The 241,204-nt window shown below is 40.8% G+C and overlaps 4 protein-coding genes across 10 annotated transcripts; 1 reads left to right on the plus strand and 3 right to left on the minus strand.

The window, feature by feature from the left end:
• The first annotated feature begins 676 nt into the window (after positions 1 to 676).
• On the plus strand, positions 677 to 69,404 carry LOC118224279 (ecto-NOX disulfide-thiol exchanger 1-like). 3 transcript variants are annotated; one of them, XM_035411626.1, is made up of 15 exons: positions 677 to 1,188; positions 35,696 to 35,848; positions 37,914 to 38,048; positions 44,286 to 44,453; positions 46,109 to 46,315; positions 46,781 to 47,014; positions 52,218 to 52,430; positions 54,852 to 54,958; positions 57,368 to 57,485; positions 59,604 to 59,788; positions 60,651 to 60,758; positions 63,652 to 63,705; positions 65,401 to 65,503; positions 67,222 to 67,307; positions 68,637 to 69,404. In XM_035411626.1, exons 2-15 carry the CDS (start codon positions 35,839 to 35,841, stop codon positions 68,766 to 68,768), a joined length of 1,860 nt encoding a protein of 619 aa, XP_035267517.1. In that variant the 5' UTR covers positions 677 to 1,188; positions 35,696 to 35,838; the 3' UTR covers positions 68,769 to 69,404. The 3 variants fall into 3 exon arrangements, with proteins under 3 accessions (XP_035267517.1, XP_035267518.1, XP_035267519.1); XM_035411627.1 differs by lacking the exon at positions 35,696 to 35,848 and having other exon boundaries at positions 677 to 1,375; XM_035411628.1 differs by lacking the exon at positions 35,696 to 35,848.
• A 53,349-nt stretch (positions 69,405 to 122,753) lies between these two features.
• On the minus strand, positions 122,754 to 130,564 carry LOC118222559 (tumor necrosis factor ligand superfamily member 11-like). The gene is made up of 4 exons (XM_035408237.1): positions 130,324 to 130,564; positions 128,386 to 128,418; positions 125,808 to 125,937; positions 122,754 to 124,911 (listed from the first exon to the last, which is right to left on the minus strand). The coding sequence occupies exons 1-4, from the start codon at positions 130,516 to 130,518 to the stop codon at positions 124,475 to 124,477; spliced, it is 795 nt and encodes a 264-aa protein (XP_035264128.1). The 5' UTR covers positions 130,519 to 130,564; the 3' UTR covers positions 122,754 to 124,474.
• Positions 130,565 to 139,267: 8,703 nt separating this feature from the next.
• LOC118223120 (A-kinase anchor protein 11-like) lies at positions 139,268 to 163,909 on the minus strand. 2 transcript variants are annotated; one of them, XM_035409291.1, is made up of 12 exons: positions 163,783 to 163,909; positions 158,124 to 158,223; positions 156,615 to 156,725; positions 155,927 to 155,980; positions 155,554 to 155,685; positions 154,515 to 154,770; positions 149,666 to 154,133; positions 149,014 to 149,163; positions 147,669 to 147,752; positions 144,788 to 144,834; positions 144,107 to 144,288; positions 139,268 to 143,318 (listed from the first exon to the last, which is right to left on the minus strand). In XM_035409291.1, exons 2-12 carry the CDS (start codon positions 158,184 to 158,186, stop codon positions 143,163 to 143,165), a joined length of 5,703 nt encoding a protein of 1,900 aa, XP_035265182.1. In that variant the 5' UTR covers positions 158,187 to 158,223; positions 163,783 to 163,909; the 3' UTR covers positions 139,268 to 143,162. The 2 variants fall into 2 exon arrangements, with proteins under 2 accessions (XP_035265182.1, XP_035265183.1); XM_035409292.1 differs by lacking the exon at positions 147,669 to 147,752.
• Positions 163,910 to 164,489: 580 nt separating this feature from the next.
• LOC118223744 (diacylglycerol kinase eta-like) lies at positions 164,490 to 227,203 on the minus strand. 4 transcript variants are annotated; one of them, XM_035410678.1, is made up of 30 exons: positions 226,772 to 227,203; positions 209,318 to 209,428; positions 208,054 to 208,134; positions 198,654 to 198,758; positions 196,907 to 197,039; positions 191,379 to 191,485; positions 189,617 to 189,742; positions 189,195 to 189,297; positions 184,651 to 184,813; positions 184,170 to 184,278; positions 183,833 to 183,972; positions 182,950 to 183,031; positions 182,049 to 182,140; positions 181,674 to 181,773; positions 180,989 to 181,280; positions 180,293 to 180,430; positions 179,804 to 179,935; positions 179,552 to 179,669; positions 179,083 to 179,193; positions 178,783 to 178,879; positions 178,242 to 178,349; positions 176,959 to 177,072; positions 176,735 to 176,869; positions 175,976 to 176,136; positions 175,512 to 175,617; positions 174,814 to 174,906; positions 174,121 to 174,240; positions 173,502 to 173,607; positions 171,863 to 171,993; positions 164,490 to 168,804 (listed from the first exon to the last, which is right to left on the minus strand). In XM_035410678.1, exons 1-30 carry the CDS (start codon positions 227,063 to 227,065, stop codon positions 168,718 to 168,720), a joined length of 3,795 nt encoding a protein of 1,264 aa, XP_035266569.1. In that variant the 5' UTR covers positions 227,066 to 227,203; the 3' UTR covers positions 164,490 to 168,717. The 4 variants fall into 4 exon arrangements, with proteins under 4 accessions (XP_035266569.1, XP_035266570.1, XP_035266572.1 ...); XM_035410679.1 differs by lacking the exon at positions 171,863 to 171,993; XM_035410681.1 differs by lacking the exons at positions 208,054 to 208,134; positions 209,318 to 209,428; positions 226,772 to 227,203 and adding an exon at positions 204,796 to 205,067.
• Between the last annotated feature and the right edge of the window lie 14,001 nt (positions 227,204 to 241,204).

Genomic DNA, 241,204 nt, shown 5'->3' on the forward strand with positions numbered 1-241,204 from the left:
ATTTAAAATGAGTGCGGGATAATGTTTGTATTGATTTTTGAACACGAAAAGTGTCTAAATAAATCACCATAGGTATAAACATATCTTAAATATGACTCTTATGCTTCAAATACATTTGAAATCATAGTATTTTTTTCAGAGTGCAATCACCTTCAAATAATTCACTCATATTTTCCCACATTGGAGGTTTCTTTTAAAAAGGACATATGGGAACACATAATGCACAGAGTACAGGTCAATGCTTTTAGATTGTGAAATGTACGATAGTGCTGACATATTACATGTAAAATGTATGGTTGTACCCTATGACTGTACCAGATTCAGGCTGCATATTATACACGATAATTTATTTGATTCCACCACCGCGAGTGAAAATGTGCTTCTGGGGAGTTAGGATTTATCTAAAATGTGAAAGTTAGCAGCTAAGAGCTCCATCAGCCCTGATATCAGACAAACTGACTGAAAAAGCAATTCCATTTTGGACTGAAAAGAGGCAATATGTGCTGATGTAGGCTGAGGTACACCTTTCTGCAAACCATAATCGAGAGCCAATAGCTAAAAATTCTCCCAGATATCACACAAGCACACACACACATACTACAGAGAGAGAGAGAGAGAGAGAGAGAGAGAGAGAGAGAGAGAGAGAGAGAGAGAGAGAGAGAGAGAGAGAGAGAGATTGTATTATTGGCTGCACAGCATAATGCTCGTTTTCAGTTTGAAGATAAAACGGTTTGCAATAACAGAATACTAAGCCTCCAATTAGCATGAAGCATGCATAATAAACTATTTAAGGTGGAGAGAGTTGTTTCACACGTGGTGGAACACTTAACTGCGATTAAGTACATACAGAGGATTCCTTTCTCCTCTATTCTAGATATTTGGGCTTCAATGTACGGTGTCACATCGAAGAGAAGGATATGCAACCTGCACGACATAATTTGCACCTTGTGGGTGTAAGGAAGCAATCTGACGCCGAGTCGTGCACGGCGATCCGTGTAGCGCGCATCAGTTTGGTCAAAGGCGAACGAAACGAGCTCCTGAGCTGAAGCAAAGGGGGGTTAACAGCAGCGACAGCAGCTGTGCCGTCAAATCTTGGTTCACGTCAAAGAAATAGCGTATCGTCTGCGTCCTTCAAATGAATAAGCGTGATTCGTTGTGGGAATACTGAACATTTCTATTTTTTTTACGGTAAGAACCTGGTTTGTTCAATGTTTTTTTCCCCTCACCATTCCTCTCCTGTTCGGTGCGTGCTCCATGTATGTATGTCCGAATGCTTATTGCATCGGAGGTTCCGCCAGCGACACTGATTACAAACTGAAGCAAAGAGAAGACTCGGCGGGATAGGTTTATTCTGCTCCGACACACCACACAAGAGGTAATTCATATCAATTCCTAAACCAAGCTATATTAATACGTAATGTATTTGCATGTTACAGCGCAAACTGACAGAAAGTGACTGAAATATAGAAGTAAGGCAGAGTGAACACAGTAGGCTACACATATAGCCTAATGTAGTCGAACATGTTGAATGTAGAGTACGCGTCTTTATTCTTTTGTGGGCTGGTGTGTAAGTGCTTATTGTTTGCCGGAATACAATGTCAGACTAAGCGGCGCGTTTGAAAATTTTTTGATCTGAATCACCAACTGAGTAGCCTTGGTACTTGTGTCAAAAAATGAAAGTCTGAAGACTCTGTGATTATGAGAATGTTCGACTGGAGGTTGTCTTATTTATTGTGAATTATCAAGGACAAGGAAATAGATAAAGGGCAACATGCCTAAACTTAAATGCAAAGCGTCTAACGTATAGCATTATTGAATATCTGAATATCTGGGTAAATTGTACCTCTTTGCACGTGTGAAGCTTTACGGACACCCAAATATAATGCAAATATACCAAATATAGCTTGCAACATCACATATTGATAGGCTAACCCAAGATACGGAAGTAAACATCAAAAGCAAAAACAACCAAAAATATCAAGATCCATTATTTAACATTTAATATAGGCTCACGCACTGTTAACTAGATGCCTCCAGGTTACAAATTGGCTATGCATTAGCTATTAGTAACAATTAATATTTTCTGGACTGAAAATTATAATCAAGCGTTCATTGTATGGTGACAGAAAATAAAGAAAAAAGTATAGCTTTTTGAAAACAGACCCCAAAAACTAAACGACAATGAAGTGACACAAAGCGGACAACTGTAGCGATAAGGACCATTATTCAGATTTTTTAGGCTACTTAATGTAGCCTTTTTTTTAATTAATAGTATATTCGAACTTATAATATAGACATTTCATAATTGATTGATGCGACCTTTTAACCAAGCTGTCTTAGCTGCTTAGTGTCCTTGCTTAATGTCCTTGTGATGGGAAACGTTAAAAAGGCCACATCGAGATCTCCTGCAGTTAGACGAGTCAACCGAATAGCCTAACTCCATGGCGGGTGCCCCGATGAAACGTCACCTGGGCAACCGTTTCAGCACCATGGAGAGAGGAGTATTGCGGTCGAGTCTTGTAAACTTGGGGTCGGCCGATTTGCGTTCTCAGTGATCTCACGAACGACTGATTGATCAACTTGATCCCTCTGGATTCGCTTATTGAAATTGACCAGTGTATACCAAACTGTGAATATGAACACCTACGTTGATGCTAATAAGATTAAGAAGAAAATATGTACACAACAAAATGTTCAGTGTAAAATCAGAGTAATTTTCACTATAGCAGAGTACATGTGATCCCTATTGGACTCACATAAACTCTGTTACAGCTGATTTAATTCCGATAATTTTTCTGTGCATTTACTTAATATTTACAAAGATAGGAATATTGAAGATTTTCACTGTAAGGCTGAATTGAGACTAGGCCTGCTATTGAATAAGCAAATGTTGTTTTCCACTGCAATTAAAATAATTGTATGTGATCAACAGTTCAACATAGTGTAAGAAGAAAGAGGAATAAGAATAATATTTGCTAAGAGACTTAGCAATGGCATTTTGTTTTGGCCAAAAACATGGTAGTCCTACCAAGCTTTGCCTTCAACAGTGAAAAACCCTAATTTAATAGTAGAGAGTGAGCCTGATGTGAAACTATTGATCATTGCTTTGGGGACATAATTTGGTGAGTGATGGATGACGAAAGACCTTTGGTTATACCTGTAGTTAATGATAGCATGCATATTGTTATTAAATTAATATTAAAACAACAAGATTGTTACTATGCAAAATTGCAACCAAAATTCATTGGCCAATAGTGTTTGAAAAAATAAAAAGCTAAAAAAAAAAGTGTTTGTTTAAACTGTATTTTATCCTGTCTGTTTGTGATCAAATCAAACTGAAGCTGAAGAAGTATACATTTTAGATATTTAGGAACGTGTTCTGGTGTCCACCTTCACAGGAACTATGCAGCAATTGGCTTAAAATACAAAGACCAAACCCTAACTACAGAAGAATGTATAAACATCCAATGAATTAAATTAGAAGAACAGTATCACAAACTTTTGACTTTTGACAAAAGGTGCTCAGTATGATGCTGCATGGTTGCATTGCATGGTTCTCTTTGGTGTTAGCCAATAAAGCATGCATTCTGAGACTGGACCAGCAACTACAATATACAGAGTATCCTCTGAGCCGTGTGCTTGTTTTAAGAATACAACATTGTGTTGTAGAAATAAAAGAAACCTGGGGACAGTAGCCTTGATAATCCTTTCAGACACAGCAGTGAGCACTATGCTGAAGTAGATTTCAGTACTATTTTGAAGTAGTAACAATCCAGTGTTGTTCCTGCCAAGAACTTAAATTAAATGCCATATAATGTAAAAGGTAAGACTGAGCTTCAGCGTACGGGAGAGAGACCGATATAAGCACTACTAAAACTGTCGAAAACAGTTCAAAGATTGATGACTGTTCTTCTCAGAACAGCAAACCTATTTGCAGTATTAAAGGGGCAGTTCACCCAAAAACTAAATTGAGCTATGTTTCCTCTTACCTGCAGTGTTATCTATCCATCCAGATTATTTCTGTGGGATTTGACAAGTTTTTTAGATATCCACTGCAGCTCACCCTGGCACAACAAACCTCAATGGGACAAGTTTTTTGTGGCGTCAAAGTGTCAAAAATTACATTTGAAAATCATTACGTAATCATCGTTACTCATGGACATCCACGGAGCTTAAATAACAGCTTTCTACCGAAGTACACAAACTGTATATATCCACACATAGTCTCAATCAAAGCACATCTGCATCCTGGGGTGCAATGTCAACGCTGTTAAAACAGTGAGGAAACAATCATATTTAATCTGGGCGATGTATTTTGTCAATGACATCGCTCTTTGCCATGTGGAGGAGGCTGTGGACCCCCCACTCCCCTCAAATGAATCTCCCATCTATGACAAAGCAGCTAAAAAAAAAAAAAGCTGCAGAAAGCTGCATCACATGGGAACAGAGATATGTGGAAATTTGTACCTGTAGCAGTTTGAATTGGTAAAGTGTAGAAAATGTCTTTGCCTTATTTTTTAAACACCGGTAATAGTATACTGCTGTATTTTCAATGATTCATAGTTCTTCCTGTTGATGCAGAGGAGTCTTCCTATTCTGTTTGTTCCACACAAAAAAATATTCACAATGAGTGCTACATTTGCAACCTGGTAATACATTGTTGTAGATACCAGCTGGAGAAATGTGTTTTGGCTGTTTTACAGCAGTTCTGGTCTGCCTGGTGCCTGATAGGCTGTTTGGCAATCTATGCCAACAGCTATGCCACAGAAGGGCAGGGCTTGTTTTATTATGAATCCATTTGGTCAACTTAAGAGGTTCTGCTGTTCTTCAATGTGAACATTATTGCTGCTGCATAGACGGAGGGATGCTGCAATGCTATTGGCTGTACGAGGCTTTTCCTCTGCCAGATCGCCATGTCAACGGCCACTTGTCTTTAGGCGACTTGGCCATTTGTCATTAGTACTGCTTCCTCGGACGTAAGTACAAGAAAATCCCCGCCCCTACCCCCCCACCCCCAACCGCACAATCAAGATAATCTCAGATGAGCAGGCAGCAATCTATTGCGGAGACTTGTAGGCATTTTTCACTGTGATTTCAGCCTCTGGAAACGTCAAATATGTCTCCCTGAGTTGTGGAGTCACCAATGTGAAAAGCCCCTTTGATATGGGTCCACCTTTGTGATGGCCTGTGGTCCATTGTGCGCAAACAGCATCCTCTGCCTTTTGAACCCCGAGATAGAATCAGCCTGAGTGAGGAGTCAGACTCATTGAATTTGCAGTTTTCAATGCAATGCAATTTTCTGTCTTTTTGTCAGCAAGATAAAGCGCTGGTTCTCTGGATGGATTTAATAAACTGATTTCTGTATATACCGTGCGGCTGTATAGAAATAGAAAAGGAAAATTGCAACAATTTGTGTTGTATTTTTGGGGCCTGTGATCTGAGAGAGTTAGATTGTCAGGTCACATCTTGTATCCTTGCCTTCTGATTCTATTCTATTGCCATGCAACCCTTTACAGAATGATTTATTCAGTATTACAATGCTTTACATTTATATGACAATGGCAAACATATGTCACAGTATTCTAAAGGGGTATTGATAAAACCGTTTCCAGTGATTTGAAAGACGTGAATCTTTATACTGGTATAAATATAACTGCTCATTACCCATATAGCATATCCTTTTCCATCATAGTTGAATTCTGTTCACCCCAATTTGGGAGAGCTAAAGAAATAATATTCTAAATTCCACTACATTCCATATTGTCAAATGAAAAACAAGAGGAACTTTTGACTGGACTGGGACGACAGTAAAAGTCCTCTCGTGCTTTAAATCCCATTTAAATCCCATTGCTTTTTCCACTAATCAGTTACCAATCGTATCTTTCTTTGCGATCTTTTCCTTTAATGAATGGATCAGTGGGGAAAGGATACATGTTTGCTATCGGGGTGGGACCCGGGGTCTGGGCGCAGACGCCGAGTCATCGGCCCCACAGCTGCAGCTGCAGAACTGCCCCTCAGTAACTGCCTTATGACCTCAATTATCTTTCTCACTTTTCCTTGGGAGGAGCGCGGAAGGAGTCCTCCCGGGGGGGGGGGTTTAGGGTAAATAACGTCGTGACAGATAAGCGTAGCGGCTTTCGTTTTCCCATTAAGATGCGCTCGGCCATAGGGGCGTTTTTGGGTTTCTCTGCGTTCCCAGAGGCCGCTGAGATTTCCTTCCCTTTTGGACAATCGCCGATTGTGCAACTTGTACTCTTTTAACGCATCATTTGTGCCGTGTTTGGTTTTCCATTTCGTTGTCCTCCCCCCTCCTCCCCTCTCCCCCTTTTTGTTTCCTTCTCTGACTCTGTTACTTCAGTGCCATGGCACTGCAGGTTTGGAAAATATTATTTTTCCATCTGGCAGAGTTGAGACTAACATCATCTGTGGAGGGTTATTGCAGCTTTCTGTCTGTGTTAAATCCTAGAGTCATTTCTTTGGCACTGTCTTTTTTTTTCGGACTTCTGAAAATTGGAAAATTCTCCTGTAAGTATGCTAGGCTCGAGCTGCCGTTGCAACACCCTTCATGGGCCTATTTGCAGTGGAATCTGTAGCACACATTGATTTGGTATTGTATCAACACTTCCTGGCTGTGAAGGATGATGCCATGCATTGTATTATTTGCAGAAGAGTGGCATCAGTACTCTTTTTGAGTGTGGAGAATTACAAGCTGTTACCCTTGACACTTTTGCATTTGGGGTTTTCCGATAGACACAAAATATCAGAAAAGAGTACACAAAAGAATGTTCTTATTTTTGTGTGAGTGCGTGTACACTTGTGACTTTCGCTTTGCTTATGAGATGTCTACATGAATACCATTGTGTCTTGCGATCACAGTTTATGGTGTTGATCTGAATAGATGTTATATAAATGCCAGTGGGTGACAAAAAATGTATATTTAATAATCTGGGCCTCCTGTAAAATGTTTTAAAGGTGTACATTTTAGTATCAGTATCCCTGTAAACTGCACTGTATCCTGGCTCTGCATTCACAGTAAAATGTTCAGTGGAAAAAGATTTTATATGGGCTCAAGATGTATTGTCAGAGTTGATAAAATGTAGGGTACTTCATCAAAGCAAAATGTGCTCTGCTAGTGTTGATTTAACACTGAACACTTTATGGTGTAAACTGTAAAAACCCCTCTGATTAGCTTGTGGAGTGGCTTCTCTGTTAATCGGCTGCGCTTGTGTTGAGGTGAAGTGGCTGTGGGATTATTTTTCCCCCGTCCTGTGTGCAGCTGAGTTGGTGATGTGAGCTGAGGTGTCATGGCAACACGCTCAGCCGAGGCAGGGATCGGGGCCTGTAGTTCAGACCCTCTCCTCGCAGGGTCACAGCCTGGCGGGGTCCTAGGTGTCAGGTCACCGAACGGCACTGAAGGACAGGCTCGGACCCGGAACCAAAATGGCCGCTCTTTAGAGATTCACAACGGAAAAGACAAGGAATATCCAGACAGTTTAGACTTATAAAGGCACATTTTACAAGTGCAATGGAAATTATGAAGATTATTGTAGTGGAAATTATGATGATTATTGTAGTGGAAATTATGATGATTATTGGCATCTTATTCTAAAGTGTGATGTATTTGGTTGAGTTAAACAAAGGAGCACAGGTGGAAAATAGCTAAAGGTAAATTCCTCATGGATATCAAGAAGCTTTTTTTAAAGCAGAGAGTTGTTAATCCTTGGAACAGCTTGCCAGGCCATGGAGTAGATGGCAAGCAGACCCTTGGGGAATTGAGGCTTAATGCATTGCTGGATACTCTCTGCATTATACTCTCTTCTAAATGGGCTAAATAGCCGGTTCATGTCATTCTGTGTTCTTGCGTTGTTATGTTACTGTAGCATCAAGTGTACTGTATGTAGCGTGCAATGAAATTTTACACATTAATAGAACTTCAATTGGTTTGTTTATTAAACTTATTGCCACTTCCAGAGGATTCTGGGAAGTCGGTACTGGTAGGGGTTATTGCTTCCATTGCGTGGAAGTTACTGTTGAGCTCAAAGTGGTGGTGTAGCCTGCCACTGTCCACAGCCAGGAGCTGGGAGACAAAGGGTGTCTGGACAGCAGTTTATTGGAGGATGTATTAGCGAGGCGTAAGTGAAGAAGTGGGAAAGCGGGGGTGGTGGTGGTGGAGGGATTCCAGTCTTCTGTTGCAGCTGTTTTGTTTTTCTTTCGAAATCTCTCGGAAATTGTTCCTAACGCGTGTTTGTAAAAGACAGAGCTGGCGTTTTAAACTGCTGTGGGTCTGAATGCATTTTCATTAAATCAGTGATAGGGATCCTTCTGGACAGTAATGGTGAGCAAGCTGAGAGAAACTATAGCTCTCTCTCTCTCTCTCTCTCTCTCTCTCTCTCTGTCTCTCTCTCTCTCTCTCTCTCTCTCTGTCTCTCTCTCTCTCTCTCACTCTTTCTCTCTCTCTCTCTCTCTCTCAGTTGGCATGCTGATAGATGCAAACTGAGTTTTCTCAACCTTTCATGTCACAATCTCTGTCTTTTACCCTGATCCCTGCATAATTTGCTTTTAAAAAATGAACTGGGGAACAGGGGAAACAGGGGAAACACACAAACACACACGCACTCACATAAACACACACACACACACACACACACAAGTGCACACATGCACACACACACACACACACACACACGCACACACACACACACGCACGCACAAACACACACACACACACACACACACACACACACACAGGCTTGCAGTGCTGCAGTCCCTGTTAATATCTACAGCAGAGGCAGCAGTGAAAGCATTGTTGTGCGTCTCTGTTCAAGGTTAATAGCTCCATCTGAGTATGGTATTCTACCGATACCTCTTAACAGTGCTTTATCCATAATTATCCATAATGAACAATAAAAATGGGCACATCAATTTTATTTATTTATTTCATCATTGGAGGGGAAAAATAATGAATCCATTGTCCTGTATTCATTCCGTGTTATGCAAGCAAGGGCACTTGAAGGCACAGTTCTTTTGTACGTTTCTTTATTCTCCCTCTTTTCTGTTATGATGAGTGAAAAAAATGCTTGGAGAGACTTTTTTTCGGGCCTGTAGAGCTGAAGACTTGTGTATTCCCCTTGGGCTGTGCGTTAGGCCTAAATATACCTGCTGATCCCTGACTGTATGGACACCCAGAACTGGGGGTGCAAAGGCTGTGGATACACTGCACCATTCCCTAAGACTGAAGCGGATAGGAAAAATTTTATGCGTGTATTTATAACTCCCCGTGAAGATGCCAGCCTCATCTTCACTAACTACTAATTTAATCATTGAATTCAATGTAACAGTAGTGTCTTGTCTAAATGTATCAAAGGTACCCAACTGTCTTCCATTCCCAAACAATTTTGTATCTGCTACCATACGCAGATGTGTTCAATTTTCAAACCGTTTCTATTTCTGCTAGCGTGCGGCAATTTCCACTTCATTTTCTTTGTTTTTGATGCCATTGGTTGTTATATGTAGCAGGCTCCACTAATTGTAGCCGATCGCACATCTGATTGTATTTGAACTAACCAAGGGTTTAAAATCAGGTGTGTGGGGGAACAGGGGTACTCAGTTAAGGACGCAGGGCGGAAGCATGGTTTTGTGTTATGGTGTGTTGTGAAGTGGTTTGTGTTTTTTTTCCCCAAATAAATACCTTTAGCCATACTCCCTATTTAAGATTTTGAACCCAATTTGATGTGCATAGTAATGGCCAACTTTGTTCCAGTACCTTATTTTTAATTAGCACAAATGTACTTGTATCAAGGTGCCCATGTTCCTAAGTAATTGGTCCTTCAAAACATTACATTACATGCAGATGATCTTATCCAGAGCTGCTTACTGTACAATGTAGGAGAACTTAAATGCATTCAGCTGATTTGTCTGAGCAATAGTGCCAGTGCAATAGTGCCAGGCCTAGCTAACAGACCAGAGAGTATAGATCAGTGGTGTCAAAATCCAGTCCTGCAGGGCTGCAGTGTCTGCTGGTATTTGTGGTTTCTGTTAAATCAGCAGCCAAAAAAGGGTTAAGTTAATCATTTGTGTTGTAACCCACCAAAACGCTGGCACCTGATTGACCTGGAATAACCCACTGATATGTTCTGCCATTACATTCTTATGGATACAAATGTGTGAACATGATATATAATAGATGATCAGACATTATTAAAAATGATATTTATTATGAATACACAATCCAAATTTTATTATCAGTAGACTTATGGATAGGAAAGTTGTGATGTTAAACATTTTCATTTTTTGCCAGAAAATTATAAAATGAATTATTTTGTTCTCACTTCCAGCTTGTAGAGTAGAGCCAAGGGGTGATGTCATTTGGAAATGTGACAGAACCAAACCCATTAATTTCAACCCACTACACATTTTTGGCCAAGATCTGGATGTCCAAACCTCTGGTTCAAGTAGGCCCATGTAATGTAGTAATAGCATGCATATTTGCACCTTTATTTCATTCTCACAGTTATTTAAATCATGATTACTGTTCTAACATCCCAATTTTAAGCAGAAGCCATTAGAAAAAAAAGTGTATTATGATCTAGAAATTTCATTTCTGCATTGCAGTCAAACCTTTGGCTAAAATAAAAAGCTCTGCTGTACGCTACAGCGTGCTATAAAATGTCATAATCAATTCTTTCCCATTTTACTGAAAATAATGGATGCAGAATAGGGTAGGGATATCTGGCAAAAAAGGGAATATTTTACATTTTAATGACTTTCACAGGACACTTCATTGGCGACAGCTGTGGAAACAGTGAAAAATCTATAATCCTCTTTATTGGAGGAAATTGGGCTGTATTCCCTTGGGCTGGCTACTTTAGTCATGATCTTCTATATTTTTGTGCTGCGTCTGCTGTAATGGGCAGGGTGAAGTAACGCCGCGGAAGGATTTCAATGAATACATTTGCATAGAGTAGACCTTTGTATTAACTGATATGCTGCTGCGAGTTTGCATGTGCTTGGGCGTACGTGTGCGAACATAGTAGGCGTATAGAGGGAGAGAGCAGGAGAGTGATTGAGATGGAAGCTTTGCATTAAATAACATTTTATTCATGGCTATCAATCCATAAGACTTTGATTGGATGACACTTCAGGTGTAAAATTCTCCTGTAAGGATTCAAGTATCTGGCTGCCATGAGTACATTTTTTATCAAGCTTGATAGTGTTGTTAAGTTATAATCAGACATACTTGGAAAGCAGTTCATCCATTTGGATTTTGGTAAGCTTTGTGGAGTGGAGTGCAGAACGATAAAAAATAGATATAAAGAGGAGGGCTGAACAGAGGTCCCAGTGAGTGAGCATTTTCACACCAGGCTACATTTGTTTGAAAACTGAAAGTTTTCTAGCCATCTAAGGACATAGCCAGGCTATATCTGGGTAAAAACTGAGCTAAATAGGGGCTAACCTAAGCTAACCTAGTCTGTTTATGTCAAAACATCTCTCAACCTAGATTTCCACCTCGCTAAACATCTAGATTCGGGCTTTTGCTCACTTGGGTGGAATAAAACTGAGACAAATAGTGTGGAGCTCACGGTGTTTTAAATCTCGAGAAAAAAAAATAAAATTTTCTGCATATGGATTTTCTGCAGTTCAAAAACTGACCTCAAAGTATAAGATGATGTGAATGGAGTTAGTGAGAGCATCTTAAAAGCCGTTTTTGTGCTATAAAATGCAAATGCACTTCAAAGCTGTGGGTTCGTTTTCTGGTCGATTTATGCTTAGTTTGACTGAGGACACAAAGAGATCGGCAGCTCCACAGAAATGCAAAGAGCGAATGCATCAGACAAGGTAAATGGGTGTTGTTACGCGCATTCCATTAACTTTAATCGCATCAGTCATTTTTCTGCGACCCAGCCTGTCAGCCCAGTCATACCTCCACTTGGGGAATGTTTACCCCTCTAGTGTTTTTATGCCAGACATGTCAGCAGCTCTATTGTAAAAAGAACCAGGTTTTTTTGTTTGTTGTTGTTGTTGAAGAAGTAGTATTAATACACAGTGAAATTCTCAGTGTTAAACGGCCTATTACGGAGTAAATATGGGCCCTATTGAACTCATACGTACTATGTTAGTTGAGTTGAATTGGCACCGGCCATTTTACTGTGCATTGGATGGAGCAAGAAAGCGGATGTAAGGGTTTCTCAGAGCTTACGTTTTGATCTTAGTGGAAGCCTAGGAAACGGGGTTAATTCTTTTTGCCAGGTTCCCCGCTGTTTGAAGGAGAGCGTGCCGAAGCGGATGGGCCCCGCCGCCGGTGCTCCTTGGCTCTTCGGACCACATCATTAAGGAGTGATTTATTTGCCGGCCAGGTGAAGAATTGATCGTGCCAATAGTTGTGGCACGGCTACACAATGTTAACCGTGGCAGAGCAGGGAGGTGCACACCCCCCCCGTTCCCCACTGCCGTGATGGATCATAAACAAATGGCCCGCTGCTCGCTGCCAGAGACTAGCGCAATTAACAAGACCCAGAACAAAAGTCAGCGTAGAAACAGATACCGTTTCACCGGGGAGCCAGAGGAGACTTGAGAAGTCTATGCTGGCTGCTGCGTTGCAGTAGAGCAGTACAATTATTTGGCCCGAGTAACCACCTTGATTTTCACTTTAGATGTTACTCAAATTGCACCCTTATTAACTGTAGAAAATGTGCGATATATATGTCCATGTGTACATATGGTCCACATTGATGCTTTTGTACATGCCGATAAAAGCGGTAGTGCTGGCAAATCAGACATGTTTTAAATGTTTCCAGCACATCACAGTGCTTTCACTATGCGTTATGCAGTCCACATAGACATATTCTTCATGCTGGAAAGTGAACCTATCTTGCACACACATCTATGGGCATTCAAACCCAGGGACTTCTCCTGTGTGTGGGTAATCAGGCATGTTTTTAAATATGTTTCCAGCATCTCATAGTGTTGTCACTATGCACTATGTATGTGCATACACTATGAGTCTGCATGGATGTATTTTACATGCACATAAAGGCTTCATGCTGACTTATGCATTTATCGGGCTCGCAAGTGCATTTATCTGGCTCATGCGTCTACTGTATGTGCCATCAAATTCAGAGAGCTGTATCTGGGAAATCATAGTTTCTATAGGAACACTGTGCAGTATAAAATATACCAAAATACACACTGTAAGAAGATGAGCGAGAAGTGCACATTTGCTTTACGAGTGGCCAACTGAACAGTAGAAGATTAAACAAAGTTATTCAAGCCAGAACAAAACTACCCCAATGAGCATTAAAATGGCAGTACATTAAATGTACAACAGCAAAGAGCCACAAGCTCTGAAAAAAGCTACACCCAATCAGGTGTTAGGGCTATGCAAAAAGTGGAAGAGAGAGTCAGGGTGGAGGAGCTCTTCTGTAGTCTGAAGTGGTAGGTCCTTCTCTAACTCTCAATGTTAACATATATCATGATGCTTTCTATGTCCTCTACTCATTCATGCATGGTAAAGGTAGAGCTAGGTGTAGTATTGCATGGCCAAATAACATTTGAGCCTAATAATAAATCGAAAAAGAATTCCACCATATCTGGGTGGGATTGCCAGCAGTCCCAGTATTACTTTGAATGTCCAGAAACTATTTGCCTCGAATTCTCTTTGTCCAGTGTTTTGCACATAATATAATATAATATAATATAATATAATATAATATAATATAATATAATATAATATAATAATATAATATAATATAATATAATATAATATAATATAATATAATATAATATGTTTTAGTATATTGTAATTTTGTAAAGGTCTACACATCTTTGAACGTTCCATCAGGGTGACATCAATGCAGATTAAGGCCAAGACAGATGGTGTGGAAAGCACGACGTCTCATGAAATCTTTACATCTGTCTCATACATATGAATTCCCATGCTGCAGTACAGCAGTTGGACCTCAGAATGAAATAAGAGTTGGCGAGAGTGTTTCAAAGGCCATTTCCGTGCTGTAAAATGTAAATGAATTCTGCAGTTCTTTGCCAAAAGTGCGCATCCCTTACAGAACAAAGGAGTGCTCTGTGGTATTATTAGATCCTGCATGTGTGTGCACGCATGTGTTGTGCACATGTGTGCAGCCTATATGAAGCCTATATGCGTATATGTGTGTGTTTATATGTATATATGTGCTTTTGTGCATGTGTGCGCATGTATGTCTTTCCTGAACGTTTGGGGACATGCAGTATTTACTAGTTCTATAAATACTGCCTTTGTTTCACAACAAAAGACAAATGCTACTATTCAAGTAGGGGGAAAGGATTCACTGAGCTAACGGTTGTCTTTATTGGAAATTCTGGCCCTGAAAGGATTGCAGATAGTGAACAATTAGGGCTGGTTTCACTTTTACTCGCTTTCCTCCTAATGGAATCCTTTTAGCGTTATTCTGTCTTTCGTTCATTGAGTGAGGTCCATTTTGAAGAGGACTGTTGCCTAGGCATTTTTATTTGCTTGATATGATGTTAATACAGATATATAATATCATCAAGACAATTGTGTTCTGCACATATAATTTTAATTACAGCTCTACAGCTCTTAATGCAAAGCTTTGCACACTCATGCTCTCATTATGATGAACTAATACGTAATATGTAACAAAAAATACAAAAACCCTTTTCTGAGAAAAAATATAATCTAGTTATTTATTGATTTTGCCACCTTTACTTTTTTACATATTGGTCATCTTTTGTAGTTTCTCTTTTTATGATTAGTGTAACAAGTGCATTGATGCATTATTCTTTTCCACTGTCCTGTAGCTGTTCATTTCTCTCCGTAGTTACAGCACAGTTAGGCTGCACACGTTCAATGGTTCTGGCCTGTGAGGAGTACGTCTGTTGTCCTCCAGCAGTGTAAAGCAGCAGATGTTCAGGCTGCCCTGTTTCCCCACTGTGAAACAGCACCCCGAGCTGTGTGCCTCTTCCCCAACCCCCTCTCCCCATCCCCGCCGCCATTCGAGTGCTAGTCTACCCGAAGCTAGTCTATCCAAGTGCCCCTTCGTGACAACTGAGTCACCGTCCGTCGTTAGCTACAGAATGGAAACTCGCTGTTCAAACTGCATCATGGCGCAAAACCCTCACCTCTATTCCTGGCTGAATACCTCATACCTCTACTTATGCCACATTTAACGCTATACCCTCAAACCCATTAGCTACTTCCTTAAACACTACACCCTTAATTCTCTCTTATATCTGCTATGGTGCTTGGCGTCATGTTAGGTTAGCCATAATAGACTTATCCTACTATTAACTTAACACTTGGGGATTTGTCTCTGTCCTTTGCCTAAGCTTTTGTATGCAGTTTTATAAAACTTTATCAAAGTTTTATAAACTGCTCTGTAAAGCAACATCTGCTAAATGACTGAAACTGTAGAATGTACCTCTCTGTGGCTTCTCGGACTGTTCTTTGTTGCACCGCCCCACCCCATCCGACCATCTTATCCAGTGAGAGATCGCTGATGTCAGAGGGCTGTGCATATGGTTTACGATTCGAAACGCCTGAGCAGACTGGGAAAAGGGGGGCTGTTTATCAGCAGCTGGAAAGCTGTTTCCATATGTCCTTTTGATTGAATCAGCCCGGCCTGTTTGCCTTGGCCATCTGTGGGAACGCTTCCATTAAAGCGGTCGATAATGCTCTGAGTGGCAGAGGGCGCACCGATCAATATTGACAGGATTTGAGGAGATTTCTTCATTGCATTTCTTTTTTTGCATAGCCAAAGCTCACGCAACAGCCACCCCCATTCCCCCCTTTAATACATGTTCTGTTTGCAGGTCAATCATTTGTGCTAGGCAGAGCGACTCACAAAAGCAGAGCATATCAGTATCACCTAGAGGGTGCAGAAGGCTCATTTATAATGAATACCTGTAAAATTAATGAAACAACCAACAATAACTATTGTAAAAAAGAAGAAGAAAAAAAACCACTATACAGCTTGTGTATATCCATAGCATTACTATCCCCACATGGTATCCAATAAAAAAAAGATGGCGAAAGAGAATCAGAAAGGCCATGGTGCAGTCTGAAAAGGTGGTTCTCTTCTGCAGAACAGAAAGGAGAAGAGACTGGGAAGTGCAGACAGATGGGGGAGGGGCTGGTGCCCGGAGGTAGAGAAATCTGGCTGATGTGTAGGGTCTGATGATCTCTTGAAGATAACGGAACAGCCTCTTTAGCTGCCTGTTAGCCTAGCATCAAGGTTTCAAATTTGATTCAAGCTGATATAGACAGCCAGCGGATGGATTTAAGAAGGGGAGTGACACGACTGACCCAGTAGTGGTTGTAGACCATGTGAGCAGCGGGATTCTGGATGAGCTACAGAGGTCTGAAGGCTGAGGCAGGGAACCAGGAAGGAGTTTCAGTTATCCAAACATAAAATTACTAGCGTCTGACAGTTTGTTGTCCAGAGCTACTCTCAGATTCCTTGCAGATGAAGGGGGCAACACCGTGGTGTTGTCCAGGTTTACAGACAGGTCAAGCAGGGGGGGGACTTTGCTGGAAAGTACAACCAATTTGAGCTTTAGGCAGTGGTTTGCTATCTGGCTCGACATGTCTTGGAGGCAAGCAGAGATGTGTGCAGAAACCAGTGTTTCGGAGGGGGAAAGGAGAGAAACAGTTGTCTGTCATCACTAGACACGGTACATTGCACTCAGTTCATGATACAATATTCCTACAGTACAACATTTTAAGAAATTATGATGAAAGTAAGACAACGTAAGGAAAGAAAAAACTTTACAACATTTGACTCTGCTAGGGTTTTCTATTCATAAATATTAGAAATAAAATATTAATTCAAATCACCATCACATTTTTTGATACACTACTCAGTAGTTGTGGGCATAACGGTTCTTTTCAGGGACACAAATCATTTGACTCAGTACCCTGAAAGGATTTGTTCACAGATTTGTTCACTGATTCCTTCACTGCTCCTGTGAACAAGAACAAGAGTCATGCAGTGACTGGTTCCCACTTAAGACTCTGGTTCACTAACTCCAGTTCCTAGTGAACAAGAAAGAGAATGATGCAGTGACTGGTTCTGACTTCAGACTCTCCTTCTTCACGAACAAGAACAAGAGTCATGCAGTGACTGGTTCCCACTTCTGACTCTGGTTCACTGACTCCAGTTCCTAGTGAACAAGAAAGAGAATGATGCAGTGACTGGTTCTGACTTCAGACTCTCCTTTTTCACAAACAAGAACAAGAGTCATGCAGTGACTGAAAACTGTGGGTGGCTGAAGAGAGAACCCAACTCAGTTGTGCATGCTCATTCTCAAACTGGTCCTGTGAAAAACTGCTCAGAAATAAGTCACCTGCTGTCTTTTGTAAGTGAATTCCTACAGCACACCATTGTTATTCTCTTCTGATGTTTTTGCAACATTTAGCCTACATTTAAAAATAAATATATATCTGGGCATGTTTTCGTTCAATTTACTAATATAAGATTTACTAGGTGGAGCAAATAGGTGGAGCAAGTTATGAAATAGTTTGCAATCAACAAAGGGTTAATTATAACAATATAATCTATAGGCTATTTTTTTAAAAGTACAATATTTAACAGTGTCGGAAAATTTCTAATGAATGTGTAGCTTTATTGGTACAGAATCCATTGGGAAATGCAACACTTTCGTTTTATTTAGGCTACATTATATAATGCAATCAAAGAGCTGGGCTAAGCTGCAAGCCAACTGCTTTTAATTTTACTCAGGAAAGTGTTTGTCATTGCAATACGAAGAGATTATGGGGAGTGCTATAGCTGCAGGGACTGTAGAACTCATTGCAGACCAGACTTGATTGAGAGAGAAGAGGAGAAGAACAAGGCCTTGAAACCGAAACCCCTAGGCAACTATTACGGTGATACTATCAAGATAGGAAACAACAAAGTGGAAAGCTGTGCCACACATCCCCAAGGTTGCCTAGAAATACAGCGGGAGGCGGTGGTTCAAGTGCTGTTTCAAGGAAGGAATGAGTTGAGAGCAGTCAGAATCTGTAAGAGGAGAAAAGGCAGAGAGAGAGAGTGGGTTGGTGTAATGAGTGGGGAGGGGGAGGGGGCTGTTTGAGGCAAGGATTCACTGAGGTGATGTACGATTCCACCATCTTGAAGGAGCTGCAGATGTCAGCCACCTTCCAAAAAAAGTAATTAAGTCATCTGCAGTGAGGGTTGAAAGAGGAGGGGAAGGTTTAAAGAGCAATGATAAAGTTGTCTACAATTTTGTGGGTTAGAGTTCTCGGCACTAGCCTAGTGAAAGTTAGCTTTAATAGCAGCGAGAGAGGATGAAAATGCTGAGAGGAGAGCATGGCAGCTGGACTGGCCTGCAGGGTCTCTGGATTTGTGCCATTTTCTCTCTGTGGACCATAAAGTCCCGGTCACACAGAGTGTGTCACATAGCCAAGAGCTGGGGGAGCGTAGCCTTGTATGTGTGGTGACAGAGGGACAGTGAGAGCCTACTGGGGAAGAGAGAGAGGATATGAGTGGATGATGCAACAGTATCAATAGATTCAAGGCTGTGGAGTTTGCAGCATACAGTTACAATAGGAGAGAGGAAAGTGAAAGGGAAAAGGATAGAGGATGGTGATCGGAGTGCTGTAGGTGGGTGATTGTCAGGTTAGGGGAGGAGCTGTTTCACAGCATGATGAGGTCCAGCCAGTTTCCTGCTCTGTGGGTAGAGGGGGACTGCAGCAAGGTAAGGTTGAAGGAGTAGAGCGGGTAAGCTGTCTGACTGAGCTCTCCAGGTGGACGTTGAAGTTACCTGTCCTTTGGAAAAGAGCTGAGCAGGATGCAAGTTAGATGGTAGACAACTATGGACGGTATGGAGCTACAATAAACAGTTTGGTGTGGTTAGCAACAGTTGCAGCGTCTCATCCAAATGAAGTGAGGGGAGGGTAAGGCGAGAGAACTGAAAATGTCCAGGCGGAGTACACAAGCAGACAGCTTTCATCTCCCCCGCCAGACAGCCGGGGATTGTGGGAGAATGAGAAGGCTGAGGAGAGGGCCGCTGGGATCGCGGCGTTAGCGCTGACAAGGAGAATGAGCGAAGCTGCAGCACGCAGAGCTTTTGAGATTTCAGCACATTTAATGGACAGGGCGTTTTGACATCGACGATGCCTCCCTAGAAGGGAGGTTATTTATTGTGTTTCATGTTACATTTGCTTATAACACTTACAGATCTTTTTTTTTTTTTTTAAACAACCCATTTCAGCCTGCAGTAGAGTTTTATATCAAGACTCCCTTTTGAACAAGGGGGGAAAAATGGGCAGCGTGGAGCTGAGCGAACGTGCATTCGGGTGCCCTCTGCATTGCCTGTGAGATTTTCTCGCCGTTACCTCATTCAGAATTTTTTCCCCTCATGCTTCATTATACTCACAAGCTGTTTAAAAAAATAAAAAAATAAAAAAATAAAAAATCGGCAAGAACAAGAACAAGGTGAAGGAGTAATAGGTTGGGAATTTACATTTTGATAAATCAGGGTACCTCCCGTAAAGTGTGCGTGATGAAGAGGCCTCCCCCGACGCCGCGCCGAGCTAAACCCGCTTTGATTTACGGCCCCTATTAAAGGCAGAGATGGTCAGTCTCAGGCCGCTTAATCTTGTTGATCTATTGGAGAGGAGAGGAAAAAATGGACGAAAAAGGAGAAGAAAAAAAAAAATAATAATGCTGACTTCTCATAAAGCCGGCCCTGGAGGAAGCCTCGCTCGGGGCCTGTCGGAGGAGGAGGAGGAGGAGGACGCCGCTCCGGGCCGTAAGCGCTGATGACTTGTTTTACCGCGGTCCGCAGCGCGACGGTCCGCTCGCATTTGAGAGCGGCTCGGGAAGGCAGATCTTGTGTGACAGGGCGTGGGATGCGAAGGGAAACCGCAGTCGGGGGGGGGTCCGCGGGAGGACGGCGGCGGCGCGACGTTCGGCTGCTCCCCTAGGGCGCGAGTGTCATTTTTTGCCATTTGATTGGCTGGGACGTCCCGGGCGGCTAGGTGACACGTGGACTCCTGTCTTCCGGCAACTTCTGTGTCGGTTCCTTAAAGAGCTGTGACCAGAGCGGGAGAGGCTGTCTGTTTAAACATTCGGCACTGTGATTAATTGCATACATAAACAGACATGCATTTGCCAGTGCCAGCGTGTGTTTGATTATGTATGTGTGTGCACACATGCATGCCTAAGGAGTCTGATTAAGTAGCAGTACACACAAAGAGCTTTCCAGCACCAGCACTGTTGTAGATATATTTTGGATTCCATATTTAAAAATACAGCCGTATGTATGTAAATCATTAAATGTGAACAGTGCCATGCACCAATATCTCTGGCATCATTATCTGCAAGAAGTGCAGTATACTGTCAGATAGAGATAGCATCTCTATACCACTGAGTACATCTTACGCCCCCATAATACATAGCTTCAGTTTATTTTCTGTATGTGCCTACAGGCTTTTCTAATGAAATCACAAGTAGTTCTCAATTCGCGTCGAAGAGCAGTGATAAGTTAATTATCAATACAAACACATATTTTTTTTCCATGTCTGCATTTAATTTCTTCTGAAAATATGAACTTTTTCCTAACAAAGTCAAGAGGTTTTTTTTTTCTTGAGATTCTGGACAGATGGGGATGTGCTGATTAATTATACTACAAAGGTTGGCAAGGACATTCCATAGTTCTGAGGCCATGCTGTTCTGAGGTTAGTTATTTAGAAATTTTTGCTATTTAAGCTAAACCTTCATCTTAACAAGCTGGACACAAATCTTGAGCTGAATTATTTGTGAAGCCAAGTCAATTTTGTCTGAATACAACTATGAATCAAGAGGAATTCAATGCCTGAAAGAGGGTGTTTCTCTGTTAGGGTAAGTGTGCCTTTCAAGGCCACTTATGTATTTGGCTTTTAATTAAAGGCATACTATGCAGGATTTTTACCATGAAGATTTTGTCTAAAATAACAATTCTAAGGCATTATTAACGTATTGGCAATCTCTGTCCTTACATGCTTTCGCCAAATTTGAGAGAGAGAGAGAGAGAGAGAGAGTTATATAGTCTTAAGGTATCTGTTTTTTATTGCGGTGCGCAAGTATTTTGACAGTGATGCAATTTTTGTTGTTTTGGCTCTGCACTCCAGCACATTGCATTTGAAATGAAACACTGAATTTGAGCAAACGCAAATAAATAAGAGGTTTACACCCAGATACCCAGGTGCATGTAAATGCCTAAAACAGAGCAGACGCAATGCGTTTTGACCATGATAGGTCTTTCAGGAAAGCCCATCCTCTTCACTCAAAAAGCCTGCTGAAGAAAACCTGCAATAGATGAAATGCATTTGCTGTACTCTGTTTTCATGGCTTTATAAGGATCTGTATTATTTATTTATTTATTTATTATTGAGGGAAAGCTGCTAACGCAGTCTTCATTGTTTTGCAATTTTATAGAGTGAACATACCTTCTTCGTCCTTTGAATTTATTTGAGAGTATTGTGTATTTCAAAAATCCAACTGAAGTGGAGAATAGGTAGTGTCACATAGGTAGTCTGGTAAACTCAAAATGTAGTACACTATATAAACAAGTTTTCATACTAGAAATTATTGTTTAAAAAAATGATATAAATAATAGTATAGTATGCTTTTATTAAGCTAATATAAAAATGGATAAACTTAATGAATAATATGTTTTCTTCCCCTAGTGTTCCAGCTATCCTGGCAACATCATTTGCCTGAGGCTTATTTGAGTGGCATAAATGTGCATATGGATATTTCATATCCCACACAAGTATATCAGACATGATGAAACTACCAGCTCCCTATGGTGCTGATGCAATGGCATTATAGGAAAATAATGGGACCATTATGATTGACCATAAAGAAACTCAAACCTCTATCACAGATATTTCTTTCTGCTTAAATGCAAATGTGATTATTTATTTTTTAAATTATTTTTATTGTTTTACCTCTTGACTGAAGAAATATACCTGGTCATATACAGGAGTATCATTGGATATAGCAGTATATATCAAAATCAATAACAGGACAGGAACAGCATTGCCTTTTTATGAAAAGTGGAGATCGCAATGAAATGCAAATAGAGATGAAAAATGTGGAATAAACATTGCATTCGTCAAAGCTTTGCTTGTTTGTAGAGGCAGCACATTGCAAATATCCGATTGATCTTGCAATGGAACAGCATTGGATTCTGACACAATGAGAATAAGAGAGTAAGAAAAAAACTCAATGCATTCTTCAATAGTGAAATAAATAATAAAGCATCTTTATTACACTGAAATTGCTAAAGAACAGTTTTGGCAAGCCTTCAAGGCATCAGTTCTCTCAAATGCATCGGTTCTTTCAGGGAGTCAAACATTTTCTGGTGAAAGCTTTCCCCAAACACTTTATAATGGTTCAATAGAACCTTCCATACAATAATGCCATTTTTATTCTTTATTTTTCTATGGAAGAATGCCTTGGTTTTTTTCCCTCTTCTAGTTCATTAAGTTATCATGACTCCCTAAAGCAAAAAAGACCCCTTTTTTGAGTATTTTAGTACGTGTCCAGGTAGTGCTCCACTCCACAATTCTTTCAATCATAGCATATGCTTTGATGAATTTCAACATTAAATGTGTCTGCCTTTTTTACTGCCTTACAGTGAATTTTTTGTTTTCTTGTTCTTCTGCTTCCTGTTATTATTATTGTTATTACTGTATAGACTGCTGAGCAACATATACACTAAATACCACCACTTTCTGAATCTTTGTTGTATTTCATTATGAACTCAATTTTCTGACAGTTCAGAAACACCCTTTTACAGGCTGTTGTTTCCAATGGCCAATGAAAATCTCTCAGATAGCAGAACAGACACCCAGAGCAGTGTTAGTACTGTGTTCGTTAAAGGAAACACTACCCCTCCCCTCTTAAGGTTTGGCCGTTTTAATTGGTTGTGTATCATATTCAGTCTGACAGTTCACTCCTTAAATAAGCCACTTAACACAGGAGTGATTCTATTAAAAACCACTCAAGGATTCTTTCCCCAGTGAGAGGTTTGCGAATGGTCTGTTGCAGCATTATGAACGTACTTAATCCTGCCAGCTTTAGACTGCGTTTAGAGATAGACACTGTTTTTATCCAGTTTAACTATTCTTGTTGTCATGGATTGTATTACCGAAGGGTATAGCTGTCTGTGATCATATAGTACTATCATTCTGAGTTTATAGTTAGGGATTTTAGTCTATAAGAGAATAGAGAATATAACATGAAGATTTGGATTTCTGGAGGTTCAGAGCTGGCCCTATGGAAACCTAAAAGTCAATATGCTGGCTTAATAATGAAAAGAAACATTAAGTTGGTTCTTCAGTCTGGAGTTTTTAATACCTACAAAATAATTCCTATCTATGTCTATGTTCACAGAATTTGATTAATTTAGTTGCAGTGATGGACAATCGACAACTCTCTGGTCAGAGCTAAACATGTTTTCTACGGTTGTGCCAGGAATTATTGTGGAAGAAATGTGTGCAAACCTGGGTAAATGAGTGACAACATGTAAGCAGAGGCTGCCACAAAGGTGAGGTCAGTTAACATCCCAACATACATCACTTCATGTATAAAAAGTCTGGACTGGCCTTGTTGCCTTTGCAAGAACAGACCTGGTTGATGTTTATGAGCAGTGGTGTCTTATGTGAGACATTTTTATGGCATATTATGGAAAGATGCCTGCATACTGGTCACCTGTGCTGTACCATCAAATCAAGTGACTTTACATGTATCACTATATTTATTTTGTACACAACCTGTAATTGTATTTTCACGTAGGGGCTAGCAAGGCCAGCCATGCATGTGCTGCAAAACCTGCTGCTCTCCTTTGCCTGTAACAATCAATCAACAATCAAATAAGAAATCTTTGATTGCAATCTATTTTGAGATCTGTCTTAAGCCAACAATAGAACAGGGTTGCCCAGCCTGTTCTTAGATTTCAACGATAATTTGGCACACCTAATTCTATTAATTAGCTGCTCTACAAGATCTTTAGCTGTTGATTGAGGTGTGAAAACCTACAGGAAGGTAGATCTCTAGGAATGGGGTTGGGCAGCCCTGCAGAAGAAGTTTCTAGAATGAATTCACAAAGCAACACGGTTTGACAAGGTTACAGCAGCCTGCTTGCTTGAAATGGAGAGGCCAGCTCAGATGGAGGAAGGATCTCTGGGCATTCCTGCATTAGGGTGGTATTAAATGACTGGGGCGGCAGCTGGGTGAAAATCTGGGACTCATTTGGCCATATGCAATAAAGCCAGCATAAATGGGAGTTACTGCAACACGTCCCAGAATTCAAGACATAACCCCACGGTCCACCAACTTCGATTTAAACTTGAGACTAATTAGATAGGAAGGGAACATACGGAGCTGGTACAGCCCACTGAATCTGTCAATCAATCGTTTAGCAGTACGCTGAAGATCACAGCTCCCAGTTTCATGGCGAAATTAGACTTGAATGGAGACTGTGCCCTTACATGCAGCATACCATGTGCCCTTACATGCAGCATAACATGTACGCTTACTGAATCAGTTGTAGCCATTTAGCTGGAATTATGTGCGTGTTATTCATTTTGTACTGTCCAAAACTGATTAGCTGATTCTCTGTGAATACTCGCTATTTCTGACAAGTTGTTGTGGTTTTTATTCAGACTTGCTCAGCTTCTGTTTGTTCTTATCACATCAGATGAGGGCACCTTAAATTCAAACATATCAAAAAATAAAAATAACACACTCAGTATTAGAATATGTTTTTTTTTTTTTACTTTGAAAAATACAACAAAGTAAGCAAACCAGTCTTGCCATAAAAAATGATTTATTGTTGTGTGCTGTGTTATTTTTTAAAATGTATGTATTGTTTTTCTGGCACCATATTTTGGTGTGATTGTTTAAAAATCCATCAGTCATAATTGGAAACCTTGGAGAAAGGTTGTTGAGACATGTATGCAAGGATGTTGGGTGTGGGAAGGTAAATTCTACTTAATGTTAGTTTTAATGACACTCACATTTCTCTTAGTTAATACCCATCACCAAGATAACAGGACATAACAGTCATATGGAATGTACTAGCTCAAGAAATTAGGAGGGGTGTGTTTACTGTTGTGTTGGATGCCAGCTGTACCTCTGTTTTTACAGCAGGGTTGTTTCATTGTGGTCATCTGCTGGTTTTACAATCCAAGTCAAACGTTTGCAAAAGCTTACAACCACAATCATGGCTTTCACTCGTTTTGACCAATTTGTTTTATCTGATTCCCCCCTCCCTCCTCTGTTCCCCTACCGGAGCCTGCTACAGAAACTGCTGGTGGAAAACCTGAAGGGGTGGTGGGGGTGTCGGGGGGGGGGGGTGTGGGGAGGGATTACTGGTTCTGTGCTAGCCTCTGAGCAGGTAGCCACCTGCTGCGTTGAAAGCATAAGGCCAGCCGCGATCAAACTGGGCTCTGGAGCAATGCAGGGGTGAGTGCTGCCGTTTCAGAAGCACAGAAGTAGAGCTATGTAATAATAGAGAAGGGGATAGTGCTGCAGGTTCATCAGTTGAGTGGCCTACGGGTCAGTGCTGCAGGTTCAGCAGTAGAGTGGGCCAGGGGTCAGTGCTGCAGGTTTATCAGTAGAGCCGCCCAGGGGTCAGGCCTGCAGTTTTATCGGTAAAGTGGCTCATGGTCAGTGCTGCAGGTTTATCAGTAGAGCAGCCCAGGGGCCAGTGCTGCTAGTTCCTCAGTAGAGCGATCCAGCGTCAGTGCTTCAGGTTTTTTAGTAGAGCCACCCAGTGGTCAGTGCTGCAGGTTTAGTGGTATAGTGGCCCAGGGGCCACTGCTGCTAGTTCATCAGTAGTGTGGCACAGGAGTCAGTGCTGCAGGTTCAGTAGTAGAGTAGCACTCTGGAAAAATGATGGAGCTTCGACAGGAGAGTCAGCAGCCATTACAACTGGCAGGCGTTGTTGTTTCGGTTAATGGTTCAGCAGTGGTCAGACCCACACATAGGCCCGATTTTCTCCGGCTTCCTCTGTACATTACACCACGGTGGCCGACTGGGCTCCTGTGGGGCAGCTGCCGGGTAAGAAGAGAAAAGGGTCAGCTTGGGTGCGTGGGACCTTGGGCGAGGGAGGGCTTATTGGGCGGCACTGTCTCAGTCCGTCAGCGCCATCATCTCCTCCGTCCAGCCTACCCCCACCGAGCTCCCTCGGGGCGGGGGCGCTCTCAGACGCGGGGGAAGGGTGATCCGCGGCGGCTCCGTAAAACAGCACCGCCCGCCCCTGCGCTCTGGAAGCACTCCAGCGCTAAGCGCGGCTGGCTGGCACGGCGTTTAAGGGACGGCGTGCGATGAAGAGAGGGGCAGCGCCTTCATCGCTCCCGCCGGCGTGGAGTGTTGAGTCAGCGCGGCTGGGTTTAGCCGTTAACGCGCCTCTGGAGTGCTCAGCCTGAGCACGCCATCGCTCGGGGCCTTTCAGAATTCCGCGGATTGTATTACAGCGTTGTTACAATGCTTTTTTTTTTTTTTTTTTTATCCCGCTGATGGGAGCTTTATGACACTTGTGATGAAAAAGTGAAATTTGAATAAGGTATCGCTGCGGGTCACGCGCCGTTGTCGATGGTAACCGAGACCTGAGGTGACGGCAGATTCCATCGCTGTTGCCGCCTGTTAAACAGATGTACATTAAATCCCTTTGGAAACCTGCCTTTTGGAGCAATTATAAGATAAGAGCCTTGGGAAAGTTGTTATTTAGCACAGTAAGCAAAAAAAGACCTTTGATGCAGTTGCTGTTTGAGGCAATGATAGGAAAAGCAGTCTCAATTAAGTTGTTTTTGAGAATGATAGTGGGCCTTAGATGCTTACCGAAGGCAGGCATGTCTCTCTCACTTCGGAGGCCAGGTACTTAAGATGCAGATCAGAGAAAATCTCTAGAGGGGATCTCTGGCCATCTGGTCAGTTCCGCTGCGTTCCAGACACTTCCCCTCCAGCACTGTCTGGGTTCCGCTCCACAGCGTGACACTGTTCTCACTGGCGGAACAAGGAGGAAGACATCACCGCATCTAGCAACGTGAGAGTGAGGCTATTCAATGGACCAACAGCTACCGACCTGTCTGAATGAATCAAAAGGCTTGACTCTGCAGCAAAGCAAATTTATCGGTCCAAATCAGTGTGTCACTGATATCACACAGTAGCTCCACCTGTTTTGGCTATCATTAATTACAGAACGGGGATAGTTTAATTCTGTCCTGAGTTAGGGATTCAGTGTAATTAATTCTTTTTTTCTTACTATTATTGTCTAACTAAAAGTACCTTGCAGAATAGATTGTTATTTTGTTTCTTCAGGGTTTTTAACGTTAAGACTTGAGAGTAAATGAAATATGATATACAGTGAGCGTCTGAGACAATGAGTGTTGGTGCAGAAAAGAGGTTCCATATAGTATAATAAGAGACAGAGGAAGAAAGGAACAGAGGAAGGAAGGAAATAATATAGGAAGGAAGGAAAAAAGGTAGGATGGAATGAACGAAAGAAGTAAATTTCATGTAACTAAAAATAGTACATTTTTTAAATGAGGTAGGTTTCTGACAGATTTATTTATTTATTTATTTTTCTAAATTGAGCAAGCACCATGTCTTCTTTGCCCCAGGAGTTGTCTTTGGAATAGACTGATCTGAGGATACTTGTGAAACCCTGAGAGAATATAATCCCACTGGCTGTAAAAAAATACCTTTCCTCTTAAGGATTCCCGGTATTTCAGAAATGTGGGTCACGTATAGAAAGCTATGAATAATTTATAAACGTGTAATTCCTTTTTGAAATTAGGAAGGGTATTGTCACAATTTAGTGATGGATTCACGAAGTTTCTCTTCTCTGGAGAACGTAATTACAGGGGGAATTATGGGAAATGTGCTGTCACACATCACAATTTAGAATATACAGGTATCGTTTGAAATATTACCACTAATGTCTGCGATGATTCTTATTTTAGAGAGTGGTGCTCAAGCATTTACTGTGTCAGTATTTTAGAGTCTTTGTTACACAGGTGGCTACCTGCTCAGAGGCTAGCACAGAACCAGTAATCCCCCCCCCCCCCCACCACCCCTTCAGGTTTTCCACCAGCACTTTCTGTAGCAGGCTCCGGCAGGGGAACAGAGGAGGGAGGGGGGAATCAGATAACAAAGCCATGATTGTGGAACACTTTGTCAAGCCTGCTCCTGAATTGACAGAGGCAGTTGCCGTGATGTGCACAAACACACAAAAATTAGGCATTGAAAATTGGAGGAAATTAGGGTTTAATTAAAAGACGATTGTGTTTTGCTACATCAGCACCAAGATGTCTGGTTCACTGACATTTTTATTTTACAGAATCTGAGGCTTGGGTGCAGACTAATTAATATTAAATCCTATGCTGTCCTGCACTTGGATCATACTTGCAAAGACAAGTGTGCATGGCTTTTATCTGATCAGGAATATTGGTGCAATTTAATTTCTGAGGTCAGTGCAACTGACATCATTCTTTCTTGAACAGATAAGGGACAAATTGCACAGAGTGGACACACTGTGTGCCAGACACACATTCAAACACAGCACAAGGCCCCCCTGTTGCATGTTATCCCCAGTACTTGCACCGAGTTCCATTATTGCATCGTATCATTGCGTTGTTGCAGCTCACCCACCATGGTTGCATTTGTGGGGATTGCTTGAATGGGGTGATGGGCTGGCTGAGGAAAGGTTGCCTGGACACCCAGCTTTTGACTGGCGGAAGACTGAGAGAGTGAGGGCGGACAGAGCGATTAGCAGTGGAACCGAAAAGCATGAATCTATTTCAGTTGTGATAATCCCCACCCCCCTTCCACTGCACTCTGTGTTATTGGGAGTGGGTGTGGACATCTCCCTATGGGCTCCTCCCCCTCACTCTACATTTCCTGTAATGAACAGAACAAGTAAAAGGAGTGCTGTGTTGTTTGTAGCCTTCTGTAGCCTTCCTGATGCTCCAGAAAAGCGGAGCAGATAGGTAATGGATTGCTTTTGGCTTGGAAGAATTTACTGACCAAGCTCTGAACATCCATTGATTTGGCATCTGTGCTCCCAGCCCCCACCTGCACACATTGTAAATGATCCAATTGTTTATTTACATGCAATTAATTCCAGACCTAATGCACTATACATTTGTCTTCCTATCCATTGCCTTGCTGTCCCTCTCTCAATATCCCTTCACCATTAAATCTTTTCTGAGAGAGAATTACAGAAGGAGGGAGAGGGGGAGAGATAATTAGTTGATACACTTCTTCTATCAGTATGTCTCTGTTCAGTTGGTGCAAAAGAGAAGAGTAGGAGGAGAAAAGAGAGATAATATTATAATCATTAGTCACATAATATTAATACAGGAACACCATCGTCATTATTGGTCTGTATTTATATTAGGCTTCGGCAATATCTACAAATGTACAGTATGTCCTGCCAATAAAGCAGGTTAAATTAGAATTAGAGAGCGGGACAGAAAAAGAGATAATTATTTGATTAAACATGAACATGTGAGAAAGAGAAAGGGAGAGGGTGCTTAGAGAGAGCCACAGAGAGAAAGAGATTTCATAATGGACTCCTCCACGGATCGACCAGCATAAGTGATCCGCATCTGCTTTATCTCACTTTTCAGAATGAGTGTTTTGGGCAGTTACACAGGGGCCGCTGGCGAGACCGCGCTTTTCCTCCGGGCTGTGATGCAGTCTGTGGCGTCACTCATCGCAGTCATAAATCACAGACGTCCCCGAGTGCGCCTGGGGGAGCCTTCGCTTTTTTTTTTTTCCGTGTCTCTTAATCGGCACTGCGCATTCCTGCAAAGTCCTGCCGTTTCGTGTTCCGAACGCAAACTGTCCGGACCGGTTAACGGGCCTTTCCGCTCGACCGGGTCGGACAGAGTACGAGCACGCGGTACGAGTAGACGGGGTTACACCTCCGAAGAGATTCCTAGGTGGGCTGTCACCGCGCAGGATCCCGCACCGAGCAGCGCCGTCCCTCCGAATTGCAGAAAAAAACGACCGCGCGTTAGATTCGTCGGGCGCCGTTGCGAGATTTCTGACTTCTGAAGAAGGCCTTGGGCGGCCGCCGGCGGTTGCGTCGCCGGTGGGAAGTGCAGCTGTCGTTCCGGGCGGGTGCGATCCCAGTTGCTCGCCTGAGACGCCGCGCCAGATTTTCGTCGCGTCATTTCACAAAAATGCAGGAGGGCGGATATAAATTTCCCAGATTTTCTGCACTTTCGAATCTGCGCTGACATGCATGAACGTCCTCGGTGACCTTTTTCAAATTTCAATACTGGTATCTGAGTGCTACATTGAGTCACAAATTACAGTAGATTGTGATTTGACAACACAGCGTGATCTAAGGTCTCAATAACATATTTGTTGTGATAGTAGTTTAGTACACGTATTACACACACCCCTGATAAAGAAAACATGCTGTATGATGTTTTCAAGTACAGAGGTATATTTATGCTCAGAAAATTATATTCTTTAATAATAATGCATTGTCATGGACCACAATTAAATGGTTCACAAAATATAATTTTGCTTCCAGAAAAATCAAGAATCACAAATAGTCACACTCCATTATAAGTGAATGTAGTCGCCTGTCGTATGAGGTTATGGAACTTCTTGGGGAGGATCCGCAACCTTTCCTCCACCCAGAATTGTTTGAGTTCCTTCAGATTCATGGATCTGTAGACGTCTGGATAATTTCTTTAATTTAAACGATGCATGTTTGATCGGATTTAGGTCTGGAGACTAAAATGGCCACTTCAAAACATTGATCATATGCTTTATCATCTATTTTGTAGCTGCTTTGGATGAATATTCAAGATTGTTGTCTCGTTGGAAGGTCCACCTGAGGCCAAGGTGTAGCTTCTTGGTAGAGGGAACAGAGTTTTTGGACAGAATGTCTTGGGACATGCTGGAGTCCATGGTTCCATCCATTAAGGTCCCCAGGGCCTGTGGATGCAAAGCAATCACAAAGCATTAAACATCCCTCACCATGTCCCACTATAGGCATGAAGTGCATAGCGCTGATGTGCATGTCTGAAAAAACTACACTTTTCTTTCATCTGATCATAAGACACTGTTCCAATTGTAATTCACGAATAGTTTGACAAATTCAAGGTGCCTTATTCACTGCATTGTCTTCAAAAGAGGCAAAGTATTTCAAACATGCTCGCTCTCCTTTTTATATCCTTGGGAAACGGAAAACCTTTGTCAGCCACTGAATAGTTCGTTAACCTTCCAATAAACTTCAAATCAGTTGAAGATTTGTTTTTATTGGATTGAATTTTAAAGAATAGTTAGGGGTGTGAATAACTGTGATATGGGCATTTTCCAGAAGTAAAATAATATTAATGAAACAATTGTATTAGTATTGTAGATTTGGAATTTTTTGCATAAAATATAAATACCTCACTACTTATATTATTTGTTTTCTAGAGTTTTTCATTTATCTTTATCAGGGGTAAAAAACATAAAATAAAATAAAAACGATATCAAAATTGCTATATTATATATATATATTATAGGAATATATAATAGTGCTTTTTTATAATCTAACTCAAATGATAGAGCTGAAGTCTTATTAACCCTATATTAATGGTTGCACAGTGGAGCGTAGCAATATTTACGAAGAAAATACAAATCATAAGAATATTTCCTTGCATATCAAAATGAGCTTTTATTTCCTTCTTTTTAGAATTTGGCAAACGATGGACAATTCTGAATAAGAACACCATTCCAATGAATGGTGAGAAATCATTTTACATACATTATTCATCAAGCAAGACACAAGGACAACACGGCATGCCCAGGAGAGTGTATCGCACCGTAGGATTGTGCTTAGGTTCTACGGTGTATACAGTATGACAGAAACATCCATTTGAATATCCACGAGGAAAATCTTTTCCAACGGAGGAACAAGGAATCCATCTCTTCCCGTTCACGGTCGGTAGCTGAAAGCCTTTCGGCGATAGAGTCAGCCGAGTGGCTGCATCCGCCTGATGAGTTAATGCCGTTTTCAGCTTTGTGAAAGCAATCGCGGCCCCTGTGTTTCAGGGAGCTGACGAACGCAGAATCCTCCATTGTTTCCAGTCTAATGCCCCCGTGATGCCTCGTGAATACTGAGCACAGATCACAGCTCTGCCTCTTGCCGGCGCCCCTCGCTCATGCACCTTACCCCTCCTTCCCCGGATACACCGCGGGAGATGCCCCCCCCCCCCCCCCCCACCTTTTTGTTCTACGATCGCTCGGCGCTCGGAAAAGCGGTCGTTTTCAGTTTCGCGTTAAAGTTGGCGAAAAAAGGAAATGACTGTTTTCGGCAAAGATGCATTTGCTGTAAATGCACAGTGACGTTGTTGTTAATTACTGGTTATGGGTAAATATTGAGGCATAATATGAACCTCCTCTGCTCTGACAGACCTTGCCACAGTGGGAAGGAAAAATCTATAAGAACGAAAAAGAGCCCTGAAGAAAATGGTAGTGATGTCTCACAGAAACTCTAGATTTTCTTTATTGTAACTGTATTAAAAAAAATATTCATGTATATTTATGTATTTTTTATACTTTGACCAGTTGCTGTGGAGGCCTATTGGTGATTTTAAATGTCAAAGTTAAGTATCAAAAAAATCTGGCGTTGCTGAGTATGGTCTGGGTTTTCTTTTGTATTTCAACCACTTTGTGGACTTCTTCCACGACCGAATGTGTGTGTAATGGGCCTTTCCAAGCCCATTATTTTGAACAATTTGCTTTAAACAGTGACTGATAATGTGGTTGTGACCCCCTTTTTTCCCCAAATGTACTGGCTCCGTCAGTCGCTCAACCCTTCTGCCACCCCGCCCCCCCCGATACCACACCCGCCACAGCTGGGCGATAAAAGAGACAAATCGTCAAGTCCGGTGGAAATGACACATGCCGCAACTGGAAGTGACATCACGTTAACGTTATCTCTTTGCCCTAGACTCGGCCATAGAGACAGAAAACTAGCCTGCTTACCCGGCACGTATTATCCATGGCTGCCGCTTATTTACTGAAGACACCTTGCTCAAGGGCGCAATGACAATGACCCATCTGGGAGTCTGCTTTCTTGGACTCTACAGCACGCTGATGCCAAAATTACTTTGACAGCATTCTCCCTATGAAGTGAGCCGGTATCGAGGATGTGCGAGCAGTAATGGTATCCACTCAGACGTGACCTTATTTGACTATAATCATTCATTACTTTAATTTCCACCTGCCACTTTGAGACAGGGCAGTTCACTCAGGCTCAGTTACCCCCTGACACAATGGTCACGGATGGCCTATTTTGGGTGTTTGGGTACGCTGTTGTACTTAAAAATAAAAATAACTTCATTGCAAACATTGAAAACCTTAGCCACAGATGAGCTGTTCTAAAAAAAATTCTAATTCTAATAATTACATTTTTTGGAATAGAATTAATATGTAATGGTACGCAGTCACACTGCAGATTTACAGTGTTGCCATGGAGACATAATGAATGCACTTGTCTCTTGTTGGAGGTCGGGAAATAAGGCTGCAGAGGTCCCAAGTTTAGATAACACCAGGCACAAGTATCATCATTAGCATTTGGGAGCCATCCACCTGCATACTTTATTTGTGGCATGTTTCTGCAATGCAGGTACTCTACCTTCCATTTCTGGCTGTCAGGTTTTTCTCAAATTCTCATCTCCACACTAGCAGAATGCCATTTTAATGATTTAAGGATGTCAAGCACACTCATGAATAAATGACACCTACACGGATTACTGGGTGAATATTTCATGGGGTATGAAAGTGACTCTAAACATGCAGCAGGGACCGGAACTGGAGTACTGTCTTGAGTGGAAGGGAGGGGTGAGGGGAATACCCCCGGTCATGTCGTGCAGCTACGCTAAACTGAAGCGTAAACCTGCTGCGGCGGCAAAATGACGTGGATGGACCGAAGCGCCATTGTTCGCTATGCTTCATTAACCTCGATCCTCAGTGCTGGCGGGATGAACTGGGGATAGAATAAGGTGGTGGTGATGTCTTGATCTATGAGCCTGAATATACAGTATGTGTGTATATGTATGTTCTGAAAAGACACGTTCGTAGGCGTATTAGTGGGTGCCAATGTAGCACGGTAAGCTTCATTCCCAGGTGGTGCACTGCCTGAATTAATCTGAACTGATGAACTAAAAATATACATCTGTAGGCCTCTAAATGGATTTCCTGTAAAAATCTAAGATGTGGAATTGACTATGGAAAATAGGTTCTGCTGAAGGCCTAAATGTAAAATGGAGGAATTTGGAGGTTTCTTTTTCCTGCCAGGAAGGGCGCCACGAACGGCCTTTGCAAGCTGAGAAGTTCTGGCGGGCGTGGTGCTGTCGCTCCACTGTGGCCTCCCTGCCTGTCAGTCCCGCTTCCATTCCCATTCTTTCTTCTGCCAGGCAACCTTCCCTTTAGCAGGGTGGAGCCAAGCAGCTTTGCTGTGAGCTTAATCCTTGTCTGCAGCTCAGCACATGGTGGTTTTGCACCCAACCTGAAAAAGTGCCTCGGAATAGGAGTGCTGATTTCCGGTTTTTGCTCATAATATAAAAAGGTGAGATATGAATGACAGAACCCTGATCTGAGATCAGCATACTTTGAGATGGTTTGTGAACATGTGCCCGGAGCTACAGGTAGAAATTGGAAGAACGAGTGTGACTTAATAGAATGTTGGGGCAACACACCTGGCCAGTACAGTCTGTATACAGTGTGGCATAGTCTACCAGGATCTATAATTCTGCCAGAAGAATATTACATCCCTCTTCAATGAAAAAGTCAGTCAACTCACACTTAGGTAATGGAAGTGGAATGTTACATTTTGGGGGGTATTCCGGAGTATTCTATAAATACAAGCTTGGGTTTGGATCTGGTGACTGAGAAGAATAATGGAGTTTAATATGACAGCGTATCTTCAACTCATTATAGCACCAACTATAAGTATCAGATATTTGTTTCAGTCCGTTGAGGACAACAAATCAGGGATTTTGTCTTGAATCCCCGCTAATCAATTTTCTGCAACGCTCCAACTGAGACAAATCGATAATTTGTCTGGGGTACAATTATTGCCATGCTACCAGCCTGAATAGTCCAGAATGCAACAGTGTGGCTTGGTGAGGGAATGGTGGCGTGGCTATAATTTCCAACTTTGCTTTTAGCCTTTAGCCTAAGTGCTACAAGCTAGCTAATTCATGTCAATGTCAGTATGTCTGGTTGCGTACGCTACACCCCTTCTCACAAAGGGTGGAGGCGAAAGTAGTTCTGGGTAAATAACACAAATGACACACTGGAGCAGAACCATAGAAAGCCTGACAGGATAGTGAGTGAAAAATTGTGAATATCGATACATTAAAATATATTACACATATCACATAATAAACCCTGGAATGAATTGCACATTGCTGCTACATGTTTACTAATGATCTGTTCTAGCCTAGAGGTTTCCTTTAATATGGAGTGAAGACGACCACTCACTACCATTAAGCAAGGGCTGACATTGACTTTGTCTTCTAGTCATACGAACGCACTCAGACCTTACCAGGAATATATGGCCCGTAACATGAGGGAACCACCAGAGCCTTCCACAGTTTTAAAACTGTCCTGTTTCCATTGTTCACCAGCTGCATGTTTTCTTGTGTGATCCGCAGGGCTGGACGAGCAGTGATGGTATCCAGCCTCTAACAGGCAGTCTACCCTGCCCCCCACCCCCTCCTCCACCCTCGCCCCCCCCCCCTTGCCGACGGTCAGAGAGGGAGAGCAGGTGCTCTCATGAAAGCGGACAGGACCAGCCATGGCCAGCGGTAATGTACCCTTGCCATTCCATTACCGCCTCTCTTAATGAACCCCCCCTGACTGAAACATGTCGATTGTGGTGTGTCTGAATGTGTTGCCTTTTTTCTTGAGCAAAACACAAGACATGAGTTTTTTTTTACATTAATTGCCTGGGTATTTGCTCCAATTATTATTATTTTTTTTTTTTAATCCTTCTTGTTCCACGTTTCCTGTGGAATTGCCTGTTTTCTTGTCTTATTTTTTATATTTTCTATTGCTGCTTCTGAAGTCTGGGTTGCTTTTGAAGTAGAAGATCCAGACTTGCAGTTTCGGAAGGCCATTAGTTACCTTCAAATGTCTGGAACACTGAAGAAGCCAGAACAATTCTAAACACTAGACAGTGGCATTCAAGCAAAACTGATTTTTGTTTAATGTCTGGCTGTTACTTGTTTGATAGAACAAGTATGTTTTAACTTAGAATGCAGTTTTCCTTCTATAAAACTAAGCTATTTTTGATCCATAATTAAAAGGTCAGTATGGATACACCAGTGAACAGAAAAACTCTACAATGAAATCCACTAATAAAATTTGATTTTGAAGTAATTACAATTTATTTTCTAGAAATAGCTGACTGGTATAAATATTTGAATATAAAGATGATATATAGATATCAGTAAGCATATTTAGTAAATAGAATTCTTATTGGTTTATTAGTATCAAGTAGATCAGTAACACAGTGAGATTATGTGCTGTGGAAAGTAATCAGCCATCAACATTTTTAATGATAAAAATAAGGCTAAATTGCTAAATAACGCTATAAAAAAACAAAGAAATCAGCTGAAGTGATCATATACAAACAAATTCACCCTTGAAGAGTAGTTTTATTGTAATGAGTTATATGAGTGTATTGACCTCCTCTGTAGTCATCACTTGAAGACCTAAACAATTGCCAGAAGGGCCAGAGTCTATGCATACAGCAGAGAGTGAACAGAGACCTCATTCCATGCAAGTCAAAGTCTATACACAAGGCAGAGATTAAACACAGACATAATCCATTTTTTAAAACGAAAAATACCTGATACATTAAACTGAGAATATAAATTCTATAAATTAGCATTTTTATTAACTTGTAGATTTACTTCCATTTCACATTACTGGAGGTCATATATGCATAAAATACAGGAATAGGTATATGGACATGGAACTGTCATGGAATATTTAGCATATCATGCACTGTATACAGCATGGCCATCCTGTGCTGGTGGTGTCATGTGCACTGGTAAAATAGGGCATGGTGTTGAGGCACTTTTTCAGTGTGTGGATGGGCACCGTGATCTGGAATCAAATGACATATTCCACTGCACACCAGTGACTCCCTCTGGTCAATGAGATGCCCACAGTCTACCTGCTTAAGCTGCACAAGAAGTGTCCTCCTCTAGCTCAGTGTCTGTCTCAGATTAGCTGGTGGACTGCAGAGTGAAAAGAAGCCGTGGCTTGATGTTGCGTGTTTCAGGCGAGGTTGGGTGCTTCTCTGCACTCGCTCGAACTGATGGAGAATGAGTAATGAGAACAAACGCAAACACAATGGGGCATGGCAAATTTGAATCAAATTGCAGTATGAAAGCCAAAAGCAGTGCATGCTTATGAGAAACAGCAGACCCACCGGCTCAGAGACTGAGAGGAATTGGCCATATCACATGATGCAGAACTCTATTAGAGCGCACAGGAATGTTCCGTTCGCTAGTCTGTGCCATTTTCCATTATCATTTCAGTGCGCGTGGCAGGGGTCCACGGCTAAAAGGAGGGGTATGCTTTTAGGGTCTGTTTTTCTCAGCTTGCTGCGTGAAGGGTTTGATTACAAACATGACGGGAGTTGGGGCAGCAGGGGATTTGGGGGGGGTCGGGAGGGCAAGAGGGAGGCACCTGCTCAGAAAGTGAGCTCTTAGCTCTTACCTCCATCATGGCCTTGGACAGCTGTCAGAGAGAAATCTGAGCCATCCCTCCACAATCAGTCAGGATTCACTGAAAGCCTTCTGCTGACAGGTCCGAGTTCACACTGCCGGTCTCCTCTTCCCTCTCCTTCTTCCTCTGCAGCGGACAGTTTAGGGAGTTCAGGAACGGAGCAGACCAGCCTCAGCGTGCCCCTGGCGGACCCTGGAGCCTGGGCCACAGCGATGAATAACCTGGGCATCGTGCCTGTGGGAATGCCAGGGCAGCAGCTGGTTGCAGGTAGGCCTCTGCACCTGACCTGGGTCATATGCATCATTTGAAATAAAGAACTCTTTAAATATCAATGAAATCACTTCAGATGTATTCTATTCTTAAAATAAACATGGATTTTTACTAATATTCTGAACAGCATCTTTTTTTCATATGATCTCTTTGTAACATGCATATGTGGGTAGGGTACTCAAAATCTGTAGTCAAGTATAGGTATTACTACTTCAGTACTTCAGTACCACCGCTGTCTCTGTGTGTAGTTCCACTTTATTTAAAGTCAAAATTATATCACTTTTTATTTTTTTAATCAATAACAAAGCAAGTCCAAGGTATGAATCCAAGGTATGGTGAATGGCATGCCTTTCCATACCTAGGTCTGTGGCTATCGATAGCTTCACTATAAAATGGATGTTAGCTAAGTAGCTAGTTTGCCACCGATAAGCTTTCAGCACACCATTAAATGCAAGCTACTCATACAGAAACTAGTCATTGCCTCATAATATAGAAACTAGTTGGCTAGCCAGTGAACTAACAAAGGCTTTGGGGTTCTTTGAACTTATTCAACAAATATATGATGTGCTGCAGGCTATTAACATAATACTTAGTAGCTAGCTACCAACGACACAAACACTGTTTCACATCCACAGTTGTGCTGATTTTCTGTCCTTCAAAATGATCATACTCACCTGCTATCGCTAGTCCTTTAAGATTAATGTCGTCACCAACTGCGCCCCGCTGCCACTGACGCATGTTTCAACAATGGATTAATACCGCCACCTACTACACATCATCACTTGTGCACATTTAAACAGTGGGGAGTCATCTACTTAGTCAGCTAGTCGGCTAACCGCTCAGTAAGAAGCATTCACTCTTGGTATTGTACTTGTTTTTGCTCATTTTATTGATAGATTGCATTTTTATTTATTAATTTTTAAATATAAGCTCTTAATTAACATGTATTGGCCAATGTGAGTTTCTATGTTGCACTTGCAAAAAGTGGCGCCTCCAGAACAGGGCCACACCAATAAACTCAATGAAAATTCCTAAACTATGAACCAGATTTTTATGAAAAATCACACATTGTATGTTTTCTACTATTTAATGACAAACAGGGAAGGCCTCAGTGCACAGTCACTGTCAGGATGTCAGGACGGATTGTTCAGTTCTTGACCTTGACAATCCAAAGTGTTATGTAAATAGTGTGCAACTGTGTTGTACATTAGCAGTACAATTGTACAGATGTTATATTGTACAAATTCATATACGAAAAGCTATATACAATTACTTCATGCTGTTTTATATACAGTGGCTTTTATGGATGAATGGGGGTGGGTGTGGGGGAGGTGTTGCTGTATTGATATATGTGTCCTCAGTGCCCTGACTGTAGCTGTGGAGAATAGAGCAGGTTATTTTAGTTGCCCAGTGCACTGAGACGTGTCCATGTGATTTGAACTGCTGCTGGAGCCGCTAGCTCCTTGACGCATCACACGTGTGATGGATGGTCAACGCCGAGGCTCTACGCCCAATATGTTCCGCGCGCTGTCGTTGTAAAATACAGCCACAGAGTTCGGGAATCGAATGAGCCGACATTTCATGGTTTCACCTGCAGCCAGAACGAAGGCTCCTGCCAGCGCTCCTCTCCGCTCGGGCGCTAGGCTGACATAATCCCCTCCTGAGGCCGAGCCTGTGCGTCCAGGTGGACACGTCAGCCCCTTTTCGAGCCTCTGTAATTCTGCCTCCGCGTGATGGTGAATTTTCCTCCGAGTGGTGGTTTTTATGTGAGCCGAACGCGCAGCGGAAAAGCGGGGGTTGGGCTCGGTGTCAGAATAACGCACTCCGAAGGCAATCAGCGATGTTAATTATCGCCTCTCTCGCTTCAGCACCGCAGTCGTTACACTCTCCACACTCCTTCATGTCATGTTTGGCTAATTTTATGACCATAAGGAAGTACACATGTACGAGTATTGTGGAGGAAGTGGTTGGGGGAAGGGAGTGTTGGTGCTTTTGGTGTAAAGAAAAGGAAACAACAAATTGCCTGTGGCAGAGCTCTCCCTTGAATATTCTGATCGAATTTGACTCTTGACTCAGTGTTCATGCAAAATCAAGCTTAGGTGGAAAGGCAACTCATTATAATTATTATCATTGGAGGGCAAGGAACCCACAGTAGACTGAGGGAAATTAAAATGCGTGAAGAGATTTTGAGATTTGTGAAATTGTCACAGCCTTGCAAAGTTTGGAAGAATGGCATCATTTAAATTCCAGCCTTGAATTATTTTAGCCGTTCAAGGGTACATTTGAAATGATTATCCTTTAAGGCATTTAGAAAATAACTATTTTTCATAGATTTTTGCTCCTCATTCTTCATTTTACAGAGGCACTCAACTGAAATTAAATTATTTGAAGGCAGATAGAAAACACGGCATGCCATACTGTCATCGAGACAAAAAGATTCCCTTAGGCATTTCACACTATTATAGTTCTAAAGTCGACAAAACTGGCAAATGTATCAACATTCAAAACTGTGCTTCCATTGAATACGTAAGGGGATGAATGCCAATTACCAAGCCCTTGTCCTGACCTCCTCCCACTGTTCAGTTCAATTTATACTCCATTTGGATGGTTTTTGAAAGCATTGTCTTATAAACATTGATCATATTTTAGATCATGTATTACAGTTTATTACTCTCCTGGTTACTCCAGAATGACTGAATGTGCCATAGTTTACAACCAGACTGAAATGATTATCCTGGAATGTCCCATGCATTTAAGTTTTAAAGACAATGGCAAAGATTGCAGTTTGGTTTAACTGCATTTAATAAATGTAGTATAGTATGGTATGGTATTTTGGAAGACACATGCTTATATTTTCTTTCAGATTATACTTACAAAAGCCACTCAGTCTATTGGTTTTTATTTGGTTTTTCCAACCTTATTGCTTTTAGCCTAATTATATACTCATTTGATGTCTGTACCCCTTTGTTTTTATTAAACAAAAAAAATATATACTTTTTCAAACAACTGTCACTTAAGAATGACAGTTTCCTGGGCACTCTTCGTAAAGTTCTTTTGAATTTAGGCATTTGAAAATTGAATCTTGTGTTTTTAAGCCTGTTTTTACCCTCAGAGGTACGTAGAGCCCAAAGATGGTCTTATGTTGAACACAGTGGATTTTCTTGCCGTAGGAGTTGCTTTTGTCGAAGCTGAATTGTAATATTTAATAAGTGAACCGAGGAGGAGATTTAGAGTTAGAATTAGTATAAGCCTTGCATTGCTGCGTGCTAGCAATTGCTAGAAAATTCCAGAAAGCTGCGAGTTGAATATGACAGAAAATATTAATTGAATTATTCCTGAGGCAGTTAAACAATTTTCATGGTGCATTAAGGATATGGGATATTAAGCTAACATTATTATTTTGGAGTATGCATTTTCTCTCTGGGTTTAATTTATGAAACATGCAGAACTGACGGTGTACTGGCATAAATCCCGTAATACAAATATTAAGTCACGAAAAATCAATTCTCTTAAAATAAAAACCTTCTTTTTTCATTTTGTTCCTACTGTCAGTTTCATCTAGTATTTGTTGATGAATGTCATGGGGACAGAAACTGAAGCTTAAACAATAAAAGTAAATAAATAAATAAATATACATATTTAAGCCCTCAATCCTGCTAGAGAGATAGATACCAATGACTGCAGTGGAAAGACAATTAGGTTAGACAGTTTAAACTCCTACTGGCAGGAGTTTGGCCATTTGTATCCAGTAGGTAGACCCACACTTTGAATTTTTTTCTGGTCTGAAGTCAAAGGCATACGTTTCAGATCGTGAATACCTGCTGATCAGACAAGATGTGGAACACTTCTCGTGAAATAATTAAAGCTTGTTGTTTGAAGTGGGATGTAAACCTGTTTGGGTCTCTCGTGACCTGGGATGACCCATCTCCACAGCAGTTAAACACTCTAATAAAGACCAGAGCCCTGGTATAATTGCATGTGAATGATAACAAAGGCAATCAAAGACTCTGTATGTTAGCCTGGATCAGGGAGAGTTGAATTAGTCCCCACTTCTATCTCGGTCTCACATCAGGACTACTACTGTGGATAATTATACCACATGAATGTAATGCATGAAATGGAGGATATTTTTCCTCATGTCTACAGAGAAATGGAACGATTACCTTTCAGACTGCAAATTTAAGAGAATCCGAGAAGTGACGTTCCCTTTTTTTTTTTTCCTATTTTCTGGCCCATTTGAAATATAGTACCAAATGCACTGTATTCAGTGCTTTTTTTGTTAATTCTGGGGTTCCAAAAAAAAAAAAAGGGGTGGGGGGGCATTGGTGCATTTTTTATTCATATTCAGAAAAACTGATAACTGTGTGTTAAATGAAAAAATACAGGAGAAAAGTATGATGAACATATGATGAGTAGAATGATGACTACACTTAAAGTAAAGGTATTCTCAGCGCCCACTCAAAACATTTTGGCGGGTTGACACCCCTGTGGATGATGGTGGTGTTGGTGAGGTCTGGTGTTGACTGATTGCATCTCACCTCCATGGTAATTAGGTCCAGCTGTTTTCTGAACTTTTTCCGTTTCTCTTAGTCTACAGTTTTCATGGCAGTCAAACAGCTTTTTCGCTGGAAAAGGAGAAAAAAAAAATCCAGAATGAACAAAACTACTTCACATTTTGGCAGACATGGCTAAGCTTGGAGCCAGAGAAATTAAATAAAAAAGACCTTGAATAATTTTTCTGTTGAAAAAAAAGTCACTGAAAATGATGAATGTGGGGTGTCTGCGTAATTTACTTGATATTACCATTCCCTTCTTCTGAGTTCTGCAAGGTCTTGGAGCTCAGATTCCTGCTTATTTTGACAGCCAGGATTTAATAGTTATAATCTATAGTCTTTCACCCAGTTAAGAGGTGGATTTTGGATCTGTATTTTTATAAAATGTAAATGTTTTCATTAAACTTGATAACAGTACAGACACACACACACACACACACACGCACACACATATACAGTACAATAGCAGACCGTGGATCAGAGGCAGGGCCTTCAACAACGCACTAACCCCACACCACACACACACACACGACCAAGCTCAACCATTGATAGGATGTTAACTGCTTAATTGTATCATGCAGTATACCTGTATGGAAGCATCTGCATTTGATATGTTTCTCCACTCATTTACTCAGGTTTTTACTTTAATTTGTCACCCCTCTGAAATTCCCAATATTCAAGGTTAATATAGGCTACCACGTGTAGCCAACAGGGGGCACCCAAGTGTCTAGGGCCCCATGCAATAGCTTGGTTTGCATGATGGCAAAGTCCACCTCTGCTTGCACAGGCAGAAAATCATGAGCTAAATTTCTTTAAAAGGCCAACAATTCTTGTAAACAAACTTATTTTTTTCGGACATCTCAAGTGACAACCATTTACAAGCTGTTAATGAATAAAACAGCCCCTTTAGTGATCACATTGTAGTAACATAGCTTACCATTGATGTTATCACTGAGGTAACTTATCGCTAACTAATTCAGAATTGACTTCTTTATACATAGGACAACCTTACCACAGTACCACTGGGCTTATTTTTACCACGCACGGTGCGATTTTTGAGTTTTAGTTGGCAGCAATACAAAGATGGCATGCGCTGAAAACAAATCAAATGCATTATTTTAAAATATCTGTCGAGAGCAAGACATCTCATTTTCAACTTTTCATTCAAATTAAGAGCTTTCTCTTTGAATCTCGCAATGCTACCACAGCTGTGTAAATATTATGATCTATAAACAAAACTATAGAGATTTTTACATTTACCTCATCATCCACATTGAATTAATTGAACCCTGTCAATTATAATATTGCATGTTGCTTAATGCTACTGTTACACAGAATCAAAATTAACTGTATTGTGTATATATTATTTTTTGTGGTTCTTTGTGGATTTTGCTTTATGCCATTTCATTAACAAGCACTTATGTTTCTTGCTATTAATGTGATTCCAACTATTGGCTCCCACCAGGTAGTGCAGTGCTTTATATTGCACTATTGGAGCTAGAATGAGGGGTTTGGGTTATGGTTATTTTCTTGTTATGCCTTGTTGCATTTATGGGTACATCATATGATGAATTCCTATGGAACCCTGTGTGCTTATGGATTCAGATACATTTGATATCATATAACTATGTGGTGTCTGCGTGCTGTACTAAACCGTTTCCTGGATGCGTGTCTTTCCCAGATTCTGTCTGTATACCAGGATTTGACCCCGGCTTGGGCATCATCGCCCCAATCAACCCCATGATGGCAGGGATCCGGCTAGTGGCCCCTCCCCCCGTGCCAGTCGAGCTGCCCGTCATCAAGGAGATCATACACTGCAAGAGCTGCACTCTCTTCCCACAGAATCCCAGTGAGTACAGTCCAGCTGAGCGTTTCACCGACACTGTGGGTCTGCGGCGAGCCGTGCGGGAATTTAAAAGGTCCTTCTCGGGCGTGATGCACACTCCGATGAGTAAGGCTCCTGGAACTGCTTGAAAGCACCACGGAACTGCCAGCCCCGGTGGCAGTTGCCATGGATACACCTTTTGCTGTTGTTTGTACCGAATGGTGTGTATTTACTTTTCCCCCCAAATTGACTGTGGGTGATGCTTTTTTCTTCAAATGCTGGCAAGTGCACCAGCGAGGAGCAGTGTAATGTAAACACTTCCTTTTTTGAAAGCCCAGAAAGCTCTGGACAAGCATCTGCTACATGCATGCAAATATAAATGTAAATGCTGAAATCAGTTTCTGAGTTTAAATCTCTCTCCCCATATATATCACCTCCTTACTCCTTTCCCTTGGGAAATTGCAGTGTGCTTGCAGGGATGTATTCTAGCATTTTCTGGGAGTTTTATTATTAAATGAATAGTGTGACAGTGCAGAGCGAAAATATGTGTGATTATTTTGTTTTTTGCATGGTTGGAATGCATATAGTTTGTCAAAACTGGCTAGTTAGGCCAAGGAGCAGTGATCTGGCCATGGGAACATTACAGAGGGAGACACAGGATTTCAGAGCCTATAGTTTATGTTTCTAAACCATGATCCTGGGGACCCACTACAGATGTTAGTTTTTGTTCCAGCCATAATAGCAAGCTTGGAATTGTAATGAGCTGCTAGTTTTTCATATTTCAACACTTTTATCGTCTATTAAGGACAATTTACCCTTGTTATGCTAGAAATTGCCCATATCCCATATTCAGATCCCAGGAATTTCAATCCGCCAGACCAACTAATGTAATTTTCTGTGCTGTGTGTACTGTAGTTGAAAGAGGTCCCATTTTTAATTGATTCATTTTTCAGGTGAAATCAGTTGGGTCCTATTTGATGAGAGTGTGGAAGTATGAAATCTTCTGTGTAAAATGAATGGAGTTTACTGACAGCACATGCTAACATGCCAGACTTGAATTGTATTAAAATAAGCCAACGACTTGAATTGATCAAGAGATTGGCTTTGACAAAAACCAGCACACTCAGTGGGTCAGTGTCAGAGATAGAGAACCAGCAGTATTGCTGATTCACATTGACCTGTATTTATGCTGCAGTTGGTTATTATGGCAATACTGTGCACTGATAGCTATAGCTTTATGTTGGTTGTTTTCACAGCTGGTTGATTTAACCACTGACAATTTTTGTCCTTGGGTACCTTGAAAAGTGTATACATGTTTTATTATTGAAGAGATAAGATGAACATACATTTGGTATTGATAAGTACCAGTATTATATATTGGTATTTATTTATTTATTGAATTGTGTTCAAGTTTGTCGGTCTTTCCTTGGATGTGTCATCATAAACCTTTATTTATCAAGGAATTACATAGTGATTAACATTCTCCCCTGGCAGCAAGACAGGTAAAGCCCCTTAAGTCATTTACAGAAAGAAAGGACACTACAACAAATAGCAAATATCATACAAAAAGAAGAAAAAATGTTAATAAAAAATACAAAGAATGATATTAAATGGAGACCTGTTTATTTAAGCTGTCATGTGATATCCCGCCCCCCCCCACGAAACTATCTCACCCCCAGACCTGCCGCCTCCTTCCACCCGGGAGAGACCCCCAGGGTGCAAGACTGTGTTCGTGGGAGGTCTTCCCGAAAATGCCAGCGAGGAGATCATCCGGGAGGTGTTCGACCAATGTGGTGACATCATCGCCATCCGCAAGAGCAAGAAGAACTTCTGCCACATCCGCTTCACGGAGGAGTTCATGGTAGATAAGGCCCTCTACCTGTCAGGTGAGATTTCCTCACTCCGCCCTCCCACTTCCACACGGCTGAGATCAAAGTGGAGCGAGATTTCTTGGCAACTTAAGAACGTGGAAAGATGTGAGGAGAAATTTGAATCTGAGAACGTGCAAAAGGGAATTTGCATTCAATTATTTAAATCGGCCAGATGCAGCTTGTTTTTTTTTTGTAGTTTAGGATTGAAGTTAATATTGGGAAATGATTCATTGTCAAGTTGTTCTGTAGAAGAGATCTGAAACGCCAGCCTTGGAGGGCCAGAGATTTAAAATGCCAGTCCCGGGGGGGGGCCAAAGATAAGTTGTAAGTGAAACACACCAAAGGCCAGCAGTCACAGCAGCCCTCCGGGACTGTACCACTTCCCTGTTCCGCATGCCGTGCCTAATGACTTGCATCACCCGAGCAGGCTGTGTCACGCGCCGCGTCGACGGTGCAGCTGACCGCGCTGTATTCTCCCAGGCTACCGGATGCGCATCGGGTCGAGCACGGACAAAAAGGACTCGGGGCGCATCCACGTGGACTTCGCCCAGGCGCGGGACGACCTGTACGAGTGGGAGTGCAAGCAGAGGCTGCTGGCGCGCGAGGAACGCCACAGGCGGAAAGTCCAGGAGGACCGCCTGCGCCCCCCCTCGCCCCCGCTCATAATGCACTATTCCGAGCACGAGGCGGGCCAGCTGGCTGACCGGCTCAAAGGTAGACCTTGTTTCTCTTTCAAAAATAAGATCAATTGTAAAAAAAAAAAAATGCTCAAATCTACAGGGCAAGCTGGTACTTATTAATGCAAAAAAAGAAAAAAAATCCTGCAGGTCCCTGTGATTTTCCAGTGTTACAGCAGCTGAAAACATATCAACTTATCATGATTGAGTTTAAATTACTTTTAATTTAGTGAATCTATGCACAGACTTAGTAAAATTTGTGAGTGATTGGTGTAAATACTGAAAACGGATTGGTGTAAATACTGAGTGATTGGTGTAAATACTGAAATCTTATGGGTTATCTTGTTATATTTAAGAGAACTAGCAATGTCAACAGCTGGCTTGGACTGAACTTAGCATGAAACACATTCACTGAGATAAAAAAAAAAAGAAATATATTTTCCAGTAACTGCTCAAATGGTTCGCTCTGCAGTTACAGGCCAATAGAGTTAATTAATAGATGCCCTTTCAGACTTTTCAGTGCAGCCTCGGTAAAGATTCTTAGTTTAAATTATTTGTTTTTCCCATTTGAAGATGCCCTGAATTTGGATTGCTCTCAATGCTTTTTTATAGCTAATTAAACGGAAACTGTTATGTTATATTGTTTTTCAATGTTGGGAGACTTACCGTATACAATTTGAAAAAGAGCTTTGCGGAAATATGCAATGCTTATCTGGTATTTAATTTTTATTTGGAAGATGGTAAATTCCTTGCATGATTTCATTAAGAAAATTAAATTTAAAAAATTTAATGGGCAATGACCATAGCTAGCCTCATACAGAAAAAAAACAAAACATGGCTTTGTCAACATTCATTCAATTTTGTTCAACATTTCAAACCGACATTTTATGATTGCCATGCGATTTGTGAGAAACCCATTCTGAAGGTCATATCTCACATGACCTTATAAGCAAGTCTGAAAACTTGGAAATCGCATAATTTCTTCCTTCAGCTGGTGTATAGAGCATGGACAGGTGAAAGCAATTTAGTAGAAACCTTACCTAGCCAATCAGTAGCCACTTCAGATCAGTGGAATGATAAAGGAAGGGAGGAAGGGTGCTTTTATACAGCAATCAAACAGAGCCATACTGTTATTAAGTTTTGGTCTATAATGATTGCAAGTATACGCCATGGCTGAGAGGGAGGGGTTTTAGAATCAAGGTGAATTTTGCCATTTCCTGCCAGTTTGCATGATGGGAAATGTACTCTGCAGCCCCTGGCCTCGTTTGTATTATTTGACATCTATCTGATTTCCTGGCAAATCCAATATGAGCATGTAATGAGTGTGGACGGGACACAAGACATCGCATATGGATGAAATCTTTTTCATCCAATCAGAGCAAACACTGGAGGTAGACTGGGTTGGATTGCTCCAGTATTGCATTTGAATGTAAACCTTCCATCATGTGATTTTTCCAAGAGGCCTTTGTGCTCTTCAGTATTCAAGGCAGGCTTGTCAAATGATTCTGGTTGTCCCTGGTCATTGCTTCGTGGATGCTGCCTGCTCCTGCCATATAGTTAGTGGTGCGATAAAACAAAAGGTGCTAGGGAACCCCTGGCTAATAGAACTCATTCAGTCTGGAGAAATGGATTTCCTTCAAAAGGTCAGCCCCCATTCCTTCTCACAGTGTTCAAGCCCCAGGTCTTCATTATATCTGATGACCCCACGGAGGCAGAGATGGCTGGCTCCTGGTCAAGATGCCGTGTTCATAAAAATACTCAGGCGGACCCAAGAAAAAAAAAAAAGGCGCTGCTTCAAGAAGGACAATACGACTGTGCACTGCACCACTGTTTTGCGTATTTGAATGCAAGACATCAGTCCGAGCCAGGGACAGAAAGTTCAGCATTCATAAATTTGCATATTTCAGTTTGGTAAGAAAGGCATACCTTTCTGTGGAAGAGCTGGCATTGTCTATGTGATCAGAATTTCCTTCCCTTAATGCTCATTTCGCCTGCCTGATTTACTGCAGTGTTTGTAGTCCCTAAGCTTTTTTGAACTTCAGACAGACCGAAAGTTTTTGTTCTTTTGCAATATGGAAACGTTAAGGCATTAACCATTGTTATCACTGTATTGCAGCTTCTCTGAGAAGAACTATGCGTGCAGTTTAAAGCAAAGCAATCCCATTGTACTGAAGGAAATCTTATGGTTTTATGGTGGGTGAGAGGCAGAAGTGGAATGAGGAGAATTACTGGGAGATTCCATCTTTTGGCTGTGACCTTAAACTGAGTTCCTGACTTACTGTGTTCGTTTAAAGATCCAGCACAACGTTTCAAAACGGTAGGACCCGTTAACCCCAGTATCCTGGCCAAATTCCCAATGAACCTGACTCTGTGTATGTCTGGCTGCTTTACGTCTGAAAACCTCCCGTCTACATCTGACTGGCTACACCAGCCCTTGAATTCCCTGCCCACGCCAATAAGCCAGGGTCGTCGCTGCAAATGAGAAACGAGCTCTCGGTCGATTTACTCTGTTACAAAGTTAAAAATAAAATACAAAAAAATGGAGGTGGCAAGGCCATGCTCAGACTGAAAAGCCTCATTAACACTCTCACCCTTTTTTTTTTGGGGGGGGGGGGGTTGGGGAGGTTGGGGGGGTGTGGGATGTAGTCTCATTGTATTAATATTGAGGTCATTATTTTTAAACCTGCCAAAAAAAAAAAAAAACGACTCACTGGGTCATTCTCGCCGGGTCAGGAAAATGGATTTTGTTCCTAATCATTTGTAAATTGTAACCCCTAGCCAAACAAGAGAATTCTTTGTGCATATTTTAAAGAACCTTTCGGCACCCGACCACCCAACCCCCCCATGGTGTCCCCTCCATCATTTAGTACATGCATTCTAATGGCAAAATCAATACAGTTTCATTGTTTTCAGACATGTTCCTCCTGGTGAAACATGCTTTAAATGGGTTTCTTTCTCTTATTGCGGCCTTTTCATAAATCATCATGATATCTGCAGGCCTTTCCTGGGATTTTTCAATCTGAAATTTTACCTGTTTTCATGCAGTTTGAAATGGCCAGGGGTTGGGAATTGCGTGCGCTCCATTGGGAATGCCCAGTTTGTGTGTGCTCATGCTTTTTGCGTCAATCTCCTCTGTCTTCTCTATTTGGGAAAGCACGGGTGTGCCGACATACTCCTCCGAAACGAGGTGTTAAGTTGCTGCTTCTTCTCAGTATGCAGTCCACCAGTTAATGAGCTCAAGGAGGGTACTGCATGTGTCGCTTGTGCAGGAAAGTAAAAGAAAATGGAAATAATTCGAAGGCAAATTTCAACGCGCCTGACTATTCACATCAAGCGCGATGCGATTTTGCGAATAAATTATTTTTTTTTAAATCACGTCACTGAAAAAAATTGAATAAATGTCACTGCGTGAGGGTGACCGACCATTTTTTAAAAAAGCAAGCGAGAGCCAGGGAGATTAATTTGATTGAGTTATGGTTTCATGCAGTTTTCCTAAATAATGTAATGATTAAAAAACGGCCAAAAATTTGTGCTAATTATATGGTATAAAACGATTTATAAAACTATTTTTTCTTGATGGAATCGTTGTTTTCATAGAATTAACGACCAGAGGTTTTTGCTTAACAATGGTGCAAATAGAGCTAGGCTACCAACCAGAGTTTTTGTATAACAACGGTCCAAATAGAACTGCCAACCAGAGTTTTGCTTGACAACAGTAAAATAATATGCTCAAACGGCCGCGGAAAAATATTTCACTTTCAGCTGATTTAGTCAATAAAAATCAATAAATTTTAAAGTAACCATATATAGCCTAGTCATTGTTGGTAACCCGTTGTACAAGTGGAATAAACCCCTCCGGGCTGTCCTGTTATTGGAAAATAATGGCTGGTGGTTTAACGTTACATTAGCATAGTTAGAAGTTTAAACAAAGTAGTTTTACGTAGATTGTAAGCTTGATATACACACACCATCATCATACTGAAGCGCATTGAAATCATTGTCTTTGTAGTTATTTTCCCTTTTATCATACAAAACGGAGTTCTGTGAAACAAAGACAATCAAACGATCCGCCATGTTGGATGTTTTGAATGTGACGTTATCAACAACATGCCTTTTGATTGGTCAGATGTGTACATGTCGGAAGCGAAACCTCGGAAAAATCAACCTTGGTCCGAAAAAATAAAAGACGCAATATAGCTCAGCGAAATTCTGTCGCTGATGTGAAAGCTTGCATTGACTGGATACAGGTTTGAAAAATATTATTGACGTGCGAATTAATCGCACGAAAAAAACGTGTCTGGTGTGTAAAGACCTTTAGACTGGCAAAAGCAAGTTCCAAGTGACTTTATAATGCATGTATCATGTTACGAAACCACCTGGAACTTGTTTTTGGAAATGATATGTTTCTGTTGCTTTGGAACCGACAGACAATCCTTGTCTGGGGTATAGAAAACCATTGTGTCGGCCACAAACTATTGCCAGGCTTCACACAGCAACACTTTTTAATTACCATCGGATTTGCACATGGGTCCCCAAAGGCAGGATTATTAAAATCTCAGAACTGCTGCACGGAAGGACTCTTGCTTTTGTGCTCGAAAAATGATCACGTTTTTATGAGCTGTCGCTAAGAGACAGTGCACTATACCACTGTCCTTATTGCCCTAAAATCTATTTTAATTCATGTGTTCATGTTCCAAGGACATGGTTTGGACATAGCACATGGTTTGTTGCATACTATTTAAATAAGATTTAAAAAGAAAAAAAATGTAAAGTTTTGAGTCAAGCCAAAGAACTGATATTTCCTGGAAATAGCTGTTTATTGTGTTCCACACTTGTCAGTGTACAAACTGAGATTATGAGCCTACATCTACAAATTTCTGAATTTAAATAAACTACAGTACAATTTATAACTGCGTGATGCATATCCAGCAATTTTGTTGGATCACAATATTTCATGAATAGCAACCGTCATTTAATGTAGTGCAGTACAAATATCACTGTTTTCTTAATATGGCAATATGTTCTTAAGATCATATCCATAATTTATGGCTGCATGGCACAAATGAAAATGTTTTGTTGATAACAGCTCGGATACAGGCTGTGGGGGGATGCGTGCTGTTTCTGCCAGACAGCTGGTAGAGAAGGGCAGGTGCACACCTGGCTCCTCACCGCAGGTTGCGTCTCTCTCTCTCTCTCTCTCTCTCTCTCTCTGTCCCTCCCTCCCTCCCTCTCTCCTCCAGATGACGGCAAGTTCAGCGAGGCCACGGCGGTGCTGCTGACCTGGATCGACCGCGGCGAGGTCAACCGCCGCTCCGCCAACCACTTCTACTCCATGATCCAGTCGGCCAACAGCCACGTGCGGCGGCTGCTCAGCGAGAAGGCCCAGCACGAGGAGGAGATGGAGCTGGCCAGGGAGCACTTTAAGAACGCCATGCTGTCCATCCTCACGCAATGTAAGCTCCGCCCCGCCCCGCCCCGCCCACCCCGCCAGAACAGATTCCAATGAAAAATCTGAGATGCTTTGTCTGCAGGAAATACATGCTGACGTGACATTAACGCTGATGAACAATCGGTAAACACTATGATTGGCTAACTAGGATAGCAGTGATGAGAACAACAACAATAATAATAATAATACTAATTATTATTATTATTATTATTATTATTATTATTATTATTATTATAAACTGAATACATAAATTAACGATGACTGATAAAAGGGGGAAAAGGCATGGTCATCATTAATGGTTAGTCAGTGTCTCTCAGGTTGTGGTGGGCTGAAATGTTTTGTTCTACCATTGGAGCCGCTGGTCCTTCTACAGTAAGATGATTTTATTTTCCTTCAGTGCAGTCAATTATGTAATTTACAGTGGCCACAATGACATCCTCCTGGTTTCAGCATTACAGTTAATCCCTCTTACCTTCCTGGATGCTGATAATTCTCCATTCTTCATGCGGATTCTGAGTCACTTACTAAAGCAATATACGGTGCTGTAGACCGGGCTTGACACAGTGCTAGGAACACGACTGAATTGTCTTGCTCATTGCTCATTTTTATGTTCGTATGTCCTAAGTCCTTTTTATGCATTCAGTTTAAAACTCTTATAACTTTATATCCTTGAACACATTAGATCACATTAGTCTTAGTAAGAGACAAACTACCATTACTATTAGATTAATAATAATAATAATAATAATAATAATAATGTATTTATTTATTATGTTTTGTTGCTTAACATTGATTGTAATGTCTGGTTACCTACTGGAACAGGGCTCTGAACCTTAATGGGACTTTTCTGCAGTTAAATAAAAAAAAACCTTATTACATGTATCACATGAAAAATCTTGGAGGACATCAGTAAAGGTTATCCTGGGCATCACCCCATACTGAGCCAAAAAAAAAAAACCCCAATAAAATACACACACGCAAATACACGCACACACACACACACAATAAAATAGATAATGTGACCCAGTACAACAATCCAAAGGGAAGCTTGTCAGGGTAAGTACAGTAGCACAGTATAGGTGGAACAGACCCCAGTTCACTCCAGATCTCAAAGGTAGGCCAATATTTCATTCCCCTTCTAATTTCATTTCCTGTGCGTTTCTACAATGCAGCAGTATGTTGTAGACAGATAAATATTGGAGCCAATGGTATCCTCAGCTAAGAATTGTTTTCATGTCACAAATTTAATTACAGTGGAAGATGACATCTGCATCTTTCTAAAATGCAGCTACTAGTTTTCTCTGCACAGGCACTGCATTAGCGTATTGAGATGCGCTGTTTGTACTGAGCTGAATACAGAAAAGACACAGATCCGTTTTATGTGCATATTCTAATGCAGAAAAGGATAACAGAATGCAATGCAGTTGATATGTTTTTGATATGCTAATCACTAATGGCTCCAGGCACTTTCATGCTGTAAGATGCAAAATGGAATATCAGAAGGAGTGGGTTCGTTTTGGGAGTGTGTCAAAAGCCAATTTGCTCGAAGGAGTGTGAAGGTTTTGACTTAATTCCATGATACTGTCGACCAAATAAAATATGCAGAAATATGTCCAGAATAATCAGAGAGAAATTTGATCATTTGAAAGTCTAATTGATCACCCTGCTTTTAGAACAGTAATGTGATTTTTCTCAAAAACTACCAAGAATGACAAGAAAATGAGACCTATCGATATCATTAAGGCAACATTTTACTGCAGGTGGGAATATTGAAATTACAATATATCATTTGAAAATGCATAATTTGTATAATTAATTCCTGTAAAGAGAATTTTCCCCTTCCTGTGATTTTACTTTAATTATAATGGAATATTCTGGCACAGATATTTTTTATTTCTCTGAACCCGCCACTCACTGTAAAATGTTGCCATTCTCAGTCCAGAAGGGAGTGTATCTGCAGGGGATGAAACTGTAAGTACTGTACTGTGCATCGGAGACTCCCCAGGAAACAGAAACCAACCACCAACGCTTTTAGGCACAGATACTATAGACTGGCCAGATACTGAGCTCCAGCATTCTTTCACTTCTTAACTTCTTTTACCTCTTAGACTTTGTAAGTACAGGAGGTTCCAGTTGGTAACAGGATTTTCCACTTCTATATTGCAGTGCAGAACAGCCATCTCCACAATTTTGTACTTAGTCATACCCAGTTCATTAATATTAATAAGATGCGTCGAATTGGAATAGTTCTGCTCCAACGGCAGGGAGACAGAATTTGTGAAGATAAGAACACTGAGCTGAGCGTCTGGCGAGTCTAATGAATCTGCGGCTCGGGTTTCCTGGTTTCTCTGTTGCTGGGTTGCCGGTGGTACGGAGCTGCTGCATAAACGGCTTTGTCTTGTCTGACTTCCCTACCCACCCAAAGTCGAGCAGATTACGGCCGTGTTCTCCGCCGCCACCAGGCAAAAGGCATGGGACCATTTCTCAAAAGCGCAGCGCAGGAACATAGACATGTGGCGAAAGCAGTGCGAGGTTGGTACTCGTTCTCTCACTTCCTGTCATTCAGAATTCCTCAGTCCAGCCCGGACGCAGACGGGTGTTGATGTGAAGGTGTTTCATATCCCCCCCCCCACCCTAACCCCCCCCCCCCCCCACCCTCAGCTCCTGGTGCCTGTCATGTCCTCACCACAGCAGATGAGCGGTTAGCGGGTGCCCGTGCGCCACGTCTCACGCAAGCCTAAAACTCCGAAACGATACGTTTCGGTCGCCCGCCAAATTTAACAGCTGTTGATTCCTGGGGAATATATTAGGAGCTACCATGGCAACGTTTGCTTGCTTGCGGGGTATGGGATGATAGTTATCGATGATGAGCTAAAATTAATTATTCATCAAGGGGAAAAAATTGTCAGGGAGGTAACGATTGTCAGGGGGAAAGGAGCTCTGTTCTGTCTTAGCGTAATTATTAACCTTGCGGAATGAGAATGTCGTTTTCCGGATTGAATTAGGGCAGCTCAATACATCCCATTCTGAGTGACTGAACGCCAATAGTCCATGTCTAGTCATGCACCAGAAATATGAAATTCATGATCATGCATTACAGTAGGAGACCATTATTTACAAATGGGTTTTGACTAATAAACTAATTACATTTAAACTTGCTCTGTGATTTCCTTCTCTTGCATTTTAAGTCTCTATACCGGGACCCTGAAATTCTCAGAGTACCTCTGTACTTCTCCATTTTGAAGTGACTTACATGGATGTGAATCTAGGCTAAGGCTATGAAGAAAATGGACTGCAGGGCCCCAAAGTGAATTGGCCAATGGGGGGGGGGGGAGTGGGTGGGATTATTGATGAGGGCCAGATAATTATAACAATTATGTGATCATGAATGTGAAAGCCTTGTGTGTCCGCCTATCAGATTTGGGTCAAATAATAATTATAAATACTTTAAGCTTTTTTTCCACAAGAATAAAACACCCTGCAGATTGCTAACGGTTTTAAAAGAAACACTATTGTCATCCGTATTCAGAAGAAGTCTTTTATGTGACTTTTATGTGAAAATCTGATGGCTTACAGTTTTTCAAATGCATATTTGACCCAAGTCTGTTACCCCTGTCTCCAATGAATGCTTGCAATTGAAAGGATCCATTTACATTTTAGTCCTCAGTGCATCCAGAGGTAAGGTCTTACTGTTGCAAAGAAAGATGCTTTTGCATAGATATTGCTGTTTCATGTTGTGGTACTTCTGTTGTGAAAACTGCAAATTGAGTTTGAAAGCTTGACATTGTGATGTATAGACATGTAGAAAACAGATTGGTCAGTTCAGTTATAGAATGTAAGATATACCTGCTAACCTAAAGACCTGTTATTGCACTGAAGAATTGTACTAATTCATTTTGTGTTAGTAAATATCATTTCAATTAAATCTCTATTATATTATGTATTAAGGTCTTGTCACCTCCTTTATTATTTGATAAAAAGTATATTGCATTCAAATGGTTCCAGATTTATTACCTTCAAGCAAAGGTACAAGAAGGTCAGTTGTTCAAATGTGTTCAATGATTGTTCAATTCTTGAACTGTCCATCAACTCCTTGTTTGTTCAATTGAAAATTGTTCAATGATCATACTGTATTTATCTTATCATTGTAGTTATCAAAGAAGTTAGTGTTGGAAGTTAGTGTATGTGCTTTTTATTTATTTATTTTTAAGTTCAGTGTTTTTATGACAGATGTGGCTATAGGTCCTTAACTCTCGTTTGCAGTATTGAGAACACACAGGTTATACACACTCCTCTGCCCTGGGGGACCATGGTCCTGTGTGTGGTGATTAGACACATAGATGCAGACACTAGTGACAGTTGTTAGCTGGCAAGCTAGCTGTGATAGATGCCTCTGCCTGTGGTTCCTCCTCAGCTTTAGAACCCAAATTCAGCTTTCTGGTAAACCCGAAATTTACTAAAATGTTTTCTTTTTTACTCCTTTTATTTACTACTTTGCCTAAATGATAAAAATAAAAGGAAAAAAAATGAAGTATTAGCTTTTTCCTGATGATGACATGTTCCTTGACAGTCTTGACAGATGAACTGGAAAATGAATTTTTTATGTGAATATCATTTGAAATGGGGAACAAAATCTGGAAACTTGAATAGCCCTGCAATGTCTGAATGGTCATGCATGAAAGCATGCGCACTATTTATAGATGTTTTAGTGTAGTTATTATTGCCATTATAGCATTTTAAGTTTAAAGATTTTGAAAATAAAACTTGAATGCTCACTGTACAAATTGTCTATCTATTCAGAGGAGCTTATTGGCTTATGTATGAGCTCCCTCTGGCTCCATCTATGTTGCACCCTGCTTGTTTGCCATGTTCTTTCTTTGTTTACCTCATTGTTCATTTTAAGTAATGGCTCAATGGAAAAACACGGTTCTGCTTTTGCAGGAGCTTAGGAACGCGCACAGCGAGGAGATCATGGGAATACGAAGAGAGGAGGAGATGGACATGTCTGACAACGACGATGACGAAAATCCCTGCAAGAAAATGCGATTAAATGACTCAGGTAAGCACTGCAAAATAATCCAGTGGGACGGCTCGGGTCCGCTAAGGCTAACATGCTATAAACAGACTGGCGGTTGTTGATTTGAATAACACCTCCTGCTGCATTATAGCAGGTCACGCTGTACCATTTGCTGCCGATGAGTCAAGGAATGCAAATCTTTTGTCTGTCTGACTGCTCTCAATTTCTGTCTGACGTCTTCTTCTCTGAACAAGAGTTCACCTTAAAGACTGCTTGACGTGTGGGACACATTTATTTTTCCTTTTGCATTTGGTCTAGTGGAAATATTGTTGAGTGTCTGCTTGTATTGGACAATGTTTTTTTCTCAAATTCCCAAAATTATTGCTTCTACTTGTAAGTTGTGTGAACAGCCGCTGGACAAGCAATGAGAGCACAGTATTTAATTCCCATTGGCAGGGACCCTGGTCTTTAGCTCAGCTGGCTAATTGTATCTCTTGCTGTGTGGAGAGGCTGCCCTGGGCCGTGATTTGAAACAGCAGACCTACCCATTTCGCGTAATATTACTGCTAGGTTTCCACTTGCTTTCTACGTCTCCGGCTTCCAGAACTACATCCATCCATCCACCCATTCATTATCTATACCCGCTTATCCTGAGCAGGGCCGCAGGGGGTGCTATCCCAGCATGCATTGGGTGAGAGGCAGGAATACACCCTGGACAGGCCGCCAATCTATCGCAGGGCACACACACCATTCACTCACATACCTATGGGCAATTTAGGGTCTCCAGTCGGCCTACCTGCATGTCTTTGGTCTGTGGGAGGAAACCCATGCAGACAGAGGGAGAACATGCAAACTCCACACAGAAAGGCCCCAAGCCAAGATTTGAACGCACGACCTTCATGCTGTGAGGCGACAGCGCTATACCCCTGCACTACCGTGCTGCCCTCCACAACTCCACAATTAAATGTAATCGCAAATGATTTTCTAATATATTCCTCACTGAATAGTGTTGTCAAATAAACTTTGTGATTCCAAGTTTTGTCGCTGTTGTTTTTTATTTTTATTTTTATTTGACCACAGCACATAGGCTCAGAAAGCTTTGAGAAAGCATTTGTAATGGGAGCAAGAAATATCTATCAGCTGAGATGAAATGTCTCCTCAGAAGCTACAGCAACCAAAGCTATTCAGCAGGCCTGTGAATCAATTACGGCACCAATCCCCAACTGAAATTTATTTTCGTGCCTCTTAAAATGACAGCTGCGTTGCCTCATTTTGACAGTTGTGCCTAAAATATGATTCTGGATTTGAACATTCAGGGCAGGAGGGAAAATAACAGCCATCTCTTCTTCTAGTGAAATGGTAAACAAGACATTTTCACAGGCGTCCTTTTTTTTGATAGACTCCAAATCAGGCAGTTGAGTCCCATTCTGGTAACATGTTGCTAGTCGCTTTGCCCCAAAGCCGTAGCTGCTGGTGAGCGGCTTTTATGTACAGTACAGTGTCATTTCACCACAGCGTAGTGTCTGTACGGTGGATGTTCTCTGAGGGCGTATTCTTACGCGGGATGTATGTAGGTCTGTGCATGTACGTCTGCATGTTTATGCATTTGAGTGCCTATGTGTGTATGTGATTACATATTTACATCTACGAGTGTGTTTCCTCATTTGTGAGTGTGTGTACATGTATGTCACTATGTGTATAAATGGATAATATGTGAAATAATTGCATGACAGAAATGCTATGTTCATAAAATTTCCGTGCCAGAAATGCTGAAATGATGGCTTCTTGTGAACCCATTTAAATGTGTTTTTATTGTGGACTATGTAACTGCAGGCAACTGGCTGAATTGTGCCGTACCATTTTGCTCATTGTTTTAACACCCTCAGACACCTTCGGTGTGAAGAGCACCGTGTCTTCCTTATACTGGCATTCACTTTCGCCCCCTCCAGGGGACATGAGTCTCTGGTCTCAGCTTCAAGAAACATATACAGTACTATTCTGAAACATTCAGTAAAATTAAAATGAATATTTTTGAGAATATTTTCACAACGTGTTCTTGTCATCCAAAAAAAAAAAAGAGAGCGAGGTCTCGATAGGGACGATATCAAGAAGGAATTGATTGATTTTGTAATTTGTACCCATTCTCTGCTGATGGTCTAGGCCTGGAGGCGCAGACCTACGCTCTGAGAGAGGAGAACGACAGCCTGCGGTGGCAGCTGGACGCCTACAGGAACGAGGTGGAGCTGCTGAAGCAGGAGCAGGGCAAGGCCTACCGCGCCGAGGAGGACCACGCCCAGGAGCACCATCACCGCTTACTGCAGCAGACCCTGCACAGCATGCAGCAGGTACCGCGCCAAAGATCCTCTACGGAAACCAGATCGTCAACTCCTGCGTTACTTCGATTCTATGTACTTCCTTGCTCTGGGACAGGGATCTCAAATGAGACCTCAAGGGCTGCAGAATGTGCTGGTTGCATTATTGCTTAGCACTTCATTGATAAGATATAGCAGTTGATTACACAGTCTAAGCTGGTATCTGATTTTAAAGTGAAAACAAAAATGAGCAAGCTCTGTGGGTCTCCAGGACCACCGCTGAGAATGCAGAGCAGACCATATGGTTACTCTGCAGCATCTGGGACTGCACCAGCACTCACACTGTCATATCCTAGGGTATGCTAGGAAAACCTCCTTCTTGATGCTCTCTTTTCAACAGTGCTCTTCAATTCAATGATGCTGATGCTGCAATCCACATTAATTTTTCTCCTCTGGTTTGATGCTCTAGTTTAATGCTCTCTAACGTGCTTGCCCTGTTTCTTCTTAAGTTGTTTCTCCCTTTTTGTGGTATAGTAGAAAAAAGTTTCCCCCTTTCTAGTGTTACTGTGGGTTTGAAAATTCTAAAGCCTGATGGCTCAGAAAAGTATCTCTCAGATTAGTATCAATTAGTTATATTCATGCCTATGGACTGGTAAACAGTTTTTGATAGTAAAGACCTAGAAATTGATAATGCATAAGTCCACAGTAAAATGTGCCTTGTTCAATGAACTCTTGCAAATGTACATGTGGTCCCTATTGGACTCTTATAAAATTATACATTTTACTGTGTGTTTACTACTTCCTGTTTCATCTTTGCTTGGCCCGTGTATAATTTGATTCTTAGTTATTGTCTCCGTGTATATAACCCAACGCTCTGGCTCCTGCTCTCCTTCAGCAACTGCTAGGCCTCCAGGGGGAGTTGAAGAGAAAGGAGTTGGAGCTGGAGCAGGCCAGGGACCAGCAGAGGAGCCTGGAGGGGGAGCTAAGCGCCCTGAGGGAGACGGTGAGAGTCCCGTCTGGGAGGGTCCAGTGAGAAAGTCAAACACAACGGTTATGACCTGCCCCCACCGGGCTACTATCCAATCAAAAGCAATATGGGAGAGGTTGGCTCTCGCTCCTTCAACTCCTTGTATGTAAAAAGCCTGGAACAGTTAACCCCCATTGTCCCATTGTTTGTCCCAAGTGCCATGGAGGGCCGTGTGTATGCTGGTTTTTATTCCAGCCTCAGGTCTTGATTATATAATTAGTTCAATTATTTGCTGAATTAGGGATGCAGGTTTGCACATAATGGTGACCCGATGTCTATGGTGACCCGCATTGTCTAAATAAAAACTTGCTTATATTCTGTGCTTCAATGCAATTAAATGCATATGGCTGTATGAGTAATTGAACTCAATTAAGGCAGCATTTATTGGTTGGAATGAAAACATACACACGGCCCTCCATAGCAACGAGTTTGAGACCACTGGTTTAGGTCCTGAACAGGCTGTCTCTTTAAAATAAAAAAAAATAAAAAAACATTTGGCGCCCAATGTAGGGCTGAGTATATCCAATTCCCACCACAATTTGGAATGTCCAATCATCTGCAGCCACCGCTGCGGTTAACCCCAGTGGCAATTAGGGAGAATGTAGACATTCACGGTTCTCCTCCGAAAGATGAGGTGTCCCCAACTGCTTCGTTAGCCTAAGCTTTCCTAATGTGGAGTCAGAGGAAGACCTTTCGACCATCAGGGGTTGCTAGACAGCTGTGAAGGCAGAGCACTGTCCAGCTGAACCCTGCCATCCCTGGGCGACGGCATCGGCATTTGCACGACACCCTAAGGAGCGACCGGCATCGGTCGCCACTGGCACGGTCCAGATTCCATCTGAGGTGGCGTAACCAAATGAGCCATCCAGCAGCCCCATACAGCTTTTCTCTTACTTATTGGAAAATTGCATGTGAAAACATGAAGCAAACATATGGGCCATGCACAGATTGGGACTTGATCATCAGAAGCACGTGCCAAAATCATTACTAAGCGGTCCAGTTTTCTTGCATGTAGCGTTTCTCACAAACGTATAAAGTTATGTCAAAACTATTGCGTGTGAATATACAACCGCACCCATCCCTAGTTTATATCTGTAACACATCTGAAATCAGAAATGGTTTACGTTATTGTAATTGAATTAAGAGTGATGACATCATCTTGCGTGAATCAAAATCCCGTAGAGCACACTGTTTATACATCTCTCTCCATTTTTTAAATGAAATAATCTCATGCATTTAACTTTGAGGTTTTCTATCCAAAAAAAATACCTGCTCTGGTCCTTTTCCTTTGTTGGCGAAAGAGGGAGCGTGGAGACACATTGCACATTGCATCACGATACATCTAATTATTTAGAATTTGCTTGTATCCTGAGGGACTCTAAAAAATGTGCATACAAAAAGGTTTGGAGAGAATATCAAGCTATCAGAGCCAGAACTGATAGTAGGAGTCAATGCTAGGGTCACCATTTTTGTCAAAGCACATGACCCACAAGACTTAAAACTTAGCACATGTATTTACCCAGTAGGATTTTAAAAGGAGAGTGAAAAAGGTAAGGCAACTGCAGAGACAAAGCATGTCTGTGTCGAAGCAGGCAACCTACAATGACATAAATTTACGCTGCCATTAATATAATCCTTGTTCCTATGGGAACCTCAGAATAATCCTTGTGAGGTTCCCATAGACACTGGATTAGCATACTGACTTACCATACAATTAGTGGTTGATTGTGGCACTCCTAAATTTGCAGTTTGTTTGAGCACGCCAGTATTTATCTGCTGTGCCACACACAGATGGATTCAATATATTCTGTTCACCCATGCGTGCACAAAAAAAAAAAAAGAAAGCAAACAATAAATTGGCATTTACAATCAAAACAACAGCTATGGTCTTGTATGGAGGCCAACAACAAGGGAGAGTCAGCTGTCAGCAGGGCAAAGGAGCTCTTTGAGTGGCAGATAGGTGTCATCCGCCATTTGATTGATGCCTTTTTGAGTGCAAACATTCCACTACAAACGCTGGATAACCCCAAATTATGTGCATTTCTCAATAGGCTTGCAAACAATGCCGAGGCAGTCCTCCGGCTCAGGCAGTAGCGCGTGCGGCAGCTGCTGGCACACTCAGATGAAATATAAAGGAACTGTGGAAGTCAGTTGACAGCATGTGCGGGGTCACAGATGAGTCAACAGATGGCACTCGAAATTATGTTTTGCATGTTTTATTTGTTTTGTGTTTTATTTTTTCATTTACTGCACGAGTTACATGTTGATAGCAGAGCAATTTCCAGATCTACCAATTAAACTCCCACCTGAGCCGTGCAAAATTAGATACCATTGCTGTCTACCTCAATTTCTACGAGCCATTTCGTTATTATGAATGGCTTCCTTTTTAGCGTTTTTTTTGTGCAGATGATTTATCCATACTTTTCATGCGTGTAGGCTGCTTTGCAACGATTAAGAAGGAGTAATATGGTACAGCGCTGTAAACATATGCTGCTGCCATATGTCTGGAGTTCTAATGACCAAAGCGAATACAGCATGTGACCGTGTGGGAACGTTGCTGTCAGTCATCGTTACGCGGCGATTGACTTATCAATATAAACATGAATAACTGCGGAGGTGTAATGTGATAATTGTCTAACGTATGTGATCGAAGAAGGCTATAACGATATTTAATGTGGAGGGGCGACTGAAATGTACGTGAGAAAACTGCTTTGAAAATAATGGTGACCCTAGTCAACACGTAGTTCCATAAGGTTGAATTGAATTGCCGTGGTAATTTTGTGTTGTGTAGAACCAGTCTTTGATATGCGCATCAGAACCATATTGCGACAGCTCAGCAGGTGCCTGTTGTGCTTTTCTCTGTTGCCAGCTCCTGAATGGCCTGGAATGTTCGGAGATGAGCTCCACAGAGGGGTCTGAGAAGGTAGGGCAGTCCCTCTTACCAGGAAGGGGGAGGGGGGGACAATACTACAGATTCTTCAGGCCCACCAGATATTTAACTCCACAATAATCTAATTCGATGCTTCTGAAAATTCAGGCGCACAACCAAGGACAATACTGCAGCAAAGGACTTTCCATTTCGTCGAATAGCGGCGGAAATTCCTACGACTGGTCCAAGCCTCCTGACAAACAGATGGAATGCAGGAACTGAATGAGGCTGTGGAATCTGTGGAGATGCTCAAATGAGATGAGATCGAGATGCTCAACTCATTGGAAGCAGACATTTCATTTGTTAGCCGTTTTTATGCGGATGTCTTATTGGTAATATTCTAAGATACTTTAGTTGCCGGGCTTGTTCTCCTCTTCTGCCACGGTTTTCCTCTGATCTAACAGGAGCTCAAGCTCAAGGTCATCGGTCCTGTTTGTACTTGTCTGAGCAGCCCCCACCTCGGTGGAAGTAACCGGGAGAGAGAGAGCCACTTTACAGCCTTGACCTTGCCTTCCTTCTGAAAGGCATGGGTGTACTTCCCAGATCCTTTCTAGATTGATTGTGGTTCCCGGAGGAATGGCAAAAAGCACTTTGCTATTTCAGTGCAGCGCGTAGCTCCCATCTGGAGTTCTCCGCATGCGCAGGGTTTAAACTTTTGACCCTGGAGCCAGTCCGAGGTGTAGCTTTGCGCTAAACATGCTACAGGCCCGCATTAAAATTTATCACCTGGGACGGAGCTGGAAGCCGCCGCCCGATGGAAAGCTTCTCAGTGCGCTCTAATGCACGGCCAGTTCGGGCAACCTCTGGGGGCAACTGCAGGGGACGAACACAGAAAACAGCCCTGAGGCGCTGACACGCTCTTAGCCTCCCGGAGATGCCGGCTTCGCTGTGTGTTTGGCAGCTTAGCCTTGTAACTTTGATTAATTTTTTAGCATTGATTCACGAGGCAGGCAGTAATTAGAGCCCAGTGCAAAGCTCTTCTCTTTATGATGTATGAGAGTGTGTGCATGTGTGTGTGTGTGTGTGTTTGTGTGTTTGTGTGTGTGAGAGAGGAGAGAAAAGAGAGGAGAGAGTGAGAGATGTGTGTTTCATGTTTTACGTGCTTGTGCAAGTGTGCATGTCTGTGCATGTGCGGAAGTGTGTGCGTGTGTGTTTGTGTGTGCCCGTGCGTTTCTGCGTGCATGCACGTATGTGTGTGAGAAAGAGAGCGTGTGCGTGTCCGTGCATTTGTGCATGTGTGTGAGAGAGAGAGATCGCGAGTGTGTGTGTGTGTGTGTCATTTTGTCACTGCCACACACACACCTGCTGCCAGCGTACATAGTGTGTCCATTCTGTGTCTCAGCTGTGAGTGACTGGGTGTGTGCGTGTGTGTTTGTGTGTGTCCGTGCGTTTCTGCGTGCATGCACGTATGTGTGTGAGAAAGAGAGCGTGTGCGTGTCCGTGCATTTGTGCATGTGTGTGAGAGAGAGAGATCGCGAGTGTGTGTGTGTGTGTGTCATTTTGTCACTGCCACACACACACCTGCTGCCAGCGTACATAGTGTGTCCATTCTGTGTCTCAGCTGTGAGTGACTGGGTGTGTGTGTGTGTGTGTGTGTGTGCGTGCGCACGGGTGTGTGCATGTGCGTCTGTGTGTGTTGTTTTTCTCCCCTCCTACGGTGCAGTGAGCGCTGTCTCTGTGTGTCGGCAGGCTGTGAACGGGTGCGCGGTGGTGTCCTGTCACGCGCAGGAGCGGAGCGTGGAGGCCTTGGTCCCTGGCCCTCTCAGATCGGAGAAAGAGGCCCTGCTGCTTGGTAATCATGCATCATCGCCGCACTTGGCCTTTTGATCTCTTAATCTCCACAGCGTGCGCATTTGTAGGCGGTACGAAACAATTGATCCGCGGGGTTCCGTGAGTGCTGCTCCGGCAGAATTCGGGGAAGGAGAGCGAGGGCTTTTCAGCACTCTGGAGTGGGTAGCACTGAGAGGCTGTTGAAATAAGCCCCTTTCTTTCGCTGCTGTCCTGTGACCCCCTCTAGTCTGCACACGCACGCGCGCACACACACACGCACGTACATGCACAGATACCCTCACACACACATGCACACCCACACACACACACACACACACAGGAGGAGGGGCAGACTCAGAACCCCTCAGCCAGAACGAGAGAAAAGGAAAGACTCGTTCCCAGAGAGAAAGAGCAAAGGGATAGAAAAACAGAAATGACAAATTTTTCTAGTGCTTGCTCCCACTTCCAGAGCTTTTATTCTTTACATGGACGTGAATAACCTCTAGGATTTATTTATATTAGCTTTCCGGTGATACATACTGTGTATATAGATACAGTATACTGTACATATTTCCATCTATTCCCCCCATTTCTGTGGGGAAAAAAAAAAACATTCTACAGACTGAACAGTGTGATGAAAGATAAGACTGCATGAATGGCTTCTCAGTGGCGCGTGAAAATGCAGTCGCAAGTGCCAGTAATTACAAAAACAATCGATCGTGCACGAGCGGCGACGTTTTTTTAGCCCCGGAGTACTGGCTAGCAGCGTAGCGCCGTTAGCAGATTAGCAGCGGCAGAACACTGGCTGCAGACCCGAGCTGAACGCTTAGCGCCCGCGCCGTGGCCGCCGCTGCGTTTCTCATTTCGAAATTAGTCCTGGCACCTTAGCGTCACCTAATCACCTCCTCCCCGCCCCGTTCCCTCCTCGAGCCGGGGAAGTGGCGGTCCGTGAAAGTAGGTCTCGGGGAGGGAATTGAATTAGGTTCTCCTGTAATTGTCAGTGTTACGGCATATAAATCAAGGAAATAAATATTGGCTCCGCGCTCTCGGGAGATGGGGAACTGCGCTGCCTCCCCCGCGCCCCGCGATGTGGCGTTCCCCTTCTGGGACCTCTCCAGTGTAATCAGCTTAAGTGGCCCCTTTCTGCTCGGTCAGCGACGTCGTGACTGTATTATTTTGTGCCCGGTCAACGGGACGCGGCTCCTGCCACGTCACCCCGCGTTTCAGTCAAATACGTGACAGATCGGGACTCTGTGTTTCAGTCAGAGATGTTTAGCCAAATCCAAAATTTCAGTCGGATGTACAACAAATCAGTCGGGGATGTTTAGGCAAATCCAGCATTTCAGTTGGATACGCCAGTGATTGGACTCAGGCTCTGTGTTTCAGTCAGAGATGATTAGACAAATCCAAAAAATCCAGCTGTTTGCTTAACCTTATGTTTCAGTCACAGGCAAATTCAAACTCCATTATTTTATTCACAGGCACAGCCAAAGCAATTCTATGTTTCAGTCACAGACAGATTGACACTCTATATTTCAGTCTAAAACACTTTAAACCAACTCCATATTTCAGTCAGACTTATTCAGACAAAAACCTATATTTCAGTCCCAGATGTTTTCAATCAAACCCTGTTTTTTCCATCACAGTCTCATTCTATCAAACGTTATAATTCATTCACAGACACTTTGCATCAAACCTTGCATTTGAGTCACAGATATGCTCTTGCTTCTTCTTTCACAGGGATTATATCCACCTTCCTTCACGTCCACCCCTTTGGAGCTAACATAGAGTACCTGTGGTCATACATTCAAAGGCTGGACACAAAGGTAAACTCACATACTTTAACTTCAATGCCTGTCTTAATGCACTTACAAATACAGCAATTTACATACATCATTGTACTTTTGCTTTTGTTCTTATACTTGATGAGAATGTCTGATGAATGTACATTGCATTGCAATTGTAAAATATCCCCATAATTATTGTTTCAAAAGGTACATGCTAATATTAAGCAAGCCGTTATCTACAGATTATCAAAACCAGTGTTAATCAACGCTGTTCCTGGAGATATACCATCCTGAAGCATTTTCAGTTCAACCCTAATTTGGCACACCTGACTCTACTAATTAGAACCTAAACAAGATGTCTGTTGAAAGAGGTGTGCTTTGTTAGGGTTGGTGTGAAAACCTATAGAATGGTAGAGCTCCTGGAACAGGGTTGGTTACCACTGATCTACACATTATACTGTAAAAAGCTTAGTTGCTTTAGTTGAAGATAAACATTTTGAGATGTGTTCTTTTATCAAATGTATATATTTTACCTTGTTAATTTATCAGCCCTGTCACCCTCTGATATAAAATGTCTAACAGCATATGCAGGGGTCACATGGTTCTGTGACAGGCCAGAGGGACTTGATCTTTTACCTAAGATTGACAGACGGAGTGAAGTCATGCTTCATTTATTTTTAACATAAAAACTACCAGTAATTCTGAGGTACTTCCTGAAAGACTGTCATCACTCAATGTGTGGAATTCTCTTGAGGAGTGGTTTGCAGAAGACATCCCAGCAAGTTTCAATGCTGCAAAGGAAATTTGCTCATTATTTTACACATCATTGTCAGAGTTCTTTTCTATCTTTTCTGCATCTATTTTGTTTGATGTTGTGATGATTCCCATGTCTCATATCCATTCCCACGATGCTTTACCAGACATTTTATACTGCAATACTGGATTATATGGCATTATCCATTTGGATCATTTGGATTCAGACCTCATTCTATGGTCAACTGCAATGTGCCCGTGGAATAAAGTACAGAAATGTGGATCGATTGTACAAGTGTAGAGTACGTTTTTATGTGTGTTCCTGTTTGCGCACCAGATTTCCCTTTGGGACAATACTACATGTATCTTTTATAGTACAGCAATACATGTTTAGCAGTTGGCTCTGGAGTGTACTGGAAAAACTACAACATTTTGATTACAAGGCTAGATTCTCGGCCAATAAGCCGCACCCTCTCCCAAAGAGCAGGCTTCCCCCTGATAAGGTGGATTGATATCCAGAAACAGATACAAGCCTGAAATGCATGCGGTATCAGGTGTGAAGCACTGAGACGGTGCGTTTGTCCTCCTGAGCCTATCCCATGATGCTCTCCCCAGGTCTCCGCGGCGGAGCTGGAGCGGCTCATGGTCCGGCTGCCCCGCATGTTCAAGCAGGAGTTCAGCGGCGTGGGGGCCACTCTGGAGAAACGCTGGAAGTTCTGCGGCTTCGAGGGCATCCAGTCCGTGTGAGGGCCCTGGGAGGGCGACAGACTTGCTGGGATGGGGGTCCCTGAGGGGTGGATCCCCCCCCCCGTGCGGAAGTTTCTGTGTGATAACCGTGGAAACCTTCTGGGCAGAAGAAACCGTGAGGTGGTGAGGACAGAGATGGAAACCACAAAAGGATTTTACCATTCTCAGAATGGATTTCTTCATTCTGAAGGCAGATTGCATAGCATTACTGTCTTAAGATACGGTTCCGTCTTGATAGGGAAGAGACTGCAAAACTTCTGAAGCATGCAAATGCTCTGAGGCAAGTCTTCACAGATTTAAAAGGATATTTTTTTTGTGACCTTTACCGAAAACTAAAAACAGTCAGTGCATTTCAGAGGGATTTTTTCCCCTCGCTGATACATTCTTTCTCCTTGAGATCAGTGCTTCAGCGTTGCTGAAACACCCTGCCCAACTTGTGACGCGATCCAGTTTGGAATGTGCATATTTACACGGGACGTGCCATTTTTGCATATCATCTGGGATGCACACCATCTCTTTTCTTCCTTTTACTGTATGCTGAGTATGTACTATACATTCTGTTTGTGTTCAGTTTGTTGTTAAGTACAGTATCCTCTTGTGTAAATTATTTTTAACAAATAAAGGTTTTTATTCAAACTCATTGTTTTATTCCATGACTTCACTGGACGTGATCCCAGCACTGATTAATTTACTTGGTTCTTGTTTATTTCTGTGTCATTTTATGATTGGACAAGAGTTTTCCAGTGAACTATTACATTGTTGAAAGTCCATAGCTGTAGCCACACTCTTTAGTATATTTTCAGAAGATGCTTCAAATTTGAATGTTCAGGCCTCAATGGTAGAGACAGAACCTTGTAGAAAAAGAATTGCTGCTCAGTCAGATAAAGAGTTCTTGCTGCAGATGTGCTGACCCAAGTAATTGCATATTGAAAATAAAAATTCTGTCCAAACTCTGAATTTAAGACACTGGTTAGCAAATATAATTTGTTTTGAGCTTGGGCTCCTTGCCCAAGTAAAGAAAGTGAAAAACCATCCACCTAAGAAAATGACAGCATTTTATTATTTTTTGATTATTCACTTGAAGAATAAAAATAACAGATTCTTAACTAATGACAATCAACTCAGTTTCACACAATGGTATTTTTCTTTTCATTGTGAAAGCCAGAACTTGAAAATTAAGGATATGGAACTAAGTGTTTGGTGAGTCTAAAATTAAATCTGTGAACACTCAGTAGCTTCTCCCCTTCACACCTAGAATTCTCACCTAACTTTGAGGTTGCCCTGGATTGGACGTGTTTGTTCAGAGCTAACGCTGATTACTGCAGTTCGCCTGTGACTGCGCCAGATGCTTTGCTATTTCCCCACTGGCTTAGAAGCAAAGCACTCTGTCGATAATGGATGGAGGAGAGGCTGGAGAAAATCTCCCTATGGTTTTAACGGCCTGCTCCGCGTCCTTGTGTTCTGTGCAATGACAGCGTTACACCTCTGCTAACCAACCAGGACAGTGGATGAGAGGAAAATTGGAAGACATGTGGTGACCTCAGCTGTAGCTAACTGAAACGTAACCTGCCGGACACTGCTGTCTGGCACCGGTGCTGCGCGTTCCTGATTTCATAAGGAATTTCTCAGACCTTATACAGGAGAGCAGCTGTTGCTAATGGCGAGCTGCATTTGTTCTGACTGCACAGCGTGGCTTCAACAGAATTGCGTTTGGAGTGCACTGCTTCTATTGCCTCATATTAAGCTCCAGCCATCTTCTATGGTAATTGCTTTTTACCATCCAAGAAAGTTTTTTTTTTTCTTTCTTTTTTTGAAAGAGAAATTTTGAGGAGCTTTATTTAATGTGAGATAAGGCATTTTCCATTTCTCTGTGAATGAATACACTCTACTCACCATGCATTTGGCAATGATACAAGAAGTTGCAGTTCAAACACAGAGACAAACAAAAAGCAAATGAGTACTTAAGTACTACGTTAACTACATAAAGGCATTTAAGTAGTTAACACTGTCTATTTAAAATGATTTTTTTGAAATACCCATTCATTCTAGACTGTTATTCGCATCTGTAGTTGTTTTAATATTATCCCATATTTTCAGGGCACAAATGGAAAGAAACTGGAATCCCCACAGATGTATTGAGTTATGCAGAAGGGTGGATTCCTAGTGGAATCTGATACATTATTCTATTAGATCTCAATTCAAATCCTATTAAGTTCCTTTTAATTGGGCAATAAATAAGAGGTGTGCCAGTAGATCCAATCAAGTGCTGGGCAAGAGTTTGCCTTTAAGGTGCTTAGAGTGTTGGCTCCCCCCCCTTGTCTTTGTGTTTACTTTATGAACTATTTCTTATTACAGTTTTAAAGTGTGACAGGCAAAGCTGTTGCAGTTTTCCCCAGTGGAGCAGTCATTTGTCCTTGTGTCTTGACTGTAGGAGGCTGCAGACCAAAACCTTCTGCGCTCTAGCTCATTTAACTCTGATGGCTTTTTTTCTGTTTAAAGCTGTAAGCATGAGGAGTGAGTTATTTATCTTGTTTTGATCTCCGGTGCTCTAGGGGGCAGCAAAACTTTCTCCGAGTCTCTGAAGTCTTTGATTAAAAGCTAATGATTTCTTCTCTGTTTCTGTTGGGATTGTCGGTTCACTGAAAAGCATTTGTAGAGTGAAAACGATCCGGAGGCAAATGATAGGTTCTTTGCAACGAGGGAGTTTGAGCTTTTTGTGCCTACATTCTTTAATTTGTTTCTCTTGTTTTAATGAGGAGTCAGTCACAAGTTACCAGAAAAGTGGGAGAAGCTTGGTGTAGGAGAATGATCCCAGTCTCTGAACATAGAGTTTTAAGGACTGATTCTCCTGCTCGTTAATTCTATTTTGGTTGCTTTCATGAGGTGTCACCTTAAGTTCCCTGTAGACATAAAAAGGTAGCAGCGAATGCCTGGATAGAAGCTCATTAGAAACAATGTGAAAGTGCTCAGCTTTAAATAAAAAAAAAAAAACCCAGATATTCAGAACCAGTGCATCACCCCTTAGACCAATGGAGAAAAGGAAAACAGGAAATAATCAGACGTGCTTACAGCATTTCATATAGACTAAGCAATAAGTGTATTTATTTGCTTTTGTGCTGTATATCCAATTCTGTGCATTTACGTTGTTGGCCGCAGCATTTAGTCCAACCCGACAACCAGCTTTGCAACAGGTGTTTTGAGACTCCTATTATGGGATGTTTCAGTAGACATTTGGTGACAGGAGAGGTCACATGCTGCAATGTTTATGTTCAGATATGATACCAGCAGAGTCCAACTAAAACTACCTCCTAAGACTATGTGTGTGATTCAGATTTGGAAAAATCTATTCCATTTCCAATTTTAGTTGAACTAAAATCATTAGTAATTAGTGAGAACACAAGCCCAAGTGTCACTTTTCCCCTACAGATTCTTGCATATCAATAAGTGAGCGGCCACTAAAATAAATAATAATTTTTTTTAAAAGCATTCTGTAAGAATATAGAATCTGTATTTCATAGGATGTGATGGTGGTTGGATTGAATGTTCCCCGCAGCCCAATAAATGTAAAAAGCATTTTAATATATTCTTGTATTATATTTTTCAACGGTTGTTGAGGCATTTTATCTCTTGGCCTTTCCTATGCTGGAGAAAGAGAAAAAAATGTAATGCTGTTTCTCAGCATCTGGGATTAGATCTGAGTTATGAAAATGTTGTGAGTAAGACATTATTTTGGACCTCCAATTCAGTTCAATAGTTTCGGGGGCAACATAGCTCAGGAGGTAAGACCGATTGTCTGGCAGTCGGAGGGTTGCCGTTTCAAACCCCGTCCTGGGCGTGTCGAAGTGTCCTTGAGCAAGACACCTAACCCCTAATCCCTAACTGCTCTGGCGAATGAGAGGCATCAATTGTAAAGCGCTTTGGATAAAAGCGCTATATAAATGCAGTCCATTTACCATTTTACCAGAATTTAGCACCGCAGCTAATTTCTCTGTGAGCCAGGCCAACGCCTTTCTAATGAATTCAGTCTCCCTGAAAGAGCTTCACAAAAATATTGGTCACACTTCACATTAAGTGCACCTTCACATGGCCTTCATAAAATAAATATAACACCTGCATAAGCAAGACATTACTACCTAATAAAACATTCATGGAAATGTAGTGTGTTATGATTGTGACATAGCCCAACCTCTAAAAACAAAAAAAAAGTGCTTAGAACAAGACATAATATATGACCCTATCAGCTATAGTGCTGCAAACCATCTGAACATAAAATTAACGCAGTGTATTTAAAATGATCGCTTTCATATTCATGAAGGTACAGTATTGCAGGTTTTCTTATTCTTTTTGTGGTTTCCATCCAATCAGCAGTCAGTTTAACATTACATTACATTGCATTACATTTATTTGGCAGACGCTTTTATCCAATGCGACGTACAAAAAGTGCATTTCATGGTCATGGACAACTACAATACACAGGTTCAATAAGATACAATACTTATTTTGTACAGCTATTTCTAGCTTTAAGGTTTGGAAGCCTTGGAAGTTACCTGTATGTTTAGCCAAAAAATGACTTAAATTATGCACTTGTGTGCTGAAACACACCAAAAACCATCCGACCATGTGGACCTCCATACCTGTCTTATGAAGATGCACTTAAGGTAAAAACGTTGAAAATATGAAAAAAAGGAAATGCCAGATTAATGACATCATTTTCACTGTGTGGCAGTCAAATTAACCATTCACTACTTAGAATCTAATACACATTCCTCTTTACCTATCTGCCTTCTTAAGATATCAGTCAGGAGAAACTCACTACTGAGAAGCTTAGGGCATTATTGCATAATAATTAAATAAAAGGGAAAAATGACTACAGCCACTATGGCTGGCATACAGGTAATGGCAGGGCAAACATGGCATAAAGAATTAGTTCCTTTCAATTAAAAATTTTATCCTCGAATGAGCAATAAAAATGAGGTTTCCCATTTTTACACGAACAATGGACTTCACAGCACATTTCCTGTTGCATTGTTTCTCCCATTGTTCTTATAAACATTTGTGTGAATTATGGTATATGTAATGCTAATTATATTTCTACAACAATGGATTTTTAAAACTACACTGGAGTATCTAAAAGTGGAAATATTTTCTTTTCGCCCATATATTCTCAAGTAATATAATATTTATGTATTTTATTTTGATTAATTTCAAAACGTTCCATTTTTGCCAGGCCTTGTTACTCAAAATGGCCTCCACACTTCCTATTCCCCAATGCTCATAAAGCTGTAGGATACTTGTGGTTTGACTAAAGCTGTGCAATCTATGATTTCTCATTTCACTCTGGATGCAGTTTAAGTTGTGCACAAGCTCCCCAAAACATATTCAAAAATCTGTTTATTTTTTATTTTTAAGACACGGTTTTAAATAAGATATGACGTATTTTTTTCTTAGTCCTGCTTTTTTTCCACAACTTGTGCTAGTCAGTGAAATAATGGATGGATGTAGACATTGTTACAGACACAATGGGGTGTTTACACTGCCAGATTGAGAGTGTTGGCTTGTTCTGTGCATTATGGATCCCTCCCTGCTCTGCTTGCCAATTCTCATTTTATTGTTTTTTCTTGTCCCCGGTTTCATCACAAGGACAGAGAGAGATAGGCTTTTCGGGTGCCCTGAACGGGCCTATTGTCTTGCTACTGACAGCATCCAAATGAGAATGGGTGAATTTCTCAACGGGCTTGGAAGTGGTGCATGGAAGCGTCAAAGATAATTAGCCATACTCCACCCCAATATCATTTTGCGTGTTATTTTTTTTAACCAGTTGGATCAACTAATAATTCAACTCTCTTTTGCAGCAATGACCTGGGAAGCTAAGTGGGTAGGAAATGCAAGGGATTGTGAACACCAGGATTCACACTCCTACCCTTTTAAAATTGACTTTTAATGATGAGTGAGTCAAGCCCTTAATTTAATGTTTTATCCAAAAGACGGATAGAATTACTCATTCGAGGGCAAGTGACAGTTTTGTGAACGTACTATTACAATGAAAAAAGCAGCCACGTGTAGTATTCTCATTTCAGCATATACACAAGCGTGAGCAGGTGAAATGTGTGCTCTTTTATCTTGATGCATTTTTCGATCCCGCTATTACAAAGGCACGACTGACCTGTGGATGCCAGTCTGAAGCGGCTAAATGAGGGGCACTGAACCCACCGCTGTTAATAGAACAAGAGTGGGAATAACAAGGTATTCGCTACATAGACTCCCGTTAATGAAGCAACTTGAGAGCAGATACATAGGTGTAGCCTTCGTGCATCTCTTACCGGGGTGAAGAAACAGTTTCGTAGCATTTCAAATGTCAAGCATGTTTAACATGAAACTATAATATACTGTAAGTGTATGGTCATAGAAACTCTCCCACGTCACCCAACACAATGATGTGACTCCTTTTACAAATTCCACTCGGTCTGAATGGAAAAGTTGTCCAATAGGTCATTTTGTAATCGTTTTGGGAACTTCTACGAAATCATGTGCATCCTCTGTTTTTGAAAGCTACGTACATGAATAGGCTAAGGTGATATTCGAAAGTGACCTAGCATGCATACTCCATGAAAGAAGATAACTTTGGAAGACATCCAACAGAATTCAAAAATACATGGCTGGTTTCTTTCTTTCATTGGGAGTGCATCTGAGTGTATTACTTACGAGCCAGCTATTCACCAAGATGTAAATCTTAACATCACATTTTTAAAAAACCCTAAAAAAAGAAGAAATGTATGTAACAGTTGCTTAGCAACAAGTCTCTGGTCTTCTCAGATCTGAAAAAAGCCCTGGTCTTTCTTCTATCGTTACCATATTAAAGACTGTCTGGCAAGTCTTCACACAAGGAAACGGAATGCTAATGTGTTCCGTTTTGTTTAGAACCTTAAGAAAAAAATCCTCAATTTATGTTGAAACAGATTTGAAGTTGTGTTCTGATAGGTTACATAGTTGTAATTGCTTTCAGGTCCTGGATGCCCACAAATAATGGAATCAATGAAAGAACTGATTATAAAATGAAAATAATTCCATTAAAATAAGTCGACCAACTGGTTGCTCAATTCATATTTATAATGAAACAAATACAAACAAATATAGTTCCTGTTGCTGAGAGAGGAATTATGAAACAGAGACAAAGTCAGTCACCAATTAAGTGGAGTTGGCCAATGACATAGCAAGATCAACTATGACTAAGACTATGACTATACTCCATGCGCTAATAGTGAACACATCTATTAAACACTCATCTCTACAGGAAATAAATGCAAGGGAGATGTGGGGAGAAGACGATTGCACAGTACAATTAGGCAAGGGCTGACAATGACAAGGGTCTGTGTGAACTTTCAACATGGTAGGAAAATACACTCCATCAGAACCCTCGATGCACCCTACAGAACCACCGGTACCCTTCACTGTTGGAACTCATGAAGTTGTAAAATGTCCACTGTGTCAGCTCTGAGTCAGTACTGTTAACTCTCACAGAGTGCATATTGCCCCTATTGGACTACTGTTTTGGTATGTTACCTGCACATCCTGAAGAGCAAGGACCTAGAGTAATTATAATTCCAACTGTTCTCAGCAAGAATTTCCTCCATTAGACTGTACTGACCCGTGCTAGCCTCATTGTAATTATCAGTCATTATATAAGGAGTGTTGATATTATTATGGGAATTGCAAATATGTGACCTCACCAAATTTCCATCTTGGGTTAAAAGTCTGTTTCATGAGGTGTGAGTACGAATTAATTCTCAGAAGAATTTACATGGCCTCCCCTCACACCCCGCCGCCCCCACCCCCCCTCCAAGCGGCTTTTGTGCGAGCCTAACAAAACAAATTCTTCCCAGAGGCACCGCACAGTAGCACCACCACATTTCATTTTTATTCCCTTAAATCTGGTTTCTCTCGCGCCGCCTTTTTTTAATGGAAATGCACTCGCCGGAAAAAAGCGTCGGCCTTTTCCCGAAACCCACCTGCCGCTCACAGCCAGGGGACATGCTGGAAATAGCCGCGGCCACAGCGGGCGGGGAAAAGGTAGCCAGCCGCGAGGGCCCGGGTCGCAACGCGGCTTCAGCGGTACACAAGCTCCGGAACCTTCTAGGACCCTAAAAATAACATCCGTAATACAGGGCAGCGCGCCGCTGAAATAAGAAGCAGTCTGTGCTGCAGAAGATACGGCTTATAGGCTTACAGAATAGGGTTCACACCGAGTTTACACTTTACCCACGCTGCAATTCATACAGGAGCCTACATAATAAGAGTCGGTTTGATTTTATTTCTGCGCCTAAAATGCGTGCGTTTTGCTCGCACAGTGGCACAGTGAACCTTTATGTTGAACACTTAGTCCTTATGTGGAACTCTGTTGGAACAAGGGACCGCCTACGGGTCTTTCATCAACAGAAGTAAAAAATATGACAGCGTGAAAAAAACTGGTTGTCTTGCATCGAAGGGGGTCATTTCTGCGCATTGCATCATCAGGCAGATGGAGGATCACAAGCCAGACAGGGAGATACAAATAAATAAAAGAACCAGAAACACACAAAGGCACACAGATGAGGAGGGTCACATAAACATACACATAAATCTTATTTCCAAGAGCAAGGCATTTCCCTGTTTAATACTCAAGCAAATCAAACCCGAGTCTGTATTGTACACTTGATTTATCTACATTATTTTAAGATGTGCTGATTTTCTAAAAAGTCTGAACATTATGACTGAAAAAATGATAAAAAATATATTTTTCTTTTGCTTGTTACTCGTAGTATAATGGAAATGCAGAAGACATTCCTGGTCTATGTAGGTGTACTTCTTTATTCCATATATTACAGTTATAAAATTATTTATAGACAGTTGTAACAGTTGTATATTCTTGTTACACACAGACTCTCTCTCTCTCTCTCTCTCTCACACACACACACACACACACACACACATTTATACTGTTATTAATTTAGCTTGGCATCGTCTCACCCTGTGACAAATTTACCTACCTCGACTTGCACGGCAATTAAATTCTGGAATCCACACATTTATTGCTGGACATGTTTCAGATTTAAAAAATGAATTGCCTGATTTAGATAGCCCGGTACTGCACTTTAACTGCATCCTTATTTTTCACGTTTAGAGCAGCATCTCCCTTCCATCTCCTTGAGCCTGTTTTTTTTATTCAGCCAGAATCACAGGCCAGTTGCTCTGTGACTGGTACACTCCAAATGGCAGTTTAGTATGTGCTTCACGATTGGTCCTTTCTGGCGGACTCACAGTATGTGGTGCCACCTGATTGGTCAGCAAGGGGAGCGGTTTGTGTGGAGACCGTGCCAGTATGGCGATTGTAGACCTGGCCTTCTGACCTGCCATCACAGCCATGAATAAATAAAATGAATGTCCTTTTATCCACGAGGCCATCTATCAGTCGTTCAGGGCGCACACACACACACACACACACACACACCCTGCAACTCTGCCCTGCCAACAGAGGAGTGAGGGTGATCAAGAACAGGAGCAAACAATGACAGCACTGTTCCTGCATCAGTAAAAACACACTGAACAGAATAATTAGTCACCGAGTCAAATATGAAAATAGGGTTTTTTCAGCAGACTTTATAAATAACTATAACAGATTTTCTGTTCTCTCAGTCACTCACTCACCCACTAACAACTACCTACCCCTCTAGCTTAATTTTTCACTGCAGTTTTCACACTCCAGAGTATACATATATAATCTAACAGAAATAAAACGCTTCTCAGTTTCAGTAATCTTCTGCATGTACTACCACAGACTACCATCTTGACATGCTCGTAATAGTCTCCGAGAACGCACCAACAGTGCAGACATGCAATACGGACCATTTGCATAAAAATTTTCCAGCTGGCTATGAGCAAGCTTCCTTGAAAAGGAGAAGTCACCCCCTAGTGGCTGAACTGTAAAATACTTGGGTTGGAGAGCCCAAATGCTGTGTGCATGATTCACACTCCAATCTGGTTTATATTGGGACCCTGATTCATTAAAGACATTTTAAGGGAAAGTATTTTGATTTTCAAACCTCAAGGCTATAAGGCTATTCTTGAGAAGTGGAACTTTCAAAATATTTTGTGTTAACAAAGGCACTCTCCACTGTCCACTGTTGACTTTTAGCAATCTAATTAGTGTACAAATTGGGGATCTGTACAATTTGTTGGCACCATCAGCAAAGTGATATTGTGAAACATTTTAGCAAGTGACAACAAGCTTGTGAATGGGTAAGAATGGAGGATTCATTGCCCATGGAAAAGATTTTTATTATTATTATTTGGCCGATTTTCCATGATTTTTCAAGACCAGTGGGCAAATTTTTCCAATGAGTTTGAAGGATAGTGGAAGGGGCAAGACTTGGCCTGATGAAGCCAAAGCCAGTCAAGCGACAATCGTGACACACAATCCAACAAGGTCTTTTGTCTTGTTGATCTTAGCCGCCAAATAAGGAGAGCAGCCTGTGGGAACCAGCAAAGGCTTTTCAATGACATGTCCGCAGTCCGTCTTCTCTCTTCCCTACCCAACGTCTCTTCTATTTCAAGAGGGGGATTGGACTAGCAGCCAACCTTCAAGAGGACTGGACAAACTGTAGCACTAGCAGGCTAATGGATATTTAATGGTCATTTCCGCATTATCTATATGTCCACTGGTAATGTAATGGTATGCTCCTTCCAGAGAGACACTGTCTGACAGTACATAATGCTAACATTGTTACTGTACATGAAAAATTACTTTAAACTCACAGCAGCCATTCTAAACATCATGGCTCTGTAATCCTACAGGTAGGGTCCTTTCCAGGCTGGTTAAATTCTGCCAGGTTATGTTACTGCCATACATCTGTATACTGACATGAATGCTTCTTTTTGAGGAAAGACAAGGCCACAAAAGCTCTGTCAATCCTCAAGCAGCGCCAGTGGTTGGTGTTGGAAGCTGGGGCTTTTCCCAAGAGAACCAGATGTGTTCAGGGAGCCTCTGGGAATTCTGACAGGCTGAGGACCATGAGAAACAGCATCAGCATCTGCCGGGTGGCTCAGTCCGTTAAGGCCCTGCTCAACCGCTTGCCGGCAGTAGAATTCTGACTATGCCAATGCCAGCCACGGCCATCAGCGCCATGTGGTGGTGTCTTAGAGTCGACGAGGGGGAGGGATTTCAGTCTTTGGGACGATTCTGTTTCGCTGCACGATAGTGACCCCCGCTGGTCATTCTGATACCAACGGCCTGCCTGCACAAGCTGCACATAAACTGTCCTATAACTTGTTGTCCGTGTGAGCTTAACTGGTGAACCTCACACGAGATAGCAGTGATGAGCATGGACACGTTAAATTGGGCACTCCAAAATGGAGGAAATAGGGTCACAATTTTTTTTGTAAAGTAAAAATCCATTAAAAACATTGTAAATTATCAGTACGTTCCCATCCAAATCTGGCCTAAACACAGGTTAAGTTGGAGGGAGAGAGAAACTGAGGGAAGAAGTGAAGGATGGAGGGAGGAATGGAGGGAGTGAGGGAGGGAAGGATGGAGAGAGGAGACGGCAGAGGATGTCTCCAGCCTCTGCACACTTCTCCTTCGCTCTCTCCCTCTCTCCCCGCTCCCTGGCTTGCTGATCCTACAGTCTCAGGAATTACCCTCGCTGTAATCCGCCTCCATCCTGTCCACAGGGAACGCCTGGAGAAAAAGAGATTTTAGTCGGCAATTCCACCGTTTTGGCAGCGTTAGCCATGGCAGATAGCATTCGCCATCACTTCTATTTTCGACGGTACACGATTGCTTTAGCGATCATGGAACTGCGCATGACACATCTACAAATTAATCAACCACTAGTCTAAGCAGTCACCTGTAAATTCAAGACCCTTTGGGCCAGACAGACCGGCCCGCTCCGCTCCAGCTCTGCTCCGGCCCGAGTCCACGGCCGCCTGAGCGCGGGGGGACAGCTTGTCGCGCGTTGATGCCTATTCCCCGCGGCGCTCCCTCTGCCCTGCTCGAGCAGGCCTCCCTCCAGATGGCGGGGTTTGTATATATCACGGACGGCGGGTGGAGGCGGGGCCGGGCGGTGGGTGGAGGGCGGGGGGCCTGGGGAGGGCGCTAATCCATCAGGCTGCCACCGGAGGGAGCCGGGGCAACTGTTGGAGTGACCGCCTTCAGTGGGCGGGGCCCGGTACGTGCCGTGCCGTGCGGCGACATAACAGCGATTTGCGAAGGCAGCGTGGATGGGATTATTCCCTCTGCTGGATGACCTGAGGCTTTATGTTTCGGACAGCATTCTACCTGTCGAGGGAACACAGATTTAGAGATCCCAGATTTTCTGAGCTCACTACTTACTGTCTTTTTACATGAAGTTCTTTTAAAATTAACTGAACTCAGTTCTTTTAATGTGAATCGAAAAGTGAACCGGCTACAAATGAACCCTTGATGTCTTTTCTGTGTTCACACTGTAAGTGACTGATCCACTTACGCATTGATGAGATCTCAAACCACCTTTAGGACTCAGACCCCCCTGCTATAACATTGAATTACGGGCAGGAGCTGATATAATTACCTTTTTTTAGGTGATATACTAGTACCCATTAATGGCAAAAATATTTAAAAGCATGGCAATTTTGTGTCCTAACGGAATGCGCCCCTAAAAATAGGTAGGTATTTGCACCATTATGTCATAAAATTGCCTTTTAAACTTTATGCCGTTAATGCATACCTGCGTTGTGTGCCACTTATCTCAACCCCTTATTATGGGTAATTTTATTCTCATCTGTAGATGTGTTTACCATTTGTTTGTGCTACATTTTGAGGAAGCTGATGCAAATAGAGCACAGGTTTCTTCTGCCCACACAATCCCCCGAACACCACCAGCAGCCATTACGCTCAGAAGTCATTGCAGCTGCATGGGATCGATGTATGGCAAGTCTCAAGGTATGAAAGTGTACAGCAACACGCAAAGTGCTATGTGCTCACAGTGCTCAAATTAAGGGGGCCTCAGAAAGAACCACAAACAAACTGTGCTGAGACCATCGCCTGAGGTGGTCTGAGTTTCGTTTAACGCATTCACATATGCACATACAATGCTGAGTCACCGGTCTTGAATCAATTTGAGAGGGTGAAAACACCCTTAGTGAGCACTTTCTGTTACTCACCCCCTATCATCTTAAGCATCAAAATGGAGTACTTTAGCCTTTTCTGAATATATACTGGTTATGGAGTTCCTTCGCTGAAAGCACCTATACTTTCAACCAAAACTGATAAAATAAGACCCACCCCGTATTACCATGTATCATGACATATCTCCAGTTAGGGAATAAAAAATATCCAGTGTAACTGGTGCAATGCATGTAACAGATTCATAGTTTAATTTGGCTGGTGCGAATGTCAATGGAACATTTACTACAGAGTATGTATGTGTGTGTGTGTGTGTGTTATAGGCAATACGCCATTCCTTCTCTGTGGAAGGTTCACAATCCAATCATATTAGTACTACAATAAACATTTAGACCCCAATTTTCAGTCAAGAGGACCATTTTAAAGTTGTCTTCAGGAAAGTGTATCATGTCTGTATCTTAAACTGTAGAGGGCACAATTAGACAACAATGGCTGATAAACAGCAAATCTCTTCTCACGCTCATTAAATGTTCAATACTGCAGTCAAAATATTGATTCAAAATAAGACGGACACGCTACAGACAGCCTTTACTGATATCCAGCAGAACCTGGTTCTATGGAAAAGTGAGCTGCTGACCTTTATCTGGGTGATTTAAGAGCATGCTATGGGCGTCTTGCACCTTGGTCTTCCTGATGGTCGGACTGCAAAGGGAGAGGACAGATTCAGAAAAGGCGCTTAGCTTCACCTAGTGGTGATGTAGAGTAAATACAGCAAACTAGACACTAGTCAAACAGAGGCAACTTTCAAGGTTTTTCTCAATATGAAATAAAACCTGTTCCATTTAACTTTTAATGAATAATAATACTTGTTTTCTATTAATTTAAAGGCCGGTTTATTTATTTTTTACAGCTTTAGCAGAGACCATGAACAATTAATTACCTTTCCATTACAACAGGTAGCATCTTTTAAATAAGCTTGCACAAAAAAGCTGGCACAACTAAACTCCTGATGCAGGAAATTAATTCTGAAATGGGCCATTTCACTGGGCTGCCAAGTCTGTCCCCCAACTACTGTTTCAGTAATAAATAATAAGAACAGATGATTTTTTTGAAGACTGCATCACGCAGGCGATATTCACTTTTCTTTTCTGAGTGCAGCTCTCACCCAGCCAAGGTTACAGTTTCAGTCACAGATCAATAAAACCAAGGGGAAACAAGATGAGGGCTGTCTGTCCCTAGAGTGCACGCACGCACGCACCGGCTCAAACTGAACACGTCTGAGCTGACCTTCAGTGAGGAGCGAGCGGCTAACAAACATGACCTGGCACAGCGAGTGAGTGGGCGGGAGAGCAAGCGGGCGGATAGGCAAACAAGCGGGTGGGCGAGCGAGTGGACAGGTGAGTAAGCGGGTGGGTGAGTGGGTGGGCGGGTGAGTAAGCGGGTGGGTGAGTGGGTGGGCGGGTGAGTAAGCGGGTGGGTGAGTGGGTGGGCGGGTGAGTAAGCGGGTGGGTGGGTGAGTGGGTGGGCGGGTGAGTAAGCAGGCGGATAAGCGGGTGAGTGGGCAAGCAGGTGAGTGGGCGAGTGGACGAGCGAGTGGGCAGGCGAGCAGGGGAGCGGGTGGGCGAGCGAACAGTCTGGCGAGCGAGTGGGCAGGCGGGCGGGCGAGCGGGTGGACAAGCAGCTGTAGGGCTTAGGGAATCCGGCTGGTAACTCGGACGTTTCAGGATCAGTTCCCCGGCGGGGCAATGCTGATTTCCCTTGAGTACGCCAGGCCTACTTAACCCATATTGCTTAGGCAAACATCCAGTTGTATAAATCAACTGCATCCAAAAAAAAAAAAAAAGTTAAATATGCAGTTGGCTTAGATAAAAGCATCTGCTAAATCCCTAAATGTAAATGTGAATGTGCGAGTGCCAGAAAGCGGGACGCCGGGGCTGGGGGTGCCAGATGTGCCAGAATGTTCCAGATGGAGGTGATGAGCCCGGGTGGCTCAAGCAGCCAGTGACTTACAGTAATGAGCTGCTGGCTCGCTCATTTCTTCCTTTTTCAAGGCTAGGAGCACAGTGTCAAACGGGGAGAGTCTCAAATGGGAAGGATGTGCAGCAGGGGGGAAAGGGAAAGAAAGAAAAAAAAACCTTGAAAAATGAGACTGATGGCAGGAACGAGGCGCTCGTAAAAAGCCGGTTTCAAAGAGCGCCGCAGATAAAAGGACCATCAAACGCTCCGGACTGCAAACATCCCAGCATCTGGAGGGAGGAAGAATATCGGGATTTCAGCACAAATATTGCATGTACAAATATTATAGCTCGGGGAAAGGAATATCCATATCGCCGGTGCCTGAGCAGTTGTGCTGCGGTGTGTCGGTTTAACTCAAGTTTAGGTGACAACGAGAAAGAAAAGAAGGAGTCTGTGCGATAGGATCTGGCTGCCGCCATGATTGCTGTATATTTAGACTTCTCTATGTCACCATGCACAATACCTCTTTCTAGGTAGTGTAATGTATGCCTGGATATCTCTTTTCCTTAACAATGAGATGGAGGAAAAGAAATTCTGGCTTTTTTTCAGAAATCGTGGAATGCATTTGCTTGCGAGTGTACGAGGGCGGGGAGGGGGGGGGGGGGGGGGGGGTGTACTGTACAGCGAGACTACCGGCCAATGGGAACACACAGGACGCGAGAACGGTTCACACAGAGCTGTTCCAGAACGTTCCGTGTGGGGCTGGAGGATGGCCCGATCTCCGCTCCAATTAGAGGCTTCAGAGAGATGCTTGAGGTTTACCCCCTTGCAGGTCACAGGGAGATCAAAGGCGAAATGCACACCAGGTAACGCGCGCTGGAGAAAGCCCCCCCCCCCCCCCCTTCCCCTCTGTGAAACCACAACCTTCTGGGAAGAGGATTGTGGGTGGTACGACGCGGCTGTTGTGTAAGAAAACCTCTCGCTCGGTCACGGAGGTAAGACGTGTTTTTCTCTCTGTCTCTCCCTCTCTCTCCCCCAGAACACACACTGGAAGGTAATAACCGTGGAGCAATCTCACCTGATCCCCAGGATGAGACCGGCTTCCTGCTTACTCATCTTCTGCCCAAACCCTCGTTTGTAATGTTCTGAGGAGGCCTTGCGCAGGAAACAGACGTTTTCAGCGCCTCCAGACTCCTAACCCTGGAGTTCCATAATGAAAGACCTGAACGCAGCGTAATCCGGGGCCCTGGAACAGCCTGGCTATCAAACTTATGTGCACGTCAACCAGCCGAGCAAAGGGAAACAAGCAAGCAGGAGCGTTTACAATGAACAGCACTGAAACAAAATGGCGTTCATCTACTTTTCTGATGTCATGGTTTACGGTTGAATTTTTACTGTTTTATTATGGCCTGCAGCAGGGGTATCAAACTCCGGTCCTGGAGGGCCGCAGTGTCTGCTGGTTTTAGCTGTGCTTCAGAACAAGTGACGGATTTCATTTGATCGGGCTTAAGAGTCCACACACCTTGTTCTCGAGGCTTTAATCGATTGCCGATTGAAAAGAAACCACAAATACCTGTAGACACTCTGCCTGAATGCCCTTCAGGACTGGAGTATTATAAGGGACAGATGAAGACTCAGCCCATTTTCAAATGGTGACAATGTGTTTCCATGTTTGTACTGCAAGCATGTCCAATGTTCACAATAGTGAAATTATTTTTGTGCGGTGCAACTTTAGACCAACTGAATTTCCGTGACGGGGATAATGAAGAGGTACTACTGAATATCGCACACAATAATAAAAAAAAGCGCCCCAAGCTGACTGGCGTTCCTGATTTCTGAGAAGCAAGAAGTTTATGTCCTCTTCTCAGAAACAGAGGCTCTAGTTAGGGTGTTCTGTTCCAGTACTGGATTTATGATCAGAGCCCAGTTTCAAAGACAGCCAAGCTGGGAAGCTGAACTACAGAGAAAGCCCAAATTGATCCTTAGAGAAGTTTAGCATTTCAATTTAAAAAAAAAAATCAAATCCAAAACTGTCACAAGAATATGAAGTTTTCTCGCATACTTCTCTGATGAGAATCAAAACTGACAAAATCTATTTAAAAGTTAGTATTGCACTCCTACAATCTTTCCTTCAGAGCACTGTTCACTGCTGTAACCAGAATTGAAATGCTGTATATAAACCAACTTAGTCAATCAATTTAAAATTCTAAAGGTTCTGTGTGTGTGTATGTGTGTGTGTGTGTGCATGCGTTTAAGTGTGTATGTGTGCACGCGGGTGTGCATGTGCTTGTGTGTGTGTGTGTGTGTGTGTGTGTGTGTATGTGCAGAACTATAATGGAAGCCAACAGAGGTCATAATGTTCAGCAGTGTCTCTCCTTCCATTTCCCTGCTGCCTGTAAGGCCTGGGCTGGTAAGAAGTGGAGCACAGATGAAGACAGAGCTTTACTAGAGAATTAAAGAATGAAAAAAGACACTGCAGTACGATGTCAAATCACGTCTACGCAGTCATGCATTACTCTAGGGAGAATCCAAATCCAAAGCAACACTAAAGGAAAACAGCAACAAACATAAATAATTTAAAAAATGCAAACAAGCAGACTCAGAAATAATACCGCCCTTACCGAGGTAGCCATTTTCTTTGCTGTCTCTGTGATGACTTGCCCCCATGGCTTCCAAAGCTGGAATTCATAACAAGAAAAGAGAATCACCTTTGGTATTTGCTCTCCCTCCCTTTTGTTTATATGCTATTTATTCAAAGATGTTTTTTATTCATTGTCATATTAATTTAATTAATATTAGTTTTGTAACATTTTATTCAGGGTTCAATGGGTTCATCACCTAGAGGAGTGGTTCATGAACAGTTGGTCAGGAGATGGTTTGTGTTAGGAGATGTGATTACTAATGAAAAAGTTACTTGCTGTACATAATATGTTCCACTGATGTTCACACAGGGTAAATTTAGGACTGCACTAGATCTTAAAGCACTAGATACAGTGCAAATGCAGTTGTTCAAATACATATTACTTTTGAAATTCACATTTAAATACAAGTCTGACTACATTTTAATAAGGGGGTAGGCCAATTAAAAAGCATTCATTGTAGTGTGTTTCCGGCAGATGGTTTGAGAACCAATGGTCCACGGTATCTGTGTTGATTTAAAAAGAAAAACAGACCAGAGGATAACATATACCAAAACAAAATTTATATTCACAGGCTCTACAATGACAGGTACTACAATGGCAGCCACAATGCTGTTTACATACAAACTACGAGAATGACTTGAAATGACAGGTACTAACAGTTTACGAAGTAGTGTACCTGGTACTACCTTGCAGCTATATGCAAATCTGTATGTCAAATGTTTGTGAATTTGTTATCTTTGTATGTTGTGACATGAAGCACACCGAATTCACCCATGAGGGTTAACAAAGGGTTACAAACCACTTTAAGCATTTAAACATTATGTCTTTCCTTCAGATTGATGCAGACTGTAGCCAAAGCCCACAGCAGCTCAAGGTCTTCTCACTACTGACAAAAGGATCAAGCCTTTTCTTCTCTCCCGCTGAATGTTATGTTTGATCTTAAAACAAAATAGGAAAACTTGTGGGGGTGGAGGGGATCACTCAGGGAAATATTATTATACAACCACATCTGTACTGGCAGACAAGATGTGGCACTCAATTAATACCCTTAATATCCTTTTCTGAACACAAGTACTACAATCAGGGGATAGGCCACCCCCAAGCTATGTACAGTAGGCCAGGGGCTTTATACAGCCCACCTTTTCACACTGAAAGAGCTGGATCTAGGCCAAGTTGACTGGCTCAGTACAGAATGAGTCAATACTTCAGCGTAACACACAATTAAACCTGTATGCAATGCTTGAATTTAGCTTCTGGATGAAAATTTCTTCTGACTAACATTTAGCATTAAGTCATGCCATATGCTAGTGTCTGAAATAAGATGGTTGCCTAGACGTCATCCATGGTGTTAGTTTGCTGTTTTCCTGAATAAAAAAAAAAAACTTCATAACAATTCTGTGTACATATGGCTAAGAGCTGTGACCAGTGACAGCAGATCAAGGATTTTCTTCATATGTCCTGCTATGTTCACGGAGCTGAAATGACAAACTCCAGTACTGTGATTTTACAGGGAAGTACTACATTTGTTTTCTCTTACAACAGTGGTCTCAAACTTGTTGCCATGGAGGGCCGTGTGTATGCAGGTTTTCATTCCAAACAATTAATGCTACCTTAATTGAGTCCAATTACTCATTCAGCCATATGCATTTAACTGCATTGAAGCACAGAATATAAGCAAGTTTTTATTTAGACAATGCGGGTCACCATAGACGTCGGGTCACCATTATGTGCTAACCTGCATCCTTAATTCATCAAATAATTAATTATATAATAATATAAACTAATTATATAATCAAGATCTGAGGCTGGAATAAAAAAACAGCATACACACAGCCCTCCATGGCACTGAGTTTGAGACCACTGTCTTACAATATATAAGTGTCCAAAGCAAATTCCATTTAGCCATTAACGGACACTCTAACCACAGCTTAACTTTTCAGCTTTCCTTTTCTTTTCTTTTTCTTCCTATAACACAGTCAAACAATATGGTTTGAATATGCCAAAAGATTTGGCAGTTAAGGCACCATAAAGGATGAATGGCCATATATATGCAGTCCTTTAGTCTATTGGCATCAAACTTGCTTACAATGAGGCATGGAGGGCACACCGCATGTTTAGTGAAAATTGGCCACTTGGAGGCACTATACCAAAAAACAAGTTTAAACGGCAATTTATCTGAAACAAAAACAGATATGTCAACCAAATTTTAGGGGGAACATTACAGTAACAGGTCCAATGCAGTAACAGGGCAATCAACAGCATTGGTTGCATGGATGAAATGGAGCACTGAGCCCCTCCATTGCTGCTTGCTGTGATTTTTTAATTATATCAATCATAAATAATTATAATTAATATAAATTATAGTATATATAATTGATATTATTTTACATGCATCTAAACCCACTGTCCTCGTCTGATAATCTTTCATGTGAACATAAATGCATTATCCTCATACAAGGACATATTTTTTTTCAAAAACTATAATATGCAATATGGTTTATAGGGGGCACTTTTTGCAAAGTTCTCATTTGCATTGGCTCCATAAGCCGAAAATGTATGAAATTTGAGAGGAACCCTCAGATAGCTTACTTGGAACAGCCCTGGGAAGCACGTCCCCCTCAGTCCAAGATTCTTAAAAAAATACATATGAATATGCATAAATTGTAGAAAAGATATTTGACCACACCTCTTATAAATCCAGCCTCTATTCAAATGTTTTAACAACTGTACAAATTGAACAAATTTCCAATAATTGTAACAGATGTACCTTTCCATTCAATACATACCAAAGTTGGTAAAGATGTCATTTGGATTAGGTTTGCAGTCCCTGACAAAGTACCTCCCAATGCACTATGGCTCACCCTTGGTACTTGGCCCCTGACATCACTGCTTGCAGATATATTCATTTTTATCATTTTTACCAGCCAAACTCGCAAGTAAAACTATATAGAGACCAGTAGTTCTCTAGATTCATGGTCTCTGCTTAATAATAAAGAAAGAAAGTTGAAATATTATGAATATTTGAATATACAAATCAGTTGTTAGTTGTTATACTGTTATTCATAAGTTGACATTTGTGTTGGCATCAACCAGTCAAATGTTGGGCATTGATATCAGCCGCAGTGTCCCACCTTGAAACAGAACCTGTGGCCTCTGAGGTACAAGTGCAATCCCATAACCACAAAACGACTACACAGTCACTTATTACCGCTTACAAAAGCTTATAGCTTCAATGTTCCAGTCTATTGAAATATACAAAGATGGAACGAAAATACACAAAGATGTGACATTGAGCTTGAGTGAGATAGTCACTTTATGTGTCAACAGCATCCGTGAGAAGGGCTTCAGGAGGAAAAGCAAAGGTCCTCTTTAACAATGCGCTACTTATACTACGTTGTGGAAACACTTTCATTACAGCTTCCTTTAGTATCACCATTTAATAAATAGATACTTCAAGCTAGAAGGGGTGAGAGTACTTTCACTTTTGGTCCCCTAATATTAGGGGATTATGTATAAATGGGGCTGTAATTCCTACAAGGAATTCATATATGGATCACTGGATATGAATGTAAATCCCCTTAAATTAAAGCTGACAGTCTGCACTTCAACCTCATATTCCATGTTTCATTTCAAATACAATTTGCTGTAGTACAGAGCCAAATGGCAAAAAACGTGTCACTGTCCAAATACTGAATTATATGATACTGCATATGTGTGTTCCCACCTGAATTTAAGGTCCACCACTATTTGTAATATTACAAATTTACAGCCTTTCTGATTAAAATAATTTCTGTGGTTCTCATTAGGGGCTATGATGGGCATATGGGACTTGTCATCTGCTTCCACACACTGAGGGAACTGCCACTTTGTTTTCAAGCCATTGATGACTTCCAAGAGTCAATCACCTTGGGGCCAATGTATGCATTCTCTAAAAAGTTCATGGCCTGAAAAACTACAAAAACTATCAAACACACTGCTTATGCCATAAAGGTGTTCAATTATGCAATATCCTGCACCAGTAGTGAGCCACCATAGACCTACTCCTACACGCTTCCTGACTAGGATTGGCTGGTGAAAAGGAGTGCCTTGTTGGGAAAGGCAACGGGAAAGACGATGGCACAGATGTTCAACGGTTTCCCTTCCTATTCTAAAAACTGGGAGACATTGAAGGAGTGCTCAATATGGTCCCACCATTCCTAACTCCTGCTCTGCATCCAAAGCTTTTTCTTAATGAGGGTAACAGAGATAACTGCAGCAGTATTAAGACACTGTACATGAGAGCCCTTCTCTGCCATTTTACCTGCCTTTGAAGCGCAAGACATTGAAAAAAGCAACATCACTGTAATTTCACTGGACTCCAAGTTGGTATCTGTCTGTTGCCTTACTTGTAAATGTAACTAAAGTACAGGTAGGCAACTTAGATAAGCAGTTATGGAAACAAATGTTGCACTGACGGGAAGACAACTGGAACAGTATCCAAATGGGATTCCTGTGCATAGCGACTAAACCAGCATGAACCAGCAAGCTGACTAGTACATAAAAATATGATTTCCTAATAACTATTTTAATATTTTGGCACCCAACACAGGGCTGTGTATGTCCAATTCCCACACTAATTTGACATGTCCAATTATCCCCCAATCACGTCTGTGGAGCAACCCCACCACTCAGGAAACATGGGTATCAGACTTCAGTACAGACCCACAGCTTTCCTTCAAAACACATGACTCATCCACCTGTCTCCCTGTGCACCCTCGCCAAACTCGGACAGAGCGGAATCGAAGGAAGACCGCTCAAATGCAGCTGCATGCACACCATGGGTTTGCCTGTCCTAGTGGGGTTTCCAGATGAACGCAGGCTGAACTCATCCATATCCTGGGTGACGCATTCGCCAATTGCTGATTCTAACCCCAGACTGTGGGCCTTATCCATGCTCCACAGCATGGTTCCCCAACCAAATGAGCAGCCCCCGTGTGAATATCAAACGGGGACTTAAAGTACAGAACATCATTTGGGGTGAAAATGATGTAATGAAATATATGCTGGATGTTCGTCACGGTGTAACTGACTTCTGAAGGAAAACCACGCAATACTTGGCAGGCTTGCCAGCTCGGTTACATTCATTTTCTCAGGGTCTGAAGGCGCAAGTTAATACGTGAGAGATGGAAACCTCAAATTGCATAATAAGGCTAGCTTTTGTTATTTGGATCAATATGGAGATGGATTGGGACAGGCCCAAGAAGACCTGGAAGAGAACAAGCCAGTGCATTCCTGTGGTTTGGACCCCCATGGAAGAAACAAGATAATGTGAAAACTAATACACCTATGTTGTCTGTGCATTCTTACTGCAGGCGCCAGCCCAGGATCAACCAAAATCAGCATGGGGGAGCGTAGAGCGAACTAGAGGTAATACAGTAGGAAAAATGTTGAACAACATGAGAAAATTTAAAACAGAATAATAATCCATCACCATGATGTGCTAATTTACTTGTGGGAATATTCGAAAGTAACGGGGTGAAAAGTCCCTAATCCTCGAAACAAAATTAATTTCATCACCTTAATGTTGGTCTTTTCTGAGGGAGAACTCAACAGCTTCTTCAAATCCTCAGAAAGTCTAACTGAGCCCTAGTGGTGACAGGGGGCTGCCCGCCAACATCACAGCGGCTAAGGCTATGGTGGAAGAATGTGCTTTTTCCCCTGCAGGCCCCGGGTTCAAGCCTGCGCTGCATAACTGCGGCACTGAGGTTAAAGCCCGAGGCACTGGGGTAATTCACACCAATTGGTCCATCTTTCATACGTGTTTTCAGTGTAAACATCCCCTGCTTCTGAGCTTTCATCGGCTCAGAATGTTCAAATTGGCGCTGGGATGCCTGCGTGACGTGGGCGTCGATCCCACCCCAATCATCTCCTCGTTAATGGGAGGGACGGAGGAGGTTATTTGGTCCATGATTCAATTTTAGGATGTATAAACACAGAGAGACTTCCCCTTCATTGGTTGCCAGCGGCAAGGCGCTGGCACCGCGTCCATCTGAAATGGAGAGACAGGAGAAGTTCAAGGGACTTCCCAGAGTTCATGGAAAGCGGAGGAAGGAGGGCTTCCGAGGGGCTGTGAGAGAGATGAGTGTGTGGCGGAGAAAAAACAGAGCAGTACACAGCTTTGCATTGTTCTATAGTGAGAGTCCTTGGAGAGATGTCTGCAATAAAGCCAAGCATGAATGAAGGCCTCTGAATATATCATTCACACAGTCATTCGTATCTCAATTCCAGAGCATCATATTCCTTGCATCTTGGAAAGGTGACATTTCAGACTTTTTTTACATACAGTATTAGCTATAATAATCGTATAATAATAAGCATACCATAACTCTAATAATAACCTAATAATTATATTCGAAGATAAGGTATATCACATTATACAGTAGTCCATTCATGATATCATTGTAGTAAGTGTGTAACATGCTGTAATGTGTTATTCTGAGCAGTCTCCTCTGAGATCCCAAATCAGACCAGTACAATTAACAAATCGTTATTTCGGTTGCTTCAGTTTTCTTCCATAAACACTTTCCTCCTTGGCAGGTTGTGAGCTTGAAGACAGAAGGCCGGAGAGACCACTAAACAACTGTGGGCAGGCCTCTAATTTGCAAAAAATATATTATTATAAGTGCATGCATGGTTTTTGCAATGGAGAGAGAAAAGTTTACTTGTGTGCCTTTGACATTATTTGTCATGTGACAATGTATGTTTTTCTGCCAGTCAGAACTAGAAAACAGAGAGCTTCTTGTAACTAAAGTCACCTCTCTCATGCCCTTTGGGCAGAATATTGTGGGAATAGAACTGGCAGTCCCTCTCTACAATTACAATATAGAGAGCATTAGTAATTTCAATGTTTTTTTTGTTTTTTGTTTTTTTTAATTATGTAAAAATAGACTCATTTTAAAAATCATTTGAATCCTGAATAGAACAATGGCCTCAGGAAACTGGTATCCAGATACCTGCAGGATATTTCTGGAAAGAACAAAGAAACACTGTAAGGTGGGTTTAAAATATATTTTTTTTTAAATCACAAAAAGTTATATGGAATGAATTCTGTATAATTAGAAAATGTCACTATATTTTGAAAACAAATAACAAAAATAGCTCTCCTACATTATAGACATGTTAACAGTGAGAGTACTGGAGTTTTATTAATGTTATCACCAGTGGTTATGGTATGGGAATTATTGTTGAAACACAAAAGTAACAATCAGAAACTACAAGCATAGTTAAGTTGTGAAAAGTCTCTAAATGCTTAAGTTCTTTTCTCAGTTTCGTCAATTATCCCAGATGGCATTTTTGTCCATGAAAGCTACCTCCCGCTGTTGGAGTTTGAGTGCTCTTTCATCTGTAGTTATTTTAACTGCAAGTCACTGGGGGTTCTGGTGTTATTTAAAAGGCACCCTTTCATTGTTAATGTATTGGGACAGGTGGTAGCCATCTTGCTTGAGGATAATAATAAAAAATATTTAAAAGGTGGCCCAAATGAGAAGTTTCATTTTGGCTTCTGCAAGGCCCACATAACTGCAACAGCTTTTTCTATGATTATAAATGTTACTTAGTTTAATGCATGGTGGAAATACATTGTTTTCTGGATTTCCACTTTGAACAAACTTTAATATCCTGCTAAATTTATACATATGCATTATTTTGCTTGTCACTATTTTGTTGTGATTCAGAACATGTTTTTTTACAGGCACAGATTTTGTCAAATAGCACCCCTCACCTAGTATAGTAATTACTGGTGTCCACAAGATTCAGGGCATGGTGCATTATTATTTCACACTTACCTGCTTTCCCCAGGTAATTCCAAGATTTTTTAAAATATTGATCACACACAACTGTATTTTTTGTCAATGGTCTCTCAAGGAATAGCTTTACTGCTGAACTTCGCAGATGGCATCGTGTCCTGTTTTTGCTCCACATTGCTTTATATCGAGATACAGATCACATCATTTAAAATGTTAAATAATTGTGGATGGTGACCTTAAAATATCTCAATTTTCACCTCACATGTATTGTTATAATTTCTTTGTTTCATAATATATAAGGCTGTCTGGAACCATGTTACATCCTACCTGTTTGACCACATAACTGTGGATGACACAAATCAACTACACTAAGAATCGTAATCTCCATTTCTGGAGGGCCAAGGTGTCTGTCCTTTGGTCGATTGTTTGCATATTGCTAAATGTTAGTAATTGATTTGTTAGGGATTCCATACAATTTGCTTCCAATGCCTAAATCTGAATTGGCTGCTAACTGAAAAGAAACCACAAAAACCTGTAGACACTGCAATCCTCCAAGATGGGAATTTAATCGATGAGCTCCTTGGAGAATAGTCACTTGTGATCCATTTCTGTAATATGGGCCATGCAAAGGCAGTTGGGTAATTGATTCTGTTTGTTACCAGTATGCACTGAAACTCAGGAAAGGTCAATCAAAGACTTGGACACTAGGCATCTTTTGAATACCAATCCATCTGTTTAGGCAGCCATTTGACTGCTGAAGAGACTTGAGGCTAAACATGTGGTAACGGAATATGTAAAAAGATTGATTACCTGTTGCATTGCATTGTGTTCCATTACAATCAGAAATGAACTACAATTTCTCACAGCTCTTGGAATGGGTGAACACATCTTTTTATATATAATCACACCATTACCATGGAGATGCTTCTGTGTTTTTTTTTTTTTTTTTTAAATCTCTCAGGACTTTGACTTCTAGGATCTGGAAGAACTCCAGGCAAAGTAATACAGTGCTCCAACCTAAATGTCGCAGGCCTACTGATCAAAGTGAGTGTAAAGAAGGCTTGGTCTTCATGTGGTTTTGCGAACACTCAGAGTTGTTATCCTTTGGAACATTGGTCCATGAGACTGATTCATCCACTCTGTGTCCTGTGTTTATGTGTGGGTTCCTTTGTGTTTTCTTCCCAGAGTTTACAGCCCTGGGTCTACCCATTTATTCCGGTCCATTCTAAACAGAAAGCCCTCTTCCTCTCCAGTGTCTTCATCCTCGGTCAGTCTCGATGTGAATACAATGGGCCATTTCAGTTCACAGCTGATCTTGTCTCCATTGTCAACTCCAAATAGACGTGCTGTAGGTGTGTCCGATATGAAATGTGTAATAGAGTCAAAAATCATAAAATGACATGCTCCTCCTCTAAAACGAGAGTAAGGAACCAGGTAGAGCTAGAAAGTTATCTAGCTTTTCATTCTACCTTTGGTGGCAGGGGTGGGCTGGGGGTAGGTCATACAACTGTCATTTGAGGCCTCACATACACACACAGAGCCATCATCATCATACTCATGATGATGATGATGATGGCTCTGTGTGTCATCATCATCATACTCATTTCATTTATTTTGCTGTTTTCTTGCAGGTGTATAAAGCACCTCACTGAGACAATATAATTATAAAAAGTATGTATGCATAGTAAAAAGGCAAGAGGAAAAGCAGCAACAAAATTAAGTAACAATCGTGAGCAGTGAATATTGACTGAATTATAGAGAGCAATCCCAAATGGGTGAAGAACAATCAGGGGCAAAAGGATAAACACGGTTAATGTTGATCAAAATATATTTCATATTGAAAAAAGGGTTTTAAAAGAAAACATTGACTTTTCTGCTCTGCTTTTCTTGTTAGGCTCCTTAACTGAAAAAGCCCGTTCCCCTTTGGATCAGAGGGCCATAACGACAGGTTTATGTCCTTCATTGGGTTTGGTTGTAGCTGCCGCCCTGATCACTGCCATTGACTCAAATAACCGCGGAGTAAATTCTGGGTTTTCTGTCGTGACCATTTAATTTTACTTACTCTCCAGGACAAATTGCACACTGATACCCCTGTCAGCCTGAAACAAATGGCCTGGTACCTCACCTTGACCACAAAACAGGAACACAGAGGGACATACTTTAGAGAGAACAAGTACAAGGGGAAAGGAAACAGCAGGAAGGATATGGATGTTATTCTACATCTCACTTTCATATGTCGGTTGAGCTTCAATGAATCCCCTGTGCAAAAATCTGGTTTGAATGAGAAAACAGATATATGCTTAAGCTCTGGGTTTTAGAGAAGCCACAACATATCAGTCGTTTGCGTAGGAAATAAATGAAAGTAAAACCATTGTAGCACAGATAAAAGATTTTCAATTTTGATTTTAAAAGCATCCACTGATCTTTCATGTGATTGAAATAGGCCAAATAAAGATTCATCAGGTGAATTACGTGCTGTCACTAGGCATAATAACTTCAATCAAAGTGATTCTTTCAGAAGACTTCCTTTTCTATGCAAGATGTTTACTTAAAGCGATGGTAACTCAAAATAGAGAATTTTTGAGAAGTCAAATTTCCGTGGCTATGATTAAATTACGTAGTCATTCCACACATTATTCAGAATGAATACAAGAATTATAAAAAAAATAACAAAATATTACTCAGTACAGGGCATGTCTTTGCACAGTATCTAATGCTCATCCATGTCACATCTATATGTATCTACAGGAAATGTGAAGCTTCAACAATCTCCCATACAGCCATGTTGGGGCTCATAGGATATTTATTTAAACTGGGAGCAACAGCAGCAGCAGACATTAAACCTACATATACCTGGTCTGAGCAGGTGCTATGATGACTATTTTTGTCTAATTTTCCTTTCATCTGGTCCATCATTAAAATACCCGAATTGTCAAACGAGCAAAGGCATTATTCTGTCCAAAAAGTTCTAATAGTTCCATGAAACCATCACTCTTTTCATCAGTGTGAAATTTTACAGATCTTTTCATCTTTATATTGCCAAGAGCTGAATAAAATAGTTCCACATTTCCCATGCTGTTGAGTGGAGCATATCACATGACTATGTGGATCGATCCTATTCTGAAATTTTCAGCAGCTCATAACCCTTTCATTCTCAACCCTAAGTATAAAAAATCAGAGGGAAAAGACAGCTATGCTTCACTGAGGTTTTGAGTCAGCAGGTACTCCCTTGTGTCAGGTTCCAGCTTTTCTTTTAATTGCCACAGACATTGTGCACATGCCTCGTTAGAAGCTCAGACTCATTTGGGAAGACTGTTGTTGAGGTTGTTCAAAACATAATTGCGGTCTCAGGGTGACCTCATTTTGAAGGCTCTTGGAAAACCCGGGGCTCCATACACACAATATCGGCCTGAAATCAGTTTTCTGCTAGCATTCCATCTTTTCCTCTGAAAAGAGTTGGTATGGCATTGTGCTGTTCAGTTACATGGATTCCATTCATTCTATGCATTGTGTGAGACTGGTCCTTTTGTTCCCTTGCATCTCTGTGGCTCCTCGGTGCTTTGTGTACCAGCTCTGCCCAGCCCTCTTGCTCCTGGCTTCTGTGCTCTCTTGGAGACCTCCCTGCCCACATAGGGCAGTGTGTCCAGTGGCATGCAGTGACATCATATGTACGCTCTCCCCTGAAGTGGGCACACAATGGGCTCATTCCAGTGGCTTATTTTATCTGTCCACGAGTGCGTCCCATTACTTTTCATTCCTCACCTCCTTTCCTCCACTCCCCCAGTACCACTTGACTCCTACCTGGAAGTACTACAATATGTGGCAGAAAGGAGGTCAGTAGACAAGTGGAGGAAAGAACAGAACGAGGAGGCCACAAGACAATTGGGACAGCTTGTCTGCTTCTCTGTCCTCAAAGTCGATATTGAAATAGCCCTATCATAAGTGTTATTTTTTGCTGAGTCTGAAAATAGTCTCATTGCCAATCACAAATCTTATACATGGTCAGCCCATTTAAAGCTGCAAAATAGCTTGTACTGTACGTTTAAAGAACAGGTAGTTGCCTGTACAGTAGCCTGTACAAACATGAACCTGACATTGCTGTTCGCGTTGAGACACTAATTCATATGTAATCAGCAACATTAGATCAAAGTGTCTCATAAATCAAACATAACAATTTCCTGTAATTCATACAGTGCAACATTAAATTAGTGCAACATACAGTGCACTAATTTAACTCATGTACTATACTGTGACAGCCTATTGCCTTCTATTGCCAGTTTGCATCTCACATAGGCTAATTCAGAAACATTACCTTAGATTAGTGAAACAAACTTGTTATTGTATCCCACTGTTCACTGTTCACATTGGAAAAACAACTATATTTCCCACTGTAACATCTGAAATCAAATTTGTAGGCAATCAATACGCTCATTGGAAATGGCTTAATAAATACATTCATGAATACTATTCTCACACAGTAATAATGGTAGTTGCCAAGCTTATTTATGTTTAGAGTCATGTTCATTTAAGTGTAAGCAACAAGTATAAGACGTGAGGGAGAGATGCAAGGAGTGAACCCAAAGTCAACCGCTGCATCCTTTCTCTCCACTGTCCACTAGTTTAGCCCACACAGACATTAGGTTGGGGGAGGACACTTCATGTGCAACTTGTTCAGGGTGGCTGCGGGTTCCCGACTGACCAGACGGGGTCACCAGTGCGCTGACTGAGATCGCTGCTTCCTCGGGCAATGCTAAAAGCTGTCAATAGCACAATCTGGATTTAATACTAGATCGTGGGGCCCATCCACACACTACAGCAGTGCCCTAACAAGACGAGCCACCCCACAACTGCACAAGTGTATTTGTGTTCTTTCAATTATCCGATCTGCTTTGAAGCCTCTTAATAAACAGTGTCAGATTAAAGCACTTTCCCAGTTGGCTTATTTTTGTGTGGACTGGAAGAAAAACATTGTGTCACAGATGTTCAGGATTACATTTTATGAGGCAACGTCTCTCTTATTGGGGATATTATGACTCAGTGTAACAGGAACATTCTGTGAGCATATTGTCTTACTCTGCTGATAATGCTCCACTTTTTCAAAAGCTAAATATGGATGGGCGAGCCTTAGATACTGTGTATGGTCTTAGCCTCTATCGAGCATATATTTTGAGATTAGGTTTCTATTAACTATAAGTGACATATTAATTTGTAATAATGTGTGGATATGTAAATAAGTATGTAGTGTCACTGGGAAGCAAGCAGTCTTAAAATGATATGGTGTTTGTTTGGCTGTTTGTTTATAGACACTTTGAATATAAAAAATACAATAGTTTTTTTTTTCTAAAATACAATATGTGTATTTCCATATATACTTTATCTTCATATTTTTCTGTGAATCATTTTAATAAAATTTCTGAAATTAAAGATTGTTTATTATGCATTGTTAAATGTATGAAAAGTTCAAATTTAACATCTTTTTTGTAAAACATCTGGCATCAGTCCTCTTTTCAGATGTTCGTGGGAATTAAAGGGGATTCCTCAAGAATCCCCTTTAATTAATTAAAGTGGCTCTGTTAATATAAGTGGTTTGGATTGATTCATCTTCTGTGGGTCATTTACAGGAACAACCATTGTGAGAACCACCGACAAGCTCATTAAATATTAGCCACAAAGGAACCTGTTGTATGTAACCACTGAATCATGCCATAAGCTAAAGGATACTTTGTTACCTAAACAATTCAGCTTTTCTTTCTGGAACAATTACACACAAGTTAGCAGGCATTAGTCCGTTTGAATAATTGGACTTGATCAGAAGAAGAGTTATTAGGGCATCAGTTAGAATATGCTATGCTTATGATATGCTTCCTATGATTTTCCACAACAATGACACTTTACCTCTACTGACCTCTCACTCAGGAACATCAAGCAGTTTTCCCAGCCATGTTTTCATTGACTCGAACAGTCATACACAATCGAAATCATACAATACCATAAATGCTTACGGTTGCTTTGATTGGATTGCAAGCACACTCGCCGTCTCACTCTGGCGTCTAAGGATGTTTTTGCTCCCAATTACAGATGAAGCGTTCATCTTAACAGTTTTAGTACTGGTCCATGAAATCCTATCAAATGGCCCATGAATTTAATCATATAGAGCCGCCTTGCAAAATTGAACTGAATTGTAAATTGAGCAACATAATTACATTTCCATGGCTGTTATTTGCCTGGGATTGGAAAACATGAATTGGCCTTGCCGGTTTCGCTGAACTCACAAAAGGAAAACCCAGAACAAACTACGGCAGATTAGCCTGTGGGGAAGGGCAATGCAGCAACCCAGTCATTGAACTGTGGGTCTGTCCACCTTCTGTCCTGTCATACTATTTAATAGGTATATCCTTTCTTTTACCTAATTTGTGAAACTGTTCATGACATATGCTATAAATGGGAAGGGACGTCATTTCTTCTGTGGGGTGTGTACACTTGGCAAACATTTTCAGACATCTTCACTTCATTCAGCTGCATCACAGCGAGGAATTGCAGTTATTTAAATAATAACAATAATGAAATTTCACGTCAGCCCCTGCTTAACAATTAAACTAATTTCCTCTTGATTCATGAGCAATCAGGAGGATATTAAACAGGAAAAGGAAGGTTTCTCCAGTGGTAGGAGAATAAACAAAGTCTTACAGACTCTATTATCCCAAATTTAATCGCAGTGATCTCAAATGTTGCATGTGACCAATTCAATTCATGGTAGGGTTCAATTCACAGTGCTTCTTACAGAGACACAAAGAGACTTTACAGGAAAACAGGAAATAGGAAAATTGGGAAAACTCCCCAGTGGGTAGAAAAAACACTCAAGCAGTGGTGGGAAAAAAATTCTTGGGTAGGAAGAATTCTTGAGAGGAACCTGGCTGCAATGGGGGAGCACATTCTCAGCTGGCCAGACTCATTTTGGTGATCAGACATGATAAAATATTTTTGAGGTTAAATTTGGGGCAGCAAATCATTCACCCACACCTAAGTCTGAACCAAACTCAACATTATTGCATTTAAATGTAATTTCATTAAACTGCGATCTGCATTATTGTATATAATGCATTTTATATTGTACATTATGAAAACAGGGGATATATGAGGGCAACTGAAGATCCTCAGGTGAACTGGGAAAGTGTACCTGTCACAGACCTCTGAGAGCAGTAATCCCAAAACTGAACCAGCATCACTGACTCACTCCACTTTGGAGGGTCATGCCAGTTCTTCAATTGAAGGTGATGGGAGACAGCACAGCACCAGGGATGGCTCTCTCAGTGCATAACCTCTGCATATCAACCAGACCAGGGATCAAGTAATTATCTAAAATGCTTTAATCCTTTAGACACCAGGAAAATCCCTCCAGATTATTGGTACTTTTTAAAGAAACAATTTTCATCAATGCTGAAAACAAAATGCTTACTTGAGAACGTCATTCACCATGTAGAAAGGTGCAGATTAATTTCTGGTTTAGAGTGTTTAGTGATTCAGTTAATGTCTTCATATTGCACCTGAATAAAATTTCTGATGATAATTCACCTTTAACAGGCATCAAATTCATTCTAACAGTGTTTTATATGAGTCCAATAGAGACCGTATCCACTCTATTAGACTTTAAATCACTCAATCAGATCTGACTTGTATATAAACGTAATTTCGTATGCACTTTAGAAGTGTAATTTATAAATGAATCTTTGTAAAAGGGCATGTTCTATTTCTCATTCTTCTCTTAGGGTCCAAATCACAGCAGAACAGGCCACAAACTTAAGCTAGTACCACATATATAGTCAGCTGCTCTGTGTCTCAGAGGAAGCTCCTTTAGCTGCAACGCTGAGCGCTCACTCTCCTCAATGGAGATTGGGAGAGGTGTAGAACATGAGGTCTCATGTATTCTATGTTTATCTTTCATTTTGCACCGACGCTGTTGTTTTACCTTCCCTGTTTCCCCTACTGAAGCCTGCTCTCCTTCAAGCCTGTGTTCTCTGTGTCGACCCGGCAGAGCTGTAAGACTACAATAATATTTGGTTTCTCTGGTCTGGCAGGAGGACAAACCCAAAGGCTGGAGTAAGAAGTATGGCGCTGCACAGTGAGGGGTTGTCTGTTAATCTTCGATGAACGGCGTTCCCACATCTCTGCCTGTCGGCGGGTTTCCTTCAGTCGTCTCCCGGGTGACGCACACTCGTGTGACGCAGGACATCGGTGAACTTTTCCAGCTCTGCAATCACATGACCTCATTCTGATGTTCTGTGGAAATTGCTGGTTTGAGACTGTTCTCCACTCCAGACCTGGGGCAAAATAACCAAAATGTAAAGACCTATAAAATAATAATTTTGCTCAGAGTATCATCTTTATTTGTTTAATGGTCAGTAATCTTAGGGAATTATACTGGTGTCTGAATTACTGAAATATTTCCAACAAATATTTAACCACGGACTGCTCCGCACCCTGCCCATATACTGTGGCTAAGGGGAGAAGCAGGTGCTAAAGGATTTTCTTAAACACAACTGTGGCAATGCATTGTGGAACTGAAGCACTGAAGCTTGCCGGGTATTGAGAGGGAAGTGCTTCTTGAGGCATTGGTTTACAGTAATGTGTATTTACTGTCATGGCCAATGTACAGTATGCATGACATTGTGATTACCCAGGTTAATTAATGTTTAGTTTTCCGGGTCATTTTTTTTTAGCAATGTTGAAGAAGCAGAGCTAAAATAAGTTTTTCTGGGGGGGGGGCTAAAATGCTCAAATTAGCATCTGTCATTAGCTACATGTCATTATGTATGGGTTGTCCGGAGCAGTGGTAATAATGTACTCCAAGCTCAAACCCAAACTGTCACAATAGTTCTACATGGATGAATAGATGATCAGTAACATGAGAGTCAGCACAGCAAAAAGCAGCTACAGTTAGAATAAGGGTCAGCTCATTTTCCAGCAACAGGCCACAAAGCAAAAAAAAAAAAAAAACATCTGACCTACTGTGGTCAACTGTAATATCCTCAATGTGGCTGAGGCCTAGCAGGTTTTTTTTTTTTTTACAGATTGTGATTTATTCATGAGCCTTCAGAATTCTGAAAAAATATTAAGACTATCAGAATTATGAGTACTATGTCGAAGGGATTATAGGATTGAAGGTAAAATCAGGTATGTATCATACAGTAATTGTTGTAAGGACAGTTTGTGCTAACTATCACAAACAAGAAGTAACATGAAAACTGTGCTGGTGCTTCACTGAGCCTTGTGGTTTGCAATAGCACAGCCACACCTTTGGAGGGGGGGGGGGGGGGGGGGGGGGGGGACAGGGGATTATTAATAACACTGTGCCTGGAAAATGCTACAATGTCTGACTAAGCCTTCAGCCCAGACCGCAATTATCTTAACCAGGCGATTCTTTTCTAATGATCGTCTCAAGTTGTAAGTTGTATGCTTTGTCCTGATGTGTCCTGATAATGTATGCCCAGATATGAACCTTTCCAGTGTGTGCGGTGAAGGGGTCGGCAAGTTCCATGGTAATCCCCAGGATCCTATTCCCATCACCTGACACCCACGTCCTCTGTATCACAAGCTGCACTACCATTAGCTGACGGTGGAAGAGTCTACTGCAGGCATACTTAGAACATCGATCGGCTCACTGACAAAAGTTTCACCGTCCATTTTCCAAGGAGTGCTGTCCATTGGCTTTCAGATGGTTACTGTTTCTTTTCTGATGATGCCAACACATCTATTTCACTTTGCAGTGAAAAAAAAAAACTTACTTCAGTCCCACTATTGTGCACTTTTCACGTCATAGCCAATGAGATATATTCCCTCTTTCTGACAGAATCTATAGTCAATGGATTGGATACATCCCCTTCTGACATTTCAACTGGATGTCCATTTGAATACACTGTCAGCTTTTAGAACTGAGAATCAGCAAACTATTCTGAAAACTCATTAATAATGTTTTTTTAATGTATTAAACATGATAATATAATAACAAATGTTAGAGAAATCACAAGAACTACATACCTTCACATTTCAATGTGTCAGGGATTCCGAGATGTTTGCAAATTAGGCTTGTACCTACTGGCAATGGTGGTCATCACAGTGCTCAAGAAATGTTCAAACAAAAAACATCTCATTGTTTATCAGCTTAAATATATTCAGACAAATAGAGAATAAGTAGTCATTTTAAGAATAGACTCCTCAAAGTAAATGCTGGTAACCAATGGGAGATTACCAGAAAATATAAATTATAAAATAAATAAATAAATAAATCCACATGAAGGCTCCAGATATTTGTGGGCTTAATGAAACCATGATCTTTGATCTTCGCAAAGTTCCTCTGCGGCTGGTGCGCAAGATTAGTCTGACACAGATTGTTACAACACCTGATATGCTCTGATAAGCTTTGCTTCTCTCCCCCAGCTTTCTCATACTTTCCATCTGGCGCCTCACAAAGGAGACCTGGTATCAGTGGAAAGCCCCTGGTTCTACCTCCGCATGTTTTTCATTTCACAACCTTTCACACAACGGATGAGCACAGGGGACTGACGGAAACGGCTAAAGGAACGTCGTGGGATGACTCTGCTCCATTGTGATTATCGTACAGTACATCTCTGGTGGAGACCGCATTATGACACCGTGCCACAGTTGTTTGGGTTCAGTGTTCTCATGGCAATTAAGTTACATATGCACTCGATCTAATGTGGCGGACATTTTAAAGCTGTGATAAATGAAACATGGCCATGTGTTCACAAGATCTTACGGGGATACAGATGTTAATTTTTTTGTGGAATGGGCCATGAATGAATAAATGAATAAATACTGTAGATGTGGACAGACACAATGACTGTGGTTAAACTGTGCTGTGAACATAAGAACTTAGTCACGTATCGTATGCAAACAGACATGTCACCTGGAGGAAAGGCTTTCCTTCCAAATCTTATTAGAAGCTTAGGAGACATGCATTATCTAATAATTGAAGAATGAGACTTCACAAACATTAAAAATGTGTGAAATTGCTGAGTATTAGCTATTATGTATTTGGTGGAATAAACTGCAATGGAGTTTCCTATGGAGTGAAGGTTATTTTGAATGTCTTAGTCAGTCACTATGGAGATTAGGTTATTTTAAATGTCATACTTGGTCAGTGACAGCTTATGATGGCACTGCTAACTATGGTTTAAATAAGGCTCCTGTCGCTCCTGTGGGGTGCTTTCAATAGCTCATGTACATTATATTTTTCTATCCAAATTCATGTTTACATGAGGGCTGTGCGGAGACCTTTTGAGGGGCAGGTGCTCAAAAAAGAGCACACCAACCTAGAAAAACTGTTTTACCACACCCAGTTATAGTGAATATATTTTAATATATTTAGTAATAATATAAATGTTTTTTTTAAATCAATTCAGAAGGGCACTTGGGGCAATAGGAGCAGGTGCTTGGTCACCCAATGTCCCCCACCCCACCCGTCAATTATGACTGCTTCCAGTCACTGCTTGCTTTCACTCCACTGCTCACTGCCTGGTCTATGCAATCATTGTGCTGGGGGAGAATACATGTACGGTTGGCACAGATAGACTGCAGGTACCCAATCATCCAGAAGGGGTCACTGGTACAGGATGAGACACAACCCACTGACTGAAACCAACCCTCCCTGGGTAGCTCGACCGACAATCATGTGCTGCCCTGCACAGTTTTACAGCCACATTTGGCAGTTTCACGGACTGAATTTAGTGCCAAACCATGGGGCATAGACACGTACCAGACATTATGTTAGCTTGTTTTCCTTTTGGGCGCAACTCAGCCTTTTTGATCAATGCTCCAACTTTCTGGATACATCGCCACAGGAGTACTGTCAGGGAGTCTGGGCCCCATGAACACACCTCATGTTGGGCCCCACCACCCCATCCCAGCACAATTACAGTACAATTGTTTGAGGGCCCCAGTCAGTCAGGTCCCATAGAATTTTCACCCCCCCCCCCCCCCACCCCTTACAGTATCCTGCATCCCCAGTTCCCTAACCACTCTACACTGTAAGTATCAAAATAAAATGCTTTTTTTTTTCAAAAGTACAAAAATAAATTTCTTGGAAAAGCATTCGGTTTAGTTGCAAAGGACATAAAGACGTATGACCACGCAATTTGTTCATTTAACTTTTATACAGGATAGCTTCTAGTTCATTCTCTGCATAAATATTTGTTCATCCTGGTCAAATGGGAGAGGCTTTGTTAAATAACAAAGTCTTGCAGTACATCACAGACTCCCCTTATGTCATGCCAAGTGTAGTAAAACTTGACATACAGTGAGCTACAAGCACAAATCTCCCAGCTGTAATGAAACAAGGCTCTATATTTTGGAAGTGAAATAATATTGATCAGGGCCTAGTTTCCCATAACCATTGTCGCACTAGATATTTTTGGATCTTTCTGCAAGATAGCGATCCCAAACATACCACAAAATCAACCAAGAAATTATCTAAATGTTTTGCAATGACCAGCTCAGTTTCAAAATTTGCACTTATCGAAAATGAGTGGATTAAATTTAAGAGTGCAGATGAAATGTTCTGAAAAATCATGAGAGATGAAAGATCTCCCAATATGTTCAGAAATCTCATATGATTCTTGACACATCTAGTGATGCACTTGAACACTTTGTCAGTGATGTTCTCTGGGGTCATCGGGTGTTTCGGATCGCCTAGACGACCCAGCCAGGATTGATCAGGCCCGGCTTGTGTCCACGGATCCTCAACCATGTAGAGGCAAGTTTGGCAGCCTCTTCAGTGGTTTTGTGGCCTTTCTCTTCAGTGCTCCAGTGATGCCCAGCTATGTATAGACTCTGCAGAGTGACTTGCAGACAAAGTCCCTGCATCCAACTTCCACTGGCTTACACCTTACTTTCCAGCCCCACCTGCGGCAGTGGTGCACCAGGTCCTGATACTTAGCCCTCTTCCTTTCATTGGCCTCCTCCATCTTGTCTTCCCAGAACACAGTCAGTTCCAGCATGACCACCTGCTTTGAGGTTTCTGGGAGCTGGACCACATCCGGCCTGAGTGAGGTCATTGCTATGGTGTCCGGGAACTTCAGCTGTTTCCCCAGGTCAACCTTTAGCTGCCAATCCCATGATGTTGTGAGAAGGCACGCCTGTGTTTTTTTGCTTTTGCTGCGGCTGTTCCCCAGCTCTGCAATGCTTTGTCTTGCTGATCAGAGCTGTTTTGCTGTTGCTGTTGTTCCTAGCCACAGTCTTCAGGACCAGGTTGTGGCGCCACCAGTAATGGCCATCTCTGAGGGCAGTCAGACAGGAGCTTAGGATGTGCTCCAGGGTCCCTCTTCCTTCAAGGGACATGTTGGTGTGTCACTCTTGCCCCAAGAGAAGCGGTTAGCCAGGGTTGCCAGGATGTCGTAGACTACCAGGATCATGAACTTTATCCTGTGGGGCTCTGCATGCCAAAGTTCATTCCAGAAGGTTTTCCAGTCTAGTGCCTGTTCCTACCTCACGCTCTCTGTTGCCGCATCCCCACCATTTTGTTTGTTTGCACCTCCTCCACTCCTGCCTGCACCTCTTGCTGGATGAGTAGTGTTTTTCCTTTCCTTGGGCCTTGTCATAGCCAGTTATTGTGAAACTACCAAGGCCCACTTGTTCAGAAGCCACCATCCATATGAGCGCTCCGTGTTGCAGCCGAGACTCTGCCTCCTCCACTGCTTCCTGAGCCCGCCACTTCCTGCCAGTTCTGACCTCAATGCCAGCTTGAGAGCCTTTTGGGTCGCTCAACTTCCTGAACTGCAGCACCCCTCTAGCATGGGAGACCATTAACTCCTCTTTCAGGCTGTTGAAGGTGAGTTGCAGCTTGTTTTTCCTTCCATAGAGAGTGATGCTAGACAGGCTGCATGGTAGACCCAGTCATCTATGCAGGTAGCCACTGATTTCCCTTTCAAATGTCTCAACTGTTGTCATAAAACACTCCAGAAGATAATTCAGTAGTTTTTCTCTTGTGAAGGGAAGGTATACAGGTTCTGAAAACAGGGGCTGCAAAGAATTTGAGTACTACCTGAGAAATTGCATTAGTATGAAATATAATTTTACTGTTTTTTGAGAATAAAATATGTGCTATTTAAATTTTTTCTATCAAGGTTGCCAATAATTTTGGATGGCAGTGGTAGTAGACACAGCAGAAGCACATATACATAAATACATTGCACATGATTTTTACATGGGCTAACTGTACTTGAAACTGTACCTATTACACAACTATAAAAAAAAAATGTGACGTAATTTGCCAGTAGTTTCCCACAGTTTATTTAGGAAACTACACATAAATGTATCAAGGCACCCAGCTTTGCTGGCAGGTAGTCGGTTCCAATTTGCAAAGAAGTGAAAGCACACACATTTAAATCCACACACATTCTTGTTCATTTCACTGGAACAAAAATAAAAAAAATAGAAAATACAAATCATTCATTTATAATAAAACTGTATTTGTTTTCATGTCTGATTATCTTACAAAGCCAACATGAAGTCAATTAGGAGGTGATATGAGAGGTCCTGGCAGCTAATTGAAGAGACAAATTTAATTAGTTAACAATTGCCTTGAATGTTCCCTTTTACATATATAGCCAGTGGGAATGTGCAGACTCATACACTCCCAGTTATGGTAGACTAAAAATTTTGTCATTAATGACATCATCCAGGTGTTGCTGAAGGGGTCAGGAGCCGTGCAGTGGTTTTGTATGTGCCTAAATACATTTGGACCTTTTTAAAAGAAAACTCTCCAGCAGCTAGAGCTAATTCATTCTCTTTTGTCAGTGTTCTTTTTTTCACCAGGTGTCAAAAATATGTGTAATCTGCATTATAATATGACTTCTGGGTGAGTTACCGTAACTGACTTGTTTCATTCCTGGTCAATATGTGTGCAACACAAGCATTGTATACAGAAAGGAGAGGATTCACATTCTTGAAACCTCACAAGGAAATGAAATTTGAAACGATGCTATTGTAATATTTGTTTAAATACAGGTCATGTTACCCATCATTATTCCAGGAACTATACAAGGTTAGCACTGCAAAACAGGGGCAACAACCTTTAGTCCTGCATGGAGGTCTGCAGTGTCTGCAAGTTCTTGGTGCGTTCAAGCACAAGGGATTAATAACGCCACCTAATTGGATAAGATTGGATAAAATTGCCCCACCCCTTGATTCCAATAGCTGTTCTCCCAGCTGACCAAATATAAATCGCAAAGAAACCTGCATGCAGTACATGGCTTCTTTCCAGGACTTGACTTTGACACCCCTGCTATAAAATAATCGACACCATCTGGAGTAGGGATCAATGGCATGCTCTGGATTTGTTCAATTCTTAAAATATTAGGTGCAGTAACCCACTATTTTCTGATTCTGTTCTGCATCACAAGTATTTCGTTTCCCAAGACACCCTCCTCAACAATTATGCCATTACTCATAATGGCCACTCATATCTGGCCTATTTCCCCGTTTGGATTCCCGTCAAGAAGGTTGTGTGTAACCAAGATTCTGTATTTCTTCACTGAAAACCGTAAATAAAGTCATGCCTTTGGCCCTCCAGTGCATTATTACATATAAATTTACTGTACTGGTGACTGATCTGCATCCCAAGTAATGCCTGCAGTGAAATATGAATACACAGCATTCGGCCAATCAGTCAATCAACTGAATTCTATTTGCTGCGTAAACCAAGGGTGCAGTTATAGAACATACTGACGTTTTAAACTGAACACTATTATGGGGTTTTATTGTGGCAATTAAAAACTGGGAAAACTACCAATACTGATGCTAAAAATATACACAATTCTTATTGTGCTAAAAGGCCCATCAAACCCTTACCCTTGCTAAAATTGCAAATCAGTTTTTGCTGCGATTTGTATTTTAAATCTCCTTTTAGAAAATAATAATGATAGGCAAGGAAATACATACTGTCAATGGCACCAATACATGTTATAGTTTCTGTAGTGATGAAAATGTTTGATGGTATTTAATGCTACACCTCATTCTATCCTAAATTCGAAAGCTCAAAAAAAAAAGAATTATATAGTTAAGCATGACAGGGGAACAAAATTTGGACATAACAAGATCTTAAATGGCAAAGTAAAACGGCACAATTGTGTTTCTTAACTCAAAGCAGAAATAAATTCCATTGTTTTGCTCAGGGATTTCAAAAGCGACACCAACAAATCTGCAGTGCCCACTGAAAAAAGTTATCAAACATATAGTTTGATAGTATGATTCAGCAGATTGAACACAGCTAGGCTTGATTGCAGTCAACCCAGTTGTAGTTAAATCTCACTCATACTGAACCTTATGATCAGAGTGAAGTAGTCACCACAAGGTTGCTACAAGCAGATTATGCCATGACCAAAGGAAATTCCAGAAGAGATGAGAAAAAAACAAGTTAAAATATATCAGTCTGGAAATGACTACAAAGTCATTTATATGGTGCTGGGGAATCCACAGTGAGAGCAATTATCTCCAAATGGAGAACACTTGTAACAGTGGTGAATCTTCCCAGGAATGGCTGGTCGCCAACAAATCATCCAGGAAGTCACAAACTATCTGAAAAGATCATTCATGCAGGCCTCCATAGCCTCAGTTGAGGTCAGTGTTCATGATTCCACAATAAGAAAGAGACTTGGCAAAAATGGGATTCATGGGAGAGTAGCAAGGCAGAAACCACTGCTCCCCAAGAGCAGCATCAATACTCGTCTCACATTTGAAAAAAAAAAAAAATACAAAAGCAAATACAGCATTTCACAGTAAGAACATCATACCAGCCGTCAAATATGGTGGAGATAGTATGATGGTGGGGGGATGCTTTGCTGCCTCAGGACCTGAATGAATTGCCATTATTGAATAAACTATGAATTCTGCTCTGTACCAAAAAATTCTTATGGAGAATGTTTCAGTCATCTGTCCATGAGCTGAAGCTGAAGTATAATTGGGTTATGCAGCAAGACAATGATTTAAAACACAAAAGCAAGTCCATAAAAGAAAAGAAAATAATTGTAAGATATGGAGTGACCTAGTGAAAGTCCTGAATTCAACCCAATAGAGAGGTTGTAGCAGGACCTTAAACAAGCAGTTCACGCTTGATAACTTACCAGTTTGTCTTAAATAAGGCAATTCTGGAAGGAAGGAAGAATGGTCTAAAATTCCTCCACTGCAATGTGAAAGACTGATATCAAATTATAGGAAGCATTTGGTTGCAGTTATTGCTGCTAACCGGTGGTGAAAGCAGATATTAATTTAGGGGGCAGTTACTTTTGGCTGATATCAAAATTGTACACCTTTTTTGATTAAATAATAAAATTACAATTTAAAAAAATGTATTTTGTGTTTATTCAGGTTCCCTTTGTCTAATGTAACATTCCGTCTATATATCTGAAACTATTCAGTGTGACAAATATGTAATAATAGAGGATATCAGGAAGTGGGCTAATACTTTTTCATGGCACCGTAGATTTTACCACAGTGAAATATTTTATGTTGGGACAGGAGAGCTAAAACTAAAATGATGTCAGAGGACTGTGCTATAGAAATACATTTTGCATGAAATGCAGAAACAGACACAGCCCTCCGCAATCGGGATTCCCCACCCCTAATTTCTCCCACTGAAGGATTTAGAATAGTGTGTGGGAGTCACAGACACACCGAGTCATCTGAAGAGGATTTTAAGGGATTTCTCTCCCACTGATGTTTTTTTTTTTTTTTTTTAATAACGGAAAATTGTATTCAGCATTCTGAGTGTATAGTAATTCTCCTCAGTGCCGGTCCATTCTTCCTATTTTCTGTCCCAAGCACTCTTATTATATGTACCAATAAGTATTTGGACAGTCCGTAAGTATTTGGACAGTGACACAATGTTTTTGTTCTTTTGGCTCTAGCACATTAGATTTAAAATGAAACAAAGAATATGAGATTAAAAAGCAGACCGTCTGTAACTGTAGCTGTAATTTCAGGATATTTACATCCTTATTGGGTCATCCATGTAGGAATTGCAGCCCTTTTCATACATAGTCCCAACATTTTAGGAATCATGTCACTTGTCAAATACGAACTGCACTGTATATTGCAATGTGATGGAGCACTTCTTCTATAGTTGCTGGATGCAGAATTTAATTATTATTAATCAAATGAAATTAATTAAAAAGCTCTATGTCATAACAGAAAATATTATGCAGGAGATAGACAGGTCATTAATTTATGTTATCTTTTAGAATACATTCATATCCGGAGTGACAAATCAACTAAGCAAGATCATTTTAACAAGCATTCTGTGTGGAGGGTGAACTGAAATTGAAACAGAACACAGAACTACTAGTAACACAGTACCTGAGCATCCAGCCAGAAATAATGATAAAATATGATAGCTGAATGAGCATATGCATATCACTACATTTAATTTAGGTTTCTTGCGACATCAGTTCATTCCAATAATTGTCAATAAAACAAAACAAAAACAAAACAAAACAAAAAAACAAACAAAACACTGGCTTTCACGTGAGTGCATCAGAGTGTACATGCTTCAGCTGTATTGCTCTAGCATGGGGGAACAGCACACCAACACCATGTACTCATGTATGCACATGATATCACAATGATCATAATTAGGATGATTAATTTTGCACACACTGACATGTCATTGTACATATGTTGCTATATAGGAGAGATCCTGAGTTACATATGCTATTTGGTTTGATGTATTCCAGGTATTTAGTCATAAAGCATGCGGTAAATACCCAGGAAATCATATTTAAACCCAAATACCTCTCTAAGACTGAAAAATAATCCGTAAATGTTCTGTTTCAGTGATGTTCATGATCTTAAACCTTTTGTTCTTTAGTTAATTGTAATGCCACCCACTTTGATTCTGAATTCTTACACTTGGGGTGATTTTGTTTTTGCATACAAAATGCCAAAATGCATCCAACATGCTGAAAATTACAATGGGCTTATATATTAAACATATTATTGTATTTAAACTAGATTTGGTTTCTCTTTGCCACTAATAACTTAATAGACGTGGGAAACTGAAGAATATGTACCCCAAAGCCATGACTAACAAACTGATACAAAGAAACTATTCGGAAAAAAAATAAATATAAATCTGGCTACATTGAATATGAAATTATGCATAACTTCCCAGTTGTAAACTGGTTAGAACTTTCACAACTACAGGTTAAATTAACTATGCCCACATGAAACTAATTTAGGTCTTTTTTTTTACATCATTGTGACATGATGGCTTTGTATTACATTCTAATTGTATCACTATTCCATTGTGACATATAATGGCTTTGTATTACATTCTAATTATATCACAGTTCCATTGTGACATATAATGGGCAGTAAGCAGTACAGTAATCATAGCTTTGGTATCAAAGCAAAGATAGTCATCAATCAATGGATAAAAGCGCTATATAAATGCAGTCCATTTACCATTTACCATATCAAAGCCTGCATACACAGGCATCCCCAGGACCGAATTTGAGAATCAAGTGTGCCAATAGTGTTTCTGAACAATTGAGTAACAGAATGAATGGGAGGGGGTTTCACAAACCAGGATTGTTGAGTTAGCTGGGTACCTGCACTGAGTAATACCCAGAACATTCCCTTTTAGTTCTTTCCATGTTCCAGATTTGGGAGGGTTCCGGGTTTTACTCAGTGTGGTTATCCCGATAACTCAGTAGTCCTGCTTCGTGAAACGGGCCCCAGATACACAGCTCTGAGCTGATTTCTCTTTGTGATAGTTTAGTTTACAGGCATTTAGCATGCTGTTATCCAGAGTGACTTACATTGTATCCAATTATACAGCTGGATATATACTGGAGCATTGCAGGTTAAGTACCTTGCTCAAGGGTACAAGGGAACCTGCGACCCTTAGGTTACAAGACCAACTCCTTAGCCATTATACTACACTGCCGCCACGATGATGACCACGGGGAGGGGGAATCAGGACCACATGGCCTTGACATCACACAGCTTCTGTCTGGGTGTGTTTGCCGTTATTCCTGGCGGTTTCAGTATGTCAGAGTGTATAAATGTGACATGTCCTGACACACCTCTTTGGGGCTTTTAGCACATTCCCAGGGGGTTAAACACACAAAAAAAGAGACTGGAACTGTCATGAAAGCATCAGTCAGACAGATGATGGAATACAATTATGCAGAACATGTACATACTGTAAGTGTGAAAAATAGTAACAGCAGGCAATTACACTGTCAAATCGTCTGACTTTTCAAAATTAATCACACACACACACACACACACACTCACATGTGCCTAAGTAAAACATTGCATGTAGTTTCATGCCTTCTGAGTGAAGCATTGAAGCATATATCTTTGTCTATTTTATGTCAGAATAATTGTCTCCTATTGCTACAGTGTTCCAGACACATAAAACAAAGTATGTACTGTACTTAAATGCACCTTATTAAAAGATATGTTGTTCAGAAGTTTCTCGTCTTGATTGCACAGCGTGGTGAAAAAACAAAGTAATTATCTAATCACTGTCCTGAATTCAACTTTAAATGTTCTACATTGAAACAGTAGAAAGGAAATATAATACTGTATTTGCACAAAACATCTTTGCAACATATGTACTGTGAAAATGAAAACTGTGTAGTAAAATGAAAACAAAGCAGCTAATTAAAAGTATTAGTTTCATTCAAATACACTTCTGGAGTACTCCAAAATATCTTATGTTGCATTATTATAATGTAATTGAGACCTTTTAACAGGTTACTGTATAAAAAAAAAACATTGTGGTGCAAATGTTTACCTGAATACCAATGGGATGTGCCTTTGTATAAAACCTTGGAATTGAAGTCCAAAATTCCAGAAGATCAGCCAGTGTGAAGGACCACTGATCACCTCAATTCACTTCGTTTCACTTCTTCACTGATTGCCTCTTGACAAGGAGTCTCTCCAGTTCAGTTTGTCTGACATGACGTAGGACCAGAATATTTTATTGCTGTGTGTTATTTGCACCCAAGAATGTGCAATGAGTTCATTTATGTCAGTGTCATGTAATATTACTTCTGGCATCTACAGTTTATGAGCTGGCAGTCAAACCCTGATGCTCTCAAGTGTTATTAAATATTGCATATTAAATTATTATTAATTTATTTTTTAGTTCGTGATGATGTATAGTAAGCACACAGGACCGTAATGCAATCATATGGACTACTGTGAGCCATATTATTCAGGAATGTATTTTGGAAATTCGCACAGACTTGTCACAACTGTTGTATGGATCTGTAAGTGACTCACACGTACAAACCACTGTCATTGATTCAAACTTGCAAAATCTAGGCCTGCAATTAAAAGTACTGAGATATCAAAGATATTCAAAGATATCAAAATTAGACCAAGTTACAACAAACAATATTGCATAGTTTAGCTGACACAAATTAAACAAGCTGTATTCCAAAGCAGTGCAACCCAATGTTCCCTAAATTATTTCAAGTAACTTGACCTGGTATTTTTTTATCTTACCATTTGAAAGACAATGCGATCATTCAAACTTTATGCGTCTCATCCAAGTGTCAAATGACAATTATTTTCAGTGGAAATAATCAACAATTCAGCTGTTTTGCAGCTAAAAATGTTTTTAAATATGTTTGAACAATTGTCTGCATACAGTGTTTTGGGTGTACGAGATGCACATCAAGAATAAAATGCATTATTATTATCATTATTATTTTGAAAATTGTGTTCACAAATACATTTTTGAAATTATTTTACACTGTCAAAGAAATTAAACAATTTAATTATTTGTTTAAACTTTATTTGACCCACAATCACACTGTGCATTAGTGGGGAAAACATGTCTGGTTAGGTTTGTAAGATTCATTTTCATGAAAAAACATCTTCAATAAACAAAAATGCCAATTCTGCCCTGTCTATAAGGCATTAAATCAAATCTAGGCCTGCCATTAAAAGCATGCATTGATTTGGAGTCTCACAGAGCCTGTGGAGCTCTTTAAGGTCCTTTCTCTTACCTTCTTGACAGGTACTTGACATGTCAGCAGCCGGCCATCACGTTCAGGCTTCATTTATTTTTGCCTTGTCAGGCGGTCTTCATCTATCCCCATGTGTATCTTGCATTTAAGGCAGCATCAATCAATCACAGAGAAACACATTTTAAAGGAAAAAATATGATGCATATGGTGTCACTTGTGTTTATTGTAGCAGCACTACATATCAAATGTAGCTTGATTTGTTTTTGTAAGCTATGAATGTAATGTTTTTACAATTTTGTCAGGTTTGGCAAAACCAGTCTTCTGATTTGGCACCGAATTGCAATTCTCATCAAGCGTTTCATAAACATCTCACAAACCTCATAGACAAACAGCCTGCTATGAATACTGTGAAACTGAGTCTAGAGAATATGGAATTGTGCTGAATTCATCATTTCAAGATGTATTTGATTGACAGAGAACAAGTACACACAAACATGTACATGATTGATTTTGAAATTGCAAAGACATGGATGTCTTTCTACATAACTTCTTCCAAACTGCAGCAGGCATAAATAGTTTAACAGTTAAGTGAGGTACTTCATGAAGATTAGAGTATTACATGTACTGTATCATGCTCTGGATGTTTTCACCATCATATGCAAACAGTAGTAGACTAGCAGTCTTTGGCTAATTATAGCTTTTACACTACTGTGTGTATCAGGATAGTTCTTAAAAAGAGGCCGAATGGCTGTGTTGCTATTGTCTGAGCGCTAGTTGATCCCATATGAATGCAACTGAGCCTCTCCTTATTCACATTCCTCACTGTCTGCACAGATTATTCCTGAGTGTCAGTCTAAGGTGTGTGTGTGTGGCTGTGGGTGGTTGTGTATGTGTGTGTGTGTGTGTGTGTGCGTGCATGCGTGCTTGTGTGTATGTGTATGTGCATGTGTGTGTATGTGTGAGTGTGTCTGTGTGTGTGTGCCATGTCTGTATTGTGTCTGCACCTCTCCTGTTTGAAGAACCGCATGTTCCAAATTAAGCTGTGCATGTCTGTTCCCCAGAGTGAGCATGGAGACCACAAAAGCCCCATGATGCACTGCTGTAGGCGCCACTTCAGCGGGCAATGCTTAAATAGTCTAAATATTTTCAGGTGAAGATACTGTTTAAAAAAAATGCATTATCCGTAAAGTAATCTGAAGCAATCTTTGGTGGGCCATTAGCTCATTAAGTGCAGGAGTAATTATGTCTGAATCATCGGTCCCGTTTGCCTTCTGAATCCACCTCTCCTGGTGAAAAAAAAAATGAATTAAATTGATGCCACTTTCAGAGACACAAGGATCCCAGAGGGACAAGCACACTATCAGAATTAGTCACCCTTACTGACACTATTAAATTTCCTAATTTTCCCCCTTCTTTTTCCTCTCTGCACATCACAGTGTGTGGGTCAGCCATGATACAGTATAACCCCAATTAAAGTTAGGTGTTGGTGCTTTATAAGTAGTAATTGAAATAATGATATTAAAATTATATTTTTATCCATAAATATATGATAGTTAACATTCACAGAGTTACTTGGAAATACCCAGGACAGGCACCATACCTAAATAAAGTGATTAAACATTATTCAGTAAACCAGTAATAGCTTCCAGATTAATGTCGTCCATTATGCAATTTCAGTATCGTCAAGTGTGATACAAAGACAGTTACTAAAAAGACATAAGATTATGGCTGATGATGAAATACATGTAAAACACACTGTAATGTGACATTTTACATTTTCTATACAATGAACAGTAAAGTTTTGTGGTCTGAATTGCTCAAAACCAATGGAGGAAAGCCTACAGTACAGTGATTTTACCGACAGGCAAAAATATTAGTCAGAGAACCGATCAATTCAAGAGAAGGCAGTACTTGACCAAAATGGACAGCCCCATTTGGATGTGTGCTGTCCATGGTGCTGAAACAATCCCAATCTAGGCGTGCAAAAACTGCAAAGAAAATAATAATTTCAGGTGTCCTAAATTTAAGGCTTACCTTATGGCTATTTTCATGTCAAGAGCTCTTACAAATTCTAATCTTCAGTGCCTGGCAGTGAATTTTACTAGAACAAAGTATTGCCTTGCACTCTTCAAATAATAATGCCTCAGTGATGGGTTTGATAATTTAGGCAGAATACTCATGAGAACCAAACCTGGATTTACCTGATTGAGATCTCCCCTAAGCCAAAATTTGGTCTGTTACCTAGGACACACCAGGATACTGCTTTTTAGTTAAACTGACAGTCAAAATAGGCTAATTTAGCTACACTTAGCATAATAATTATGAGAAATTTGATTAAATTAATTTAAATTTGATGGCTCTGTGATACCTTTGAATCTTTGAATAAGCTACACACTTAAGCTTATGGCTGTAAGCTATCAGATCTCTGTCAGGGCCAGGATTTTGCGGGGGGGGGGATCAAGATGACAGCTTCTTGTCAACTCTCCATTAGTTGACCACTATGGTGCCAAGTTGCAAACTGTTGACTGGCTGACAGATAGCAGGCAGGCACTGGAGTCTGTATGTTTGCTGGCTGAGCCATTTCTTATTTGTATTCTGAATTATTGTTCTGGCAGCAGTTCCCGATAAGACCACCTGGCATATAAATAGTATGAAAAACTGCCACATCCTAGTTCAAGAGAAAATGTTGAATTTACTTTTATTATAAATTTATTGAATTTAGTATATAAATAAATATTTACCTGCTTGGTCTTAATTTTAATTAATTCATCTAAAACATTGGAAGTGATTAAAAACAGGATGTTATTTAAAAGGAACCAGAAAATAGCACTTCAGTAACAGTCTCAAAGAAAACACATTTTGACAAACACAATGAGCTATACACTCACCGGCCACTTCATTAGGTACTAGCCAGTACCGGATGTGGTCTTCTGCTGCTGTAACCCATCTGCTTCAAGGTTTGACGTGTTGTGTGTTTACAGTTGCCCTTCTGCATACCTCGGTTGTAACGAGTGGTTATTTGAGTTACTGTTGCCTTTCTATCAGCTCAAACCAGTCTGGCCATTCTCCTCTGACCTCTGCCATCAACAAGGCATTTTTGCCCAGAGAACTGCCGCTCACTGGACATTTTCTCTTTTTCTGACCATTCTCTGTAAACCCTAGAGATGGTTGTGCGTGAAAATCCCAGTAGATCAACAGTTTCTGAAATACTCAAACCAGCCCGTCTGGCACCAACAACCATGCCACGTTCACAGTCACTTAAATCACCTTTCTACCTCATTCTGATGCTTGGTTTGAACTTCAGCAGATCGTCTTGACCATGTCTACATGCCTAAATGCATTGAGTTGCTGCCACATGATTGGCTGATTAGATATTTGTGTAAACGAGCAGTTAAACAGGTGTACCTAATAAAGTGGCCAGTGAGTGTACATTTCTGGCAGTGCGGATGACTAATATTTCACATAAATTCCATTTGACATGCTCTTTATTACTGTTTCCTTGTCAAGGTGCTATTTGTATGGGCAGATCTTGAAAAAAATCCTTTTCCACTAAGTGAATATCAGAATGTTCCAGAGCAGCTCTTTGGCATAGGTTTGAAGATGATTTTAGTGACCTCAAAGCATAGTATTCTTTGGAATGATATTTCTCATCCTATGTGCTGTCCATCTCAGATACAAAAAACAAATACCACATCTCTATCACAGGGAGGATACCCATACAACAGTACACATAATATAAACATTTACTAATATGTGTGGTGTATGCTTCATGAAGTATGCAATGAACAGGTTTAGGTCATCTTTGATTAAAAGTAACAAACTCTCTGGAAAACTTGGGGAAGTGCATGGATCTATATTTGGGACCTTTTAACTAAGTTGCTTATTTATTTATTATCAGAATCTTTTTACAAAATTTTAACAGTGATAAGTAACAAATCAAATGTAGATGGAACATTAAACACAAGTGTTGAATACAGAACAACTCTGGTCTGTTGCATGGAAATGGGATTTCTTCACCCTGCATACTCGCTCCTGAGTTATGTGAGAGAAAGATAAGGAAAGCCATTTTTTATCAGAGTGCAATTAATGCTTATACTGTACCTAAAAATGAATAGAACATTGTTCACTAAAAAAAATGGTGCCATGAATCAGAAAATGAATAAGGAATGAATAATATATTTCATGGGATCTTAAAACATGCACATTTGGAATCATCGTTGCATTGAAACTGATATGCACATTCAGTTTGATGAACCTTCATAGTAGATTGGTGGAGGGAGAGTTAACAGCAAAGGACAGTTGCACTCCCAGTGTGGATAACAAAACTCCCATAAATATAACTTTGCAATTTCCTCTTCACCTCAGAATCAAAGGACCCCAGTGTTAAAAGTAATGATATTTCCTGTTAGCTAAATTTTGAAGTCCTTATGTCCACGTAAGTATTGTGACCACTTCAAATAATTGTTACAACAGCATGGGATATAGGATGTATTATTATACTGTAAACTATTTATTTATTTATTTTTATTCCAGTGAGGATTCCAGTGAAGGTTTTGGAAGTGTATCATGGGATATTATCCCACAGATGAGGGGTTTCAATTGCCTTTTCCGCTGTGTTATTCTGTTGAATTGTGGGGAGCAGTTTCCAGTATATGCTACATTCATTTATTTATTATTATATGCTCCTGTTCAAACTGTTGTCTCTTGAAATGAGCTCAGTTGTAAATTTGCAGACACCCTGCAAAATGTCAGTGTAAAATCAACTCTGACAGAGTACCTTTAACTCACAGAAAGCTCTTGTACATATTTCCTAGCGGACACTTGGACACCATTACAGTTGATGTAACACTGTTAGCGTTGATTTAACCTGAGTAGTTTTGCTGTGCACTGTTTATACAGGGTTGGCGGCAATGTGTACGCTATAACCAAGTTTTGATTTATAAAGAAAATGAACAGTGGACATCGCAAACAAGAGCAATATCATTTTTCTGTTTGAGGAGCTGTGGTGTGGGAACACCGATTGTTTTGAGCGACCACATAACTACTCTTATTAGGACTGCAGAAATGCAGCCCAGCAACATTTAGGGAGTAAGGTGCCTGTTTTGATCAAGCTCCAGCGTATTATGTGGTTCTGCACTGGAGTATCGAAGACCCACAATTGGCACAGAGCAGTGGCCCCATCGTGACCGCACTATAAACCATTGAACCAATTCCAAAATGAGCAAAATCCCTCTTCTTCTAGCTGTCAGAAGCAGCAGAATACAGTTATCGTCTGTATCCCAGAAAGCCACTCGCTCATGCTGTATAATATACTTGTTTCTTGTAGTTGCATATGGATTGCTGAAGCACTTTATACTGGATTATAACACATGTGAACCATTACATGATTCATTGAAACCTTCGGCTCTGCCAAAAGAGAAATTTGTAAAAAAAAAAGTGTAAGCATCCAGCATACTTGCAGTCACTATAGAAATTGGATTTTTTCATATTTGCATATTATGTAATGCTATTTGTGTCATTAAATCATTGATACGAAATAGATTGTGTATTACTGACTGTGCTGGAATGCATGCTTGTCAGTCTGGTCTTTCATTTAATTAAATTCTTTCATCTACTGAAAGTTCAAAAGCAATGACTCATACATAATGTACTGATTGTACTGAAAGACTCAATTGCAAATAATTGGCATTCAAGAAGACCAGCTGACTAACTCCTTATGCGCTGAAGCAGTTCCTCCTGTCTTAAACAGTTTGTCCTGCTTTTGAGAAAACACGCTTTGATGGCACCATTGCACAGATGTTGTAACTATGCACAACCTGTACCTCACCACCAATAGCCTTTCAGGTTTCATACTGCACTGCCCACCGCTGTTCTAGAGTAAGTGCTGCCCACTTCCCAGACGGTGCTGCAAGATGAAGACAGATATTTCAGAATAAATGTTGTTGCTGTTGCTAAAAATGTTGAAGTGTTACAGTAGTAAAGTGTGCTAAGCAGTAGCTTCTACTGTATGTAGATAGTAATTGAACTAAGGGTGAATTAACACCATGTGAGAGTTTGCAGTGTGTGGGAAAGACCCTCTTGCATCGTGCTGAATAGCACGATGCAAGGGGGTCTTTCCCCACACACAGCAAAGACAAGGGGTCTTTGCTGTGTGTTCTGGGGTTCCAGAAGAGCCAGTGTGGGTGCACACATCTGATTCTACTAATCAATCACTAGAGTCATTGCTAAGCACCTTGATTAGTAGAATCAGGATCAGGTGTGTGCAGCCACACTGGCCCTTTCTGGAGAAGACTGGGGACCCCAGCTCTAAAACATGAAAAGCACCTAATTAAGAAAAAATGAACAGCTTGTTAAAATTCTGGGATTGCTGTTGAGGTTGGAATGAAAACCAGCATACACAGGGGTACCCCAGGACCGAGTTTGAGAACCACTGAGCTAAACGTTATAAAAGAAAAAAAAAAAACAATAAATGTATTCAGAAAGTTGTTTTATTATTTTAAGTGCTATAAATAACATACAAAAAAACATATACAAATGTATAACTTAAAACCTTTCCCAATGCCCGCAGTTCTTATCTGAAAATATGATAATTGAGAAGTTCTATTTTTTTTTTTGAGAGACAACTCAAAGTTTTATTTGTAAGACAAAACCAAGTATATTTACTAATTGCGTATTTACAACCTCAGGCAAAAGTGCAACCTATCATAATGTGCACAGTAGAACCAAAGTATCACAAACCTTAGAGTTATGGACAGACAAGTCAAATTAACATGGAACCACGCCATTGGCATATCCAATTGTGCTTCATCAGGCCTATTTATCATATCCATAGGATTATAGCTCAACAATCAGAGTAGCCAATTTAAACATAAGGCTATCATAATGTAAGCCATGAGTCTAATCCATAAAGGATTAAAATTCATAAAAAAATATTTTGACATAACTTTCAAAGTTTCATGAATGACTGATAGAGATTCATATCTTGAAGATTCTACTTTATAACAGAATGCACACACTGTTGTTGCAGGTCTCAACAAGTAAATCATTAGTTGTCAGTGAAGTATGACTTAATATCAAATAAATAAATACATTGAATGCATTGTCTCCTGTCATGTTTAGAAGGAAAACAAGAAATGAAATTCTTTTATTAAATCGGTGGATCACCAAACTCAATTTGGCTGAAAAGCAATCTTAAGTTAAGACTGTGACCGTGTCTGAAACAGCCTACGGTGTCCTCAAAATATGTATTGTCTACTAAACATACAGCCCACTGTTTAGTGCATATTTTTAGTAAACAATGGACAGTATGTGAAAAATATCATCCATACTAGTTTCCAGCATACTGCAGAAGTGTCATAAGACGAACCGTCCTGCCTCATCCTCTCTGATTTATGAGACCTCAACACTCCCACACAATTCTGTGGGACCTCCTAAAAGTATGGTTCACTTCCTGAAAAGTGTGCTTCTGAATACATTCATCGAAACCCTGGGAAATAAGTATCATCTGGGAATGTGAACCACACTACTGTACATTTATTTAAAATTTTCCTTACTTGACAACTTTCTCATTCGGTGTTGTCAACTTATATACACAACAGTAGGTAAGTAAGCTGTTTCGGACACGGCCTGCCATTTCTCACTCAGGCAGAGCAGACAGTCCAGCTATCTTTGGTTTTGTTTTCCCACTTTTTGGTGCATTGTTTACTTTGCTTCATAATCAAATCCTTTTGAAAAAAACACAAAAAAAAAAATTTATGCAGGAGCATAAAGGGGGACGAAAGGGGGATGGTGGCCTCAGGGAGCTGTACCGCCATAAACCGTCTTCCTGCCCCTTGTTCTGAGAAAGCCACCCTCATGGAATGAGACACACCGGTTTTCAGTGCTTGGTAGTTCTTGGACCATTTTCAAAATGTAAGACAGGATCATAAGCAGAGAGTTCAGCGCAGGATAGACATGTTTATTTATCTTTTTTGGCCCCTATTATCTCTGAAGTAAGAATGCCCAACTTGTGTGTGCAACCTCCTTTGTCAGTTTGTGCAGGCAGACCTTGGGAGCCTGATATACCAGGAAGGGGGTCACGCTCAGGTACACAATATCCCGCCTGACCCGAAATTCCTCTCAAGCAGCTTGAGGCTATGGCCAGTTCTCCTAACCCTAAAGGTACTGCAGTCAATCATGCGAAACCAAGCAATCATTTGCTTATCTTGAAGGCACCAAAGTAACTCCCTTCTGCGTCGGGGTCCAGCATCCAGGGATTGGACACCTTGACCAAGAGCCCATCCCCTTCCTTCAGGGCAAAGATCCCGCCCTGCTGTTCGCAGTACATGTTATAGTCAGTTGTCCCCCATTGCTGGGTGCTTCCGCTCTTCATGAGGACCGTGGGCGTGATGGTGTTCTGGGTGTGCTTCTCATGATAGATGTACTGGATCAACTGTGTATTGTCCTCCAGCTGGTGGCTGGGTCTGGCGCCTGGCTCATATGCGTTGGCGTAGTATCGGAAGCAGGTCTTGGCGTAAATGTAATACAAACCCCCTACCTGGACCAGAATGCGACCGTTGTGGTACCGGAATCGTTCCAGGTTACCCTGGGCGTCATTCCAATGAATCATCTTCACCTGAATCTCACCTTCTGCAAAAGGAAATGAAAGACAAATAGCGAGAGAGAGAGAGAGAGAGAGAGGTGGTCAAAGGGAGAAGAGAAGAGAGAGACAGAGAAAGAGAGGGAGAGAGAGCACATTTTAACTTTGCACAACATACTTTTTCCATTAATTGCACACTTGCTGCTTCGGTCCAGCAACTGCCAAACTTGCAGTGTCATGTGAGTAACAGTAAAGTAACACTTCATTAATCTGAATCTGAGGATAAACCTCAAAGCATGCGAAAAGCAAAAGGGGGCTTGGGGTATGGTGGGGGATGCTCCAGCTGCCATTTCAGTCGGCGTGGGATGGAGGACATGAGGAGTCAGTTATGACAATGAAGAGCTGCAGAGCTTTTAAACGTCGCCTAGATGCAGTGGTTCGTTAAGCGTGAAAGGTGACGTGTCATATCCTGAGCAGTGACTGAGTCATGCTGTCGATAAATCAAACTGGAGTGAAACAAGAGAAAGGCAGGGACAGAAATGCACTACACTCCGGGTGGATTAGCAATGCGCCACTCGAGATTTGAGAGACATTTACAACAGACTGTAAACCACTGACCGCCATTTGGCCTAGCTGACCTCTGCCCCTTTACTTTGCAGTGCACTTAATTCATTTCACGTTCACATTCGACCATCTGACAGATGCTTATTCAGACTGACGTACCCGGTTTTCCTTTTTAGATAGAATCCATTTCTACAGCAGGACATTCACTTGATCAGTTCACCTCTGTCCACCGATACAAAGGTGGTGCTTTGCCTGGTAATCAAGCCTATTACATCTTGACTTAAATCAAAACCCAGTTACCTAGCCATTATACTTCACTGACACCGCTATCTTCTCTATTATTATTAGCCACGTGTGGCTTCAGTGCATCAGATGGACTTACTTTGGGCATAGTCGATGGGTGTCCTGATGGGCAGATGAGCCATTGGGGTGGGGCTTTTTATGTACTTTATTCTTTGTTTTTTTCTGGGTTCTCTAAGCGCTCTTGCAAGGATGGGACCCGTCTGCACCGCCTGCAAAAACAGAAGGAACATGGGTAACAATCTGGGACCTTATTCACATGGGATGCATCGGAATCAGGAAGCAAGAGCAAAGTTTACTTTGATCTTGCAGGATTCAATATCCAGATGTAAAAAAAATATATATATTTCAAGCCTTTGGAGTAAGAAGGCTGCACAGACTTTAAATAAATATAACCCCAAAATGGGAAGTTCACAAGGGCTGTGGAACATATCATGACTCAAAGGTACTTAACTCTGATCTGAACAATCCATTACTGTAGAGATGATAAATAGCCACAGTACATTCAATACAGTGTATAGCTGAGTACAGGAAACCCTAATATTTAACTTAATTAAATCCTTGTTTTATTCCGCAAAACTGTCATTCCCACGCATTTCAGGAATGACTGAAATTCATTTTGCTATTTTATTTTTATTTAACCTTTATTTTAATTTTTTTAAAGTTTATTGCAAGCAAGATCTGGTAGCAGAATTAAATGCATGCACATTACAAAGGAAAACGCAAATAAAAAGCATCAAGCATGGGAATCGCACACATGCACGCATGCACGCACAAACACACACACACACACACACACACACACACACACACACACGTTCACAGGTAACAACCAAAGTATTTAATCTACCTATAAACTCTATAAAATCTACATATCAGCAAAATGTGGCATGAGTTGATATGTTTAAAAATATGTTGCAAAGCCACAAGTGAGATTTTAATCTTACCAGAAATTACATATATATATATAAGAGGGTCGCCCTTGTCTGCTGAATTTCAGTGTGTCAGTACTTCAGTGCATAATTTAAGAACACTGATTGGCTAAAGGGTCCATACACCTTGTTCCCATGGCCAAAATTGGCAGCTGATTAAAAAAAAAAAAAACTACAGACACTGACCCCTCATGACTGAAGTGTTGAGATCCTTGCATTACGTTATCATAATTGCAGCTGTGAAACTTATGCTAAACAAGGCCTCTGAGTATCACTTTCATTCCAACAATACTTTCTTCATAAATAGGGAGCATAGGAAAACATGCCAAATCCTAACATGGGTCATTTTATTACCGACAGAACGTAGAATATAATGTACATCAGCCAAGATGATTCATTAAGATACACAATCTCAAATCCATGTTATTTATTTATTTATTTATTTTTTTACAACAAATTAATTAAACCTTCCAAGACATCTTCAATGTGTCCCATGGTAAAAACGTTACACAATGCAGGAACAGCAGAGTGGATGGCAGCTTAATAAACCCGTCAAACACAGACAATGCAAAAGCACAGTACGTGGCTTGAATTTATTATGGCCAATATTAGAGACCTCATCAAACAATGATATCTTCTTCCAAAGTAGCCTGGGGTGGTTTAGGCAAGTATCCCTTTGCAGTAAAAACAGCTAAAATGAGTCATTTTAGGTCAAGCTAAGCCATTAAATACAATGCTTTGCCAAATCCAATGTACGGTACGTGATCTAGCAAGGATGATGCAGTTTGAGTATTAAATATCTTTATATATTTTCAAGCGTTCATATTTCCACCCATTTACATACAGCAAGAGCAAAGATTCACATGACATATTTCACACGCACACACAGACACACACACAGTGCACCTGCCCCCCCCCGCCCCCCCAAGATGACACAGATACTGTAATGACTCCAACATGCAGTGAAGTTAAACAACACAAAGATCTTCTTGAAAAGATATGACTCACAAAGAAACAAGCATAGATTCCAGCAAAAGCCACATTACAAAGCCACTGATGCTGATGTAGCAGAACTCACTGTGAACAGGAATCCAGTAAAGATGATGACTTTACTCTGGCGTCCAGACAAGAGTGCAATTAGTCCCCTGTTGTGTGTGTGTGTGTGTGTCTGTGTGTTTGTGTGTGTGTGTGTGGTTGGGGGGTTTCTTTTTCACAGTGGTTTAATCCTGCCTCATGTCATGGATAGTCCCATGGTGTTAAAAGGACCACACCTGTTGCCATGACAATGAGTGAGCCTTGGGTTTATGTGGTTGATGCTTGATACGTATTTCGTCTGACCACATTGGTTACAGAAATGTTTTGAGGAAGCTGTTGTGTGCAAAGACAGAAAAAAAATAGAAAGCGATAGACTATTCCCATGGTTGGGACAGAATTAGACTTTGACCTTCACAAGTCAGAAACTTATATTACTGTTTATATTCCCAATCAGTAAAAGAGGACACCCAATTTAAAATCATAATAGCGGCTAACAAATAAGCTATTGTTATTTAGTGGATTTATGAGGACTTCACTGATCAATCGTGTGTAACTGTATGAGCAAAAAATGTAAGGGTATGAAACAGCATTGCATATAGAAAGTGCAGTGTTAGAATTCATGAGCTAACACACATTGCAAATGCACAGTGTGCCAACTGTGCAGTCTGATAAGTCATCAAAAGAGAAACTCACCTCTAGAGATTTCCGCTGAACTGTAAAGTCTACCTAGAAAAACAACACAAGGAACAACTGAATTAACTGAAGCGTGTCTCAAATTAACTAAGTATGTGTCAGAAACAATGCAGTAAAATTCATCACTAGGAAGACATCTGTGGTGAGTCAGATCTGCATCTGTCAAAATACAGCTTTCCACTTTGTTCCGCAGTAAAAGACGTCTAAGTGGCACGCTGCGTCTACTCTAACCTCAAGCCTCCTGTTGGTACTTTGTGAGTGCACCTGCTGTTTTACTGATTGTTGGTTTCCGGAATGATGACAGAAAATGCTGAGTGTCGCCCTTCACGTATGCTACAGGTGCTACTGGGAGCGCTTGATGTGGTGCACAGTATCAGCGCCTAAACTTCCGTTTCCCAGCAGCATCGTGACTAACGAAAACAGTAACAGATGCAGCAAAATAACAACCGAAAAACAAGGATCGAACATTTTAACATTTGCTGTTATTTCTGTTTGCTATTATTCCGGTTTGATGGCAATCCGAATGGCTGATTTGATTGGCTACTTCGTACAGCCACTGATCATGAACATGCCGACAGTGCGATCTCTGTGGTGTTACTGTACTATTCTATTCCAGATGGTAACAGATGTTCCCCACTTCGCGAGTGACCCAGGATAACAGTATCTGCCAAATTCCAATTATATAACGGAATGCACCGTACCGAAAAGGGATATCTCAAAGTGATTCCTCAATTTTTTCATTTAACCCTTTGTAACTGCAAGACACCATCCCTCTAAATCTCTTTTTTTAATGAATGCAACAAATTAATTTTCGTACCACAATTAGGCCTACTACTACCAGTTTTCAAAGTAGCCTATCCCATACAGCAGCCAACATATTTCCCAATGTTTCTTCGCCAAAATAAATAAATAAATACATAAATGTGCTCGTTAACATCACCAAAGCTGAAAAAAATCAGACGTGAGCCAAATTAAACACAAATAAATAAGCAAATTCCACAAAGCACAAATGGTTTAAATCTCACGATGCAAACATTTAGATGAGAAGAGCAAAACCCACAATAGGGGCCACCTGAAGGTCTTGGAAGAAATGCTGCATGGACGAAGACGATCATTTCAGTTTCAAGGTAAAAGTTAGATTAAGACCGAGTTCCCCTTCTCCAAGCGCAATTTTATGCAACCTGACACCATTATTTTGCAGAAAAGTAGACCAACACTGTCCAGGCAAAACATGGTATTGAAATAATATTATGGTATTCTTAAACTGAGATAGGATAGGCTACGGGCTACGGGTACGCCTGATATGCATATAATGTGTTTCACATCGCATACTAAATCTACTGGAACACGGTAACAGTTTCAGAGCCTATACTTTGCGGTTCCTGTGCTATTGTATTTACTTTTTTAATCGCTTAGGAACGCCTCAGTACAGATGTTAATTACAATGAAATAGAAGAAAACTCACACCGGGAAATGTGTCGAGCTCACCGAATCCTTATTAGCTATTAGTTTTCCAAAGCATGTCACGCGCTGCCTTTCAGCAATAGCAACTCCCTCAAAGGTGTAGGAAATAAACTAGGGTAGCAAATCCAAGTCTGCCGCAAATTGAAACTTACTGTTGCAGTTCTTGGAAAGTGCAGAGCGCTGACTTTACTGACCGTACACATTTGGGAAATTTAAAAAACCATTCTAACATTAAGCTATGCATCCTGATAACACCTATGGCTTGCACGAACAGTGCAATGAGTAAACAACTATTCGCAATTTCATCATTCTTAATACTACATTATTAGTGTTTAACAAAGTGAAAGTAACAGAATTTTGAGTTTGAAATTCAAGTTGAAAACACAAAATGCTGACCGAAAACCATTCTGTCAAATGTGTAGCAAGAATTGACAGTCTTCGACCAAATGAATAGTGGTTAAACACATAGCCTACCTCGTGAATATAACCAGTTAAATGTAGCAGGATTGCTACACTCGATGCGACCTGAAGCAATCCCATGACAATGAGCGTTCCAAAAATAAATGACCTGCAACTCGGCTCAGAACTCTTGGCGGAATGTAGTCGCGGTTGACCATTCTCCATTTCACTAGGATCCCGCAGGTAACCGTAATTATCATTCGCTGCCATGGGCTCTTGCGTTTAATATTAATCTAAGTGGAAGGAAGCAAAATGATGGTAATGGATAGATATACACAGTGGGTGGGTAGTATGGTTAGCTTCCTTTACAGAGAAGAGCCAATCAGATTAAAGTAATCGCAATAATTAAGTAGTGTGGTTAGAGTACGGCGGTACAGGTTAAACTAGACGGTTCACATCACGCATGAAAATCACCTCTCAGAAAAGGGTAGGATAAATGGATTTTTTCTAGTTATAAGGAAATAGCCGCCGCGCGTAATCCGAGTGCTTGAAACTTCTAAGACACAGACATTGCATAATTTACCTGCAGCAAAGGCAACCAATGACATGACTTACTTTCTTGTCCGTTTGCTCTGCATTCTATCTAGAAATATTGTTTTGTTAATTCAGGTCTCCAACTTTAAAAAAGCCAGTGCACGTTTGGTGATCACTCGGGCAAAGTCTCCTATAACGACTTAAATGGCGGAGCCTAATGTCTTAGTTAACATAATGGCCAACAACTACTCTAAAATAATCGATTGCGTACACTAGCCTACTATCACTGCGAAATATTCAGAAAAGGCGCGTTCAGGATGTTCATTAAATAATACTAGCCAATATTGTCATTGATAAGTAGGGGAGAGTCGCCATAAATGTAAATTTTTGGATTTTGCTAATTTACTTAGAAAATAATCTAGCACTATGAAATTTCACTTCAGGCAACTTCTACATGTCAGTAGTCAGTAGCCTTAATTCGTTACTTTACATTAATCAAGTCGGATACCACTAAAACGCTCGCTGTCCGATGTTACATATACCACCTAGATGGAATGATTCTTTTTGAGGTGTGGAATAATTCTAATAGTAAATTGAAACGTTCCGTAATGTGCGTCCGGAAGCAGGTTTTTTCAACACATTCTAATGTCAATCAAGGAAACACATGTGCAATGGTAACGAGAGATCAGCCACATCCTCATTGTGAAGAATGTGCCTATATTCATGAAAAAGCTATGCACACATTGATGAACAAGCGCCTTCGTAACTACCGTAAAGTCCGTTTTGGCAACGTACAAATCGATTTGTTTGTCATCACCCAGGTAAGCTTTTACGGACCACTCTGGTCTGTGCTTGCTGTAAATGTCTGTGACCAGGTAGCTGTTTCTTTCCAATTAATTACTTGGAGCATCCTGAAGATGATGCTGTGTCAACGCAACAAGCACATTAGCGGGACACATTTTACAAAACACTGAACTAACTTAAACGATCAAACACGTTGATGAGTGCAATGAATCTATTTCACAAATATGAAACACCATTTAAAATGCCTAAGGTCTCCCCTAAAGGGAACGACATGTAGAAGGTTTTTAAACACTATCGAGTGTACCTAATCTCCAGATCTGAAGCACTCTCCATGACCTCTCTATCTACCAACTCTCTCGTTTTTTCTTTAACGGCGTTCTGTAAAATAACAGCAAAAAGCACGTTGTTTGTTATAGCAATTCAGAGGCGGTGACTGCTTAAAATGATCTTTTTTTTTAATGTGGTAAAATTACTCCCAGAACATATTTTTACGTACCTCGATCAAAATAGATTTTTAGGAAAATTTCCCACGAAGGTTGTCGAATTTCTCCGTTCTTTTGGCAATTGGTAGAGGACTGAATTGCGCTTGTACAAACCTTAAATGGCTAACAGCACTATAGCAGCGCAGTGTACAAAAAGTTAGTAGCCGTGTTGCATTTATAGCGACTCTCCCCTGCGCTTTGGATAAACATTGGTTTATGTTTCCTTTCTCAGTGCGTATTAGTGATACGATATCTACACATTCAGAATTTGTAGTTTAGTTATTATTAGCACTGCCGCTACTGCTAATATTAATCAGATGCACTTGCGTTTCTCCTACATTGATTCGGCCTGGGCAAGAGGTAAGAGCATCTGCAGAATGGATGTAATGTATTAGGAGGTCGTTAATCAACTGTCTATGGCAGCAAATGGGTCGTGCAGTAATAAAGTCAGGAATTAAGTTTTTTTGTAATTCATTTTTTACTACACTTTTTAATAACGTTTACTTTTACAGTCCATTGTATGTATTTTCTAAATTTTGCATTGCCATTGTATTACAGACTGAACGTGTCATGGACATCTCTCTCTCTCTCTCTCTCTCTCTCTCTCTCTCTCTCTCTGCAGGGAAGTATAATAGTTTAGTGCACTACTAAAACAACATGTATTTCACAATAATTGTGCAGGGCTGAAGAACAGGACAGAATGTTGAAAAAATTATTTGACAGAAAGTGCCTGGAAGACAATTGCTATGACAAATTAAGAGACAAGGGAAGGTAAGAATGCTTGGAATTTTGGACGTGAAACAAAGATTTATGATTGTAGCAGACTTGATACAACTTGATCCAGGAGACTGCAAAAGACATTAAGGCTGTTCATAAAGATCCCTGGTAGTGCTGGGGTCATGATGGAACCAGAGTAAACTGGTGTTTGCTTTTCAGAATCACAGTAGGGCAGACCATACCCTTCATCCCAGTGTGAGGGAGACAGAAACCACTTCTACAACTAGGCAGCCTGGGGGACAAATGTTACCTGCCATGAACATACTCTTGACCCTTTGGTCATGGAGAAAAAAAAAGAAAGAAAGAAAAAAAATGTATATATATATATATATTCATATGCCTCAAAAATGTGACTAAGTCAAGACTGCATATCAATAGTGTCCACATACCCAGAATGATAAGGAGTATTTATGCATATTTAAATAAGGTATCTGACTTGAATGCACACTATAAAAGCAATAAATAAGTATTCAAGGAATCTACCGCCAAGTAAGAAATAGCTGAAGAACACAGTTGTACATTCACCGGCCACTTTATTAGGTACACCTGTTCAACTGCTCGTTAACACACATATCTAATCTGCATTTAGGCATGTAGCCATGGTCAAGACGATCTGCTGAAGTTCGAACCAAGAATAAGAATGGGGAAAAAAGGTGATTTAAGTGACTTTGAACGTGTCATGGTTGTTGGTGCCAGACGGGCTGGTTTGAGTATTTCAGAAACTGCTGATCTACTGGGATTTTCATGCACAACCATCTCTAGGGTTTACAGAGAATGGTTCAAAAAAGTGAAAATATCCAGTGAGCGGCAGTTCTCTGGGCGAAAATGCCTTGTTGATGGCAGAGGTCAGACCAGAATGGCCGGACTGGTTCGAGCTGATAAAAATGCAAAAGTAACTCAAATAACCGAGGTATGCAGAAGAGCATCTCTGAATGCACAACATGTCGAACCTTGAAGCAGATGAGCTACAGCAGCAGACGACCACACCGGGTGCCACTCCTGTCAGCTAAGAACAGGAAACTGAGGCTACAATTGGCACCGGCTCACCATAATTGGACAATAGAAGATTGGAAAAAACGTTGCCTGGTCTGATGAGTCTTGATTTCTGCTGGGACATTTAGATGGTAGGGTCAGAATTTGGCGTAAACACTATGAAAGCATGGGTCCATCTGTCATGTTCTGTGTTTCCGTCTCTGTCTTTCCTTGTTGGGCCGCCAGACGGCAGCACTTCTGTTTTGTGTCCTGCTTGTACCCTGTTTAATTGTATTATTGTTTTCAATTGTTCAGTTATTGTTTTTTGGTTGTCTCGTTTTCCCTTCCCTCTCTGTGGCCTGATTGTGCATTGTGCCCTGCTGTGTCTCGTCAGTGTCTTGTCTATTTAAGTTCCCTTCTCCCTGACTCAGGTGCTGGATTCTTGTTTATTTGTTTGTGTGTGCCTCTGATCGTGTTTCTGCCCCGCGTGTTTCCTCCTGAAAGTAGCTTCTGGTGTTTTTGCCCACTTTCCATTTTTACGTGCTTTTGGATTTTTGGATTTTATTTGTTTCCTTAGTTTTGTAAATTTACTTTGTTTTCTAGGAGTTGCCCTGCGAGGCCTTTTGTTCCCTTTTGTTCCGGATTTGTTTGTTCTGTTTTTTGTTAAGTAAAGTCTTTGTTTCTTACCGTATGGAGTTTTGAGTTTTTTCCCCTCACTCTGCTTTTGGGTCCTAACCCCCCACTACTACCTGACACCATCCTGCCTTGTATCAACGGTTCAGGCTGGTGGTGGTGGCGTAATGGTGTGGGGGATATTTTCTTTGCACATTTTGGGCTACTTAGTACCAATTGAGCATTGTTTAAACGCCACAGCCTACCTGAGCATTGTTACTGCCCATGTCCATCCCTTTATGACCACAGTGTACCCATCTTCTAATGGCTACTTCTAGCAGGATAACGTGCCATGTACCAAAGCTCTAATCATCTCAAACTGTTTTCTTGAACATGGCAATGAGTTCTCTGTACTCAAATGGCCTCCACAGTCACCAGATCTCAATCCAATAGAGCACCTTTGGGATGTGGTGGAACGGGAGATTCGCATCAAGGATGTGCAGACGACAAATCTGCAGCAACTACATGATGCTATGATGTCAATATGGACCAAAATCTCTGAAGAATGTTTCCAGCACCTTGTTGAATCTATGCCACGAAGAATTTAGGCAGTTCTGAAGGCAAAAGGGGGTTCAACCCGGTACTAGCAAGGTGTACCTAATAAAGTGACCGGTGAGTGTATGTACCTTAACATAGGTCTGTTTTGTTGCCCAATGGTTAAAAAAAGAAAAATGAGAAATCCTCAGTTTGAAATGCTGATTATTTTAGATAGGGAAACATTATGTGGAAAAAATCAACTTTCAAATAAAATAGGTACACATGTCTATAGTGGGGTGGTGCATACGTGTCCATAGTGATGTCCAGAGGGAGGGAGAGATTCAGTTGATGGGCCTTGTCTAATCACTGTCCAGTGCCCCCTGTTGGTCATTGAGACAGCTTGAGATTGCTTGCTGAAGCTGCACATGAAATACAGTATCTTCCTGTGACTCATGTTTGTTCAAGCTCGGCTTGTGGGCTTTAATGTGAAAAGAAGCAGTGGCATGACATTGTATTTTGGAGGCGAGCACATGGCCTCCTGAAGTGATACTAAAGACTGCATCCGTGAACATGGCTGGTGAATATTCTTTGAAAATAAAATTGGAGTAAATTGGAAGAAGCATTGCATAATTATTTTCAAGCATCATCTACTGAGGACACGAGACAGGCAGTGCTATGAGGCAACAATGCTGTTGGCACAAGCATTAAAAAGCCGTTCCTGGTATTCACACAGGATAAAAGAGCTTACTTCTGGTGGAGATCCCTGGGCTCCAGGCCAATCCACTCCCATATTTAGCGTTTTGGTTTTTCGTAAAAAAAAATGGGGGATAAACAGCGAGGGTAGAAAATTGGAAACCATGCTTTCAGATCACTTTTACTGACTGTGTTTGCACATAAACACTAAGGCTAGACCAGACACAAGGTTGAAAACCACAAGGCTGAATCCCTATGGTGTCATCTTCAACTTGACCTTGTAGGCAGGGTATTAGCCCTGGCATTCCACCTTCAGATTCCAGTCATGGGCTAACAGTGGGAAACCTTGTTTTGCCATGGCCTGATTAAACTTCAGTTATCATTTGTGAGCGGAGAACTCAGGACAATGGCAGGAAGGTTTGGGTTCAATTCATACCCATGTTTTTCCCTGTGTGAGTCGTAACTGCCTGGCTCAGGAGGTGATGGAGCTGTTCAGATCCCACACTTCTCACAGAACGACAGAGCCAAACCCGTACAGCTGCTGATAGCTAATGTTCCCAAAGCCACCGGCTGTCACTTTTCCAGCGAAAAGGGCAGGGTGCAGGAGGGAGTTCACATCCTCCTTCTCATTATGTTTGAAGACAGAAACAGTGCACTAGCTGTAAATGGGACAGAAAAGAACTAATACAATGATAATAACAATAATAGTAATAATAATTATTATTGATGCAGTAGATGGGATCATTAATGCAGTTACACAAGTCAGTCTGGTGAATATTCAACACATTGTGGATGGAAATAAGAATCTCATGTTATGTCTTTTCTTTTTTGTAAGTGAAGCCAATATATCTATTATCTTCTAGGTTTTATGCAGTGTAGTCCATGCACCAAATTTCCATATCTGAATGCTATTTCAAAGGCAAACTGAAAATACTGTGCAAACGATTTACATGGCAATACCATTGGGCCTCATTATAAATTCAAAACATACAGTTCATGGCAAAGGGCCTTTGGTTCTCATTTTTTCTTCTTAACTATATTTTTTTGGCACCTTCTTTACACTAAAAGATAATGACCTTCTCTATTGTCTCCACAAATATGGTTGTTTACCAGGTGATTCAATGAAAACAAAACAGGTAATTTCCATCCCATAATTCTTGCTTCATTGCCACATTCTTTTGTTGTAATTAAAAACCAAAACAATGACATGATTGCCTTGATGAAGTATACACAGTTCATACAGTACATGCAGAGTGAGGTCATTCTTTTCTCTTTCAAGAAAACAGAAACATCTTACCACTTAACGTAATTCAGGGATGAGATCATCAATAAGAGATACATCATCAGGAGAAGACAAGTTGTCAATTTATCATAAAAGCAGCCACCATGCAACCACAGAGTAGAGCATTGTGATTTGAGATGTGAGTCATAGACATCATGCTGAATGCTTTTCTTCATGTGTCCATCAGATGTGAAATAAGGATTAACAAAACCTCTAAATCTGCAAGTGTTAATCAATCATAACTGTAATTGTTTTTTTGTTTTTTTCATTATGCCTAGATGGTTCCTTCTTGTTCGAAGTCACAGAGAAATATGTATGTACAGATACAGATGACTGCATTTTTTGCATTATAAATTAAGCAAAAAATATATAGCCAGGGGATATTGAGATCATTTATTACAAAAGCCAAACTTAGCACTACTATGGAAATCTTTCTCTCAGTATTTTCAGATCCACACATGTCTTTCAGCTGTTATCAAAGCACTTTTCCTGGGAAGAGAGATCTAATGAAAGATATCTTTGTGTTGCTATTTTCATTTTTGTTTCAAGTTCTAATAACTAGGCCCTGCATTTTTTTTATTGACTGACATTTTATTGTATATATTCATTGCTCAATTTAAATTTATGATAAACAATACAACTAGTGCATAGTGAAGGGGCTCAGATTCCTCAGTGTCTGAAGTAAACAAGGTTATTGGAAACAGTTTATAAGAGTCACCACTAACTGATATCGACAGCATTCAAACTAGGGCTTAGAAAGGCCCAACCGTGAGGTAATGCACAGAGCAGCATCATTGTATCATCAATACAATAACATTGCACTCACAATTTATGAAACACTTTTGTGAATGAGTCTAAATAATTCACGTGATAAGATTATTGGCCAGATTATTAGCCAGTTACATTACTCAAGATTATGCTTCCTTTAGCCAGTTTCACATGGATACCTTTGTAAAGAAACAAAACTTTGTGACTTCATCCCCGCTTCGGAACTGTGGGTTTTTCCTGGCAACATAAAATTTTGTTAAAGGTTGCAGGGTAAGTGACATCATCCATGAAGTCACCAGAGCTGAATCATAGGCAAACACCAGGGAGATATTCTGGGTGAGGCCGGACTAAGACAGCCTAGTGGAGGGCAACACCTTTCAGGGATAATTCAGGGACATGCCTTTGCATTTCCTCCAGAAGAATTCCCTTCACGTGCATTACATTAGTCTTGTTTTTACAGCTGGAAAGCCTTTGTTAGAAACACTGTGCCTCATGTTTTCTTTTACGACTACATTAATGAACGCACTCTTTGTTACAGAGTACCTCCAAGGATCCTCTTGTTTTCTGCCAGACGAATTGCTGGCACATTTTTCAGTCCCTGTGTCACTGCAAAGATTCAGTTATTCTCCTTCTTCATCTCTATTGCATAAACACTCCCGCAAACAGTAACAGTAAATTCACACCAGTAACTAGGTAGAGCAGATAATAACGTCTCGTTAAACGACAATGGATTCCTCTGTCGTATTTGTCTGTAGAAACACTTGGTGAGGTCTGAAGTTGGTGAGGTCTTACTAATGCCTACAGGTTTGACTTTGATATGCAATTTTGGAGTTTTTCCACATTGAATTAACTGGGCCAGTTACTTATTCACAGGGTAATAAAAATGCCTGGCTTGAGCCAGTAAAATCACAGATCTAGCGCCAGCATGGTCCTTCTTAATTCATGGCCTGGCAGACATAGGTGGCGTAAAGCTTGGCAATAGCTAGTCTTGTCACAGTGTTATGGTCTCAGTATTCTTATGTTTAATTAATTTTTTAAAGATGTGCATCCATGGAAACCTACATAAATGAATATATAATACCAACTGAAGATATCAATAAATCACTGTAAGAATAATGTCAAATAATACAATACAAATACAGAAGATATTAGAAAGCAAAGGAAGTTGCTAAAATGTAGATGTGAAGCTACCTTTTCTAAGTCTCTCTGGATGAAAGTATCTGGCAATTGCTGTAAAAGTAAATACAGAAGGACCACAGGAGTAGACTGCATCTGTCATCTGCATTAGTCTCCTCAAGGGGGCAGTGATAATATGTTTTTGTTCACTGCATTCAGAATTCAGTTTGGAGTTGGAGAAAATGACTTGGTGCTTTTTAACTGCAATTCATGCAATTGAAATTATGAGTTGAGTGTTATATTGTTACTACAGTTATAGTGTTTCTTATAATGGAATCAACTTATTTTGCTTTCATGGCTTGTGATTAACCTAGTGAATTTCCTTTCATTTCTGAGATCTGTTAGTAATGGGGTCAAACAAACACACAATGAAAAATAACAGTACTGTACACATGAAAAAATGCTTTATTTTTAGCCACAGCTTTCACAATTTGCAAATATAGTGCTTCAAGCTTATATTATGTAAACTAATGAGAAATATCACTAAGGGACAGGTAGTGCACTCACAGTTATAACTTACACAAATCATTAAATATTTTATTTGGCAAGATTATACAAATACAGTAAGCAAGAAAAATATATGTCAGTATACAGTACATGTTGTTTGCCTACAATGTGTAATTGGATGAATATAACTAACACTGCACAAGTAACAAAATATAACTACTCTTTTAACTACTGAGCCAGATCTATATAACACATTCGGTTTTTAAATAACATGAAATAGCATTGGGTCATTTTTGAATGAAAGGGATGCACGTGAATGTACATGAAATAAAGTGAATGCAAACACCTCCACACATACTGTAAGAGAACAACTCCGTTCATTTGGCTGATTCAAAAAACCATCATATCACAATATCATTACCATCAAAAATAGCTTTTCATTAATTCTTCTAATATACTTCCATTAATGTGCAGTCTTACTTTGTCACTACCAGAGCGCTATTACCATTTAGTCATCAAACTTGCCCTGGGTTCAACACAATATTTTCATAAACTCTGTGTTTTTATGTAGACCTGTGTGAATATCAGTTAAAGTAAAACATTCTGGCAGCTTTCTTTGTCCATGTGCTTGCAAATAACTTGCATGTGATTCTCTTTGTTATAGCCGTCCAACAGATATTTGTGTGGCTTTGAAGAATAACTGATAATGATAAACACCACTGACAATAATACCCCGAGGAAGCATGCATAACTGAACCACTATTTAACAACTGGTTAACTATCCTTGGTTTTATTAAGGCAGGTGAAATGTTCAGATACTGTTCTGGCGTTGGTTTCTTCATGGACTATGCAGTTTAACTTTGTCTGAACATAAGCCAGGTTAAATCATATTACACTTTAAAAACATGACACCATGTAAGGGCGGTTCCCTGTGTGAGAAAGCACAAACTGACACATCACAGCTGTCTAGTGATGGTATTAATACCACAAGTGGCTCAATTTACTGAGAACCAATCAATGGCTGCCGTTGAGCAAGGGAATTGCTGTGGCGTGCAGACAATACTTGTGCATTTACCAGTGCAAATTACAAATACTTCTTTTCAAAAATTTTACCTAGCAGTTCCTTATTCATCGAGAATAAAGACTTACACTTAACACAAGCTGGACTTTTACTGGTAAAACTTAGGGAAACACACCTGGGTCAAAGGCATAACAGCAGCTTCCTCAAAATCAAACACATACCAACCCAAGGTGTACAGTACAGTGTCTTTTTGCTACTAGCTTACACCCTTACCAATAGCTTATACTGACAGATTTTACTCTACTTCTCTGTGACCTCACAATTATTTGATGCTGTCTTTCCTAACCTTATTTAAAGAGAGAGTTCATCATATACAATTTGAGGTATTTTACACGTATAACAAGTTTGTTGCCTTGCTGAACATTATGCTGCTTTGGGACATACGGACATGGGCTTTGAGTAAAATCTTATAATCACGACACAAATTATTTGATTTAAGTGACCAGGTGTCCATGCTTTCAGCACTTGAGACCACACTGATTTCATTGGTCAGGATATAATTAAATTAAATTATTTAATTTAATTATATATAACCCTATATGTGCATTTTTCATTATTACTCAGTGCTTAATGAATCAGTTAAATAGTTGATTATAAAGTTCACTCGCCTCACCATTTTCTAGGGCATGAATTGGTTACTGATTTCAGTTCTCCAAGGTCTCCACTGAAGATGTAAGAAATTCTCAGTATTGCAAAACTAGAGCTACACCCCACAGCCCCAATTTTGTTTGCACATTTTCTTACTATACAATGTCAGTTACCTACCATTTCTCAGACAGTTTCTTAAAAAAAAAACTAATTAATTTTTATCATTGTATATATGACAGAAGAGAAGCTTAGTTTTTGCGTTTTTGATTGAAAGGGGATAGTTCACTTTCTAGGGTTTTTTAAATATTATTTTAGTTTTAGTGTATGTATTCAATTGGCTAAGTTTTTGTGCATGATGAAGAATATGTTGGACAATTACAAAAATGTCTGACAAACTGCTGGCTTTACAATGGCTAATAAAAGAGTATTAGGAGTCCTGTTTAATTGTGGAAAATAGACTTCAACTCCAAAATAAATAAACTCAAATCTGCCAGTACTTCATTCCTTGAGTGCAGCTTAGGTTCCATGTGCTATGAGTAATAGCTGCAACTAAAAATAATATTAAACAATTTTTTGAAGTATAATTAGTTAGTATATGCATGTACAACCGTTGGAGACACAGCATGTCTATACAAGCTGCTTTGGAGTTACTTTTAGTGTGTTTTCTTGCTTTAGACCACAAACAGCCAATCACCACAACACCAGCCATTGTAATACTGGTAGGCCATCAGAAACATCTATAGATCCTTCATCACACATAAAATCAGAAAACCCATAACATGAAAAAACTGACTTCAATAAATATAGAATGAACACAGTCAAGAGGTTTTTTCTAGCCTGCATTATGATTGCGCTGTAAACAATGGTTTGTTAAGTGACAAAGAAATGTGCCTATATTTTACACAGTAATCTAAGCACCGCTATTATGATGGCGGCATTTGATAAATAATCCACTGAAATAAATGGTACTTAGTGGCCAGAATTTTGAATCCGTTTCATACTGGTGTTATGTAGGCTCAGACAAAGGCTCTGGACAGTAAGACTCAACATCACATGAACACAACTAAAAGAAAACCAGCTCCATTTTCTAAACATAGCCTGAGCCCATATATCAAAATCTAGATTACTTTGCTTAAAAAAAAGCTTACAGTGTAATTGAAATCTAAGTCTACATAATGCTTGCTTAGTTTAACTAATACAGTCCTTCAGTTATGTAAAATTTCACTAACACGCAAGACGGTTTTGGGAGTACTAGTAGTTTCTGGGATTGGCTCCTGACCATGTGGAATCCAGGCCAGGAGAAGAGAGGTATATACTGGTAACAGTTTTCCTTTAAGAGATGGGGATTCCCTGACAGAAACACTCTCTCATGAGGCAGTGCCTCCTTTCTTTCATGTCACATGACCAGGGCTTGAAAACACAGTGCACAGATGATCGCACACAGATGGGATGTGGATACGTACTGTACACAAACGTTACAAATGAAAAACAGCAAGAACAAAAGCCATGACCACACAACAACGCGACTTGAAGTCAAAAGCATACTGTTTGCAACATCAAGAGTGGACAGCAGATTAATTTACGGCTCCCCCTAGTGGGGGGGGGGATCCACCCCCAAGCAGTGCACGAGACTAAACACATTCCACCAAATAGGCCTCAGGGAACCCCATTCCTGGGGTGCAATTCCTGCATTTGAATTACATACCAACTTCTACAAACTTCATTATTTAATTACAGACCAACGCTGGTTCACTCAAAGGTTAGATCACAGTATAACATTTCATATAGGGACAGCAGTCATCCTTTTTTTTAGCTGTCATTCATTAACTCATTAAGAAATATAACTAAAGATGTAAGGTCATCTAAATGGTTGGGCTAATTAAATAATTACGGGCAGAAGCTGAAACGAAGGCAAGAAAAAGACATCACGTGCCAGAAACACTGAATTCCGGGCAGAGCGCATCAACATTACAGCACATTGTGTTACTCTACTACAGCCAGGTTACACGAAATCCAGGAAGAGACTCGGCCCTCAAGGAAGGGGGTTGCGCACCCCTGTTTTAGGCAGAGAGACAACACATTGCTGCGCAGTAATAGGGAGTTTTGTAGTTAATGGCAACCTTAAGACTTCACTACCCAGAGGGAGTTTAGATGCAGGGATCTACGCTTGCTCCAGCAGCCACTGGAAGAAGGGCTGCCCACCGTGCCGGTCTGGCTCCACGCCCGGTTCCACCTCCTCGCAGTACCGGAGGAGGGCCTGCAGGAGCTCCCCCACCCTCCACTCCTTCTCCTTCACCTTCTGAAGCACAGCCGGTAGCTGCAGGAGGAACACAGGCATGCAGCTGGGTCAGCCATGTCAGGAAGTCACCTGAACCTAATTAAAGCCAGCATGCACCGCTGCGCTTGCGGACAGTTCAGGGCAAGCGATACTCAAATCTGGCGCTCAACGCTAACAGCACGTCTGGTTTTCATTCTTCCCCTCTCAGCAGAGACCGATTCAGATCCGGTACACCGACAGTGCAGCTGAAACTGTCTTCTGATTCATAGTTGTAGCTTCAGCTTTGTAAGTAGCTTGGCTACCATTAGTCATGCAACAACACAGGTGGTGTGGTAGGCCACCCCTGGGCCAGGCCAGCTGCATCTTAATCAAAACTGGTCTGGTCCGTGGGAGTAAACACCTCTTGAGAACTGAGAAGGAAATAAGTAGTTGCACAAAATTGCGTAAAATGGATTTTAATATTTATAATTGTGAATAAATGTATTAATTAGTATAGCTCCTGGAAGCATACTGCTGTGGAGCTCTTGAGTGTATTTTCCTGCTTTAGATCCCAAACCCCCAATATTCCCAATACCAGTCATTAAAAAGCTGGCAAGTCACCGGAAGCTTCTTTAAGCATCTAAAATATCCACACAAAAACTTTTTTGACAATAAAAAAACAAACACTAAAACTGAATTAATATAGTCCACATAGTAAACAAGTGAACTCTCCCTTTAACTGCGTATTCAACTGCATTAATTGGTCAAATACATTCTGAGTTTAAAAAAAAAAAAAAAAAAAGACACTGCAGCTCTTAAGGACAAGGACCAATGATGTATGCACTCACCAGCTGAAGCTCCTTGTCAGGTGACTGGCCCAGCTGCATCAAGGGAAGGTTGGACAGGGAGGCTGCGATCCACTGCAGTACCACGCTCACCTGTGGGTCTGGGGCCGGTTCCTCCAGGTGTGTAGTGACCACCAGCAGCCCTCGCTCTGGGTGGAGGGGTCTGGTCTCCACACGGGGAGGCCCTGAGACAGGGAACATGGACCAAGATGCTGTCAGGGTGCGGTCATTACACATAGAAAAAAGGAAAAAACAATTCAAAATGCCCCAGTACTCCAACGAGGATACTGTGCTCCAGGAGGGTTCTATTCAATATTTATTTACTCAATGTTTTTCATACAGTATGCTTGGCAAAAAGGAGGGAACAGAGAACACAGTTCCAACACATTGGAATGAACATGAAAAAATAAGAATTAGCAATGCTAAAAAGAGACAGCATAAAATTAAAAAATACATAAGATTTAAAATGTAAAACACCTTGAAAAAGAGATCTTGCTTTTTTATTTGTGTTCATATTTTTTTTTTTTAAGTAATTATAATAAGCTGGCAGGTCAATAAATCAAACAAACATTTGCCTTGAAAAATATAGCATTTCTTGCTTCCATCTAAGGAATAACTTGCTTTTAGTCCTGTCAGCTTTGTTTTCTTTAGCTTTACCTGCAAATATGGAATTGAAATAATTACCATCTAGGTGCGCCTTGGCCTCCAGCTCTTTGTCCTCTGTGCCATTGCTACCACAACAGAAAAAAATAGAATTTGGAATCACAAAATATCAAAGAGAATATGTTAACAGGGCAGAGAATAAAACCAAATACTCAGTGCATGCAAGAAGTTAATCAGGATAAAATGGAAGAAATGGAAAGACAGCAGAACTACATCTCCCAGCATGCCATGCCACACATCAACCTGCTCCAGAGATGAGTGTGAGAGTTGGACATGTTCTTTTTCTGTGCTTTGGCAACATATGATGCATCTTGTCATGCCAATAAAGCATTCTGAATTTTAATTTGGAAGAGAATGAATGATAGAGAGAGAATGCAGACTCATCAGAAACTTATGCAGCATGTAGTGCAGCTATATTTTAAGCAACACTCTTCACAAAAAAAACCCTTGGAATGAATGAGTGAAAAACATAATCCCACCCACCTTCCAAAACAATTCTTGTAACCACCATTCATCGAGCTCAAACAGAAATTCCATTTACAAATTCCATAATGTTGACGTACAAAAAAGCATTTTATTCTTGTCCATCTTTAAAAAAGTATAATGCTGCCAGTCAAAGACATGTTTATGCAGTTTTCTTTATCAAAAATCTGATAAAGTTATTTACTGCACATTTGCAGAGCAGGGCAGGCTGAAGTTCTAATGTTAGACTTCTGGATAATAAAATGAGTAGAAAACTCCCTTATGATGGACAAAGTGAAGATGCCTTTGTGAGTGCGCAACCTATACGTTCACAGGTAGGTAGTGTCTAGAAAGGAGCTTCAGGATAAATGCATCAGTTTCAACCGATCGGAGACTCCAATTCTATTTCCAGTAAGGAATAGGCGTCACTGTAAATTTCAGCCAATAAGTGACATGTGCACACCATCTGTGAACTCTGTGGATTTGATAAAAACCCTGAAGTTAAATAGTTATTTTCTGAACAGAGTTCCAAGAATGCCCAGTCTAATGCCAAGTATTACAGGGACTTTAAGGATAACGATTACTGGCTAGCATGTTAGCTTATTAATTAGTTTAATAGTGAGAATTTGCATGTCTAAATAGCTGAATTACTAATCTTAATATACAGTGCAGTGCTAGACACAGCTAGGTACTTTTGGTCCCAAAAATGTATATACTGAATATAGTGAACTTGACAATGTTTGGGACAAAGACATTTTTTCTTGATTTGGCTCTGTACTCCACAATTTTATACATTTTAATTTCACCATGTAGAAACTATAGCACTTTTTATACATAGCCCCCCATTTCAGGGGCAGCATAATGTGAGAGACATATTAATGTTATTTAAATGAAAGTAGTAATGTTTAGTACTTTGTAGCCTGTCCTTTGCATGCAATGACGACTTGAAGTCTGTGACATCTAGACATCGGCAGGCGCTGACTATCTCCTCCGGTGATGCCCTGCCAGGCCTGTACTGCGGCCATCTTCAGCTCCTGCTTGTATCAGAGGCTAGTTGCCTAAAGTTTTCTCTTCAGCATTTGAAATGCAAGTTCAATTGGATTCAAATCAGGTGTTTTATTTTTATTTCTCAGCCTCAACTTCCTAGACTTTCATTGTCACAACTCTGGTCCTTATGCTGACAAATAGCAAACAGACTCCAAAGGCAATCAAAACCCAAAAATCAAGACTAGATACTAAAAGCTCTCTTATACCTGCTCTACGGAAGGAAGCGAACACACCAGACTAATCAGAAACACCTGTGAAGTAGTGCGTCCCAAACATTATAGTGCCTTGAAATAGGGGGGGGACTGTGTATAAAAAGTGCTGTAATTTATAAATGGTGAAAGAAAAATGTACAAATGTACCTGCACTTTAACCACATGTGAATTGTTTGATTACAAATAAAACATTTACATAAATGCAAATATACACTCACAAACATATTTAAAATCTAATAACAATATGAACAGTCATAAGTTGGTCATCTTGCAGTTATATTTCTGTAGCCAAACTAAATTATCTGTTAATATAACAGGTATGCATTTGAAAAGCACAGTGAATGAGTCATCTATTTACATTGAAAGACTAAAAGGTTTTGCATTTTAGAACAACCAATCAATCAGAATTAGCCTAACAAGTATGTGTGCGTGTGAGAGAGTTATTAACAATTTAAAAAGCTTTAACCCTTTAGACCACAGGTGTCAAACTCCAGCCCTGGAGGGCCGCAGTGTCCGCTGGTTTATGGGGTGTTCTCAGTACAAATGTTTCATTTAAGTAACTGATTGGCTAATGAACACCTTGTTCTCAAGGCCTTAATAGGCAACTGATTGAAAGCAAAACAAAAAAACCCGCAGACACTATGGCCCTCGTGGGATTACGTTTGACAGCCCTGCTTTAGACAAAGTAGAATTCCCACAGATACCAAAAAATGTAAAAAAATATAAATAAACATACAATATATATTTCAAATATGTAAAGTATTTGGGCCCAGGTCTTTGTGAACTGAATTCTATACACTACTTATCAATCGGATTTGGCATTATGCATGTGTAAATGGTAAATGGACTGCATTTATATAGCGCTTTTATCCAAAGCGCTTTACAATTGATGCCTCTCATTCGCCAGAGCAGTTAGGGGTTAGGTGTCTTGCTCAAGGACACTTCGACATGCCCAGGGCGGGGTTTGAACCGGCAACCCTCCGACTGCCAGACAATCGGTCTTACCTCCTGAGCTATGTCGCCCCTAATGTGTGTGTGTTTGAGTGAGTGTATGTGTGTGTGTGTGTCTGCATGCGTACAAGTTTACGTTTATGTGTGAGGTGGAAAAGAAAACACTTGTATTTCAGTGTATTTCAATGGAACACCACACCCACACTGACTGTCTCCTGAACCGCACCAACCTGTCAGATGGGGAGAGTGATAAGGGATCCTCACAAACCTCCCCCTCTAACCCCAGACTGCTCCAGCTACTGCTGTTCCCATTACTGCCAGGAGAGAAGATGAGGACTTAGCATGGTACATTAACACTGCCTTCAACAATACTGCTAGCTATTTAGCCTCTACATAAAAGCTAAATGCTGTCTGCATGCTACAAAAGATAAAACACTGAGGTCTGGCAAAAATCATTTATCACCTTGTGTGTAGGTAGCGCTCAAGAGAATAAATTAATATGTACAGATTTAGCTATATCTGTCATTTTTCAAAAGCTGCAATACACCACTGAAAGGGGAAGAGAAAATGTGCTTCTTTTTCTGGAATTTACAAATAATGAAGTCAAATAAGGAGTAGACTTCCTCTGGAAACTGGCCAGTTTCAGTGGGAAACCTTCCATATTTCTGCCCCATTTCGTTGCCTAGAACACCAAAAGCTCCAGTTGTTCTGCCCCAAAGCCTTTTAGTGTCTGGGTAAATTACTACCTGCATTTCACATTAATTTTCTCCATGGTTTACATGAAGAGATAAAGATTAAATCTTCTTCGGAGTTTTAAATTAAATTGAGAATGTACCGTGACATATTTTGGCCACAAATCAGTTATTTTAATTTCATACATAAAATGTCAGTAAAATTGGTGGTCATTTCCAAGCACTGGCTAGCTGAAGTGTGTCCATGGATAACAAGCAGGCTGACTTAGTCTCCTCATGCTGTAGGATTTCTAAAAACCAAAACACACCAATATTTCCCTGATATGATAACAAATTGTATAAATGGTCTATGATAGAATCACGCCTGTACAAAAAACAACAGACTAACACAAGTCATGAACAAACGTTTTTACTTTCTCCACTCTCCCAGAACGTGAGCTGAACAATGAATTGAAAATGACATTAGTAACACTTCTTACTCTCACAGGAAGTCCCTGGCAAAGGTACAGCATGACTAAAAAAAGGTTCCCAAAAGGTCTTCTAAAACAATATGCCCAGTTCATTCATTCCAGCAGTCTACCTCAATAAGAGTTAGAGCCACACTGGTGAAAAGGAGTGCGCAAGAAAAAACAGGGTGAATTAAAGAAGGAAGAGGTGTACCGTTAATAAACAACTGCAGGATCTTGCAAGGAATGTTTATCATTTTATCCTAACCAACCCAAAGGACACACTGCACCCGTCACCTACAGCAGCTTTCTCAGATGATAAATAATGGAACATCTTATGCAAAGGGTAAGGATGGATTATGAGGACTATAACCCGGTTCCAAATCAGCAGCTAGCGCGCTGCTACGTAAGCCGTGCTGCATGTCTGGCTTGTCTACCTGTCGCTCAGATGTAAAAAGCTGCTGCTTTCATCCGGGTGCTCGTCCTCAAAGCTCAGGTTGGACCAGCTGCCGATGCTGTCCTCCCCTGCGCTCAGCTGCTGGCTCACCGCAGACTCGGACGTGTTTGTCCGCTCCCTCCCAGGCGGGCTAGGGCACAGGAAGCACGTGGCACCACTTAGCAACAAGACTTTATTTGCCCTTGTAAAGAGAACTTGACTTGGATACACAGACTCAAAGAATTAGAAACAGAAGACATTCCAGCATGAACCAACAATTAATGCCAGCATCACAGTGCAGTCAATAATATGAGCTGCTTTCTACAAAGTCAGTTCCTTCACTTGCTGCAAAGAAGTTTTACGCTTTTGGCTTTTTGGCCATATTCCCTCCTGTGTTCTGTTTGTGGGGAATCCAGTAACAGTGACCGGGGGAAGTGCCAAGAATTTTTTTCAGAAGGGGGGGGTGGGGAAGCTTGGTAGAGGGTTCCTGAATAACCAAGACACCTCTTTCCACTTTTACATGACTACAATATATTAGACAAAAAAACAAACTTCTATTTTTTTTCTTCTGGGACACAAATCACTCATCAGCAATTACTTATAATGAAAGTTTCGCTTTGAGGTAAAGTCATTTTACATAAAACAGGTTTTACCTGACGCTGACGGCCCGGCAAATGTTCGATATAGCAGATGCCATTATATCTGTGGTTAGGCTCTCAGCAAAGCTTGCGCCATCATGCCCAATCCCACTGTCCGCATTCAGGCTAGTGCTGCTCAGCTCCCTCTTCGCTTTCTCAATCGCAGAGGACACCACTTCTTCGGCAAACACCTCCCTCTTATCCAAGTCAATGTGAATCTTTGGAATTTCAAGACTGCAAGACCTTGCCTGGCTACAGCAGCTTACAGTTGACACTTCACAGCCCCGCCCTCTTTTCCTGTGAACTTCCTGGAAGTAATGCCGGCCCACGCTGCTTAAAAACGGACGCTCCCTGACAGTACAGTAGCGACAGGCTCTTTCGGCGTACAAATTTCTGCTCATCCTTATCCTGTCCTCTAAAACAGGATGGCCTGCCGTTGCCAGTGTCACCTCTAAAGTATCGTCAACAATCTTCCTGGCATAGCGTTCAATGACTTGCACGACACTATCACTATAAGTCCCATCATTCAAACTGCCGGTGCTGTGATATTGTTTGTATTTCTCCATATAAGGCAGGAAGGAACATGAACATGAGGTTTTGATAAGCCTATCTGGCACATCTCCTGGCTTGGCCTTTTTGTACAGGCAGGAATCAGTTAGCGATTTGGGCATACGAACAGAGGACAGTCTGAGCTTTCTTGTCACATCACATGTGATGTTGTAAGCCAAAGACTCTGCAAAGTTAACAAGTTCAATATATTCCCCACTGCTTACATCTCTGGCCTTCTGACATGTACACTGGTCAGCCTGTGTGTCTGTAAAGGGTGTCTCCAGAGCTGGTCTTCTCCAGACCTCACTGGTGCCGTCATGATGAAATCTCTTGAAAGACTGAAGCCTCGGGCTGGACTTCTGCTTGAGCTTCCTTGTGGCGTGTGCTAGTCCTGACTTAATAGATCTATAAGCAAGTCGGCTGGCGTACTGATCCAAAATGAGCTCCCTGTTGCCCCCTTCCCTCTTCAGAACCCTGATGAGGTACCCGGCATATTCATCGGTCACACTTTCACAACTAGGGAACTTGGATGACAGCCCACTTGACCCGGAACCCTGGAGGTTGAGAACTGAAGTGACAAGATCGCTGGACCACTGGTCAGCTATGTTATTTAATCTACATTCTCTGTGGTCCACCTGTGAGTGACTTTCAGCAGAGTCATCTTGGCTACCCTTCCAGGCTTTGCGTCCATGCTGAGTAGAAGTCGTCATCATCTTCTTTACATCATTGATGACCTCCCCTGCTATTTCCCCGGCATAGGTCCATAAAGAATTTAAGGTTTCTTGTGAAAACCGAGCACTGTGCACAGGGAGGTTGGCTTTACCTTCTTTGTCATTCAACTTCCCCCCTTCTTCCAAACCCAAGGTGTCCATTTCAGTAGCCATAGAAACAATGTGGAAAGCAAGGCGCTCTGCATACCGGAGAGCTCCCTTCTGCATGATTTTACAGTCGCTTTCTACAGGAAGGTTTTGCTCCGGCCGGCAGTCTCCAGCCCGAATTCTGGATTGGCCCCTACCATCTCTTCCGTATTCCTCATCCTCATTCCTACATGCTTCCTCTGAAAGGGACCTCATAAGCTTCAGCATGAAGTCTTTCTTCTCCGAGTCAGCTCCAGCTTCAAGGGGTCCAGCGGGAGGTTGGTACTGTGGGGTAGATGGCGGCGTAGCTGGAGAAAATTCCTTTGCAAGCTTCCCTTTCAGCTTCTTTGAGAACTGCTTGATTTGTTTCTCCTGAGACATAGGCGGAGGCTGCTGCAGTGGGGTGGATGGAGGAGTGCCTGGAGTTCCACTCCATTTTCTCCCGGTGCTACTGAGTGCCTCTTCTGGAACCGTTTTCCTGTCACCTCGCCCTGCCATTTGGATATCTGGCACTTCCAAAGTATCCTTCACTGATGAAGGACGCGTCTCAAGCGCTGCATCTCTTAACTGCCATACATTCTCACGAGCATCTTTATTACAGGAAGGTTGTGAGGGAAAGTGGGAGCTCTGATCAGTAACACTATCTTTCTCCTGCAGGTAGGCAGCATCTGTTAGCTTGTCTGATACTGAACTGTGTTCATCCAGCATAACGTATACACCAGAAGTATTCTTCTCAAGTACTGTCCTTAGATCCACTTTCTCTACATTGTCACTTAGAAGACGTTCATTTCCGGGGGCTGAGGTGTCAGTATTCCCTTGTACAGCTGTATGCGTGGTGGCAGACTTCACTATATCTTCATTGACGAGATCCTGAGACTCAACCTGCCGTGATGAGGGCATGCAACTTCCTATTTTCTTGCTCAAATAGCCAGCACAGTCCCCCACTGTCTTCTTCACTTTGGAAGTGGCCATGAGGTCATATGCTTCATTCACAATCAAGTCAACCATGTTTCCAGAGAAGTTCTGAAAATTACTCTTCCTGGATGATGTAGCTTCATAAACATTCTCATCGTTAGCAAAGACTGTTTCTTCATCATTGGCACGCATTTCACCATTTTCCCTATTGCCTTGCGCAGTGGCCAGCAGCAAGTCTGTCTGAGTTGCTGTGGATTTGTCCAGTGCTGATGTTGTCACTACTCCCAGTTCAGAGCAGTTGCTTTTCTTGGGACTAGTTTGTGAGGTGTGGCTAACACTGGATTTAAAATGACAAACATCTGCTGGATTCTGAAACTGGGAAATGCCTTTCCCTGCCACAGGTACTGGCACACAACTGGCAACTCCAGACATGCAGTACAAAGCTTTTCTCATGGTGCACCGGTTTTCCGGTGCACCAGCCAGTTCAGATGTGCCTGGCAATTCCAAGTAATTTGTAGCAGCATCACATGTCATTGTAGACGGATTGGAATCCTCAGCGCTGACATAATGTATGTTGTCCAGAGACACGCTAATGGCCGCCTGTGTTGTGAAGGTAACCTCCGCTTGAGACAGCTCAATGAATGCCTCCTGGAGTACAGATTCTGAGAGGTCCGAGGCATACGATGAAACAACCTCTTCCTCTTGCTCAAAAGACCAGTCACATGAAGTCGAGGGTGTGGACGGGTATGAGAACTGGCAGACCTCCATGATCCCTTCGAAGACCAGCTCCTCTGCAAGGTCTGCCGCAAACTGGGCAACAGTGTTGTTGAAGATTTGCTTCCTCACAATGCAGAACTCTTTCAGTGCCTCAGACATGGCTTCCCCGACTAAGAAGCCAGCTAAACCATTTACTGCACGTTCTTTTAAAACATATGCACGTCTCATGCCTATCTCATGAAAGGCCATTTGAAACACTGAGGAAGTTAACCTTGCAGCTAGATGGCAAAGTGTAGTAGTGCAAGAGGACACCCCTTTCTGTAGATCTCGGAAGGCACTCCCTAGGCTCCTTTCCACCAAGTCCGTAGCAAACTTCTGTATTCCATCTGTCAGAGTTTGCGATTTCTGTGATTTGGATATCGTAACTGTCTCCTGTATGTCAGAAAGTTTCATGAGGTGGCCACTGACGTTCTGAAATTCTTTATGACAAACGCAACTCAGGTTCTTGTTGATGTTCATGTCAACAGGCGATGAGTACCCACAGACTGAGGCAAGGATTTCCTTCGACATACTGCTTGCAAAATCCGAATACGTCTTATACAGCGCACAGAGGTCCTGAGGCTTGCGCAGTTCCGTGGTATCTCCATCTGCCTTCCAAAAACACTCCAAAGAACCACCCTCTCCTAGAGGGCTAAAAGCAGACGATCTGACCGGACTGAAGAGAGCTCCATTCTCCTCACCAGAGGCTCGCACTTGCCGCGGGGAATCAGGGACTTCAGAGTGGGTACCGCTTGCCAATCCTGGTTTTAGTGGAGTGGGTTTCCTTATGTTGGCGGGGAGGACTGGATGGTCAAATTTCTGTGGATTCATAGCTTTAGCTGAACTGCCTCTGGATACATATTTTGAGCCTCGGTCCTCTGAAAGCTTCTTTTTCTGCGTCTGGCCAGTAGGCGTTATATCCTTGTGCAACTTAGCCTTGGAGGAGTTCTCCAGAACTTGTTCCAGGTCATCAAACTGGTCAAAACTATCGAAAAACTCACTCACTTCTGAATCCGAGTCTTCTACCCCATCCTTGAGGACAGGGATTTTAGGAATGTCGAGCTTTGCTCTCAGACTTTTTTGATAACCTACTTCATCCAAGAAGATAATGGGGCTAGGACTCGAGCAATTGGACTCGTCAGACTCCGTAAGGGAGGTGGAGGTGAGACGGCCTTTCTCAGGACTGCTTGGTGTGTAGAAGCTCCACTGGCTCCCTGAACCTGTGGACCATCCTACTGCCGAGCTCTGTACAGAAACCGATACTTCAGGAGGGGTTGTCTTTTTGGCTGAGGCCTTCTTGGAGAGAGAGCGGATGATGACCCGTGAACCCGACTTGTCTTTGCGGTGGGAGGGGACAGTCTGAGAGGCCACGTCACGCCGGTTATGTTGACAGTAGGGACCAGAAGCTAAAAATAATGAGACACAGGGGTATTTAAATAACACATTAATTTAATTATGATTAACATTCTACAAACATTAGGCTGGCCTGTTTTAGCTTATTATACTTGTTTCTTTTTGAAAATTAACTATTTCAGGCTTTGAGCTGATAGCTGAAAACAAAACATTTAGTTTGCAGTATGATCAAAAGTGATGTAGTGCTTGGCAATAAATATAAGCCAACATTTAATGGGGCATTCATATTTCACTGCCATCTAGTCACAACAATAAGAAAATCATTTTAAAGTCCATCTCCATGTTATGGGTAAACTGTAATGTAATCTTAGCTGGGGCCTGGAAATCAACTCAAACATTACCAATTTAACCAAACATTCAGAGAAACAACCTACATGGGTAATCTGTGGTCTCATCTTCCTCCAAGTGCTCAAAAGCAGTGACAAAGTCATCCTCGATGGAGGAGACCGACTGGTTGGTATCATCGTCTTCGGATTGGCAGGTGTCAGGTGCAGCCTTCTGTACAGACTGCAGCTCTATGGCGTACTTCACACCGGCAGTGTACCTGGCCAGTAGACCCAGTGTAGTGTTGACACTATTCTGAGGAGTGTGGGAGAACCGCAGTATACAGATGGCTTTCAACCAACCATTCTGGAGCAAAAAGAGAGGACATGACCATAGTCAACCAATGCAAAGGAACCAAGGTATGCTGATTTATTAAGAAATTAAATTCAGGTTAGAGAAAGCACTGCAGTAAGGGCGGTTTTCACGTGCATATGAGACTAAGGGTTGGATTCCACACATTGCTTTAAGGCACAAGGGATTTAGCGCATCACCTGAATTATTGACATTATTATGTTTTATTAACCTCATCTTTTAGTATTTTAGTGTTTCTCACTACATACTCAACACATCCTTACTGTGCCATTAAGTATTTTTAGAGCAATAAACTTTAATCTTAAACTTAACCATAAATGCAACAGAGCCCATAGTCATTCTGTTTGTGCTTGTTTGATGTGCACTTCAACATGCGGTCACAAGAAAATCATGCCCTGAACTGATCCAGAGTAGTTACTGAGTCTCTATAGGATTTATAATTCACCACCATTGTCTTTGGAGACAAGACAGAAAGTGCATACATAAAAAAGCCTTGCTATGTCCAATGTTACTTTGCCAATTTACAGGGATTGTGAATCTTATCTTACCAAAGGGCTACACTCAGCAGTCACAAAAACATACCAAACAGAAGAGCCAGACAAAATCATGCAGGAAAATGAATTAAGTGACTTCAATGATAATGCAGCAATTACAAGTGGTGAAGAAAAGAAACAACTGAAAATACTCTAAACACAATTACACTAACAGAACATATAGCAATTACAAAGAGCGCATACCATTACTGTAAATAAAAACGTTGATAATTCTCTATCTTACCTGTGAACTACTGTCTTTTTTCTCCAGGAGATTCTTAGAGTCTTTGAGCAGCAGCAGCTCTTCGTCTCTCAGGCTGGGGACATGTAGTGATCTGAGCAGCTCAATCACATCACCTGGGGCAGCTGCCACAGCCTTTACACAGCGCATCAGACACAATTAATTTAGCTTTTTACAGCATTACAGAGTTTAGAAAAATTCCAAATATATATATATATATATATATATATATATATTTGCTCAAAATGTGTCACAAGCATGATAAGCCACAAAGATTACTTTTATTGGGAATGCTGAAGATTTCTAAAAATTTTATTTACATAAACTTTGTGCAATGCAATTTTGAAATATTAAATATTTGAAGACAAGCACTGACCTGTAGTGTGGCACTGTCTCCAAGAGAATGACTGGGTAAACACACAAAATGAATCTAAGGGTGGAAAAAAAGGTGTGTTCAGAATAAAAGTTAAAATAACAATCAGAAGAATTTGGCCAAAGAACAACACAAATATGTCATTTTAACAACACAATCAATGACTCAGAAGGTAATAAAATAAAAAATAAAAAAACACCTAAAACCATGGTAAAATCACACACACACACGCACACACACACACACACACACACACACGTACACGCAAATGCATACAAACGCACAAACACGCACACACAATGCTGCAATCTGCTCTGTCAGTTTGGGTCACTGCTGCACTCTCCTCCAAAACACAAGATGTCAGCTGCTGCTTCTCTTCACTCGACCAGTTAAGCTCACGCACACACAGCGTCACAGGGCGCCACTTGTAGCCTGTGCAGGTAGACTGTGGGTGCCCGATTGCCCAGAAAGGTTACTGGTGCATGATGAGATGCAATCATCCCAACAACAGCAATCACATGCAAGTCCTTCCCTGAGTGACAGAACTTCCAATTACGCACCTCCCTGTTAGGCTATCAGCTATAGCAGATGTGGGTTTACTGTAAGAACGTGGAGCCCTTCCCACACTGGAACAGCATTAGCCATTAGCAGCTCTTAAGTTAATTCATTACTGCGGTATGGAAATACACACCTCAGTTACAGACACCGTCTCTCTGATCGGCAGGTCCAGCACCACATTACACAGCTGTTTTCTGCTCTTCACAAGGTTCTTCAGACTGAGTGTGGAGCTCTCCTGGACGGTCTAACCAACAGAAGGAGGCAAACAGAGAGAGGTTATCAAAGGTTATTAAAATTCATTGCATACCAGACCTGGGAGTCAATTAATTATGGAATTACCTTGAAATATTGAATTATAGGGCGGTAGTATGGTGTAATGGTTAGGGAACTCTTCTTCATATGCTTGTTTTGATTGTCTCATTAGTTCATTTTTTGCGGGAAAGTGCTTTAGACAAGCCACTGAACTTTAAAAAAAAAAAAAAAAGTTTTCCCCGCATATTTTTCCTTCCTAAGTTTATGTGTGTTGCTTTTATATGATAATGTTTGGGATTGTAGCCTAAAATTTGCAGGTTTGATTCCCAGGAAGGGCGCTGCTGTGGTGGGACTTCCACCACAAAACAACATTGACCTCATTTAACAGATCAAGGCGTAACTGATTCACTCTCAGCGTGGCTTGGCAAAGCAATCTCTGACCAGAAATACTGCAAAAGGTACAATTTGGGTACACCACTACCCTTTCCCATTTAAAAAAAAATGACAATAGGCGGGTAATTTGCATGTTCTTTAGCTGCGTCTCAGGTGAATCTGGAGGATATTAAGCATTCCCAATAGAGGTCTGACATATTTTTTTTAGTAAAAATAAATTCACTGATGTTAAACCCTTGAAATGTTCTACACAACAGCAATGTGCATTTTCTTTTCAGTAGAACTTAAGCATGCAAGTAATAAACCTAAACTTTCTTCCTTTAGTGGCTAGCTTCTTAGTAAGACCCAGCCCCTACGTTTGTATTCAGTAGAAGTGGAAACCTCTGTCATGCCAAATATGCACTGTTTGCCATTATTGTGCTGCTTATGTCACAGACTGCTGAGGTCTGCATTCTACACAGCAGGAAGATGGCATGTTTCGATAGCAATACTGGACAGATCGGTTTCTGAGCAACATCACAGTTGAGGTGTGCACGCAACCCTGGGGCAGCATACTCAATTTTGCAAAAGAAAAAAAAAACAATATCAACTTGTGATTGCAGAAGCTGAAATGGATTATAAGCATACTTGTTTAACACTGAAAATATGAGCTGAGCTAGCTAAGCACAGTGAGCTCCATATTGTTTGAGACAAAGACTTTCTCCACAATTTTAGAACATCATCGAGAACAAAGAGAGAACTGGTGAGCTCAGTAATCACAAGGTCCTGGTAGGCCAAAGAAGACCAGTTGATGACTAAATAATACTCACCATAATAACGAAAAACCCCCAACCACCTTTTCGACAGATCAGAAACACTCTTCTGCGGACATAACAGTAGCCTAATAAAATGTTTTAATTAATAAAATTTATTGCGTATTTAAATTTTAATAATTAATAGTTAATAATAATTATGAATAGTTAATAAATATAGTGCAATGTAATCAAAATCAACTAACCTCTTTCCTAATGGAGGCACGTGTCTTCAGTGGGACCCCTCTGATTCGGGCACAGGCGTCCATGGCTGGGCAGGGCTGGGGCAGGACGCTGGCCACGCACCTGCAGTTGTCATGGAAACAGAACTCTCAGGCATTGGCACTGACGGAACAATACCGACAAAACGAAGGCTTCTCGTGAATTTGTGGCAGAAAAAGTACAATGTTTAACAGTAGTTAAGATCTCAAAGCCAGGCTTGGGTCCAAAAAAATCTGGGCGATGCATATCAGACATTATTCCATAGTAAAAGTAATCACACACCAGCTGTTTTGGAGCAGGGGGATTTATTTATTTATTTTAATCAACTGGGTGATGCTTCAGTAAGAATTCATCCTGGAAACTGGTGAATGCCCTGCCCGTTGCAGTAAGTGCCAGGAAGCCATACATTTATCAAAATGTATCAAAGGTATCTCACCATGTCCCAATCACTGTGCTGATACACACCCACTAAGATGATCCAGAAGGCAGAGTCTAGACTGTTGCATACGCACAAACAGCACAAGACGGCAGCCTTGTTTTCCAAGAATCTCTCATGCAAGTGTTAACAAAGCCCAGCCCCCTCCATCTTCTGCCATATGACAGGTTACAGGGTAATATGGCTATTGGCAACAATGAGATCATTGTCTTGAAGGTTGTGCAACAATGAAATGTAATGTTAGCCGACAGCTAGTCCTCACTGTCTGCAGAGAGGGAAAAACATATACAGGAAAGGAAGTGATAGGCACGGGTAAGTCACTCAAATAAAGCATTGGCATGGGGCTCCTGTCAAACTGAAGAGACGGCTTCCAAGAAGTTCTAAGACTGTGCTACCACTGAATTACGCAACATACCAATAGCAAGACGGGGTCCCAAAATGACATGAAAGAAGGTGACAAATTTCACGCTCCCTGATCCTCTCAGTGCTTAGCACTCACAGCAGGCTAATCCTTTTGTGCAGGGCCCAGGATGTTCAGGGCTTATCTGTTCATTTATTAATGTACCCTGGGTGCATAATTTTTCAAACATGGTTCTGGGCCCAATGAAACTATGAACAGTAACATAACTTTCTGAAAGCAGTCTACATTTGTACATGATTCAGTTCTGCATCCAGTGCTTTTAGTTAATGGGATAGTTCACTTTTTGGAGCAGGGGGATTTATTTATTTATTTTTTTAAATCAACTGGGTGATGCTTCAGTGACCAAGAATTTATCCTGGAAACTGGTGAATGCCCTGCCCGTTGCAGTAAGTGCCAGGAAGCCATACATTTATCAAAATGTATCAAAGGTATCTCACCATGTCCCAATCACTGTACTGATACACATCCACTAAGATGATCCAGAAGGCAGAGTCTAGAGTCTAGAGTCTAATGGGATAGTTCACTTGAAGGGGTTTCAATGGAATGACGGAATGGACGTTTATGGTCTAAAGCAATGAAATAAACTCCAATGCAGCTTGTACAGTAATGCTATATTTCTAGATGCTATAGGTCTAATTATGATATAGCCTATAGCTCAATTGTAAAACATTTATTCATAATTGTAAACATAAGTATTTGTTTTTATACTGTACTTCCTTGAGTGTGGCAGTTTCAGGTTATGTGCACCATTGTAAACAATTCCAAATAAAATAATGTTTTGCCATTTTTTAAGAAAAATGGTGTAATATTCATACACATAACCTATGGAATCATAGCTTCACTGTACAAACTACTTGTGAGTTACAAGTAGTTGTGTGTATTTTCTTGTTTTAGACTGAATGCCGTTATACCTGCCAGCCTAAAGCATGGCAGTAGTCATAAGCTTCTCTAGATAGCCTAAAATAGTATGTGAAATACCTTTCTGGATCAATAGAGAACATACATTAAATCCCCAGAAAGTGAACCATCCCTTTAAGATATGAATTAAATGTTTCGGCAAATTTCCACCAGCAGCATCTGGCGCTATGCATTGATGACATACAAAGTTTGAACTTGGCAGAAAATCCAGCAATGATATGGCAGCATGAGATGTCAAACTAGTTTTTTTGCTGATGTCAGTCTTGTGTCATTGCTTCCATCGAATTAGGTTCTACACCTAATGGTAATGCTGTAAAGTTAGGAATACAAGACTGATCTTTACATCTTTTCACTGATGAAGGCAACACAGTGAGATGTTTAAAACTTTTTGCATACTATCCAGCAAAAACTTTGAGTATGGATCATATTTGAATGCAGTTACTGCATTCCTTAGATGAGCACACCCATTCTAAACCAAAGGACTGGAATTAGCTACAGCATAACCCATTTCTAATTAAAATGCAAAAATAAATCAAAATATTCCAGCTTCTCACAAAGACATAATGACAATAACCCAGACAAGCTGCTACTGCAGCAGGGCAAAACAGCTTAAATATAACCTTAACCTCATAACCCGAATTTGGCAATGGAAAATAAGGTTATTTCTTATGCAGTTCTGTTGAATAGCTGCCTGAAGTTGTAACATGTGATCAGCAGTACAAAGAATCCCTTGGTGATCTGTGATTAAAATGAAAATGTTTGTTGCTCTGGATCATGCGTCCTTGGTCTTATCCAGAAAAAACACATGTAGCCTGGACAGGCAAATTACCATGTCCCCTCAAATATCCGCGAGAAGGTAAAAAGCTGGTCCGTTTCGCGGCCTGGATGAAACCTGAATTGCTCCTCCTGAATCTAGGGTTTGACTATGGGTCGTAGCCTTCTTTCCCGCACCTTGGCACAGACTTTCCTGAGCAGGCTGAGGCGTGTGATTCCCAGATAACTGGAACACACCCTCCAGTACCCTTTCTTAAAGATAGGGAAAACCACCCCGGTCTGCCACTCCAAAGGCACTGTTACCGACTTCCACGCCACGACAGCCCAACAACATTCACCATCTTCAACATTTCTGAATGAATTATTTCACATTCTTGACTATTCAGGAATCAAATTTGTGCTTTTCTGTTTTTTAATTTTTGTCCTGCTGTTAAAATGTCTTGCGACTACTGGAGCTTATGTCAATAACATGACAAGGAGATTTTTCGGTTTATTAGCCTATGACAACTCAGGGATAAAAGTAGCCAGCCAGCCTCAAGTCGGCCTTGTGGAACACACTGCATTTTAATTCCAGATTTGAACATACAGACTGCATTTTAATGGTGGGTGGGTTACAGCACTTATATTTTCATATTAAGCGAGACATTTTGTGGGCTCAGAAAGCTGGGAAAGTTGGACATCACTGCTATAGATTCATTTAGAAATGAACTTAATTTACATAATTACTTGATTAAAAGTCGTGAGAAGGAAGTCTGAAGCAAAAGCAAGCGCAGAATATATAAAATTACTCCAAATTAGGAATGTCCTCATCAAAACAAGAACTGTGCAAAAGCAGCTTTGCACATCCTTTGCAGTCCAGACAGACCTAATACCCATGCTCGCATTGCATGGGAACGAGGGATAAGAAACCTTGTTTTTCTTTGTGTGGGAAGTGCCCCACTGTGCATTCTGGAGGTCTTGAAGGATTTTCAAAAATGACCTTATGGTCTAACTTCAGAAATGCATTGCTAGCACTCCAATGCAGAGGATCCCCTTGAGATCTAAGCTAGCATACCACACACAATTCATAGGTTCATTCACACCATTCCCAGACTGTCCAATTGTGTGCGCCACACTGTAATTTCATTTAGACATTTAGCAGTCTACCCTTTAAACCAGACTTACAAAAGTGCATACAAAAGAGAGGCAAAGAGTCTAATGATACCATGTCATTAGTGTTACAACCAATTGCAGTTATTACACAATCCTAAATCATCAACTTAAGTGCCACGGTACATGCAAAGGGAAGATTGAGGATATATGGCTTTAAGTAGCAAATGGATTTGAGGGTATAATTCTCCTACTTTGAGGAAACTGTTAAATGCAGCGTATTTCTTCTGCTAATGACAAGGGAAATGACAAAATGTATGGTGAGGTATGATTGCATTAAGCATACAGTATGATTACTATCAAACTCCTATAAATGTAGTGGAGATGGACATCATTTCTTCTGGATTAAGTGCACACCTACACTTAAAAGGAACATAACGCAAACAAGGCAGGTCACTTCGGTATATGCGACAAAAAAAAAAAAAAAAACATCTTTTTTTATCTCTGAAAAAAAGGTCTGACCATTCATCCATGCTCCAAAACATACGAGTTATCAGGGCTAGTGCAATCATGTTACATGTTATATACATTATGTATATTATACAGATTCTTATTATTATTAGAATTAGACCATTTAAGACCAGATCGCAGACTGTCACATATTTCAAAAATCGGTTTCAGAAGCATTCAATACCCAGTACTGTAGGTCATTTCTCTATAGTGTGGAAGAGCCATTCAGCATTCGCCCAGTTGTACCAAATTTATAGAAACACCAGCGACTCTCAGAGAAGTTGTGTCGTATTAACATTAGTAACACACCTACCATGGGCAAAACAATATCAAACGTACCTCTCACGGAAGCATACTGTCGCCTATAACGTTACCAGAAAGTCACACGAACTGCGTTGTAGGTAGGAGTGTGCAACTAGTTCAGCAAAATGTTTATCTTCTAAGATATTATAAGCAGCTTTAGACAGCCAGGGCAACAATCTGTCGCCAGGGCACAATTTAAGTTATATAAGCTCTAGTGATAAAAATAGGTCAGACTGTCGTTTGATGTATACCAGACGTGTGTTTCGAAGTATGGACCTACGCTGGCCAGCTTAAATGAACTTTATCGAAGACATAAAATGCTGTCAAATCAACAGTAGCTCGCATCATCACCTTGCGCCTGATGCATGCTTGTTAATCCATCCTCTATTTTAGCATTGATATGCATCCAGTGAGATACCGTGAAGAAGCTTTTTTGATGCATCGTAGGTTTGATGTAAATGCAGTTACAGCATATAGTCTCCCCTCCCCCCAAAGATTGTATTTGTCCATATAATTCTGCCCCGCCGTGGTAACATTTCTACACTTGTCGTTTCAGGCACCCTTGGTCGTAAGAATACATTTTAGGACAGCGCTTCCGATATTGCTTGTGTATAAAGTGCTGCGACGAAAACAACGATAGATTCACTTTGCATTCACATCTGTCCAGAATGTAAACAAGTGGGATTCGCGGTAAGAACAGTTTTTACGACAACGTAATACACATAAATCCAATTTAACACGACCAAGGTTACAGCTAGCCAGCTGTGGACATTAAAATCTATGTTTGCATCTGCTAGATGTGTAGCAAGCCGGTGTAGCAATATCCTTATAACTGCGGGATGTCACGGGTATTTCAGTCTGTTATTTTTGAGAAAGTCAGACTCTACGGAATAACCAGCAAATCAGTTTACGCTAGTTATATCCAAAAATGTAGCTACTGGCCGTACTAAGCTTATTTGAGATACGAACGCTAACTGATGAGAGAGCATCACAAACAGGCATCATCAAAGTAGCGACGAGCTACAATTTTATATTTTCACAGGGCCGCGGCCTGAATATCACCAAGGTGTTGCTCTTGTATATTTGACTTTACATCGGAAATACATACAACAAAACCGTTGCAACAAATACTGTTAAAGCATCCCAAGATACAATCCTTAATTCGTGCAGCATTCACAATGATTATTCTCACCCGATTGCCGTCAGACACTTTGCTGCTCCCCTCTGATCATTTCACGTAACATGGAAGATTCAGGCCAAAGCAATCAAATCAGGGAAAAAAGCTGCCAGTAAGGAGAAATTGAGAACACTGAAACAGCGATTGAAAATAATAATAATACTAATACTAATAATAAATAATAATAATAATAATAATAATAATAATACATACATACATACATACATACATACATAGATTACAATACAATGTATATACTGTAGCCTATACATTTGTACAGATAACATGTGCATAGATCTAAAATTTGTTTCATTTTTTGCATTTCTATCGATCAAGCTAATTGCTGCTTAAAATATTAAAACATATCTAAACCACCTACATTCACTATAGACGACAAAAGATTGCATATGTTACCAACAGCAATGCAGGAATGATAATTGCTCAAATTTGGCCACAGAATGCTGTATTATTTGAAGAATTATTGGAAGAATACACTGAATTCACAGTAGAAGAGGATGACTAGTGATGCCGAATTACGTAAGTATATGGGCGTTATAAATCAGATATGTAGGCCTACATGAGCGACAACGTGGTCTCTAAATGATGAAAATTAAGGTTTTTTCCCCCACAAAATGTAATAATTATATAAAAACAACAATGAATAAAGACATGGAACATGTAAACAAGTAAACACGCATTCCGTAGGAATTCAGGCAGAAACATTATGATTGCATTCCGTTTTATTGATGTAGGAAGATATCAACTGGCAGCCTTTACAAGGCAGCGCAAAATGTACAAAGTTTAACAATTAATTTCTGCAGAATACAAAAATACACATTTCCGTGACCTCCATACTGTAATGGTTACCATGCATTTTACAATAAAAAGGCACAAAAACAATCACTTAATTCTCATAAAAATTACTACTTGACCATTGTTATCAGCTATCTATACAGGTAACAGTGTAATATTATATTCCAAAGGTGAAAACACATTACACATTACTTAATTGTATGATATGCAATAAACAAACATTGTAAACAGAATGTAAACACACACTCTCTTCTCCTTCACCTTGTTACATGTGTTGTTCTAGATCAAAGATCCTCCCAACAGTTGAAACCAGGCAGTTTGTAGCTTTTTTCTTTTACACAGCGATAATTCCTCATGAGTGACATTTTACCTGGGGCATACATAGCAGGTTATCGGGCTGCAGGTTACTTGCCAAGCACATTGCAATTATCATACTTTCCACTAGGGGGACTCACTCAGAAACTCTTCTTCTAGGGGACATAATCAGTAAATGTCTGAGCTACCCACGGGACATTTGCAGCCAGTATTAATGGGTGGCTCTCATTAGCAAGAGAAAGAGTAGGAGACAGCACTAAAAATGTGATAAGCAAATTGTATATTTAGATTTAAGATGCACTAAAGATGTAACAGGTGAGGACATGCAGACATATGTACAAACAGACACACTCACACACACACACCATTCCAATCCTAAATGTCATACTGCCTATAATATAGTATTGTATAGCACATTCACATAAATGGTATGTATGAGAAGAATTCCCATAAAAAGAAATATCCAGTGCAATACATATTAGCAAATCAATAAACACCTATCATAACTCATTCTAAGGCAGTGACCATTCACATGACCATGGCTAAATCAGATTGGATCATGCCTTGCTCATTAAAGGCACTGTATAATGTTGGGAACTGAATAATTACTGACAAGACAAAACAATAATAAAACAGTAATAAAACAATTTATTGTTAAACATCTCAAATATATATATTTTTAAAGCTCAACAATGACTGGAATATTTTTCAGGTCAGATTATTGTTGAACATTTGTTGAGGTTTTCCATTACCTTTTAACAGTTCTGCCCCAAGTTAATGATGATATTAGCTCAAACACTAAAGAAAGCACATGTTATTCTAAAGTTTGACATTCTTCTTCCCTGTGCTCTATCGTACTTTTAAAGCCTCATCTACATTGATGACATTTTGACTGTCCTTGTTTTCAGCTGAAGCTGAAGGAATGAGTGACTCTGAGTCAATGTATTAATCTTTGGTTATGAATCTTGAAATGAACCCCAGCAGAGCAATTTTGTGCTAAGGGATCGAAAATTCATTTTGTAAGCTTTTTTCTCTCCCCATCCATGTAGATCAAGCAAAGTTGACATATGACAGTTGGGGTTGCTATCACTGGTAATGAGTTGTGACAGCTTGAGAGGGCCATGAAGTTTAATTTCACTGGGTTATTGCCTTCTAATTTCACAGTCAGATGAGGTGGGCAACATATTATGGAACAGAGCCCTTCTGCATACGAAAGGCAGCCAGAGGAGGGGATTCAGAGGAAGCTCGCCTTTGATCTGATTGGCAATGTAATACTTTTCTCCCTCATGAATATGTCCACGTTATTCATTTCAGACAGAACTGGACATTTGAAACATAGAATGCTTCAAAGGCCTGGCTTGCCGCATCTTTGAAAATATGTCCACATCTGCTGATGGATAGTTTGGATTGGTCGCACTTCTTAAAATAATCTATTGACGTGTCTTAAATGCGGCACCCTATCCTTTTTACACTCTCAGACAAGCTTGCACCCACATTTACACATCCATCAGTTCTCGACATTACACAGCACTCAGTGGGACAGGACCTATACAAAAATCAAGACAGTGGGTTGGGTAAAAATACAACAGCATGAAAATGATTCATGTGTTAAAGCACTGGAACAGATCTGCACTCTTGAGCAGCCAAAACAGGAGGATTTGTCTTGTAATAAAATAACATGAAAACATAACCCAAAAAGTTAGTAACATTAATCAGTCTGAAACAGTCTATACACGTGTATTTTGACACCCAAAAAAGTACTCTATCCCAAAAGTAATAAACTAAAAGGGACAAAATCCTGAGATTCTGAGTAATAAAAATTGAGACCAATTTTCGCCCCAAGTCTGATACTGACTAAATAATTGATTGTAGCTGTGCAACTATTGCCTCAAAACACATTTCCTCTTTCCCATTATTACTCATGTAAGTTTTACATTGTAATAATAACAAAATGGGAAAGACTTTCATTGTAAATATATTTTTTCAAATATTTTTTAAAAGCTTTTGAATGCACCTTTTGGTTACTGTTGAAGTACACAATATGTACTTGCTGTAGTGCATTCAGAAAGACATTTCAGTGCATGCCTCCTATATTGAGCTGCCAGCAATTAGTTATACTAGCTTCTGTATGTACAGCCTTTTTCTCAAATCACATGATACTTACTTCGGCTCCCAAATTCAGAAAATGTTTTGTACAGAAAATAAGATTGTAATACATTGATGGGTAAAGGTGATGGCCTTTTCAATCAATTCAGTTTATTTCACCCTTCTTGTTTTGCACTCAGAAAAGTAAAAAGGAGCATAATAAAGTTATTCAATAAAACTCATCAAACTTCTTCTGGATCACATGTAACATTGTCTGCATATTCATATGCAGAGCCTCATATAAACATACGTTTATGGAAAGGTGATCTTTCTATTCCTTTCTTTTCTTGTCTCATTAGCACCTTCTGGTGGATAACAACAATGAAACACTTGTGAACAGTGGCTGAACTTTTCAATATCTAAACAAACTACAAAGTGCATAAAAACAGTTTGATTATTTGCAAAAAGTATTTTTAAAAAACATTTCACCTATTGCATCTGATAGGAGCACAACTGGACTATTTTGCTGTCTGTACTAGGAAATATAGTCACTGTTGTCATGTTTAGCACACAATCTAGGAAGCTGGATCACTGGATCAACAGTGAGCTATTGGAAGCATTTGGAACAATGAAAACATTTAATTTTACAGATATTATCCTTTAAGGTCCACTTAACTTAACAACCCCCAAAACACCCACCCACCCATTATGTTTTCCACAGAAAAACATCCAAATATAAAGCTATATAGTCAAATAACTGAATTGAAATAACATTATATTGCACCTTTATCAAACAACACTCACTAATATCAATTTTCTGGTGCACTGCACGGGTTCAAGTGTGTGAGTTAGCAAACTGTAACATACATAAATATACCATGCATTGCCCCCACCATAGTTAAAAAGCATCATATTACCACACGTGAAATAAATTAAATTATGGCACGTAACGGCTAAAGGACACAGCTTATTGACACTGAAGAATAATGCAAATATTTCAATATTTAAAAGGCTAAGGAGGACGGGGCTACTTCAGTGGCAACAGCCAGCATTGATATAAAACTTGCTCATGTGTTCTTGTATATTAAAAAAAAAAATCTAAATCAGGCATCATGCAATAAAACATATACCCATGTCAAACAGGCACAGCATGCACAGTTATCTATGTCACTGTTTAAAAATGTTTTTTCCCTTTCTCGGTCTACCATGAAACCAGTGAAGTTCACTGAAGCTAGACCACAATGCATTTCTTTCATCCTCTCTCCCTGCCTCTGTGTAATGTAAAATGGTGTTTTTCAAAAGCAAGATGTTTCTTGCACTTCACCCACCTTCCCAAATGCCAATTCATCTTTTGGAAAGTAGTGTGGCAAATGGCAATTGTGAAGTCATATATAAAACCCAGAGTATAGGTTTGTGAGAAGTTGCTGCTGTGCATTATTATTGATTATTATTTTTTTGTGAGAGAAGAGGCAGCCGGTTAATGATGAGGTACTGTTGTAATTCTGCCATTCACTGTATGGAGACTGTGATAATGCCTTTTTTTTTGTGAAAATCAAAGCCTTATTGAAATTTCCCATCCTGTTCTTGCATTCTTTGGCACCAGTACCATTTGAAACAACCCATTCCTATTCTCTTTTTGGCAACAAAATGGTGGGAAACGTTCCATCATCCTTCTCCCTCCATCAACTCTTGGGCGAGGGTCGTAGGGTGACCCGCCCTTACTCGTGTCCTTCCGGGTCACAGGTCAACAAAGGCATTCTTGGCCAGGTCCTTAGTCCCCTGCAGAATTCTCTTCACATGACCCACTTTCGATATCCCCAGATCCTATCAATACAACAGGAGAGAGGGTCATCAGAGGGCACGAGGCGAGCAGTGCCAGAGGTTAAACTGAAACGCCACACTTCCTTTCCTCTCAGTGAGAGCATTGGGGTTGCCACGGCGCCACCGGCAAAGTTCAGATTCAGCTGGGGTGCCATCCAGTTGAGACACCGGTCACTTGTTGCGGAGCCACACTTACAGGGACAAACGGATGCGATGCAGGTCTGGGCTTGACCGAATGACAGGACTCAGAGACAGATGTGTGGACAATACTGGAACGAGCACTGTGCTGCAGGGAACCATCGTAGCTTTAAGACACATTAAGTAGCCTGGTGACCTAGATTTTGTTTCAACACCAAATAAAGGGTATAGATTTAAAAAGCTTCTTATGAATTCTAACCTTGCATTTAAAGAAAAAAAAAATCCTCAGACGTCTGAATACTCGTGTTTTCCATCTCCCTTTGAATTTAAACTTACAAATATACATTTAATTTTACAGGAAAATCTAAAGTACGTAGCCAGAGAAAAATCAACTATAACATCAGTCTATGTTTAACATTAGCAATCTTACTATTTGCACACATTTGATCATAGTCAAACCAAATAAGAGTTAGTTGTTATTAATTACCAGCATTTTATTTATTGGATATTGGAGACCTGTGGAAATATCCTCATAATATTTTAAATATGATGTAGAGTATATGCTGCTATTTCACTTATTTCAAGTTAAAGTCTTCATGCATAAATGGGCAACATGGTATTTTTTTATGTATGCAGTTGGTAAGGCTAGTTTACCGATATTAAACTGACATTGTACATGCCAGTTGTGTAATCTCTGCCTCTGCTTAAAGGTTGCTGATGATACATTATCTTGTGTACAATTAGAATTATAGGGGGATAATATGTATTCAAATGGCTTTTCTGTGCACTCCTTTTATAATCTTCAGTGATGATATATATATTCAGCCTTTATAACATAAAAAGGGTTTAATCCAAAGAACAGCAGACCGGCACAAGGGACACAGTGGATCCATGAGCGTGCTCAGTGTGGATGAGACAGACAGGGACAAAACAGCGATGCACACACTTACACAGTCCAAGTTCAAATGGGTTTGAATCTGTGTGCAACCACAGCTACTGCTTCTGAAATCAATAATGTTGCGTTTATCAGGCCTAGGATCTGACAATCCAGGGCTGCAGTGTCTGCTGGTTTTGTGTTTTGTTACCAAAGTGTTGAATTTAAGACACTGATTGAATAGAGTCTGCACACGTTAAACCTAAATTTGCTACTGCTCATCTGGAGTATGAGATGCAATGAGAGTCTGGATCAGTTATAGCAGCTTTATAGGAAGTATTGAGTTTTGCCTTTGATTACCAACTTAGTCTCACAGACGAACAGAATGTTAAAATGTTTGTGATTTTTGAGAAGGATTCACCATATGCACAATGACATGCATTTTCTTATTATTCTATACAAATAAATAAATAAATACATAAATAAATATGAATATACATTTTAAATGGTGGGTCTCCTGGAATTCAAGATAACTTACGTAAAGTTTTCCGTAGTATGGCATATTCTTATGTTGTGTTTTTAATATCTTACAGAATGACCGATAGAACATTAACCTGATTAAAAGCTGCTGTCAGGGAAGTGAAGTCTATAGTGGGATGTAAGGAATGGTAATGTAGCGTGTTTGTTTCCTCGTCACACAGAACTACAGATCCCATAATTCCCAAGGCTCTAGTGTCATTCATGAGTTCAGCTTCTTGCCAAGCTCATTCCTTGTTTAAAGGTCTCATTTTCCACATTCATTGCAGGGTTGGGGTCAATTCTGTTTAAATTAGTCAACTTGGTTAATCAAATTCAATTATTTAGTTTAAAAATGCTTACAGAACAATAATTTTTTAACATTTTATGATAATTTTGTTAAATTTTTGTTTCAATCCAGTTCCTCCTTGTGATACAAAATTGTTCAGTAACAAGTGTAAGTGGATATTTTAGAATTTGAGGATGTCAAGACTGGCTGGCTCTGTCCTTATTCCAATGCAAAAATCCTACAACCTTTACTGTATACACTACTGCATTCCATATGCTCTGGCCACCAGGCAAGATTTATTTCACAGGATGCATGGAAACAGTCCAGCCTCTGTAACTTGCATCAGTGAGGGAAAGATCCTTCTCTCTTTCCTTGCTAAACTTGTAAGAGATCTCCTTCTGCTTCTGAGAAATTTGCCCCTTTCATCAAAGTTGGAATGTACACACGACCCCACAGGGCTGGAATGAAACTCTGGGCTTTACGACAGCAGTTTGCACAGGGGAAGCCAAGCAGAGCAGTGCAGAGTTGCAAACGACAGCAAGCAGGGGAACAGACTGAGAGACAGAGAGAAACGAGAGACAACAGATCCGAGAGTTCGGTTGGTCTAGGCCGGTGTTCCTCGATTTTCAAACCAAGGTGAATAACGGCCCAGCGTGTTGCATAGAAAATACACAAATGAGCCTATCCACCTTGTTCAACAACTTCAACTCCAATGACAGTGTACATGCTATACATACTGGTGGCACACTGCATGAGTGGATGCATATCTTTTCCATATTGTGGTACACTGGTATAAGAAAAAGACAGCACATTGCAGCATTATAAATGGTGCAAAAAAATGATGAAAAAAAAATCTGTGCAGTCATTTTGTGAATGGAAGCCAATACTGAATTTTCTTCATTGTGGCCCATGTGACACACGATGGAGGCATGCAATAAAAATAATCCAAAGATCGAGAATCACCGGCCTAGACCGCTTGGGTAAGAATCTCAAACTACAGCCTTGGAGGGCCACAGTACTCTGCAGGATTTTATGGTTTCCTTCCAACCAGCAACCAACCGGAAAGTTCTTGCAAACAAGGTTATAAATGACTCTTTAGCCAATCGATGACTTGAATGAAGCTTACACCCGAGGGCTGAAAGGATGTGCGACATGTCGAAAGGCGGGCAGACACTGTGAGACCTCCGGGCCTGAGGTTTGAGATCCCTGGGTTAGCGCGAGAGGCTCAGAGCGTTGGCGTATACCTTCAGGTCCCTCCTCTCCAGGTGCAGGAGCTCGGAGCCGCGGACATCGTGGCGGATGAAGGTGCCTTTGTACTCCCCGAGGCCGAGCTGCTCCAGCCAGACGGCCACTTCCTCAGTGCCCCACCTCTGAACTACACAGGTCAAGAGCACAAAGCCCCCTTCAGTGTACAGACGCACCACGGCGAGCAGACGGGGAGGGGGGAGTCAGGCCCATAGAGAGTGAGAGGGAGGGAAGAGGGGGAAGGAGAAGGAGGGGAAGAACGTACAGTACGGAGGACGGAGGGGAGGTGGCGGCAGCAGCTGGCGAAAAAGGAGGTCGGGGGAGGTCATCACGGACAGGCCTCTGGTCACTGGCACCCCAGAGTTTCTTGCATGCAGGTTATTGTAAAGGGTGGGGGGGGAGGGGGGATAAGGATGAAGCCTGTGCATGGCCCTACTCTCACACAGAGGGCATGGTAATCCCAGCAGTCACCTTACAGCCAGTTGCAGCCGGCCCTGACAGAGGGCCACTTCCACCTCAAGTACATCATAAAGAGCATCTAGTATAAAACAGACGACAAGCCCGCTAGCCTTGGGACTGTCAGGTTAGGGCAAACAGCACTAGGCATCTGAAAGTCCAATTACATTTCGAGGTCACGGCACAATTTACTGACAACTCATAACCAGAGAGGGTCGCTGGTTGAAATGCTGAACAGGGTGCTGCACTTTTGACGTATACTTTTTTCACTTCTGCTCAATATCCTGCAGTATAATAAAACAAGCTGTAAATTCAGGCTATGGGTAAACTACAGTATATAAAAATGAATGACTGAATGGAAAAATCTGCAGGTATAAGCAGCGTTCATTTTACAATATAGTAGGGAATGTAGAATATGGGAAATGTGTGTGTGTGTGTGTGTAGGTGTGCGTGTGCGTGTGCGTGTGCGTGTGCGTGTGTATGTGTGTGTGATTCCCGAGCTGTTTATGTTGGACAATTACAAAATGACAAAAGCAGGTTTGTTAAATACATCATACCACATATTCTATAGACTCACCAGATATTCAGCTCCTGTGTTCCTTTCGTCCTCTATGCTTCTTAACTACGAGAGTTTCTGGTGCTATGTTACATTACAGAACATCCATTGCCACAGTATTGTCCTTGGTCATGTCCCTTAATGCATTTTCATAGAATGCTTAGAATTGGAATCCTTGGCTTCAATGTTAGGGAGACAGAACTTGCAATGTTAAGAACAGGGAAATTAGTATCTGGTGAGTCTAAAGAGTCTGCGTCCATATTTTGTTCCTTTCCCTGGGTCTACTCCTTGTAGTCTGTGTGGGCTGTCTGACTCTCAACTGAGGGAATTTACGCCTATTGTGTGTGTCTGTGCAGGCTGACGGTATCCGAGCAACAGGACAACACCATGGACAGAGAATGTGTGCGTAGTGATGTACATTTATGGGCTGGGTTTAGACAGAGGATGACATCACAGCACGGACAGCAGGAGAAAACTTGTGGAACTCTCTGTAACCATGATTTCACCACTGTCACACCCTCTCCAGCACCACAGTAGGGTGGGGCTTTGTGTGTGCTGGCAGCTCTCCATTGGCTCAGGCCATTGTGGGCATGTGTGAAAGGGGAATATATGAGCAGGGTCCTCACCTGACTGCTGGCTGCACTTTTTGGGTGGTTTTTCCTTCATGAATTTTGGCACAATGCGGAACACGGTGCTCCGGCTGTTCCTCTTGCTGTACTCCAGGGCGTGGTCCTGAGACACAGAGACAGAGCATTGTACACCGTCCTCATTCTACAAACTTCCTGCCCACCCACTGCATCCTCTGACCCAAGCAGGACGTGGCAGGGATCAGTGGGAGAGGCCAATGTGAGCAGCCAGTGAGGGTGCCTGTGTGCAGGTTGTGCAATATAAGCAGGCAATGAGGGTCGCCAAGAGAGGTGTGTGTGTGTGTATGTGTGTGTGTGTGTGTTTGGGAGGGGTGGGTGTGGGCAATGTGAGGGGTGGGGTCTCTATGGTAAGCAGCCAATCAGAGTGGCTGCGGTCGTGACCAATGTGAGAAGCACATGAGCTTGGTGTTTTAGGAGTTCATGATATGACCAAGTAAGAAGGCAATATGAGATGCCAATAGGAGTGGCTGTGTGGGGTTGGGGGCAGCCAATGTGAGTATCATTGGGTGGGGCTTCTAATGTGAGATGTGAATGAGAGCTGCCATGATGGGGGTTTCCCATGTGAACAGCCAACAGCAGTGGCAGTGGGTGGTCTCACCTGCTCCTGATCAGGCTCCAGAATGTGGTGGAGCCAGGGGATCTCCCACAGTTTTCCCAGCTCCAGCTCAACATTATGCAAGGTGCTGGACAGCAGCTCCTCATGGGGAGGCTCCAGTTGCTTCAGAGAGAAATAAAGCTGCTGAGCCAAAACTTACAACACTGCCTTAACAAGCCTTTCCGACTAATAATTCTGATAACTTAAAATAACTTCTCTGAGCAAGGTTTAAAAATCCTCATAAGGAAATTCATTTTTGTCCTCTGTAGGGGACATGAGTTTCTAGCCTTAATCTCAAGAAGTACTCTACTAAGCTAAAACCTACAAGGTACATTCAATAAAATATATCATATTTTTGAAAATATTTTCACTGCAATATATATTTTTTGTATTGTGTTTACGCATTTTGCATTACGTCAAAAAAAATAAAAATTCCGAAACATTTTTTTTTCTCCCGGGTCCCAGGGGGACATAGAAAAACAATGGGGAAAAAAATGTTGTACAGAAGCCCTGTATGTTCACTGCAAGCCTGCATAGCAGCGATATAATGTAATGGTTAGGGAACTGGGCTTGTTATTCAGGTTTTATTCTCAGGTGGGGTATGTAAAAAATGTAAGCTACAATTCATTCTGGATCAGTAGCTGCTAAATAGCTAAAGGTAAATCAATGTAATGTAGCCCAGAATAGTGTACTCACCAGAGAGACCCTTCCCACCAGCAGTGACTCAGTTTCATTGTGAAGGGCTTTCACAGTGCTGGCCACTTCGATGGCAGTGTTCCTGGCCAGACTCTGTGGAACCCAGGACAGGGTCAGTGACCAATCAGTAAGCCTGACCACACCATCATTTATAAAAAGAACAATTCCCTTAGGGTACTTACTGCTGAACTGTTGAACAAAGATATGTGCAAAATGGCCACCACTTCCTGGTGCTTAAAAACCAAAGGCTGAACTCTTTACCTCCCTGGGGCTCTTTAAATGTACTGCAGGGGGTCCCAGGCCAGATTTAATATAGATTTGGGATAACAATTCAAAACATAAAACCTTTTACTTATGATGGGGGTCCCCTGGATGTCATTGAGTCAGGGTAGAGGCCCCTGGATAAAAAAAGCCTTAAAACCTCTGCTTTACACCAACGATTATGCAGGAAAAAAAGTGATATCAGAAATGCTTTCTTAGCTACACAATAGCTGGTGTAAACAGTTACGCCTTTGTTCTTCATTCAGAATAATGTGCTGCTCAGTTCTACTCAGCTAACAGGTAGCCAGCTTGTGTTTCCTTTGGCTGCCAAGTTTTATTTACAGCACGAGAGAAATTCAGGAAAAGAAGGTGAATTAGAGAGAGGACGCAGTGTGGGGTTAGTTCAGCTGAAAACGGTAAACAGGGGGCTCTCTCACTTCTGGGAACTTGGGGTGTGTCTTGTTGATAGCGTGAGAACTAGCGTTAACCGCATGAGCCAGTTCCTGCTCGAGGATGCCGTGGACCTTGGCCGCGTCGCAAATCCTGTTTGACAGAAACAGAAGTCAGAGGTCAGATCGCAGCGCACTGTGCACTGCCATCTTTTACCACCACACAGGCCAGAGTCCACAGACTCTGCCCAGTTGAAACACCTCTTGCTACAGACTTCCTACAAAGGCCAACTTTGAAAATGTCAGTTTTTATTTCCACAGCAGAATTACATCCTTTCCTGTTCTGTGCTACCCTGGATCATTTCTTGTGTATGTACTATAATTGCTTTGCTATGTGGCTGCACTGGGTTTTAACTTATGTCAAAAAATTCATTTATGCATTCAGTCATTCAACTTGATTGAATATATAGGCATATTATTTCTTGTCCCAAAATCTGGGGGCCCAGGGTCACCTGGTGATGAGCTCCTCTGCAGCACGGGCGCACAGCTGGACGAGAGCTGCCTCCTCCTCGGATGCCAGGTCTACAGACTGCTGGGGGTACAGGTGTGGCCGCAGTGGGTGCTTGTCGTACTTCAGCTTGTCCTCCCAGGACTTAAGTGTGTTCTCAAATGCCTGAGCAAACAAACAGACAGGACTTAAGCTGTTCTCAAAGACCTCCACAAACAAACAGACAGGACTTAAGCTGTTCTCAAATGCCTGAGCAACAGACAGACAGGACTTAAGCTGTTCTCAAAGACCTCCACAAACAGACAGACAGGACATAAGCTGTTCTCAAAGACCTCCACAAACAGACAGACAGGACTTAAACTGTTCTCAAAGACCTCCACAAACAGACAGACAGGACTTAAGCTGTTCTCAAAGACCTCCACAAACAGACAGACAGAAGTTAAGCTGTTCTCAAAGACCTCCACAAACAGACAGACAGGACTTAAGCTGTTCTCAAAGACCTCCACAAACAAACAGACAGGACTTAAGCTGTTCTCAAAGACCTCCACAAACAGACAGGACTTAAGCTGTTCTCAAAGACCTCCACAAACAGGCAGACAGGACTTAAGCTGTTCTCAAAGACATCCACAAACAGGCAGACAATGCACAGACTTATTGGATTTTGTAGACCATGCTCTCTTTCACACAATCACACTAACAGGCTTTATAAAAGCACCCAAACATCCACAGATACACAGACACAAGCACTGTCTTTTTCTTTTACCCTGTCTCGAGTCAGCATCTGTGCCCTGTTCTTATGCTGAATCTTAATGACCCCTGGGGGCTGGATCCAGGCCTCTCCATCCACCTGGATAGGGACCCCCTCCTCTCCCAGGATGGTGATCCTCACAGAGCGACACTGAGGGAGACAGAGGGGAGACATGGGAACATCGTCCCGGGACCCAGGCTGTGGGACAGGAAGGAGGTTCGAGCTGATGGGCACCTCACCTGGGCGATCCGGTGGTGCTGGAGTTTGATGACCCGAGATACGGCCATCTGCATGCTCCCAAATACAGCCACCACCTCCAGGATCTTATCATCAAATGATGGGGCACAAAAGATCTGGAAGAGGTGCATTTAATATATAGACCTCAAACGTAGCACAAGGCAGATCACAAAGTCACCCGCCAACAAGAGATTAGGATTTCAAACATTCACGCTTTCCGATCGCTACGCCATTGTTCTTTTAAACATGTTGGTCAAAATGACACACTGCATTTGTTGAAGATGGTCATCAAGCTGGGATTATACACAACTTTGGATTGCACACAGCAATGGTGGACTAGAGAAAAAATGTTCTGTATAGAGCTGCAACAAAGTGGTTTTTCCAAGTAGGATTTTATCTCTAAGAAAGAGATGCAAGCAGAATTTTAATTACACTGAGAAGCACAACACGGTCAAATTAAAATGATGTTTCCTCAGGCCAACCCGGCCAGTGCCAGGTTAAAATGAAAGATCCTTGGAGGGCAAGGAGGGCAGTTATGTAAACGAAAAGCTCAAACACAGGGGACAATGTCATACAGAGGAGCACACACAGTGAACGCTCTGCTCCATGTGAGAACATGTGACCCTTATTGCTGCAGTTCAGAAACACCACCCTCGGAAAGCCCGGCTCTCAGTAGACGAAGCTTGTTGGGTTCACTGGCATCTCATACAGGGGTGTTATTGAGAAAGCAGCTGTTCAGTAGTGTATTCTTACTATGAATCTGAACTCGGGGTACTGTATGTATGGCTGGAAACAAACATTGACAACAAAGGGAGGTTTATCCGCTGTTTATGTAAAGCGATCCAGTTCCCTGCTGCTTACTGTTGGAAAGGGAAGTAAACAGCAATGTCTGTTAATGAAAAAAACCCTGTTTATAAATAAATGTAATAAACTTTAGAGGCAACAAAACATCACAGCAGGAATGCTGTCATCGATTAAAGGGATGTTTCTCTTTCTGGAGTTGTTTTTTTCATATTATATACATTTTTTTTAATGCTTTCTGTTGGCCCAGAACGTGTTTCTGTGCAATGGATTCTGAAAACCTGTTTGCTTTACAATGTATGGTGTAGGGGCATTTGCAGATTGCACTCTTTTCTCCAGAGCATATTGTAGAACAATGTTATGTTTCCAGATTAATAGCATTATATATAATATATATAGCATTATGTCATAGCATATTATTATTATTATTATTATTATTATTATTATTATTAATGACAGCAACAAAATAATGATGAACACTCACATCATCTTCTTTAGTTCCACCCCAGAAGTTTGTCCCACCGGCATAGCTAGGAATATTCAAAACTGCAATTCCCTGCAGACTGGGGAGAGGGATGTACTGTCCATCACACTGAAAGAAAAGAAAAACATGGAATGGATGGCTGTAAATATGGTGATATGATGATCTTTCAGATCAGTGTTTTGAATATTATGTAGGCCTATACTTTCATATCAACATTTAATCCCCTAGTTATTGCTGGAATGGAGAACCAAGGTCCCAGTTGAGGTGAATAATCAATAGTTAAGTAATCAATAAAATCTGTGTTTGGAATGTTTTCCTTTGAAACAGTTTAAACTATTTTTTAATAGTTTAATGACTTAAAATTGTATGTTAATGAATAATTTCAAGAATAATCACTAGCACATTTTTATCACAGGACACTATGATGCTGCTGAGGTAAATATGGAGCAGTGGATTATGGGTGATGAAGTCCCTCTCCGAGTGATTAGGCCAGCCCATGCTATTGTTCCTGTCATTGCCAAAGCCACCAGAGATCTCTCACCTCCAGCTGAACCTTCTGCTCCAGGTTCTTATAGGTCCTCTGTAGCAGCTCCTTGGTCCCCAGAACACCATACCACATCAGGTTCTTTGTGCGACTCCTACAGGTGACAAACATTCACTGAGTCCACCAATTTATTACTGGGTTTAACCAAACTGATTTTTAGCTGGATATATATATTTAAATGTTAGTCCTATTGTCTACCAATTTGAAATGCCCAATATATGTGTGTTCCTCCTGAATTGCTGCAACCTCCTTTGTAAATTTTGGCGAGAAGGAAAAAGAGGAGGAATTCCAACTCACCTGCACTTTTCTGGGTGCTCCTCTCGTTTGTTGTTGAACTCCAGGGAGATCTTGGCATCCAGTCCGATCCCAAAATAGTTGTTCATGACACATTTTTCCAAATACCCCTCCCTGCAGGAAACATAAATCATGGCTGGTTTTAATATTTAGATGAAGACATACTTTCAGATGTGTGTTACTTAGAGGATGGAGGTAATGTTCAGAGCTAAACCGAACAAGCATGTTGGAGAATAATAATGAGAATCATGCAATACAGAGGCCACACAATTTCTTTTTTTTTGTAGTAATCATGATGTCATAGTTGCAGGAATGGAAACTGTAGAAAAATATAAGACCCACAGTTACAAATTTTAACAAAAACGAGTGAGCCAAAGTTCACTACACTAGTCATGTAGCCCAGGTTTTAAACAGAACTGAACCCAAACACCAGAAAATTTAAACTGTAGCCAATAACCAGTCAGAGACTTACAGTGAGTCCAAGTCAGGGTCGATAAAGGGCGTTGCTCCAAAAGGATCAATGTTGGCCAATAACATCTTACTGATGATGGAGCTCCCAGCTATGGATGCAGCTAGGCCTGCCCTTAAACCTGCAGGAACAGAGAGATGGAGGAACCAAGCAATGGGTACAGTGAGTGGAGCGTGTGTTTGTGTACGTGTGTGCGTGTGTCTATGTGTGTGTGCGTCTGAGTGAGTGTGTGTGTGTGTATGCGCGAGCACGTACCAGGGCAGATGATCCGTGTGTTGAGCACAGGCAGGTTCTCCTTGCTGGTGCTGAAGGGGATGGAAAAGGAGCCGCAGGATTGGCTGCTGCGGCTCATTCGGCTCTCAGGAGGGGAACATGGCGTCAGCGCAGCTGGAAAAACAGAGACACACGTCAGCTCTCTCCCAGGATCCTCGGGTCCCACCCAACCAATCCCTTTCTCCCATTAGTAGTGTTACCTAGGGCCTAGCACTGACTGATAATCAGGTGATATGAAAATGCCTCTGATTTCACCTGAACAGATCTCAAAGCATTCTTTTCCCCCCCATTTACTTTCACTAATGATGTTCTCTGAATTTCCAGTAGGTGGCAATAGTGAGTCATCCTGTTTTCCTTTCCCATATGGCACCTTTTTATTTGTACTGTTATTTACCTGTTCTTGTAACAGCAGACACACACACACACCCACACACACATTTAATGATAGAAGCTTCAAGGCAGAAGACATACAAGAAGGTGACTCCAGCTGCTTAGTGTCTTCATCCTTCTCATTGTCCTTGTTGTCATCCTCGCTCTCATTCTCCTTAAGCTCCGTCGGTGACTGCAGGCCCTGCTGCTCCTCCGTGTGAGCGTTCTGTTCATCCACCACTGAGGAAGAGCCAAAAAAACAGGAGAAGAAAGAGAGGGCAAGAGGAGGGGAAAGAGAAAGGTGAAAAAGAGGGGGTGAGAGAAGAGAAGGGAGAGGAGGGAGTAGAGAAGGGAAGCAAAGAGAGAAAATGGAATTGAGGGGGTTTGTAACAGACTCATAGAAGCAAAAAGACAGTAACTTCTACAGCCTTGAAAATATCCAGCCCAATTTCCTCAACTTCAATTAGGGATGTAAGGATTGCACTGACATGCAGACCTTTTCCAGGCCTTCAAATTCTGACTGTCACAGTTTGAATTAAGTCCCCTGTCAAGTTTTATTTGGACAATGAATGGGCCTTCCCTAATTGAAAGGCATTGCATGTAGGATGTACTGTAATGCTATTTTAATGTCACTGTCAGGCTCTATCATTGGAATTGTAACATTGCAATGTTAATGCCTTACAATGTTATTGTAAGGCATTGTATTGAGCCTTACATTGTCATTGTAAGGCTATAACATTGGAAAAGCGTAGCTGCAGTTGTGTTATGCACCAGCTGGGATTTGAGCTCCAGGCCTACCTTTCTCAGCCTGCTCGATGATCTGGCGCACAGCTCTCTTTAGGCTGTTGGCACGCAACATCAGCTGCTCCCTTGGCCTGAAGCATTTCTCCGTCTGCGTCTCCTCCAGCTTCTCCTTCAGCTCCGACAGCGACTCCTCGCTCATCTCCTCGCTCAGCTCGTCCTCCTCCTCGTCCTCCTCCAGCTCCTCTTCCACGATCGGTGGAGTGGTGTGAGGTGGGTGGATCATGGCCTGGGCCTCCGTGTTGAGGGTCTGGAGGAGGGAATCCAGCTTCTCGTTGAGGACGGCACACTGGTTGGGAGGTCAGGAAGAACAAGGTCAACCAATCAGATGTCAACCAGGGATATAAAACACAAGCTCACAGCATTGATCCCAGGCAGGAATGTCAAACTCCAGTACTGGAGGGCTGCAATGTCTGCCGGTTTTGAATATGTTTGGTCTCTTTAGCCATCCAATGACTTAAATAAATCACAGTATTTAATGAAACAACAGAACCCAATCAATAATGCAGCTCCCCATGAGCGAACCTGGAGGTCCCTCCTGATGGTTTCAGGTGAAGACTCAGATTAAGCTGAAGAAAGTTTTCATGGCAGACATTACATTACATTATACCCAGGCTATGCTGACCCAAACTGCAGTCATTTAGGGTCGTACCAAAGCAATTTGTCCCTGTCCGTGACTGACCTTCAGAGACATGACCTCAGCTCCGTCAGCATTATCAGTAGATTTCTCGTAGGATTTCCCCACTTTGGCAACAAAGTCCTTCACCGTCTCACAGAGGACCCTAGAGGAAAGTGGAGAGAGGAGGTCTGTCTTGTGTTCTATTAAGTGTCATGGAACAAACCCAAACTGCTGACCTAAACTGCAGCAGAAGGAACATAGAGAACCCTCAACAAGAGAACTTTGATCTGTTGCATAGCGGGTTTTTAAAAGGAATTTCACTTTTCCTTATTTAGTACTGTGAATGTGGCAGCCAACCATTTATTCTTTTAAAATAACATTTCTTATTTTATTCTACTTTATCAACATGACAGAGCCATGCGTTTGTTAAGGACGCACTTTGCGGAAGAAATGACCACAGAGTGCTGGTCGGAGTTGAGGATCTTGGTGAGGTGGGTGGCGACCGAATCCTCATAGCTCGAGATCGGAAACTACAACAGACAATAGAAGACGAAACAACCTTCACACACAAATGAATCATAACAACAGCACATCAATGCACTGAGCACAAGTGAGAAGGTGAGATAAGATCCATCTTTTATTATATCATCAAAATGAAAGATAAATTAACTGATGCCAGTGGTTCTCAAACCCCGCCTTGAGGAACCCCTGTTTATGCTGGTTTTTTCTCCAGCCATTCTCTTGCTCAGTTAAGGTTGTTGAACACATAATTTTATTTTTCCCTTAAACTTGTTTAAGGAATCCAAAACAAGTTTGGCTCTTTATCGTTTTCTTTGTCTTTGAATTCTTCATTATCTACCAAATTTTTAGTTTAAGAGGTTATGTGTCGACACTCACCAATTAGGAGCCTACTGATTCACCTCAGTCTTTAATTTGATTATTTACATTTTTTAACCTCTGTAATCATTTTCAATATAGCACAACGTGAATATGGGAGTTTTATTCTTCATGCATATCTTTATCTGACGTAAGGTGTTTTAAGAGGGTAAATAATCCTTCAATTGTGGCTGTAAGGAAAACCAGCATAAACAGCCTTAATTGACTGCCTTAAAACACATCACTAATTTAACCACTAAAATTCTCATTAAAATCATAGTTAAGTCACACTTTGATCGAATCAGTTCAAAAGTAACTCAAACTCATTTTGGATACATGGTATACCATATCCTTTTACTTAATTACTCTTAATTAGTTATATGAATTGGGACAAATAAAACATATTTGCAATGCGTCCTCTTAAGGACAACAGAGGTAAGTCCTGATGGATTGGGAAAGTTACCTGGCAATCCTCTGACTCCTCAGGTGTGCTGGGACAGCTGTGCTTGGGAGGTATTTTAATCTCATACGTCATAATGCTCCACCTGGCAAGACAAGGGAACAGCTGTCAGTTAAACTCACACACGGCTGGTCTGCAACTACCCGTGCGGCCAACTTAAATTCACCATGAACCGAATGCACGGGACAGATCCTCTTTCAGCGACAGATACAGTACAGCGAGCACCGACAGGTTCTCCAATGACTGCTTTGCCCCAAGACACAAGGGCTGTGCAGCATCGACATCATTTGTAAAAAGATTCCAAAATAGCATTTAAATGGATACTATTACCCATAATGCAGTGATTCTACAATGCAGTCGGAGCTGTCATGGTAAAAATGACTTGAACTTTTGCCGTATTTTCTGCATGGGTTTTTAATATCACTGGTTCTTAATATCACTAGTCTAAGAAGATTCCATCTAAAATATCTCATTTATTCTCATGAAATATCTCAGAGGCAAATTCCTGATGGCTCACTGCAGATGAGGAGTTTCAATTTTATAGAATACCCTGTAGTGCATTTGAGAAAATTGCTTTTCCTCTACAGTACCAGCAAAACATGAGCAGAATAAAAAGCATTATGGGCAATACTGCATTATGGGTAATATTTCTGGTAATATTTCAAATATTGTTGGTAATAATTTTTTTTTTAACATTTGAAGCCTTATAACAACAACACCCCTATCCTCCTTCCCAAGCCCTTTCTGCACAACTGAAATCCCCCAAGGATAGCCCCCACATCAACCTAACCATCCCCGCCCACCCTACAATATGTCCTTTGCCACATCATGGGTAATAAAATCATCAAACTCCCCCATAGCCACCTGTGCCAGCGTAAGACAGTACCTGTCCAGCATCTTGGTGCTGGCCCGCTCCAGCTTCTCCAGGATTTGTGGCAGCAGTGTGTCATCATCGCAGGATGGCCCCCAGCCCAGCACCCGTGCCAGGTCATTACCCGTGCCCAGGGGCAGCACCCCCAGCTGGCACTGCAATGCAAATCCACCTCTCAGGCAAATGCATGTTTGGCAAGCTCTGGGTAAGAGCATCCCAATGCAATATAAAATGGAAAACTATCCAATTAGCAATTAAGTATCCATTCAAATATTTATCTCATATTTGTCTGTTTATCTGTATATCCATCTATCAGTCTAAGCTCCTTTAATCCCTAGTCAGACTTATGTACCTGTTTGTGAAGGTTCAGCTTGTCGATTTCAGATAAAACCCATCCTACGCTTCCATCTCCTCCACACACCAGGATTCTGAAGTTGTCAAACTTATGGAACAAGCGCAGTCTGTGGGGTGAGCAGAACAGTGAGGACCTCATAAAAATGTAAACTGTACAAATTGGTCTAGAAGTTTCTTCCAAATGCCAAAATGTATTTGCCTCATTTCAACCATGTTATAGCAAAGTAATACTGCAGAACAGGAGTTTAAACAACCCATTATCCCCGATTCAAGTCATTTCAAAGCAGGCATCTCAGTGTCTATAAGAACCTTGAAGCTTAAATCATCTGCTGATTGAAAGAAAACCAAAAAACATCTCCAGACATTGTGGCCATCCAGTATGGACTGGAGGTTTGAAACCCCTAGTCTATGGCCTGCAGTACTGATGGCCTGAATCAGGACACAAGCGGTGTGGATTTAAAAGCGGTACTCTAGCTTACCCTAAATGAGGTCCACCGTTTATCAAGTCGAACACCTGCGCAGGGTTGAGTAGCTGCTTAAAGCGACGCAGGAACTTCACCCCCTGGTTGTCCCCGCTTTTGGAGTTGACGAAGACCAGGAGCGGGCTGGCACAAGAGGGTGGGCATGTGGCCTTCCAGAAACCTGCCAAAGAAAGAGAGTTTAATCAATGGTTCTGATGCATTAACCCGATCACCTCTATAGCCTTATGTGGTACCCTTAAGCATTTTTGACTTGTTGCATATGAAGCTACACGACAGCCACCTGAGATCCATATGAAGCTACACAACTGCCACCTGAGATCCAACATCGCTTCCAACATTATGGTCATTAATATGAAATTGGTCCACCTTTTGCTGCTATCACAACTTTCAATCTTCTGGGAAGACTTTGTGCTAGATTTTGTAGGAGGGATTTACTTCCATTCAGCCAGAAGAGGATTGTGAGGTCAATGGGAATGGATTGGGAAATTAGGCTTGGCTCACAGCTGGCTTTCCAAATGAGCCGTAAGGTGTTGGATGGGGTTGAGGTCAGAGCTCTGTGCTGGCCAATCATGTTCTTCCACACCGATCTTGACAAAACCATATCTACATGTACCTTGCTACATGCCCAGGGACATTGTCATGCTGAAACAGGAAAGGGCCTTCTTCAAACTGTTTCCTCTTCAAATTATAACAACCTACATGAAAAATTGCAATTGAAAATAATTTTTGAATGTAGACTCCTTGAAAAAATTACTAAAACTGAACCCTTTATAAAGGGGTGAACAAATGTGGAAACTAAATATGTATCTGCAAGTGAGGATACATAAACAAACTTATGAAAAATTAATGATAAGCATTTATAAAGTATTATATATTATTGCTGCTATTATTATTATAGCTTTGAAGCTTACCCGTTTTCTGTGTACGTGTCAACTATACTTTGCCATATTGTCAAAAATAATATTCCATTCAGTAACCAAATTGTGTGTGAGAGACCTGAGCATATGCAGTTTGCAGATGTCAACACGTGTTTTTATTTTGACAGCTTCTTTCTCGCCCACGGCTCAGCTCAAACTATGGAAGACTGAAAAATGTCATTTTAATAAGCTGAACATCTCCCTCTCACACTTGTGACTGACATGCTTCAGGACTCAGAACAGCGACACCTTTTGTGTAGCTAGGCGTGAGAGGTGATAAACTGTAAATGACGTAGGTCGAGGTCAAAACTGAGCGTACGCAAAGGCAGCAGGGCAATAAAGATGGCTGAACAATAACAGCGGTGATTGATGACAGGAGCAAGGGTTCTGTAATTCTGTGACGTCAAGTAATATGAGCTCAACACGAGCTTGCGGAAGGTAAACACTCTCCAGTCAGAACCAATAAAATCTTTTCTCTCTCGCGCACGTGTACGTGTGTGTTTTGCCAGGACGTTGCTAGGGGCTGAAATACCACAAGTCAGGGTCCCTCAGAGGGGCCTCCACAGTCCCCTGTATGAAGCAAAAAGTTGAGAAGCCCCAGCAGTACCCAAATGTGCACCAAGGAGAGGACAGTCTGCAATATTCAACTCCACCGCCATCTTGTCTTTCTGATAGTTCCTATCTGTATTCATCTCTGTTCTTTCCCACTATGTAAGATGTTTCCCCCATAGCAGTGCTCGCTCCTCTTTCTCTCCTTTATCTGTCATGTCCTCCCTCTGCCTTCTATCAGTTCTCTCGTCTCCCCTCTTTCTGTATCAGTCCTCTCTCCTGCTTATCTTCTCCTGTATTAGTTCACACTCCTCCCACTCAAGCAAAGGACTCATTATATCAGAACCTGATTTCTGTTGGAGTAGCACGCTCATGAGAGGTATTGAAATTGAGCAGGTTTTGTCAGCAGCACACATGAAAAGGTCACATGACAAAATAGCTGCCAACACCTACTTATCCCGCAATCTTTGGCAAAGCCTCAGTTTTTCTCCCATAATTTACTCTGAAAGGTCACTGGTTTTAGGAATAAACTGTTGGTCTTCAGTTCTTTTCAAACTATGCATAGCTATTGCATATTGTTCTGTCACTAATGTTAAATATACTCATTGATGTTTGATACATCTGAACAGTATTTATTTTTTATTTTTTGCTTTTCAATGATGAAATGGTTAAGAGTATGCTTATGGTGGCCTCAATTCGGCTCCAGACCACTGGTGAATAGCCCTGTTTAAGCAGTTAATGTAAAAACAGTCCACGATGAAACCAAATATTCTGTTACACACTTTATGACAGGATTTAACACTTCTTTCATTTTGGATTTTTGTCTTCTAGGAAGGGTCACTAGTTTTTCTAAAACATTTTACACACAGGAATTTACAGGTCCAAGAGGGAAACATCTGTCAGTAGGGCACAAGAGCTTTGAGTAGCAGACAGATGTCATCCACGATTTCGGTGGCACATTTTTGAGTGCAAGTATTCCACCAGAAAAACTGGATAACCCCAAATTATGCACATTTCTCAATAAGTGTGTGAGCAATGGTAAGGCAATCCCTTCCATGAAACAGCTTAAGCAGCAGTATGTGCTTAATATTGCTGATACATATGAAAGAAAATAGGAACCATTCTAGACTGCTGACAGCACGTCTGTGGTGAGTCGAAACTGATGGCACAAACAATTTATGTTTTTCACATTATATTTATTAATGGCAAACCCACAGGAGTTATTAAGTTTTTAATCAGAAAGTTATGCTACACAGTGCTTCTAACAGAGCAAGGTTCATACCTACTGTTACGGCCGGCTCGAAGGGCCGCAACAAACAAGCCCAAATGCACCAAAAAAACAATCCGGAAAGTGATTTAAAAACAAAAACTTCAACATTTATTAATATAAATTACAAACTAGCATGCTAACTACAACAAACGAAAACCCTACAAAGTACCCAAAACAAAACGATCTCCACAAACCACACACAGCCCCAAAGAAGATCCTCCCCAGCCTCATACTGCAAGGCATATGTTAGCCACAGGCAGGTGGTGGCAATCAAGCAATTAGGTAATTACCTCCACCTGCACTACCCAGGCAAGCAGAGGCAGGGGACGTTACACCTACCAATAAAACCCCCACCTCATATGAACCATGCAAATAAAGATGGGGCAACTGGTTATCAGTTGTGCCACACCATTCCCAGTACCTCAAATTCTAATGTAGATTTGTGGACCCGGAGACAGACTTATCTCACAAATACTGCAGTGCTGGCACAGCTCAGGAAGTTATTTTGTATAAGGTTCAGGGGGCACAGCTCATGTCAATCACAGAACATAGCAAAAGCCTTGTTGAAATAGTCCACTGGTTTAAGAGTGGAGAAATCAATAAACATGACTACACTTTTAATTTTTGAGCGATTTAACCGCTCAAAAATTAAAATCAAAACGCTGGCTCAGTAGATGCACAGCACAGTCCAAACAACAAATGCGTCAAAACATTCAGAAGTTCAAAGTTATGGAGAAATTCACGTTATCACCACAACGCACTCCAAAAGAAACCATGTTTCTTTGAACTAGGGCATAGATTCCTTGAGACTGTTAGGCTTTTTGAACCCAAGCCAGCCCGCACACTTGACTTGATACAACTCTCACCGGACTTTATTCCAGGATTTGACAACAACTGCTCTTCCAAAGTCATCAATTACAAATTATTTGCGCAAGAAAACAGCACCGCAATGTCACTGAGAGTTTTCTTGGACCAAGGCAAAAGAATCTTTCCAAATATTGTTTGGAAAGCAAAATGATATTTTTCCATTCCAGCCACCTCAAGTCAATGCAGAAACATGCATTTGCACCAGGCATTGTCAAGCAACGACAGAGGATATGGACCATGATTAAATTCAGTCACAAAGTTTAAGCCCTACATTTTAATTTCATCGGTTTTAATCAATTTCATTTTTATTAGCATAAACCTGCTGCACGTCATTTTATTATTACGAAAACCCTTCTATTTATCTTTTTTCGCAGGCAATATAACTGTACTTCCTATGTGTATAAACTGCTTCCCACAGACTGAAAAAAACAGCATAGCACAACAATGAAAATATTAAAAATATGCCACTGACACATCTGTTGTTCTGATAACCACATTCAATGCAGTGTGAAACAGTGAGGTAGCACTGCTGTCAATCATTGGTAAGTGGCAATGGACTTTTCGACGTGGAAGACTGGGGAGGTTGAGGGCCTTATTGTTTAACAGTTGCAATCAAAGAAAGCTCTACTGACTGAAATGCAGGTAGGAAAACTTGCAACCCTAGCTATAGGAATAGCAAAAAATATATATATATATTTTTTAAGTTGACTGAGCTAATCATGGGCTTATTGACTACTTCGCAGTTATTGGATATGAATGCGGACTTCTGTGCCTTCTCTGTTGTCCTACTGCAGCTTGGTATTCTTGATGGTAACATTATGTTATCCACTTTGACAGTCACCCTGTATAAGTGCACCTGCCCTATGCCTCTAATATAATGTAGGGTAATGTAAAGTGCACAGCACATTGGACACACTGACCCCCAGTGGAGCCCTTACCATCTGAGTCAATGCTGTTGAGGGCAGTCGGTGGGATGATGGACACCTTGCACTGGCCCAGCGGACATTTTCGGGGGTACAGGTCCATGCAGGCTGTGTGTACCTGTCCACAGCGGGTGTAAAGAACAGTGTGAGTTTGGATACGCTGTAATTATGGCTAGAAATATATTTTCTAATTGCTTTTCATGCAAACACAACAAAACACCTGATGCCAAATGTTTTGCAGTATTTTTATGAGCTTATGAGTTGATTTCATACAGAACACTTTGCTGCACAGTTTTCAAAGTACTGTAGAAATGTAAGAACAAAAAAAACAAACAAAAAAAAACATTCACAATCAAGTCAAGATAATGACATAACATAAACTCATTCATAAAAAATGACACATTAAAAAGCAAGCTGTGAGATTCTGGGGTCCTCACCATGGCCTTGCACCACAGGCAGCGCCAGTCCTGCAACCGCAGCACGCTGCCGCAGGTCTTGTCGCAGACGGCGCATTTGGCGCTGACCGGCAGGTTCCCCTCCAGCCACTGATGGGGCATGGCGATCTGCAAAAACACACATCCGCACTTTCAAAAATGAACATATCATTAACCTTAGGTTTAAGGGCCCCATTTTGGCACCAAAGGTTGTGCAAATATGCCCAGTGACGAGATGAATTGCGCACAGTATATTTTCACCTCCATCAAACTGTAAATTTTGACAACTGTAATAAAGCCACTTGTGTCAACACAGGTTGGGTGGTGAAATAGGTGTAAAAAAAAAACAACATTTAGCGCTGTGCTAATCTGGTGTTGAATAACTCTTTCTAGCCAACCCAGATGACATTTTAACTCAAAAACAAATGTGAGCAATTTAATTTGTTTTTAGCAAACTGACCCACTTTCCTCTCTGGAAATCCCGTTGTAGAGCACCTGCAAAGGTCTAAATTCATTCCTCTATTCTCTATTATATGTCAATGAACATGTGTCTAATTCACTATTCATTTATTATAAAAATTTTAATTTACTTCTGTTGTTGTGTTCGAGAGTATCTACTGAACATATGTAAGCGATAGGTGCTGCCTAAACAGTAATTTCGAAATGAATTGTTTTTGAATTTTTTGAGTGATAATGTGTTCTTCTTAATTTGCTTGAGTAGTCCATTTTGTATCTCACTATGAGCCACTACAAGTTTTTTTTTTTTTTTTTTAACCAAACACTGTATTTAAAAAAATTGTATTCTTTAGCAATAATATCAAGACTTGGAAAGTGATTTGTTTTGGGTTAATACTATTCTTTTTTGAATCAGAGCTCTCCAGCACTGTCATGAAAATCTCTATTTGGACACACCTTAATGCACCGTTGCAGTTTGACAATTCTACCTTGACTTTCAAAATAAGACCCTGAATGTTAAAATGGAAGAATGTAGCGAGCGTGTCCACTTCAGAAAATACCAAAACTGAAAGTTATTGTCAAGAAAAGCTAGTTAGAATGATTCATGGGCTGAACTGTGTTTTCAAACCTAGCAATGGAGGGTTCTTGTGGTGTCAGAATAGACAAAAGGCAGATCTCCCAGCTCGAGTTAAACCTAGCACCTTTTGATGAATGAATGCATCCATTAATGTGTCAAACAACGCATTAAAAACGTGTGTTTTATTGTACACAAGTGTACCGTTGTTTTTGTTTCATTGTGCTGCTCCCTTGGTAACTCATTCCTTGAAAAAAACAAACAACAAAAACACACACGGATTCCCACCGGACCAGGACACATGCAAATGATCTGTTAAGATAATTTGTGTAGCCAGTCAAAGCCCTTGTTCTTAGATGCAAATCCTAGCCATGCATGATAAGTACAAACTGTCCCTAGGTTTAAAGTCAGGATTTTCATCCCTCATTAATAGTGACACATCTCCCTCCAAGACTTACAATCTGCTTGCACCAGCTGTGTTAGTAGGACAGAACAGTAATTGCAATGCTCAGCTGGTGAACTGCAAAGTGAAAATGAGCAGAGGGGCTAGCTGCACATGATTTTGAGGATGTGTGTAGGCTGTATGTACCATCAAGGATGGAAAGGAACAGGTTGCACTGATGTGGCGGGGATACAATTACGACTGGGCACTTCAAACTAGGAGAGAAAATAAAGGCAGGGGATACGAAAGCAGGAGTAAATGTTAAGACTAGACTCTGAAGACCAGCCACTCACCCCATCCTCATCCTCAATGATGTCTTTCCCAATTGATGCCAGGGTCGTCCATTTGCAATTGTTTGTGGCCCTGACTGCACATCTTTTATGGGCTTTGAACTTGCACACTGCAAAAGAAAAACCAAAAAAAAAAACAAGGAATGTACACTCCATAAGCAATTTTCTGGAATATGTCTATGGTCATCTATTCAGAACAACTATTTTGCCATGCTTATCAAGACATTTTGCATTGAACACAGGGTTTTTTCATCAAATCTAATGAACCTTTCACAGATTGATTCAGATAAAAAAGGTATAATAAGAGTGAATATATGACAGTCTAGTAATAGACAAGAAACTTCAAATTCAAATTGGAATATATGATTAAGGGGTACATGATATGATAAAATTGTTTTTATTACCTTTCACACGGTATTGTAAGTTTCAGTTCAAACTTGCCAGTATGTATCACTGTTCATCCATTAAAATTAATGCATGCACATATGCATACAAAAATGGACACACACCCCCATGAATCCTTGTGACTTCACCATTCCATTTGCTGATTTTCCTTCAGGGCATAAAATCCGATCCAGAACATTCATCTTCCAGGGGTCCAGTACATAAATCAAGCAGCTGATTGCTATTCTATCCACCTCTGTGGTAATGACCGGGTTGTTACATAATCAGACCCGTTTCACTATGACTTCCACCCACATCAAGGCAAAGTACAGTTTCCCATGGCTGTGCCATACCAGATATTTCCTAATGCATCCAACGAATCAATGCTTTTATCATGGTTATCTCAATCCAATAACAAACTACACAATAGCCACAGATTTGTACTCTCGACAAGTGCTTAATAAACTATTGCTATTCTGCATATACACATTAGTCTTTCAGAGATACTAATATTTCATATTGGCTTGCATTTCAAAAGACTTAATATTTACAAACTGGCCACTCTCCAGTTAAATCATAATTTAACAGTATGCAAACCTATATGATTTTCCATATACTCCATGGTTCTATATTCTCCTAAAGTTAGACATTACACTAGCACTGCTAACTTCACTGGTATTGAAATCAATACTTGCTAATTTGTCCCAGCAGTACTTTTCTCACTGCGCTACACACCAATGTGCCAGAGAGAGACACATACCTTGATCCTCAGGAAGAAAGACAGTACTAATATACTCTGGAGCCTTAGCATATGCGAATGTGAATATCAGGAATGTGCTGTGACACAGTCAATAAGACAGAATAATTCAATACGACAGTTGAGTAGTTGAGATAAATACTGACACTGCTAATGAAACCAGAACAATGAAAAACAGGTCCTGAAGGCAGATCACAGCACCACTAACCATCACCACCTCTTCAATAAAATCAATAGTGTTTTTAAAAAACATTAGTGTTTTTTATATAGTAGATATGCCCTTGCTCCTATGGATCCTATGAGAACACCCACTGAGGACAATGTGCAGTAGTCATCTACTATTCTAATTTTCATTTGCAATACCTCTCTAATGAAGATATGTTCTCAGTGTGATTATTAAGTAAGGGAGATATATGTGAATTATATTCCTCTTTTTCCATCAAATTATCATCAACCTGTGTTCAATGGTTACTGCGAAACAAGGGGGAGTTGAGCACAGACAGTCTTTACTGCTCCTGACACTTCAAAATTTTACATTTTCATCATCTGAAAACCAGGTCATATTTCCAGAGGTTTCATAATCCTGTCCTGATTCTAATGTGTGGTGTGTGCAGTGAGCCTGTGTATTAAACTTTGCTCCAAAGTTCACTAAAAGCCCAAAGACAAAATGTCAGGTCTCATTTCTCCTTTATAACCCTACCCAAATGAATGACAAGCATGAAATGGACAGAGCAAGTTCAGTCAGGAAGTTCTTGCTGCAGTCAACCACCAAGAATGGGACATTGTTTGGTAGGCTATATTGTGGTGGTCCATCATTGTTAGCTGATTCTACTGCCATTTTATGTGTATCCACTTCCAGTTGTTACATGTAATATGTAAATTGTGTCTAGGCCTAATATTTGTGATATCATGATTACTTGGTTAACTTTATTTTGCTGCTGGTAACTAAAGCCATGCTCCATTTTGGTGCAAACTGGAAATGGCATGAAGACTACCATTGACCGTCGTATTATACATTACATCTCATATGCATTATTGCTCCTGGTTGATTTGTATCCTGCAGGGTGTTTTGCACATTACTGCTGAGAGGATTGCTCTCATAGCCTACTACATGTATGCACACAAATACTATAGTTAATAGATTAAACTGTTTGATCTGGACATGTATCATGGGTGGTTTTGTTTTAAGGTCTGTCTACATTCCAGTTATTAACAATTCTATGACTGATGCTTTATCCCTCCTTTCTCTGTGGAGTTTGCATGTTTTCCCCGTGTCTGTTCGTGTTTCCTCTGGGTACTCTGGTTTGCGCTTTCATACCTAGTTAACTGCTTTCTGTCATGTAAAATTCAGCTCGCTCTATCAAAGTCCTTATTGCAGGCATTCAGTTTAATTAAATGACATTTATTTGGCATACACTTTTATCCAAAGCGATGTACGATAACTGATCTTCAGGAAACAGCAGGCACTCTGCTGCACACATAATTTACTACCACTATTACATAATGTTAGTCCAATGTCTGATCCAGGATCACAGCTAGTGTTCTGTCTCCACGCTGGAGGGATATCGATATGGTCGTCCTGATCTTTCAGGAAACAGCAGGTGCGCTACTGCACACATATCGTTTAGAGTTGGCACTTGGATGATCTGCTGTTTGTGGGTATTTGGATTTCTCCTATTTAGTAGGGGACATGTATCGTGATCCTTATTTGACAGACGTGCCTAAAGCAGATCAATTCTGCACTAAACCAATAATAATTACTTTGCATATTCATTAATATATTAATTTAAATACGCAAGGCATCATGACTGAAATGAGTAATGCACATGTGCAAAGCAAGTTTGGTCAGGAAACTCCTGCTGCACCTGACCAATGATCAGCCATAACAACCACATGTTCTCATACTCAACCAGTCACTAACATACATCACCACACTTTCTCATACTCAACCTATCGCATGCACACATCACTAATGGAGCGCCTTTTTTAATCCGACAGCCAGACCTCTCAGGTGCTGCTCATTGCCTGCATTGCTTTTTGCATGTTACGCTTGCTACAGCTCACAGAACTGCGCTCACCCTCCACCACCCCTGCTTCCACCTGTTGGTTTTATCTGACCTTGTAGGTACTGGTGGGTTCTGGTATTTCTCCCATTTAGTAACGGATATGTATTGTGGTCCCTGTTTGATAGGTAGTGCAATCTAGTTAGACATACCTAAAGCAGATCTATTCAGTGCCAAACCAAAAATAATTACTTTGCATATTTGTTAATACATTAATCTAAATATGTGAGTTGTCCTGACTGAACTATAAGAAGGGAAATAGGCAGTACAATTATTCAGAAAGACCGTGAAAAGGATAGTAAATGTCAGTATTACCCAGGAACCACTTATGTTCTGTTTACAGGAGAATGAATCAACTATGCCTGGCTGGTCAATCAATGACAGGTTCTGACAAAAAGAATAAGATGATTTTCACAGCAAAATATAATGAATGCTCTAGAGAAAAAAGAGAAATGTAGAAGTGCAAAATGATAATTTTGAATCAACAGCAAATCTGACAGGAACAATTCATGTTGCACTTGAACCAGAGTTATTTTGAAACAGATGAAAATGTTATTATGTGAAATATGCAAAGATAAGTGATACTTACTGGTTACCTTACATGCAAAGTAGAAAGATCTATCACCACAACAATCATTAAATTACACGTAAATGACTCTGATGGTAGTTTAATATATGTAAAGTAATGGAATTGAATTCATCTCCTGTTACTTGACAGTAATTCCTGAGTTACAATGAAACACAGAAATTTGTTTCCTCATTTTCTTTCCATATGCATTTTTATGGTTAAATGGTTTTAAGTGCCCTTAAAAAGTACATGCCTGTATTATCCAATAAGCTAAGTCATGCTTTTCTTCATACCACTATTATCTAGGACATTAGCTTGATACCCAGGGGCAAATTGTCCATTTTCTCCAAAAGTTCTTATTCCATCTGAAAAATATCTGTTGTGAAGCCCTGTATAACAGACGGTTCATATATTATTGATTGCTTGGTTTATTGGAACAAATGCGAAGAGAAACCATCCTTTCCAAAGCTTTCAAAAAAGATTTTGTGAAACTGCTAATGTTTACTTCCTTGTAGCTTGGACTTATTCAGCATAGCTAAATTTCCATCTGCCTGTGTTGTCATGCTAATTACCATAATCTTTTAATATGATTTCAGTCCATTAGCATGCATAATGCATGACATATGGGCGCTATTTTTAGGCGAAGAGCAATTACGTGCATGTTTCTGCACTTTTCTTCATATTTTAAAAATGGCAGTTCATCCACACAGAACAAACCCTGTTCAGTTGAAACCTTTGATTTTCTTTTTCTATTTAAACCACTGAATGGCCAGCTGTTCATTTCAGTATTTCTATTTCACTATTCAGATGAAAATGGAATATACTACAATATACAGAACATACTAAAAATAAAAGGCATTGCAACACACAAGAATATATGGGCAAGTATCAAGTGTTACTCTCGGATATTGAAAATATTATTTTTTAAATAATTGCCATGAAATATGATCTTTTTTTTCCCCCACAATCCAGTGTCTACTATATTTTGTAGTATATTCTATTTTCATAAGGGTCTCAACCTTTCCGATCAGGAGGTTGTAACTATCCTTATCTGACACTATTCTCTCCTTTAATGCATCTTCTGTTTGTATCGCTGTCTTAAAATGTCCTTAATTTTTTAATCCGTTCAATACTGCTGAGTAATGATACATCCCTTTATTATTCCTAGTTTCACTGAATTGGGAATCCTGGATGGTATTTGTGCTTGGTTCACTGCTGTATACAGCATTATCAGATCCATATTGTTCTTATTATTGCAATGTTACAGCAAATGCACTGTTCCTCGGTACTTTCAATACTTTCAAACTCATTTTAGTCCCCTGGGATAATCAGCTACTGATAGACTCTTTATTCTTACCTCTAAGCGTGTTAGAATGAAATTCTCACCAACAAAGGGAATTTAACCACTAAAGGTATAGTTTTGACGCGTCCACGGTACAGGTTTTATTCTGCGATTATAGATTATTATACTATATTCATTATTGTACTAATCTCATTTCCAGCTCCATTAGTATAATTATTCCACAGGCCACAATTACTGCTTTCACCATTAATGGCGGAATAAGATTATGAACTCCCTAAGATGTCTGGTGAATTAATGTCTTATGCCCTCCAGCAGGTCGATGAATCACATAATGCAATGAGAACAGGGGAAATAGAATGTCTCCAATTTCACCTATTTTTACTGCATAGGCTCAGAAGTGTGGTTAAATGTCTCTTTGAGCAGCAAAAGTGAGAAGCAGTGAACCCACGAGCTTACCTTCGCAGGAGAGGCCATGGGAAGTGACCCCAGAGAGACTGTCTCTGCAGACGTTGCAGAAGGTGGGGCGGGCGTGGGAGCAGGCATACCAGTTGTGCATCCCTGAGAAATGTTCCACATTAAACTGTGCCGTCTGGCGAAGGAGAAGTTAGGACAAGTTGGCAGCGCCAGAATAAAGACCCCCCCAAAGCCCAACAAGAAACACTTTCACAGAGCTAATGGCTTCTTTTCAGATGCGTCAGAAACCACTTGCACAATACTGTATCACATGCACCATGGAATTAAAAAATATAAACTCAAATCCAATAGGAGATTCTTAGAAATCCTCCCCTAGTGTATTACACCACACACACTCCCCTGATCCACAGCTTCACAAAGCTCCTGCTAGTACATGGAGAACGATGGAGGTCTCAAACTGAAGTCCTGGAGCAGTACCATCTGCTGGTTTTGGTGTGTTTTAGCACATATTCACCTAATTTAAAAAACTGGCTAATGAGTATACACAATTTGTTTCCAAGGCCTAAATTTATTGATGATTTAAAATAAACCACAGAAACCTGAAGACACTGCAGACCTCCGTTATTGAAGTTTGAATTACTGCCTCGATTCATTGAATTATTTATTTGCCCAACAGCTGGCCTTTGCTAGCTTGGCTTACATATTTCAACTTTACAAATTATTCATGTCATACACCTGCACATAATATAATTACTAATATTATTACCTAGGGCAAAAACCACAGATGGTTTTAAGAGCTGTTTACTAGCCACTATGTCAACCTGATGCCCTGTGGCACAGTATGTATTCTACTGGTACTGCAATAAGACAGCAGTTATGGAAAAACCATCTCAGTGAAATTAATGCATCTAATTCTTCTGTCTCTGCTGAGGATATGAGGGTGTGGTGCTGCAATGGACAGGAAGGAAATATGATGTTTTTTTTTAATTTTTTATGTTCATTAATGCAATTAGATTCAAACCTTGCGAAGAAAGAAAAAAAAAGAACAGCAACAATACGCAACAATGTATGGTCATGCAGCCAAGAGGGAATGTGCTCACCTTTACTACCACCAGGGGAATTGAAGTAACTTACAACAGTGGTTATTTACAAAGACGATCATTTTTAACAATGACGGTCACCGTGTAAGAAAATAGCAAGCTTTTCTTACATCCTGCTAGAGGCAAATAGCAAGCTGTTCTCACAGTTGAGGACCATCAATTTACTGCTCTCAAGAGCTAAAAAGACCCATCTTCCACAGCTCTCTTTCAGCTGTTTATTTTCAAATAAATCAGGCTGCACCTCAAAAACCGAGTAATGACAGCATGGCTGTAACACCCTGGCTGGCTATAAAGACAGACTCCCCTGCTTTAGGATGCCCATGCACACGGATCATCATTCACTGGAAATGTACTGTGCAACTGAAAATGATGTCAATCTGGAGCCTGTGAAAAGCAGCTTTTAATCAGCGCATGAGCAAAGTGGGTAAAACATAAATAAATAAACCCCAAAATTATATTATTTAATTATATAAAATGTACACTGAATTTATAAATAAAAAAGCATTTAAGCATTTATATCAGAAAAATAAAAAAGGGGTCAGGAATCATTTTTCTATTTTTTTTTTTTTTTTGGCCAATCCAAGAATGCGGTGTTGCCACTTTAAAAAAAAAAAAATAACACAAAATGAAAAACAACAAAATTAATTCCAAGAAAACTCTAAGGTTACTGTAAAAATAGAAAGTCTTACCTCATAATGCTCTCTGGACTGGACGGACTTTAAAGAACTGATCCAGTCCTCCATCTCTTTTCTATTCTCCGCACAAAGGATGAGTCTTCGGAATGGGGTGATAACCTGAAAAAGATATTCACCTGAATGAGTGCCTTTCACCCTGGCTCTCACCTACCGCTCTGTTCATCCGAAGATGTGTCCCTCCTTTAAAATGAGAGCCGAGTCCACCACCCCCGCCTCTACCTTCTCCCCCACCCAACCCTTCTCCTCCTCCACACCATCCTCTACCTAAACCTCAGTTTGAGTTAGATTCCTCCTGACAAGCAGAACACAGTAGAAAATCGCTAAAAGCCTGTTTCATAACCAAGACACCCTCTGCCAAAACTCCACCTCTCAGACATTCTGCTTCTTATTCTCTCATTATTTATTGATTATACCGTCTTCAAGTTTTTTATTTTTTATTTTATCCGTTGGAGCAGTAGGAGTCTGCCTGTCTCCCATGAGAGCTACATAGCACATTCTGATTGGGAGATGTGTGCCTGTGTGAAGAAGCCCACAAAGTAAAGAGGAGCAGCATCTTCACTTATAAAACACCGCAGACCGTGCCCGGGACCGGAGGCGTGTGCATTCCCACAAATCACCGCCAAAGTGTTCAGCCGGCACAAGCTACATCATTACCGGCCACTCACAATGACTACAAGATTAGAGTGCTGTCCAATCACATTTCCATCAGTTAGATTTAAAGATCCAATAGAGTCAGTTTGTACTCTAACAACTGTGACATACTGCAATGCAGTGTGTGCCAGTGGGCTAATGTACTACCTTACGGTGCTTGTCTAATCCCTTAAAAAGTAGAATATACTGCAATATATTGTAAATATTCAGACTTTATTGGAATACGATGGAAATAGATTTTGTTTTTTGCCCAAAAACATAGCAACATGGTAATAATCTGTACACCCACCTGTATATAAGTATTTCGTTATATTTTCTGATATTGAAAACATATTTAGTTTCAATATGTTAGTAGTATATTTCATTTCCGTGAGAGATATTCATATTGTTCTTCATGTTTATACAGTAGATAAAAGGACTGTATTCTTATTCAATAATACTATGCTTATCATGGGTCTAAAGCAACAGCAGTTGCATGCAGCTACTTGTTTGACATCGTATCGGCATTCACGTGCAGGAACTACCGTATGCACAGCTCATGTGCAGTACCTGTAAGTTCTGTGATACTATATGCGGTACGAGAATTTAAAATGTCGGACACTGTCAGGTACAGAGTCTGCTCCTATGGGCATAGCTGTGCTTGGAAAAGCACAAGATCTCATGAACAAACATTGAGCTTGTTCTAGATTCTAGTCACCTGCACTTCCCTGTATGACTCTCAGAGGTATATCACACATCAATGCAAAGATAAAGTGAGACATTAATAAAGCAAGCCAATAATAATAAAATAATAAAAAATATATATTTTTAAATAATAAAAAAACAGCAACAACAACAACAATAATAATAATAATAATAATAATAATAATAATAATAATAATAATAAATTAATTCATTAATCAATTCATTTAGCGAGACAAAGAGTGTAGCCAGAGTGAAGGGAGATGAAATCACAAGTAAGTAATGGCAATTACATGCATGGTTGTGTGTGTGTGTGTATGTGTGAGTGTGTGTGTGAGTGTTCATGTGTCCCTATTATTTCTGCCTCCATGGCAATAAATTGGAACTAGCTCTGTCTTGCTCATTTCACCAGAGGGTCAAATTGAAATTCCAAGGAGCTCCTTCTCAAAGCATGTCCCTGAATTCAGCAACAGGGAGGCTAAACCCCTGCCTGGTTGTCAGAGTGGGCTGGTCATAAACTCAGACATTACATCATTAAAGACCAGCATGCATCATGGGTACCTGCAACACTGTCAATGCATGCACTGCATTGCATGCTTGAGGAAAATAAAAAAAACAACAATTGATAACTCCTGGCCACTAGACTATTTTTTTTTTCTGAATGATCATTTAAAGCCATTTCCATTAGTCAATAATGTTATGATGTATAGCAAGTTTTATGCTCCAATAGCAATTCTCAAATACTCTGCCACGTTTGCAATGGTCTGCAAAAAAATGTATAGTCCTAATTTAAAATTAAAGAATTGTGTGGACATATTGCCACATTTAGACCAATAGCCACTGTTTTTTTTTAAATCATTTACCTATGCTGACTTTGTCTTTAGAGAACTGTGCTGCCAGAGGAATATTGCCTTTCAGTAAGGTCAAAGCCAACGGGTGTCAAATTTAGCAAAAACAAGCAGAAATCTCTGATTGGCTTAGATTCCTCTGTTTGACGCAATCTCAGCTGTTTACATTGGCACTCAGCTTTCATCGATGCATAACTAACTCCCAAATTATGCTTCTTAAGCGCTCAAGGAGGGGTATGTTGGAAATACATTTTTTAATGACCTACCGGCTTTGAAAGATTTATTTCAGAGCAACACTTTGAATAAAACTTTTAAATTGTTATGTTAACAAAACCTTTAAAATGTTAATTAAAATGAACTAATGCATTTGAGAAACTAATCATTCACTAATATATTCAAAAACTGTTTTACTAACTAACCCATTATTGCACTGTTTATGACAACAGCAAATTACAATAACTTACTTAAGTTTATTTAATGGCTTTTTAATGGCATAAGCAATGCATCTTCCTCTGATTCAAGAAACAGCAGCTGACAATTTTCGGAGGAGAGCTTGTGCCTTTCTGTGCACTCCTGAAGGGTGTACAACAGGGCAGTCCAAATTCGGAAACACTGATGTAATATTAAAATCATTTCAAGAGAAAGCTGGAGTTATCAAAGTGGTTTTTTTTTTTTAACGATTGAGGTAAATCTGAATCCCCATGCCGTAAATTGCTGTTTTCGCTCAAATCAATTTCAAGGTGGACCACACCGGATAAAGGCAGAGAGCAGTCCGTTAATCTGCCAGGGAGAAATAGAAACGGACATTTCAGATGAACAAAAATAGAAAATGCGTCCGTTCTTACGCGGAGGGTGGGGGTTTAATCGAGAGTGGTACGCAAACGTGAGGCTGATTGAAACCGAGTGACGTGGTGAATTTTGAGTACCTAATATAGTCATCCAGGGACAAGTATCCTTTTGTTTCACCCTGTGAGTGGGTGAAACAAATAAAATGGAACACACCATTACTAGCTATAATGTTGTGTTCCCTTCATTATGGTTCATTAGTGAAGGCATATTCAAATATAAATACGTTTCAAATGAAGTCGTGAATGCCTTTGCAGAAATTGGCTAATCTGAGCAGATCATACCCCCAGGTATGCTGTGAAACAATACTGAACGTGAAATTAAATGCAAGTTATTTTGTCTTGGCAGGCAACCGTGCCACTTCATTATAGCAGAGGTTGCCAACCCCTGGTCCTAGAGAAATGCAAAGGGTGTGCTGGCTTTTGTTGCTGATCAGCATTTCATTCCTCAATTAAAGCAAATGATGACACAATTCACTCACCTCAAGCATATTGCTGATTATAAGGTGGAAGCAAAAATCAGCAGACCCTGCACCCCCCCAGAACTGATCATCCCGGCATTAAAAATATCTGACAATTATCACACCTCCAGCTTTGATTTCTGTACATTTCTGCTTGATATTTGTGTATGATATTTGCGTTTGATATTTGATCAAATCCATGGCATCAGCATGGATGCCATGGATGAAGAAAGCAACAAAAATCACAAAACACAATTAACAATGGGACGGTTATGTAACACAGCCAAAAAAATTATAAATATATTCAGTAACCCTTAAATGATTTAACAGACCAATCCATTTTTAAATGACTACTCGATGACATCATAGCATAAACGAGCTTCAAAGCAAAAACATGGGGATCAGAGTACAAGACCTCAGAATAAAAAGACACATCTTAATACCAGAGAAGACATTTCTGTGTACATCAGAAATATCACCATATACCACACAACAGACATTAATTAGACATTTTTAACATAATGCCACACAATGGGGACATCGTTCATCTCCTACAAGAAGCGGGAAACTCTTTTATTGTTTTCTTTAAACTAAATAACATGAATAACTTTCAGGTGAATTGTGAAGAGGATGGCTCTGACACACAATCAATGATTGTGTAACAGGCTCCAGTCATTCAGCGCGTCTCTGCGGTGCAAGTTACACGATGGTCCGCATGAAATTGATCTGCCTCTTGAAGACAAACACCCACCCTCACTTTGTTTGAAATACCGCATTAAAGATGGCAGATAACATTACTGTCTAAACGGGGGAACAGTTTGCAAAACAACATTCCTTGAAAGAGTTGTTTTGTCTCTAAAACAGAACACACAAAAAAAAGCTGCGAAACCACCAGCACTAAAGGGCTGAACTGTCAAGCACGGAGAGAGACATTTTCTACCAGCCACCAGAACATTCAAAATCAAAGTCTCATGCTATTAATTTAAAAGCCAGACCACTCGGAGGGACACTGTACCCAAAGGGGGGCGCGCTCCGATGATTAACCCACAGAAGAGCCGTTAGCAGGTAAAAGGCAAGCACTGCTCTCCCCTCCAGTGGGAGGGACAGAAAAGCTTGGTGACCCGTTGCTTGGGAGCTCAGTTCCTCTGGGGTTTATTCTCTTCTGCAGTTTGTGCGTTACTGTTCAGCTGCCCCCCCCCCCCCCCCATCAGCTGACAACCACACACATACACATGTGTATGCACCCAGACACACATATGCACGCACACACACGCACAAACGCATGCGCACACATGCAAAGATGTGAGAAAACAGTCACAAACACACAAACATGCACACAGAGACATGCACACACACACAGACACACACAAAGACACACAAGGACACATGCACATGGATGCAGAAATGTGTATGCTCATGTACGTGCACAAACACACTCACACATATTGCACACAGATACTATATATATATATATAAGAACAGCACGCTTATGTACATGCACACAGAGCAGGCTGCAAGATAGTCTAAAGCGCACATACACACACGCACACACACACACACTTATTCAGCAAACAGATTTTCATGTCTCATAAATCCCCATCCTCTAACAATTTTTTTTATCTAAACAAGGTCTGAATCAGTTTCATACACTACAAGATGTGAAATCAGCAATCTGAAATTGTATTATATTACAGTCCCCACATTATATCGATGCTCTTTTAAACAGATTTAGATTTCAGTCACACAGAGCACATTTTCCAGGTGCATACTTGAAAGGGTTAAGTCCCAAAACAACAAACCCTTGTGAATAATCAAGTCACGTTTCTGATGAGCAAAAGAAAACCGAAGCTTGCAAGCAACTCACGCGTGTCTCCAAGTACTACATGTCACAAAGACCTTCAAGCGAAATCCAGCTCAAACCAACAATCTCAGCAGGACCTTGCGATACTACCCAGCCATAAAGACAACAACGCACAGGCAAACTTCCCCTCAAATGACTGTCGAGAGCCCTGTTTCACAGCAACATTAATCAAACATGCCTCATCCCTTAGATGCAAAATGAAGACAATGGAAATTTATGTGACACTGACTTGAAGACGCCGTTGGTCTGCTGGATCCCGCGGCGATGATTCCTTTGCAGAGCTCTTCCTCTCTCCTACCTACTGTAAATGCAATGCCTGTCTGAACGCCTGCACATCTTCTAATGAGGGAAGTGTGATCTCCCTCTCTCTCTGTCTCTCTCTCTCTCGCTCTCCTCCCCCCTCCTTCTCCCTTTCCTACACTGCATCCCCTCAACAGCCTGAGGAATAGCCCACTCCAGCAGCACGGAGCATCACATGGCATGACACGCTCTCCCCTTAAGAAACCGCAGACCCCCAACTGAGACCCACGCATACACACACGCACACACACACACATCCATGCACACACACACGCACACTTGCATAAACACAAAGTGTATGCACAAACATATACACTCTCACACATGCATGCACAGTCTCTCTCTTTCTCTCTCTTTCTCTCTCTCTCTCTCTATCTCTCTCTCTCTCTCCCTCACTCTCTCTGTCTTTCTCGCACGCATATACACACACACACACACATACGCACATGTAGGAGATTTCATGTGCACAACCTCCCCCACGCTTGTTACCTCTTCCCCCCCGGTCCAGGCGGGAAAACCCCGCTAAAACAAGAGGAGCGCTCGGCCTCCTGCCGTCAGTTTCTTTCCCTCCGTTCCTTTCTCGGCTCCGCCGGGGAGAGCTTCTTCAGCTTCGGCCATTAATTCCGCCGCGCGTATGACACCGCTCCGAGGATTCCCTTTTTCTTTCAGTCCGAGCGCCGCTCTCCTCCCTCCCCAGTCCGCCCACGCTCACACACACTCGCACGTGCCTGCGCCTCCCCGGGGAGCGATACGGCACGCACCTCTCCTCTCCGCCGCTCCTTCGCTCCAAAGATTTCTGGCTGCGGCTGAGCGCCCCTGGCGCGGTAGGCCTACTGCGCGCACAATCGTTCCATCTCTGAAAGAACCCTCTATTTCCACACCCCAAAAAATGACGGGGGTATCATTTTACAATGCAAGGCAAAATACCATTTCTGCAGTTGAGATCTTATATACAGTCTCACGTACACAGATGTATAAAGCTATTATGTACAGTATATTTTTATTCCCCCCAAGAAGGGAATCTAATTTTCACCATTTGAATATAGGAATCAGGCCAAGAACATCTTGTTTTATCAATATTTAATGTGTACTTAATGTAGTGTACTGTAGTCCTACTTACTAAGACATTAATACAATTCCTCAAGCCTGGCAACTTGCCTCATATTCAGGACACAATTTGTATTCTTGTCAGTAACAAATTCTGGGTCACATTAAACCAGGGATCTTTTCCTCCAGGGCTGGCATTAGCTTAAATTTGTAATAGGGTACAAAATATGACTAGTACTCTCATTTTACTAATAGATGGAAACTAATAAGGGGTTTTTTGCTAAGGGTAGCATGGACTGTAGGCTACATGAAAATGATGCTATTTAGTATTAAAACTTGGAGAGAAATTGTTTACTGCCTTTTAAAACTTTTAAAAGCATACCAATTTCTCAGGAGAATTATTATATGAGACAGTAAAAAAGTCATAGGGCAATGAATTATTTGCAAATTTTCAGTACCATAAGACAATGTCCTTTCAAAGATCTTTCAGTGATGCTGCCTCTCAATTATCACCCTGCAGGGGGTCAGACAGCACTAAATACATTTTTACACATACAGTAGCTCAACTTAAAGGTTACACCATTTATTTATACAGAGGTGCGGGTAACAGGCAGGGTTCCAGTGCTGTGTGCAACGGACCTGCTGTGGCTTGATTTCCTTCTAGAACAATTAAATCTCATATAGGAAGCAAATATGACACTGAACCTTGTGTGGTACAAATAATTGAAGTTTTAAGTAGTCCAGTTTACCTAAAGGGTGCATTCCATTGCTTTATTTGTCACGCCCCGACTATCTGAACTAGCTGATGCGGTGGCTTGGTGGCTGTTAAGGCACTGTTGCTGTGTGTAGACGGGGCTCAATGTCTTGTATCAAACACATTGTCCAATTACAGGGAAGGGAAAATAGACTTCTAGTGTGCATGGTAATTTTGATAATTAGATTTCCATTTAAATAATTGGAATAGGAGCTATTGTGAAATTTGTTGCAATTTTCTGAATGCATTCATATTGCTTTGCACCTAATATGAACTGTGATTAACCCTCATGTGGTTGCATAGATATTTCTCAAAATAAATCATCTAGAGTACAGAAATTGGAGTTCAGTGATAAACCAATATTAAATGACAGAAAATGTGTAAGTATAGCATTATGGTTTTCAGATGTAAATTTTCAATCTCATCCCTTTTTAAATGAATGGCTACTTGACTCATGAATCACAACATACCACATACCATTCCCTGCGATCAGTATCAAATATTTAACACAAGTTAATTTTTAATTACAAAAAAAACTAACTGCATACGCAACAGAATAAGTGAGCACTGCCAGGAGAGACAAGCATTCTTAGACCCGCACATCCTCATCCACAGAACGCGAGTTGTCATGTTCAGGAAAGCACGCTAACTGCAGAGCTATTTATAACTCCTGTTCTCCTTGGGGCTTTCTTATTTGACCTCCATGCCTTTTTATAGCCTACCCTGGGGAGCGCGTTGCAATTTTTAGAAGGACACACTTGCTTTCACCGATCCTTCCCCATTATGAGTCAGACGCTTTCTTCTCTCGAGAGCAGTGGGGAACCAAAATGTGCCCCTTGGGTTGTGTATTGAATTTACCCATAGAAAGAAACTAGAATTCAACTATATAGCCTACCTACATATAATGACACAGAGCGTTGAGTAAAATGAGCATATAAAGTGATGGAAATCATTTTCTTTTTAAAAATACATTTGGAGGCAAATGTGGGGCTGGACATCTCCAATCCCCACCCCTATTTGGAATCGCCAGACATCTGCAACTGCAACTGCGCTCATGCTGCGAATCTCACTGTCGAATCAAGAGAGTACAGAGATCCATGAAAAGGCTTATTTTGACACCACAAACTACAGCTACTAAGTTTTCACAGAGCGGAGTCAGAGGAAGACCTTCCATATGTGGTTTTTGCATTCTGTCCATGGGCGTCTGATTGATCAGCAGGAGTGGCTAGATAGTGAATGCAACGAATGCAGAACCCTCCCATACCGTGAGCAATGACATCGCCAACTGCGTGTCACCATACGGAGCTAACGGGCATAGTTGGCACTGCCACGGTCCAGACTCGATCCGTCCATGAGGCTCATCCATGCCCCACAGTATGGTGTCTAAACTGAATGAGCCATCCACTTTTAACTAAAGTGTTATCTCCATAGCCACAGCCACATATGATAATAATGAAAGCATTAATATGTCTAAAAGGATAGCACGCAGTCATAATATTTGAATCAGCAGGGCAACACTCAGTGCCGAACTGACGTGCAACTCTAGAACATGGCTGTGGGTAGAATGGCCAATAACAACCCAAAGCATGCTTAAATTGACCGTCTTTATATCAGTAAAGCAGTTAAGTCTCCATTGTATTGTATGAAAGGTGCTGAACAAATCAAATTATTATTACTGGTGTTGCCGATGCTGCTGCTGTTGTTGTTGATGTTGTTGCTGTTGTTCCAAAATAATCTCTATAAATGAAATTAAATAAAAAATAGTTATGGTCATTGTTAGGGTTGTCACATCATTGGATAGAATTGGTTGCTTATTTCAGAGTGGTGATTGCCCAGAGCCAAACCCTTTTCAAATCCATGGCAGTTTAAGTGTGACTTGATCATCGGGTCTGCTTTTTGAGTTTGGTTATGCACTGCTGTAGCAACTGATCTGATTGGAGACTTACAGTGAAACTGTTATTGACGTTCTTCGTGCTTGACTCAGCGACACTCGCATCTGATAGGTCCACTTCGTCAAAAATGAGTGACTGAGGAGGAGGGGAGAAGAGAGAAGAGAGGGAGAGACTCGGTAAATTGGTGCAACAACAGGAATGCACTCAGGCCTCAGCAAGACTAATGGTGCTAAAGAGTGGCAGCCAAGGATAAAATTCTTCACAGAAATAACACAAAATCCTTTGCACATTCAGCTCTTCTCAATAAAGTATAATAAGCAAAAATTCTTCTTGAGTAGATTTTATTCAATTTTTTTTTTTTTTTTGCATTTATTTAAAATCTATTTGACTAAAATAAACCCTCACTTCCTCAGTTACAATATGGTCAAGTAAGGGTCACCCAGTGGCATTCCTGGCCACTGTCAACCATGGAATGGTCAGGTTTCTTATTTCAGAACATAGGGGGGTGGTCACTGTGTAAAAAGGCATTATTTCAGCCTTGTCAAAACAGACGGTTTGCTTTCCCACTACAATTAAAATACACTGCAGAAATACAAGCAATTTCCTAGCCCAAATGAATTAGGTATATGGATGACACACCATTTTGAGGTACACAAAGGGGTAAGTGACAGTATAGGGGAAGTTGGACCAAACTGATTCAGGATTCAAGGAACTTTCATGGCAGTTTCTGGGAAAGAATAAAAAGGAATTTCAAAAATTCACAAACTGATGTGGTAATCTTTTTCTGTACATTTTTCAACCTTCAAAGTCAAAATAAACCTCTAGCATCCGCAACAGAGGAGACATGATGGGGCACAAACAATGTTCTCTCTGAATGCCATTATTATGTGACCATGCAACTTCCTTCCTGTTACTTCATCATTGGCCACATTTTGATTTCCTTTGCCTTGCTTGCTCGTTCGTAAATCTGCAAGGAGCAGACTCAGGAGGTTTTTATGTGACCCATTTATTCAAAACATGTTTGTAAGCAGCCTCTACAGGCATGACATTTTTCATCCAGTTGTATGCACAAATCAGTAAATCATGCTCAAGAATAGTGGCATTGTTTCTGTTACGCTAAACTAGGTGCCAGTGTTTATTTGAGCACACACTTTGATAAATCATGTGCAACCATTAAGCAATGCTCACAAGTTAATGAAGTCATGGGCATAATATAGTAATTTGTGCACATAATTTAATATTTTTTTTCCATGTCCCTTCAGGGATCTCTGAAATGTCAGAAATGGCAAAAAAAAATCCCCTCCCCATAAATGCCTACCTTGGCATCCTTGGCATAGTAAAGTGTTCTGCCCCTCAGTTTGAAGTAGCGTCTTTTCCATCGCTGGAAGGAGCTGGTCTGTTTTAGCAGTAGTCCCTCCTTCACACTCGTCTAGAAAGAAACAAGCACCGCCCCCCAAGAAAAGTCATTTTAAATACAAATCAATACACTTGTTCACATTACACGGTCTGCTCCAATGGTATTTCTGAAAGCGTGTCACTAGAATTAATGAATCAGCATCCAGCACACAATTATTCAACACAAAGCTTCCAAAGCTCATTGACACCAGACTGAATTGTCCTACGTAATTATGGTTATGATTGAATCATTTAATAATGCCAAAGTGTGTCTAAAAGGAGATGGAACCGTACTTTAATCACCTTAGTAAAACAGTGTAATGACACTGTGGGCAAATACCACAGTGCTGTTTTTCTTCTTTACATTTATTAATTTCTCCTAATTTGGAATTCCAGATTCGTATTCATTTGCATACATACACACCCCTGGCACTTCAAGACAGCACAGACAAGCAAACATCCTCCGCCAGAATACATGATATATCAACCACTGTTTCTCTTCCTTTGAAGTTTGCTTTCATCTAACAAGGCACTGAGTCGGAGGAGAACACTTCACAAGCAGTTTCTGCCCTGGCTGACACTACAGCCAATTATGCTTCACCCTGCGATCACAACCCACACTGGCACAATCTGGTTTCAAAACCACCCATGGGGCCCACGTACATGCCTTAACAGAATGAGACACCCAGAAAGCTTGGGGTTCTTTACCTTTGGCCAGAACAAATATTGCTCATAAACACCTTTGAATTGAACTGATTCAATTCAGCAGCTGTTCACTAACACAGTCTGTATCTCTGCTGTTCATAGCTTTGCCTCTATCCCCAAATTCTGTGACATGAAGGTAACTGGCACACAAATACACCTCTTAGCTATTAGCTGTTTTGCTAATGCAGCACAGTGCCAACAGCCCAGCACACACTGAGAATGATTAAAGTATTGCTGATATAGCTCCATGGGGAATACAGAGCAAATAACCTTCAGTGTCAAGGCAGATATTCAGCCAAGAATGCCAATGACATAATTATCAAGAAAAAACAAATGTGTATGATATCAATGTCCTGCACACCGGTACTAATAGTTCTTAATATATCACCTGTACATAGTGTAAATGCTATGAACACACATGTAAGAAAGTTATAAGAGAAACAGATGAGCACCAGAGTTTGGATCAATTGCATTTCAGTTCAATAAATGAAGTGAAACCCATTTAACTAATTAAAAATTCCCATAGAACATCACAGGGCCTTTTATTGAAATTTCATTTAAATTAATTTCCTGAAATGAACTGGAATGGACCCAGAGTGTCATGGGCTCTAATACGCAGTGAAGCCCTGTACCCATCCCCTCTCTGCACAGGAATCTCTGTGAAGATCACAAACACTCCCAAGGGCAATTTCACGCTCTGGAGACGTTAGAGAAGGTGCACAGGAGACAAGAAAAGAGGCTGTTGCTGGAGTGACTGGGTGTTACTTTGAGACAATGTAAACACAGTAATCCTCAGTCTCACTGCCAAGCAGGACAGGGCCCACTTCATGTTCCACTCACACTAAAGCTGTAATCTCACATGCAAACTGCCATTTTTAGGTCCAGAGTTAGCTGAAATCCCCTGCTACTGGTCCCACAAAAAATAAATGTTCAATCACTTGACCCAGTGAGTTTGGGTGCAAAATGTTAAGTAACACACAACATGTTTTTCCTGTTTTTTATATTCTGTCTAAATATTCCTTAGGATTTAGGCTAAATATGAATCTTTGTTTACAGATTTAACTGACATGTTTAATAAACCTTTCAGTTCATATTTACAGATCTCAAGGACAAATCTCAAAATATACATGCAAAGTAAGTTCTATACACACACACACACACACATATATATATATAACTTAATATATAACTTAAATATTAAATCTGATTTTCAAAATAAATATTTAATAAAAATATTTACCTTGTATCCTATATCTCAATGAAACCATTGTTTCAGAAACAGATAATTACTGAAAAATATATATTTAATGTAAATTATAAACTGTGTTTTCAAAAATTATGAAATGATCACCCATGATGTGATACAATGTAAATAATAATCACCAGTAGACTGTTTATATTATGCTTTCAGCCAGCTCATTTTGACAGCTTGGTCAGCAGTGTTGTGTTTTACTTGACATTTGGTACCCCATAGTGACCTAGGACAATTTAAATTGCTATTTATTTATTTATTTATTTATTTTGGCAGATGCTTCTAACATGAGAGAGTATTTATCAAATTGATATGAATTTCTGAATTTACGGACAACAAAAAAGTTACAGGCATTCATGATAAAACAAAGAAAATCATGCAAAATGTTGACAGGAGAGGCAAGTCATGTGACAGCAGCCAAGAGGTTATCCAGATAATGATTCTCTCTTTGCAGGTCTGCTTTTTGACTGCAGTGAGATGTGACCACTTTCAATAATAAACAAAAGAACAGAGACCAGGAAGTTGCGGCGGTCTTTCTCTCCCATTCATCTAGTAGATATAGATTGAACATGGAAAAAATGAGCTCTTAAAACACAACAGGAACCCAGAGGCATACAGAAGGGATATTTTTAGCAAACGGAATACATGCTCTAGGGGGTGGGGAGGCGGGGGGAGGCGGGAGGGGCAGTGAATTACAAACAGAAACCCTAGGCTTGTATATGACGCCCGGGTGCACAGCTGTGTCAATTTAAGCGGAGAATTCCCCCTTCAGCAAACACGGGGACGCAACGCGGCGATGTCTCCAGGGACCAGCATCCTCTCCTGCACTTTCCTTTATATAGTCAGCCTCTCTGGGCACGTGTTTCATCCACCAGACTAGAGCAACACTCGTTATATATCATACTGAGACCCAGCAATTCATTTTCATCTCCTGTAAGTAACATGAGTCTCTGATTTTAAAATCTCAGGAACCATATATTCTACAATGCTAAAAATGCTATTAGGGACATTAAAAAAATATAATTTATGTTTTTGAAAATATTTTCACTGCAATATAGTTTTGCCATCCATGACATAGAATTATATCAGCAACAACAAAAAACTTTTTTTTTTCTTTTTCTGCCAGGTCTGAGGAGGGTATAGCACTTGATTCAAATTATCATTTGTCAAATGATAATTTTCTAAATAATAAATACCATCCATAAATTTAAAAAAGCTCAATTTCTTCTCAAGCTATTATTTCAGAAGAAAATAATGTGATTGTACATTTCGGTCATGAACATGTTTTGTTGAGAGTTCTTTTGGACCTATCAGTAGGAGTGATTCAAAATTTTACTGAAAGCTGGAGTTTTAAGGAATTTTAATTATGCATATGAGCCAGGGGGTGAAGATACACCTCCCTGAGATTTGATGTCTCACAGTCAATTTCTGATGTTCTTGAGTAAGCACACATTTAACCACAATCACAGCAGGAAATGCAAGAACAATGTAATGAGCAAAGTCCCAACAATTATTTTTCTAATCGCTTGAACTGCAATCCAATGTTAATTTTCAATAATTTGACATCTTCCTCGCTTTTGTGGCAAATTTCACTGCCGGTCACTGCTACAGTAAACATTTTGATCCATTGATCCAAAAATGCAAACAGGACAGGGAAGAGCCAGTGACCCTGAAAGGATTAAAGATTATATTTAATCACTTTTATACAGTATGTCCTTGAAAAGCCATAAAATGCCGTTCCATTTTCACCAGATATAAACTCTCCAGAGCAATGAATGGGGCTGTTATATTTTAATATATTGAATTTTAATATATTGAATTGCCTATTACTTATATACCAAATTCAATATTACCACCTACAACAAATGCCTGACTGAGACTTCATAAAACCACATGCATGGTGGCACTGAGACAACGTTCCAGCCTCAGCTCAAATGTAGCTCAACATCCATCAACCTTAGCTATACTTCTGTCAGTCTTAGCTAGGCATGTCAAAATTCCACAATCTAAGCAGTATCTTTGTCAGTCTCAGCTACACGTTATCAGCCTAAGCTGAATATTCTTCAGTCTAAGTTAGACCTTCGTTAGCCTCAGCTGTACTTTGTCTTTGTTAGCATGCTAAAAATAGCAGTAGCCATGACATGAAATGAATGACATGGAGCCAACATTATCTGAGATTACACTGACTGTGAAGCGAAGATTAGTTACATGTATTCAACATAAATAAAAAATCATCATAATTGTTGGAGGCGGTCTGGAGTCAAAGTTCAGGTTCTGAGGAAGAGGTGCACAAGTAGAGCTCACGCATTTCGGGATTTCGTGGAAAATTCTGCTTTTAATTATTTAACTAGGCCAATTATCCATTTGATCTAATATCTTCGACAGATCTTATAGGTCATGAGCTACAGCTGCAGATTGTGAACATGTCCTTGCTGAAAACCTTTCACTGTTGTCTGATAAATGAGAGAAACAACATTACAGTGTACAGTTGCTTAGCACAATAAGTCTTTGCAACAGAACCTACTTTAAAGGTTCCAATTTGAAGGTCCAAATCATGGTATGATGGTCAAAATATAGCATATTACCTTGAAAAAGTGCTGCGGTATTTATTTACTAACTGTACAACATTGATTCCACATGAATATATAAGGAGAAATATGAGAAATTACATGGCTGTAATGGTTACAGTCAAAACTAGTATAAAATGAACACTGCCCTCACATATATATACTCACAAATCTGAGTTTTCACATAAATGATGAGGCAATTCATAAATTTATAAATTTAAAAAGATTTTTGTCAGTACACTCTGTTTGGACTGTAAAACAGAAAACAGGAAACATTTAAAGTATAAATGTTTCCATGTTTTTTTGTGGCTTGTACTTTTTTAATTGCTTTTTAAAACTTGTCTTTTATTTTCCAGTTGGCAAGTGAGACAAGCCACAATCTATAAATAGCGCCTTTCTTCATTTAATTATCAGGGGGAGAAGAGTTCAGTGTCAGAGAGACATGTACAACCCCCCCCCCCCCCCTCTCTCAACAGAGAGAGAGAGAGAGAGAGAGAGAGAGAGAGAGATCTCATACAAACACACTCTCTCGCCTACTCTTTCACTTACATATACATACACACACATAGGCAGCACATGTACAGACATACACTTCACTCTCCACAATCAACAAAGGTGCACCGAGGCTCAGAATAGCAGTTCCTGGACAAAGGGAAATGGGAAAACAGGCCTTCATCCTGTTCTTGAGGAAATGTCTGTAGAACTAGTCCCCACTTGGCCACAGACACACCCCATAATGATCCATCAATGTGTATAGTATATGCAGAATTTTTTCACCATCCCTAAATCTAAGCCCAGCATGGGTTTGAGTGAATTTGAATGGACGCACAGGAAGTAATATCTCTAGTGTGTCATACTGATATGCGTGCTTTCTGGAGCTTTTCTGATCCAGAAATGCGTGCTTTTCTAAGATTAGAAACGTGGAAAAGATGGCTTTTATTATCTACCAATTGAAAAAAAAATTTTCCTGTGCTTTTATGTACTGCATGTAACAAACCAGTCTGTCCCTTGCCTTTGGACTTTGCAAATCGTTTTCAACTGTCCAGCATTGTGGAATATGTTTTAAATTATTGGTTATTTGAGATTTTGGTAATTTTATAATTTTATAATTTTATAATTTTTAATTTTATTATTTTATTTAGTCAAATGTTTAATGGAGAAATGGGTCTCTTCTTGTATATGATTATATGTTTGGGTTAGTTACATTTTTCATTGAAACTTTGTGTTTTGGTAAAGTGTTTTCAAGAGCTAAAGTGTTTCAATTGAAGCATGCATTTGTTCCAGGTCTACAAGTTGCCTAACTCAGCAGAGGTTGAGATGGTTCGATATTTAGAACACCTTGTGATTCACTGCATTGATTCCTTTCACAACTCAAAGCACGACGTTTCACTCCAACATATTAACAGCAGACCAGCTGCTCCGCTTTGGGTATCCACCTTGTTGAGAGCCAAGAAAGGAACGTGTCACGCTGACATCTCTCAGAATTAAATCAATAGCTATATCTTAGACATGTGTGAACCTTTCATTTTTGTTTCCAAGAGGCATCTGCGTCTCCATCAGCCACTTTAACCGCTGAATAATACAAGTGCAGTTGTACCCATTTCAAAATGGAGAATTGCTCTTTTTTTGCTAACAGAGAATAGCTCAACAATGATCACTTAACTCATGCTTTCTCTTCCGTCTCTGCTAATTAAGACGGCTTTTCAAAGGTCCATAAAAACCAATGGAAGAAGCAGACAAAAAGAGATTTCTTTATGCCCGCGTCATTGTGTCTCACTCCTCTTCCTAAGTAAACCACGGCTGGGAGATTTCCATGGAAATGTCCGTGCTTACGCCACACACCGTTTTGGTTTCTCATGCATATATTTGCATCAGTAATTGTGTGCAAGTGCTAGCAAGAACTGCATAATTCAAAACAAAATAATAAACATAAATTAAATAACGTGCACTGGTTGCTGCTCACAGATCAAATGAAATAAATCACTTGGGAGCATAACAGCAGTGTGGCATTATTATTTTTTTGTTCTTGTTTTAGATCACATCAGTAATGCTGACATCTCATGCAGACACACCAGTAGGGTCTCCAGAGAATCTGACTTATGTCTGAACTCCTTCCTTATCAGAAGATAAAAGCAGAAGAAAGGATTCCACTGCTGTCATGATACAGTTATTTTGTCATTCAGTCAAATGAAGCCCATATGAATTTAACAAAAGTGAATCAGACCAGGACATGGAGAGTGCAGAAAATCAAAATCTCATTTAAAAAGCCGTGGGGATTTGATATTGCCTGATTAATCAGGAAACACTGATTTCCAGGTGATTCTTGATTAATGTTAAATATCTCCGGGCCCACTAGTACTTGGCTTTATCACCGAGCATTCTCAAAGCTCTTGGTGAGGGTGCTGATAACATACTCAAGTCCTCCACCCCAGGTTTAGAAAGTTAGGATCAGAAAATGAACATGGCTGTCGTAATCAGGAAAAATCAGGAGCAATCACATCCCTGATTGTAGCTGGGTTGTTTGAGCTCATTTGTGAAGTGCTAGGCACTAGGTTGTTACAATGGGTTGAAAGGCAAAGAATGCAGCCAGGAGGAAGGACTCAGGCCTAGAACATCACCTCCACTCCTGTACGTCTGCAATCCAATCAGCACTGGATTAGCAGGAAGGAACCAGTGTACTGGTGAGCACTAATGCACTGAGTATGGTGTTAGACACCAGCGAAGTGGTTCTGTTTAATTCGATAAGAGCCACTGTCAGATGTCCCAGCGGCTCACTCCTGCGATGTTATCACCACTTTCCTACTGTGTCTATCAGAACACACAGACTGCAGCTCAGATGACCAGCAGTTTGGGCACAAAGAAAGAGCGGCAGCCATCTCCATGTTAAAAAAAAAAAAGATAAACTGAAATAGCGCTGTGCTGGATATCCACCTGCAGAGTGCGGATACTATGTTACTACAAGGCAGCCAATAGGAAGATTTTGAATGGTGTCACATCAATTCTTACCAAATTTTAATCCAGATGCTCATATGGTCATACTGCATATCACCATACAATCCAACCAAACAGGACATAATGTACCACAAAGGTTGTTGCAGCCTGTCGCACATCATTTACAGGGAAAGCAGCATGCGAGGCAAATCACACCAAAGCGGTATGCTGCCTGAACACGTCCCTAGTGTACCAAGGGTGTGTAAATTTGAGCTCCAGCCCTTGGAAACAACTAAAATCAGAACACAGCACTGTACTGTAAGCATGAATTTCACACCCGCCCACCTGCCAAATGTGTGATATTTATTTTTAAAAATACATATTCGGTGCCACGTCATTCTGGTTCTGGTTTTGTGATCCGCACAAAAAGGTTAGAGTCTATCTCAACATGAAACTAGTGCAATATGGAGATAACATTTTATGAAATATATTATACGAAATTGTGTATAAATTCTAAATGGCTAGAAAATTCCATCTATTTGACAAAATGGCTGCCTCTCAAAAAAGTTAATTTCAAGCCTTGAAATAGGCTTTCGCTTCAGTAAGCGGTTTTCTTATGTTTTTGAGTTCTGACATAATTCATTTGGACATGATTGTGATACAAATATTTTTTTTTTGCTTTCAACACAGTCTCGTATGCTGAAAGACAGAATAAAACTTAGCATGTGCTCAAAATTAGCATTTTTAAACTGCTGAAGCAATACCTCATATGCATTTGCCATGCAAGTACATGCCTCCTAACAGAAAGATTAACTACTTGTATATACAGTGGGTCATCTCAGGCTAAATTTGATGTGGAAGAAGTTGTCCTTTAAATTTCAGCTTGTCTGTGTGATGTCTTATTTTCTCAGGAGAGAAAATTTGCTTAGAAATAATCACCTATAGTAACTGTCTAGGGTCTGGTTCAAACTCTCTAAAGTCTTGGTTGCTGCGAAGACACATTTTGATTACCTAATTCAGTTAACAATATTAGGTCAAGCATCTCATTAAGGCTGAAAAGACAGGCTGAAGTTACATCACATAGTGCTATATAGCACAAGACACCACAATGTTGCTGTAAGTTTTTCTCCCACTGGCTTAGCCTTAACAATGAAGGTGGCACAAGAACCGACAACGGACACTGCGCTGGGGGTGTGATTTCTGTCTCTGCATCTGTGGACTAGAAGTGTCTGTACAGTGTTAAAAACATTTGGCTATCGTGCTCACCCAGCTTGCTGGTAAGGAACACATTTCTTGACTGGTGCATGAAAACCAACGCACCAGTCATCAAAGTGGCTAGTAGGCGGCTAGCACTCAAAAAGTAAATTGTTTGATGCTTAAGTATTTTTATTTGCACAATGAAAAGCACATTGACAAACATTTAGAAGAGGTGCTTGAAGAGGGCAGAGTGTCAAAACATCTGGACTTCACTAAACAATAACAATAACATATTCAGTGTTACCTTACCTCTTACAGTGTACATATGATCCATACTGGACTCATATAAACTCCGGTAGAGTTGAATTAACACTGGACATTTTACTGTGCACGTCCAGTGCAAAAAAAAAGTCCTTTAGCATCAGACAAACTTTGTTTTTGAGCGTGCAGCCTACTGTCTACTTGTTACTTTGATGTGCATTTGCACCCATCAATGTAGAATGCACCCCCCCCCCCCGTTCTGTTCCCTCCATATGCTCTCATAGTGGAGCCAGACGCTTCATTAAGACGCGCCAACCACCAGAGTAGCCGCAGGCAATGGTGGCTAGAACAGCCTGGAACAGGGAACCTGCTGGCAGGAACTCCATCTGCACAGATGTCCGCTGTCACCGGTGCTCCTTGTCTCAGGCGACAAAGCAGAGACTGCTTTTCAGCAGCTGATGATCATGCACACTAATCAGGCCTCCCAGTAACTTTCCACCATCTAGGAACATGCATGAGCTCTGGAACACTCCCAGTTACTGTTGGATGCATCAAACTGATATCAGACATCTGGTAGGCTAATCACCTGCCAAGCCTGCAAAGGTCATTCAGTGTACGTGTTCAAAGAGCCCATTCTCCTACCTGATGTTCCACATCATCCTGACACATATGAGGATAACTGGGACTCCCATCACTCATGCCCATTTTTAGACAGTGGAATATTACTGGGGTAAATACTCCCAACAGCCAAGGAAGTAGCATGTGAGGGTTAACAGATTAGTGGAGTAATGACATCTAATTCATACCAGTACAGTAGATATTTGGCCACATTCAGACTATGCACACACACACACACACACACAGTACAGTTTTTGTTGTTTTGGCTCTATACCCCAGCACATTGCATGACACAATGAATATGAAGTTAAAGTGCAGACTGTCAACTTTAATTTGTGGGTATTTCCATCCACATTGGGGGATCTGTGTAACAATTACTAGCCCTTTTTATACCTAGTCCCTAGGCCCCCATTTCAAGGGGAGCAAAACTAATGGGACAAATAAACATAATCAGAAATAAAGTCATAAGCATATTTAGTATTCGGTTGCAAATCCTATGAATTCGATGAAGTCTGTGACCCACAGACATCCCCAGATGTTGAGTAACATCCCTGGTGATGCTCTGCCATGCATATACTACTGTTTCTAGGGAATTTTGCCTTCAGTCTTGTCTCCAGCAAGTGAAACACACGTTCAAGCTGGATTCAGGATAGCAAGTCAAGAGCATTCCACTTTCTGGCCCTGAAAAACTCCTTTGTTGTTTTTGCAGTATGTTTCGGGTCACGGTCCTGCAGCAAGATGAAGGGCCAACCAATGAGTTTTAAGGTATTTGGTTGGATCTGAGCAGATAAGATGTTCCTGTACACTTCATCCTGCTGTCGCCGTCAGTAGTCATATCATCAATGAAGATGTGAGCCAGTTCAAGTGATGGCCACGCATGCCCAAGCCATAACACCACATACACCATGTTTCACAAATGACGGGGGTGCTGTGGAGCAGTTCCTTTCTTTCTACACACTATCCTCTTTCCACTACTTTGGCACAGATTAATAATCTGTCCATAAGACATTGTTCCTGACTTTGTTTTTTAATGTAAAAAATTGTTTAATCGTAATTGAATGTACTTTTTAGCAAACTCTAACCTGGTCATTCTGCTCTTCAGCTATACCAGTGTTGCAGCGATCCCACTGAGGTTTTACTAGTGTAGTCTTTGACACGTCTATTCCTACATCTTCAGAAGAGTTCTTGGTCTGTTGGACAGTTGAAAAGGGGTTTTTCTTCTCAATAAAAAGTATTATGCAGTCATCCACTACAGTGGTCTTCCATGGTGCATCAGGTTGTTTGCTATTGTTGAACTCACCAGTACATTATTGCTTCTCAACAATGTACCAATGGTTAATTTTGACACATCCAATGTTTTGACTATGCCTCTGAGAAACTTATTCTATTTTTCAGCCCCAAGATGGCCCAGTTTACTGGCATCGATAGTTCTTTGCTCCATGTTGTGAGACAACAGTAACAGACTCAAAAAGGCAGTTGCAAAAATAAGAGTGAACTCTTGACCTTTTGCTAGCTTTCTTGTGCACAAACTAATGATGCAACAGCACACAGCTGGCCAAGAGACAGCTGAGCAGTCAATTATCCAACTTACTTTTGTAGCTTCGAAATTCATGGTTGACAAATTAAAGGGCATAATTTATGTTGTAGAACAAGACATGAAACTCTCAAGCTTATGTTAACCACAGACCTTATTTTCTGCAGAAATTGAAATCCCTATGGGAAAAAAAACATTGGAAATCTGCAGCAGGAACCCATGGTGGATGAAACCTCTGGATTGGCCAACAAAAACATGTCATCACTGTAACACTCCATTAACCATTAGTAAAATAGTCCCGCCGTCTTTAGCGACTGTTTCTATGTATGACAAAAGAAGATGTAATCAGCTAGCAGGATCCACTTAAATTAATCAACACGAGAAATTACTTATTTATTTTATTTATGTATTTATTTATTTATTTGACAGGGATAATACACATTGATCAACATCACTATTATGTGATGTAAATGTGCCAGATTTAGCTAGATCGCTAATTTCCATCTGTTGTCCCTGGGCAGGCTGATGTTAACACATTAATAACAAGCAGACCAGACTAGAAGCCATGGTACAACATTAAAAGTGCATAAAAACTGACACACAGAGCTTGTAAGCAGGCATGAGCAAATGGTTTTTAGAAGTACAATCTACAAAAGTATCTTTTAAAAGTAATTTGCCCAAACTGTGGAAATGATTATGCATCATTTTTTAACAACGTATGTATGTAACAAGGTCAAATATGTTTTATTGTGTGCCAATCTTCCACCTTAAATCCCCAGGGCTGGGGAAGGTTTTGTTCAGTCTTCACGTGGCTTTTTAACAGATTGGACTTAAAAAAAAAATGTATTTAACCTTTATTTACCCAGGGTAGGTTTGCTGAGCACGGATGCTCTTTTGCAGCAACACCCTGCTTCACATTCATACACAATCACACCTGGGAGCTGCCCAATATAACCACAATCCTCTATTGTTGGCCACTGAGCAGCTCCACTGGAGGGAGAGAACATTTTTTTAGCCAATTGAATCAGGGGATGATTAGGTGGCAAGTCTTTGCGAGAGCCAGATCTGGGATTTTAGCCAGGACACCGGGGAACCCCCTACTCTTTGCGAATAGTGTCATGGGATTTTTAATGACCACAGTGAGTAAGGACCTTGGTTTAACGTCTCATCCGAAAGACGGCATCTCCTACAGCACAGTGTCCCCGTGACTGGACTGGAGCATTTGGGTTTATTTGACCAGAGGGAAGATTGCCCCCTGCTGGCCCACCAACACCACTTCCAGCAGCAACTCAGTATTCCCTGGTGGTCTCCCATCCAAGTATTAACCAAGCCCACACTTGCTTAGCTTCAGCCAGAGTGAACTTGCTGGACTTGCACATAAAATGTCAAGCGAGGGGACATCTGGGTCCCAAAAAGGGGATTCCCCTAAGTGAAGTTTGCAAGTGAAGTTTATAAGGGTGTAGCAAAAGCTGGATTGGGACGCAGCCACTGCATTTCAGACACTCAGCACAGAAAACTGATTCTACCGTTTCCATTAACGCACACACAAGCTTGATTAACAGCTCCATGTCTGGGGGTATGACACAGAAAGCAAAATAAATTTGATTGACACAAATTGGACCAATCATTTTAGAGAAATCACGAAAAAACCCCAGGGAGGCACTATGGACAGATTACCCTGAGTACTCACTGTATCCTGGACCGCTTATAAATTTAGCTCACAGTATCCCAGACAATTAATAATTTTGCATTTCTGACTCTAGAAATATGGATAATAAGATAGTTCTAATTCTATTGGGCGGATTTATTACTTTTGAATATTTTATAAGTATTGAGAATAGTTTTATTTGTAATTATTCATGCACAGGAATACAGACGATATCATGTTAATTTATTTTTATTTAAACCATTCATTTGTGCATAAAAACATCACGCATATTGCACACTAACAGTCATGTGTTTCATTTAAATTAACAATTAATTAGCAATAGCAAGAAATAAAAAAGTGCGATAGTGTATGAGTATATAAGTAGTGTCTAAGTAATGTGATATTGTTGCCTCTAACTTCACACTACAACAGACGTGGTTATTACAACTCAACACGTAAAGAGGTAACTCCTGAAACATTCTGTGACATCTTTAGCAGGCTATGCTAAAATGTATTCAGAGATAACTTATTTTATCTTAAACCCACGATCTGTCAGAAAACTTCCCCACCAGTCATATTCATATCAGCACAGGCACACACAGTAAACTCACTCTGATTTCTCACATATGACAAGGGTGGGTGACTTGTGAGTCGTCAGTATGCAAAAGGAAGAAATGAGGGTGATACAGGTATATATTTAATCCATGACTTTTTAGTATTTATTTCATAAATTGTAGGGAAAGGTCAAGTGCCCAAAAGACTGTGATGTCCAGAACACAGTAAGTCCACGTGTAGGGCTATGCCCAATTTATGCTACATTGTTGTGGGAGATTGAACCTACATAGCCTAATTATGTGTAATATCTACCTATTCTATGCAGCTCTATTTTTACTTAATGTATCTTATCTTTTCATATTTTAGTTTATTATTTGTTATACCATTTTACTATGTTTTCCCATTGCATACACAAGGATGCTTGCAGGCTAACATTAACTTCACTGCCAGCCAACAACAGCCTATTTGCTGTATTGTTAAATTGTTAACTATTTGCATTTGACAAATAAACTTTGAATTAATTCTATTTAATCACTTGGCTAACAAGGTAATAGACTAGATATGACATCTAATGTTATTAACAAGCAGAATTGTAGCTTACTTTCCATCAAATGTAGGCCTATGTCTAGATTACACTATTAGTAATAAGCTGCGAGTGTGGTCATCCACAAAAAAATTTTCACAACCGACACTTTTCCAAGTTTGTCTTCGGCTTGGAAATAGAATAAAAATAACCCCCCCCCAGTCATCCCCCGAGACGGGCAGGATAATGTGTCTGTTTTGCAAGTTCCCCAACAACACCTCCAGAAGAAGCTTTGCAACTTGTTTTTTCCACTGTCAGTTACAATTATATTGCAGACAGTGTCGGAAATAAATGTTGGAGAAAGGCATACATAACGAATTTGTGGACTGCAGTGTCAAGCATAATTTGCTAACAGTCAATTGGCTACTTTCATCAGATGACTTTAATCAGATATTGTTTTTGTTGTTGTTGGCAGATGTAGCTAAATGTCCAATGGGGAGAATTATGTATTGTGTGACTGGAGCTTTTGTGATGATGAAATCGGCAGGAAAATGGAGGAGGAAACAATGAAAATAACCAAAGGTTGGGCCTTCATTATGTGGACATTGTATCTGAATTCTGTGTGTTTACATACTGGAGTAGAGGGCACAAAAGTTAACGTTCTTAAGGGCTGAGAGTCTGTGGTCATTGTGCTAATTTAAGCGGGAAACCCTGAAAAGTGCTAAACGCTTGGTGCTGTATAGGCATGGTGGGCCATGCGTAACTTGGTGGATGGCACACCTGTCATTCCAGAACTCATGTCCTGTTTGCTGAGAACAAGATATTGGGAGATGCACTGACAACAGAGCAATTGTCAACGCCACTCCAATTGTTTGCAGTTGTATTATTGTCATTAAGTGGCTGTCATTTGAGCAGTAATAGAGTGGTGGTTCGACCAACAGAAACTCACGATGCTATCATGAAGCTAGGTGATAACAAGATGTGTGGAACAGACAACATAAACAACTTAAAATTTGCAAGCCAGAGGCAGGCTCCTCTCTTAGCTCTTTGTTTTACTGGGTTTTTGATGCACGGTATCCTTCCAGATTCTATGCTGTCTGCCTTCTAGTGCCTGTTATTAAGGATAAGGCTGGGTAAATAAGTAGATAACTACAGACCCATAGCCTTAGCCAGCATTCTTTCCAAAGTGGTAGAAAGAATTCTTTTAGATAGGTTACAAATGTATATTCTCACCACTGCGCATAGCTGTACGAGACACCAGTCTAAAATCTGGAAACACTGGCACAAGAGCCTGTACGTTTTATCTGAATTTTTTTATAACTTTTATGACCTGTCTTTTTTGTCTGTTTGTCTTTTTAACCTGTTTGTATATATATGGACATTCATTCCGGAATAAAGATTGATTGATTTGGACATCAAGGATAACCCCTTGAGTTGTACCGGCCCATATTCAGGCCAGAGTGGGGTCCTCACCATCCATGCTTTTGGAAATCCCCCAGACCTACAGTACAAGCTGATGAATACTGAGCAAGCAGTATAGCAAATGGGATCGAACATGCCCCAGCAACGACTCGATCTGGACAGCATAAGTTCCGCCCAGTACACAGCCAGCCAATGGCAAACTATTATAGTGATGACTGAAACACATTTTAGATAATGAAATTATGTTTCTAATGGTGTATAGTCTGTTCTGTTAGGCTTGCATGAAAGGACATGTGATTGTTTCTCCTGCGTAAATAAACAATACCTATTTCAGTACACACACTGAAAACATTATACACCAGCAAGAAAAATTATTGAGACTTTATGCATAAAAAGGTTGTGGTTTTACAACAAAAAATTATTTTGCTATGCCTAAATCTAAACAGAGATCTCAAAATTTGGAGGCCATGGGATAAATCACTTGTCTTATAGTGAATATTTCTGAGGAGGACAGTGAAAACAGCTTTGACTTCTCAACAGAGGGCATGTTCAATGAAGGACTTGATCCCATTTTATATCAGCAAGCATCTAAATCCTCAACATATATTTATTATTATTCAGTACTTAGAAATGTTTTATTTTGAAATACTGATGGGGTGGGATATTTGATGAAAACTTCAATCAATAGACCTCATTCAATGGATTACTAAACTAGATAGCTACAGCAATGTAGTTATTTTCTACAATCGCCCAGACCTGCTGCTGCCAGAGGTGGGAAGGGGAGAACTAGAAGGGTGAAGGTGGCAGGTAGTTGAAACTCACACATCAGCACACATTTTCCACTAGCATTTAGAATACAGTGTATAGTAGTTTACACCTCTGAACACCCATAATATCATTTTGATACACAGTGTCCTTATGGTGTCTCCAAACCCACCTAGGCATACAGTAGCTTAGAAAAAAACAATGCAGAATGCTCATTTTTACTGCCATTGTGATTCAGTTTGAACCAGGATTAGTCCAGAGTTGTGGCCGTGGCTCCATTTTGTTTCTAAACCCACCAGACACACCCACAAGCATCTGTATCCATTTTTAAAAAAATAATTTTTTAAGTGACAGAAAAACTTCCACTTCCACTGGGTTTCAGCTTAGTTAGCTTACTTTCTTTCAGAAATATTTAAAGTAATTCTGACTCTCGAAAAACAAACCCCCAAGGTTTACCTTTCAGAAGAGTCCAGGATTATGCCTATAGTAAAAAGCGTTCAAAAATAGTACCCATTTTCTTTTGGGTATGTTATTTTTAGGCTTGTGCTAAAAAAGGGGCGATGCAGAAGGGGTTCAGTAATTTATTTCAACAGAACTCACTATGAAATTACGAACTCCCTAAGAAATTATAGAACATGACACTGGTTTATGAACGTTCGTAATTCAAAACAAAATAAAAATAATACGACTTTTTTGGATAAATGATATTCTTATTTTAGTAAGTAAATGGGTGTATGCATGCCTATATCTACTGCAGTGCCACAAAAAGTGCAAAAAACTGGATAAAGAGTACACGGGATTGTAAACAAGTGTTTCGTCTCTTTCAATTTGCTGTCAAAAAGTGCATCAAATAAGAAAATAAAACCATGGTCACATTTTTATTCAGTCCGAAGATAATTCACCAAATGGGTCGTGTTTAACCCAAAATTATAAACAACTGGAACGTAATTTCATTTTATTAAAAAAAATATTATAATAACATCAGCGTAAGCCTACAATTAGACCACAGCGGGCTGTTTCAATATTCAGCACCGCCTAGAACGGTTTGGTGACCGTAAATTGTCTCAGTTCAGTCAATAGGCCTAATGTTGAAACATATTTTTGGTTTTACTTAAAGCAGTTCAAAACTGAATAGAAATCTTGTGGCTATTTAAAATATTATTTGAGGCACTCCATTTACAAAGTCTTCTGCTATTTTCTCCTGCATTGCAAGAACTAACATCGACTCATTTGCACAGAGAACGTACAGTAGTAGTACATATTAACCAAAATATTGTCAATCTTTCGTTCGCAGAGACGTGCATTTCAAACAGACAAAATCGTCCTACTGTTTCCACTGTCTGTTTAAAGATATGCCACTTGTTTGATCCTATCTCAGGTATCTCCATCTTTTGCTCACCTTGGTCCTGATCTGGCCAGAGGTGGACACTTTTCTGATGAGTTTATGTTGCCCCTCTTGTTCTCCTTCGCTGTCGGATGACTCGTCCACTGGACCCGCGCCTCCGAAAGCACCGACAGCATGATGTTGTATGCCGGCGCCGCAGATCCCCGCAACAGTTGGCGCTCGATCTTTCTCCGGGTCCTGGTGGGCAGAAAGACCACACCACTCCGTCTGATTCTGGAGCGCCTTTCCTTTCCTCTCCGGCACGCCAGAGCTGGACAGCGGCTGAAAATCGGCTCTCTTCGCCGCCATCTTCCGCTATCTTCTTTCACTGAAGCAAACACTTTTACCTATCCAAGAGACGTAAAGGGATCACCTGAAAGCGTACAGATCTGCCATATTTATGTCAGCGTCGTGCCATTGACCGCTTGCTTTAAAATGTGTTTCAGAACTGACAGGAGTTAAGAGTGCCTCCAGTGTCTCCCAAATTTATTGACGACAGGAGGAAATATCAGTAGCAAACCCTAGTGGTTGCAGGATGAGATCATCAGTCCTGACTTGGAGTGCAGTTTCACGAAAAAGGTGGGAATTGTTTGGATTATAAAAGCTGAAAAAATAATAGTAAACTACAGGTAGAGTAATTCATCAAGTAGCCTATAATTTATCGTTTGTAAATAATTCACATTAGGAAAAAACTAGTGAATCGATAGGCTTCACTATCGAATGTCGTGATACAATTCTTTTTAAAACATCGTCCGTTTGAAACTTGTTGCTCCCAGTTGTAAAATACAAGCGAATTAAGTTGATTTAGCATTATTAAGAAGTAGCGAAAATTGGCAAATAATTCAAATGGTTCAAATGAAAAAGAAATGCACCTGCCGCCTTGCAATGATTAACCCTTATTGGCTGATACATTATGTTACTGGCTGAATATTTGTCAGTCATCAAATTATTTGTCAGTCATTAAACACCATTTGAAACATGTTGGAACACGCATACATGGTAAACACGGTAACAAGCAGAAAGAAATCCTCACTCATTTATAATGTAATATCTGTATAACATACTAGACTACTGATGGAAATTAGTCTGAAAAATTACATATTTACTTCTTAATTTCAGTTTTCTGTCAACGAGATTCAGTTGTTGTCTATATTAATGTATAAGTGCGTTTCCCAAAAGTTTGTGAGAAGGCGTGCATGTGTGTGTATTTGTTGTGTAGGCTACATTTGTGTGTATTCACCAAAATGTGTGCTATATGTCAGTTTGTTTTACAGTATATGGCAGCTTATACTTAAGTGTCCCATTTACTGCACATCCGCAAAGAAAGGGCTTTTTTCCTTCATTGAAATATAAATGAAATTACACTGAAGGAATTTTTGCTCTTTGCAATGTACAACAGAACACTAAAAACTGTCAAACAAAATGATTCGTTAACAGACTAGTATGATGAAGTGTGCATCTAATTTAAAGTAAATACAGGAAAAGAAATGTTAATACTCGTTTATGGTTGTTTTAGTGTGTTAAATCTAAACCAGAAACGCACCATGGAAAAGTTTATTGAGACACTCTGAGATGTGCTCGTGTTATAAACATGTCTCACGGCTGGCTGGTCTCAGTACCTGTCACAAAACTATTTTGGATAGATGTTGTACCTCAGGACACGGTTGATGCTGTAGCTGTAAATGGTGCTGTATTTGTAGCAATGCCTCTGTGTTACCGTTGTGTAGAAATCCAAACATCCTGCAGGAATAGTACGAGATGAAACGGCAGCAATGCGATTGGGTTGGTCATGTGTTCTGGTTTCACGGAGGAAGGTTGTCATGCTGGCTCAGCCAATGGAGGAGCAGGGACATCGCTGTGACAGGACTGCCCAAACACTGCAAAGAGGGCAGCGATATATTGAGATGAGAAAATGTCCTAAAATAGAAACCAGCTGATTTTACTCTAAGCATGTATGACTTTATTATTACTATTATTTGTGCTTGTTTTTGACATCATATGAATTGCAACAATGGTTGTTTTCTCAAAGAAGTATGCTGGTTTGTGCTGCTTATGTTAGTGAACACCATTTTGCTCCGCACCACTATGTGCCACAGTTTCTTCACATTAGAATATCATTGTGTGTGTGTGTGTGTGTGTGTGTGTGTGTGTGCGTGTGCATTCTATATAGCATATATAGCCCATATGAACTCTATAGTTTTGGAACAAACATCTATTTTTTTTTTAATTTGGCTCTGTACTCCACTATTTTTGACTTATAATCAAACAATTCACAAGTGGTTAAAGTGCAGATCCTCAGCTTTTGTTTAAGGATATTTGGTATTTTTTAATATATATTTTGGTTTCACCATGTAGAAATGAATGTAGATTTCTGAGCTCACCAGTGCATTCTTTCTTCTTAATGGTGTTCCAAACAGTTGATTTTGGTTTGCCTAAGGTTTGGCCTATGTCTCTGATTGTTTTTATTTTCTTATTTTTCAGCCTTATAATGGCTTTCTTGACTTTCATTGTCACAACGTTGGTCCTCTTGTTGATGAATTCCAAGAACACACTCCAAAGGCAATCAAAAAGCTAGAATCACAACTAGATACTGAAACCTATCTTATACTTGCACTAAGGAAGCAACTGAATGCATCTGACTAATCAAAAACACCTGTGAAGCTATTTGTCCAAAACATCATGGTGTCCTGAATTGGGGGACTATTTATGAAAAGTGCTGTCATTTCTACATGGGGAACGCAAAATGTATAAAGATACCCTTCAATAAAAGCTGCAAATGTGCACTTTAGCTACTTGTGAATTGCTTGATTACACTTTTTTTATTACAAGTAAAATTGTAGAGTATAGAGCCAAATCTAATAAATGTGTCTTTGTCTCAAACATTATGGAGCTGACTCTTATTTCAAAGCACTTTAAACCCAATGCTTCTCCTAACTGGAAGGTTACTGTAAATACTGGTGGCAGTTCAGGTAGTAAAACTCCAGTGTGTGTGTGTGTGCAGGAATTCTGGGAATGCCCTTGCTACTGTTGATTTAGCGTCAGGCTCTGGCAGGAACAGACAGGAAAAGGAAGCGCCTGTGCATCAGGCAGAGCTATTTTTAGACACTGTAGGTCACAGGCCTCCGTATTATGGGAATAAAGGAATTTCTGCTGCAGTTCATCACTTCAACTGAGTAAATCCCGTTTATAAATCCAGAGTAACTACCACGTCATTCTATCCCTTTCAGGCTCTGTATCAAATTTGCTTAAGAGTAAAGAAAGATTTTAAAATGAAAGCCGCTTGTTTTTCTCCTCTGTTTTGTTAGTTACATTTTTGTTTTTCCCCTCCCGGTGTTTTACCCTATACTTCTTTTTCTTGCTGTCTGCTTCTGTTTGTCCTACTGACATTCTTCTTGAAAGTGGTCGTCGGTGGAAACGAAAAGCTCGGGTTCCAAGAATCAGCGGTTCTCTGTTCCTACCCACAATCTTTATAAGGAAAGGTTTTTGATGTTTCCTTTTATTGAAAAAAAATGGGAATTCCATTATTGGTCCATTACCAGCCCATTACCAGCACATGTTATTATCTTCAGAGACACTGCTTCAATGGCTGTCACTGATAAACATCACAGCATGGGAAGCCTGTTAATCTTATTACAGTGTTGTGTGTGTTATTAGGTAACACTGGGTGCCTCATACAGAATGTTTTCAATAATGAAATTGCACCATAATTTTCCTATACCCCCCCCCCCCCCCCCCCCCCCCCCCGCCACCCCACCCCAGCAGAACAGATTGTATGCATTTATATTTTATTTTTGTATTGATTTTGGATGCCCTGCTCATTCAACCTCTTTGATTTCAGTTTCTCTATGCCTCTTAACACAATTCTTCAATCAAGGTCAAATAGAGAATAGACTGTGTCTCATCATTTGCCTGTTGGTATAATTATTTTGTGGTTTGTGTGTTATCTCTTTTATTAGCTTTTTGTGGCGTTAAGCAGCTAACCACTCTCGGAAATAGATTTGCTCAGGATCTTGTTCCTCTTGGCGAAGTCAAGCGTTGCTGCACTGTGATGGATCCTTTGTCTCAAGCTAATGAATAACAAAACAAATCAGATGAACTCAATTCTTTGGAAAAATCCTTTCATAAAAAGGAGATGGGCTTCACCTGCCAGGGCAATAATCAATGCTGTCAGAGAGACAGTAAGGACTCCCAATCCTTGTTAATTGTTATGCTATATCTGCATTGTTACATAGCAATGTGTATTTTTTTTTAAATTCATACCAATATTTAATTAGAAAATTGAGAGAGAGAGAGAGAGAGAGAGAGAGAGAGAGAGAGAGAGAGAAATTTGGAGTGAAGGGAAGGGAGTATTTGATTTTAGGAGGAGTTTCTATGAGAAGTTCAGTAAGTGGCAGAAATGAAGAAAGGACAAGTGCCACTGCAACAAAAAAAGGCAAACACTGCTCATTCTGAGTGTATTTATTCATGTACATCTAGTTTAATTCACATCCAGGGAACATGACTAATTCAGTGTAACTGAGGGTGGTGTTAGATGCAACACCTTGTCATTTCGGCGCCTGCTGTGTTCACCCACCTAGCAGAAAGGCCAGCAATGTTAAATCTTATCATCTCTGGGCGGGGAAGTGTTTTACTGAGCAGGCCGTGAGCCAAGATGCAGGTGCGCTTCTGTTCCTTCAGGAATGCAGAGATTAGAGGAGGAGAAGAGAGCTGACCCAAATCCATCACAGACTCTATCCCTGCTCCTTGCTGCGCCTCACAAAGTGCTTGACTGTGCTGCCCCACTTTCGGCGACATACTTTTCCCCTGGAAAATAAAAAGGGGAAAAATAAAGTCTGAAGCTCATATCATACAGTACGTCCTGGCAAGAAGGCTGCTTATCTTGCGGAATATTTGCAGTATCCCCATTTGCCATTGCTGAGTGAATAATTGTGTTTTACTTGTATGCTAATTTTGTTTTATTTTGTTCTCTTTAAAAAATTCATTGAAGTTGCATTGCATTTGATGATGGTACTTTTTACTGGAAGTGTAATATATTTAAAATGAATTTAATATAAGATTTTTCGACCTGATTTTTTCTTCAAATGGCAATTTGAGCTAGCTCAGTATAACTACAATTAGTCAGAGCAATATGAGCCAGGGTTGTTCACTGATATATTACAAAGATATACCTTTTCTGAACCAAAGAAAAAATGTTCAACATTGGTTAATCCCTTCCATTTATGAAAAATATATGTTCTTGTGGTCATGCTACTTAAGGCATAAACATTCTTTGTTTGAGGCACTGAACTTAGCCATTAGTGCAGGTCAATGTCTGCCTCGTGGCTTCCTGTCCTACCAAATTAAGAGTGGTTCTGTTATTCCTTCCTTGTAACTTTGACATATCCAAAAAGAACATATTTAAGGGACATATTATGTCCTTATTTTCCATCAGAACCCTTTTCACTTTTGATAAAATATGTGGGGACATTAGCCTTCTGTTGCTGGCAATCCTTTCAGCACATATCTTGGCAACTTCATACAAAACTAACCAAAAGCTATAATTAAATATTATATAACAGATGATGTAAATGCATTTGTCATTATCGAAACCTGAAGAAATAGACCTATATCTCTTTTTCAACCTGTTTTTTTTCTTCCCACATGCTTGGCTATTAATGCTACTTATAAAGCTTCCATTTCCTGTGGAACACAGGTCCTAAATTGAAAAGGAAGAGAAGAAAGAAGCATAGCTTTTGTAGGTGATCAAATGTATTCTTTGACAAACGGCTAATCTGAGGGGACATATTTGAAAGGAAAATGATGATGTAATTTGTAATTTGTAATTTGTAGACAATTAGTATTGTCTGCAGTGTGTGTAGAGCTGATATCCCCTGTGGGTATATCAAAGTGCAGGTTACATAGAATGCTCTACTTTTTCACCTCACAAAAAAGATGTTCTCCATTTTTCTCTGAATATGCTTTTTATTTATTTTTGCAATTAAAGGGATAAGGAGTTTCATGTGACCCCATTCCCCTGTTAGCTTGGGTTTTCACAATAAATAACAAGCCAATTGCACCATGTTAATGTACATGGTTGACCAGTGAGGACAGTGTTAATTATAAAATTAGGGTATGTTATACAGTAGTCGGTGACAGTTATTGTGTTATATTTCACAATATGACACGAGGCACATTGTTATTGTGTGACCGTAGCAGGAATGCTGTGCTGTTTGCATGTGATAGCAGGGGACCTGCGAATGGGTATTGCTCTTAAATGTGTCATGATATCAGCACTGCAGAGGAGGCGAAAGGGAGCTAAAGGTTTCCTCTTGCTCTAAGTCTGGCATTTAAGCTAATACCCAGAGGCGGTTCTTCGGGTGGTGTCTATGCTGTCTTTCAAGCCCATAGGGCTTTTTTTTCTTTATTAACAATACACAAAATAGTTCTAAAGCAGTGCCAGGGGAGGGCTTATAAACAAGAGAAAAAATATCTTGGGTGTTTGTTTCAACAGGCTGCTTTTATTTATTTATTTATTTATTTATTTATTTGTTTGTTTGTTTATTTATTTATTTAAATGTTTTCAACATTGTGCCTGAGATAACTATCATTGCAAATGGTAGGCTATACGTATATAAACCAGAATGTGTCAGTATAGTGCAGATCTCTGCTGAAGCATAACATTCTCCCCTCGCATAAATGCACACAGAAAATGATTTGGCAATCTAGTCATAACTTTTTGAAATATGTTTGGCCTGATGACAGTGCTAGTGTAAAGGTCATGTGTTTTGGTCACCATGATCAATAGGTTTTTTTTCTCTTGGGAACATGAATGTGCAGAGCATATTTTATGGCAGTCTGACTGTTACTTTTTAAAATATTTTATTCACAAATTGAAAGTTTGGTCTGATCATGGCATTAGAGGAAAGGGCGTGGGGTCACCAAAATCAATAAGTGTATTCCACTTGGAAACAGGAATGTATGCAGCAAATATCATGACAAGCCAGCCATTAGTTTTCTAGATATCTCTGTCACAGATGGCTGGACAGATGGACAAATGCTGGATGGATGGATGGATGAACGGGCGTCATTACATAACCTCTTTACATTACATAAGTCAGTGTAAGTGTGTGCAATTACTGAAAAGAGATTAAATTAAGCACTTTAGAATAAATGGGATCTTCTTTACTTTTCACTGTGCATTCTACTGTCATCACAGCCATTTATTGCCAAAAGGTGCTTAAAGTGCTTACATTTTATGTCTTGACAAATCCATGTGGCAAATTTGTCCCATTATACAACGATTCACTGCAATCACTGTTCTTTTTTCAATGGCGGAGATTACCAGGAAACAGGATTTAACAACATGTTTCAAGTGAACCAGTGAATTCATTTCCTCCCACAGAGGTAGACAGAGAATATTATGTGGTTGCAATAGATCTATACAATTGGTGCCGATCAACCAAATTCAGGCGTTGAAATGCCAGTTTGAGCTGTTCTATGTGTGTGGGTGAAAGTCTTTATTTCTGAATGCTGTCATGTGGGAACTCCAGCAGATTGGCTGGCCTCTGCACTAAAGGAACCAGTTCAGACAGTTGAGTTGACACATGGCCTGGCTACATACTTCAGTGTCCTCGATGTTCTGCCCTCTCATTATTGAACCAAAGGCAACACGGAAGTGTATGGATAGCAACTGTTTCATTTTATTTATTTTTTTATGTAACCTTTGTTTGACCAGGTTAGTCTCATTGAGATTAGAAATCTCTTTTTCAAGAGAGACCTGGCCAAGAAATGTAGTATAATGGTTAGAGAAATCTGGCTTTTAACTCAAAAAATTGAAGTTGCATTCCCATGTTGGGCACATCCATTGTATGCCTGAGCAAATGTGCTAAACTTGAATCACTTCATTGAATTTACCATCTATGTAAAATGTATGTATGAACATGCACGTGGTTCTAGATGCATGTTTGATAAATGCATACATACAGCGAGAAACACTGCTCTCTCATTTCAAAATCAGAAGGTCCATCTGCCTCAGAGAGAATACATATACTTTACCTACATTTCTGTTGATGATAAAATGTTGCTTGCATTTACAAAGGATGTGGATTTTTAAATATAAATAATTTATCGTAAGTCAAGTTTATTATATTCTTTCTATTTAAAAGCTTAGACAATGGGCAGCTGGGTGGCTTATCCTGCAAACACACAGGGTTTCAGCGTGGTGATGCTGACAATGGCCAGTAGTCACAGTAGTCATGTAAGTCACAACATTGACAACAGTGCCACTCAGGGAGGAAGGGCTTCAGTTGCATGGAAACAACCTCCACTGTCAATCAGTGTCTACCTTTAGTCTACGAGCTGTACACTAAGCATACTGCTCCAAATATATTCAATATTTGAAGACTTGTGAGATTCAAACTTGATGAAGACAAAACACATGGCTGACACTTGACTGGAATAGTCTAATACTCACACGTATCTTGATTATAACAATATTATCATAAAATGTGCATGCATTTGTATGCTTGTCCTGCTCGAATCTATGTAATAGGTGAAAAGTATTTTGACTGATATTAGATCCAGGTTTCTTGATGAGGAAGGTTTTTGGAGCGCGTGGTGACATACTAAGGCTTTTCCAAATAAGGCCTTCCCTCTGCAATCCCGTCACCATGGTAACAGACATGCTTCCTGGGTAGGGGCATATAATCGCCCCCGTAGACATCCTGTATGCAATGATTGATTGGCTAATTTATTGATTCTCTCATTGAGTGAATAATTTTATTTAACAATTAAAATACAAGGGAATCGTATATACTGTGTCTCAGAAGGCACATGGCATAATGTTTGAACTGCAAGAATTGTCAAGGATAACACAATAAAGTTGTAAATCCTATCTCCATTTTGGTTCTTCTGTAATAGGTAGTCAAAATGGCAGGATTGCTAGAGGCCATAAAGCATGTCACATATTGTGAATTTGTACAGGTTCTCCCCAGTCTCTAAAAGCTAATTCTGTACCACTAACCTAAATGGTGATTAGTGATTGCATTACATGACATTACATTCATTTAGCAGACACTCTTGTCCAGAGGGACTTAACATGTAGGAGAAACATAAGTACATTCCCCTGATTAAAGAGAGAAAGAGAGAGAATGAGAGAGAGGGAGAGAGAGTGAGAGAGAGAGTGAGTGAGTGAGAGTGAGTGAGTGGGAGTGAGAGAGAGGGAGACAGAGAGAGAGAGAGAGTGTGAGAGAGACAGATAGATAGAGAGAGAGAGAGAGACAGGGAGATTTCAATTGCCAGGAGCAGGCCAGCAAGCAGGAAGCTGAGTGCCCCACTTTGACTCAACACCGTCTTCCTCTCTCATTCCTTGCCTACCACACTCACCTCATCCCACCCCCAATGCACACAGAGTTAAAAAGCAATGCATTTTTCACAGCCCCGCAACTGCCTTGCATCTCCTCAGCTTACCTAATAAGGCTTTGTAGCAGAAGAGAGCAATTAGCGCACATTAACAATTAAATCACTCTTAGACAAGCCAGTCTCACCATGTTATTTCACCATTCACACAACAGATACCCTTATCCCTGACTGTTTATGTAGAACAGATTTTATTAGACACAAAAGACCAGGAAAATTCTATAAATACTAATTCCGGGCAATAAAAATGTAAAAATAGACGAAGAAAAAAAGCATTACTAGTTACTTTCATCCAAAGTTATGCTCCAGTCATCATGAGTGAGAGGTCAACTGGGGGTGACGGTTCTCGGAGCGGAGGGAAAAACAAAACCCAAATGGAACACCAAGGCCTGTGTCCTGTGCCAGAAGATTCCACATTTTATTCTGCGGAGATGCAAGCTTTCTATTAATATCACAGACAGCGTAGGCCGTGTGTCACTGAGGCATGAGGGAACCGTGGTCAGGGCCTGCTAGGGTTCATTCACCTCCGCTGTAAACTGAGCTGAAGAATATACAGATGCGTCTTAAACGAGGGACAGCAGGCTCCGCGGAGGGCCTGTGCGTCTTCCAGCTGTGACTCTGTGCAGACGGATCCTCGAGCACCGTCGGTCAGACGGTGCCCGAGATTGAAAAGGGCTGGCTGGCGGGAAGAATAACAGCAGCCTAGTTTTTTTCCCGGGTTTCTATTTAGACTTGGCCTTTCCCCAGATGGTAATGATTTATAACAGTGGGATGTCACTTCTGGTGCTAGAGCACTTCAGGGGCTCCCCGTGTGGGGGGAGAATGGTGGCACAACCGGCACCTCTCGGTGACCTCTCTAGTTCAGGAGGCCCCTGAAGAGGGGGCGCAGAGATACATTTACCGTTGTAGTACAGCACCTCCTGCTGGCAGGGATGTAAAATGGCTGGTGCCTCTTCTCAAACACAATGTTTAAACCAGGGGTGGCCGACGTTAGTCCTGAAGAGTCCAAATGGGCTGCTGGTTTGTGTTTTCACCTTAAAATCAAAATCCAGTTAAAATCCAGACCAAAAAAAAACAGGTGAGACAGGTGCATAATAAACTCCCTTAATCCCTCAATTAAACTGTTCTAACAACCTGCAATTTTTGTAAATTGTTTGCCATAATACTGGAGAATATTGTGAACATTAATACCCTCAATATTCAAACCACTGAGAGTCTCCACTTCCCGTCATATTTTGCAAGGAAAAATATCTTCTTCTAAATGACAATTTTCTGACACTCAGTGGTGAATATGTGTCACTACAGCTATGTTCTCACTCTGGGGATAGTGTACCCCTCCCTTCATGTACAAGAAAATGCTTTTTGTCTGAGTTTAATTTAAACATTTTAAAAAGTAAAGGCAATATCGCTTGAGTGATCATCTCATTCATCGTAAGGATATTTTATCATTATGCATTTTTGTGATCAATTGGAATATATTTTGGAATCATTTGACTGCAACAGAATGTTCCATTATTAAAATGGACTGTTTATCAACTTATTAATTTCATCAATAGTAAAAAATCATGTGTGTCACATACATCATGCCAGATTATTAGGAATTGCCACCCCAGAAAACCACATCAGAATCCTGCCCTGCAGTGGCTGCAGTACTCTCTTTTCACACATGGTGACACCGCTCTCTCAAAAATAGCCTAACATAGCAGAAGCTACATTTAAGAAAGAATCCAGTTAACAGACACCACAAGCTATTTCTGAACAATGCAAAGCATTCACTGCAGTCATGCAACCAATGATATGGAATTAGCTAGTCAATTGACCAGTACTGTATGGTGTTTTAGCTGAATATGTAATTCAGTGGGCTACCCTGAATGAATACCATGTGCTTCTGTTGTTCAATCCAACTAATGTCGTAATTCTTTAATTATCACCATTATCTTCTATGAAAAGCAAATTTTTCAAATTAACAAAACCCCAGGACCAAGAGTGATATAAAAATGATTTGTTCAGCTTTCCACAGATGTCCAATTGACCAAAGCTGTTATGCCCATTTCATTTGGAAGCTGTCATGGAGAATATAGGAACATATGTGATGTGTATGTGTGGGCATATGTGTGTGTACATGTATGTGTGTTAGTGTGTGCATGTATGTGTACATATAAGCGTGTGTGTGTGTGTGCTTGTGTGCGTACGTGCGTGCGTGTATATACGTGCGTGCATGCATACTGTATGTGCGTGCATGTGTGTGTCTGTTTTGTGTGTGTGTGTGTGTGTGGTCTCAAATAAAGGATTAAAATGCATTGTACTCAGACTCTTATTTGCTCTAGATCTTTCTCAGGTGCGTTTGTTCCCATTCTCATACCTTGCTCTGTGCCTCTCCCTACTGTCACGGCCCATTTCAGTACCCACACAGAGTACCTCAAGGGGTCACTGAGTTCCTTTCCACAGAGATTCCTGAGTGCAGAGGTCCCCTTTGATCACTCCCTTTAAATACACTGCTCAGTAATGACATCCTCTAACACAGGGCCACCATCAGGGTTTCACCCCATCCTCACCACCGGTTCAAATGTTAACCTTCTTGCCTGATCAAACATCTTTATTTAGCTTTAACAGAGGTGTGCTAGGTTGCGGTGCTCCTGGTGTTAGGGTGCGGTTTATGTTTCTTTGTAGAACTTTGGCCTGTGGTGTGATTCTGTGGATGTGGTGCTTTCTTGGCTCGAGGATGGCCATCACTCTCACTGTTCTTTCTTGTGTGAGGAATGGTGTAGTATCCCACCACCTGCTGTAGGTTTGCATTTGAAGAAGAACAGTTGAGAGGGGTAAATTATTCTATGAAACGTGTGTTCAAAAAACAATGGCAAAAGCATGCAGACAAAAACACACACACATGCAAACATCAACACGGACACTCAAATGCACGTAGGCGTGCACATGCATGCACTCACACACAAACACACATGCACACTCACATGCACACACGTACACACGCTCACACACAGAAGCATACCCACACAGACACACATGCTCATTCATACACACATTCCATATACGTATGCAAAGGAGCAAGCACAAACACGAACACACACATGGGCAAACACACGCACACATGTGCACACATGCCCATACAAAAATGCTTTCCTGAAGAAGTGGCAGTGTGACAGGAGGATGGGCCTGCGGCTTCTTCTGGGGCTAAATCTCTCACACTTAAGGATCTTGACTATGACATCCTGTATTAGGTGACCAAAGTTGACCTTTTAAGACTTTGGGTAAATTCAACGCACTTTGAGCATTCTTCTTATTTAATTGCTGTTTGCCTTTAAGTATAGCTTGTGTTCACCAGTAAAATGCAATTTGGCTGGATTAGGTTCTAAAATTGGAGAGAGAATGTGAAAGGGAGAAAACAGAGGGCCAATGTTCCTGAAACGGTGTGGGGCCTAGTCCCATCTCGTCACACCGCTAGGCTATCTGGGCCAACAAAATAAATCAGCTGCTTTACAAAAATTTGTATCGTGGCACTGCGAAAACCGATGTCCTAGGCAACAAGAGCGATTTTATGAGGATTATTAACTCTATTAATGTGTGTGGAATAAAATCCCTGTGTATGCTTTTCTGTGAATTACTGTTCAAGTTTATGGTGTCAGATGTTGGCTATTAGCCTCCATTTCTCATGTGGAGTGGACACGGTTCGCAACGTTCTGTTCTGGGTGTTAAATAAGTTACTCTGAGCTAGAGAGCTAACATTCCAGGCCATTCCTGTCTCCAGCAGGGAGAATTCCTCTCCGAAGGCTGCTTTTGGTATTTTCCCACTCGTCATATTCGAAGACAAGAACATAGTTCACCCATAATCCTCTCAACGCCCCACCCCCCCTCCCCATCCCAAAATCTGTCTGAAACCACAGGGTACTATACTGTAGGTCATAGCTCCAGCCAGTAGAAGAAAGTATGAATACTTCCATTCAGTCTCTGACTTGTGCTTTCCTATGGCTACCACGTCATTTATGAGCTCATATACCTCGTTCACACAGTAAATGCCCACAGAGCATTTATGTGAAGTCCTGAGAAATGACCAGGACTGACTGACTGGCTAGAGTGGCTGCTTTTACACAGTAATGTCTAAGACAGTAGTTGGTATCTAAGCAAAAGTGATGGTTAGAGAAAAATTAAGTTTTATTTTCCAGCTAGGTGATGCTGAGGTTTTTTTTTTTTGTTTGTTTGTTTTTTTTTTGTTTTTTGAGAATTCCTTAAGCATATTCATTCTCTGCCTCTTGAAAAATAGCTGCGAACTGATGTTGACAGCTATTGTCAGTGTTCTGGAACAATGACATTGTGATGACAGCCAATCAGAGGGGGTAACTGGGGCAAACAGCATGATGTGATTGGATAGCAGCTGGTTCCTAAGAGCTGCAGACACCATGGGCTCATTGTGTAGGTGGAACCCTTGGCTCCTTTAGTCAGCCGCCTCATGAAAGAATGAAAGAATCCATTGTGAGGTAATTCCTGGCTATCATTTATGCCCTGCTGTTGTGAGTGAAAATTGGTTGCTTACATTAGTTTACAATAGATTATGAGTGCAAGCCACCCCCCCCCCCCCCACCCCCACCCCCCAACACACACACAGACACACACATACAAAAACAACCATTTTTACAGATATTTGTACATTTCCCATAGCACACTGTAGAAAACAAGGAAGAGTGTCCTGAACTGGTACCAGAGAAATTCAGTGTGTCTTATGTGTCTCTGACCTTGAATGTCACAGCGTAAACTATATACCTGTGGATTTTACATGTTTCTGTTACTTTTCATGTGCAATTTTGCACATAATGCAAATTCACATCTTTTCCCTCAAATTTTATACTTTTTACTGTACACTGCTAATTCCTCAAATGCAGTCAGAAGTATTGATGCTGAATAACTTGTTTGGATACTGACTAGATTGTAGTTTTTCAGCCTGGTAGTTACAAACTAGAATTTGACTAAAGTAGTCATTAAAAAATCATGGTATTGGCTCTGATGAGGAAAAATCGGATGACATAAGATCAAATCAGTTAA

Source organism: Anguilla anguilla, chromosome 3 (genome assembly GCF_013347855.1).
Source record: "Anguilla anguilla isolate fAngAng1 chromosome 3, fAngAng1.pri, whole genome shotgun sequence".
Lineage (NCBI taxonomy): Eukaryota > Metazoa > Chordata > Actinopteri > Anguilliformes > Anguillidae > Anguilla > Anguilla anguilla.

Bases quoted from the DNA above. Each gene is read 5' to 3' on its own strand.
- LOC118222559 (XM_035408237.1), bottom strand. From the start codon at position 130,518: ATGGCAGCGAATGATAATTACGGTTACCTGCGGGATCCTAGTGAAATG. The intron at 128,419-130,323 runs GTAGGCTATGTG...TTGTTTTTCTAG, and splicing joins TAACTGGTTATATTCACGAG to GTAGACTTTACAGTTCAGCG. The intron at 124,912-125,807 runs GTAAGTCCATCT...TTCCTTTTGCAG, and splicing joins ACCCATCGACTATGCCCAAA to AAGGTGAGATTCAGGTGAAG.
- LOC118223120 (XM_035409291.1), bottom strand. From the start codon at position 158,186: ATGGACGCCTGTGCCCGAATCAGAGGGGTCCCACTGAAGACACGTGCC. The intron at 154,771-155,553 runs GTAAGATAGAGA...TTTTTGCTCCAG, and splicing joins AAAAAGACAGTAGTTCACAG to AATGGTTGGTTGAAAGCCAT. The intron at 154,134-154,514 runs GTAGGTTGTTTC...CATTATTTTTAG, and splicing joins TGAGACCACAGATTACCCAT to CTTCTGGTCCCTACTGTCAA.
- LOC118224279 (XM_035411626.1), top strand. The intron at 38,049-44,285 runs GTAGGCCTCTGC...TGTCTTTCCCAG, and splicing joins AGGGCAGCAGCTGGTTGCAG to ATTCTGTCTGTATACCAGGA. The intron at 47,015-52,217 runs GTAGACCTTGTT...TCTCTCCTCCAG, and splicing joins GCTGGCTGACCGGCTCAAAG to ATGACGGCAAGTTCAGCGAG.
- LOC118223744 (XM_035410678.1), bottom strand. From the start codon at position 227,065: ATGGCGGCGAAGAGAGCCGATTTTCAGCCGCTGTCCAGCTCTGGCGTG. The intron at 189,298-189,616 runs GTGAGGACCCCA...CGCTGTGGACAG, and splicing joins GCCTGTGGTGCAAGGCCATG to GTACACACAGCCTGCATGGA. The intron at 173,608-174,120 runs GTGAGACCACCC...TCTGTGTCTCAG, and splicing joins TGGAGCCTGATCAGGAGCAG to GACCACGCCCTGGAGTACAG.